The sequence below is a fragment of the Apteryx mantelli genome, chromosome 17 (genome assembly GCF_036417845.1).
Source record: "Apteryx mantelli isolate bAptMan1 chromosome 17, bAptMan1.hap1, whole genome shotgun sequence".
NCBI lineage: Eukaryota > Metazoa > Chordata > Aves > Apterygiformes > Apterygidae > Apteryx > Apteryx mantelli.
In genome coordinates, this window is record NC_089994.1 from 4562872 (window position 1) to 4846262 (window position 283391).

Below are 283391 nucleotides of genomic sequence, written 5' to 3' on the forward strand. Positions count from 1 at the left end.
CACGCGCGACGGTAACGGCAGCATCTCCACGGCCGATAGGTGCTCGGGCTGGCAGGTATAAGAAGGTCTAACCCCCCACCAGAGCGCTCCTGTTTGGGCTGATGACTCTTTGGGGGCATTTATGGAGAAGGAAGAAAGCAGCGGGCACGGGAGCTGACGCAGGGGGAAGGCGGCTTGGCGGGGTCCCCGTAGCTCCCGGGGGCTGCTTAGGTGACCCCCAGGGCTTTGCAAGTGCCTATGGTCCCTTGACCATCGCAAAAATCAAGCACAAGGGTTTCCCCCCCCTTGGCGCTGCCCGGAGGATCCTGCCGGCACCGGAGCGCGCCGCAGGGTGCTGCCCCAGCCCGGCTGCCGTCGCAGCAGCGCCCGACAACGCGCTATTGTTCGGCCGCCGTAATTTATGTTTCCTCCCCGGATTCCTTCGCCAGCTTTCTCAGGAGCCTGCGATAAGCTCTCACCGCTGGAGCGCTCCGGGCTGGAGCCACGGCCGGGCCGGGCCGGCTCGGACGCTGGCAGGAGATAAGAGCTGCCGCTGGCGCCCGCTGTGTGCCGGCCCCGCCGCGGCTCCGGGGACGAACGCGGCCCCGGCCGTTTGCCCCTGGCTCTGGAGCCGGTCCCGGCACGTGCCACCCCTGCGCGGCGCTGAGCCCCCCGCGCTGCACCCCCGGCAGGACGGGCCGCGGCGGGGACCTGCCTTGGGGCAACCCGGCTGGTGGCCCGGCTCCGGCACTTCGTTAGGGGCTTGATTAGTGGCCTGAGGACTGTCCTGCCCCGGGAGCCGGCACTCGGGACTGGCTAAGCCGGGCTTTGGTCCCTGCTCGGGAGCCCCAAGCTGGGCAGCCCCCAGCCAGCGGCTAACGATACGCCAGCTAATTAGCCACATCCGTTGGGGTCATCCACCCTTTAACAGGATTGATGCCGAGCACGTGCCTTAACGGGGGAGCAGGGCTGATCCCGCTTTGCAGGAGAGACCTGGCTTATCAGTGGGATTAGCCGGGGCTGCTGTCAGCGAGGGCTGTGCCGCGCGCTCCCGCTTCCCGGGACGAGCGTCTCGAGCCTTTGTGCTCCGGAGCAGGGTCTGGGGCCTCCCCTCGCAGCCCGGTGGGATGGGACCTCCGGTGGGGAGCCCCTTGGGGACCGCCGGGAGGGCTCGGAGGGGTGAGTTTGCCTTCGGCCCTTGCAGGCGGTTTGGTGTCTGGCATGCAGCGATGGGGCAGGTCTCAGCTCCCCGCACGCGGGCACCGTGCGAGCCCTTCCCGGCAGCTCCTTGCAGCCCATCGCTGCCTGCGCGGCTCCGCTTCCCAAGGGTCCGGGAGCTGCGGCTCGCTGTGGAGCAGGCAGGACCAGAAACCCTCCTCCCTGAGTGCATCCGGCTCCCTGGAGGAAGCCCGGGACACGGGCGGGCGGGAGGAGAGGGCCGGCGGAAAAGGAGAAACGGGAGAAACGCGTGCCAAACCCCGAGGGGCAGCGAAGCCCCCTCGGCCCGGCTGCGGGCAGGAGGGGAGGCAGGGGCTGCTCTGCCCGGGGGGTAGCGGCTAATCCGCCGGCGCGGCGAGGCTGGGAAGGGCTGGTGCTGTGCAGTCACTGCGCGGCTCCGGAGGGGAAGGCACGGCGCGGGCCGAGGGTGTGAGTATGGCACGCGGCCGGGATTGGCTCCAAGGCGGATTTGGGAAGCAAGCCTCGTCTCGCCTCCCTCCTCGCTTAGGGGCCGACGCTGCGGCCATCTCCCCGACCCCAAAACGCCCCTTAAGCCCCCCGCCAGGTCCCATCGGGACGGTGGGCTCAGGCGCGAGGGCTCGGCGGCGGCTCCGGGAACAGCGGGGAGAGCGGGACACGGCTCCGCGGGCGATCCCTGCTCGCTTCCTTCGGCAGCGGGGCTGCTTCTCTCCGGGAGCAACCTGGCCAGGCTGCGTTTGCACAGGCTAGCCCCCCCCCCCCCTTCCCACGGTTTATCCCCGGGATGGGGGCCTTGGAAGAGCCCAGCCAGGCTCTTTCCTCCACCTGCAGGGAAAAGCTGCATGAACACGGCTCTGTGCGGGCAAATGCAACCTTTCGGCAGGTTCCCGCTTCCAAGAGCGGCGACTCTTGCGGGGGCCCGGCCGCGACGGCACCCGCTCATGCCCCGGCACTGGACGTCGGCGGAGGGGGTCACGCAGGGTCCTCGCAAGATCGCGCCCCATCAAAGCCTGCTCATCTCCGAGGGGCTGGCGCCCTCCCCAGCCTCCGGCGCCCTTCCTGGCCCCAGCGGGACCGGGAGCCTCGAGCCCCTCCACGCCACGGCCAGAGACGCTGGGGGCTGCCCCAAACTTGGGGACCAGCTGCAAAACGGCTGGATGCTGCCGCAGGGAGGCTTTGCTGCAGTTGGGGACGTGCTCCGGGACGGCGCTGCTGGGATTTTGCCGGCGGAAAGGGGCCTCCGGGGGCCGCAGGAGCGTGGCTGTGTTGTCCCCGGGGACGCGGTTGGCATTTAAAGGACTCGCGCGCGTCATGTAAGAGCATCGCCGGGAGCAGCCGCGCAGGGTAACCCAATCTCCCCCCCCCCCCCAAAGCCTTGGGACGTGGAGCTAAAGGTTGATGGAAATGCCAGGAGCAATTCAGGGAGAGACCGGCATCGTTTCCCTGCCCGGCCTCCTGCCAAGGTGCTGGATATAAACCTTTTGCCCAAGCCAGCTGCATCCCTGAGCTGCTCACCGGCTCCCTCGAGGCGCCGGAGCAGGGGGCAGCGCCGGGACGAGCCCCGAGCACCCAGTGTGTCCCCGCAGCCTCTGATCACCAGCACCCCGCGAGGCTGCGACTGCCTCGACCCTGCTCCCCCTCGCTGGCCGCGTGCCGTGGGATTAGAGCGGTGCCGCGGTGGCGGCGGAGCGGCGGCTTGGGTTTCACTTGCCGGCCTCTATTTTCAGGGCCGCAAATCCAGCGGGTGACAACGTTTTGCGGCTGGGTTTGCAGGAAACCTCGTGCTAGGAGCAACGCGTCCTTCCTCAGCCCCTCTTTGGGGGGGGTCGCTTGCCAGGATCAAATGAAAACACCCACATTTTTGGCTGCTTCCCCCCACCCCGTCACCCGCTTTTGGCATCGTGGAGGGGAGATGGCTGCATTTAGCAGCGAATAAAGCGCTGTGCTGCCAGGTGGCCTTGGCTTTGCATCAGGTTTGCAACCTCCCATCAAGGCAGACGGGTTCCCACGCGCCCCCGAAGCTCTCGCGAGGCAGCAGGGCTGCTCCGGGCGTTTGCTCAGCCCGGAGCAAACCTGCCTCCGGGGCTTGGAGGAAAATGGATTGCCCCATTATCAGCACTTTCTCCCACAGCTTAAATACAATAAAGCTGGCAAGCACCGAGCGCTGGGGTGCTGCTCGCCCGCACCTGGTGGGTGCAGCTGAGCGGCTCCGCGGGGCCTCCCGGGGAGCAGGCGGAGCGCGGGCTGCACCCGTTGCCCCTTTGCCTGCCGGCTGCCTTCCTCCGGAGCCGTGCCACTGGTGCCCGCAGGACGTCGGCCCTCCCCAGCCCGGTGAGCAAGACTGGGGCTCAGCTGCGGTGCCGGAGCCAGTTTGGGGGGGGCTTTGGGGTGCTGCTGGCTCAGGAGGAGGAGGAGGAGGAGGAAGGGAGGCAGGTGAAAGGCTTGGAGCGGGGACCTGGGGCTGCACCGTCTCGCCGGAGCTCTGCTCCCCGGTTGAGGAACCCGAGCGAGAAATGGTGCAATGAGCCGACGGGGCGGATGTGGGGGAACGGCACTAAAGCAGCCAGGTGTGCAGGCGTCTGGTTGAACCGACTGAAAAAACCCTGAGAGCTGGGCTCCCACGGTGTGTCACCTCCCCGCCGTGGGGCTTGGCGGGCGCTGGGTGCCGGGGTCCCCGCCGGCACGGTAATGCCCTCGCAGTGCTCCTCGTTGCGAACCTGTCCTCTGCAGCGCTTGCGTCAGGGGCTTGGCTCTGGGAGTCGAGCGAGGCTGGGATCCATCTGGCCCTGGGCTACCAAAGCGACCTGCAGAGTCCCACCAAGAGCAAAGCAGGTGGTCCAGCTGGGGTTGCACATGCCGGGGCTGGTGGCCCGGCTCCGAGGGGCGTTCGGTGATGCTGGATGAGGCCCTGCCGTGGGGAAGCACGCTGCGAGCCGCGTGCTGATGTGTCTGTCGCGCTTGGGTTGGGATTTTGTGGGTCTGCAGTTGGGCTCGGGCTCCGTAAGGGGCAGGTGGAAACTGGAGCCCACAGCTAGCTTTACCTGCAGGGGCTCAAAGCACTCTTGCCTGCAGAAATAAGGTGGGGAAGGCAATGGACTTGCCTTTAAACTTCAGAAAAGTGAATAAAAAAAACTGGGAGCTGCCTGTTCCCATCCAGCTGCGGCCCTGGAACATCCCTCTCCTGTCCAAACGCTCCGGGTTCGACCTCTGCCACCGCTCAGCTCACAGTCCGGGGTAAGGAGAGGCAACGTAGAGCTTCTCACCCCATGCGGGACATCTCCAGCCCTCCTCCTCCAAAGGCCTGTGGTCAGTTAGGAAAACTATCATCTCCTTTATGTCGTTATGTCCCACCTTCTTCATGCGCCCCTCCTGCTTGTTTCCATTAACTCGGGTCATTACGCGGGACATGAAGAGCCTGAATCGTTCCCACTTCTCCTTCCAGCCGGGAGTGGGAAAGTCGTAACCCTGAGTTTAAAGGCAGAAATGCTAAAATGCATTTTCCTCTTGGAAACCTGCTGTCCAAATGGCCCCGGTGGATGTCCCCCACTTGAGCTGCTCTCCTTTTCCCCTTGCGAGTAAGACATTTCCTAGCCGGGGTGGTTCAGGGGCTTTGCAGCATCCTAACGCAAAGCTCCTGTGCTCAGGCGCCGAGGTTGGAGGGGACAGGAGGGGACAGGGGACCCTCGTGATGATTTGGTCGAGAAGCCCTGGTTTAATTAACACCGCAGCCCTAAGACGCATGCTAATTCTCGGGGCGCAGCTGACTTTGGCTGGGCAGGCGGGGGGGGCCGAAGCCGGGGCAAGGAAACCGCCCGCTCCGTTCTGTTCTCCCTCATTTCGTAGGTGAGAAAAATCAATGCAAAGCACTTTGAGATGCCTGGAAAGAGCCGTTATCTCCTGATGGAGCTGGGGAGATAACATTCAAATGAAACTTTGCCACTGTGTGAAGGACAAGAGAGCTCCTTGCATGCTCTTCAGGGGGTAGCTCTCCGGACTAAGATTAAAAAACCCCCCAAAACTCCATCCTTGTAGATAGAATTCCTTTGTTTTAAGGCCAAAAGTCACGAACCCCCATCCTTGATGGAGCATTCCTCGACTTCGCGGCCGTGAGCGCCGTGTCCTGCCGGTGGCCGTGCAGAGAGGGAGCCCCCGAGCCCCCAGCCAGCTGAGGAAACGCCCAAAGGCAGCGGGGGTCCGGCCGGCCGCGGCTGCCTGCGGCGAGACCCGCTGGCGTCGCCTCCGCCGCTGTCGCTCGCTCCGCCGCTCTCTCCCCGCAGGCCGGCCAGGGCTGAGCCCCTTGGGTCCCTGTCGCCTCCGGTGAGTCACCAAGCAGCGGCGGGGAGACGGTTACGTCCCGGCACCCGCGGCATCGCCGCCTGTCACGCCGGCCGGGCACCCGGCTGCACGGGGGTTTGGGCGAGCCGGCTGCATTCCTTTGACTGCTGCTCAAGTGAGAAATTGGATTTCTTTTAATTTTTTTTCTCCTCCGCTGCTTCTGAGGCCCGGCCGACGGCGGGTGACCTTGGCTGTCCCGAACTTTTCTGCAGGGCCCCGCGGCTTCCGCTTCCCCGGCAGCCCAGGAAGGGCAGGAGGGTGCGAAAAGGCAGGGAGGAAACGCAGGGGCGGGTGCCGCGGCCGATAAAACGAGAGCCGTGTTCGCCCAGGCCACGGCACAGGAACAACCTGCTCCCGGGCACCGCGGCTTGTTCCGTTTCCGAAAACCCGTTTCGGAGAGGGGAAGGTCCTAACACCAGGTGCAAGCGAAGGGTGCCGGAGGGGCCCCCGCGGGATCTGCATTGCTCACCCCTCTGGGAAGCGGGCAGGGAACAAGCTGCAGCCTGGTATTTTTTTGGAAATCTTGAGTGCTCTGCCAGGGTTTGTTTGCTTTTTTTCCTTCCTTTTCTTTTTTTTTTTGAACCCAGATTTGAAACTTTCTCTCGTCCTTGCCCTCCCTCCTCAAAACCCACCGGTCGGTATGTGGGAGAGACGGAACTAAAGCCACTAAACGCCTGAAAACCAGCTCAAAACACGGTCTGTGCAATTACAAAGGAGGAGAACAACTTTTACCTTGAAAGTTACTCAATAACTAAATCGCCCCTTTCCCCAGCACTTTCTCGCCTCCGCTACAGCCTCGAGGCCTGACGCTGCTCCGTGTCCGTGACGGCAGAGCCGAAAGCGGACAGAGGATGGGAAAGGAAACGGCGCCCAGCTCTTCCCCGTTGCAAACCCTGCTGGGAGGCGCTTACTGCCTCCGGGAAAACCACCTGCCAAGGGAGAGAGGCCGGCCCGGGCCACGGTGTGATGCACCGCTCATGCGTGGGGGACCCTGCTTCTCCCTCCCTCGCTCTTCCCGAGCTCCCGTTTCCAAGCTCGGCTCTGCGGTTGGGGCTGGTTTTCAATCCCGGCTGGCTTGAGCTGCTCCCAGCAGCGGCGCTGGCAAACGTGGCTGGCTGCTGAGCCAAAACTGCTCGCGGCGCGGAGTCGCCGGTCCCACCAGCGCCAGCGAGGGTCACTGGCGTGGGACACCGACCCCGATCCCCTGGCGCCCAGGAGGGTACGGCCTGGGTGCCGGGAGGAGGAGAGGGACCGGGAGGGCTGTGCCGCACCGGCCCGGCCTGGGAACGGCGAAGGCTGCGCGCCGGGCTCGGCCGATACGGCTCCTGCCGCGTGGCAGGACGCCAGCCTGTGGCGGGGGGGGGATGCGGGGACCCAGGGGAGGGCGAATATCGCCGGCCACCTCCGTTCGGCAAACCCGCCTGCTCGCGGGAAACCTCCCCGGTTTCCCGAAACGGCCACCAGAAGCTGCCCGCTTTCCCTCCCGGGTTTTTTAAGGACAAACTCAGCTCTGAAGATCCGCTGGGTACCTCTCTTCCCCCCTCCGCCTCCGGAGAGCCCCGCTGCTCTCGGATGTCCCTGCAGACTGACGGAGTCAGTCCGTGGCTTTTGTTTGCTGTTCCTTTTTGGGCTGAAATCCCGCGGCCCCGGAGGGAAGGAAGGAGGGAGGGAGGGCGGGAGGAGCGGTCCCCGCGGTGCCCTTCGCGCGCGTCGGCCAAGCGGCATCTGCAGCGGGGGCGAGCGGCCGCTCCGGCGCGGGGGCCGGGAGCAGGCGAGCGAGCGCCGGCCGCGGCGCGGGGCCAAGCAGGCGGCCGTGCCGGCGGCCCCGGCATCTGCAGCGTGGTCCCACGTTGGCCTGGGGAACCCTTCGCTCTCCGGACACGCGAACGCAAGTAAGGCCGGGGGTGCTGAGGCGGGGGGAATCGCCGCGTGGCCGCTCGGGACGCGCTGCGGCAGCGGGTCGGTCTCGGCCACGCGGGCTGGCCTGCGGTCTGGAAAGGGCTCGCCGTGCCGGTGGGAGGCTCTTGGTCTCCTTGTCCTCTCTGCGTGGCCGGGGTGGAGCAAGCGTCTTCGGCCCTGACCTAGCTGGGAGGTTTCCAGGCCTGAAGACAGGAGTGCTGCGGTCTGTTCAGGACGTGGCTTTCCTGCTGCATGTGCCGGGGAGGGCTGATATGTTCAGGTTTCAGTGACCAGCATAGGGTCCTTTCCCCTTCGTGGTGGCCCTAGCTCCCTTCAGAGGCTCTAACCAGCCTTGAAGGCTCAAGCTCTGGAGTTGATCTCCAAACCTCTTGCACCAGACAGAGCGAATCTGTTGACTCAGACCACCTAATCAAGAAGAAAACTCCTTTGGGCTGTGCTCAGGACAGAGGACTCCAGTCCCAGTTGTCCAAGAGCCTCCAGGTGCCCAGGCTGTCTCCCCTCTGCTCTGCTGCGATCCTCACCTCTTCATGCAGCTAAACACGGATGGAGGAGCTCGGCAGGGAGAGCACCAACTTCAGTTCAAAGGTCTCAAAGGTCTGCAGCATTTCCACAGCGGCTTGTAATTATTTTGCTGGTTCTTGAACCATTCAGTGAGAGGCCCAGACTGATGGATGTGTCTGAAGGTCCATGTAGGCCACTGGCATACTGGTGGACTGTTCCTCTTGGCACTCTGCAGCCTGATACAAAAACCTCTTCCACAACAGTGATGAGAAGTCTTGGTAGAGCTCTTGGCAGTTGGCCATCTTCCTTGAACTCCGTTTTCTCCACTTTGTGTGGGGTTGGTTTGATTTGATTTTTTTTGTGTCTTTAGATCCTCTCCCCTCCTATCCTGAAGTCATGTTCTTTCAGAGCAGTCTCTGCCTGACTTATTGGACCGCTTGGCAGTGGTTGCTCTTTGGAAACACCTGCAGGATGGCAGTCTTCTGAAGGCTGCTTGAAAGCAGCGGGGATGCGTGCGGGCTGTCTAACAACCCATTCCTCTGTGAGAGCTGTGCCACGCAGCTGCCCTGGGTGCTAAAGGACTTCTAGATCCCTGGCACCTCTGTGCGAAAGCACTGCCCATGTGGGAAAAGGAACACGTGGAGATCACTGCCGTGCCCCAGCATTTGGCCTTCTGCCTGATGAGCACGATGCTGAACAGCTTCACTGATCCCTGAGAGGCTGATGAGCCTCCTGCCTCGGTGGCTTGTGCGGAAGAGCCATCCTATTGCCCTGGAATGAGCATCGTGGTGCCCTGCACCCTTCGGGGGGCCTACTGAGCCACCCGGCTCTGAGAGCCCAGCCAGGGCCCTCCTCCTGTCCTGCCCTTATCGGTTAGGATTAAACAGCTCAGTCTGGGAAGTGTAATGCCATGTGTTGGGGGCTGCCTACGGTGTCAGGAGGATGGAGCATTGCAGCAGAAAGGGTTGTGTTATGGGATCAAAGTAAGGCTGCAGAGGACAGCAGTGGAGACACTGTAACACTGCTAAATACGTGCATCTGTTGTGCAGATAAATCAAAGTGCTTAAAGCTAACTGTATTTGTTAAATGACACTGGTGTTAATGCACCCCGTTCAGAGAGAAAGATGGGATCTTGATGGTTCAGCGTTCTCCCCACCTCTTCCATCCCCTATGATTCCTGTAGCCCAGGGGTCATGGTGTCTGTGATCACTTGTTGCCTTTCACCCTTTGGGTGCTTCACTCTTCATACCCATCGGGCGTAAGCTTGATGTTTGTGCGGTGGGCTGTGTCCTGGTCACTGCAATCAGCATTGCTTCAGCGGCACGTGACGGAGTTAGGGTGTCTGCTGCAACGCTGCAGCTGCCCACGCTGGGCAGCACGGCGCTGGGCTGACGGAGGTGAGGGATGCGTCCTCCTGCCCCAACACACACCAGCGTGTGCGTTACACCAATGTATATGTGTATAGCATTGCTGTTTGGGCTGCCTGGTGGCTTTCCGGGTTGACAGGCATTTGGTGGTCCCTGCGACTGCTGGTTGTGCTCAGATGAGGGACATGTTTGGCGTGAAGGGCCGGAGTAGGAGATCTCCAGCTCTTGGCTCCCCTGCCCTGGCTGCTCTCCCCTCTCCTGGGGACCCAGAGGCGCGCACTGGGTCCGTCTGTTTGCGCTTGGCTCAACCCCTCGGTGGGTCACAGGCCAGACAGGCTAGGGGCTGTAGGAGCACTCTGAAGACATGAAGGCTCTTCTAATCCCTCCCATGTCAATCTTGCTATTCTTTCGGGACCTTCAGTTTTTAATATGCATGACAGGTTGGTCATGCTTGTTGCCCTGGAGACTCCGTGTTGATTAACGGTGATGACTCTCAGGCACAAGTTAGCATTTGTAAAGTGCCAGGGAGCACAAAAGCCCTGTAGCGGGTGCCTTTTTAAGAACGGCAAGCGACTAAACTAAAGGCATCTCGAGCCTGTGGAACAGCTAATGTGGGGAGGCGTTGATTCCTTCCTAAAGCAAGGACCTCATCCTGCAACTGCTGCCGCACGCAGCTGTGCTGGCTTCCTGGGAAGTCCTATTGATGCTAAAGCAATCCTGTATGTGTAGGACTGGAGTTATCTGGGGCCGCGTGCGCCTGCAGATGCGGGGCCCTTATCTCTCTCCTTTGACGGGGATGTGTTTGTAGAAATGATCAAAAGCTAGAGCAGAAGTCCATCTGGTTTTGACAACCTGAACAATCTTTGGCAGCTTCTGAATTCAGAGTTTTGAATTCCTCAATAATTAGACTTTTGCAAAGCCCATCTGGGGTTTTTCATTATGGGAATGAAAAGCCAAGGTGGGTGTGGGAGGGGGAAGGTGGATTTTTATCCTTAGCAACCCAAATCTTGAAATATTACATCAGCGCCAAAGAGGTGTAATTAAGTAGGAAACAAATGAGACCAGCTAATCTGTTTTGCTTGTTTGAGCTTAGCAGAGTGCAGAAAACAAACAGAGGATGAATGATGAATGAGACTTTTTTTAAGGGCTTTGCTTCTCCTGTATTCGGAGGAGGGGGCTGGGACACGGGCGAGGAAAACCGGCTGCTCTTCACAGAGCATCGGCCCTGGTACGTCCCGGGCCAGGCCCTTGACTTTGAAGGGACAGCGCAGACGTAGCAGCTGAGCATCTGCGCCGTAGCTTGCGGTTTGCCCATTTCTTCTTTTAATTGGCTGCTTCTCGAAGACGGCTCCCTTGGACGCCTTCCTGAACCAGACGAGGCGAGGGAGGGCTGGGGCCGGATCTCGCCGCCACTGCCGCCCGCCGCTGGAGGAGTTCATCAAAGCTGCAGCCCTGCCGGGCCGTGGTGCCACTGCCCTTTAGTGCGGGCTCAGCCACCTCCGCCGCTGCCTTGGTCCCTTGGCAACAGCCCCAGGAGCTTCCGCGAGTCCCGAGGAGGGGACGTGTCTCTCCCTGGCCTGCCTGAGGTTATCTCTCTCTCCGCATCCGTGTTTCTGCAGTGGTGACCTAGACAACCGACACCTTCGGAGCGTCCTTGAGTGGCAGGAAGAAGGGCCAACATCCTCCGGGCTTTGCAGCCAGCCCTCTGCAGCAGGCTGGAGCCATCCTCGCCCAGCAGAAACAGGCTGCTGGGTGGCCCGAGCATCCCCCCTGCACAAGCAAGGCTGATGCTGGAAAGGCTGGAGCCCCCGGGGGCTGGAAAGGAGGGAGGAGGAGGAGGAAAGGGCTTCTTCAAACGCTACAGGAGTGGGATCTCTTCACTAAGAAGGAACAAGCCTGTTCTGCAGAAAGAGGAGCATCCTCACTTCTCTGCCAAAGCAGCTCCCCAGGAACATGTGAATCAGGCTAGGCTGCCCCAAAGGCTTGGGAGGTATCTGCTGCCTCCCTGTCCCTCCTTCTGCTTCCCCCAGCCTCTCTGGGCACCTAAATATTCGGAGGGGGACAGCGGGGCCAGATCCAAGGCTATGAAGTCATGGACGTGGGCGAGATGCGGGCAGCGTTTCGTCGCCCTTTAAGCACAGCAAAGGCTCAGCAGCTTGGCCAACGCGTCAGAGCAGACTGCGCGCTCCCTCCTCGTGCCACCCGGCCATGCCCCGTCTGCTCCTGGCCTCTGCCTCCCCGCTGCCCTCAGCGGCACCGTGCGGGGTCCAAGCAGCAGAGCCAGCCCCGTGGGTCTCCGAGCACTGCTGGCCCCTTTCGAACCGTCCCTGGTGTGGAGGAGGGCTTGTTGCACTTTGTTTTTCCATGCACTCACATGCTTTTAGTCTCTGGCAGTGACACAGGGTGCCAGGAGCAGATGGCATCCGTCAGCCAGGCTTTCTCTCAAATCTCCGTGACTCCTGGCACCGAGTTGGGCAGCTGCTCTCGGTAACCCCCTCGCTTCCTAACTGCACGCCGGGGAAGGAGGTGATGGTTTTGCCTCCTCTTTGAAAGCAGATTGCATGTGAGCCCCCTCCCTGACCTGCCGTGGAGCTTCTCAACGCAGCTTTTCTGCGTGCCGCCAGCCCTGGGGCTCCCTGTCCCTCCGCTGCCAGGTGCCTGCGGAGCCCTGTGTTGTGGCTCCCGGGCTGCCGGCACCCCGGTGTCGCGTGGATTTGTGTTACAGGCCATCAGGGTCAGAACATCTGACCCGGTGCCCATCAGCTAGGGTGAAAAAACACCCTGTTCTCAGAACACATTCTGGCCAAAAGCTCAAAAAATGTTTAAAAATGTAGAGGAAACGAGAAACTCTCCCCCATATCTGTTCCGGTTTGCAAATCGTTGCAGCTCCCGGAGGCTGCGGGAGTGGGACCGCTGTGTGCTCGTGTCCGTACTGCATCCGCGCCACATTCGGCACAGCAGATGCCCCCAGGACCCCCAAGGGCCCTCTGTGCCCCGCGCGCGTGCCGCCGGCTTTCCCTTGCGTGCCTTTTAACCCGGGCCCTGCTCGCTCTTCCCCTCCTCCTTCCCTCGCTCTCCCCTGCGAGCGACATTGCATCTTGTGCCCCCGGAGGGGGTGGGAAATTGGGAAGTGGCCAAAATGAAACAAGTTTTCCCCTTCCCTCCTGGGTGACAATTCAAGCCCTGCGGGAGCGCTGCGGCGGTGAGCGCGGCCAGCCCGGCTGCGCCACGACCGAGCGCCCGGACCGCCGTCGGCGCGGAGCGCCCGTGTCCTCGGCCGGCCCCCGGCAGCGGCCCCTCTCCCGGCCCCTGGGAGAAGAGCACCCGCCGCCCGGCTGGGAGCTTGCCCGGCATCTCCCTGCTGGCTCTCCTGACTTCCCAGCAAAGGTCAAGTTGCTGTTTTAACTGGTGCAGGTGTTCACAGTATTTTTTTTTTTTAATTTAGTCTTTTCTCTCCGAGGAAAAGGCTGGTGCTATTTGTTCTCAGTCATTACAGCCGGCTTGTTTCAACAGCGTCGCGGCTCTCTCCAAATAGTAAGGGTGTCTCTAACAGAAGAGATTGAGCAACTCGGTAGCAAGCAGTGTCTTCCTCGCTGATGGAGAGAAGAGTGTTTATCCTTTTCTTGTTGTTTCAGATGAATAAATTTGCCAGACAGCATTGATATTAGCCTGGTCTCAAAGACTTTATCAATTTGCAGTTGTCTCTTCGATGATACTTTTTTTTTATTGAACTGTCTGAGATGATTTCCAAAGAGAGGACTGCAATTTAAACTATTAAGTAATTTGGAAGAGCAATTAGTGTTAATCTGGAAACTCCCTGTGTTGCTCCCGAATAAATCAACCTCTCAGTCAGAGCCATGCTGAAAGTCTGTGCTGATTTACATAAAGCGGGGGCTTTGGTTTGTCTCAAAAACAACAAGGAACAAGTTTCTTTTCCGGAAATCTTTAACAGGAAGGTGGCATGGTTCAGGGAGCCTCAGGGATCCATGGGAACTCGTCTCCGCTCCCCGGGCTGCCAGCGCACTGTGCGGCTGCAGAGAAGCCCCCAAACCTCTGGCTGAGAGGAAATAGCCTCCGCTTTTTTGGAAAGCAGGTGTGCAGAAAGCTCGCTGTGCCGGCAGGGAGGTCTGTGCCGCAGCCTGTTGAAGGAGTCGGAGCTTGGGGCCATCCAAGAATTGTGTCGGTGAGATTTTATGGGCTGCATAGCTTGGACTCGCCAGCTCTTGCACCGGCATGGCATGACGAGCCTGAGCCAGGCTGTGTGTGCATGCACACGAAGGGGGGTGCGTGTGCAACGAGGGGGTGCAGAGACCTCGCGCGGGCCACCTTGCTTCATGAAAAGCTGCCCTGCAGAGGTCCTACTACGAGCCTGGGGCTTTGCACCCCTCCCTGTGTCCCCATCTCTGAAACACCCTCCACCAGCGGCCATGCGCTGCCTCTGCTCCCCAGTGTCCCAGGCTGCAGTGCTCCCCAGAAAGGTCTCAGTTTGACCCACTGCTGGTAGTTTGCTTCTGGCCTTGTCTTTCCCCACGGGGAGATTCAGGAAGTACAGAAGGGACCCTGGGTGGAAGGAAGGACTAGCAAATGGTTTGTGCATCGTGGAAATGTGGAGGAGACCTGGGCTTCCTTCCTTGCTTTGCTATGCACTCCCGTGGGATCTTACTTAGCTCTTGATGCCTCAGCTCCCTCCCAGAAGCATGTCTGCTTTATGCCCCAGAGCATTGCATTGCACATTAGGTACCAGAAATGCTGCGTGGTCCAGCTGGCTGGAGCTGTCTGCTATCTGAGGTGAAGCCTGGCCTCCTCCTCCTCCTCCACCTATTTCTCTGTTGGCGTCTGCTCAAAAACAAACAGCAAAACTAAATGTGAAGTCTCTAGAAAACTAGTTTATGCAGGCAAGCTCTGTGCTCTGCCTGGGATCTTTCCTCATCCACCTGCAGCACAAGCTCTCCAGGGCCAATTAGAGAAGGTTGCTTAGTCCTGTTACCAGTTGAGTTTTGTATATCTCCAGGAATTTTAATACCATGATGTCCCTCAGCCCTTGTTCCTGTGTTTAACCATCTTCATGGGGAGCATTTTTTTCCTTATATTGAGTCAGAATTTCCCTTCTTCCAACTTGTGCTGCTGCCTCTCGTCCTTTCCCTTGTCACCTCTGAAAAGAGACTGTCTCTGTCTTCTCTTCAATTTCCATCTAGGTAGTTATAGACAGCAATTAGGTCTCTTCTTCCCCTTCTCTTCTTTAGGCTGAAGGAACCCAGCTCCTGCAGCCCTTCCTTGTGCATTGTGCACTCCAACCCCTGACCATCTTGGTGGCATCCACTGGACTCGCTCCAGTGTGTCCATGTCTGTCTTGTCCTGTGAAGCCCACAACTGGACACAGTTCACTAGATGCAGTCTTGCAAGTGCTGAATAGAGGGGAAGAATCCCTTCCACTGCCTTGCTGGCTATGCTTTTGCTAATATAGACAAGTAAGCAGTTGGTGTTGGCCAAGCTGAATGTTGGCTCAACTTGTTGTTCACCAGGTTGTTCCCAGTGACCTTCTTATCCATCATGCGGGTGGAAATGGCTTCCAGGAGGATTTGCTCCATCACCTTCCTGGGGACTGTGGGCAGGCTGACCAGCTTGTAGTTCCCTTGATCCTCCTTCAGGAGACTCCCCTGATCCCCACGATCTTCCAGGGATAGAGAGTGGCGTCACAGTGACATCACCTGGCTCCCTCAGCACCCTTTGATGCATCCCATCTCATACGGGGGACTTGAATGTCTAACTGATGAAAACGGTCCCTAACTACATCTTCCTCTGCTGCGGGTAATGCCTCACTCCCCAGACTGTGCCACTAGGCACAGGGACCTGGAGAGCCTGAGGACAGTCCAGTGAAAACCAAGGCAAAAAGAGCACTGAGTACCTCAGCCTCTTCCGTGTCATTGGCCATGAGGAGCTCTGTCCCACTGAGCAGCATGGCCCCGTTTCCCTTCATCTTGCTGCCCATGTACTTAGAGCAGCCCTCGCTGGCCCTCACATCCCCTGCTACTTCCAGCTCCAACTGAGCTGTGGTTTTCCTAGCTCCATCCCTGCCCACTCAGGCACTGTCCTGCTATTCCTCCTGGGCAGTCCATCCTCATCTGCCCACCCCGTGCGATTTCTTTTTGCTTCTGAGATCACTCAGGAGTGCCCTGTTCATCCCTGCTGGCCTCGGGAAAGGACAGAGTCACAGGAATGAAAGCAGAGGAGGAAAGATGATGGTACAGCCTTCCTTTCCCCCACTTCGTCTTTCTCCCCGGGGTCATCCCAGGGAAGGTATTTCTGTTTGTAGTTAGCGTGATGGCATGTCTCAAGGTGCAGCCTGGAGAGCCTCCACCTCTCTGGGCAGTTGCTTCTGTTCAGAGCTATTACTGCTTTCTGGTGGCTGCCATTTCCCCATTCAAATACCTTTGCAATCCACTAAGAGACCTCACATCTCCCTTTTTGTTCTTCTTTTTTTTTTTTAAACAATTAGCTCGGCTCAAGCCCTCTGCAATACATCAATTAATACGAGCTGTGGCAGTAAATTAAAGGGAAACAGGAACAACTATGCTGGGATTAGGTCACTGAAACTATAAACTTTGGAACAAATCAGATTTCCTTGGGAAGTGAAATGGACAGCAATGATATGTCAAGTAGTGAGATGAGACAGGCTCAGAGCAACTTTCCAGAGTCTCCTGACTTGGCTGCTGGATGCAAGAACTTCTTCCCTAGGGAAGTTTTGGCTGCCAGACCCTGCTGCTTCTGATGCTGCTTGGATGGCAAAACAAACAAACAAACAAACAAGAAGAGAGGGAAAATATAAAAGAGGGTGGGGGGGAAGCTCTGCAACTGATTTGGGCCGTTGTGTATCCGCAGGTGTATAGAGTAGATGGTCTGGATCTAAACGCAGGAGGACAAGAGGGGAAGGTGTAGAGCCACATGCACATGATGTGGAGCAGGATCCCACTGCTCCGTGCAACAGGAGGAGGGCAGGTCTTCTAGGACCCCCCTGCTACCTGTACATCACCTGGACCCATTTGCTAATCTAAAATACAATAACGTGTACCAGACAAGAACATGAGAAAGGCTGTCTCCTCGTGCCCAGTCTGTTCCTTGTGCCTGTAAAGTAGTTCCAGGACTAAGCGCTGCTCTTTTCTTCGTGGTTGTTCTGCAAGGAGCAAAAGTGACTTCCAAAAAGCCAACATTACTTTCAGCTCAGGAGGAAAGGAACTGAAACTCTAGAGGTATGAAAGGAGATGAAGGGCGCCCCAGTGTCTCTCGCCATGGGCAGTGCCTTTTTGGAGCCATTGTGGAGGATTATTACACCTGAAAGATAGGAAAACTGAGGCACTCATCAGTGACATATTTTGCCTATAGTCACAGACCAAGACACTGGTGATAGCTTCCTCTAACTGTGATTTATGGATTCTGTGACTGAGGTTTGCTGCAATAGCTCTCCTTGCTTTGCTCAAAAACAAATCATAGGACTTCCCCAAATTCATACTCATTTGAACTATAGTGCACATGAAAGATGTATATATTAGCATTTTTTCATCTTCTGCACACAAACAAAGCCTGTTCGGTTCCTGGCACTTTCCTTATAGGCACAGTTTCTTGGCCTTTAACCCATCTACAAATGCTATCTTGAAAAATGTAAAGCTGGTGAAGTCACTTCTGTGGCAGTAACAGATGTCATGACACCAGGGATAAATGCAAAGGAATATTACTCCCTCTTCTTTATTCTTTCTGAGTGTATCTATCTCCAAGACTCGCTGCCATCTCGGTTTCCTAGGTCATGTCCCATATCACGCCTCTGGTGCAGTCAATGCTCTTGGAGGCTGTGTGCGGCACATTAAAAGGGCATGTTTGTTCACATCCAGCTTCAAAGCTATGTTTCTGTCCCGCGTAGCTGTGTTAGGGAGCAATGGTGGGAAGGGCAATGTTGCTCAGGCGGTCCCAGCAGAAGGGCCGGAGGAAGCCAGAGCACTTGCACATCTGTTCAAACTCAGGCTGCAGCCAAAAAGGGAAAAGCACTTCCAAAGGCCACGGTGACTGGCACGACTGCAATCTGTGCACTGAGGGACGAAGACCAAACTTGCCCTAGAGCTGTCGAAGGGTGCAGGCAGTCTCTGCGCACCCTTTGCACCACCTTTCCGGTACTCAGCACATGCAAACTGCCCAGGTGCAGACCCAGGCTTGCAAGGGCCATTGCTGTCTGCAAGCCAGGGCTGGGCGCTGTGAGAACAGCATAGATGCTCACAGCCCAAAGAGGAGATCATTTGTCATCCCCCTCCCCCAGTGAGGATCCCCTCATATTCTCAATAATTAGAGATTGGTTGAAGGCCAAGAGTGGGGGTTTACAACCCTCCTTAGGCTCTCTCATCAGCGGGGATGATTACAGGCCATGTATTCTCATTAGCCATATAAACGCCTTGTCCCTTTGGGCCTCTTACTCAATTCTTGGCTTCAGTGAGATCCTGCAAACTGAATTATACAGTGTGTGCAGGAGCAAAACTTTTCCTACTCTCGGTTCTGCACCATCCCTCCCTCCTCTCTTCCCACCACTTCTATCTTCACTCAGCACCTTGTCTCTGTGGCCGGTGATGCAAAACCCATGAGTTCCCTGCTACCTTCCTCAGAGCGTTCCTCGCTCTCTGTGCTTTTCATCAGGTCACTGAGCCCAAACCCCTGCCTGCTTCTGTCGAGCGCTGGTCTGACCCACACCACTTAACCCCTGCCCACACAGCTTCATTAGTAGCTGTGTGAAGGCCCTGGAGACCCTTCACCTGCAGCCAAAAGTCTTGCTAATGAAGGAAAGAGATCTGCTTGCAGAGTTATAACAGCGTGGGAGCTACAGGGACAGGGATGTAGCATTTTGCTGAAAAAACAACCCTACCTGGCCTTTCCTTCGCTGGCAGTAATGATGTTTCTCACCCATCCCAGCTTGCTCTGAGCACTGAAGTTTGGAGCTGATGCTTTTGGCTCCTTGTGCTGTCAATGAGGAGAGGGGCATCTCCAGAGGGCGACTGGGGCTGAATGAGGGTGGGCTCCAACATTTTCCAGGAGTGCCCATTCCCAGTGCTCGCTGGGGAGGGACCGCAGCAGACCTGGGCCTGTGACCTTGGCTGGATCTGTATGTCTGCAGTGCTCTTCCACTACGGTGGTCAGTGTGACTCAGGAGACTCAGGAACAACGAAACACCCCCCCCCCCCCCCCCCCGTGCAGATGTGGGGCTAATGGGGTAAGGTAGAGGCTGGAACACAGTCTGGGCAAACTTGCTTCGACTAAAATAAAGCAAGAAGCTGGTGGAAGGCAAGGACTGGTTCCTGTCACTTACTTATGCCCACTTAACCCCAGAAAGCTCTTCCATTGCCTGCGGACATCACTGCATGGTTATAACCGCTGCAGAAAACAGCTTTCTCCACTCTGCCTGAGTCTGAAAGCGTGTAACTGTGTCCCTGAGAAGCCTGGCTGACTTCTGCAGCAGTGTCTCTCGAGCACAAGCTTATCCCTCCTTATGTTGCTGCTCAGCAGCTCACTGTGTGACTGCCTTCAACCCTGCCACGCAAACGCTTTGCATGGAGCTGGTGCAAGGCACAGGGCCCGTGGGGCTGTGCTGGCTCTCTGGGCTGCACAGGAAGGCAGAAAGGCAAATTATGTTGGGATTTTGCAGTCTTCACTTTCTTTCAGAGGTGCAGGTGAACACTTACAGAGATGCCACTGAGACAGTTCATGTCGTCTTAATCAGTTCTTTTATGCAGAACTATTCCTGCTGCTGTCTCCCTCCCTTGGGTTGGGCTGCTGTGCCAAGCACGCAGCAAGTTATGTTGGAAACATGCTCGCTGTGTTGGAAAAGCTGGCTTTGCCGTCGTCAGCCTGCCATCTCGCCTGCTTCGGGTGGGGACAGCATTTGTTTTCTCTCCGTGTATAAACCATTGCATTAATGAAATGTTGGGAGCTGGTTTGTGGTGAGAGGCAGCTGTTCAGCCCCTGTGAAATAGTAGAGATGTTTCCATTTGCCCTGTGCATCTAATTTATTGTCCTTTCACCACCTCTTCCTTTTTATTGGGTGGGAGAGAGGTGGGAGAAGCGATGAGATTTCAGCACTGCTGAAGAAAAAACAGATCTAAACAATGATCTTGGCTGTTCCATTGGCCCCATATAACTTGGCTTCTTTCCTGGCCTGCTCCTCCTCTTAATCATTTTTTTCTGAACCCTCCTAGCCACTTAATGAGTAGAGAGCTGGTCCCAGTAAACGGGTAGCCTTGTAATGCGATGCAGACTGGAAACCTCCATGTTCAGTCGAATCAAAGACTTCAGTCAGGAAGAGTCTCAACCAACTTACATGGATGGTTTGGTAGCACCTTAGCACCATGAGAGCTGCTGCTAGCATGCGATGAAGAGTTTGGGTGCAGCAGACAGTATGTCCTATTTAATGCTGTAGCAGAACTTGCTTTACTCCAATGTCTTGTTTGTGTTTTTGAGGTTTATATCCCGAGACCCCTCATGGGACACAGCACACTCCATTGAGTGAGAATGAGCCATTAGGCTGGAATAGACCAAGACAGAAGAGCAAAACAAAGTGGGATTTGTAATTGGAGCCAGGCAGAGAGGCGCCCCTGGGCTAATGTCTGCTGAAACCTCTGGTAATAGTACCCCCAACCATACAGAGGAAGTCCCTTGTGTGGGTCCCCTGAATCTCTTTTCTTCATGTCCACCTGCATTTTGGGATTCTGCAGCTGCTTGGGGTTTTCTGGGGTCCTCGAGCCTGTTGTGGGGAGTGGAGACGACTGCAGTGAGTTCGGGAGGTTCAGACACTGGCTAATCCTGTTAGGAAGCCAGTGGTTATTGCAGGGCTTCCAGTGGGACCTGCTAAATGAACCGTAATTCTGTAATGTGATTTCCTTTTCCCGGCCAGACTAAATGTTCTTGGCCACTGGGAATAAAAGTTTGTTTTTTTTTTTAAAGAGAGAAATAAAAAGGGGAGGGGGGGGAAGCCTGTCTCAGGCTCTGTCAATCTTGATTGTATCAAAGATTTGAAGAGCTCTCGGATGAGCCTGTTTATTGCAGCTCACTTCTGCACCCCATGAGTACAGCCATAAGGGCAATAGGTTGCCCTGTGCTCCTCTGCAGGGGGTTGATAGGACCCTGAGAGCAAGAAAAACACATCTGACATCGTAATATCACTCCAAAATTCAGAGAAGGTGAGAGAGACTTCTTTACGAACCAGCGGGAAGCTGGAGAGGGAAGAGGAAAGAGGCTGTGGAGCTAGTGAGCATAAAACATACCCTAGAAAGACAGTGATTTCTTTGCAGACAAGCTGAATTGCACTGAGCAACGTCCAAAATATGTTTTGCTCTGACATAGGTGTCACACAAGGGGAAAAGCAAGGAGACTCATTCTCTTCCCCGCGAGACCTTTGGGATGTATTTGAGGGCAGAAGCCCACGTGTTGCCTCTTTCTGAAGGGGAAAGGTTGCTGCAGGCTGGTGTAGATCAGCACATCTGCGGTCCTGGTTCGGTAGCGGGCTGCCCACGCCTCTGCGGTGCCATTGCTTCGGCTGCAGTGAAGTCAGAGATGAGATGAGTTCGCCCTACAGTCTTTCCACACATCAGTTTATTGCCCATGAAGCGAAGGTGTCTAGTTGGTCCGCTGAGGACCTCACACCCAGGGTCACAGCTGGGGAGCAGACTGCTCCCAGGGCAGCTCGTGCGAGAATGGCTGGCCGCTGTGCCCGAGCGAGGAGTGGGGCTCTTCCTGGAGCAGCCTTCGGCCTCTCGCCCCACCGGGACGGAGGGTGGTGATGCCCTCTCCCTGCAGCCCCGGTGAGATTGCGGACGGAGGGGTTAGGAGGCTGCTTTATTTGCATGGTTGAAAGGTGAAGAAATAGCTTGGTCTCCACTGAAGTGAAAAGCCTTGATGGAGACTGTCATTAACTTAAACACTCTCCGCTGCTGGCGTTGTACCATCTGTGCCTTGCTCTGCCCGGTGAGCCTTTCCTCCGAAACAGATGGTGCTGGCCACTCATCCGAGCCGGCAGAGGGCAAGGACCCAGCCCAGTGGGGGCTGCTCCTTCTAACTCCTCCTTGTGCCTCCCCGTGGAAGAACATGCCCCGTGGAAGTCCATAACACAAGGCGTTTCTGATGCAAATGGCTCCACTTAGCAAAGGGCTCCGGAAAGCATCAGAGTGTCTTCTGCTCTTAGACGAAGTGGGATTTCTGGTTGCGGAGCTGCAGCCTGACCGTGATAGTGCCAGGGGAATCCAGGGAGGCCCCTGTGTCTTGCTGAAGTGTAAGTAATGAGAGAAGTATCTCAGCTTTGGAGGATGGAAGGGCAAAAAGCATTTATTGCAGTGTGCATGAATAATGAAACCCATAAACAGGTTCTGCTCAGGCACTGAAACCCCACGGGCTCCTGCCAGGATCAAGGATTGGGTCTCAACAGCCCGAGGTCCCACTTTCCCTGCTGGAGGGAGCCCATCTCCTGAGCCGGTGGCAGGTGTTAGAGCCGGTTGAGCCCCAGGGTTCCACTGCGTCCTCCCCGGGCTCACGCACTGGCACGGACCTGGAGGGTGGGCGGGCACCGGCGGCAGGAGCTGGTCTGCACGGCACAGGGGACGTGCCCACGCGTGGGGCCGTGCTGTGCAGATGCTGCGCTGGGAGCCTGGCTCCCGGCCACCGTTTGTGCGCCGGGTGCAAGCACAGCCTCTGCAACGACGCTTCCCTCCCCTCCTCCTCCAGCCACTTGCTTGCAGGTGTTCCCAAACTACCCAGACTGGCCTCATTTTGCCTTTGGATAAGAAGACAGCCTCCCACAGGGGGAGGGCTGGTCCAACTGTCTGCTCCTGGGTGGTTTTTCTGGTGGGGAGCACGCTGGGGCTGTGGGCTCTTAGTGTGACCTGAGGAGCAGGGAGAGGTTTGTCTGCTGTGACCTGGTGTATTACTGCAGCTCTTTTCTTTTTTCTTTTCTTTTTTTTTTTTTGATCCACAGCTGCTTCTCACTGATTTTGCTTGAAGTTTTTCTTCTCTTTCTTTGAGTCTTCTCTGACTCTCTAATTTCTTTCTGTCCAAATAGTGAACAGAAGCTTTTTGGACAGCTAAGCCCTGGGCTGAGCTTCTCCAGCGCTTTGGTGTGGATGTCTTCCAGTGCTCCCTTGCTCAAAGATTAGTGATGTTACTTTAACCTTGTGGTGGAAACCCTGGGCCCTGCCCCTAATCCCACCAGGCAGGTAAGGAAAAAGAAAGGCTCCTCGATCCTTTGTCTTTTAAAATGTGACTTGCTTTTAAATGTGTAAGAGGGCCTGATTCTGCAGCTGTGTTGCAGTGTGAGCTCCTCTCCTCTGGCAGCAGCTGGGCTGGAAACATCTGGTTACCACTCCAGCTCCCAATGTCAGGGAATGGCCCTTGTGGTGTATTTCCCATTTCACAGAGGAGAAAATAGAAGCACTGGAGGGAGAAACAACTTTCTCCCAGTCCCTTTGAGCCCATTTTACCTCATCTTCATTATTTTTTTGACTGAAGGCAGCCTTTGCCTGTGACCAAAGACCTTGCCCTGGCAGGGAGGCACCAGGGCAAGATGCAGATGTCCGTGAGCATCGCGGTGCAGCGACCAGAGCCAGCCTGGGAATGAGCCTTCCCTGAGCAGGGATGGCCCTGAGCCGAGGTCGTGTCTCCACCTTGTGCTTCCCGGGACCCCAGTGTGAGGGGAGGGCCTGTCCCAGGGTGACCGCGGAGAAGCCTCTGCTGCCCGCTGGGGATGTGGGGCAGCACTGCGGCAGTGCCCACGGTCTCCAGCAAGTGCTGTCCTCTATTTCTTCTACCCGTCCTAATGTGCATTGAGACAAATAGCACAGGATGGTTTTTTTCCTCTCCTCTATGGGAAAGCACCTCCGTCTCTCTGCAACCAGTTTGCCAGAGCACGTGCGAGATGCAGGCAGGCAGAGTTGGTCTCCGAGGTGTTGCAAACTCGTTGGCTGGCCTGGAGTGAGCCGCTTGCCCCTTCTGCACCTCGGTTTCCTCGCTTGTTAAACGGGGATTGGCGAGACAGCTGTCTGCTATCTGGCACTTTGCAGGACCAAGGCAGCCTTGTTGTTTGTTGTGCTGTTTTTCCTGTTTACTATGTTTACAGCCCAAAGGCGCTCCCTCGGGCTGTGCGAACGTGTGCTTCCAGCTCCTGGCTCAGAAACTATTTCCAGGCCATCAGCTGCTCTGGTCTTGCTCTCACTGCAAAACTTCAAATGAGGGGAAGAAAATAATATTGCTAAAAATAAATAAATAAAAAAAAATCTGAATCTCTGTTGGATGCCACCTCTGCTGGCATCTCCCAAGTACCTTTCTTCTCTGATGGCCCACAACCATCAGATACCAGCCTCACAGGGCAGAAAACATTGCTGGGAGGGAGAGGGCTGCTGCTGGGCTGAGTCTGTCCCACGTAGCCGGCTGTGTGACAAAGCACATGTGACTTTGTTCTCCTGCCTAGGCTCTTCTCTAGCTGTATTCGCAGGGGAGAAAAGATGTGCGTGTGGATTCATCACACCTGATAGGCCACAGGTGACAGCCGTGGCCGAGGACGTTGCAATGAAGTCTAGAGGAAGGGCAGCAGCGTCCCAAGCTCTGCTGCTGATGGGCTTCTGCATGTGGGCTGGCTGACCGTGAAGGGGCTCCATCCTGCTGCAGTTGCTGTTGAAGGAGCCCACGAGGGCCTGAGGCAATGGCAGCTTTACACCGAGGATGGGGCTGGAGGGATGCAGAGCAGTGGACCTTGACAGCGGTGACCCCGGGCTGGCAGACAGAGCACCAATCAGCTCTGCTTGAGGCATTATGGAAAGGCAAGATATCTGTGAGCTTGTTAGAGCCCCAAAACAACTACCATTGGCAGCAGACAGAAACATAGGTCAGATATTAATGCCACAGCAATCAGTTTAATATGGACTCAACGGAGCGTTCTCGTGAGAGATGAAGCCTCCTAAGATACAGCAGGGAACGTAGGAGCCTGGCGATAAAAGCCGTCGGGGCCCCTCCAGCGTTTCCCCAGCAGGGGAGGGTGCCCTGGGGTGGGCTCTGAGCCTTGACTCCCACAACTCCGCTGGGAGAGGGGGAGCCGGTGCCGGGAGTGGTGCCCAGGCCTGGCAGGACGGGGCCGTCGCGTGCTTGAAATAAAGAGCGAGCGGTTTGTGCCGGAAGGGATTTCTGCTGGCCCGCTCCAGGGCAAGCTCGGTTCAGCCACGTTATCCTGCTCGGAGAGAGGTCAGGGAAGCCAAAGCAAAGGGCTGAAGCAGGATCGAGCTCGGCAGCAGCCCGTCCTGTGCCGGCTCTCTTTAAACAGCTTTGGCAGCGCAACTGCGTCCTGCTCCGCAGCAGCCCCCGCCGCGCTAATCCCCGCGCGCGTGCCTGCGGGCACACGGGTGCTCCCGCCGGCAGGGATTTCGGTAATCTACACCGGAGATCATTTCTGATCTCAAATAAGCCTCGAGTCGGCACAGGGCGGACGGGGGGCCGAGGCAGGACCCCGGGGCTTGCTCAAGCGCCAGCCCACCGCAGTGTTGAACTCCCGCCCCAGCGGTATTTCTAATTTCTCGCTTAGTAAGGTCTGTGTTTGACCATCAAGAAACCTGTTCTTGCTTAGGATCGAACTGTTGTCCAGGCTGCAAAAGTAACTTTACAGGGATCTCCAGCAAATGAGAGAGGGAAACACGTTTTAGCCCCCGAAGCAGCCTGGTGTCTTTCCTGGATGGCAATGTTACCCTTGCCGGAGTAAGCTGCTGGAGGATATCGGATGAAGCAAAAGTGGAAATCCCCAAGGCTTTTAATGCCCCTTCTCTCCCAGTACCAACACACTGGGAGGTCTGGGGGGCTGGCGTTATTTTTGGGCGTATTTGTAGCCTGCTTTCTTAAGCAAACAGGGTTTATCTCTCTGTACTCTTGTGTATCCATCAGCCCCGCTCTAAGAATCTGGCTACTTTCAACCAAATCCGATGGAGAGGTTGAAAGCTCAAAAATACGCCGTTTTTGAGAGTTTCATGAGAAGAGGTCTCCGGCTGCTTAAACGAGCGGCAGGCTGAGCAGGGGAGGGCTACGGTTCGGGCGAAAGCGCGTTCAGCGCCAGCGAGCTCGCAAGGAAACCGCCGCGGCGCTTTCGGCAGCAGGAAAAGTTTCCGTCAACACTTGCACCTTATGAGACCTGACGTCACCCCTCGGCACCCCCCCGCTCGCGGAGCTCGTCTCCACTGCTAACGAAGCGCCTTCGCAGGTGACCTCGCAGGGCTGCGAAGCCCCTTTCTGCCTCCCTAATGAGGGGGGTCAGCGCTGCCTCGTGGGTCGCAAGGAGCCCCGAGCCTGGCGGTGCCGCGTGACAGCCGGGATTCAGCCCTGCGGAGACTTTCCCGCGGCAGGACCTGAACTGCCTGTAGGTAGGTGAATCACTGAGGTTGAGCGGAGCCTGTAGCTAGCCAAAGAGCTGTAAATTGCTTTAAAAAAGAAAAAAAAGAAAAAAAAAAAAAGAGAGAAATCAGGGCCTGGCACGTCAAATCCTGCTGGTCGTGCTTTGCATTGGGCTGCTGAGCTTTCCCACCCCGGCCGGAGGGTCTTTGCTGCACCAAGCAAAGGGGTTTGCTAAGGGCTCGCAGGACCTGGCCTCGCTTTTTAAAACAGCACCTTTTCTCCCAGCCCCTGTTCTTAAAGTGGGATTTGGGTGGCAAGGAAAATGAATCGTCTTGAGTGTAAATGAAATGTTGCAATCCCGCAGTTTCGCCACGGTCGGCCTCCAGCTCCTCTCCAGCAAATGGGGCTTAACTTCATTGTGGTTTAACTGGGAGAAGCTGTTTAATACCTTTAATTTACAGCGGCATTTCAATATCCCATTAAAATCATTCCAGAAATAAATCTAATTCCTGGCATAGCTTCTGCAAACTTTGCACCAGTTGCTGGGAAGGCTGAGCGCAGGCTTTCTTTTGTTCGGCTGGTGAAAAAGCGGAGAAAAAAACACAGCGCTGTCTCGAGAGTTATTATTTTCCTCCTGTTTTGGGGAGCTGCTGACTCACACGTTTGGTCCGGGAGAGATTCTCCGGCGCTGTTTGGACGTGGCCAGACGATGCTGATTCAGAGGTGCGTGACCGAAGCGTGCCAGCCGCATCAGCGTGCTCCCCCCGGTCCTTTCTCGCTACCCCTTTTCGGGCGTTTTTCTTGTTGCTTTTTTCCGGTAGTGGGATTTTTTTTTTTTTTTTAGATATTTAAAAGCTCACCAGCAGCTGTTCCTCTGCTTTTGGGCTACTCTGTGGTTTTTTTTGCAAGAAATGCTTTGCAGTTCTGGCTTATCAGGCTCGGCAGCTGGTTTGAAGCTCTGCTGTCCCCTCCCTGCGCCTGTTTACCCAGGGAGCTCTCTGACGCAGGGCCCCTTTCCTGTGTTTGCCACCACCCACCCCGGAGGTCCTCGTGCGATAACTGCTAGTTTAAGAGCAGGGATTTTTGTCTTTCAGAAACAGTCTTTAACCTGTAGTCCTCTGAAATGCCTAACTTAATAGAAAAACCTCTAAATACACTATTTAAGGTTGACACAAAAGTAATTTTCCAGGTTATAAATACCCCGGCAATTGATCCAAAGGTTAAAAGGTAGCATTTAGGGGCCTGATTCTACCAAAAGTGAATGGGCTTGAAGTAAAGATTTAGATGGTACAAAATATTGATAATGGGCTGTTTTTACCTAGCTTTAATGATCTCGATTCAGCTGATTTCAGTGGAGCCGTATAACTTTGCCCCTGCTGAAAATCTGGCCCCTAACTTGCAGCTATTCATGGATGGCTAAAGCACTTGCATTTAAAAACGGAGATTGTAACCGAACAACCCAGAAGTAACTTGAGCCACTTTCAGCATGGGAAGCAAGGTCTTAAGGTTTTTATCTTTTTAAATTAGACCTTGAATGTAAAAGAAGTCCTTGAACTTGGATATGTTTGTTAGACCTCCAATGTGTCCTTAAAATGATAATGAAAATAATTTAAATTTTGATGGAAAGGTGGTAGGACTTTTGCTGGAGGAAACATGATACTATGACTTGTAAAGATAGGAGTTTCACATTTTGAAGTGCCAGAGAAAGAAAGGCAAGGGAAGACAGGCAGGTACTTCTCTGCACTGTAGTAGCGATGAAACATTAATTCATCCCCCTGGAATTTCTTGTTTGTGAGCTCCCATAATTTCATTTCTTTGGTGTCTGTATGAAGCTTGAGCTAGTTTAATGCCAGAAGCCAAGTACTCTTCGACTAATATCTTTTTATTAGATTCTGCGTGTGTGCGTGTGTATTTCCATGTGCCTGCGCATGTGAGAGAGAGAGATCACCCTTTACATCCCTCTTTATGCCTTTGAAATATGCTCTTGAAGAATCTTTTCAGGGACACGTTCAGAAACAAAGCCCCCAGTGCAGTGATATTTAAGACACGTGTTTGACTTCAGTGGGATTTGCGCACGTCTCTGCGAGCTTTGTGGGAAGGGAGGCCGGTTTAAGCGCGGAGCTGAAATGCGGTGTTTGTGCTGGAAGACCCTACGTTTGCCCGGCTGTGTCCTACCTCGTAGCTCAAGACTTCTCCTTTCACGGTGCCTGGCAGCAGGGAGGGAGGAGCAAAAAATCCCAGAAGGAAAGCACTTTCCCCCAAACGTGTCCTCGAGCTTGTGAGCTGGTGGAGCCGGCAGCACATCGCAGGCACGGGGGATGTTTGCAGAAGAGAGGTCTGTCGGCTGTGTCCCCCAGGCTTTAAAGGCAGCCTGGATCTGATCAAAGCAAGCTTCTCTGCCTGCACATTGCAGGGGTGAGGATGCCGAAGAAATCCCCCGAGCACACGGGTGTGTGCGCGTGTGCTTGTGCGTGCCCAGGCAGAGGAGCGAGAAAGGAGGCGGCAGGACGCCTCATCGCACGTCCTGCCTGGGAGTCCACCTTGCGCCATTTGGGCACAGGTACGGGTTTACTTGCACCAAAAAGACTTTGCCTGTGGCCAAAGCAGAGAGGGCAAAGCTCCAGCTCAGCCGGGGACTTCCCAGGCCCTCTGAGCTGCTCTGCGGTTGGGTAGGGGTGCAACAGTGAAGGCTCACTGCCACCTCTAGGCAAGCGCTAGCATAGACACTTGCTCTAAACTAGAGCAGAGACAGACAATCCTGGGATTTGTCCCAAATCACTGCAGTCTCTGTGCCAGACCCCCCGATCAGCTGGTGTGTGTGTGTGTGTGTGTGTGTGTGTGTGTGCAGTTACATAGGCTCCTTAAGCTTTAGTATAAATATGTTTAGCCGTTTCTTTGTTCCTGCGGCAGTAATCCCTCGAACACATTTCGAGTTGAATAGAAATAGCAGCTGAATAACTCCAGAGCCACGGCTGCCAGGGATATTGTGTGTATGATCCGTGCCGAGGCCACGGTTTCCTAAGGATCTTAGAGAGCTAAGCGGCGTGAGCGGCACATTCCCTGAAGGCTGATTCAGAACCGCGGCGGCCCCCTGCAGTGGAGCGGTCTGCAGCCCGCCCGGACGCCCACCTGGAGGAAGACCCTCCGCCGGCTCCTTCCCCGGGAGCTGCGAGCCACCCGGCCTCCCCAGTATAACCCACGGTCACCGCCGGCTCCTGCAAGAGAGGTGGGTGCGAACGAACAGCAGCAGGAGAGGGGAAGAGAGCCCGGAATCGGGGGGAAAGGAAACTTGAGAGAGCCCTAGCTGATGTGGTTATACTGGGCTTCTACAACCGCAGCGAACGGTGCTAAGGTGGTTTCGCAGGAGAGGGGGAACCGGGGAGGCAGCTGTGTGAGGGGCAGGGAAGAGGCTGATTCCTCTCCCGAGCCATTTCTTTTTGATGACTTGCTTAGCAGTGCCGCTTGCATTTGCTCCCGGCTCTAAGAACCGGGGAAGCAACTTCCCCAGACTGGGATGGCTCAGCAGGGCTGAGCACAGGGTGAACCAGCCCGATTCCCTTCTCCGGGGCAGGTGGCTACCAGCCTCGACTTTCTGACTAGGATGAGGCAGGATTACAGGAACGTGTATGCTCCCTACAGAGAAATGCTGTTTACAGATGCTCTTTGCTGGAGGAAGAAAGGTGAAATATTTGCTGTCAAACCAAGAGCTGTGCGGGAACAGGCTCATTGGATACAAATGGGCTGAAGAGGGTCTCTCTCCACCTTCTCCATTTGCAGTCCAACATCTGTGTCATTAGTTGTTTACTAACCTCCGAGCCTCCCTCTCCGGGCTGACTCACAGCTACATGCGGGAAGCAAGGGCTACCTAGGGCTCCTCCCTGGCTCAGGGTGGTTAATGGGACCTGCACAGGCCAGCAGCTCCCTTTCTGTATTGAAATTCTGCTGCTGGCTAGCCTGGATTGATGGGTTTTGCAAGGCTTCAGGTGGTCTGCATATAAAAATCAGCATCACTTCATTAAGTTTTATGCAGGTGAAGGCAGTGCTGTTGTGCCATGGAAAGGACTTGGCCCATGGATGAACACAGTTTATCTGGCTCCCTCCTCCAGAATTGAAAGTGGCATCAAACCCTAGTGCTGAGCACATGTGAATGAGCTTGCAGAGGGCTGGGAATAGGGCTCGCAATTAGTGGAAGGGTGCTACTGGCCTTGGAGGGCAGAGGAGCTGGGTCCTGGGAGGTTAAGGACCAGAGAAGAAGTCCTTCCCTGTGGATCAGAGCTTGCTTTCTTAAGCTTTGGACTAGTGAAGGGGGCTGGGATCCCTCCAGGGTTGCATCTCTAGGGTGTGTTTGTGGGGTGAGTAAGCAGGACTGCCAAAGCTTTGGCCTGTGGTAGGGCTGGGAGTCCAGCTTCTGTGGACATGGGAGCCCTGATAGTCCCTGCGTTGCTTCCCCAGCACTGTTTTGCCTCCTGGAGATCTGCCTCCATGACAGGAGTGCTGGTAAGCAGGAAAGGAGCTAGGTGCTGGTGGTACAAGCTCTGTAGCGGGTGCCAGGCGAGGCTTTGGCAGTGCAGATCCCCTGAACACCAAACAAGTGTGCTTGCACCCGTCAGCCTTGCTCAAGCCAGACCACCAACCACATGACACTCAACCCGTCTGTCTGCACAGGCTCCCCAAGGGGGACCAGCCCAGGTTCTTCCCTACCCCTCGCCCTGGTCAGCTCCACTACACACAGCCCTCAAAACGTGAGCCCCATAAGGAGAAGCTCTTGGGCTTTTCTCAGCCTGGGCTGAGGCTGGTGGTTTTCCACCTGAGACCAGGTCAGGAAGCCCTTCTTTGCCTGTTACTCTAGTTATCCCTCCGTGAAACGTTGTGTTTGGGGCAGGTTTCCCTGCCTGATGGATCACAGCAGATGTCTTTGGGTAGCTTACTATTAAATTAGTCCTTCTGCATCTAAATAGGCATAATTATGTGTTCATTAGCCCCAGACAGTGCGTTACAGCTTGAAGCAAGGGTTGTGAGAGCAGGGGGGAGTGTGGGCGAAGCAGCCCCAGGCCCAAATTCTTTCTGGCGCTGAGTTTGCCTAAACTACCCTCTCCCTTTCCCACCTCTGCAAAACTCTGTGTGTGTTGGGGGAGGATCAAGGCTGTCTGATTTCCTTTCCCCTGTGGGAAGTTTTGTAATTGAATTGCCTGCTGTGCTTCACTTTACTTGCATGCCTCCGGAGAGGCAATGGGGCAGGCAGGCCGGGTCTGCTGCCCCTGCCAGGGCTCCCGGCTCCCCGGAGCACGGCCAGGGAGCCATGCGGCGCTGCGCGCGTTCACCAGGCTGAGGCCGGTTCCCTGCGCTCCGGCGGGAGCTGCCTCCGAGGTGTTAGGAAGAGTCTGTGATCAGGTGAGCCTCACAGTCCTGCCCGAGAGCCCGGTTGGGTTTCTATAATATTATAGATCTATAATTGTGTGTTTGTTGTTGCCATGGGAATGAGCACAATTGCAAAGCCTGAAGACTGATGTCAAGCCCGTGTCTACACTGGGCCTTATCAGGTGCAAGTAAAGAGGCAGAAGGGAAAACAGGGTGAGGAGAAGCCCCTTTCCTCGCTCCCCTGTGTGTAGCTGGGCTCTGGCAGGAGCAACCCACATCTGGAGCTGGGAGAGGGGCAGGGCTGCCCCAGCCCTTAGCTGCAGCCTGCCCAGCAGTCTTGCCCTGTTCAGCCACGGCTCGGGGCTCAGGGCAGGTGGTGGAGGGATCCCGGCTGGGTTGGTGCCCAGCCTGCCCAAGGGCAGAGGCAGCCCTGGAGGGAGAGGGCTGCCTGCTGTCAGGGGAAGAGGGGGCTTCTCTGCAGCCCCGGGTCTCCCCAGGCTGGAATCCAGCTTCTTCCCGAGCTGGGAGCAGGCAGGTGGGGAGTTGCGGCTTTCCAGGGGCACGAAGCCGGCTCTTGACGTAGCGCAGCCGGGCAGGGGCGCCGGGCAGGCTGTGCTCCCCCGGGGCAGGCTGAGGCGGCCCCCCGGGATGTGGAGCGGTGCTTCCCGGCAACAGGTGGGGGCCGGGGGGGGGTGTCTCGGCTCTTTAATTGGCGGGGGAGGTTGGGGGAGGCGATGCTCCCCGGCGAGGGGAGGGAGGGGGAAGAAAAGCCACCCTGGAAATGAGGTTATATAAAAGATGTATGATTTGGAGAGCAGAGTGTCTCCTAATGAGGGCTGCACCGGCTCGCTCCACACCCATAAAAACCCTGGTTGGACGTCAAAGCGGATTCGTTTCGGTGATGCTGGGATAAAGGGGCGCAGCGAGGACTGGCTCCCTCCCTGCGAGCCGCGCCGAGCCCAGCGCCGCGCCGGGCTCCGTCCCTCCGCCGCGCCCGGAGCCGCTCGGGGCAGCGGAGCCGCCGCGCAGCGCCGAGCCCCGGAGGGATGCGCCGGGCGGGCACGGGCACGGGCACGGCGCCGGCTCCTCTCCGCCGCACGGTAGGTGGAGCGGCGGGCGGGCTGCCCGGAGCCCCGGCGCCGCTTCTCCGCGAAACTTTCCGGCGGGGCAGCGGGTGCCGGGGCAGCGGGTGCCGGAGCGGCACCGCACCGCGAACCCCCGCGGGACCCGGCGCCCGTGCGCTCCCTCGGGGAGGGAAGCGGGCTCCCGTTGGGAACTCTTCCCGCCGCCGCTCCGGGGAACCGGGGCTGGCCAGACCCAGCCTGTCCCTGCCCGGAGCCCTTGGCCGGGGGAACAGCAGGACCAGCCCCGCCGGAGCGGCCGGCCGGACTCTCCATGCGGCCGCTTTGCGGGGTGTAGAGCTTCGGGGCTGCAGAGCGGGTTGAGCCCCGCGGGCTCCGCGGAGGGGAGGGGACGCGTGGGATCCGCGCGGCTAAAGCCGCTTTTCTGGCCAGGCGAGCGAAGCCGCGGGTGGCCGCGCCGAGCCGGGGATACAACCTGATAATGAAAACCCCCCCCGCCACCGCCGCGCTGCTCGGGCCGCCGCGGGCAGCGCTGTGCGGGCAGCGCTGTGCCGGCAGCGAAAGCCTGCGCCCCCCCCCCCCCAGCACCTGGGGTCTCCGCCGCAAACTTCATGCAACGCCTCCGTCCTCGGCTCCCCTCCGGGGCCCCCGGGATGGGGGGGCTGAGTCAGCTGCGGAAAAGGAGCGAGTCTGCCCCTTTTCTCCCCCCCCCGCTACTCTTTGCAGCAAGTTTGTATGGGGCGAGGGGGCCGTTTGCACGGGGCAGGCAGGCGGACGGTTCGTCCGGGGCGGCCAGCTTGCACGGGGGAACAGGCAGGGGCAGCCCGGTAGTGCGCACGGGAGGGGCAGAGCGGAAGGCAAGGGCGCGCGGCCGGCGTGCCCGGGGCTGGGGGCAGTTCCCCCGAGGAGCGCAGCAGCAGGGGCAGATCCTCCGGGGAGCGCAGGGGCAGTTCCCAGTTTCCCCCAGGAGGGCAGGGGCAGGTTCCCCCGGGCAGGGCAGCGGCAGGAGCAGGGCCAGTTCCCCCGGGCAGGGCAGGGGCAGGTTCCCCCGGGCAGGGCAGGGGCAGGAGCAGGGGCAGTTCGCCCGGGCAGGGCAGGGGCAGTTCCCCCGGGCAGGGCAGGGGCAGTTCCCCCGGGCAGGGCAGGGCAGGGGCAGGGCAGGGGCAGTTCCCCCGGGCACGGCAGGACAGGGACAGGGCAGGGGCAGTTCCCCCGGGCAGGGCAGGGGCAGTTCCCCCGGGCAGGAGCAGGGGCAGTTCGCCCGGGCAGGGCAGGGGCAGTTCCCCCGGGCAGGGCAGGGGCAGTTCCCCCGGGCAGGGCAGGGCAGGGGCAGGGCAGGGGCAGTTCCCCCGGGCACGGCAGGACAGGGACAGGGCAGGGGCAGTTCCCCCGGGCAGGGCAGGGCAGGGGCAGGAGCAGGGGCAGTTCCCCCGGGCAGGGCAGGGGCAGTTCCCCCGGGCAGGGCAGGGGCAGTTCCCCCGGCGCGGGCCCGGCGCTGCCCTCGCCCGGCCGCGGGTGGCGGCCGGCGCGGCGGCGCTGTCCCGGGTGCTGAACGCGGCGGGCGGCGCCGTCCCGAGCCCCGGCGGCTCCCGGGCACCGGCGGGGCGGAGGGGGAGCCCAGGGCTGCGGGAGTCCCCGAGCGCTGCGGAGGCGATTCGCCCTGGGTGCCCTCCCGAGCGAAGCCCTGGGATGTCCCACTCGTGGGCGGCTCCTGTCCTTCAGGGAGAGCCTGGTCCGGATCCGTCTCCCAGTCCACACACAAGGATCCGGACAGTCCCCTCTGGCTGGGCGTGAAATGCAGAAAGGAGTTGTTGTTGCAGGGATCAGCTGAGATGAATCCCGCTTGCCCTGCCTGTAATCTGGCTCTCAGCTTGGTTTGTATTTAGTGGATAGGGCAGGAGGGAGCCTTTGGTTTTTGCTGGCAAGGCAGAGGAAAACAGACCTTTGTATGCCTGCATCTGGAGTATCTGGTTCTGGGGTGGGCATAAATGGGCATCGCCCCATCCAGCTCTGGGTCCCACTTAGCCTTTCCCTGCCTCAGATCTGTGCTCACTGAGCGCGCTGACTCCACAGCCCAGGTGCAGACATTTTCTTCCAACGCTTTCGAGTTATGACTGTCAGGAGGAAATTCTGGCAGGCAACTTGACAATTATCTGCTGAGTCCCGGAGGAGCTGATCCGCCTCTCACTGAAATGGAGGGGAAGTGTCTCCTTCCTTCTAGTGGGAGCAGAGGCTGTCTGGAGCCGGAGACATGCAGGAGATTGCAGGGGGCAGTTTCAGGGGCTTGGGTCTTGACTGCTTTAAATGCCAGCTTGCTCTGCTTTAAAGCATCTTCCTCTTCTATGTCCCCAACTGCATACAGCCAGGACAGAAGACAGAATGGGACCTACAAGGACAGTCACTGGAGAGCTGTGGGCAGGCTTGTTTTAAGGCTATATAAAATAGAGCTTTTCTCTTAGATTTGCTGCCTGCACATTGTAGCTGGCTATGCCTTTTCAGTTAAAAAAGCCCTCTGATGAGGAAGCCTTATTTTGAAGAGTTTGTTTTTGCATCAGCAATTTTTTACCCTAATTTCTTCCAGCATACAGTATCCAGAATATTTTCTTAAAGATGCCACAAACTCAGTCATATACTCCCTAGTCTTAAAACGTGCATGTGTTTGCAAACAAACTCCTTGTATAGAGTCTCCTCTTCTGCACAGGCATGGTTCTTTGGGGATATTTCTCTGTACAGATATCTGTGTTGGGATAAGTGTTAAATTCCCTCACGAGCAAGGGAACGTGGCAAGTCCTTGTGCCCTTTGAATTCTGTTTATTCTCTCTGTCAGTACTGTGGCTATCAAAGTGTACTGTAGAGGCCATCTTAGGCAGAGGGGTTTTGGCTGAATCCTCACCTGCTGGTAAGTGTTGTGTATCTGCTGATGGTCCTCACTGACCCTCCGGAACATTTCGGCCTTGTCAGATTTTTTTTCCTCTGCTTTGCTCACGTATTTTGTATTTTAGATTTCAGTAGTGAATCTGTACAAAGGCTTAGGAAATCTGCCAGTTTGCCTAAATCAGTGCCTGAAAACAACTATATATAGTAACTGATAAGTCACATGAGCTTGGCTTGCATAGATTAGCATTTACCTTTCCTGAGTAACGAGGATATTGTCTGATATTTGTTGATACCATCAATTTTTACTAAAGAAACACAGCCCCTAAAGCAAGGAACCAGTTTGAGAAAAGGCTACAGATGTGACTATTACGTAGTTGATCTAGTCATGCTGTTTGGATTGTATCTATGCATTAAATCAAATCTATATACACAATCTGACCGCTCATACGTATCCACAAATAAACATATTATGTCCTTAAGAGAGGAGGATCTGTAAGCCACTGTCTTTGGTTGGAGCCAGATGAAAGTCTGTTTCTTCCCATCAGCTTGTTCCAAACGAACTCTGCCGCAGGCCGCGCACACTGCCTGAACCAACACACTCTGTGTTGCTGTCACCTCCCCGAATGGCACCATACACAGCAGCTGTAAATCAGAGCAGCCTGTATGGCAACAGGCAAGTGCTTGGAATCTGGATGTGGGAGCTAGAAACACGTAACATAGAAGTAGGTCTGTTAAACCCATATGTTATCGGTATGTTGGTTCTACGCACAGAGCTTGGAAGACGGCAAGTGCTGTGTGTATATATAAAAAACTGGATGTATTTATGTTAATACACTCTCTTTCTGTAGCCCCTGTTTTACATGACAATTCAGAAATGCTTAACAAGCCCTTGCAACATACTTCTAGGGTAAGCTTGTCTTAATCCCATTTTGCAGACTCTCCGGCTTATGTCTTCAGGCGCGCTGAAAACATGCAGCTCTTCTTTGCCACAAGGGCTGTGAAAGCTTGTTTTTTTTCAGAGCTGAACCCACCCTTTATCCCCAAGTGCCATCAAAATTAACAAATCCTTGAAGAATACAGTGGCACGTTTCAGCCAAGGCCTCCAATCCCATTGGAGTGCAGGGGGTTTATGGCCCTAGTGTCTTGGCTTGACAACCTGCCCCACTACTGGCTCTCCTTGTGGTGACAGTTGGGTATTGAGGAACAGGGTCTTGAGGGGGGCCAAAATCCTCTGCTCCAGCATGCGAGTCTCTGTTTTCAATACGGGGGCTGTGGCTGCTTCAGCTGAAAGTAGTGTCATCAGCATAGGACTGTCCCACAAGGAAAGGGAAAAAGCATCAGGAACCGATGAGCATCTGGGCCCATTTCTGCTCCTCATCCTCATGCGCTCATAACTTTGATACAGTGCCTTGTATCCAGCACTGAATGGGGATGTGCTCAGGGATCTTGGCAGTGAGAGGACTGTGTGGCTGAGACTGTCCCTAAGGAACAGCATCTCTGTCACCGGCAGCACCTTCGGCAAAAATTAGGAAGCAGAAAATTCTTCCCTTCCCCCTGCCTGGCCTGCCCAAATTAGAGTCAAAACCCTTCATGGGACAAGAAATAGGTCCCAGGAGGCCCACAGAGAACTTTGCTGCTGCTGTTGATACTATGGCAACAAGTGATAATGCAAAACCCTAAGAAAAGCGAGAACAGAAACTCAGGGGAACAAATTATCTTTGCTTTCTGCTCTGCACAGCCACTGAGGATGCCAGTGCAAAGAGGGAGCAAGAGATCTGCTCTGAGTCCTCACACTAGATTAAATGGTGCCATACAGCAACGGGGAATTGCACCTCTTAGTTTTCCTGCACCCTTCATCATTAAAGCGAGACAGTAATGGTGCACAGGAGACAGGGAAAATTCCTCTGCCTTTTCCAGCCCTGTCAGTGGAGCGCTTTGCACAGGGGCCTGGCGCTGCCGCTCTGCCTTGGAGAGGAAGGAAAGAGCCAAGGAACATGCAAGGAACAGACCAAGGAACCAAGACGTATGCCATGAAAAGTCTGATGTTTTCATGAGGTTTTTAAATAGTGATATGAGTCACTCTTTATGAAAGTCTGTGACAATAAGGTTTATTGCCATTTAGTGTCCTAATTGGGCTACTTCTCTCCCAGGCTTGTTAGAGCAGGAAAATTTAACACTGTGCTAGAAGGATTTGGGGGAGTCAGCAGCAAAGGAGTAAAGAGAACGTGAGCCTCTGCAATGGGTCGGGAGCTTAATTCCTGGAACAACTCCGGGTTGAGATCTCTGCGGCTGACTTTATTGATGCCGACTGCCTGCTTGGGAGCTATTATAGTTCAAGCCAACCTGCTGCGATTTTAAATTCCCTTTTTCTTTTTTTAAAATGAAAACACAATTCCTCTCTCGTGCTGTGATTGGATTTCAAGGCCATATATCAAGTGACATTTTCTCATTTATTTCCTATCTACCTATTTTGTCTTTCAGGACAAAGTGTTGTTGTATTAACACGGACCCCATTTGTCAAATCAGAGTCGCTGGTATAATTCCAATCCTCTTGGCAGATTGATTGCAATGAAATTTATGTTTTACAGATGGACCCAGTCCTAATAAGAACATCAGTTTTAGACGGGGTTAGTGGCAGAATTGACTGTTTTATCTAAACTCTGTTTCAATGGCACACCACAGGCGCCAAGAAAATATTGTGCAAAACAGTAAAATAGAAACGGCAATCATGTTACTGAAATATGCTCAGCCTTGAACTGCAAATTAAAACAAAAACCCTGTTTTTGTCATCTGAAAAGGGGAATTTTGTCAACGTAGTTGTCTTGGCAACATTAAAATGTATTGCCTGCAATCCACTTAGGTGTGGTTCATATCAGATGGGGCAAGGGAGAGCTGGGAGGAGGACGAAGGACGTCATTAAATTACAGCAAAGTTTCTGTGCGGTTCTGCTTCCTCTAACGATCAGATGCTAAGGTGGCAGGCGCTGTTGCTCCTTAATTAGGCATGCGTAGGAATGCTGTCCTGATGATACGCAGCCAGCTGTGTGCACCTGCAGGACTAGGCTTTGCTCAGCCGTTTCATGCCCTGAAGAGGGATGATTCAGACGCGCACAAGCCCGTGCTGCAGGAGTCACACAAAAGTGCGGTGGGCCGCGGGGCCTGCGGACTGCACCCCTTGGACTGGCTGAAGTCTGCGGGCTTCAGCTCAGCTCTACTGGGACGAGCAAACGTGTATTGTTTTGCTTTCCAGAAAACAAAGCCCTGATGAGAGGCAAATGTACTCTCTCAGAGAGTGAACATAGATTTATTTATATCAGAAAGCAAGCATCTGTTTTATTAACTGTTCTACTGCCAGTGACAGCCCCGGGTATGTTTTCAGTGGAAACGTCCATATGCTACTGAACTGCGTGGGAAGAGCTGGTCTCTAGGGCTGAGAACTGGGCACTTCATTCCTCCAGTGGGCACAAGTCCCTCCGTCCTCCCTGAGCCTGCTGCATGGTAAAGCTCCTGCCCTGCGTGGTTTCTGGTACTGCAAGAAGCCCGTGCTCCTCGCCGCGGTCTGGTCGCACGGCACAAGCCAAGTGCTCCCCATGAGCACCATGACAGGCAGCTCTATCCCCCCCTTGCGTGTTGGGGCTCCGGGAATCCGGCTGGACCTGGACACTTCAGCCTCATCCTTCCCTCTGCTGTTACATGGCCAGAAGGGCCAGAGGACCCTCAGGTGTCAGGCTGTGCTTGATGCTCGGCTCTTCCCGCGGCCGGGAGAAGGAGGCTAAGCGGAGTGCAGGGAGCCTGCCCGGGGGAAGGCTGCAGAGCGCGGTCCCCACACCCAGCAGCGCTGCTAAATGGGGAAGCGGCCCGTTGCTATGGAGTAAGGAATGAGTTAAAATGCAGCGGGAAAAATTCCAGCGGTCTCTCTAGAAGGCGAGCTGGGCACTGCCATGAGGGACCAGCGCAGGGACGCAAAGGGCGTCTTTTATTAATTCACCCCTAGGTGTAAATCACCATTGTAAGGGGGTGAAGAAAATGAGTTGGCCTAGATGAAATAGCCACTTACCTGCCTCTTGCACCGTAGATGGGGAAGGAAGGGAGAAGTGAGATGCACGGTTTGCCACCTGGCTGTGAAAGAAAAATGACTCGCTCTCTTCCAGGTGGACTTTGGCTTGGTTGGTCGTAGGTGGATAATTGGGGATTGCTGGGAAAAGAATTGGATATATATTTTCAGGATTAAAAGGCCTTGTACCGTAGATAGATCGTGGCATCAGTCTGGGCTGAAAGGGAGTTGAGTGCAGAACTGTTGGCATGAGTGCAGCTGAATGCCAGTGAATCACTTTAATGCTCCATTTTCAGATGCACAAACACGCAGGTTTACAGTAACTGTGCATATGTTGCATCCCATTGCTCCTCATCACATTCACTGACGCTCCATGGGTTGCAAAAATTAAACAGGCATAAATCCATCAGCCCTGGGGTTCTCTCTCGAACAATATAAATCCCATGAAAACTAATTAAATAAGACAATGGTGTCCATTTAAAGCTGGCACATAAAAACGTGAGCCATTACCATAGCAAAGATCTGCGAGAGACAAGGCTCGAAATCGATTTCCAAGGGTGAGGGCAAATTGAGCGCCCGCTCAGAAGGACCGGTGTCTGGTATGTGCCGGCTTACTGCAGCCTCCAGTTTATGGCTGGGATAGTTAAGAGATTGTGTTAAGCTCAGAAGATTTATTTCTCCTCCGCTTTGCTTTTGAAATCAAATCATCCAATTAACATATGTGCTGGAGTTTGTTGCTTGAAATGTTATTTGGTGACTCTAAAAGCTTTTCTTTATCAGTTTTTCGTAAGGACTCATTTCTTAAGCAAATGCCTTCAAAGCTATTGTGTGCCTGAGCCTTCCCGGCTGCTGTAGGGCTCCTGTTCTGCTGCTCCGCTGCACTGATTAAGGCCGATGAAAAAAAAGTAATGTCAGCATGGATCGGTGTCCAGATCAGTTACTGCTTTTGTCTGAGGCGCTAGGAAATGTTTGCAGCCCAGCAGGATTTGTCACTCTTTTGTAATGTGGGTCGATGTTTACCTCTGTTTTACAGTTTGGAGGGGGAGGGAGCTGGAGGCATAGTCTGACTGACCCATCCATGGCCAACTTTGTAGCCCTTACGATCTCCTCTGCCTGGGAACCCACATTTCTGGCCGCACAGAAATCAGTTTTGATGTCAGCATGTGGCTCCTGAGTCGAATCCGACACGGGGAACATGCACACGCTGCCGGTCTCGCACCCCGCGCCGTGGCACGGCGGCTTTCCTCCCCACCACGCTGGCTGCATGTGCCAGGCAAGGGGACGGGAGCGGAGGAGGTGACTTTGCCGGGTGAGGTATTGCTGTGTCCATTTTTGCTGCGATAGCTGAGCAGCTACGTGTCCCCCCGCGCCGCGTCCCCGCCAGGCAGGGCCCTGCTGTTCGTTGTGCTTCGCGAAACCAGAGGAACCTGCCAGCAAGTTGAGCCTGGGTTTGCCCGTGGCGTCGACCGTCTCTCAGCTGCCTTTCAAGGGTGAAATGAGAAGTGTTTCCACGTGGGTAGCACTCACCCGTGGTCAAGCACCGCTCACTGCGCAGCTCGCACTGAATTTAAGGCGCGAGATGTGACACCTCCAGTAGCTGTAAATGTACTACCTGGCAAACGTACTGCTGCTCTTGGACACATAAATCAGACGGTTAATGATCCTTTTAAAGAGAACTGAACTCAGCAGAGCTGAGCACAGCTCAGCCATCCGCACTATAGCCAGACGGTGTGTCTCCCTGTTGTTTGCACGGAGCAAAATGTTTCAGGTTTGATCTGAAATGTGCCTCTCTGTCGATGAGAGTAAATCTGCAGCTGTCCTGGGACACCTCCAGAGTGGGCTATGTGGGAAACCCTGACATGCAAGTGTCTATGGGTATCTTGGGAAGTCCTCCCTGTGCTCCGAGGGGTCTCCAACAGTCTTTCATGTCCTTATCTTCTGCCTGTCCCTCACATCTTCACTCAGATTTCCCTCAAATGCCTATGCACTGCTTTGCCAACTCTTGGCATCGCAAACCCTTTTAACAAACCTTTTATGAAATCTCACAATCAAGCAGACAGATGGGGTTTTCTGCCCTGAGTCTGGCAGGGAGTTAAAGGGCATCACAGAGTTTGTATGAGATTTTGTAGCTGGAAAATGCTTGCTCAAATCTTCTCCTAAAAGAGCAGCAGAGTCCAGGATTTGGAGACAGATTGTCCTTGGGTGGTAGGAGTGAGTTACCCTTTTGCCTTCATGGGACACGCTGGTGCTAATCCTGACCTTGGAGAAATTCCTGGTTGGACAGTTAGGTATCTCTTATAATCTAATTTTCTATTCTCTCTGTACTTGTAAGTAATGAGTGGATTTCAGTGGTTTTATGGGTAGCAAATGCATCAATGCTATGATTTGCTGAGATTTTGCAAACTGTGTGCTGGAGCTGTAACTGGTGCTCAGAGCAATCTGTGCTGGCAGGGATCTCTGGAAACGTTTGTTAGCCTTTGCTCTGCTGGGAGATCGGCATTTCCTCGCCCTACCTGATTGTCCCTGCAAAAATGCCTTGGTTACTTGACATATGATGGTCTCTAATAGGTTCGTATGCGTCTAGGAAAACATTACAACGTCTATGTGTTGACAATCACATTTCCAGCTTGGTGACTTTTCCCCTTGCTCTCATTCCCCAGGCGCTGAGTAGGTGTCATGCTTTCCTGTCTTTTACCTCCCGCTGCCGTGCTGTGACACCCGCTGCCCCATTAGGAGGAAGCTGGCTTGACATGAAGAGCATTTCGGGGGTGCATGGGCTCTGCTCGGTGCTCCTGCACAGCTGGAGTAAACCAGAAGTTGTTGCACTGAAGCCTATGGAGCAGTTCCCCCGTAGCAAGGGGGGAAAGGGGGTGTCAGGAGCAAAGCCAGAGGGGAGCTGAGGTGGCTCACAGAGCTGGGGATGTCAAGGGCAGGCTCAGGTGGCTGCGGGGGTTATTCCCCCTGGCTGTCTGAGTCCCTGGGGGGAGCAGGACCTTACCGCAGCAGGTGCTGGGGCCTCGTGGAGCTCAGCTGGAACGAGTTTCCATGCAGAGAGGGGAGGATCGACTACATATATATAACTTTATAAGCTTCCTGGAAGAAAGAAATGAAAATTGGTCTTGTGGGAGAAAAGCGAGGAACTCTACACATTTCAGGGTGTTTTAGCTGGTCAATAAGAACACGGTGACAGAGGTTTTTCTCGGGCAAACCTTGCTGGGGAAGGAGAGCAGCCTGGGGTAACACAACCCGGTCTTGGGCACAGGGGTGCCCTTCCAGGACCTCAGTGTCCCTCCACTCCCATGGAAGCACTGCGGTAAGTGCTTGAGTTTCCAAGGCTGCTTTAGGAGGAACCAGGCAGGGTAGAGATGGGGCTGCTGGGGGACCTCCCAGGAGAGCTGGCATCACCGGCTTCATGCAGGCTTTGTAGATCTGTGAGCCGGAGTTGTAAGACCTTGATATGATGACTTGGAGGGGGCTGGGGCACCTGGGAAAGTCACAGTTCAGGGCTGAAAGGAGACATCGTCACCAGCCTGTGAGTGTCTGGCTCAGAGGGTCTTCTGAAGACCCTCAGGGTCCAGGTCGCCGCCTGGGTGGACCTTGGCCCTTGAGTCCTACAGGCTTCACCGTGCTTAATTCCTCTGACGTCATACTAAGTGGGGCCCTTGGGATCTGGGCTTTTCCGTATCTGCCACCCACCCCGTGGCAGGGGGCATAACAACATGCAAGGCTCTGTATGTCAGTCTGGCCGCGATAAGGGGGTTTGTGCTCTGCCATCCCAAAGAACGACCCTGGCCCTGCTGCAGCAGGCATCTTGCAAACGCACAGTTTGCTGACTGCAAGGAGTTCATGAACGCCACGTAGCCGATGACTAATCCTGAGCAAATAACAGGGTTCTCCCCTTGACAGCGAGGCTGACAGCCCCACTCTCGCATGGTAGTTAAACTGATTTCAAAGCCTTGTTTATACTTACAGCGTCAGCTAATACATTCAAAATGAATCCTGCATGAATCAGTGGTTTGCCCAGACGGCAGGGTTACAGTGACCTCATTTGCACAAGGAACCGGTGACTGGGTCAGGTCAAAGTTGTTCTGTCTTTGGCTGGAGCAACAGAAAGGGATGGGGGATGCAGGGACCCATGCTCTGCTCTTGGCCATGCTGGCAGGTTGCCTTCTCCTCCAGGAGCCGGAGCATGAAAAGAAAGATCCCATGCAGGGAAAGGGAAACTGGTCCCATCTTTTGGCACTGCTGCTGAAGAGCCTAAGGGCTCTCACCCATAAAAGAGAGGGAAGATTTGTCCTGCTTGTGCTGCTGAATCAACCACTTCCAGTGATACTGGTGAAAACAGGCTCCGGCTGGGGAACCCCAGGGTAAACTAGCCCTCAAATAAACTCCTGCCATCCATGGCTCCAGTCACTGCTGGAGGAGGTGTCTCCTTCCTCCCTTCTCAGACAGCTCCGTCGGAGCAATGGACTGATTCTGCCCTGACCCAAAGCACCCAGGAGACGCTGGCCGGAGCCCAGGGGGCATAACACAAAACCTGGCCAAACAGCACTTGCTGCTTTCCAGCTCGAGGAAGGGCTGGCAAACGTCCCCAGAGAGCAGGTCTGTCCCACAGTGCTCCCAGCCTTGCTGTCCCCTGCGGCTCCCCATGTTCCCGCCCATGGCAGTGTGTTCTGGCAGAGGGGACAGCCACCTCCATCTCCTGCGGGGCAGGGAAGGGAGGGGAAGAGGGGGCCTGCAGCATCCAGGTGGGGTGACTGCAGCAGAAAAATCATTTGTTCCTCTGCATGCTGCTGCTGCTCTGCAGGGCTGACTGATGGCACGAGAACAGCAATAGGGGTTAAATCCTTTGTCTCAGGTTATCAGTCTTAATGCTGTTATTGCTTTGTTCTCTACTCTCTTGTAAAGAGCCCGTGTAGGGTCGGCAACCCTTGTCACATGAGGATTAAGATGCCCAAGTGAGTTAATGCTGGGCCCAGCATTACAAACCTCTCTGCCCCTCAGATCCCTGCCTTTCCCCCCGTCCCGCTTGGACCGTGAGAGCTGTCTCCTGCCTGCCTGTCCTGCCTGCGTCCACCCCATGGAGACTGGAGGGTGCTGCTGGCTCTGCTCATGGCTTCAGGGCCCCCATAGCTAGCGAGGAGGGAGGAGGCACTGCCCTGCATGCACGCTGCAGAGTTTCCAGCCCCTCCAGCGGGTCTGCAAGTCAGTGCCGCTGCACCCTGGAGCTGCTCCTCGGTCAGCTCCCCGGCTTCTCCATGGGCGTGTGGGAGAAGGGTGCTCAGTAGGAGGCATCTCAAGGCGTGAACGCTGCCCTGAGCATGCTGGCTCCAGGGGACAGGACATTGTATTCCTCTGTGTTGTCAATACCTCCAATCTGCAGACCTTGTGAAGCATGGAGAGCTAGCCATGTTAGGTAACTGATCCTGCCTTAAGTTATTTCTCTGAAAGTCAGATTTAAAAAAGAAAAAGAAAAAAAGGGTTTCAGCTTGCTGTTAAATGCCATGGTGTAGTCCCAGAGAGAAATGTTTTCCAAAGCATCCAAGAAATGGGAGGGGAGTGCGGAGAGGATTTGGGAGCTGAATTTATCTAACACAAGTATAGGCCTGTAAGAATCAGAGTCCCATCAGAAGTCAATGAGACATGTTTCCCTAAGCCACTCGAGTGCTGTAGAAAGTCATGCCTGGATGCATCAGGTCCTTTGGGAGCTGGATAAACTCACCACATGTTCTCTTCTAGATGATTTTCCATCAGTTAAAGCAGTTTGTTTGGGAACTGCCTTAAGAATTGGCTGTCAGGGTTGAGCACAGGGGCATTCAAGCTTTGCCTCCCATGTCTTTGTGCCAGAACCTTCCTGGCTGGAATAAAGGGAGAAGAGGAACTGAGCCAGGCTGAGGTTGTGATCCCTTTAGCCAGGTTTAAAAGCACGGCATTGTAAGTAATTTGATGTAACTCTGGGTAAGGGGATCTGACTGTCCTCTTCTATCACCTTGTTTTGCTTGTGGATGCCACTCTTTCTCCTGACCCACTGAAAGGGACTCTGTGTGAAGGTGCCTGTGAAACAGATTTCATCCTGGACAGGGACACAAGGCCCCTACCTGGTCACCCCCATCCATCTCTACCCGACGGGCAAGTTCTTGAAGATACTCTGACAAATGCGGGGAGACAAGATCCTCGGATGGCAGAAATCATTGTTGAGCTCCATGCAGCTCCACCAATTTGTGCAACCTGCTCATGTGCTTTTTGCTTGTGACTGAATGGCAGTGAGGGGAGGGTCAGAGCAAGGCTGTCCAGCAGCCCCTTCCCAGGGCTTCCCTGCTCTGCAATGCTTTAGCTTTCCCCGATGAACAGATGGTGGAGATTTTTGCAGGGGGAGCAGAGGAAATAGAGCTCAGAACAATCCAAGGCTGCAGCCTCTCTTTGAAATGCAGCCTGGGGGATGACATCTGTGTGGACTGGCTGATGCATGTGGGTGTCTGTGGCATGTAGACCCCTGCGTGGAGGCTGTACTTACATCCACCCAATGTCACTTCTTTCTTTTCCCTTTTTTGTTTTTCCCTTTCTAGATAAAGAAGCTCACGGTCCATTTGCAGCCTGAGAAGTAGTCTGCGGGGATGTCCGTAATGCGAGCAGACTGCCTCCACCCCTCTGCCCTGTGCAGGATCAGAGCTTGACTTGAAGCTGTCATGTTGCCCCCTCCAGCCCCTGCTCAGTCGAGTGATGCCCAGACCTGTACATGCTGCTTGTAGGCTTGCTTCCCTCTAGCAACACGCTCTCGCTTTCCCTGGGCTGTCTGCATTGGAAGAGAGAGGCAGGAGTGAGTATGCTGCAAAACACCAGCCTGGACCCAAAGGCCAGAGGAGTTTTGCAGTGAGGCAAGTTTCCCCTTCCCTGGCCCAGCGGATCCTTGAGTGGATAAGCTTCTCAGCTGATGAGCTCTGGGCACTGAATTTCTCTGGGCTCAGCAGGTCTCAAGGTCCTGACCCACAGACTAGAAGACTGAGGGCTGCCATGGAAGAGAATGTGTTCAGCGTGCAGCAGATACAGCCAAACGTCATCTCGGTGAGGCTGTTCAAGCGCAAGGTCGGGGGCCTCGGCTTCCTGGTGAAGGAGCGTGTCAACAAGCCACCTGTCATCATCTCAGACCTGATCCGGGGAGGGGCTGCAGAGCAGAGCGGCCTCATCCAGGCTGGGGACATCATTTTAGCTGTCAATGGCAGACCCCTGGTGGACATGAGCTATGAGACTGCGCTGGAGATACTGAGAAGCATTGCCTCTGAGACCTACGTGGTCCTCATCCTGCGGGGCCCCGAGGGCTTCACCACTCATCTGGAGACCACTTTTGCTGGTGATGGGACACCAAAAACCATCCGTGTAACCAGGCCCTTGTGCCCAGCTCCAAAGGCAGTTGACTTGTCCAACCCAAGCCAGCACAGTAAAGAGCAGCCACTGTCAGGAGCTGACCGCACCATGGGCTCCCTGTGGGCCAGAGAGATCAGGCGGGAAGTGGAGCCGTTGGTCCATGTTAACGGCATTGTTACCGACACAAAAGGGCAGGACACTGGGAAAGGGAAGGACAGTGCTTGTGGTCACCTTTGCCTCAATGGTGGTGTGGAAGATAATGAACTGCTCAAAGAAATTGAGCCTGTCTTGGATCTCCTGAAGAGCAGCAGTAAGGACAGTGATGGAGATGCGCCCTTCAAGGTAGAGACAAGAGATATAGAAGTCCAGGTGGACTGGTAGGTCCCTAAATACATTTTTTACTTTTGGTGAAATGTACTGGTTATGGCTACCCAAAGTGGCTGGTTTAGGTGCTAGTAGACACCTGTCCAGAAACGGCTGCCATGTGAGATATGGGAGAGGAAGGGATGCAAAAAAAAGGAGGGAGCAGTTCATGAGGGGAAGATAAAAGGAATGAAATATTGGGGGTAGATGGTGGAAGAAAGGGAGAAGGATGTAAGCATGGGAAATTGGAGAGACAGCAAGAGTGACATGTCCTGGGACCTAACAGTGTGATGCAGTAGATCACAGGCTGGGCTCAGATTTGCTTCTGTTCTGTGGTCTTGGGCATGTTTGCTGCAGCCTTTAGGCAAAAATCTCATGACTCAGCTTCCCCATTTGCCAAGCAAGGTTCATGGTATTGGCTGTCCTTGATACTCTGCTTGGGGGCTCTCCAGTTAAAATCTGGTGCCCGAATGGGAGAAGGAATGTCAGACCGACTGAGTACAATGCTTCCCAAAGAAATGGATTTTGAAATCTTCTGTGTTGTTTGGCAATCAGGCTCCAGCTCTTGGGAGGGAAGAAGAGAAGCCCAGTCTGGCTCCAACTGAGGTCACGGGGAGTTCTGCAAAAGGGCAGTGGGATCTGCCTTGGCTGCTCTGGTTTTCTGTGCTTATGGAAGGGGGAGGAACGATTCCCTTCCAGGGAGCTCAGAAATAACAATCCCTTGCTGGAATGCAATAGCAGAGCTGCATGTTCTTCCCTTCTGCTGTTTCTAGATCGAGTTAATTATTTCAATATGTGTGTGCAAATGTGTGTGTAACAAGGGTGGGACACATACGGATGCCTGCCCCATGGCCTTTTGAAGAGGGTGAAGTCATGCTGATGAAAGGGAGAGGTTCATTTCTGACATCAGTTCCTGCAAGGGGCCATGCATGTGGGATTGCCTTTCTGATTGTCCTCTGACTGCTGTTTCCTTAAGATATGCCTATGGAGGGACACCATCACCCCAGAGCCAAGGCATCTCCCTGTGGCCCTTCAGGCTTCACAAGAGTATTTTTGGTAGTTATTTTTTTCATATCATCACCCTTGCCTCCTGGCCATTTATTAGCAATGGTACTTTGCCTTTTCCTGTTGCTTTTCGCCAAGTCCCCAAGCACATTTGAGTAGTGTTAAGTGTTGCAGCAGGTTGTTGCCGTCCTCATTTACTGACTGAATGTAAAAGTCCAGGTTATTCAGGAGGGTTTGCTGAAGTGGCGATCTTGTTCTGGTGATGGTGGGGTAGGTAACTTCTAGTTTTCTTGTTGTGCCTGCTTGTTTGAGAGATGCCCATTTCCTTAGGGAGGGAGGGCAAAAAGTATTCTTTTTTTATCAGAAGCAGTGAGAGGGGAAAGCCAGACTTGTTGGCTGCAGCAGAGCTGAATCCCTGGCTGGATCCTTATGCGGGCTGGGTTCACAGCCAGGGATGCTGCAGCAGCAAACCACGTTGTGGGTAACAGCGGCAGAGCCTGGCTGGGCTGCAAGGAGACGGTGAGCTCTAGATTGCTCCCATTAGACACTAACACCTACACTTTATATTTGTAATCTTTTTTTTTTTTTTTTTCAGCTGAATGTTTTCGTGTTGTTGTTTCTGTCCTCTCAAATTGTGCAGTTTTTACAAGGAGGATATGGTTACTCAAAGCACGTTAGGACAGCCAAACTGAGTCAGAGAAAAATCTGCTCGGCTCAGTGCCAGCAGCTGGTAGCAGATATCTGGGGAAGAGCCTGGGACAGTGTGAGCTTGGGGGCAGCCATGCCAGCCATCCCCTGCCTGCAGTGTAGACCCTCAGGTCTCAGTATGCAGCATTTGTCTGGCCGCTTTTTGAAAGTGTACTTTGGCCTCTGCAGTGTATTGGGTGGGAAAAACATATTCTTCTGTTAATCTGCACCTTTGCAGTCTGCTCTAGCAGAAGGGATGTGCAGCTGGACGTGGCTGCACATGGCAGGGTGATGGACTGCACAGTCCCAAGGGCTGATGCAAGGTACAGCCTCACCCTTCAATGCGTGTCTCCCCATGTCCCTGTCCCATTTCATCAGCTGGAGAGTCTCCTAGGAAGTTCTGTTCTGCCTGGGGAGGAATGAAAAATGTAGCTTTTCTTTGGGGAATATCATATATTCTTAAAGAAATTAAATCAAAACAGCTTGAATTCACTGAAACTGAAAGATTTAATGGACCTTGAGCCAACAAAAATATTGGCAAAATGGATACTTCACCAAAACTCAAGATTTCTTTATTTTTCAAAATCCTTTAAAAAAAAAGTAGCACCTTGGGCCTGAAAATCCACTTTTCAGTCAAAATTAGTCTTCAGTCTTCTGCTTGATAAAAAAGCTGCAGCTTTGCTCTTGTGGTAGGACTCTGGGTGAGAGAGATGACCTGGGCCTTAGCAGAGAAGTAGGAAAGGACGTACACTGCAGGAGAAACTTGTGGAAAGCTGCTCTGCAGGATAAAGGCTGCTCTCCAGCCCTCTCTCCTCCCACTCCTGCGATGTGCTGAAGATGATTCATTTCCTCTGCTTGGTCTCAGCCAGAGCTGGGGCATTGTAGAGGTCTTCTACAATGAGAGTTTTCTTGGCCCACAGGACAAGTACATAACTATGGATACCGTGTTGATGGATGCCAAAGAAATGTCCAAGAATATAAGTAACCCTTATCTGATTGATGCAGCTCTAGTGCCTTAGGCTGTGACTTCTTCAGGCTAGCAAGACCAGGCAATGCTGATGTTAGTCAAAATGGGAATAGAGGTCTACCTAAATACCAGAAGGGTCCAAAGGGGCTTTAACTTCTCTCAGGGTTGAGCTCTAGACGTCACTTGACCATCAATCCAGCTGAAGATGCTGGCCTTGGGGCCAATCCTGTTCTGTCTCCATCTTTGTCTGGTGTTGACCTCCACAGCCAGTAGTGCTTTGTCAAAGCCAGTCCTGCCCGCAGAGCTTTGACAGCTTTCCTAGGGCAAAAAGGAATGGTACAAGCTTGAAGTTATTCACTTATTGTTCAAGATGGGCTTTGGCAAAAGTGATTCAAACGATACCTGATGTTTTGAGATTTCAGCCCACGTCTCTAATGTTACATGTAAAGAAAACTGGAAGCTGTTAAGATTACACTGAAAAAAATCAGTTTATCTACATCCCCTGCACCCATGGCCTTCATTCTCTGGGCAGCTGCCCCTGAAATGACCTGGCATTTGCTCCCTGTTATTTTCTACCCCGCTAGTTTGCAAGGTTCCCTGTGCACGTGCCGCATGCCCATGGGATGGGCTGTAACCATGGTCGAATGTCTGCTATTGGGGCAACCCATCTGTGATGAAGTTGGTCATAAAACTGAGCATGAAAGTGGGGAGCAAGGTATGATGAGAACTGTCATTTCTTCCATGAGGCTCACTGTGGGCTAGAAAATAAAAATAGAGTTTGATTCATTCATTGCCAGCTAACTTAGGTCTGTTGGTCTGTTTTTCCCTCTGGGCTCTCAGGAGATTGTCATGTCCCATCTCCCTTCTCTCCTCCCCCCTCAAGTTGCCAGTATTTATTTTTCTTCTTGGGTCTATTCCATAACATGAACAGTATGATGGAAACATGGCAGTTTTGGTCCAAAAAGCAGCATCAGCAGCCCTCAGAGGGAGAACTGTGTTGAGAGCAGGAGTTCCGTTTTATGAAGGGTTTCAAGGTTTCAGGCTCCATCCTGCATTGGAACAAACCCCATAATTTTGCAGTTCTCTAAGAGAAAATTCTCTTCCTCCCACCTCCTTCGCTGCCGCCAAAATCTCTTTGTGTTGCTCAAAACATTTCATTTGCATTTCTGATGTCTTCATTATTCTGTACTTGGACACAAAACTTTAAAACCTCTGAAATGAAAAGGTTCCCTGAAACTATCATGTTACTTCATTCTGCAAAATGTTGAAGCAGGAAGCTTTGACAGTGAATAACCCTCCCCTTGCTCCCCTTCTCCCTCTGCAGATTCTTCCTCCTCGTCACTCTGACTACATCAGTCTAATTTGGAGAGGCGTTTTGTGCCTGCATACAGCCTATTCCACCAGAATATATACCCCTGTGGAGGGCTCTCTGATCACTCTCCCAAGAGAGGGTGTTTAAGGTCCTTCTTGCAGTGTGTCATGTTTATGCCCTTGTCCCTCTGAGACCCATCACCACTCGGAGGACATTGTGGTGTTTGGGCCCTAGAAGGGTGGTCCAGCAAGATGGGGAGCTACCAGAGCTTGGGATATTTGCCTCCCCTTCCTGGCTGTGCTCCCAGTTCTGCTCAGCAAGCTGGGAAAGTTATTCAGTCTGGTGTTGCCCCTCTTTCATTGAGATTCTTTCAATATATGGAGGTGTAAAGGTAGGGGCAGTATCCAAAACCGGGCGCTAGGGTAACAGTGTGGCTGGTCACATGCCTGGCTCCCTACCCTCTGCCACCCAAGTTCCCAACTGCAGGGGCAATTTCCAGGGCAATGCTTGAGCAAAACTCCAACTTGCACCTCTTGGAGCTTGGGAGTCCTTTGTCTGCTCTGTCACTGCACCAAATGTGAGCGCAGCCCTCTGTGTTGTGTGGTGCTTCTTGAAATGCCTGGAACATCTGTTCTAGTGCTTGGTCCCCAGCAGACTGTCTCAAGGTTCATGTGTGAGCCTGCACCCTCCTGGGAGACCTGAATTGCATTTAACTTTGTACACCAGCTTGAAATAAGATGTTGAAGCTGAAATACTCTGGACTCTCTTTGTGTTTAGAAAGGCATGGCTGGGAAGGAACAGGTAGCATCTGAAACTGGCTGAATCTCTGTGACGCACCACTAGAGGGGCACCCGGGATTCTTTCGGATTCCAGGGTTAGTTGCACTGAACTTGAGAGATCATCAATTGTCAAGTGTAAGAATTTATTAGAGCTAAGTGGTTCTACACATATGACTGATGCTGGACAACACTAAACAATCAACACCAGACAATCTACAAGTATAGCAAAGCTAAATAGTATAGTAAAGAACTAAAAATAGAATGCGTATATCTGAGCTCTATGGTTAAGCCAGGGATGCACAGTACAATGACCATTCTCGCCCTTTCCTTGTCCTTATGAGCTACCCCTCTGGTATGGTTTTCCCTGGGCTGTTCTCACCATGCTTGAGCTGCGCCAAGATGATTCAGGTTCTCCCTGGCAGCTGGCATCAGGGGCGTCCCCACAGATGGGTGGGTTGTCAGGTCCGCAGGCCAGCTGACTGTAAGTCCGAGTCCACACCAGAGGTATGTTGCTTACTTTCTTTTATCCTTCCCGGGCTTAGTTCATCATCCAATCGATCAATGCCAGACCACAGTTACACAGACAGCCTCAGTCAATAACAGTATGGATACCAACAGGATGGTCAACAGGATGCTTAACAGTATAGTCAACATATAACAGTACACATACCAATGGATATTAGTACGGATGTTCAACAGATAACCCAGTTCAAAATTTCACAGTACCTAGATGCTTACAGTGCGAGTCTGGGGTGTCACTTCCCCTTTGCTGACTAGGTTTGCTCAGCACTCATGGGGTCATTGCAGGGCTACAGCAACCCCACAGTGTGGTGATTCCAGCTGTGGTGCACCTGGGATTCCTAAACTCTTGGGGAGCACCCCAGCGCAAGCCTCGCTTCTATGGGCTGCACCATCCTGAGTCCCACGCTTGCCTGTATGGTGCCTATCAATCTCGAATGGTGTTAGTGGGAGTTTGGGATGGTCAGGGCACAGGGATCTGTCCCCATGTTTTCATCATTCACAACCCATGCGTAGCATTTAGCAGCCTTGTATCTTAGAACCAGCTCTGCACAACTTGTTCAGCTCATTAGTTCCTAATCCTGGCTCTTGGCACAGCCAAGCGTTGCCCCTGGCATCCTGAGGGCATGGGACCCACTTCTGTCACACCATGTGCTTGTTAGTGACGCTTTTGTCCTCTTCCTTCGGCACTCTTCAAACTTTCCTTTCTCATTTGGGAAGTGCTTTCTTGTTTTGATCATTCTGCAATCACCTGCTCTGTTCAGAGCGCGCTGCACCGGCAAGCTGGCCCTGCTCCATCTCTGAGAAGTGCATTCCACCTCTTGAAGTTATTCCTACAGCTGCTTTTGGCATCCCTGCTTCCTCCTGAGCTCTGCTCCACCACCTTTTGCTCTCTGCAAATCCCAGGCCCTGCTCTATGCTGACACATAATGTGGACCCCTTCTCCAGCCTCTCCCTGAAACATGCATTGCTGTGCAAGGTCCTGCCTTAGTTCTCCAGCAATGAGAAGAGGAGTTCATAGCCAGCAAGTTTTTCAACACTGCAGACTGTGGGCTGCCCAAGGGGCATGATAACAGAGAAATATTTACCTCTGAGGGTGAAATGTCCTCTGGAGTATGGTTTTCCATGGGGCAAAAAAGGGTGAGGAAGAGCCATTTACCCCAGAAGAAGGAAGCAGTGTGTGGCACTCTGGTAGGGCAACCTTGCAGCAGTCCCCAAGGACAAACCAGGGTGGGAAAAAAAGAAGGTATTTCTCTCTTGCAGCTCAGAGCGAGCAGTGTGTGCATGTGTGACAGGCAAGTCCTAATATCTGGCGCAGGCTTTTCAGCTGCCAGAACAAGGATCTGGAAGGACTCCTTCCTCTCCAGCAGCATCCCAGCCTTGCAGTCACTGCATGGGGCACTGCTAGCAGCATCACGGCATGAGAGCCATCAGGTGTGTGGGCTTCTGAGCCCTCATCAGTTCATCCAAATTGGCCCCTGGGGATTGCAGCAGCTAGTTGTACCTCTCATCTCTGCGTGGGAAATCAGAGAGCTCTTTCTGCCAAGCAAATTCAAAGGAGCAAAATGACAAATTTTTTGTTCATGTTTTTTTTTTTTTCATTTGGAAAGGCTCTGGAGAGATTTCTCAAAGGCCTGTCTCAGCAACTTTCTTTCTGCTTCATCACTCTGAGCACTGCAACATCATCAAATTAGTCAAAAGAAAGCAGTGGTGCCTCTCATTTTTCCAAACAGCCAGATGCTCTTTCAGAGGTGAGACAGCAATCCAGTGCTGTGCCTTCTCAAGAGCGGGGGATGGCAGGATTCCTCTTTCTTTTCTTAATAAAGAATTTTGCTTTGAAAACAAAAGACCTAAGCTTAGGTTCCTTCTCAAAAACTTGCTCTGGATTCAAGAGAACTTGCTAATGCTGAGATAGCATTTGATAGATCTGTCAGTGGGACCAAGGCCAGAAAGGAGAACTTTGGATCTTGGATCTGGCACTTAGGAGAGTGATATCAGCCATTCAACAAAATAGGTGTCTCTGAGGACAAGATCTTCAGGGTTTGTTCCTGTTCTTGAAAGACACTAGATCGGGTTTGGAAGTGAGTCGTGAGGATTTCTCCAAAGGCTGATGTTAGCCAAGTAGGGTGAAACTCACTCTTTCCCCTTCTGCTTTGGCTGCAACTTTGCTGCAGATGCCTAACATGGCTATTTCGAACCACCTCTTGGAGGGAATGCGCTTTCTCCACTGGCCTCCTGGGAACCTGTGAGAAGAGCCATTTCAGCTTACCTATCACTAAAGTGCTTTTGAAAACATTATATTGAGGCTGAGTTTGGACAAGGCATTTTGGATATCCCAGCAGTGTCCCCAGAACATGTGAGTAAACAACCTTGTATGAAAGTGGGCAGGTCACCCTCTGTCTCTGCTGCCATCTGGGGAAGTCAGACCAAAGAGAGGAAAACAACTATCCTGAAAGGCCTTGTTTGCATTCCTGTCTGAGCTCACAAGCAAGGTGATTCCAAGAAAAGGGCAGGAAATATTTGTAAAACTACGCAATTGATTTTTTTCCCTATCTTGGCTATGACTGGGATGAAGCTGTGGCTCCTCTAAACAGGCTCTTCTTTCCTCTCTCTCCAAAAGACAGAGCCTGATACTTCTGTGCAGCCTCATCTGGAAGAGGTCAGTGCTGGCACAGCCCATGGAGCACACACCACCAGGTCTTCTAAGGATGGGCGTCTCCACAGCTTCCAGCCTCCTTAACTAACACTGCGCAGAGTCCAAATGATAGCTCAACACCAGCACAGGTGCTAGAGACGTAACCATGAGTTTTGTCTAATGGTTTTGTTGCAGCTACACTTGACTACTCTTATAGCAGAAAGTAAGGGTGGGGGCAGCACCTTGCTCCCTGGTACACAGCCGTGAGGCTGCCAAGTAAGAATAGCAATAAACAACCTGTTTCTGCCCCAATTGCAAACACGCAGTGGGACACAGAGCGTTTGCTCCTGAGCATCCAGCCACTAATGTCTCCCTGTTCCTCAGGATGATGCGCCTTACTGTTGGATGATCCTTGAGGCTAGCAAACAGGAGCAGGGCCCAACTCCAGCGATTTCATCCTACTTGTAATGCACAAGGTAGCCAGCTACAGTGATGACTTAATTCAAGCATCTGGTCTTTTTCCATGCCGTTGGCACAGGTACCAGCATTTATGGCTTTGCTGGTGTGCAGACAATGAGATTACGTGTGCAGCTTTCTAGCTGAGTCCTCCAGCTGCTGCTGCCAGTTGATTGATTCGTCTCTGAGATTCCATCACGCCTGCAGATGCCCATTTAGACAGGCTTGCAAACACCTTCCTGGAAACAGTGGGTCATGCCAGGCATCTGCAGGCATATGCTCACTGTCATTTTTGAGGTGCCTGTGGAATATCTGACATTGTGGGACCTGCCCGGCCAAGTGTGTCTGTGCCCTTAGAGAGGTACTGTAGGCCCCCAGGAGGTTCCTTCCTCTCAGTCCCCCCTCTCAGCCGGTAAAGCTGAGGGATTTCTTCCATCTCTTTTTGGATTTTGTGCTTGTGTCTTGATTCTGGATCATATGTGGATCAGCATGTTGGTGCTCCTCAGCTACAGGTGAGAATCTGTGTTGACCTGCAGTGGTGTTTCACCTGCCTCCATTCTCCCTTCAAATTCAGTCATCTCTGCGTGGGGGATAAGAGAAGTGCTCAGTGACATCTCAGAAGAGACAGGAAGAACTGTCCTTGGAATCACCAAACCCTAGCCAGACACTGCTGCTGGGAAGCCTGCAGGTCCATGGGACAGATCTGCCCAAAGGCTGCTGGAAAGCCCGAAGGAGGTCAAAGAAAGATGCAGGAAACCTGAGGACTTTGTATGGAAGACACAGTCTCCCCTTCCTCCTCCACAAGGCGTTTCACCTCACCCAGAGTACAGCAGGCAAAGCAAGACACTCAGCTTTCCAAGGAATGTCATTTAGTAACTTGCAACCAGTAAAACAGACCCTGCCTTTTATTTGGCTGGGGAGAGCAGGCTTCTCAGAAGGTGCAGGTTCACTTTGCAATTGAAACAAAAGTTTGTTCCCCTGTGCTAACCTGGGATTTTGAGGCTGTGTTAGGGCTCAGTGCCAGAGGGCAGGAATGCGGAGCCCTGGAGATGAGTATTCTTTGAGATATTTAATAGCTGGGCTTGACTTGGAGGGAAAACAGGCAGATCTGCTGAATTTTCATCCTGCTAATTCTCTGTCTTGCACCTAGGAACTCTCTAACTGGAGGTAAACAAGACATGTTAAGAGACCTTGCCTTTCTCCCTTTCGAATGGGCTGGTCGAGGGTGGCAGAGTGACTATCAGTGGCTCGTGGTTGTCCCCAGCAGGCTCAAGAGTGGACAAATCAAGGCTGGTGCCGTGGCCATGTGGACTAAAGCGACACTGACTTATTTTTTCCTCTGCTGGTGTGATTTCCCAAGGTAGAGCTTGGCTGAGCTGGGCTCAGGAGCCTTAGGGGTGTGATTAGCAGGAGATTTTTCTCTCCCCCCTTGTAAGCAGTTAAGCTCTGCTGGCAAACAAGCTGAGAGCAGATGGAACACGTGTCCCTGTGCCTGGCAGCCCAAGTGGGACGCACCAGAGCTCACAAGGGTTGTTAGAGTGAGGGCCTGAGCCGGGGCTGGCTGTGCCACCGGGGCATCACAAGGGAGCCGCGATCTCCCTCGCAGGCAGAGCTCTGAGTGGGGTGGAGGAGGCTGCGCTCCCACGTTTCCATCTCCAGCCATCAGAGCACTTATCGCCGCTGCAGCAAGCGGAGTCACGAGGGCCCTGGCAGGAAGAGCGTGCAGTGGGACAGACAACGGGGCACGGCACAGCACCGGGCAGCCTGTGTGGGTGCTGGGTGCTCTCCGCGGGCAGCGTGGCCACCGTTATTCGGAGTTAGCAAAGAGCCAGGGCCTGTTGTCTTTGGCTTTGCCTGCACATCATGGCGGGTGAGGTTTCTTGTATTTTATCTGATCAAAACCCTTTCACGTACTCAAACAAGCCAAATTGCTCAAGAACTACTTTCTTCTCTGAATAGCAGAGGATAGTAATTTCAACAAAAAGCTGCCCCCGTTGCATTTATGCCTCCTTTCCTGCACCAAGCTGGCCACTTTCACCCAAAGGCATGCAGTGTCTGGAAGATATCCAGGAGCCTACTGTAATATTTTGGCAGCCGAATATTACTCTGTAAACACAGAAAAATTACTGAAAAGTTAGAACAAAGGGAGATTGCCTTTAAATGAAATATTTTGCTTAAGCTGTACCTAAAGATACAGGCTGGAGGCGAGGTGGGTGGTGAATCTGAATTTGTATGTATGTATGTATCTGTCTCCCAGAGACTGTTTCAAGAGCGTTGTGTTGGTGTGAATTATGTCTTGAGTGTAAGAGTCTTCCTTTGGTCAGTGACCAAAGCCTGCCGTTGTTAATGGAAAGGCTCATTACTGACTTTAGTGGGCATCTGGAAGACTTTTAAGAACTGACAGCAGGAGCAAAATAATTGCCAGAGCACATTAGCTTGATGGTCTGTTGAGCAAGGGCAAAGGCAGTGCCGCTGCGAGCGGCGAGGCTGTGCCAGTCGCAGCCTGCGGCCCCACGCAGTGTAACCCATCTAGCCGGGAAGCTCCTGCCCGAATCTGGCCAGCGCCGGGGTGCTCAGCGCCATCGTTTCGGTGCTGGTGGTGTGGGGCTGACTGCAGGGTGGACTCTGTGCATTTAGGCACTGTGAGTGATATCGGTCTTAAACTGAGTGCAGGCCAGTACAGCCAATGTTGGAGATGTCCTTGTTCTCCCAACCTTGCAAATGTACTGAGCTTTGTGTAAGCAAGCAGTCTGTTTGCTCGAACAGATTCACCTGGGTAAAATCCCTTGCCTTCAGAAGCATTTGCAGCATCTGTAAAGGTCAGGAAGAGGCGAGAGAGCTGTCTCTCTCTCTCTCCTGGGAGCCACCTCTTTTTTCTTGGGTTTTTTCCTCTCCTTCGCTCAGAAACACAAGCCAGCTCTCTGCAAACCTGGATGGTTTTGCCGTGAGGTTTGCAGATAAGCATGTGTGCTCCTCTCCTTCCCTGGGCTCTGCGCTTGCTTTCGCCGGTGTGGGGATTGCTTTGGCTTGCTTTTCAGAGGGAAGGGGGTCTGGTCCGTAACCCCATCAGCAGAGGTGGTGGGGTGCTAAGGGTTGGCGTGGGCTTTGGGTGCCAGGCTTGGAGAAGGACACGGCTTCAGTCCCACAGCCAATGCAGGGCACTGGTTTCCTGTCGTTTTAAAGGCTCTGCATTTGTTTGTCTGAGAAAATGTCTATTGTGTTTTGGTTGCCCTCGTAGAAGGTGATTCATTGTCTTGGCCAACACAGAGCGTTTCCTCCCCCTCCCTCAGTGCAATGTTGAAGTTTTCCCTCCTGCGCGAAGTGGTGCGAGCAAGTCCTGGAGTGATCACTCGCTCGGAGAGGAGCCCGCTGGAGTGGCCCCGCAGAGCCGGCCCCACGTCCACCAAGCTGGTGGCCTGGGCGCCCACCAAGCTTCCCTCCACAATCCACTCACCCACATGGTTTTTAACCCTTCAGTTTCAGAGAAGGGGAAAACAAGCCCCAGAAACCTTTACCTGCTCGGATGGAGAACGACCGCATCTTTGGCGACTTGTGGGGAAAGAGCAATGTGCCAGTGGTCCTCAACAACCCCTACTCTGAAACGGAGCAGGTAAGACCCATCGCTCGTGCTGCCGTGGGTGGGAGGGGGCTCAGCGGTGGGAGAACTGTCCTGGTCGGTCTCCCAGCATGGACAACACACAAGGACTCCCTTTGCTGCCGTGGGGGCCCCTGATTTCAAGGGAATGAGGGAGCTCGGCACCAGGCGGGATGGCACCCAGCACAGAGTAGCTAAGGTGTCTGTGAGTGCTGCAAGGCTCCCTCCACAGCCGTGCCCAGAGCTGCTCCCGGTCACCAGCCAACAGAGATGTCGTGGTGGCCCAAAGCTCCTTAAATCCCTCCTTGGTGGAGCCATGGTTTCAGGGCGCAGGATCCACGCTCTGGTCTGCCCTTGAGCTTGCCGACGCAAAGGCCACAGCACTGCGCTCCCGTCCCCCAGCACCCTCTCCTGCAGGGCTGCCCCAGTGCGGCTGGGGGGCATGGAGCCCCTTTGGGCCACAGGCCAAATTCCCCTTGGCTGTACTGGGAGGGAGCAGCGAGGCTGAGGCTCAGCCAGGGTGTACATCTCTGGAGAATAGTATTCCTCCAGGCGAAGGGGCTGAGGCAGGGTCAGGAGCACGGTTGGGAGAACAGGGGCAGCACGCTCATTCTCAGAAACCTTCCCTTGGGATCGCTGTTGCTTTCCATGGTGAAAAGCCAAGTCATGTTGTTAAGCTCGTTTTGATTTGTATGAAGGTAATTCAATATAGCACTTCAGCTAATATGTTGTACGGTGCCTTTTCATCTCTGCGCTCTCCACAAGCATAAATTCTCAGGCTTCCTTGCCAAAAGCGGATTAACTCCACATTTGTAGCAAAGCCAGAGACACAAGGCGGTCCCTGCCAGGCCAGAAGGATCACCTCAGGGAAAACATGACGTTACCTCAGTGTGGCCAAGCCTGTTCGGCCAAACGTATCTCCCAGATGGGACTAACCAGCAGAGGGGGCAGGATCATGAAGTACCAGTCCTGGGAGCATTTGGTCTCCTCGCCTGCCTTCTCCCCACCGGATTTCTCAGGGTGACCTAGTAAGGAATATTTTCCAAGGGAGGGGAGAAAAGCGGATGAACGGTCACATGAAGACTTCCAAGAAAATCAGTGTTGCCTCAGCTCAGGAGCTTCCCCGGCAGAAAGGGCAGCACTGCCCAGGCCTGGTCAATGCCTCTTCCTGGCTGCTGGTGAGCTATGGTATCAACCCTCTTCATTAATGTGCTGCCTGCAGGCCAGATCTGTTGTACTTGCAGGGGCCACAACAGTGTAGTTAACACTCATATATTGAGCTGGCATCAGTGACCCAGTAGTGTCCAGCAGCTATTCTTGGTCTGGGCCCCATTGCTCTTCCGACAGATGTTTTCCCTTTTCTGAAGAGTCTCCAGACTAAGATGAGATACAAACAAAGAAACAGGGAGGCGATGGGACATGCTGTTATTGCGTATAATGACCCTGTGAGCAAGGCAGGGAGAGGAGCACGCTGGCCAGTACCCTGTGGAGAAGCTTATGGCAGGGGTCACCTCGCACTGTCCTGGAGACCTGACTTCCCAGCATAGAGTTCTTTAATGGCTTGAATTGCCTGCTCTGCACTGCAGAGAGGACCTCCGCGTTTCTCAGCCTTCTCTCTAAGGGCCACATCCTGCATCTTCAGTGAGGTGACAAGATCCCTTCATAACAGCAGAGGCGAACAGGGCTTGGTGGTGCTCGGTATTTCACATGACAGCTTGGTTGTGGTGGGTTGACTCTTCCCAGACCCCTTTTTCCTCCTGTGCTGGGACCACCACCAGTCTGCCTGGGAGTCGTGAGCAGAATGATGTTCACATGCACTTTTAAAGCATGCACAAGGTGTCTGACATAGGTGAGACCCACTGTGCAGGAAGGCTGAGATCCTCACTGTGTCAGATCTGCTGCCCATTTCTAGCCAACCTGTGTTGGGTGCTCGGTTCAGAGTGATTTCTGTCCTCCTCTCGCCAGCTCTCGCGGCAGCATCAACGATCATACCATGGGTATCGTCATATGTCACCATACGCAAATGGGTGCGTCCAAGAGCTGCAGCGCATTTCGCTCAGCCACCGCAAAGACGTCCCTGGGCAGCCCCATGTCCTTCCTAATGCGCAGTGGCAGGTATCACGAGTCCATCTCACCCAAGGACAGGTGACATTTCGGTCCCTTTCCCCTGGCTGTGGAAAGAGACTGTCTTTCTGCTTTCTTTGCTAAGCTTCTTGCATGTATGTGTCTGTTACTATAAGCACTTTATAACCTTCTGTGTTCAAGGCTTAATTTCTCTCCATGTTAGGGCTGCCAAAATCCCCAGTCTTAAGCTGCTGTTAAACTCATTTTTGTTTTTTTTTCATTAGATGTGCAGGCTTTCTTTTTATCCTTCTTATTTCCAAATCATTATGCCTCCTCTGCTGGAAGCAGTTTGGTTTTTTTCACATGCTCCCTGCAGTCTCCAGAGCTGCAGCCAGCCTCCCCGCTCCCTCTGTAGCAGCTCCCCTGGGCTGGACATGGTCAGGGCGACAGCGACCTCGACACGTCATCTCCACTAAACACCCGCGTCCCAGCCCATGTTTCTTGGCTGAGCTGAGCTGCAGGATGCCTCCAAAACCAACCCTGCAGCACTTGCTTCCCAGAAATTGCGGTTTTCCCGGGACTTGCACTGGTCAGTGTTATATGGAGGGCATGTGAAGATGAACTGTGCTTGGGCTAATAGTACTACGGGGAAGACGGAGCTTTTGCCACCGTGAATAGTTTCACTAAACTTACTGCAAACAGCAGTTAATCAGCATTTAATGCAGCAATGGTGGCAAGCTAAGCCAGACATGAGCTTTTTATGTATGTTGTTCTTAAAGCAGCATTTTGTGGATTCACTTGTCCAGGTGGAGAACGCTCACAGGCGCTTGCAACGGGATGCTGAGAGACCAGCTGGGCATGGGTCCCTCTTCTCAGTCTTTTTTTGCAAAATCATGCAGCGTGTTTTGCTTGTTTCCCAGAAGACTGGTTCACCTGGCCCTAAACCTTTCTGACAAAAAAATGTTGTGACTTCACCAGACTGGGTCCGGCATGAGCCATATTTCAGCCTGTACAGATTGATTTGTTAGGAACGGCGCGGTAACCACGGGGGCGTGCGGGCGCGTGTTAGCAGGGGAAGGGAGTCAGCTCAGCTCCTGGCTTGTAAGGATGATTTACAGCTTTATAACAAGGGAAAATACATTTTCAACTAACAGAGCTAATGCAGTCTGGAAGGAAATGTCAGCAGGCTAATACATCTATGACCTGGGATAATGCTCCAAGTCTGGTTCCCCCATAGTCGATGCATTTCAGCAGGGCCGTATGCGCCGTCCTTGCAGGGTCCCCTGAAGCCTGGCTGGGAGGCAAGAAGAGGAAGGCTGAGGACATATAAAGCCCCCTTAGGTCTGCAAAAAGCAGGATGCTCCCTGCCTTTTGGGACCCAAGAAACGCCCGGGACTGGGTGCATTTCTCCTCTCCATCTGTAAGAACCACAGACAGCTCGCAAGCTGCACGCCAACGATAAGTGCCAACCTGCTCTGTTGTAAAAGATGTTTGCATAATGCATGTGCGCCTGGCTGCTACAGTAGTCTCTCCGTTTGTCCCACTCTTGAGTCACTAATATCACAGCTGCCTAAAATATGAAAGGATCTCATATAACCTTCCTGACAGAACTGGGGGTAATATTTGGCTTCAGATATGCCTCACACGGAAGGCATACACACACACGGAGCACTTTCCCACATTCTCCCAGGTGCCATTTTCCCCACGGCTGCTCTGTGCAGCAGCTGCCAGGCCTGGCGACTCTGCCGCTCGTAGGTGGTGTCACCTTGGCTGTTCCAGCCCTGCTGGCATCCTGGCGAGTCAGCATGGTTCTTCACCATGGCCGTCTTTCAAGAATGACACAAACTTCACAACTGCTTGCAGGGAAAAGACAAAAAGGAAAAGGAGTGGCTTGGAGAAGGCCTTAAGGTAGAACATTTGAAGGCAGATGTGGGGCAGCCGGCATCCACAAGTGCATGCACCGGGTGTTTGCTTGCTCCAAGGATGCAACATTCCTACTGCTGGACACATAGCACACTCTCAGGCCATATCTGTTTTAGCAAGATGTCTTACTGTTTAGCACACCTTCTAGGCTGCACTGAAGCCCTGACAGCAGATCAGCGCTAGTAAAACTAACCCAGAATAAAAATAGTGGTGCTAGATACAACCATCACTTTCTGCTTTAGCTGATGCTTCTCATTTGTGTCTGGCAGGCGGGGGTAAAGGTGAGGATTATAGTTTGCTTGCGTTTTTGAGCACCAGTTTTCAGCTGTGTTTTACCACGTTGGTTCAGAGCCACTCTGAATATCACTCTGCGGGAGGAGCATGGCAGACTATCCTTTTGGTCCCAAAGGCTGGCCCAGGTAGGTTCAGTGGACACAGGATGCTGTTAGTGGCTCAGGAATGGTTTTGTTTCCTTGAAAGAGTCAGAAAAAAATGACAAGGAAGGTACACATGTTAACAACAAAAACTGAGCAAAAATATGGCCAGCATTGCCACCAGAGCAATGCAGTGGTGTCTGCAAAGCTGCTTGTTCAGCAAGAAGAGCTTCTTCCACCGTGGGCTGCCTCTTTTTCAGTTAGTCCTTCAGCGAGTGAGACTGTAATGCCAAATTTATGCTATTGCTGCTAGTCCATGAGCTGTGCCTGTGACATGAGCCCAGAGTGATGGCTTCTTCCAGGACCACCTAAAAGGAGTGTGAAACTCTGAATGGATCATAAAATGCATGCTGAGAGCAGGGCCATTTTTATGGTTTTTTTAAAAAATCTTCCAGATAAATTAGAAAGGAACACAAGCTGCAAGGTTCACATAGGAAGTCTACATCAAAACCCACCCCACGCCCACATCTATTCTGCAGAGATGCCAAGCCTTTAAGTGGCACCAAATTTAAATAGGTTTTGACAGGATGGTCCGGTCTGGGATCGGGTTTACCCTTGAAACCTCCAGCAACTCCTTTGCAGTTGCAGTTATTGAAGCACACCCAACTGTAGGATCTAATTCCCTGAAAATATGTCTCTGTTTCCAGGGCCAGCGTGAAGCTCGCTGTCACAGAATACACTCGTAGATACTGATTTCTCTTTAAGTGTCTCAAGTGCTTGGAGCGAGCAAGGGTTACGGTGCAAATACTAAATATTATATTTGAAAACATGCAAATACAAGCACTTGGAAGCAGAACACGCAGTCAGGTTCTCTCGTTATAAGCTCTCTGCTGGCCCAGCATGCTCTTTATGTCGAGATATAATTCACGATGTGCTAGACGAGCACACCCTGACGTAGATATCAGGGAAGGCTGGAGATTCAGAGCTGTGACTGATGTAATCCAACTATGTATAATTCAATAGACTTTCCGCTTGCATACTTTATCCATCCTTACTCCTGCGTTCTTCCAGCACTGATATCAGAGACATGCATTTGGTCTGCTTGGAGGAATGATCAGCTCTGTCTCGGAGCACTCATATCAGTGAGGCAGGCCTTGGCACATGTAAAATCTGAGCAGGTGACGCTCCATGAGAAGAAATATATATTTCAGAGAGGAAAGTCTTCCACTGGGAAACTTGAACACAATATCCTCCTAAGTCATTTCTGTCTCTGTTTCTACAACTCTTCTTTCCTCCAGGTTTGGCTGTCCAGTAAACAGAGTTAACTTCCCAATTGCACTGAGAGTCGATTGCTCCATTATAGGATCTCAAATGTTTCCAAATATTTGCCAGCACTTTAAGATCATGCACCTTGTGTCACCATATTATCATTAGGATTTAAGCACAAGCATCCACTGGAGAAATATGCTAATTCAAGATGCTGCTTGTGGCTATGGCCTGTCCTTTTCCTGTATCTCATTGACGAATACTAACCTTGTGCCTGGTCTTCACTGTTGTCCAGCCACCACCATCAGGGCGGCAGTCCCCAACTAAGAACGCAGCGAATGGAAGTCCTTCCAAATGCCCACGGTTTGTCAAAATCAAGAACTGGGAGACAGGGTCCGTACTTCATGATACCCTGCATCTCAAGACAGCAATGGTGAGTAGAGTTGAGAGGACTGGCCAAAAGTTGTCTGAGCATAATTGAGTGGCTTGCAGTGTTTCCAAGATGGGTTTGCCCAGAAATACTCATCTAGATGAATTCAGGCCAAATTTTTTGACTCCTGTGGTATCTTAATGTCAAACCTCGGGATGCCGGTGCATTAAGCTGGGTGAGAAGGAAGTCCATCTGGGAGGAATAAGGAAAAGCATATGACTTCATGCCAGGCTGTGGCAGGAATCTAGTGAGCGGCAATTCACAGAATCACAGAATGGTTGAGGTTGGAAGGGACCTCTGGAGATCATCTAGTCTGTATCAAGTGGGCTAAGAGATGACTATATATGCTTGAGCTGTCTTACACAGTGTTACTTATACATGTGAAAACAAATAAGCTGGAAATGTCCCCGTTTGTCAAAATGTCACCAACTTCAGTGCAGCTAATCACCAACTTCCCCCAGGCCTGTTCATGTAGCCAATAGTGATCCGGAAATCCAAGATCCACTCGTCACCTTTTGTCCCATCAGGCTACTGCATGCACCGAGCAGATCTGCATGGGCTCAGTAATGACCCCCAGCCAGCATGTCCGCAAGTCAGAAGATATCAGAACAAAAGAGGAGGTGCTCCTTTTGGCTAAGGACTTCATTGACCAGTACTACTCCTCCATAAAGAGGTAAGTATTGGCTGGAGAAGGTCACAGGCCCTGGCTATTGCTCATACTAAGATATAACATACAATCTGATCTTTCACTGTTGCAAGTCAAGGCAGGATGAGACTATGGTGTTCCAGGTGCAGCTGTTTCTTCAGTGGAGCTTTGTTCATAGCATTTGTCATGTGCCTCAGTGCAAACTACTGACCTCTCCCATTTGCACTTGGTCCTCTGTTAGCTGAAAGCGTACGTGTGTGTGTGTGCGCGCGCGCGCGCTCGTGTGTGTGTGTGCACTTTCTTGTATGTGTGCAAGAAAGAAAACAGCAGTCTCTGTCCTCCACCCTGGCTGGTAACTGTTGTCTTCTCCATTCCCCACACATGCAGATCCGGCTCCAAGGCCCACATGGAAAGGCTGGAGGAAGTGACCAAGGAGATTGAAGCCACAGACACCTACCAGCTGCGGGACACAGAACTCATCTATGGAGCAAAGCATGCCTGGAGAAATGCTGCCCGCTGTGTGGGCAGGATTCAGTGGTCCAAGCTACAGGTGAGCACGGTCTCATCTGAAAAGGGCTGGCAGGTTGCCTGCCAAAGGATTCATTGGAGTTTTGGAAAGGCAATTCTTGCTCTTCAAATACCCAGGGAAGCACAGCATGGGTACAGCTGTGGGTGATGAAACCACAGAGCAGCCAAGCTCTCCCCAAAGGCTTTGGAGATGCAGAGGCTGGGAAGGGAGCTGGAACTGCAAAAGCATCTGTGGGGGAAGGTGCAGCAGAGGTGTCTGTGTCTGAAACCTGGCCAACTGGAAGCTGGCGCTCTAAAGAACATTTTCCAAAATCAGATACTGTTCCAATATCCCACATCCTGCTTCCAAAACTGTAGCTCTGCCTAGAAAGAGGCAGCAGGACACACTCATCTTTGGTACAGTCAGAGAGGTTATGACAGGAGAAGACTTGGCTCGGTGCCCTTTTGACTGAGCTGGGAGCACACAGGTAGGACTTGAATTAGTGATCTCTAGTGGAATTTGAATTCTCTTGGTACAAAGACAACATGTCATTTTGCAACCCAGAGGATAGCTCAACTGTTGCTGAGCAATTCCTGTGGCTGCATTGTGCAGGGTATTGGCACTGCTGGGACTAGGAGGCTGGGCCTCCTTCGCTCCCAGTTCAGCCTTCAGCTCTTCTGTTCTCCTGTTTCTTTTGACTAATTTAAACTTTGGGGGAGAGCAACTTCTGCAAGAAGTTGTCTTCAAGCCTCCAGCTGGCTCTTCTTCCTGGCTTTCCCACCCTCTCTGTATTCCTCAGACCTGGCTTACACCTCTCCTATTTCAGTTTTGAGTCTTGATCTATGAGAGACAAACAACAGAAACCAAAACTACTGGCAGATGAGTCAGGAACAGCAGTGGGTTGAGGGTGCTGGACTGGGGCTGTTCTTGCTAAAGCAGGAGATGAATCAGCTCTCCAGAGCAGAAGAGGCAACAATATTAGATGTCCCCATGTTAAAAATGGCAGAGAGCACATAATGTTGTAGCTCTATATAACTAATGCATCACAGTGGCCCCTTGGGCTTTCCACTGTACTGTGTTTCTTCTGCTTGGCTTTGCCTTGTGCACTGGAGCATGAACCTTGTAGCATAACTTCTATTGCGTCCACTGTTTCAGGTGTTTGATGCCCGAGACTGCACCACAGCCCATGGGATGTTCAATTATATCTGCAACCACATCAAATATGCCACCAACAAAGGGAACCTCAGGTGAGCCATCCGGGGAGTGATCAGGGTTTAAATCTGAGGGCCTGTGGATGTGTGTCAACCCAGCTCTGGTCCCTGCTGACTGTCTCCTTCAGTTGTTGCTGCACAACAGGATACTTGCAGCTGGCACCTCTCCTGGGGAGCATTAGATGGCTCTGATGCTGGGGGAAGCTGTCCTGCTGGTGCAGGCATATCTCTGTTCTTGCTCTCCATGGAACCCAAAAGAGCAGATTTTCCAATTATTTGACCCTTCCTATATTTGGCCCTTCCTCCTGCATCAAATGCAGAGCATGGACTTCTCCCCCAGATCTCTCTGAAACACCTTGTTAGCAGCCAACTTCTGCGTGGAGCTGAATTGCTGTAAATTCCCCAAATTCCAGAGCTGGAGTATACCTGGCCAAGATTTCTTCCAGTGAAGGAAACGTAATAAATGACCCTCACCTTCAGTATTTTGTGTCCTGCCCAAAAGTATTACTCTCAATCCACTCCTCACCTAAGGGTAGGAAGTAAATTTTACTTGTAGTGGTTAAACAGGAATGAATCTTCTCTATCCAGATGCCCAGGTGTGTCTCCCTGTTCTCACAGGGTATGGGAACACTCCACCTTGGATTTGGGGGCTTGTCCAGGTCACAGGCAGAGGGTCTGGGCACATGTGGTGGGCAGGCAGAGGCTGCACATTTCCCCCACAACACTTCTCCATTTCTTTGATAACCTCTGTCCTGTGCTCTTGTGATTTCCGTGGCATTCACCAGTGCTTCCTCTTCCTTCCAGATCTGCTATCACTATATTCCCACAGCGGACAGACAGCAAGCATGACTTCCGGATCTGGAACGCCCAGCTCATCCGCTATGCTGGTTACAAGCAGCCCGACGGGACTATTCTGGGAGACCCAGCAAATGCAGAGCTGACGGAGGTATGTGGCTGAAGCCATCTGTCCTGGACATCGTGGGTGTGCAGCCAGTGGGGAAATGCAGCAGCTCTGACCATCCCAGGAGCCCAAATAAGATGGAGCATCTACACAGGATTTTGCTGCCTTCCAGTCCATCTAACACAGGGATGGCCAGCCAGCAGCTGAGGGCAGATTGCTCCTCGCATGGCAGATTTATCAACCCCTCACGAATGCTGGCTGACCAACCAGGCAGACCAGACAGGGTGCTTTGCACTTGGTGTGAGGAGGATGAGGACCCATGCTGGGTCAGACAGAGCTCATCAGATCCACTGCAGTGCCAGACAAGTGAGACTTAACTATTTTTCCAGGAATAAAAGCTGTTCCCACACATGTAGGAGTTGGCCATAGCTGTACTAGAAGACTCTTGGTCTTATTTTCCTTTTGCAGAGAAGAGGAAGCATAGTAGTGCCAAGGGAACTGTTGCTGGTGGACACGTGTGCCCACCACTGACCTAGGCCAGTGGGAACCAGAAATGAGAGATGTGCTTTGTGCCGCTGCTCTTTTCCACTTTTCTCACCCATTCACCCTCCCTTCTCCATCTATACAGGCACAAATATGGTAAGCAGCTTTTTCAGAGCCATGATCCTTTCCGAGGATTTTGTTCTAGGCTCACTTTCACTGCAGTTCCCCTGGACACCCCTTACACTGGCCATAGGTTGGCCGTGACAGGCCACCTCTGTAATAGCTCCTTTGGACAGAGAATGTTCCTTGACCGTAAGGGCTGAGCGGAGATGCTTTTAGGAGAGGCTGCCCAGTGCTGTGCAACTCCCTGCCCACAGAGGCCAGAGGGCAGGCGATCTGCTGGGACTTTTAACTCCAGCTTTGTTTTGGCCTTAGATCTGCATTCAGCAAGGGTGGAAGGCACCATATGGGCGCTTCGATATCCTGCCTCTACTCCTCCAAGCCAATGGCAATGATCCAGAGCTCTTCGAAATCCCCCCAGAGCTCGTGCTGGAAGTGCCCATCCGGCATCCCAAGTAAGTCAGAGAAGGCCCCAAAACTCCTCAAGGGGATCAGCAGGACTCAGCTCCTCTGGCTTCAACCTAAGCCAACTCCTGTGCACGGCCTTTCCTTGTCATGGCTTGGGTGCTTTAGTACTCCCTTTTCCAGATCTTCCCTTCCCACTGCATGGAAAACTGGCAGAGCCAGGGGGTAGAAAGCAACTTGTATTCTTGCATCGGGGCTGGTTTGCCTTTTCTTGAAGTCTATCAGGACTTACGTTGCTCTATAACACTCCTGGTGTATTACCCTCTCCTCATAAACAGCCCCTAACGGAGGTATTACCTCCACAGACCATTCTGCTCATGCGTCCTTGGGCCTGGTGGCTCGTGGCAAAGTAGTGTCCTCCATTCCCCTGACTGCATTTGGCAGGGGAGGTTTGGCTACTTGCCTAACCCTGTTGTGTCCTGGCAGGTTTGAATGGTTTAAGGACCTGGGCCTGAAGTGGTACGGTTTGCCTGCAGTTTCCAACATGCTCCTTGAGATTGGTGGCTTGGAATTTTCTGCCTGTCCCTTCAGCGGCTGGTACATGGGGACAGAGATTGGGGTCCGAGATTATTGTGACAACTCTCGCTACAACATGCTGGAGGTAATCCCCCCCTCCGAGGCATTCCTCGTGGTACACTGGGTATGTGTGAAGTTACTGGGGAGCAGGGCAGGGCCCTGGGGCAGTGTCACCTTGGGTGGGAGAGTGCAGGACATGCAAGTCTCCCTTACAGGTAGCTGCTATAAAGCAGTTATGTTCTTCTGGAGCCATACGGCCAAAGAAGCTACAAGGCTGGCAAGTTTTGCTGTGTCCTGTGAGGCCAGCTGGTACTAAACACAACAAAGCTGATATCTATTAAGCACCCCCTAGACCTCTGAAAGCATCATATGGGTCAGCAGTCACCTGGTGAGTTGGGGGCCTGTGACTTGTGTGTGCTTGCTAGGGGCCAAGTGCTGAGGGAAATGGTGGGGGCGAGCAGGTGCCGAGACACTCAGCAACTCCTCAGAGACGTGCCTGTCCATGGGGACCCTCCGGCTGGCCCATCTGGGAGGAACTGCCAGGTGCTTTTCTGTGGCTCAGGAACTCCCTGCACCGGGGACCGTGTGAGTCAGAGATGAGGGCAAGCTGTGGTGAAACGCTGGCACTGTAGATGAAGGAGGAGGAGGTGGGGGAAAAATCCAAGTCTCACAATGGCAGCACGAAACGCAAGAGGAATCTCACTCAGCTCCTTTCCCCTTTCAAGGAGCATGCTGTGTTACTCTGAGGGGGTGCATCCTTCTCGAGTCGCTTGAGAGCTCACTTGGAAACCAGAGGGCTCAGAACAAGTGTGTGCGCATATGTGCATGTATGTGTGTGTGTGCATGTGCATTTATGTGCACGTGCACATGTGTGTAACTGTTTGGGAGAAGGACTCTAGGTGGAAGAAAAGGGCGAAGAAATAATGGAGTTTGGGAGCTGCAGAGGTCTGGCAAGGGCCTGTTCCTCCAGGCACTTACATTACCATCTTCTCCCACTACCCCAGGGATCCACCAATCTCCTCTCCTCCCCACAAAGAGCAATGGCTTTCTATGTCCCTTTTCGGCAGTTTGTGGGGAAGAGAGAAGAAGGAGAAGGCCATACTTGCCTTGCTCCAGTCATGGAGAGGAAAAAGCAGGACCACATCTCAGAGGAAGGCAAAACCATCTGCCACTCATTGCAAGGGTGCTGCCCTGTCTTCTATGTGCCTTGAGTGAACATGGCTCAATCCTTTGGGTTTCGCACTCTCTCAAGCAGAGATCTTCAGTCCTTCTACCATGTTTTGTTACAGCAAGTGGCCAAGAAAATGAATTTGGATATGAGGAAAACCTCCTCACTGTGGAAGGACCAAGCCTTGGTGGAGATCAACATTGCTGTCCTGTACAGCTTCCAGGTATCTGAGCTGCAGGACTCGCTGCAGTGTTTGGGTGAGGCTTGAGGGATGCAGGGACTGGATGGGAGAAGTATGGAGGCATCTGCCCAAGGACAATGGCGGCTACTGATACACTCAGCTAAAATTGTGCCGTGCCTTCCTAATTTCAGGCTGTTCCAGGAGCCTGCAGTGAAATTTAATAATCTCTGTGCCCTGGACGTTGCAAAGACAGCACTACCACAGTCTGAGCTCTGCCAATCCAGAGGGAGCGCCCCGAGGGGCAGGATCCAGCCCTTCTGTACTATCTGAGACAAGAATTGGCAGTGATGACATCAAGAATCTGGCCCAGGCTCTCCCCACACTTTCACTTAAAGGTTGAGTAGTAAAACTGGTCCTTGGCAATGCAACTTCAGAGAGTGGGAGTCCTTTCCAGAGCTGGATCCTTGAGATCTGCAAGACCTGAAAGAGTTCCCAAAGGGGCTGAGCAGTGGCGTGCTCCAGCCTGTTTGTGCCATCCTGATCCTTGCTCAGCCCATGACAAATAACAAGAGGAACACCCATCCCATAGCACGTCTACTCAGGAAGGACAAGGGCTGCTTCTCAGCTGTAGAAAAAGGCATTGCTCAATGACTGTGTTCTTTGGAAAGGCTGTGGCAGCAGCTGCTCCGTGCTCATTTTCAAAGGTACAGTCCTGTAGGACCATGGGAGTGAGGCCATTGGGGGTCAAACAGTTCTAAACATTAAAAAAAAAAAAAAAAAGATGAAATATTAGGGCTTCCCTCTGTGCCTCCCCACAAGGCCCTTCTGGAGGACTCCTGGTCCATGAGCATCCTTTTGCTTTGGACTTCTGGCCAGTGGTCATTTGTGACATTTATGTCTGCTACATTTATTGCTTGATATACACTTTTATCTAGAGCTCTGCTCTCTGGCCATAGCCCTCTCTATTGAAGTGCCTGGGTTTGGTTTTCACTTTCTGTGGAGTATTAACCCATAGTTCTTGGCTTTGCTCTCTTCTCTCTCCAACAGAGTGACAAGGTGACCATTGTGGATCACCATTCAGCCACAGAGTCCTTTATCAAGCACATGGAGAATGAGTATCGATGCCGTGGAGGCTGTCCTGCCGACTGGGTGTGGATTGTCCCACCAATGTCTGGCAGCATCACCCCTGTTTTCCATCAGGAGATGCTAAACTACCGTCTCACACCGTCTTTTGAGTACCAGGTACTCTCTGCGCCCTACCTTTCTCCAGTGTTGCATGCCCAAAGGTATAACCAAGAGCAGGGTGGGAGCTGGAGGAACTGGGAGATGCAGCAAGGAGAGGGACGTCACCCAATCCCTTGATGAGCTCTTCACTTCAACAACTGTCCCTTGAGTCAGTGAATCCATGGACGTGTCTAACTGATGATCCCCCTGATTTGGTGTGATAACCAGAAGTCCCTTTTCCCAAGGGGTTGGGTCTCTGCCTCTCCTTCAGAGCATGGGACTTCTCAGGCCCCAACTTGTACCTTTGGTTCAAGCAGAACAAAACAGAGCTCCTCCTTTTGGATGTGCCTAATTTTGCTCTTTGGTCGGTAAGTGGGGAAATGCCCTGGCAGTCACCACCTCCCTCCTCTATCCAGCTTGCAGATATGAGTAGGTGGCTCCTGCCAGCTTGGGGATCCAACAGTTTCATCAGGGGCTCCTGCTCAACCAGCCAAGCCATGGGCTGACATGATGGTGCTGGAATATTTAGCGCTTCAGACCATGGGAAAAAGGGCCCTAAGCAAACACACCCTCATTAACCAAACATCTCTGCTCTGGTGGTTTTTCACACAATGTGACCTTTAATCAAGAGCCCTTAAGGAACAATCACAAAACAGAGCAGTCTGTTCATTTTTATAATCAATCCACCAGGAACCCCGATGATTCCTGGCCCTGATTACAGACAGCAGCCTGCAAGAGCACTGAATTAGCTTCTGTGCACTTGTTCCTTTCTTCAGCTGACTTCCCTTCCCAAAGAGCCTCCAAAAAAAAGAGATTTGGTTTGGGGAAGGGGAAGGATATGTTTCCATTTCCTTCCTTTTCTGGCAGTGCATGGTTTTCTTTTTACTTGTTGCTTATTAGTGCTCATTTCAGAGATGAGGGGGCATTTGACCAGATGCTGCTACAAGCCAGCAACATTTTATTATAATGCAATTGCGTATGCATACTTAAATGCCCACATACCCCAAGAGACCCGTGAGCTCCAAGGATCAAGAGCTGTGAAGAGGGTCTGAGGCCAGCTAATCCTTCCATTCAGGACTAGGGGAATTCAGTGCTGAGCACCATGGATACAGCTTTTCTCAAAGTGCTAAGTACTGCCCATCAGCTGCTGCTGCTGCTCTTCTCTCTCCTAGCCGGACCCTTGGAACACTCACGTCTGGAAAGGGGTCAATGGGACGCCTACCAAGAAGAGGGCCATTGGCTTTAAGAAGCTAGCAAAGTAAGTATCAGTGAGCTCTGAAAAGCCCTGGAGTGCTGTGGGCTGGTCCTGGTTTTGGGCAGCTACACTTGCTTTCCTGCTTGGCAGTGCTGCCCTAAGGATGTGTGAAAACTCCTGGGTGCTGGGTTGTGAGCCTGGATCCAAGACCACTGAAGGGTTTAGTCGTCAAGAGGGACATTCAGGGAAACAGATAGCCCTTTGAAAATCCTAGTAGACCTTCAAAAGGTGTGTGGATGGGGGCAGATGTATACTGAATATTGCATGTAGTCTCTGTTCCTAAGACGTATCACTCTCCAGTAAGGTGGTCTTCAAAGCTGAGGATGGCTTTCTCACTTCTTGGGATTTTATCACCTGTTTCTCCTTTCACAGCCTCCTGGGGCAAAGAGATCAGTCACTATTGTTCATAGCAATGCTGACACAATAAGATCAAACTCTTGTCTGTATTTCTCTCACTGACTCTTTGAGGAGCGGTTGTCTCCAGTGGGTATCTAAACCTCTGACTGTCCCCTTTGCAAGGAGGAGGGAGATGGGAATAAGGAATCTTCCTACATGTTACAGAGTGATCAGGACCACAGATCTGAGCAGCCCTTGTTTTTTAGAGCAAAGCTGAGATTCAGACTTCATGGCTAGTTCTCCCCTTGTAATGAGCTGTGCAAGCCCCTGTCCTGTGCCAAATGCTCCTAAGCTCCCAGTCAGCAGGGATCTAGGAAGGAAGTGTAATTTGGCCCCTTTGACTGATCCTGGTCTGAACGCCTTCCCTGTGGACCATTGGCAGGGAAGTTTTCTGTTGGAGGTGTTTCACCGAGGAAAAAGAGCGCTGGGCCAAGACTGAGGAGGGCTGGGTCTGCCCTGGTATCTGTGCCCAGGCTGCCAGGTGGCCTTGTGCTGTTCACAGCATTTCCCACGCTTTAGTTTCCTGTGTGCCCACTATCAGTTTGTTCCCACTCTTCAGCCATCACCTACTGTAAGCTATTTTCCATGGTACATCTATTAAACATGATCAACAGCTGGGTCATGAATATACTCCTTAGGCTGGCACTGGTGCGTGGGTCCGGGCTGCAGCTGGGGCCTGGTGGAGAGCTCAGAAAGATTAATTGAGCCATTGAGTTAGGAGAAACAATGGATTTTATTTGTAGCCATCGTGTGTGCAGTTGATAAATGTTTTTATAAAAATGTAAGCCTGGCAGGTAAGTTTTTTAAAAAAAAACCCTCTCCATTGTTCTTGATGGGGGGAAGGTAATTATTTTTTTAATTCACCATTAATCCTGCCTGGATCTGAGCTAATCAGCTGAACAAGTGGAGGACCAAGTCCAGCAATCCTGAGTGTTGCACCTGGCACTGGTTTTGCCGTGATTTTGATGCCTGTTCAGACAGGTTGTGCTAGTTCTGGCCAAATCAAAGGGTTCCAATCTGCAGTCCCTCCCCATCCTGCCCCTTCCCTCCCCAGCAGTCAGTGTAAACCCTGGAAACAAGGGACACTACTGTCAGGGGAAAGCAAAGGGGTGACATTAATACGCAGAACTACATTCAGCAAAGTAAATCTTCATGAGACTGACTTGGAAGTGGAAGGGAGCTGCCCAGAGGAGCCCTGCCACCGGGAAATGCTCCATGGAGACGAAGGCCTCTAGCCACACAGCCGGGCTGGAGGAGGCAGGAGGTAACAGCCTGGCAGAGTTTCTACCCCTTTTCTCCTCCTTTTTCTTTTCCCAAGTGAATTTTTAAACATACAGAATTTCTGCCCTCCTTGGAAATGGTGGCCAGCTCAAAGACCGCTTGGCAGGAGGGGCAGTGGGGAGCTGGGTTTCTCCTGCTCGCTTAACCAGTGCAGCTGCAATCTCCGTTCCTCCATAGCTCATCTTCAGGAGTCTGAACTAGGTGACCCTGGGCATGGGGTGGTGCTGAGCCTGCTCTCATTGGTCTTTATATTTTGCTGCCTTCTAGAGAAACTTTCTTTACAGCTCTGAGCTGTGAAAGTGAATCAAGCAGCCCTTGTTTTTGCAGAGGTCACATGAGATGCTTTGCGCTCTCTCAGCCCCCCTACAAATGCCCCTTCCATTTTGCAATACACGAGGCTAAATCCAGGCCTCAGCTCTGACCTGCCTTTTTGACTTTCCCATTTACAGGCTTGATGAACCATTTAAAAAGGGTGAAGGCATTCTGCATTTAGGAAAAATAATGTTGATGTCCAAACCACTTAGGAATGACCCTACAATAACAAACCAATGCTTGCCACACCAGCCTCAGTGCCCCACTATGCAACCCAAAGCTGGCTCACAACTGCCTTCCTTGTCCCCCATTGCTGTGCACCCACTGATGCAGATCCAGCCTTCAATACTAGCATTGAGAAGGAACCAGTGTTTCTAGTGCTGCATCGCCTTGGCCAGGATTAGAGACGCAGGTGACCTCTCAGAGCCTCTGTGCCCTGCTGTCAGAGCTGAGCCAGTGGGGAAAACTGGAGCAAACACATCCAGTCACGATTCCAGCCACAGGAGGTATCCAGCTAGACACAGCCTTGCAAACACTCAAATAAGTGTACAACCTCTCAGCCTCAGGAGGGCTGTTCGTCTGAGTAAACTTCATAGCATCGCTGGAGTGCAAATCAAAGGGACTACAGACAGCCTTGTCTGACCTTCTGAGTGTCTCAGGGCTTTCTGAGTGATGTGTGGAGCCTGGGCACTTCTGCTTGGCTAGGACAACTCCTACAGAAAGGCAGCCAGGTGTGATTTAAAGACATGAAGAGACAGAGAAGTCACTATTCCTTCAGTAGCTTGGTCTCTGGTTAGGCTCTGGCTTTTGCTTTGAAGTTAACTGCTAATCTCAGTGACTGCCACCCAGGTTCTTCTTCGGCTTCTCTGTCCCTGCAGAAAGAGCCCTTCCAAACCTGGTTTAGCATTTTCCTCCTTTCTTCTGCCCACCAAGGCACTTCAGCTCTGTGTTCAAACCCCCACCCCAATCCAGTCTTCCTCTCTGATAAGTCAAGACAAATAGGCTCCTCCATAGTGTCCATATTTGGCATATAACACCAAAAAAGTGTTGCAGTTTTGAAGGCAGACTGTTCATTTAATAATAAATATGCTCTGAATAGTCTGGGCTAGAGGCACTAATAAGGAGGTGGGCACTCCTATTACTCTCTTATGGGGATTTGTTCTTGCTTCCTAGAGCTGTGAAGTTCTCGGCCAAATTGATGGGGCAGGCCATGGCCAAGCGGGTCAAAGCGACCATCCTGTACGCCACAGAAACAGGGAAGTCCCAGGTCTATGCAAAAACCCTGTGCGAAATCTTCAAGCATGCTTTTGATGCCAAGGTAGTGTACTAGCTCCCAGCACCTGCAAGACTGCACACACCTGTGGGTGGTCCAAGGAAATAAATGGCTCTTGGGCAACACATGTGTACCTTCCCATCTTGTGTGGGCCCTCAGCAGCTCCCAGAATGTGGCCTGGTGAGTCTGGGTTACTCAAGAGAAGCCTGCATGTGAACAGCATTTCCAGCTAATACCCCAGCAAGTGTTGGGGCCTACTTTGTATTCTGCTTCTCAGGTAGCCCCAAAGTTTTGAGGGGAGATTTGTCTGTGTCTCTTTAAGTCCCTTGTTCTCATCCTCCTGGTGCAGAGATTTCTGCCAGTGCACTGGCCTGGAATCAGCCAGTAGATGCAGTTCCTGCCCTTAGGTAGCAGGGGCTCAGCAGACTGGCTGGTGGTAGGTCTCCTCACCTAGGCACTCTTGCTAACATCTCTGTTGCTCCCAGGTGATGTCTATGGATGAGTATGACATAGTCCACCTAGAGCATGAAACCATGGTCCTGGTGGTCACAAGCACCTTTGGCAATGGAGACCCACCTGAGAATGGAGAGGTAAGACAGACCACGGGGACAGGTAACCACTGCAGGGATATGGGCAGAGGAGAGGCAGTGGAGAGCAGAGAAGGGCATCCCCTCCAAGCTCAGCTGTTGCATGCTGAAATGGCCTGAAACAGGGCCTGGGTACTGTGTCATACTTGGTGCTGTGCCTATCTCTGCTTCCAGCTCTCTGAAACGGGGATATCTACTTATTCCCTCGCCAGCTGTGAGACAAATGACTTATTAATGGACCCAGGCCAGGCTTTGGTCACTCCTTTGGTTCCTGTAGCTAGATTTGCAAACCTGATGGCCTTTGCTGTGGGTTTGTTTTTTTTTTTTCTCTCTCTCTCTGTAGAAATTTGGCTGCGCGCTAATGGAAATGAAGAATCCCAACTCCAACCTGGAGGAGAGGAAGTAAGAGTGCCACACACACCCCCACTCACAACCCCGGAGAGCAGGCAGCCTCAGTAGCCAGGACAGCCGACTCTCTTGGTTTTCCTCCTCTCGGAAGGGAGAGCGAAATCCCAACACAGGTTGCAAGTTTGCAAAGGTTGGAGGGATGGGACCTGCCTGGAGAACCAGGGGTGGAGCAGGCTGAGGTCACAGGGAGGGCAATAGCACCGAGTCAGGCATGTATGTGGACTCTGGCTTATAATTCCCTGGCATAATTCCCGGCCACAGATGTCCCATGGGCAAGGCACTTAGGACACATCCATATGAACCGAGATCCCCTGCTTTTCAGTGCTGCCCCAGCCACCACCACCCTCACCCCCTGGATACCGTGATGTACACTGTGCTTTTGCAGGGGTCCCTAAATCAAGGTCCTGCAAGGTGGGGATGTGCCTTGCATCCCTGCAGGCGGTCACACGTGAGTTGTAGCATTCACATGAGTTTTTAAAGCTGTTCTGTCACGAGGGATGGAAGCACAGCTGCCGACCGACAAATACTTTTCAAAAGTGAAGAGTTTATTAAAATACCAAATCTGTGGTTCTTTTCAGTTGCCTTCTGGGATTTGAGACTGTAGGGCTGGCATTTTAAAGTTTTTCTCTGCAGCTGTAAGAGACAGGTGGCTACAGAAAAACAGATAAAAGCAGGAATTCACCCACAATCATTAAGTCCTATAGCTGAGGCTTTCAAGGAGACACAAAAATAGTGAGACTTGCAGGAAGAGGGGAGTTCCCAGCTGTGTGGATGTAGGCGGGCCAAAAGGACAGAGAGCATTTGAGAACCAAAGCTACCTTCTTGCATCATGCAAAAAATATTTCTAGGGAAAATAAGAGCTGTTAAAAATTCTGGCTGTGATTTTTGTAACACTGAGACCAGAACCAGTACCTTGGAGACAGGGCTTGGGGTTTTAGAAAACTCCCATTGGTGAAGGATGAGCCTTGAGCATCTCTGTGCACGTCCCAGAGGTTGGGATGTGAGGACAGCTGGCAAAGTGTTAATCTTTTGGGGCCTCCTCTTATTTTAGCTATAAAGTACAATTTACTCTGCTTAACTGGGACACTGCTTCACTGTGGCATTTCTCCTGAGTTAACATAGCGATGCAGGCAACTGATAAAAGGCTGCTCCTTAATCAAGGTGGAATTAGTACCGGCCAGTGATAGTGCTGTTTAATGGGACATCAGAGCCCGGGACCTTCCCCTTGGGCAGCGGAGAGCAGTGCCCAGGGCAGCCGAGTGTGGCACTGAATGTTGTCGGGCAGGGCAGGCCCTTCAGTCTTTGCACACCAGTTTGTACCTCTGTGCTGTTGGTTACACAGCCCTCAAGTGGCCTCCTTGCTGTGCAGCCAAGTCATCTGACTGATCCCTGCAGGGCTTGCAAGCCAAAAACCCATTAGGTTTCTAATGGCCTCATCCCTTAATGGGGACAGCTGGCAAAACGGGACATGCAGGCTGCCCTGAAGGTGTCTGGATGAAGAAGGTGCCAGGGCATTTTGTATGTGGCTCTCACCCCAAGGATCTCCTATTTTTTGGGGCAGGGTTGGTGCAACATACGGTTGGGTGCGGAGGTGCCACCCCCAGCAAGCCAGGCAGATTTGAGGAGGACAAAAGCACCTGAGCTCAGTGTTGGCTGCCCCAGCCACCTCTAAATGTAATTTAAGGGACTGGCAAGAGTTTCTAAGGGCCAGAACAGCCTGTGGCTTGGTTACATGACAGCAAAAGTGGTCAGAGTGCTGGAAAAAAAGACCTACAAGGACAGAGCAAAAAGGTGAGAGCCATTTTGTCTGGAGAAGACAGAAATGCAGTGTGGTAGCAGATTTCACATATGGAAAAGGTGACTGCAGAGGAGGAAGGAATAAATTATTCCCTGTGGCCTCCCCCAGGACAGGCCAAGAGGTCATAGATCTGGATGGCAGCAAGAGATGCTGACATTAGACATGAAAAAAGCTTTTGCAGTAGTAAAAAGAGGCCTGGAGGAGATGATCTAGAGAAGAGGGGCATCTCCTGCTGGGAGATGCTGAGCTGGTGGCTGGGACCACCCTGGGGTGGGGACCAGCAACCTCTCTAAGCCATGGTCTCTCAATGAGTTTGCCAGAGCACTGTGGCCATGGATCTGTCCACAGCTGAGGCTTTTTGTTATGATCAAATATTCAATTCCATGAATTGTCCAACACTAGACAGTACAGCAAGGGTTTTCCAAGGATTCTCAGAGGCATTCATATGCCACTGCATTGCCTGCAGTGGTTGAGGGAAAATGTTGCTCTGGGCCATCAGAGGTGCGTGAGATAGTTCATGTATTCTGGGTGATCAAAATGATTATTACAGAAGCAATGTGAGTAGGTTGCTATACCTGGACCCAGCTGCCACAGAATAGTGTTACAGCAGCATTTGGGACTAACCCTGTAAAACATCATGTTTTGGTGAAGGGGAAGAGACCCCTTTTGCATGGTAGTTGAAGTTTCGGGCTGTACCTGTGCCCCTTTGAGTCCTGGTGGGCACTGACCTGACAGGACCAGGCTTTCCAGGCTCTTCAGCTGCAGCATCAGAGCTGCCCAGGTGCCTCCAGCAGGTTACAGGCCTCATGCCCATCTAAACCTGTAGGCCAGGTTACTCTGCCTTCGCTATGTTACCCTAGGTGAGGACATGGCCCAGGGAGAGCAGAGGATACAGCTCCATCCAGATGGAGTGAATCAAGAGTCTGAGAGGAAGAGACAAGGGGAGCAGGTCAGGAGAGGTCTGGAACAGGGTAGGTCGCCATGAGCAGCTCCCGAGCAGAGGTGGCAAGCACAGGGCTCTACAGTCCTGGCAGTTATTTTGCTCAGAGGGTTCAGTCTCCTCTGTGTAGTGTATTGGGTGCAGGAGGTCCGCTGTGACTCATCCACACACTACAGCTTCATTGCTCTTGCAGTATATTTAGAAACTCTTGTGTAGAGCAATTTCTGAAGATGGTTCAATTCAGAAATACTTCTGCTGTTTTCAGATTTTTTTTCTCCTCTCCCCTTCCCCCTCCTTGTCCCCTCCTTTTACTTTTTTTCACTGCCTATGAATGGAAAAACCTTCAAAAGTATATATTCGTACACATGCCCGACCTTGCATATAGCCAGGGAAGGACAGTTAAGACCAAAGGTATTGTCAGCTCTGCACAGCTGGTGACAATGTGATGGTCAACATCAGGGTCTGCCTGGAGGACCCCATAGAGCAGATCAGACCCAGCTGGGGGATGTAATGTGCTGGCTGCCAGGGGAGCGCATAGCCCTGCGTGAACAACATCTACTGTCACCACTGTAATATTCCATGCTGTTGCTGTTCACAGGAGCTACAAGGTCCGTTTTAACAGCGTCTCATCTTATTCGGATGCACGAAAATCTTCAGGCGACGGGCCTGACTCCAGGGACAACTTTGAAAGCACAGGGCCCCTGGCTAATGTCAGGTAAATAGGATGGGGTGGGAGGCAATAACTTCTTGCCGGTCCAGGCAGAAAAGATTAAGTCTGTCTTCAGGAGCTGCAGAAGGGACAGAGCTGGTGCTGCTGCTGTACAGACCCCTTTCTCCTACCACAGCTCTTTCCTAAAACATGATGCATTTTTGCAGCATACAAATCCCTCCACATTCCCCCAGGTTGGTGCTGGCAATGCCAGTGTGGGAGGGGGAGGCAGTGGTGTCCCAAGTGGCACGGTGTCCCTTCAGGCTCTGTATCTGACGCTGTGTCACCTCTCTGCAGGTTCTCTGTGTTTGGGCTGGGATCGCGTGCTTACCCCCATTTCTGCGCCTTTGCCCGGGCGGTAGACACCCTCCTGGAGGAGCTGGGTGGAGAGAGGATCCTCCGCATGGGAGAAGGGGATGAGCTCTGTGGCCAGGAGGAGTCCTTCAGGACCTGGGCCAAGAAGGTCTTCAAGGTAGCCCTCTTCCTTTACGCTTCAGGGAGGAGCAGAGGGGAGAAGGACACAGGGCCAGAGCCTGCAAAGCCTCTGGCTAGAGCTGGATCTAAACCCAGCCTCTCCTTCCCTATACTGGGATCCCGGGTTTTTGGGGAGCTTGGCCCACCACAAAGAAACACAATTTCTTGAGGTTCCTCAAAATTTGGTGGAGCTGAAGCTGTGGTTTGAGCTATATAGTTGCCAGAGGGTGTTGGATTCCTCTTCAGTTATCCCAGATGCCCAGTGGAGGCAGACACCCCGAGACGTGCCCCTGGTCGCTGTGGTCTAGAGCTACCCCATCATGGCTTCCCTTCAACATGTGTTGGCTGAGGTGGGGTGGGATGATGGGGTCCTGCTGGGGACTGTGGGGCTGGCCAGACGTCATGGAAAGCCTGGGTGAAGCAGGGAGTTGCGTGAGAGCCTGGTGTGTGCTGCAGGCAGCGTGCGATGTGTTCTGCGTGGGCGATGATGTGAACATCGAGAAGGCCAACAACTCCCTCATCAGCAACGACCGGAGCTGGAAGAGGAGCAAGTTTCGCCTGACCTACGTGGCCGAGGCCCCTGAGCTCACACAAGGTACACACATGAGGTTACCCAAGAGGGCCCTGGATGTGGGCCAGGTTGAGGAGGAGCCATGATGCGCTTACTGGGGGCAAAGGAGACAAACCTCCTCACCCAAATTCCCCATCTTCCTCAATCTCTGTGTTAAATGCACAGCATTTCAGCCCTGCCTCTCCCTCTTACCCTGTGGCTGTGCCTGACGAGCTGTTTGTGGCAGTCTCAAGCCCCTCTGGCTGCTGGCTGGTTCCTCTCTGTATCTGGGTAACCGAGATGTTAGGATATGATCTGATCTCCGTCTTCCTGACCCCTTTTTCGAAGCAAAGAGCTGGAAATCTGGGAGCTTTCCAAACTCTTTGTTCAAATCCTGCTCCTCTGAGTGTTGCGTTGTAATAGCAGGTCCAGCCCACTGACACATGGCCCCACAGCATGGCTCCTGCAGCTGATGATCTGTAGCACTGGCTTAGCTCTTCCTAAATTCAAGTGCTTAGTTACCAGCCAGGTGGTATTGGCAGCGAGTGGTGCATGCCTGCATGTGAAGGCACATCTCTGCTCCTTGTGCAGGTGCTTTCTGAGGATTCCTCAGTCAATAACAAAACAGGGCACACATTTGGTTCCTTCTTGTGGCTTCTGACTCTCCAAGCCCTCTGGAGGGCTTTGAAGGAGAGGCAGTGGTGGACAATGTCTCTGCAAAAGCCAGAAGCTGTCTGCTTTGGCCACTCTCTGCTGCTTTGGTTCACTGACTCTTCTCCTTCACAGGCCTATACAGCATTCACAAAAAACGAGTCTTTGCAGCCCGGCTTATAACACGCCAGAACCTGCAGAGTCCAAAATCCAGGTAGGAGGTGCAGGTATCCTGTGGCCCGTGGGAGATGAATGCACTCTCTTTGCACCCAAACATATTTGTGCACAAAGTGTTGCATATATTTCTTGAACCCTAAATGTCCCATGGATACCATCTTTGTGCAAGTGTGGCCTAAGTTATAATCTAGGCTGAAAGCTATGCTAACCCGGTGAAGTATTTTCTAGCTTCTAATACAGCGAAAGCTCTACCACTACATAAATTAGCCTCCTGCCTGTAAAGACGAGGAAAAGATGGGTTGCCGCACTTGTGGAGCGGCAGGGTGTATTTAAAGAAAGGATAAAATTGCTGAAGAAAGAGGCTAAATGATCTTCCCCTTTTTAACATTCCCTGACTGTGAGTCAGCGGCTGGGAAGGGAGAGGGTGTCGCAGTGTGAGGGTGGTGCCTGGCCCTTTCTAGCTCCGGATGGTGATTTTGGTGATGTGTTCAATGGGGCATGCACACCAGGGCTTAGACCTACCACCATCACCCAGCACACCCAATGGCTCTCAAAGCTGTATAGGACAGAGCTCAGTGACTCCCTGAAAGACTCCTCAAAAACATGTCCTGATTTTTGTCCTTTCCCTGTAGTCGCTCAACAATTTTTGTGCGACTTCACACCAATGGACACCAGGAACTGCAGTACCTGCCGGGGGACCACTTAGGTGTGTTTCCAGGGAACCACGAAGACTTGGTCAATGCCCTGATCGACAGGCTAGAAGATGCCCCTCCAGCCAACCAGCTGGTGAAGGTGGAGCTCCTGGAGGAGAGGAACACAGCTCTAGGTAACCAGGGCCAGCACAGAGAAGCAGCCTTGCCATAAACAGAGTCTATCGTCCTCACCCATCACCCCACAGTGGTTGCTGTAGCTCCTCAGGGATATAGATGACCCCAGGAAGAATCATTTCCCATCTCACTGGTGCATTTGCCTGAACTGGGAGCACCTCCTTTCACCTTCTTCTGCCCAAATCCATTGCTAATCTGCACTCAGAGCATAGGGCAAAGGTTTGAAGGGTGAGCAGGAGCCTGGGGAAGATGTTTCCTAGATTTTCAGACAAACTAAAGGCATTTACATTCTCATGGGATGAGCAAACTCTAGTGCTGGAAAGAAGAGTTAAGGGATCTTGGTGGACCATCCCAATATTATATTTTGGGAACGGGTTTGATGCCCTACTGCCATGCATATTGCAACAGAAGATGGAAAATGGCATTAACTCAGTGACCAAGGCTGAAGGTGACTTTGTATTTGTGCACATTGCACAGTGTCTCACTTTTAGCATGAGGATATCTCATTGACTCTTCTTTCCGGCTCTTCTTCATCCACTGTCAGAGCTGAGCAGGGTGAATGAAAGCAAGGATTTGTCCACCTTCACTCTTAAGTTCAGCTGATCCCATGGTTGTGCTGGATTCCCTCCTGGCAGGTGTCATCAGTAACTGGACAGATGAGAACCGTGTCCCTCCATGCACCATCTTCCAGGCATTTAAGTACTATTTGGACATCACCACCCCTCCAACGCCCCTGCTGCTGCAGCAGTTTGCTTTACTGGCCACCAGTGAGAAGGAGAAGAAACGTCTTCAGGTCCTTAGCAAGGTAAAGCCTCAAATCCCAATAGGAGGGACTCACAGGGGCTGTTTTTCTGACTTTATGTCAGTAGTCAGTGAGTAGTCAGATTTCCTCCACCTTTACGTGTGGGTGTCCATGGAGCTTCATGGGACATATGTGATCAGGAAGGACAGTGTATACGTGAGTCACTGTCAATAATTTTCCTTCTCAGAGGTGAGAGCAGGATTCCTTAAGGGTTGCCCATTATGGACATAGAAATGGTTTGTGACATGCCCCAGGATGCAGTCCTTCCCCTTGAGCATCATCTTCCACGTGGCTCCTTCCCCCAGGACTATTTTCTCTATTTAGTAGCCCAATCCTTCAGCCCCAGATGAAATAACTTCTAGATATAACCTCAACTTCCCAGCACAAATGAAGACTTTGAAACAGAGTGGCCTGAAAACAGGCAGGCAATCTGTAACAGAGATGGGTGCTGAAGCCAGATCCCTTGCCACTGAACACTGTGCTTGAGCCCCAAGTTCCTCAAGGCCCTGGGTAAAGCTGGGAACTTTTTTATCCCACACAATGTACATGTGGTTCTGCTGAGTCTACACATGGGACAGCAGGGCTCGTCCTGCCTGCCTCCACTTTCCCCCACCTTCACCCTGCCACAGGCCTGGTGGGAAACTGATAGAGATACCAGGCTTGGAAGAGGTAGATGCTTCAGCTCTCGCCTCCCTTCCTTCCCTGGTTGCAGGGCTTGCAGGAGTACGAGGAATGGAAATGGTCCAAGAACCCCACTATCGTGGAGGTGCTGGAGGAGTTCCGCTCCGTACAGATGCCCTCCACGCTCCTGCTCACGCAGCTCCCCCTGCTCCAGCCACGCTACTACTCCATCAGCTCCTCCCCGGACATGTACCCAGGCGAGGTCCACCTCACCGTGGCAGTGGTCTCCTACCGCACTAGAGGTACCACAGAGGGTGCTCATGCAAGGGTCAGTAGAGACAGGCTAGGTGTGGGGACCAGGGAGAAGACCATTAACATATGAGCAACACAAACATGTCTTTGGCAGAGAGATGTTATTTTAAAGTCTTTCTGCCTGTTGCAGTGACCAGATTCCTTTAGACCATAACACTTTTGTCCCACATTATGGAGAACAGCTACATATCTAAGGGTAGTGCACAGCAGAGACACCAGAGCTGGCTCAGGTATCAGCAACAAATTAATCACAGTGTCTCTGAGCTCCACGTGGGATCATTTGCTTGCCCGTGCTGAAGTCCACACTGCCACAACTAGCCAGATTTCAGTACCTGCACAAGCACTGATAAGTCCCAGCTGCCCTGCTCACCATGTAGGGAGAAACAGCCCCTTTGCCCCCACAGCATGAGGGGCACTGGGAGAGATACTGGCCATCCGTCAGGGGGCTGCCACAGCAGCGAGGCATGCAGCCGCATGTAGGAATCTGGCTGGGGAGGATGCAGCTTTGCAGACACCATAGTGAAGGGAGGCTTTTGAGAACCAACCGTCAGCAGAGAGATCCTGGAGACCTTGTGCCTGGAAGCCCCACAGTAGGGTGCTGCTTCAGTCAAAAAGGACTGAGGAAAAGATGGGTGCTTCCTAAGTGTGGTGATAGTGGTCCAGGGCTGGCTTCAGGGCGAGCTGGGGTAGCTCTGTGGAGGATCCAAGTGTCCAGTTTCTACCAAGTCTGTGTGGGATGGATGTGGAGATATTAAAGGGTGCTGGGGTTTAGTGAGGTGTGCAGATGGGGATGTAGTAGAGAGGGTTTCAGAAAGGAAAGCAATTGGAGTAGTCTGCTGGGGTGTTGAGTACAGACTTTCTTCTCTCACCTCCTAGATGGTGAAGGACCAATCCACCACGGAGTCTGCTCCTCTTGGCTGAATCGGATACAGACTGATGAAGTAGTGCCCTGTTTTGTAAGAGGGTGAGTGATCCGTGAGAGGTTAGAAGGATGTGGCAAGCCCCTTGCCAGAGGAGCTCTTTGCTCTGGATTCTCCCTTGTAAAGCACCAAGGGAGCACAGAAAACAGGCCTGGCTTTGTGCTCAAATGGGTTCCTCCAGGACGTAGCTCTTCTGCACTAAAATGTCGCTTTCTGAAAATTCACTTCATTTTTTACCCCTCCCTCTCTGGGCTGCCTTTCAGCTTGCCTTGGCCTCACATGGGCAGAGGTGAAGGAGAGGACATCGGGCTTGGGTTTAACTGGTGTCTTTAATTTGTGCAGAGCGCCTGGCTTCCACCTACCCCAGGATCCCAAGGTCCCCTGCATCCTGATCGGCCCTGGCACAGGAATTGCCCCTTTCCGGAGTTTCTGGCAGCAGCGGCTTTTTGAAATCCAGCACAAAGGTGGGTCCTCCTCCTTGCTGGCTTTCTCCTCCCTCCCCACTCGGGCTGGGGAAGGCTCCTGTCAGCCTGGTGGCTAGAGCAGTCTTGTGCAGGACACTGGGTCTGCCAGCAGGTCCGGAGGGGGGCCGGAGAGGCAGTTTGGAGAACCATGGAACTGGTGGTCTCCTGGGCCGATTGCATCCCCCATCTCTCCCTCAGGCTTGAAGCCTTGTCCTATGGTTCTGGTATTTGGCTGCCGGCAATCCAGGATCGACCACATTTACAAAGAGGAGACGCTTTGTGCCAAAACCCAAGGTGTCTTCAGAGAGTTGTACACAGCCTACTCCCGGGAACCAGACAAACCAAAGGTGAGTTGCAGGCACTGCTCCAGCCCCTACGCGCAGCCCCGAGTGGCTGTGGCCAGCTGGTGCAGTGTGCCCGGCATGGCATGCCATTGCAAACCTGTGTGTGCATGCAGGATCGCCTCCTTCCCGCTGCAACCCCGCGCCAAGGGCTTGTTCCCATCCCTGCACCAACAGGGCTGCGCGCCCCCGTCACTTGCTCTTTGACCTGGAGCCATCCTCACCAGGCAAAAGCAGATGAGGAAGGGGAAAGGCACATCCTCCCAAGCCAGGAGGAATGTTCCTCAGGAGGATGGCCTGAAGCCAGTGCAAACGTCTGGTCCAAATTCCCGCTGCCACCTGAGGGGGCCCAGCAGTGAGATACGAAGGTGTGAAAATGCAACAGCCAAGGGAAGCTTTGCTACTTGCCTCATCTCTTTTCTGTCTGCTAAGGAAGAGCAGAAATCAAAACCTTGCCCAGTCAAGCTCTGAAGAAGCATGCAGCTTTTTCCCCACCTGAGTGCCACACCCAGCCCTGCAGCTCAGTCCCCACTTGCCTCTAAATTTTCCTGTGGGTACCAGAAAGGCATACTCTAGACCTGAATATTTTTTCCAGCGGTACTGCATGCCTGCATCCTGGTGTTCCTAGGGGGATTCACTGAGCAGATGCAGACCCTTAGAGCGGTCCTCAGGACCAGACCTCCATCTGCAAGCAGAGCCCCAAGGGTGCTGGAAAAGCGTCCCCTTGGGCACCCAGCGCCCCCTGCCACAACATTCAGGCTGTCTTCAAGCTGTGCACAGAGCACCCAAGGGATGCAGGGCAGGTTTTTGAGCGCAGGTTGCAGAACACTGGTGGGTGCTGCGAGGTGCAGGCGTGCTCCCCCTGAGAGGTGGTCACATTGCACTGCCACATGGGAGGCAGCTGGTGCATGCAAAGCTGGATGGAGCACACAGGGAGATGGGGCTGAGAAGCTGTAGTTAACATCAGTTCCCACCTCCTCCCCCAGAAATACGTGCAGGACGTGTTACAGGAGCAGCTGGCCCAAACCGTGTACAAAGCACTGAAGGAGCAGGGAGGCCACATCTACGTGTGCGGGGATGTTACTATGGCTGGGGACGTCCTCAAGACCATTCAGCGCATTGTGAGGCAGCAGGGCCAGCTGTCAGTGGAGGAGGCAGGCGCTTTCATCAGCAAGCTGCGGGTGAGTAGCATCTCCCCCATGCACCACAAGACACCGTGCGAGCTCCTGCCAAGGGCACTGCACCTGGTGTCTCCTCCTGCAGACCGGGGAGCACCGAGGATACGGGTGCTGCGGGGGACCGCAGCTCCCATGCACGCTGCCTGCAGCCAGGCAAGGTCGGGAGCATGATCCTCCAAAAGCTTTAGGTCTGCAGTGGAGGTCACCTCGCTTACAGGGGCTCTTGGCCATAGCCCCCTCAGCATGTGCTGTGCTCCAGCCACAAGCCTGTCCCCATCTGGTACTGAGCACTAAATACAAGCTCCTTTTGGTGTCCTTGGTAGGGCAGATGTCCCTGGAGCACAGATCAAGTGCCAATAGCTGGACAGGGCTTATTTGTCTTGCTAAGCCCCCACTGTCCCTCAATCACTGAAGCAAGCTAACGGGGCAGTTTAAGGTCCCCCCCACAAAATCTCCTTTGTCCGTGTGGCTTTCAGCAAACATGGAACTGCAGGTGTTACAGCTGAAGCAGAAGTAACTCTGGTTTGGGATACCGGCCCGAGGGTGGATGCTCGGATGGCTCCGGTGCTGCCCAACCATCCCCACGGCACTACCCCCTTCTGAACCATGTTCCCACGTGGTCTCAGGAGTGTAGGGAGCCCAGAGTCAGTTTTAGCAAGTTTGCAAGTGAAAGCCCTGGTGCATGGGCTGGCCTGGGGCTGCTTGGCCCCCAAAGGCAGGCGGTTCGTGGACTGCCAGCCGCTGAGGAGGTTGACGGCACCGAGCGGCTCTGTCACCGCCCCAGAGCGCAACCTTGGGAAGGTCATTTCATCGCCCTACTTGTTTTGCCCTGCCTTGCCTGTCTTCCCCATCAGCTCTTGCAACAGGCCCCCTAACATTTGGTGGGTATTGGGTAGCTTTCCACAGCGCTGGAGCTTTCTGGTGCTGCAGCAAGACCAACTGTTTGTAAATATTTTTTTTTTTTCTCACTGTCCCTCTGCTGTCCTCTGTTTCAGGATGACAGCCGGTACCACGAGGATATTTTTGGAGTCACCCTGCGTACATATGAAGTGACTAACCGCCTTAGATCCGAGTCTATTGCATTCATTGAGGAGAGCAAAAAAGATGCGGATGAGTGAGTTGACATGTTTATTTTAACCCGGGTTATTGTCTCCCAAGCGTGTGGGCTGTGGTACGGGGAAGGAAGCTTTAACTTTTTCACATGTATGGCACTTCTTATAGCTGAGGCTGAAAAAGGCATTTGATTTTTGCACTGGAAGCAGATGCCACTGCATGGCAGTCTTTCTGTAATAGCTCTCACCTCGCTAGGGCAAATCCCCCTGGCCTTCCCAGGTCATCGCACCCATCGCACCAATGTGCTTGGCGAAGAGCGATGACTTTCCCTTTCCAACCCATGGTCCCATGCTACCCCTGAAAAGCTACAGAGCACCACTGGATAAATGCAATTAGCATGGATGCAGCAGAGTCTCGTCTGAAGAAGGGGGTAGGACAAGTCAAAGCATTTTGGACCCGACAATCCCATCCAAACGCTGACGGGAAGCGAATAGGCGTGCTGGGTCATGTCAGTGGCCTCCCTCTGCTCCCTGAACAGTGAGCCAGGTGGGTACGTGGGCTGTAAGGTTTGCAGGACCCACAGAGAGGGAGGCTCTCCCCGGCTCCTGGTGCCGGCTGTGGCAGGGCTGGCTGCCTCCTGGGGCAACGGGTGGCTGGTACCCACAGCAGGGAGGTCTCCGTGCTGTCCCCACGCTGACAGCTGCATGCCCAGTTTGGAAAGATCTAGAGACTTTTCTTTCTTTCCATTTTTGTAAAAACAACCAAAAGAAGTAAACATCTTGGAATTTGTTAGCAGGTTTCGCCCCCTTGGTTTTGCGTTGGGGTGTTGCGCTGTGAGCAGCCTGGAGTGCAGTCCTTTCCCTGCACTCCCAGCTGTGCCGTGTAGTGCCTGGCTGACCTGGAGCGGGTTTCCCAGCCACCCTGAGGTTTGACAGGACTCTTGCTCCCATGCAGCACGCACAGTGGCATTTGCGCTGTATAAAGAGGGCCTCAGTTTCCCATCTCTAGGGATAAGGGTTACCTACCTGCCCACCTCACCCAGATGCGCAGAGCTCCATACATTAATGCCTATAATGTGGTCCCTTCAACAGGACCTGTGGGAAGAAGCGGGTGGTGATTACTGCCTTTAATTGCTGGGTCATTCTGCAGGAGGGTTACACGGGAAAGCGCGATAGTCCATTTTCTGAAAAGACAGCCAAAGATCCCATCCTGCCCTCCTTGCAGCAGAGGACAAAAGTCCCGCGTGGCTTTGCTCTGCATCAGCCAAATGCTTAATCCTATTGCGCCCTGGCACCCAGTGGCTAGATCTGCCACTGCGTGAGAAAGAGCCGGATCAGGAAAGGGGCTCCGACACTCCTCGCTGCTCCCTCTAAGGCTGGCCTTTCTCCCCTTTCCCTTGCAGGGTTTTCTGCTCCTAACCGGACCCTTTGCCCCAGAGGGGATGCCAGACCAGTCCTGCTGCCCCCTCCAGCCGGAGGGCACTGGGTTTTGTATTTCACGGACACGGTGGCACCTTTTCCACGGGGAAGTGCCCATGGAAAGCGCTCTGTCTCTCGTCCTGTTGTTGTGTCCTGACAATGATGATGATGATGATTTTTATTTCTTTTTCTTCCTCTTTCTCTTGCTCTCTCTCTCTCTTGTCCTGTGGCGGTTTCTTTTCACCCCTGTTTCCCTTCCCCAGATTTCCCCACTGAAGTACAATGGCTTTATAATCCACAGTGGCTCTTAAAAAAAAAATTAACGTTTCTCCTTCTCCTCATGAGGGCATTTTGCAGCTGCATGAAACCACCACCCTCGTGATCATCTGCAGTTTGGGTGTTTAGGGGGAGAGCAGAGGCCCAGGGGGCTGGGTGGGGGGGCACACAGGTTGGCCAGTTCTTGTTGCTTGACCACAACTGGGGGTTGTTCCCCTATTCCCTAGGGCACCTCTTCCCCCAGCTCGGGACTTGGTTGAATCTTTGTGTGGTCTTTGCTTTCCTTTGGACTCACACAGGCCTGGACGCATGCCCAAGGCGCGAGGCAGAAGATGTGCCATGCTCTCATGCCCATGAACTTTGTCCATCCCCAGGCAGCCTGGGTGCAGAAGTGCTTGCTTTGATCTGAAGGCCGGGCTGTCCCTGATTCACGTGTTGCTGATTAACTCATAACGATTTCACCTAAATGGGTTCCGCACTGTGTTTGCCTCCTTCTCTGCTCCCTGTTCCCCATGAGTCTCTCCCTCTGCCAGCCCCTGCTCCTTTTGCTGTCCCCCTCCCGCTGGCGTGAAAGTCCTCCCATGAGGAGCAAGCCCTGAACGTGCAGGCTGTGCATGCAGGGAGAGACTCACGGCAACGACTGCCTGCGCCTCTGACTGCTCAGCCAGACTGTCCTCCAAAAGGCTTTACAGGAGACATGCGATCTGCAGCACAGATGGGGAACAGGTTAGCCATGATGCTGGCAGGAGAGGTTCAGGAATCAGTTGCATCCTAGAGCTTCACATGCTGTGAACGCATGAACCCATGTCCAGGAGAGCCTGGAAAGCCCCAAGGCTGAGAGAGGAACACCTCCAACCCCAGTTGCAAGAGGCATCTCCTGGTAGTGAAGGCCCTTGGGAAGCAGCGCTGGGCCATCGTGGGGGCTGCTGAGGCTCACCGTGTCCCTTACACAGCGCCAGGGGCTGTTGCAAGCCCAGAGAGCATCAGCTCCACCTTAGTGCGGTCTTGTGAGCAGCTCTGGGCCAGCAGAGCCCCAACCCCATGCACAGCTTCGAGAGCAGAAGCCACCTGCATGGAGTGACCTGCTTGGCAAAAGAAATACATGTGGCCTCTTGGTGGCAAGCCAGTCCCCTGAGTAGACTCTGCACCACCTGCGAGTGGCACGAGCTGTCTCTGCCCGGACATGTCGAATGACAAGGGAGGTGAGATCGGATGCAAAGACTCTGTGTGACTCTGGGCTCTGACACACTCACACCTCAACCCTGCTGCAAAAAATCTGGCCCCAAAAGCGGTCCTTTAACATGGTCACAGGGAGATATCAGTCCCTTTTAGAGAGGAAAAGCTGTCAGCAAGGTAAAGCACGTGTGACCTTGTGTGCCCTTCCTCTGTCTGCTCCCTTCCTCATCCTGTTCCGCCCCTGCAGAAGAAGGTTCTTCCTCCCTCATTGCCAGGGCGAGGGCAGAGCGTGGCTGCAGCTCTCGCTGGAGGCAGGGTATGGAGCTGGCATTTTGAGCTAGTATGGTCTGTTCCCTTCCTCCTGCCCCTGTTCTGCTAAACCGTGTGCTGGCGCTTGTATGGAGCAAGGCACCTGCACTGGCACTGGCAGAGGGTTTGTCCAGGAGCTGTAAGGGTGAGTTTTGCTTTTGGAGGTTTAAGATTAGCTGCCCCAAGCCAGTCTGAACAAAAAGAGCTGCATGGGGCTTGCTGCTCTCCCAGCCTGTGGTGCAACCCACACTGGCTCCGCTGGCCTCAGGCTGTGCAGTATCACACCCTCAGCTGGGGCCTCCTACCCTTTCCTGCTGCTTGGCTAGCCACATCTTCCATCCAATATAACCGCCTTCTGCAACCTCAACTCCCTGAATGCTTGAAGCAGCTCTAGCCCGAAAACCCAGGAGCAAAAGGCCTCCAGAGGTGGGGAGATTTGAGATCCAGGTCTCAGTTTTGTTGGTCCCAGCAGAGCATCGAGCGTGGAGTGAAATGCGAATGAATGCTGCCACGGTGTGGCCGCAGCCGAGCTCGCTGTGCTGGAAGGGAGCCGGAGCAGGGCTTCCAACCAGCTGCAAGAAGGACTGGGTTTGTGACACTGCATGTGGACTTCATGACGTAGAGTCGCAAGCAGAACAGGAAAAAAGGCAGCGCCCGGCCCACCTCTGGGGGTTGTGCCCTAATCCCAGAGCAGTCGGTGGGATGGGAGAGCTGGGTCTCGTAGATACTGTGACTTGTGAATTTGGGCAGAGATCCCGCCTGTGGGAGCCAAATCCCTGGCCCTAAACCTGTAAGCATAGAGCAAGCTTGTCCCTAGCCCCTAGTCAGCCCCATGGCTGACTCTGCAGACACAGAGTCAAAGAACAAATCCCAATCTCATTCCCCTCCTTTTTGGAAGCTTGATTCTGGCTCTAGACTTTGTGCTTTTATCCTCCCTTTCCTAGAAGTATCGATGCAACCTGCAAAGGAGGTAGTGCCCAAAGAAATGCCCTTGTCTTCATCCTCTTTCCAGCTTATCCTATGTTGCTGGCAATTTGTTTTTATTTTCTGTTCTGCTTTCCACCCCTCTTGCTATAACATCTCCCAGCTGGAAGTAGCGTTGCTGTTACAGGCTGTCTGCTGTGAGATCAGCTTGCTCTTCCTGCCCCCAAAGTCTGCCGTCTCGCCCCTTCCATCCGATACGCCAGTGAAAATGCCTGGGAAGCGCAGCGGAGAAGGGAACGTGGTGGTGTATTCAGCCTCCCCTGTTGCCTTCGGTGGGATTTCCAAAGTGTCTGTGTGGGGCAGGCAGCCAGACCATCTCAAGTTCAGCAGCCGTCAAGTAGATGAGGCCTTCAGAGCCCTTTGGAAGGGAAATGCTGTTTTAAGGCCAGTCTGCCTGTCCCAGGAGAAGAAAAGCCCTCCCTGCCATGAAGGTCCATGAAGCTTACATCCCTTCAGGGCTCTGAGCTGCCCTCCGTTCCCTTGATCTGAGTAGGACCGTTTGTTCCTCGCAAGCCACATGACTGGGAAATTTGGTTTGTTGTTTTCTGTTGAGTCAGTCCCAGATGTCTCAGCTTTTCCTTCATCCCTCTTACCTGCAGGGGACCGGCACTCCCCTCAAGCTTAATTTTCTCCCTCAGCAAAGGGAGAAATAAACTTGTGAATCTGCTTTATCATTCCACAAATGCGGCTCTTTCACCAGTTGTCTAGACTCTGCTCATCTCAGTGTGACGTGTCTGACACGTGGGTGTAGACACAATATCTCCAGCAAGCAGAAATGGCAGAGAGCGAGATTGGGTCTCCTGCAGACCAGTGTGATGAGCTGTCTGGGGATGTCACACCTGGAGGTCTTGTGCCTCAAGCTCTCAGCTCAGAAATCCATCATCCTGGGGTGCCTCCTGCCCTTCAGGCTCCCGCACCCCCCAACATGGCTTCTGTGGCAAGGTGCTACTAGACCTGATGGACTCCCAGCCTCATCAAGTGTGCAATTCTTCTCATCATGGATGTCCACCACCACTGTCTGTTTTGCAGCAGCTCATCTCCTTTTCAGTTCCCAAGGATTAAACATAAGGAAGCTCTACTCCAAACACAAGAGTTGATGTTCAAGATATTATCAAAAGATTCTACATTTTTTTTGCAGCCTTTTAATTTGTAACTTTTTCAAATGTCCACAGAAAGTTATGTGTGAACTGAAAACTCATGGGAAAAGGTTCTGTGTTTTCCCAACCCACGGTGTCCACTAACAGGGAAAAATAAGTTGTTCATTCAGTGCAAGGGTATCAACTGCCTATGCTGATGACTTCAAAGGTTTCATCTCCCCAGAAGGGCTGCTTGGGAGTTTGCTGTTCTTCTTTCTATTGCTATTTATGAAATACCCAACAGACAGTGAGAAAATAATGAGACTTCTGTTATCAGGAATAGACCTGCAAAGATGCAAAACCTCTACTGTCATTGCTGGGTAGGCCTAAGCTCATTGCACTGATGGAACTGAACCAGTTGCCTCCACACTAGCCGGAGAAATTGGGTTTGAGTTTGAGCTGTCTTGCTACTTGTCCCACATCCTGTGCCTATGTGTCCCCACTGGCTAGCAGGCAGGCTCAGTCCACGCTCAGAGCAGCATAAGCCAATGTGTCCATGCATGACTGGGAAACCTGCACTTGTATCCTGAGCTAATGTGATTGTATCTATGCAGAAGAGGAGATGGGAAGAGAATGGAGCTGCATGAACCTCTGTGTCCAGTCTAACTGTGATTGCTCCATTTGTTGCTTTATTGTTAATATATGATGCCTCTCACCCCCTCCCAGGCTATAATCCAGGCTCCCTCCATCACCTCCCTCTGGAGATCCCTCCTTTCTCCTTCTTTGCCCTGTCTGCCCAGCCAAAAGGCACAGCAAGCTGCTCAGCAAAGGTGGGTCCTGGGGATGGCAATGGACTTACAGTGCCTTGTGCTGGGAAGAGACTACTGCTCTGGAGTTGCTCTCCCATTCCTGCTGTCTCCAGAGATGCTCCTGGGGGTTGTGGGGAACAGATGATTTCATTTTACAAGTGAAATTCTTGGTGGGCAAATTCCCCTGGAATAACTAAGAGCAAATTTTTATCCCTACTCAGCTGTGCTGTGCAATTATCTGCCACTGACAGGGCTTTATAGGGGGTAGGAAGGATTTGCAGGGTAACAGTCTTTTTGGGTGCAAACTGTACACCACCTTCTGTGAGCACCACTGGTCTGTGAAAACCTACCACATACTGGAGGGACACGTTTTTAGTAAGGTGTTGGGGGGAAAGTGCATGTTTGTGCTGCAGCCTCACGGACTTGCGCCAGGCCTAAGCCAAAGCTGCTGCATACCTTAGTACCACTGAAGCAATTGGAGTCCTCTGATTTATACCTCTGGAGGAGCTGCAGAGAGTTCCCAGTGTTTTGGAAGGAGAATTTTATGATCAAAACTAAATTTTGCTCCTGCTTTCACTGGGGACCAGTTCTCGGATTCAGAATTGCTCTGATAACTTTGCAATTGCTTTGATAGTTCGAGAGGGGAGCACAGTCCCTTTACAGAACAGATGGAGATACACTTTCAAGACCATTCAACGTTGCTGTAACTCTGTCTTTGTTACGGCAGTTTCCTCCGCTGTAACAGGAGGAACAAAATGTGGCCAGTGCAGAACACTCCTGAAAACTGTGTTCCCGAACTCAGACAAAATTAGTGCAGAGTACAAGTCCTCCCAGACACAAGATGCCTTGTGGCCACACCTGTTGGCTTCAGTGGCGTTGAGGATGTTCAGCAGCTTGCAGGATCAGGCTTTCATAGCAGCAACAGCAGCAGCAATTTCTTGATGACAGTATTTTCACGTGTGTCAATCAGCACTTGCACTTGCCTGCAATGCATGACTCTCTAGTAATCCATTTGAAATCTACCCTCAACGGGGAGATCTGAGCTCTAGCTTCTTCCATATGGCCATATGTATTTAACAGGAATTCAGGGGAGCTGGAGAAAGCTAATGAGATTGCTGCTTTAAAGCACTTGGTTCCAAAAGTAAAACAGACCTTACTAGAAATCTGCTTGATTTTAGTATGGGTACGAGGGCAATTCATGAAATATTTAAGCATTGTAATGCAGATATATCTTTTTCTGGCTGTGCCAGGAATAAAGCAGACTAGAAACTCTTGGCTTCCACCCCTACAGATGTTGCCAATGAAGGCTGTGATGGAAGTTTGAGCCATTGAAATCACAGGGGAAAAAAAACACAGAATGTGAGTTCATAGCTGAGCAGCCGTAGCTTGTTTTCTGATGAGAGCACTTCACAGCAATGAGCTGACTACAAAGGCTGCTGTTTTCCTGCCTCCTCAGTCATGTATCTATCTGACCAGATATCAGGGAGGGAGGAAACGCTTCAAAAGCAAGAAAATCAGATGTGTGAGCCTTGTCCTGAGAATCCCTTATTTAATGGGAGCCTACAGGCCAAGGCTTTGCAGCTACTCTTCATTACCTTGACAAGGAAGCAGGCAAGACACCTGGGATTTCTCTTGTATCCAGTGGCCAAAGCTTGGAGAAGAAGTCGTTCTGGGGCTGTGGGACAGCAGGAGTGCGTCACTCCCAGGCTATGGAGCTGGGCAGGGGTAGACTCCTACACAGCCTGATTGCAGTGTTTCCACACAGCTCTTTGCAGGGCTGGTTCAGAAACCTCTGCTAGTGAATAATGCTGGACAAGTGTTTTTAATACTTCAAAAATTTGAAGACTTTAAATACTGAAAAAGTCAATCTAAAAGATCAACTGAGGCAGGGTGTCTTTCTGTTGCTATGTTTTCACACGTTGGTTTTAGGCAGGGAAAGCAAAAAAAAAAATTTCTGCAAACGCTTTGAGGACAAATTAAAATTAGTTAAAAATCACCATTTGCTTGGTGGGGGGGGGTGGGGATGGGGGAGGAATTTCACTTGTCTGAAAAAAGAAGAAGAAAAAAGAAAAGCTACCCTATGTGAATAGTCCTTGAAAATGTCCTCAAGCTGCAGAAGTAGGAAATCTTTTAAAGTCGTGTGGCCCCCAAATTTTTTTTTAATTCAAGATCTTGAGTTTCCATTCTGAAAACTTGCATGTACTTTCAGATTCATTAATTAAATTCAAATTCACACAGGAACCCAATCACTTTGTCTCAGAAAGAGCCACAGGCATTAGAGCTACCCACTTCCAAACCTGCTTTTTTAAATTTTTCTCTCTGTGTGATTGTGATATGGAATCATGTCTTAACAAAATATGCTTTACAGTACTCAGCAGGCTGTCTGGAAACAGAAAGCGATGTTTCAGAACCTCCCAGTGCCCAGCATTGAAGTGATGGCTTTATAGCCAATGAAATTCAATGCAAAATTCCGCTTGCTAGGAATCTACAAAACAGTCAAATGTCCAGAATTCCCAAGGCTCAATGTGCTCTGCTGTCCTGAGATGCCTTCAGAAACCCTGGGCTCCGTATGCTAAAAAGAGCTTGCGAATAGCAACGGTTAGGTTGCCTGGTCTGTAGCAACATCCGGAGTTCTTCTAGATTTTACACGATTCCCCAGGTGGCAGATGAGCAGAGTAAGATGACTTTCAGCCAGGACTCATTGCTTTTTAGATTGCATGTAGTTAGAAACAGTAGTAGCTCTGCCAGCTGCCCAGGGAATTTGATATTCAGTGCCAATTAATTTTTGTAATAGGAACAGGGATTTATTCCCTTTATTCCCTTAGGCAACTTTGAAATGTCTAAGCCTCAAAGGTTTGCTTGTTTGTTTGTTTGTTTGTTTTCTGGTGGCCTTTTTCCTGAAGAGCAGTGGTGCAGAGATGAGAAAGGGGACCACTCTGTGAAGGGTGGCAGCTTTGGGGCAGGCAACTCCCAAACTTTCCATTGTAGAGGTTTTCTAAAAGCTCAGATGTGGGTAAATTCTGCTCTGCTAGAAGGGACTCCAGCCTCTCTCTACTCTCTGGTTCTCCTGCCCCTTCCTGCCTCCTCTCAGCACCTCCTCATGTCACTGTGCCTTCATCTGGTTTATAAAATGATGCCGCGATTTAAGACTGGCACATTGACTTTACTTCCATTTTGCATCCTGTAAGACAGGTATGTTTGGAGGGGGGTAGTTTCTTTTGTAACTTTTATTGTGATTCTAAGGTAGGTTTGTTCTGAGGAGTGAAGGGGTGGGGAGAGAGGGAGCAGGGATGAGCAGGAGTTGTATTTGATCGTACCAGTGCTTTAAGCGGTCAGAAACATGGTTTTCCCCTACCTCTGAGCTCTCAATGCTGCTAAAATCTCTGCCATTCGTACAATGTACTCCAGCCCCTCTCTTGGACTGACTCTGGCTCTGTTTGCAAGATGTCCACATTGTTCTAAAGCATGCACCTCTTTCTGTATAGTTCAAATCTTCTGATTTTATGGAATAAAATACTTATGCCTGTTTGCATTACGGTCAAAATAAAAAAGTGAACTAAAATCTAGTGGACTTCATTCTTCTCTTATCTCTGGGTTCTCAATGCTGAGCAGCCTCTCCTGATATCTTGGCCTTGCTCTGTGTGTCCACTTGAGCTTTAATAAATAAAAAGCAGGCTGGTGGCATTGGTTGGTGAGATCTATTTAGCTGCAAGACAGAAACACTTTCTTGTAAAGTTGTTTGACTTCACAGCATTACGTGTTTTACATCATTTGTATCATGTCCATCAGAAAAATACCCCAGTTGATCAAGCAGAGCTGTTTGCACACTATCTGCAGGGCAACTTTCTGTGCTGGAGCCTCAGAAACAGTAGTCCAGACAGGACCTGAGAGGCCTGAGCAGTTTGGCCAGCAAGAGGAATAGCTAGCTGCAGGAGGCTGGGGGAGTGAGCTGGGACTATGGGCATGGCTTTTTACATGGGAATGTCGTGCACTCTTTTAAGCGGGTAGCAGTCTGCCTTTATTTAAACAGATTACTTTTTAATGCGCCCTGGAGAGCAGGAGGACAGATTGCCACAGATGTGATCAGGGCAGAAGACCTGACCTCCAGGGAGGGACATGCAGAAATCTGGATTTAAATCAGTGCTGTGTCTACGTTAGCTGGCCCTGAACTGACCTGTGCGGACCCAAGGGCTCGGGGGAGTGAGCCTGCTGCCGGAGCCCCATCCCGGCCAGGGCAGTGGGGTGGCCGCTGGGAGGCCCGCAGGCAGGTGGGGGGCCCCACCAACGCAAATCAGGTCCACGCTGAGCTACCGGAGCTGGGGCTGAGCTCAGCTGATGGAAGAAAGACCCTAAGTTGTCTGCAAGGAGCAGGAGAGAGGAGGAGGAGCAGCCGTGTGCAGGAAGGCCTGCGGTCCTTGCCAGGAGCCATGCTGCCCTCTCCCAGCGGAGAACGGCAAGGAGCAGTTACCGTACTGTCGCTGGCGTCCATTTGGGCTGCTCCGCCATCAAGCTCTGCGCTGTCAGGCTGGCATGAGGGGAGCGTGGCCACCAGCCCTGGTGTCACCTCCGACGTGGCAGTGGGGTTGCCTGAGACGTGGCAGTGGTGTCACCTCAGGGGTTACCTCAAACATGGCAGAGGTGTGACCTCAGAGGTTACCTCAGAGGTGGCAGAGGTGTGACCTCAGGGGTTACCTGAGACATGGCAGAGGTGTGACATCAGGGGTTACCTGAGACATGGCAGCGGTGTGACCTCAAGGGTTACCTGAGACGTGGCAGTGGTGTGACCTCACAGGTTACCTCATACATGGCAGAGGTGTGACCTCAGGGGTTACCTGAGACATGGCAGCGGTGTGACCTCAGGGGTTACCTCAGACATGGCAGTGGTGTGACCTCAGGGGTTACCTCAGAGGTGGCAGTGGTGTGACCTCAGGGGTTACCTGAGACATGGCAGAGGTGTGACCTCAGGGGTTACCTCAGACATGGCAGTGGTGTGACCTCAGGGGTTACCTCATACATGGCAGAGGTGTGACCTCAGAGGTTACCTCAGACATGGCAGTGGTGTGACCTCAGGGGTTACCTCAGAGGTGGCAGTGGTGTGACCTCAGGGGTTACCTGAGACATGGCAGAGGTGTGACCTCAGGGGTTACCTCAGACATGGCAGCGGTGTGACCTCAGGGGTTACCTCAGAGGTGGCAGAGGTGTGACCTCAGAGGTTACCTCAGAGGTGGCAGAGGTGTGACCTCAGGGGTTACCTGAGACGTGGCAGTGGTGTGACCTCAGAGGTTACCTCAGAGGTGGCAGAGGTGTGACCTCAGGGGTTACCTGAGACATGGCAGAGGTGTGACCTCAGTGGTTACCTCAGACATGGCAGTGGTGTGACCTCAGAGGTTACCTCAGAGGTGGCAGTGGTGTGACCTCAGGGGTTACCTGAGACATGGCAGCGGTGTGACCTCAGGGGTTACCTGAGACGTGGCAGTGGTGTGACCTCAGGGGTTACCTCAGAGGTGGCAGAGGTGTGACCTCAGAGGTTACCTCAGAGGTGGCAGTGGTGTGACCTCAGGGGTTACCTGAGACATGGCAGAGGTGTGACCTCAGGGGTTACCTCAGACATGGCAGTGGTGTGACCTCAGGGGTTACCTGAGACGTGGCAGTGGTGTGACCTCAGGGGTTACCTGAGAAATGGCAGAGGTGTGACCTCACAGGTTACCTCAGAGGTGGCAGAGGTGTGACCTCAGGGGTTACCTGAGACGTGGCAGTGGTGTGACCTCACAGGTTACCTCAGAGGTGGCAGAGGTGCTACCTCAGGGGTTACCTCAGAGGTGGCAGTCGTGTCACCTCAGGGGTTACCTCAGAGGTGGCAGTGGTGTGACCTCAGAGGTTACCTCAGAGGTGGCAGAGGTGTGACCTCAGGGGTTACCTCGGAGGTGGCAGAGGTGTGACCTCAGGGGTTACCTCAGAGGTGGCAGTGGTGTGACCCCAGACACAGGTTCATGTCTGCCTCTGCTGAGCCCTGTTCGCCCAGAGAAGACCGGCCCGCAGCACTGCCGGCCCAGCTCCCGAGACCCCCCCGGGGCGCAGGGCGGTCTCCTGCCCCTGTCCCAGCTCCTCGGCAGCCCGGCGTGTCAGCAGGGCGAGCCGCGGTTCGAGGGGCAGGACGGCCCCCGCCTCCAGCCCCCGCCGGCTCTGGGGACTGATGGCTCCTCCCGGAGGATATGAACTTTGCAGACGCTCCCTAGGCGCCGCCAATGCCCTCGACGCGGAGAGGCGGCGCGCGCCGCTCCGCGCTCTTGGGCGCCGCGGCACTTCGCAGACGCTCCCTAGCCGCGCCGCCCTTGAGACGGGAGGAGGCGGAGCGCTGCGCTCTGCGCTTCTCGGGACCGCGGCACTTGGCAGACGCTCCCCGGCGGTTTCCCCCGCCTGCGCCGCGCGCCGGCGGCGGAAGCGGGAGATGGCGGACGCTCCCTAACCCCTCCCGCCGCCGCGCGGGGGGCGGGGCGGAGCGCTCAGGTAAACATCCAAGATGGCGGCGGCGGCGGCGGCGGCGGCAGCGGGGGGGCCGCGGGGCGCGGCGGAGGCCGAGCCGGAGCCGGAGCGGGAAGCGGAGCGGGAGCCCGACGGGATGGGCCTCACCGACCTGCCGGGCGAGCTGCTGGAGCTGATCCTCTGCTGCGACGTGCTGGGCGCCGCCGACATCGGCCGCGTGTCGTGCACCTGCCGCCGCCTGCGCGAGGCGTGCCAGCCGCACGGCAAGGTGTGGCGGGAGCGCTTCCGCCTCAGGTGGGCACCGCCGCGCCGGGGCCGGGGGCCGGGGGGCAGGGACCCGCCAGCCCCGCTCGGCCCGCTCCCCTTCTCCGGCCCCTCGCGCCGGGCCTGCCGCAGCCCCGCTGCCCGCAGGCCCCGGAGCCGGCGCGGCCGCCGGCCTTGGCGCTGCCTCCCCCCCTGCCGCCCAGGCGGCGGTGCGGGCCGGCAGCCGCCCGGACAAGGGGTGTCCCCCAAGCCTGGCAGGTCCCCGGGCCGGCGCCTCGCGGCAGGTGGAGGGTTTGTCTCCAGGGCTTTGCGGGGGGCCATTTCCAGAGAAACCAAAACGCCCTGGGCTGCGTTTCATTGCCCGGGGCCTACGTTTCCCCCAAAGGCAGTCACGGAGGACCTGATGAGAGCGTAGCTGCGTTGTAACTGGTGAAGCCTACTAAAAACGCTTTAATGGGGAACAGAGCCTAATTACTACTGTTCGTATTGCTTCCAGCAGCTCTACAAACGGTGCTCCTTCACTGGAGCCGCCAGTCTGCCTGGAGTAGGGTGCGCTCGTCTGCTGCCTGCTCTCATCTGTGTTTTGGCATGGGACAAGTAGCAATATTGCTTTCAGTAATTGCTGTTTGGCTTCTAAAATTTAGCTTAGCTCAAATGGGAGGATTATTTTCTCTCCACCTGTGAAAAAGGCTACCAAACAATTACTGGTTCTCCAATTCGCCACACTATGGTTCAGGATAGCGGGCCAGATACTTTCACAGATTCAGCGGCTCTAATTTCTGCAGAAATTTTGAACTTTTGAAATGGTTCAGAGCCAGCAGTTGAAATTGAATGTGGTAGGTGATTAGTACATGGTGCTGTCCTTCCCTGTCTTTGATAAAAGAACTTTTGGCAGGAGTCTGGGTATTGACCTTGTAGTCCTGGCTGGATTCCATCCTGAGTAATTGTGTTTTATCTCCCTAAAATTTTCAGTATAATTTCAACCTGAGAAATTGTTCTTTCTCATCCTAAAATAAATGGTTGTAATTGTCACTACAGTGTGGCTGCGTTTCAATGATAGATGAATGGCTAGGGATCCATCAGGAGAAAGGTTACTGTCTAAAGTTATTTGGTTAGTTTTTGACATTATTATGTAACTGCAAGTACAGGGTATTTGCATCTTCCACTAGTAATAAAATATCTTCCATGTGTGGATGGACACAACTATATGCATTTTGGTCAGTTGGAATAAATCTTGTATAGTGCTTTTTTTTAAAATATATTTTAACAGCCTGAAAAGAATCTAAAGCAACTGATGTAGTTGAAAGAAGAAAGTCTGACATGATGCTTTGAAAACTAGTAGTAACTGACAGAATATCAAAATGTGAAATAACTCCCCCTGTAAATTACAAGAGGCCTCTCTTTTTTTTTTTTTTTTTTCCAGATTTCATTCCCATGCTGCCCACGGTATTTCCATCTGTGCTGATTCTTCCTCGTGTTTTAAACCCAACTGATCTTTGTGCCTTCAGAACAGCCATGCGTATTGCTGTGCTGGCCTGTGTTTTATTGCATGGGGCTGTCTTACAGCAGCACATGCAATAGTGATGCCACTTTATTAGGAAAGGTACTGCTAAGAATAGCACCCAAGCTGTTACCTGAAAATAGGTTTTCAGTTCACCTACCTTGAAGTACTTCTTAGTAAGCTATAAAATCTGTTTTAGCTTTTGGACTTCTAGGCTTAGAGAAGCAAGTACAGCTTTCTCTTGCAAGAGAGGCTTTTTTTATTTCTTATGTTAAAAATGAACTGCAAAAGCATTTAGCTGTCATGATTTGATTTCAGAATTCTGTTTTCCTCCAGTAGGTGTTGCCACCAGCAAGCACAATAGAGGGAGCTCTATTTTGTGCATCCTTTTGATTAGACCCATAATGTAGTAGGAAGAACATAGGACAATGAATTCTCGCTCTGTTAGATGACAAGTTAGCTTAAAAGCAATCCATCTTTAAAATGGCAAACTTTTTTTTATAATAAAACTCTGCATCTCTTTTATAGATGTGATACCTATGTTTGTTTAATGAAGCTTTAGAGGAAATCCCAGAAGTGCTTAGGATATTTAGATATTGAAAGACCTGGAGAATGGACCTTTCAGAGGTTTCCTGTTAATGTTTACTGTTGACAGGCAGTAGGAGAGCTTATTTTTAAATAACCAGAAATATTCAGATGAAATCAGTTGGATTTAGACTTTGATGTTTGAGTCTGTCTTTGTATTAATTTATTAAATTACATTAAAAGGTGTACTGTGTCTTAGCAGTGTCTCAGCTACTCAAGTCATATGGTTAAAATAAGGAAACATTTTACAGTTCTAGAGATTCTCCATGGTGCTGAAGTAATAACTAACGAACCTGTTCCTTTATATCTTGTTGTATAGGTGGCCATCGTTACTGAAATACTATAGCCAAACAGATGGTGTTAGCTGGCTTGAAGAATACAAAGCACGGCACAGTGCTGGCTTAGAAGCCCAGAGAATTGTAGCTTCATTCTCCAAAAGGTTCTTTTCTGAACACGTAAGTAATCTTCTTTATATATTTGTGATAGGCTAGCTGTTTGTGTTTAGTACTTCTTATTAGTTTGTCTTCCCTTTTTCCCCCCCATCTTTTCAGCTATCCAGTCAGAAAATTCTTAGTATTTCACTTTGTGTGCGAATGCTAGGCCACCAGCCAAAATGGAAGAAAAAGTTCAAAATCCAAGGTACAAACTGTGTAGAGTCCAAAACGCGCTCTACACATCGCATTCAGCTGTTAATGGGAGTCTCAGAGCATGTTTAAAAGCTCTTTGCTCATTGCCCCATGTTCAGACCTGGCTCTAGGAACTCAGCAACTCCTGAAGGACTGGTAGTTTGTTTATGCATACCACAGCCCATCAATTTATCTCACTGCAGACCTTGTGCAAGGGTATGCTCTTCTGTGAGTTGCCAGAAGTCAAAATAGAACCGAGGCACAATAATTGCACTGAATTGGAAAGTATGTATATTTTTGTGTTCAGTGTGTTTAAAAAAAAAAAAAAAGTGAAAATTTTATCTCTTATTTTATGTGTGAGACAACTGTTATTTCTGTTTGCTGAGTTGGTGGCTGTACTTTTTAGGTAGCTATACAGTTTGGGTCAACTGTGAAATGAGCATAAATGCTGCTGATAATTTTTGTCAAATTAGAAAGCTTAGGCTAGAGCCACTGAATGGCTGAGCTGGTGATGGCCACTGCTCTTCAGCTCCTTTATAAATACATTGTGGTCCAGCAGAGGATTCCCTAAAGGTATAGGAGACCCATGTTGAAATCCTCTATTTGATCCTAAGGAAAGGTTGGCACCTAGGTTTTCAACCCTGAAGAGAAAGGCCATGGGACCAGTAGGGTTTTGGGAGAGGGGTATGTCTTACCTGTTCTTTTTGAACTGCACTCTATCTGCAGCAGTTAGACATTTGACCATGGAAAAATGTGTGTCAGGGAATTAACTGGGAGAAGAGGTTCCTGGATTGCAATCCTGTTTCACCTCCTGCAGTCAAAGACTATTGCGGGACCATTCAGCAATATCCAAAGGTCTAATAATTAAGACAATCTCCTGTGGGGCTAGAAACCTTAGTTTGATTCCCTGCTTAGAATCAGAGAGGAAGAGACTTCCAGCCCAGGTCTGCTAGATCCCAGCTGAGTGTCCACTAAGGTACAGAGTATAATGGGAATCACTCTTCCTTATTCTCTTAGCCTATGTCCTGTATTGACAAGCTTGAAAACAAAAAGATTTGTTACAGTTAAGCCAAAGGTTTTTTTAAAAAAACGAAAACAAAAAAAACACCACCAAAAAACAGCTCTTCCAAATTCTGGAAGAAAATAACTATTTTGAGTACAGATATGTAAGTAGTTCTTTCAAAGAATTCAATTTGGTCAACACACTGGAAACTCCTGGTTAGCACATGTCAGTATTACTTAATCAGATGAGGTTTTTAATCGTAGGTTTGAAGCTGAAACAAAGGCCTATTTTTGTTCACTTTGACTTCTAGACACTGTACCACTCACTGCATGAGGCAGCTTCGCACCCATTCCAAAGAAGATACCCTAAATACCAATCAAAATCATATAGAAAATAAATCTCACATGTCACTATAATGAAAATCCTCTAGCTCTTTTGCTGCCCCACAGCCCATCTCCCTCCTGTTCTAGGTGTCGGGTATGTTCTTGTCCCACCTGGTGTGGGACCCTTCAGTGCACCAGCCGCATCATCTTAAAGGTAACTCTGAATTAGTGCTAACTGGGAAGCTGGCGTTGCCTTCAGCTCCTGCTTACTCGGAGGAGCTATAGAGGCTGTGACCTGTGTCTGCTCCTTCATTCCTCCCTCCAGTAGCAATCTGCTAAACCAGGGGGTGTGTGTAGAGGTTCAGTTGACCACAGCCAAAAGTTGATTCCAGCTTAAAATTGCTTTCAGATTGAGCCCAGCCTACATAGGACATGGTACTACTGGGCTGGCCCAAGCACCTCTGTGGGAGCACTGCTTGCTGTGGTAGCTAGCTCATGTTGTTGGAGGATGCTACTCAAAGGATCCTTGTAGTAAATCCGTAGAGTGGAGGCCATAAATACATGATGAACTGGATATTCTGAACATCGTAAATATATATATTTTTTAAAATGTCATCGAAAATTGGTTTTGAGATTATTTTTTTTAATGTAATTATTTAGAAAAGAATCTCTTGTGCTGTGTGTAACTCAATGTCTGGTTTGACAGGTCCCCTGCGATGGATTCAGTGACATTGAGACTCTTGGGTGTCCAAGTCATTTTTTTGAGGATGAGCTGATGTGTATCCTTAACATGGAAGGAAGGTAAGAAAAAGTGAGGGGGATTTGAAGTGGAAGGGATTTTTTTTGCTCTAGCAAGTTAAAGGAAAACTCTACTGTGGTGAATGCCTGACTTGCATGATTTTTGTCATTCTTATAAACCAATATTCCCAAGCTTACTGAGGCTTGGAGGTATTGTTTTGTGTTTAGTTTCAGAACAGATTTAATATTCCCAGAAGAAACCATGTAAAATTTTCTACAAGAAGGAGGTCCTTCCTCTAGGTTTGTGTTGCTATCTGTTGCTTGCTTGTTTCCTTGCAAGTGCATGATGTCTCTCAGCACCTGTTCCATGTACCCTCTTCTCTGCAGTAGCCACTATCTTAAGGGATTCCCAGGGGTTTTTTGTTGGTTGTTTTTTGTTTTGTTTTACCTGCATCAGTTTGCTGAACTGATTTACAGCATGTTCCCAGAGACAGTTATATTGGCATAACTGAAGAGGTGGCTTGCTGCTGCAGCACGGGAGGAAAGCAGGAATCCTTCAGTTAGTATTGCCATCATAAATCCCTGTATTGTGAAACCACAGCCTTTTTTTCTCCTGTTGCTTTTCTTAGCTTTAGCAAGTTGGTACAATTTTTGTCCCAAAATAAACAAGTGAGTTTAACTAAGCCACTGCAAAATTTGCAGTTCCATAAATTATTCAGATGGGTGTAATGCCAAGCAGGTAAATAAAACTTCTGGTTCTCCTCTGCCTAGGTGTTCTTAGTACCATGGTTCTAACCTGAGTTCTAGTACCATGGTTAACCCTGAGCAATATAAGTCATTGGTTCATTTGAAGGTTTTTCTGTTGGTAGCATGTAAACCAGGCTGCTTTCACTGTGATATGAAGCAGCAATAGATTGCTCTTAATGGAGTCTAATAGCCTTGATTAAAGGGGCTGTTAGTAGAGCTTGAAAAGACATCAACTGGAATGACAATCATCTCATTTTTGCTTTTTCACATCCATTTTGTGAATTCTCTATTTAAACTGGAATTAAACATCTCTCATTTGACAACTGGTTAAAAAGCTTTTGAGCCTTTGCACTAGCCAAATGCCTCCCCATAAAGCAAAATTGATGCTAATTACACCCTGATTAGGCTGTAGTCATCGCCATTCAGGAGCATTAGGCTAAATCATTTCCCTGGAAGATATCCGAATAAGGCAGTTGTCCCTATTGAACTTCCCAATTTACTGGGAGAGTATAAAGTGTTATGAGGTTTGATTGTTCTCCTGTCCAGCAGGATGGAGAAGACTGATCTGACCTGCAAGCTGGAGCAGAGGAAAGGCAAGCAGGGGAAGAGGCATGTCTCTGAAGAAGTAAATTGGACTTTTAAAGACATGGCAATAGTGGGGCCTAGGAATCAGTATGATTCTCCCCTGGTTTTTGGGGCCAGGGCTTTGTACCATTCCAAACTATTTGGTGTAAAAGTGTTTTGTGAGGCACTGGCTAACCCATTACTAAAGGTCAGGGATTGTCTAGATTTAAAAGCCTCTAAGTTGGTCTGTCTTATTTCAGGTGATATCTTCAAACGTTACCTGGATCGTAATCAGCCCTCTACTGCTTTTCCTTGGGCCTTTGCCTGTTAATTTAGAAACTGAAGGGACTTTACGATATCAGCTGTAAGGCTTTGGATTGTGTGATCTACAAGCCAACTGTTGATCTCTTCCTGGCTTTTCAGAATAACAAAGGATTTTTGCTCTGGGCATTTTTTTCTTCTGAATCCTATTAGACCTATATTCATGTGCCTCACTGATTTCTTTAGCTGTGAGAGGATATTTTAAGACTGTGTTCTGGAGGGATCCAGAGTCAGACAGAAGACAATATTTTATGAATAAAATATGGGATTTTAATGAGGTATTCCTGAGCTAGTTTAATCAGGATCTGTGTTGTCTCCTATGAGACTGTATCTTCCCAGAATGTTATATTAGTGATAGGATGAAAATCTGCCATCTTAGGAGCAATATTTTGTAGATATCTTAAGCTGTGTTTATTTTGACAATAAGTTTGCTCTTAACATTTGCCTCTTTGGTGATAGCCGTGTTGTCAGTCTTTTTTAGAAAAACAATAGTCTAAATTATAAACTTGTGTTCACTGGAAGAGTTAAACCAAATGTTTACACTTAAAGTGCTTGTTTAGGGCAATACTTTTTGTATTTGAATATGCAGGAAAGGTCTCACCTGGAAGTACTATGCAAAGAAAATTCTATACTTCCTACGGCAACAAAATATATTAAAAAATCTGAAGGAGTATCTTCAGCGCCCTACGGATCGGCAGTCATTTTTGGAGGGTAAGTGTTTTTCTGGCAGAAACCCCATGAAGAACACTTAGTGACAGCTTTCCATCACTGTTTTACTTGGAGAGAGGCTTCCTTGCTTGTACTTCAAGTAGCCTTTGGAGAGTGACTCAGAATTAGGTTTGGACATTTGGTGTATCAGAAATCTTCAGAAACTTACAGTAAGTGCTTCGGGTTGCATCAGAATATCAGGATTCTGTTAGCTTTTGTCAGTGCTGTGTACTTGAGTGGTTGTGCATGGACAGGTGAGTAGAGAAGCAATGGAAAAAAATGTTAAAACATTTACGTTTGCATCTTGGCTAATGTCCTGAAGAGACCAGCAGTTACTCCGCATCCTAATTAGCCGACATTGCAGCAGCATTGTAACTGTGGCCCATGGGCTGAGTGTGGCCTATCAGAACAACTGGTCTGATTTCTAGCCAGCTCCCCACCATCTTCTATCCCAAGAGCTTCTCAGGTGTGGGTAAGAAGCAGGCTGCAGGCAGGGTGAATTTTGGCAGCTCATAGCCTGTGTGCTGTGACTTTCTCTTGAGAGCTGTCTGACTACAGTCCTGTTGTAACTGTGCACTGCAGAGTTGGGTAATGGATAGATGTTCAGTCACGTTGTGGGAACGCACATGCATGCTGCTGCAAAGAAAGAAGAGGCATTTCTGCAATTCATGCCCTCAGTCTGATGGACTTTTCTCTGCTTCAGGCTTACTATGGAGAAGGTGGTATTCTGAAGGTGCTGAAATCTGCCACTGTCTGTAGAAGAGCCCCTTACTCTTGATATATATCTCAAAAAGACCATAGGAAAGAGCCTCTAACACCAAAGCTGGTTCTTGTAAGTCCCCTTTGAGAAGGGACGATGCTGGGACAAGAAAGGAAAGCCAAAGGTGGCCTTTTTCTAGAAATATGCAGGACGGTTAACTATGTAGGTTATCATATGGGCCCTAAATGTATGCATTTGTCTGCCATGAGAGTGCTATTGAGCACCAATAGCTACACCTATGTGAAATTTCACCTGGTTAGCATGGGGGACACTAGGGGAAAAAAGATGTGGCTTGGGGCCCTGCTGATATCCACCTGGCAGGGAGGCACTAATGAGGCACTTTAGGGAGCTGGAAGAGGTATGATCTGTGCAAAATTCTTGCAGGTGAATATAGTTGATTCCAAAGGTTGAACAGTATGGAGGCTTTGGAAAGAGCAGTGGTGACAAGACAACAAGGAGAGGATTCTGAGAAAATTCTTTCCTGTTCTGTTCTAGTGGTCTCTGAAATGAAGATGGAGAGCCAGGAATGGAAGAGAAAGATGAACATAGCAGAGGAGGGAACAGTGAGCAAGAATAATAGTGATTGAGGGTGTGGCAGAAAGAAATCAGAGCTGAAGTAGAGATGAGGCTGAGATTATTTGAGGCTCTGAATTAGAAATATTACAAGTTGGGAGGATGCCAGGAGATCAGAGAGTGGCAGGAAGTTTGGCTGGTTAAACCCGGTCTAACAACTTACCCAGTTGATGTGCAACTCTATTGCTTTCCCTTTCAAGATGGTGGAGAGGGGAATACTGAGTTTGTCAGAAGAACAGGAGGTTACATGTGTGACATCTGAAATCTGGAGGCTAAACATATGCTTTCCAAAGTGAAATTGCTGCATTTTAATTGGCAGTTATCATGTTGGCTTATTCTTTGCTTTTATATATTGGGCTTATCACATTATATACAAACTAAAACGGAAAGCTCCAGTGTTCTGCAGCATTTGCCTGTTCTGTGCCATAGGGCTGCAATTTAGGGTAGATAAAAACTAAACAAAGAAAGAACTGAAGTCCTGTTTCTTATGTAGTTTGTTTTTTCCAGGTGCTGTTTTAATTGACCAATACTGTAACCCTCTATCAGACATCTGCTTAAAAAGTGTCGAGGCGCAGGTCGATGATATCACAGATAAAGTGCGCAAAGTCCTGCGGACAAAAAATCCAAGGCATCCCAGCTTGGCTTCCAAGGCAGGTACTGTACAGAAACATGTGCTTTACTGCAGAGCATTTCTGCAGGGCTCTGGATACAGGCAGACAAGGTGAAACAGCTGTTGAATTATTGCAGCATAAATAGTTGTTGTCCCTAATCCCCTTGCAAATGCATTCTGACACTTGCTTAACTATCATGCAGGTAACAGCCATTTGTTCAGCCACAGAAACTCAGTATATCAGGGTTGTCTGTTCATCTCCTTGATGTTGTCTAGGCAAAAAAAAGCTTGGGGGTGGGGGGAGGTGTTCATTTTCCCCTGAAGTCTTAAGCAGTCCTGATACGTAGCCAGGCAAAGCAGGGCTGTGGGGCATCCTCTTCTTTTTTGCAAGTCTTAGAAAGTTAGCAGCAGTAGAAAAGATGTGGGCTTTAAGATCTCCAAAGGTCAGGCAGCCTCTTGCTCCTTGGTTTGCAAAAGCATTCTCTAATGTTTGCTGTCCTTCAGGGAGAGAATGAATGCTTGGCTGCATCTGTGTATGCCTGGGGTGGCCAACCTGGGACTCTTGAGCAGTGAAAATGTACCTCCCGTGACCGGATCGTGTCACACGTCCAGCTGCAGTGCTCTGCTGGCACGGGATGGTTTGATTTGGTTCTCTAGCTGTGGGAAGAAGCAAGGCAACACCGTTGCACAGCTGAGCTGCAGGGGAGTCTCCTGAGCCAGGCCACGTTGCGAGTGGAGTGGTAGGGCTCTGTGCTGCCACGGTCACCTCCAACCAGTGTCTCTTGACTATCTGAACAGATATTTCTCTTGTGTTTTCAGTCCACATGAATTATGGTTTGAGAATTGTTGTATCAGGAAGGTTAAATACACTTGTTTTCTCAGTCCTTATTGCTCTGTGTGTCTTTTTTAGGAGAGGTCTTGATTCCAGAAGTGGAGCTGCAGCGGCAGGTACTTGATGCTATGAATTGTGTCCTATATGAGCAGCTAAAATACAAAGGAAATGAGCTGGATTACTATAACTCCCTGAATTCATACATTCACCAGGTATGTGTATGTTAGGCAAACACTAGTAGTCTGCAAGGCTTGAGACATTTGATGGGTGGTGTTTTTTTGTCCAAATGTAGTCAGGCAAATAGTTTTCTCTCAAAAGAATAATTTGCTGTAAACTCAGTATGATGTCATCTTTTAATGCATGTTCTGTCAAGGCTGTATTTTCATGTTCTATATTTGTGAAATCAAACCTTGCTTTTTTGTGTGTTTTTTATTTTTAATGTCCCACACAATCTCCCCCCCCACCCAGGTTTTGATTCGCAGGACAGGAATTCCAATCAGTTTGTCTGTGCTTTATTTAACAATTGCCAGGCAGCTGGGAGTCAAACTTGAACCAGTCAACTTCCCTAGTCATTTTCTGCTGCGATGGTGTCAAGGGAAAGAAGGGTAAGTGATCTGCTAAATTTCAGAAGTTGTGTCCACGCTAATAAAAGCCAGAAATCATTTACAGCTCTGTACCTCTCCCGGAATGTTTAATTATTTTCCATCTGTAATTATAAGCTGTGCTGAGGAAAAGATCAGACCTCTAAGAAGTTCTCCCAGAACTCAGCTCTGCTGTTAATGAACTGTAACAGATTTTCTGAGTGTGAAATAACAATAATCATGTGGCAATGTTTCTCCTACTTTATAAAATTATGAAAAACTGGAAAGAAAAAAGGTGCTGATTTCACTTAACCTTTTGTACAGAACATTTGCTGGAGGTCGTTACTGTTGTACTGTGCACTCATTTAATCCTCTAAATCAGCGCAGGAAATCTCTGACCTGGTCTCGATTAATTTAGAGATCTGTGTTTTGCGAATGACATCAGCAGTCTAATTCAGAACAATGGTTTTGTCTGTACGTACCCCTTTTGGGGCTATGCTTCAGACGCCGTAGGCATGGGCTTTGTTGTGCTTTCCAACACATCTTTAATATAATGGAGCAATAGAGAGAGCAAACCTGAAAATATTTGAAGAACTGGCATGATGGAACGAAAAAGTATTTAATTGCTCTGTCTTTTCCCACATATGTTTATCTGAAGAAGAAGGCAGAAGGAGAGAGAAGGTAGCAGGTAATCTTATGTTAGGAGGGAGCTGAGATACGAATGACACTTGTTTAAGTGCTTTCAAGGTTGTGTTAAGAGGAGAGCAGAAATAGGTAATCCTGCTTTACTGAGAGACCCGTCGTCACAGTGTAGTTTCCTTGATGTTTTGTTAGAAGTGCAGATATTTTTGACTACACCTACATTGATGCCTTTGGAAAGGGGAAGCAGTTGACGGTGAAGGAGTGCGAGTACCTCATCGGCCACCATGTGACAGAGGAGTTCTATGGAGTGGTGACTTCAAAGGAGGTCTTGCAGCGTATGGTGGGAAATCTCTTAAACCTTGGAAAACGGTGAGTTGTAACTGAGGAGCGTCTGGCCTGTAAAGTCTGTGAAAGGGAACCCAAAATATACTGTCTGCATACCCAATACTACTTCTTAACAGTATTTGAGTGCTTTAATAAGGTATCAGTCATGCCAGGTAATCTCTTGAGAACTATGAACATTGTGTTGCAGTGCTTAGTTGCTCTTAATCACCTGCAGCAGTATTGTGTGGAAGCGAGAATATTTAGTAAAACTAGTTTCATTCGAGAAAATGAACAGATCACTTTTTCTATGCGAGAAGCTGATAAGAACTGTAAAGGACTATTTACCATTCCCTTGAGTGCAGAGCCCTTCATTATGATTGGGTAGACAACCCATGTGCTCAAATGAACAATTTCAAAGGGACTGTTGTTTTTTGTTGAAAATCTTTTTTTATTTTCAAACGCACCTCTTAATCATTTTTTGAAGTAGTAGTAGGCAGAAATCACTGAGTAAAAGAACTGCTTTAGCTGTAATTAAGCAAGGGTAACAAAAGCAAAGTTTAAAAGGAAGTGAACATAAGACCTGGAGAGAAAATTCACTGAACAGGGTTATCTGACCAAGTAAAATACTGGAGAAGTGGGAGGGTAGAGTCTGGCTAGCAACTGTGTAGTATTTTTCCTTCTGAGCAGGCTGGTGGAGATGATGAGCAGTGGTCAGCCCTGGAGTCACTCCTACTGAATGAGTGTACTGGTACTGTGTAGCATTGTTTTCGGTGGCTATCTCTGTATGCTGGAGTACTAGGGACAGGGGTTGGAGAGCTAGCCTTACAATTGACTTCCTTTTTTGCTGGCAGAGAAAGCACTGATCAGTCTTACCAACTCTTGAGAGACTCGTTGGATCTGTACCTGGCCATGTATCCGGACAATGTGCAGCATCTGATGCTCCAGGCTAGGTTATACTTCCACCTGGGAATCTGGCCAGAAAAGGTACCTCGCCACTTGGTCATATGTTTTCTGATAGGCTAAGCACTATTAACACTAGCTATTGATTTTTTTGGACTACATCAGCTTGCATTATAGTCTGCCATGAGTTGTTTCTGTAATAAATGCGATTGAATGAGTTATCACACTTCAGAGAATCGATTTCTACTATATGAAGCAGGGAAAGAGGATGATTCTTTCTTGCTTGCACTAGGGGAGACTTGAGAACAACCTCGAGTCTGAGTCATAAGTTACTGTTTACTGCCTGGGTCTGACAGTTTATCTTGAAACCGATACTGTGGACTTCAAGCTGAAGCTGTAAGATACAAGAGCATTTTATGTGGTTTACTCCTAGATTATAGTGGTGGTAGAACTCTTGCTGAACTCATGCAAAAAGAGTGATTACCTTATGATAAAATTTATAAGAAATTATCTTTTACAAACAGGACCAAAGCTGTTCTCGGAAGCTTTAGCCACATAATCAGTGATTGTTGTGAAAAAGCAACGTATAAAAAAAAAAAAAAACACACAAGGACAGGAATGTTAATATTGCTTTCAGCCTTGAAACTTGAGTCCTACCATCTTGTGAAAGTGGCAGAGAAGGAACACAGCTAAAAGTTGTCTGGATCATTTGAGCCTTTCACTAAATTTGGGGAAGGCACAGGGAGGAAATGTGTAACTCAAAACAAGCGTCATTTGTGTAGTGCCTCACTACAGCAAAGGGATGTTCTGAAGTTGGAACTTCCTGTGCTTCTTCAGTGAAGATTATATGCGTGGGCAATGCCTATGTCAAATCCAAATGTTAGATTTGGGGTGGGGGGAGAAGTATCCCTTAGAATCCAGGACAGCTAAGCAAGAGAGCAAAGCTTTTCCCACTAAATGGACTGAAGAATGGGATTGCTGGAGAAGCTGCCTTCCCTTTGAAGAAGTTACGTGCTAAGCTTGCTTGCTGCCATGAGAAAAAAATGGCAAGTTTTAGTGTCCACAAAAAAATAGCAGCCCAAACTAAGAAATTGTGTGCAGAGGCTCCCTGAGCTGAAATGGCAGATGTACTTGAATACAGGACAGATAAGTGAAACACTGAAAGATCTTCCCCTTTGTGGCACTCGGCAGTGTGATTGTAAAGCACTGGTGCTTTGCGTATTTGCAATTTGCTGACTGTCAGGATAAATAATACACCCCATGGCTGAGTTTTATGCTGTGGTTTCTCTAACACCAAATTGCCAGACAGTCAAAATGTGCAACTTCTTTTAGTGATAGCTAGGCGTTTCAGTATCACATCCTCATATGCAGCCGCTCCTTCCGGGCTGTTAGATGGAACTGTAGTTAGCCAGAGAATATTACATGTTCGACAGAGCAGAATCCACCAGAGCTGACAGCAGTCTCCCAGATTTGTAGAAATTGGTACAAAATATTAGGGGTTGAGCAGAGCTATCTAGCTTCCCCTTTCTATAGAGTTTTTGGTTTTAGCATCCTTTTTAAGGCACTAAGATGCCAGCTAGCTGAATTAAAGTGGCCAAGAAACCTGAACCGCTTCCTCTTCTCATACCTGATTATTCGTCTGTTCTTCCGAGTCTGTTTTCTTGAACTCTTGGTTGATGTTTGTGCCGAACAGCCTCACATCTATTTCTCTTTGCTTTTGCTGCTGCTCAAAACTTAGAGGCAACCAAAGCCTCCAGCATGTGATCAAGGTGACAGTCCTCTTCCCAGGGACTGAGCTGTGTCAGATCTCCAGTTTTGATGCTAAGGCAGCACTTGAGGTATTTGATGTTGGGACAGATGTATCTGCTTTTCCCCAAACTATTTAGGCAACAGTTTTGGTAAGATGCAGGGAGGAAAAAGTAAAACTTGTACTGCCAGCCTCTAACAAACTTTACAGCAGCTCTCATGCCCTGATGCTCTGACATTGTGCCAGAGGGTGTTGGTATTCTGGTATCCTGGTATTCTGGATCTACAGGTTTTGTTATTTTGAGAATACTTTAAAAGCTGGCATTCTTGAGATGCTTTGAGACAAGCAGGTTGTCTGTCTCTTGCTCTTTATTGCACAGCACAGCTAGTTTATTTGCACTTTCCTTTCCTTTGCTGCTTTCTTCTTCCTCTGCCACTCTCCCACAGAAATGTTGAGGAAACTTTTTTTAAACTGAAATGTTTGTTCTCAGGTACAGCAGAGCCATCTGGAGTTGCTTCATGGCAGCAATTTGGGAGACTAGCAATAGCATTCTCTTAACATCTTGAGAACCTTGAAATGGTCTCCTTGATGCCCTATAGTTGCAGAATGTGATGTGATTAACTCGTATGGCTTTAGTTTTGGGGAGTCATTTTGCTCAACAGTGACCTTCCTGGAAAGTAGCGAGCTTTACAAATAGAAAAAGAGAACTGACTGCAGTTTCTTCAGGCTAAGCAACTGTGAAGAACTCCTTGGGACTGTGTAGCTAAAGCAAAGATCCTCAGTCCTGTGTGGAGAGCTCATATGTGGCAGACCTCTAGGCCTGGGCACTTAGATCCAACTAACTTGAAGTATGTCTGTATGTGCTTGTAAGTGGTGGGCTGCTGTAGGGACTTGTTCTGAATCTGTCTTCTTGTTTTGGTTGCTGAAGGTTCTGGACATCTTGCAGCATATTCAGGCTTTGGACCCATCCCAACATGGGGCCGTTGGATACTTAGTTCAACATACTCTAGAGCATATTGAGCGCCGGAAGGAGGAGGTGGGCCCTGAGGTGAAGCACCGATCAGATGAGAAGCACAAAGAAGTCTGCTTTTCTATCGGGCTGATCATGAAACACAAGAGGTGAGCTCTTCCAAACCTTCCCTGTGCTAGCAGGCTGCACTGTAACAAATGCAAAGTGTTTGTTCTCACACTAATGAAACATGGTTTTATCTGCCAAGGAAATATCAGGAAAAGAAAATGCCAGGCACATGCATCTGTGTTACATATCACTTAGAAAAACGGGAGCAGATCTTTCTGTCTCTTGAGAGATCAAGCATATTCACTGCTGTTTGTGAGGTGACTCATCTGAGCCAGCACATATCGCATAAGTAGAACTTCCACAGCACAAAGCTCTCAAAGCATCAGTAATCAGTTGATGAACTGCTGTGGTTTCTAGAGGAATGGTGGAACAGAAGCGAGTTCATAAGATGTGGTAAGGCTCATAAGGTAGCTTATGAATCTTTCCCTGTGGTATTATTACCACCTTCTTCCCCCATTTCACAGAGGCTTTGTGTTCCTGTCTGTACTACTCTGCCGGAATGACATGCCAGCAGTGTGTTACCTCGGCCTCTACTCTGACTCAGCAAGGCATCTGGAGCACATTTTAGGGCGTCAACAGTGGCAGTTATGATACCTCACAATTAATTGCTTAAATATTCTGAAAATAATGCTGGCTTTGTGTCTGGGAGTTCAATATTGGGATTACCATGTCTTTGTGACGGGAACAAAAGTAATTGCACAACACGGTAGAGTGGTTTGTTTCCTGTTCTCCCAGTTGCTGGTGTCCCAGTCTCAAGTTTGGTTTTCCTTTGTCCTCAGCTGTTTGTTCTGTGTATTTACCCAGTTACTTCTAGCCATTTCCCCCATCCCCAAAGCATACAGACAGACGCCCGCACTTCTCTTGTATCAGTTTTTCTCTTCTCCTTCATCTTGTGCCTACTCACAGGAGGCTTCTAGCCTGTTTTTGCTGTATGACCCTTGAGGAAAAGAGGTGGCTCTGTTTTCATGGTCTTTGTGGTGTAATCTTTTTAATTAGATATGGCTATAACTGCGTGATCTATGGCTGGGATCCTGCCTGCATGATGGGGCACGAATGGATCCGGAATATGAATGTCCACAGCCTTCCACATGGCCCTCACCAGCCTTTCTACAACGTGCTGGTGGAAGATGGCTCTTGCAGATACGCTGCTCAAGGTGAGCAAAGGAGTCTCCTGTGTATACCGTCTGTTCAGAAGTACAGAAGGGGTGGATTAGCTCTGCAGTGGCAAGTATTTGGATTGTGCTAGTGGCTGCACTGAAAGGGGTGCCTAAATGATTAGCTCTTTTAAGTATGAAGCATAAACTGTAAGTTAAGAATGAGGCGGAAAGGAAAATGATCTTGAATTCATGGCCTGTTTTGTTTGCTCTTGAGGAGATCACTACTGCTAGGAAGGAAAGTTAAGGACCACTTTGGTGTAATCACCTCTTAATGTAGAAATACATGGTTTATGCCATAAAAACCAATCATGTCCAAAGCATGATTGCTGCTTTTAAGAGAGCTGATTCAACTTTTGCTGAAATCTGCGGCTCTCACTCTGTGAAATTATAGTTGTGCTTTGGGCAGAACCTCAGAATAGGATCTAATGAGAGAGTGCGCTGACTTGACTTGTCAGGGCATGGTTCTGAGCAGCTTTCACCACAAGACTGTGAATGTGCCAAGATCCCGGAGAGCATGGACAGCGTGGCTTTTAGTGCCATCTCTGATAAGAATGGGACAAAAATAAATGTCTTGTCACAAATGCCAAGAGGTGCAGAAATCTCCCTTGCCCATTCTTAATGCAACATGCTGTTTAAAAACACACAAATGAAAAAACCCACCAACGACACAAAACCCAAAGTCTCGTCTGCTGGTCTAGTGTGAGGTTAGGACATAGGAAGTACCCAAGACAGGTTCAGAAAAAAATCGTATGACTAACTCTGTCCATCGTAAGCAGAGTGTTTCTTTGTCTCGTGTTTGCTCTCCTCTGCGAAAGAGAGGCATGGCATCCAGCTGGCAGGGCAGGTGCACGGCTTGACCTTAGAAGACTAAGAGAAAATGCGGAAGCTTCTAAACAGGAAATGCTGCAACAAAATGCGGTTCAGTTCTTTCGCTAGAGGGTGCTCCCTAACACATTCTGATCCCGTACATGGGAGCAAGAGGTGGCTTTGCAGGAGGGTCCGCTCCTGTCTTTGAAGGTATAAAGTGTGCAGGTGTGTCTGATTTTTTTTCCTTGAGATTTACCTTCTATTCAGTAGTCCGAAAAGATAGTGTGGGGACCCAGAATATGTGCAGCTCAGCCTTGTTGCTCGTATTAAGCGGTTTTTAGCTTCTCAGAGTCTTAAGAAAACAAATTCTTTTGTGCAACGGATTGTTATTAAAATGTGCACTGCAGTGAAAACTAATTAGATAACTGTCAACAAGTGCTTCTGGGGTTGAGTCATCTGTTCTTATTTCTTCTTCTCTCTCTTTTTTTTTTTTTTTTTGTTTTTCTTCCCCAATTGTTTATAAGCAAGTGTAATGCTGGCTGATTCCAGAGCACGGCATATTTTAGTCAAGCTGTAGGTTGGCACTGTCATCTCCGTGGCTTCCAAGAGTTTTGGTATTTCTTGGGGAAAATGAGGGTTTTGTCCTTGTTTGCACTTTCTGCAGTTGTGCAGTACAAGAAAATGGTACTTTGCAAGGCCGTAGGACTGCACCAACCTGCTGAGGTACTAAGTTTTTGTGCTTTTGGATGCACATGCTGACATGTGGTAGTTGCTACCAAAGTGCAGCTTGCTCGGAAGTGCCTGTATGGATTAACATGACTTGTATGTGTTCTCTGTAGTGACCTGAATATGTTTCAGATTAATTAGTCTTGAATTATGTTCTCTGTGTTCCATCTCATCCCTGCACCTGCCTTGTAGATAAGTCAGACTTTGAGTTGGGCAGATTTTTGTGTTTACCTGTGTAGCTGGCAGTGCGCTGGAAAAAATGACATCATTCGGGGACTGCTGCAGAGCACCTGTACTTGTGATTTACTCCTGCGCTGCCTCTCAGTCACACTGCTTTAAGCAAATAATGAGGGAGCAAATGGGCCATTGGCTTGGGTCACCTTTGCATTGTAGTGCTGGTGTTTGCAAGTGTTGTTTAACTGCTGTGTTTAATCAAGTTAAATTGGTACCTTTCTTGTGTGGAGGAGGAAGTGGGGTGCTCTGGGAAAGAATCGACACGCTGTTCTTAGGGACTTTCTCTTACTGCGGGAAGTCTGGTTTTAGAGAAGTTAATTTTGCTGTGCGAGACATGGCTGAAATCCATGCTGGTGACTTCAAGGGACAAGGCACTCCAGGCTTCTCCACCAGGCCAATTTTGTGCAGTCAGCCTCACCTTGGAGCATTTGAGAAGGGTCTCTGCTTGGAATTGATCTCCCATAGGACTTGGGGGATCAGAGCCCAATGCTGCAGCTTTTCCCAGCTGGGAGTGACAGGAGCATCAGGCCATATCCTCTTGAGACCCTGTTGTCTCTCTGTGCTACTTAGTGCCCTGCACAAAAAAAAGCACAAGACCTGTGGCCTGCAGAGTGAGAGCAGGTCAGGTCCAGCCCTAGCCTAATGTCTGGCAGGAAATGCAGTTCTCCAGCATAAAATACTTTTCATGTCACTAGTAAATGGTGCGAGCATCCGTTAGGAAGTGGAGATGAGGCTTTGTAAGCAATCATACTGGCATACCGTGCACTTGTTTCCTGGATTGGGGTTGGTTTTGCTTAATGATCAAGAGGCAGTATTTCTGGAGCTCTGAGACATAAAGACTTGAAGTGCAGGTTTATTTTCTTGCAGCAGAGCGTTTCATGTAGTGATAACTGATTCTTTTCTTTCCTGACAGAGAACCTGGAATATAACTCTGAGCCTCGGGAGATCCCTCACCCTGACATTGGCCGTTATTTTTCAGAGTTTACTGGCATTCACTACCTACCAAATACCGAGCTAGAAATTCGGTACCCAGAGGATTTGGAGCTGACACGTACCACAGTTCAGAAGATCTACGGTTCAGGCAAGGAGTGAGTGAAAAAGACATTGCGAGGACAGAAGCAGCTGGAGTGTAGCTTTATCCTCTTTGCGAGAATTGCCCGGAAGGCAAGTCTGGCAACAATCCTTTGGCTTAATGTATTGAGAACTGCATTGCACTTTGTAACCGGTGCTGTAGCATCTTTCCATTGCCTGCGTGCCCGTATTGGCCCAACGGCACAAGGACATATTGATAGTGGAGGCCAGGCGTAAGGATCTTGCAGGGACAGTCATGCTAGGAAGCACGTTGTCCTTTAGGAAGGATTTGCACATAGCTTTTGTTTTGTGATTGTCTTGCCTAGACTGTCGACACAGTGAGATCCCTATTGTGGGATAAGGAAGGACCCTCTCTTCCAGAGAAGGAAGTTGCTTGTCCTTGCAGTGTCCGTTCTTTTTTTTTTCTTTTTTTTAATGTGTATCTCACGCCGGTGGTCATTTTAAAATCTCTTATGTTTCACTGTTGTCTTCTCCAGTCTGAATTTTTGCTCAGATTTTGCTTCACCTCCGTAGTCTGATCGTTCACAGAGCTACCATTCCGATTCTGAACATCCTTATGGGCCCTGGCAAGTGCCCCAGCAACAAAAACGGAAACAACAAGGCTCCCTCGATTGGCAAGTGTGGTGGTAACTCTGAAATCCAGTTGACCAACTCGTGGATGGTACAAACTTTCCTCATCAGAAGATGAGCTCGTAGCCCTTTCCTGTGTCTGATAAATGCATCCAGCCCATGTTCTTACCCTTGTTCTTTGGCCTGTTCATAATGTTTTTGTGTGAGATGGGAGCTGCAGCACAGCTGCAAATGCTCCCAGGACATCTCTGAACCGCATTGCAGTGTTCTGTGGAAGCTTTGAGGTCAGTGTTGGCGTGACTGTTTGACCTGTGGGGAGCTTCTACTCACTGTAGACTCTGATCTATAGGTATTTATTCAATACAGTGGGATCGTGACTGTGCAAGGAAGCTGGCCAACCTCAGAATCAGCCAAACCAGGTGTGAAAAAGAGATGTTCATGCCTGCAGCTTGAGGCCTTCGTCCTTTTTGCCAAAAGAGAATGGACTCCTGTGGGGGGTGCAGAAGGTGTACATATCCAGAAGGGAAGAGCTTTAGCAGCCCAGGGCATATGAAGACCAACAAGACCTGGAGGGTTCTCCTCTAAGTTCAGGCAGGACGGGGTGCAGATTGATTCCATGAATATATAGAACAAAAATAGCTCTGTGGTTTCTGAAGCAAGGCCTGTAGGCCAGCTGCAGCTAGTGTGTCTTCTCGTTGTGCAGCTGCAACACAGTAGTTACGTCGGAGGTGAGAACTAGGTGTTATGCCCTGTAGAGTTAGATGAATGCTCTTAGTTCTTTATAGCACTTCAAGTATTGCCATGTGAAGTCATGCACCCCTCCTTTTGAGAGAACGCTTGACCTGCATGCGTCCTTTTGAAACACTGAGCCCTGGTTAAACAAGAGGAAGCAATACTGAAAGCCCAGAGCTTTTCCCTGTGGAGCAGAGGTGGTCTGCAGGAATCTTGGTGCTTTAAGAAGAACAGCCCTGCATGGTTAATGCTGAGAAATGGTGAAGATGGTGGTACTCCAAGTTCTGTCTTTTAAGAAGTCTAGACTGAAATGAACTTGGAAGGGGGAGGAGGGGAAGTTTAGACTTTCCACAGAGGTAGAGTGGATCCAAGTGAAAGCAGGGTAGGGGCAAAGTCTCAACCAAAATCCATCCCTCCTGTTTCAAGCGTTGGAGTAGACTCTTGAAGCAGACTCCAAAAGATTCCTAATTAGGAGGTGAGGTAGGGAATGAGTCTGATGGATCACAATATTTATGCGGCTGAGAGTAGGCACAGAGGAGCAGGGCTTGGGCCTCTCCGTTCCCAGCCTCTGCTTTGATGGCCCCCATTATGTGACAACAAATACGTCAGTGAGGTTTCCTGAGGCTTTATGCTCCCCTCTGCCAAATGGGCGGTCTGTTGACATCTTGTCCCTCTTGAGCACATGAGGCGGTTTACCATATATAGAGTCCTCAGCAAAAGGTGCTGTCTGAATGCCAAGTAGAACTGTGCCATAGAATAGCCATGGAAGTCAACACAAAGCTGGCCAAAGTTTCTCAAAAACTGGTGCTGGACATAAATATTTAATGCACTTGAAAACATGCTGTGTACTTTGTAAGCTGATGGGGGTCCCAGAGCAGCCCACAGAGCCCGTTATGCCCATCTTGCCGGGAGGACTCTCTTTATAGTCTAGAAAGAGTCTGGACAGGAGGAAGCAAGGGAACCGCTCCTGACTGCGCTTCACATGCACTTCCCCCACCCGCAGACTCTTAACCATTTCCGTTTTTGCATGGGGTGTAACAGCCAGTGCAAGGAGAGTGTTATCAGGCAATAGTGGGTAGACATGCAAGTGACTTAAGCTCACAGGCAACCCACTTAGCCTGACAGCTAATACCTGTCGTCTGTTCTGCAAACATTATGTAGTTAGAGAATCTCAGTTGTCCTCGAACAGGTCTGCCTGCCACCACACTAAAGAGAGCAGCCAAATGTCAGTTGGCAATGATGAAAGAAAGGTTTCATAGAGCACCACCAAGGGTGGCTTTGCTGTGCAGACCAAGACCCCGAAAAATGTCAGTGCATGGTTATATGGATTTTCATGTTGTCCAGATGCACTGACACATCCTTGTATGCACCAGATTTGGAAGAGACTGAAGGCATTTCAGTGTTTACTGCCCAACATCAGCAGCACAGGGTCCAAGTCGATTTTGGGTCTTCAGACATAGCCAAAGGAAAAAGTATGTATGTAAAGGCTAACCCTTCTTGCTCCTGTGGGGTGAGGTAGGCCAGCCACCTTGTTCTGCGTTTCTGTCGCTGACTTTGGGATAGGCTGTGTTGCATGCCGTGAGTGTGTGTGCAGTTTTGATCTTGCTGAGGAGCAATTCCCACGTAAGTATTTGCAGCTGTGGGAGGCGTCAACCCAAGCATCCAAAGTAGCCAGGGAAAACAAACACAAGGATACCTCCCTATCCCTGCTTGAGCAGCCTCTTAAAATGCGTATCAGTTCTGGCAGACTGAGCATCGGAGGTCCAGCACAACCAAAAACCACATCTTTGGGTTGATGGAGGTCGCACAGTAGGTGTTCACCTGTGCATCGGGAGGCTCTTCTGTTTGTCTCTCTGTCCATCTCTCCCCCTCGTGGTAGCACAGGTGTTTTTGCAGCAGCCTCACATCATGGTTTCCCCAAGAAGACAGCAGTGGATCCCAAAAGTTCCTTGTGTCTGTGAGTAATGTCTGGGTCAGCAAGAATGTACATATGCTAGAGATTATATATATATATATATATATGTATGCATATACATCACAACTTGTCCTCTGTTGTGTCTGTGCAGGCTTCGCTTGAAAAAAGGGATGCTTTGTTTTCTGGGGCAGGTGGAACTGTTGCCCCCCTCATGTTGTCTAACTTCACTCACCAGCCTTTCCACCAAGCAGAAAACCATTCCTATTTGGTCTGGTGCAGTAGCAAAATCTTCTGGTCCTGGGTCCCCTTGGGACAGGGGAGTGAATTTTGTGCTGAGCTAATATTGTCTTCTCCCTTTTCATTCTGTATCAGCAGCCATCTGTCCCATGGACAGAGTACTTGGGGGTGCTGTCACCTTCAGATGGCTTTCTGAAGGCTTGAGGGGAAAGGAAAATGCATAGGGAAGAAAGAGGAGGCTGGGAGGTGGCAGGGCAGGGAGCAAGTAGTAGTAGCTGCCTGACGCACAAGAAGACAACTACACGGAGAGGGGCTGGGCAGCGGTGGTGGGCTAGTTTAGAGCAGTGACATTGCGAGTCACTGGCTCAGTCTGCTGTGGCGACTAGTCCTGTGTTTCCAGCCCCACCTCACTGGAAATGGGAGTATGTTATAAAAGGTACTGCCATTCCCTGAGTTTCTTGAGCAGAGCATCCTCCTGAGAAGTTTGCTTTCCCTCTAGGGCAATGCCTGTGAGAAAGGCCAAAGAACTGCTCGTGGCCCTCTACCAGTGAAGCTTGGTCCCTGACCTCTGCACCTGCCGGCAGGGCTGGGGCAGGAGAGGGATGGCGAGTTGTATGCAGCATCCTCTTAGGAAATGCTTCTAACACATCCAGACCCATCGCAAACCCCAGGGCCAGTGGGGATGCACTCTTGGGTGCCCACACAGCCAGCAGAGCTGTGGGCCTGATGTCTGGCTGCTTGTCACCCTCCTTTACAAGCAAAAACAAAACAAAAAAAAAGCTAGAGGCCCTGAGGACATCTGCCCTGGCCAGCCCTTCCTCAGGCTGCATCCTTCGGGACTCTGCCTCTGAGCACGGGAAGGTGAGGGGAGAAAATGGGCTACTTTACATTGGAAGAAGACAGCTGGAGGTCATCTGGTCCAGTCTCCCCTTTCCCACTCCCCTGCTCAAAGTAAGGCCAGCTTCCCATGGGGTTGCTCAGGGTATGGTCCAGTCTCATTCTGAGGCTCTCCGAGGGTGAGGATGCCGCGGTTTCGTGAACTATGCATGAGCACAAGTAGCAAGCGCGGAGCAGCTGGCCCCACCTGGCTGGTTCCTTCTTTATGCAATTGCCTTCTGCCACCCCAGGACCGGCTGCGCGGCCGAGGGCAGAGCGGTGCAGGTACTGGGCCTTGCCTCGAGCGAGCCTTTGGATTCTTGGCTCCTACCCCTCTCCTTTGGATGCGGAGGAGGCCTGGGTAAAGACGGATTAGATGAAAAATCAGCTGGGCCGGGCCCAAGGGGTAGCAGCCTCTGGCACTACATCCCCCCCTTGCTGGGAAGGAGCCTGGGACCCCTAGGCTCCACCTTGTCCTCTTTTTTTTTTTAACAGCTACTTCACTGTATGCTTCTCCTGAGGATCGGGGACAGCTGGAGCCTGGAAATGATTTGATTCCTTTCCTGTTTATACTTGGCTTTAGAAAATAAAACATATTGACTTGCTACCTACTGCCAACTCACGCTGCACCCTCGGAGCTGCGTGTGCTTTTCAGAAGTGCTGTGTTGTCTCTGGTGGTTTTCTCTTCCCCTGCGAGCGGGGGAGGCTGACGTGTCACCGCGAGTGCAGGAGCCGAGTCTAGCAGGGAGATAACGAGCGACGGCAGCGCACACCTCTGCATCGGTGCCGCTTGGGCGTGCGCCCGGGGCCCCTGCACCACCTCGCCTCCCCGCCGCCTCGTCCTCTCCCGGGAAGGGCTGTTTCTCTCCCTGTTTGGGGTGGGGGGGGGGGTCCTGGGCCGGTCCTCTTGGCCCTGGCAGCTCCCACCAGCTGCCGCCTCCGTCCCTGCCCCTTGCTCTTGCCGACGTCCTGGGGGCAGGGTGGCACTGCCAGCCCGGGGAAGAGGGGGGAAGCTGGAGGACTCATGGAGGAGCCAAGGTTTCTGCCATGGTCGGGTGTCGGGTGAGGCGGGGAAGAGCCGCCTCCCAAAGCCGGGCTGGGGCCGGGTTCTGCCCTGCCTGGGGCAGTGACCGAGCGGCCATCAGCGCAGGGGCTGCTCCGTGCCCTGCTGGGGCCTGGTCCCGGCAGGGTGAGGCGATTCCCGGGGACACGAGGGGGCACAGCCCAGGGCTCCTCTTTCCTGCCCCACGGAGGCGCCGGCCGAGCCTCCGGTGTGGGGAAGTGGGGGGGGGCTGTTAACTCTGGAACCTAACGCCGGCGCGGCAGCGGGGAAGCTCAGGGACCCGGGGGAGCCGCAGCGCCGCCACCTCCCTCCTGGCCGCGCCCGCCCTTATAAGCGCGGCGGCGGCGGCGGCGGCGGCGGAGCGCGGAGCGGCGGCGGCCCCGCTCGGCGCGGAGCGGCGCGGAGCTGCGCGGCGCGGGATGGGCTCCGCGCACTCGCTGCCCGCCGAGATGCGGGCGCTGGCCGAGAAGACGGGCTGTGAGTACCCGGGGGAGGGGGCGCCGGGACGGCGTGACCTTGGCCGGGCCCCCAGGCCCGGGGGGGCGGGACGGGACGGGACGGGACGGGACGGGACGGGCCCTGCCCGCACCCCCACGCGCGCCAGGCCGCCCGCGGCGCCGAGCGCATCCCCGGCGCTGCTCGGCTCCGCGGCGCTCTGGGCCCTGCAGAGGCCCGACGTGGCTCAGCGCACGAGTGTCGCACGCGGGATTCGCCCCCGCCCCAGCGTCGAGCTCGCACACGAGTCCCTGAGCTTCCCCGCTGCCGTGCCGGCGTTAGGTTCCAGAGTTAACAGCCCCCCCCTTCCCCACGCCGGAGCCTCGGGCTCATGCGTGCGAGACGTCGTCCCCGGCGAGGGCAGTGCCGGGATGCTCCCGCCTGTCGCCGGCTCCGGGCACAGAGTTGCCTTCGCCCAGCTGCTTCCGCCACCTTGGCGAGGGATGGGTACAACCAGCGGCGAGGCGGCGGCAAGGCAGCACGTGCCGGGGCTGGGAGCGTCCAACTCCTCGCCTTGGCCCTGCCACTGCCCTGCTGTGCCACCCTCGCGCCTCCTCCTCCTCCTCCTCCTCCTCCTGGCCGAGGGCTGCGCGCTCCCGGGCGGCCCCTCGCGCCCGCCTGGCCCGGCACGCAGAGCCCTCTCCCCGCGGGCGCGCGGGTGGCACAGGGAGTCCCCGCGCCCCCAAGCTGGCGTGCACAGCCCGCGCCCAAATACACCCCACGCTCCCAGGCCCACGTGGGGGTTTCTTTTCCTCCAGGGCTTTAAAAATAAAAATAAAAAAAAATGAGGAGGGTGCAGGTGAGCCCACCGCGAAAAGCAAAAAAAAAGCGAATAAAAAAAGCAAATAAAAAAGCGAAAAGCAGCCTCTTTGGGGGGGCTTCTGTGCTAAGGCTGCTCCTGCCAGGGGGGGCGCGGAGGGTTTTAAACAGGGGAGCGAATTCACCCCCCTCCTGCACCCACACGTGAGGGCCAAATCCCGCCAGCGTCGCTCCCCCCCTGCTGCCCAGCTCCACAGATACCTGCTCTCGGTTTTGCAATACAATACGGCACGGTCTTTCTTAAGGCTTTATTTTTAACTTCTATTTAAGATAAAATACTTTATATAGCTTTCTTCTACTTAACGAAGCACCCTGGAAGCTTGCTGGGAGCGAAGCAACAAAACGCGAAGCCCTTTAGGGTATATCTGCCACGGTTTGGGGAAAAAAGCGAATGAAATTTAATTTGAAATTAAAAAAGTGCTCGTGCTTCCCACCCTGCCGCCGTGGCAGGTGGAGGGCAGAGCCCACCCGAGCGCTCCGCTTTGCCGGGGAGAATCCGGCCGGACGCTGAGCCCTGCTGGGGTCCTGCCGGGAGAAATGGCCTTTTCCTGCTAGCAGAAGCGTGCCGGCCGGTGCCGGGGCTCCGCCGCGTCTTTGAGACCCTTAATCTGCCCCATGCAGCCACCTGGGCGCTGCAAAGAGCCGTCGCCGGCGGGCTGGAGCGTTGGTGCCCGCCGGGAAGCAGGAAGGTGGCACAAATCCGCCGATGCATCCACACAGCCAGGCCCAGCGCGGAGCCCGGCCGGCACCCGGGAGCAGTGTGGGAGCTGCAAGACAGCAAAGCCAAAGCCCTTTAGTTTGCTATTACTTCCCCCCCCCGTTCCCAGTAGCTCGTGTTTGGACGCAGGCCTGGAACAGCAGAGCGTTGGGGCTGTTTCTCAGGGATCCAAACAGCCTCCGGAGACCTTGAGCGGCTCTTGCGGGAAAACCTTTGCCCTTGGTGCAGGTGCAAACTGCTTTTGCCGGGAAAAGGAAAAAGGGCCGGAGCATCCCCGGAGCCCCACCAGCACCGCAGCCCCGCGTGGCTCAAGCACCGGGAGGACGACGCCGGTATCCAAGATTCGGGAACGCAACCCCGGCAGTTTTCCCATTTCGCGAGGCCTGGAAATGCTGCGCCTGAGCGATCGATGCCGCTTCTATTTCAGGGCTGTAAAACACCGGTCAAAAACAGCGCAAAGGCCATTACTTAATAAAAAAAGGGAGCGGGTGCTCAGCGCTGCCCGGGCTCCAGCGAACCCTTTGCAAGCAGCCGGTTGCGTTTTAAAGCGCTTGCAACGCTGGTAACGCCACCGGCTCCCACAAACGCAGCCGAGCGCCGCGCTCCTCGCCTCCCGCTGGCAATATCCGCCGCTCCCCAGGGTTTCGGCACGCTTGGTTACAGCCCCTGGAGAGCAGCCGCCAAAAGAAAGCAGCCGGCGCCGGGGGATCGAGGAGCTGCACAACCTGCTGCCCAACCTCGTGCAATAACAACGGCGACGTTTGCCGTGTTGCACAGTCCGGCCCCGGGCAGGTTTTGCAGCCGGGTGCTGCCGAGGGCCCCCGGTGCCGGCGGGAGTGCGGGGACGAGCGCGGGGATGAGCATGGGGACGAGCACGGGGACGAGCACCCTCTCTCTTTGCCCCCCACCAGTCACTTCCGACCAGATCGAGCACCTTCACCGGCGGTTCAAGCAGTTGAGCCGAGACCAGCTGACGATCCGGTAAGGCGCTTGGCGCTGCCGCGGCTCGTTGCACCGTCCCGTCCCGATGCCGCTCGCGGTGCCGGTGCCGGCAGGGGAGGATGGATGAGGCCCCGGAGCCGCCTTCGCCCGCCTGGGGGCTGCTCCGGTCTCCGTCGGCGCCCCGTCACCCGTCGGGCCGCCTCTGCTCCCTTTGCAGCAAGGAGAATTTCGACAGCATCCCCGACCTGGAGTTCAACCCCATTCGGTCGAAAATTGTCCACGCTTTTTTCGACAAGCGGTAAGGAGCCGCCCGGCGCCGCGGTGGCGGCTGCTGTGGCCGCTGGAGCCCCCTGAGCCCCGAGACGCAATAAATGAGCAGCCTTGGGACACCCGGGGGGGGAAGGGGAGCCTCCGCAGGGACCTGTTTTGGGGGGGGGGCAGCGGGATCACCTGGGCCCCCCGGGCGGCTGGGCGTTGGGAAGGTGCCGGGGACCTACTTGCTGCTTGCAGCTCCGGTGGTGGACGCGTCCCCTAAGACGATGGGGGAGACCCAGCCGTCGCTTGTCACCGTCTCGTGTCCCGGCAGGAACCTGCGGCAGGAATCGGATGGGCTGGCAGACGAGATCGACTTCGAGGACTTCCTGACCATCATGTCCTATTTCAGACCCATAGAGACGAGCATGGACGAGGAGCAGCTGGAGCGCTTCCGCAGGGACAAGCTCAAATGTGAGGCTGCCGCCGCGGCTCCGGCTCCGGCTCCGGCCCCCTCGCTCGCCCACCCGCCGGTGCCGCGCTCCCGGGGCCCGGCCTGACGCCGCCGCTCTCCTTTCCTAGTTCTCTTCCACATGTACGACTCGGACCGCGACGGGAAGATCACGCTGCACGAGTACAGAAACGTAACGTATGGTTCCCCCCGCGCCGCCCCCGCCCCGCGCCGCCCCCCGCGCCGTGACGGCCCCGCGGTGCCCTCCAGGTGGTGGAGGAGCTGCTCTCCGGCAACCCGCACCTGGAGAAGGAGGCGGCCAGGTCCATCGCCGACGGGGCCATGATGGAGGCGGCCAGCATCTGCGTGGGACAAATGGTGGGAGCCCTTTTGTCGGTCTGCCGCGGCGCACAGGCACCAAATACGCGTGTGTGTGTGTGTGTGTGTGTGTGTGTGTGTGTATATACACACATATATCTACATACACACACATATATACATACACACACATACGTGTGTGTGTATATATGTGTGTGTGTGTGTACGTGTATATATATATATATATTTAGTCTGGGTCTGTATGGGTCTAGGGCGGGGGACTCTGCAGATGCCTATATATATATATATATATGTAATACATATACAGGGTCTAGGGCTGGGGGGCTCTGCTGATGCCTATATACATACATACATATGTATACACATATATGTATACATATATACATACACACGTACATACATATATATTTAGGGTCTAGGGCAGGGGGCTCTGCAGATGCCTACATACATACATACATACGTATGTATGTATACACATATATGCTATGCATGTATACATATATATGTATACATACATACATATTTAGGGTCTAGGGCTGGGGGGGGGGCTCTGCAGATGCCTATATGTATGTATGTATGTATGTATATATAGGGTCTAGGGCCGGGGTGGGGGGAAAACGACTCTGCAGACGCCACCCAGCCCGGACTTTAGCGCTCCGCAGGGCGGTGACTCCCCGCACTGGCGTCAGCCGGGTGCTCGGTGGTCGGAGCCCGGCTTCGCCCCCCCCCCCCCCCCCCCGGCCGCCCCCGCCCGGCGCAGGGTGACGCTCTCTCCCCGCACGCAGGGCCCGGACCAGGTGTACGAGGGCATCACCTTCGAAGACTTCCTTAAGGTCGGTAACGTCCCGGCTGCCCTTTGGGGGGGTTATTGCCCTCGGGACCCCCCCCCCCCCCCCCCCCCCCCGCTGCCACCGCCGTGCAACGCTCGCCGCCGCTGCCCCTTGCAGATGTGGCAGGGCATCGACATCGAGACCAAGATGCACGTCCGCTTCCTCAACATGGAGCCCATCGGCCACTGCTACTGAGCCGGCGGGACGGGCGCCGGACCCGGACCAGGATGAGGAGGAAGAGGAGGAGGAGGAAGAGGCCCCCGCGGCAGCGCCAGGCTCTCGGCCCCGCGCGTTTTGCACCCGCCTGCGCTGCGCGCTACCCCCGGCGCTGCGCTCTGCTCCCTAGAGACGTAAGCGGCTCCCAGCCCACTTTTATCTGCAATAAAACCCATTTCTCTTTTTACTTTTGGCTGAGAAAGAGTCTACCCCCCCCCCCCCCGGCTCGAAGGCCAGGTCGGGGGCTGGGGTGCAGGGACGCGGGTGCCCGGCGGCTCCCGCCCCCGCGTGTTCCCGCTGCAAGGAGCGTAGGGCGAGAGCGCTTTCTTTGCCGGCATTAATAACTGCACGGCTCCAGGCGCGGGTCTGTCTCTAAGGCAGCCCCAGCCCGGGGGGGGGAGCTATTTTTACAAAAGCTGGAAAGATTTGTTTGTTTTATTTCATCAGAAATAGCTCTCCCCCGGTGCCACGTAAGCTCGAAGGAAAAATAGGCCCCCCCAAACGGAAAGCAGCCTGCAGCGCCCCAGCGAGGGGCTCCTGCCGCCCGCGCACCCACCGGGCACCCGCTGCGCTCGGGGCAGCGTGTCCTGCACCCGGGGCCCCCACCATCACCCCGGGCGGCTTTGCACCACTGAGCCTCCCCCAGCTGGTGTCTCAAGCGTTGGGCCCCAAACCTTGCACGATGGAGCAAGGCAGCAGTGCGAGGGCAGGTGCAGGCAACAAGGGCAGGCGCAGGCAGGTGCAGGCAGCGAGGGCAGGTGCAGGCAGCAAGGGCAGGAGAGCCCTTTCCCTGCAATGCAGTGCCGGCCCCGAGCGGGCCGAGGGCTGGCCTGGCTTCAGCAGGACCCGCAGCGACAGAGCCCTTCCTGTCTTGCAGCTCCACGTTTGCACATGCCAGTGCATCGGGGCAGGACCCTTCCTTCCTCCTCCTCCTCTTCGCTCCAGTCCTTCAGTGCATCCTTCCCTCCCCCACAGGCAGCAGGGTGCAACATCCAGCCTGGCCCCTTCGTCCTTGGCTTCTCCCCGCATCCCCCAGCATTTCCCCACCTTCTCCCAGGAATTAGCATACAGATGCTGCAAAAAATCATACGTCCCCGCTGAGGCGGCTGCAATCGCCGTGCTGCCTTGCCGAGTCCCATCCTGGCACCGGTTGGGAAAAGACCCTTTTGCACCCGGGAATCACACAGCTGGGCTGCGTCTCCCTCGCAAAGGCAGAGGAGGAGGAAAACAGAAGATCCCAGTCCCAATCTCCCTGCTGTACCACTATCTTCCTTGCAGAGACGTCGCTATTTCTGCAGCCAGCAAGGGCTGCGCACACCGTGCACCGCAAGGAAGAAGAGGGTAGTAGAGCTAAAAAGCATCAATAAGAGTGAAATTCCCGTCCCTTCAGCTGTCCCCGGCTGCTTTTCCAGGCTGCAAGGGCAGCACGGGAGCAGGGCCGGGAATGCAGGCGTCTCCTCACTGGGCCCCAAGGGAAGCGCGTGCGGCGCAGGGCAGCCCAGGGCAGCGGCAGACGCGGGATCCGCTCCCCACTGCTCCCTTCCGCCGCCGGGGCCAGGACCCCAAGCAAACCGGTTGCGTGTGCTTTGCTTTCTGCTCCTGTCTTCCCTAGGGGAAATGAGGATTAAACAAAAAAAGAGAGCGAGCTAGAGGGCGGGGGGAGGATTACACAAACCGGATGAAAAGGAAAGCGGCATGGGAAGGCCGGGGAAGATAAGCAGGATCTAACCCCAAACAAAGGGCCGGCGATAAGCCCAAGGAGCGGCGGCCCTGGGCTCTCCCCGAGGACTGCGTAAACCTCCGCGCCGCAGCCACGCTTCCTCCAGGCGGGAAGGCGTAAGCCTCCCACGCCAAAGCACGGAGCCAGGGCAGCGTCACACCACGCTCGAGCCGCGCACGGCAAGACCCGGCGCCACGGAGGACCATGATTCCATGAAGCGTGGAAAACCTGGCAAAGCCCAGGGAAATTTGGCAAGCGCAACGTTTCCGCCCCAGCAAACCCCTGCAAAGCGCAGCCCGTTCGATAAGGCTAATAGCGCTGTCAGAGGGCGCAGCGAGCGCTGCCAACACGCTGCGCGAGCCGATGCGGCATGGCACACGCCGCGCCGTGCCGAGCAGCTCCTCCGCTGCAGACCGCAGCTGGTGGTCAGCAAGAGGTAACGGGAAAACCGAAGCAGTTTTGCAGTGTGGTGGCTATCTTAGTAAAGGATGATGAAGGAGGGACTCAGCGTAGCGTATCAACGAGCACAGTGATTTCTGGCTGGGAACAGCAGGACAGAGGGACCTGCGCGAGCGGAGAGCAGGTATCCCGGGCCATTTTTTTGTTGGCTCACGGGGAACAGATGTCGTTTGACCCAGGACAAGGGCCCACTGCTGGCTGCCCCACCAGTGCTCAGCTACCACCAGGGACACCTGCCTCACCCTTCCCTCCCCACCACCCATTGCAGCCACACTGGAGCTTGGAAAAAGCAGGAGACTGAAAACTGATTGAAGCATGAAGGAAACCTGCAGGAAGAGCAGGAAAGGGAACATGGGAACACAAAGAGATGGAACCAGGGCAGTCACTTGCAGCCTGCTAGCAGCAAGAGCCGTTTTGAGCAGCTTCCCCTTCCCTCGAGCGGCATCCTCTGAAGCAGAGGTGACGCAGGAACTCCCTCCACCAAGCCGAGAGCAAAAGGGGTGGCAGCGATCTGCAGATTAGAAAGTCTCGCCTTCAGCACTGAACTCGAGCCACAGGTATCTTCCATGGAGACCCATCTTGCACAGAGGCTGGAAGTCCCTGTTTCCAACCAGAACTCTGCAAATGGCAGGACTCTTGCTCTACAACAGGGATTTCCCTCTAGCTTCTACTGCTTAATCCATCAATATTGCATCTGTTTATGGGTTCTCCAACCACTGCTGCCTCATCTTCCCCTACAGCAGCAGGGAGAAATACCACAGCTACAAAGCAACTGGTATGAGGTGGGAAGGCACCAGTGCTGACCCATATGGACAGAGAGCTGCTTAAAAACCTAGAGAAAAGAATTAGCATCTGAAGGACCATCCACAGAAGGGCGAAATCAGCCAAATGCCACTGAAAGACAGAGCAGGAGCAGAAAGAACTATTTTTCGCACCACTGCGGCTAACACACAGCATATGCTCACCCTTCTCCGAGCAGAGCGACCACAATAGGGAATTACAGAGCGCTTCACCTCGGGAAGGCAGGTGCTAAAGCAGAAGCTGGGAGTAGGAAAGCGCGCAGCGTGTAAGGGGAAAGCTGGTGACCTGTGGAGCCCAAAGCTGTAGGCAACAGGATGGGATGTAGAGAGCCCCATAACCGCGCTCTACATAGGGAATAACGTCACTGCAGGGGCTGCACCCCCTGTTCGTCAGCACCAAAAAGCAGTCTCTTGGGGCCTTTCCTGGTGGCCTGGATCCAAAGTATTATGGGGAGGAACAGCTGGGGTTTTTCCAGCATGACGTCTGCGAAGCCTCTCTCAAGTGCAGGAGTTTCTGGCTAAGGCAGCACTGGAGCTGTGTGTGTGTCCTACCTTCGTCCTTTGCGTCAAGGCTGTTTTGCCACTCGCCACCCATCGCTTTTCCACTAGTGAGAGCCAGAGCTCTGCAACCTGGAAGAGGCTGGAGGCTGCCAGCCGGTGACAGCCACCCCCTTTGATCTTCCATTTTCTTTGCATAAAGTAGGGAACGCCTTTCATGTCCAACTATCCTTCTCACCGAGACAATGCGCGCTCCTTCTTGCTAAGGATCACTGCCATCGAGAACAGAAACAAACAGAAGTTCTTGGGGTTCCTTAGCCCAAATTATTATGTCTTCCTTTACTGTGATTTTGTAGCTGCCTGCAATTACCCAGCCCAACTTATGGTAGTCAGCACGGCACACAGCACATGAGCCTTCAGACTAACCTCCGCCTGGTCAATCAATGACACTGGTCCAATATGCCTTAACTACAGCTCCTGGACAACTCTTTCTTTGGAAATCATGAACTCTGCCACCTGGCACTGATGCTAATACCCTTCCAGAAGGTCTCCCAACACACAGGGAAGAGCCCCCGACCTCATTCAATGATATCTTCTGCCTATGGGATACAACAGGAGTCAGCTGATAAGGGAGTCCACCTCTGCAACGACCTACTGCGTACCGGTAGCAGCAGGAGTCCCCAGATAGGAAATTCAAAGGTGGTATCTATCTCTGATGAAGACGAGATGGTGACTCCATTCTTGCTCTTGAGGTTATCTGGAGCCAGGCTCCATTTATGCGTCAGTGAAAACACGAGAAGATGTAAACAGTCACTGCTGCGTTTGGTACACTCCAGCATCCACTTCAGTACAACAGTGAATTCACTACCTAGTGAAGCAGGACAAGACAACATCCCTCTTCAGAAACAAAAATTAAACTCCCATCATGGACACTCTCCAACAACCTAAGTGTCCTCATTTGCATTTTGAATCCACATTAAATATATCCACAACCTTCTACTGTGGTATAACCTTCCCAAATGAATTCCAGCGACAGGAGACACGGACTAAAAGGCTCACCCCCCAGTCTGCCCAGCGAACAGGAACTGCAGGCAGGCAGCGATGCAACAAAACAGCAGCCGCAAGGACAGACAAGCCCGTTCTCCGCTGAAGCTAACAGCAAGTCTTCCACTAACCAAATGGGTTGATGCTTGGCCCCCAGTGAATCAAACCCTCCTCAGCAGATACCTCTGCATATACCGATGCTGCAAAGCATCGGTTTTCCAGCAGCTCGGTGCCACTGCAGTCTGTTCGGGAACAGTAAAAGCAGAGAGACGTCTTTGCCACAAGCAGCAGAGAGGAGAAGCGCGGAGGTGAACTTCAGGACACTGGCGCAAGACAGCCGTATCTGCTGCTTACAGCAGGGAGGTGAAGAAAGAACAAAGCGGCCCCGAGACAACAAGGCAAGCGGTAACGAGCCAAGGGTCCGTTAAGCAAGGCAGGGCAGCAGGTCACAGAGCACCGATGGGGAGATAACAGTAAAGAAAGCCGTCTATGTTCAGCCACCCACGGCTAGACCAGCCCCAAAAAATACTTGTGATAAAGAAACTGTTCTTTACTTGACAGGTTTCACCTAAGCTCTTGAACCACGCTACGTATCCGTGATACCTCTTGCTCTACCAGGAATGAGGGAAGGGAGCTGGCTTCCCGGAATGGCAGAGGGGAAAAAAAAAAAAAAGACCAAAGACTTCTTGAAAAGATAAAATTTATTGGTCAGACTGAATGACTTCCCCCTTTGCATTTCTTACATCAGCCCATTAGGAGGGAAAGGTAACTGCTTAAAACCAAACACGCACACGAAAGTTGGCTTGGGGGTCATGAGAAACCACCACGAGCCAAATACAATAAAGAGTCGTAAACTATTTCCCTTTCCAGGCAGAAGCAAGCTGCCACAGGGCTCTCCAGGGATTGCTGCAGTGCACTGGCCCGAGTGACTCCTGCGTGACACAGTTCAGCCAGTTCCTCTCTCAGACACCGGTTTCCAGCACACCTCCCCTGAGCATCAGCTCATACGGATTTAACCAAGCACACTTTTAAACTGATTTCATTAAGCCACTGACAAGGCGTTACAACTGAATTCAATCTCAGCTTGATTTATATTGCTTTGGATTGCACCAGTAAATTTACAAGTGCAAATCACAACCATAAAAACAGTTCTAAAACAGTAAATAATATCCGTACGGGACTTCAGCACTTCTTCAGCCAAGCTGGTCCTAGCAATATCAGTGCAACTTCTGTGTTTAAGATAAAGCCTTAGTCCTCAGCATCCCCACAAGAACCACGTTATATCCTTCAGCCTGAATGCTTCTCCCAGGCATTAGTGCGACCACCCATGCAGAGGGACGGTAGTGCGTACTCAAGCCTTGTAGTTCATCTCCTCTACTTCATTACACCAACATGACCATTTCCTAGCTCTGAAGTAAGGATGGTCCCAGAAACCCAAGTTAAAGCCATCTCATGAAGCCTTCGGACTCGGTGAAAGGGTCTGACCCAACACAGAAGGTACTTTGCAGCTAGCCAGGGACATAATGGCCTTTTGCTTCAGTGCCCAGTCTACCCTAAAAGACTTGAGAATGAAAAGCCACAAACACATGTATACATATACCATTAGAAAACATTTAATCTAGAATTTGAGAGATTTTAAAAAAATAATTTATTTTAAAACAATTTTGAAGCTGCTGAGGGCCCCAGCATCCAGCCTGGACCAGGCCAGCCTTCCCCTCCCTCTCTCCATCCACCTCCCCTCTCACAAGCAGGGCAACTTTTGGTGCACGGTCTTGTCTATTTGTAGACATGTTCAGATGAACTGAAAGGAAAAGAAGAATCAGCAGCTCATTATAAGGAAAGAAATTTCAAACATGTGACACAGCAAGATGCTTCTTCCAAGGCCTTGTTTTTCTTTTTTCCTCAGGGTAGGCAGGCAACCGAAGGGCACGAACTCCTCGACGTGCTCCCAGGCTCCCCCGATCGCAGCCGCTTGCCGCTCAGGGTTCTTGCTTCCTGACCAAAGCACGTCCGCTGCCAAGACGGGATCGGCAGCATTTTTCCCACAGGCAGTGGGAACGACCAATTCTGTTTACACGGAGGTATACTGTTCCCCTTCGTTCTTCAGTCTCTCTGCTCCACAGCAGCGAACCTTTGAACGTTTGCATAGCAACGTATTTTGGTCTTATTTAGCCTTTGAGGGCAGCCGTACTCTCCGTTCTCGTTCACGCCCCAAGTTCTCGGCAAAAGCGCAGCCCATGAAACGCGCCTGCAGCCAACGCAATCTTTTCGGCGGTTGTCTCTTCTTCCCTTTGGCCACGCGCCTGGCAGAGAGCTGGACCACAGAAGCCAACTAAAAGTGCGTTACCTAGATGTTATCGTAGGGAACCGCAAGGCCAATGTTGTAGTTATAACCGGTCACTTCATCGTAGGAAGAGCGGCAAATCGGAAGGACGCTTTCTACAGCCAGCTGGTCCGCTGAGAACTCGTAGGCATAGATGATTCCTCGATGCCTGGGCACAACACAATCGGGACACCATACCATTTTACATTAATTATATATTTCAACAGGAGAAACTAACAAAGTTGGTAAAATGAACTGTGAATGATTCGCTTTAGCAATGCAGAGACATAACTGTCATCTGCAGAAACATCTCTAATCTGTTCAGGAATGGGGAAGATGAGTATAATGTAGCTTGATAGTTCAATTAGAAGTGCTAACAGTCATCTGAGATGCAAATAGCAAAATCTGAAGTTTAAATACCAGCAGTTTTCCTTTAGGAGAAGACATCCTTACTAATATCAAAAGCAAGGAAAGAACTGCATTCCTTGTCTTGCTTTGGTGGCGTTTATATTCATCTGCCAAAAAACAAACGCATTCTCCTGTGCTCAGAAGTAAATAGAGAGCCAATTCATCAGTGGTTTCAAAAGGTTTACGCTGTTTTTACATGGTATACCTCTCCGTTACTGCTCTGGATCATGACTTAGGTGCTTCATGTGCCATTTTTAAACATATATATATATATATAAAAAAAGCTGACCTTTGCAATGCCCAAAACCTTACCCTTCAGAGCTGGCTTACTCACTTGCGGTGTGCGGTTAGGTCATCGTCCATGATGCTGGCGCCTCGGGGGGTTTTCTCATCAGGGATATTTGCAGTGATGAGGCTGTGAGAATTAAACCATAAATGGCGGACTGGATGTCTGAAAAACAAACCGCAGCACAGGGTGAGGTGCCACTTGCAACAGGCTCTGAAAAAATTTCAGTGCGGTAAAGGAATTACGCAGGATTAAGACAAGAATTCATTTAATTCAGCACTCTGTCTATGGTTAGAGGCTCCGAAATTTTACCTTTGGCTCTTCTCCTCCGACCTGGAATAGATAAACACAGTTTTTATCACCATCTAGTGGACTATTACCAGAACACACGTGGAGGCCGGAGAATATTTCAGACACTTGGCAGTCCTGCGAGGCCCCAACAGACAGGCGCTGCCTGCTTTAGGGAAGGCAGCAGCACGCTCCCGGGAAGAGCGGGATGCCTCCCGACGCGAGCGGCACCCAGGCTCCGCGCACCTCCCTTTCGGAGCACTGAGCTACCACTGACTTAGAAGTCCCCTGCGTGGCATAAGCCGAGAGGTCTAGTCTTCTTTCCTTTTCCCCCTCGCTGGTGAAAAAGCCACCCCAGAACCCTGGTGACAGCATTTACTGTCAAGCAGGAGCCCCTTATCTTCTCAGACCAACACGGCTCAGCTCCGCGACCCTAACGCGTCTCCTACCACCTCCCTTGCTTCTGCTCTTCCTTTCCATATGGGACATTGGATTACAGGCACAGATAACAACTCACACACAGTTTTTCTCTCTAGGAAAGCCTTTTCGACTGCTTGCTGGAGTGATCCTTCCTGATTCCTGCCCAGCTTAAACAATATTTTAAATGTTTAATCTAATGGCCTCACTTTTAGTACACTTCCTCCATCCCCAAAGCCCAGCAGATCTGTAGCGCTCGCCCTCCTTGGCACACTCGTTAGTGTTGCTCCAGGAGCTAATCAATGCAATATTGTCCTTAATGCATCAGCTGCATCGCGATGCGCTTTACAATTCACAGGGTCACAGGAGAAGGAGATACCCGCTATTAATCAGTGACAACTCCAACTTGAACTCCTGAGGCTGTAAATACCTCATCTGCCTCCTCTTTGGCAAAGACTCATAAAAGAAACAGATAAATCCTGATTTTTTTTTTCTTTTTATTAAAAAGAAGGCATCACTCAGGTTTACTAAGGGCCAAATCCTCGAGGTCTTCATTTGGACAAAGATAACTCCCTGGGAATTCCTCCTTGGTCAAGAAATCGTAATTTGGCTGTAGCGACTAAGTCTTCTGTCAATCCTAGGATCCTGAGCTCTGCTTGTACTTTTGGTTCGAACCGTTACTACAGTATCAGTGTCCCTGAGTTTAAACACCCATTTGGCTTTGCTCACCGCTGCTCAGACCCTGCATGAACGAGTGTGCAGAAAGCCAGCTACCATACAAAGATTCAGCAGAGAGAACAGAGATGGTCAAAAACAGTCGCACTTAAGAGAACTGCGGGAAGTCCAGTGCTTTAAATCAGTTCCCGTATCAAATGAAAACTAATCTAACCGCAGCGCTGCTCTCAGAAGCTTTAGGCAGGGGCACGCTCTCATTTCGGTCCTGATCATCCCATTCCCGCGGTCCTCCTGTGCGCTGCATCCAATCAATACCCTTGCAATATAAATACCGAAAGCAGACGAAATTACCTGGCGTGCATTTCCCAGAGTTTGGTGCCCATCCGCTGATCCCACACGCAGACCAAGCCCTCCTCTCCGCCGCTCACAATCTTCCAGTCATCCATCTGCACTGCCGACACTCCTAAGTGGTGGGCGTAGAGGGAGCACAGAGATTCGCTTTGGCGCAGATCGTATACCCTGACCCTAAACGAAAGAGTTGAGAGCAGGGCTGAAAGCAGCTGCGGATGTGCAGCCTGCGGATCCGGAGAGTGCAAGTGCTCCCTGGGTTAGGAAAACATGCCTGGGACAGCTACGCTGCTCTCCCGCGATAGCACAAGTCCCACATTCCCACCCCGTAGTTTAATCTGATGGCTGAACACAGACTCTTAATACTCTCTTTTCCCACGTGAGATACTCAGTGCATTTCCACCGAGACCAAAGAGCCAGTGATCCACCCAGGCTTCTCCAGGGAAAAAGCAACACGGATACAGGAACAATTCGAACTACCACATACTATTTGAAACACCGAAATACCACGTAGGCGATGAGCTCATTTCGGTATTGCCTGCTCGCCCAGATCCTTGCCCAACCCTGACCCACTCAAGTCACGGCTCCTGCCGCTTCGGCGTGCCGTTGGCATTTTCACTCTGACACCTGCCATCGGTTCTGTGATTTTTTGATGGAGACTTCACCCACTGTGCAGGATGTTGCTGTCTCTTTGCAAGTCCTAGGCGATGGGAATACTAAGTGAAATGCCCAGAAAGCTCCTTTATCCGTGCCTCGCTACATGTTACCGTGAGTCAGAAAGGACTATGCATTTGGCGTACTGATAAAATATCCTTCCCCTCAGTACCTGAGCGATGTCCATTAAGGCCTAGGGATAATATCATTAGGAAGATCAAAGAAAGGACTAAATGTGTGGCAATTCGAAAGAAGAATCAAGGGAACCCTAGGTTTATACATAAAACTGAGTTAATCACCGACACCGAAACAGAGTTATCCACAAGCACCCAGCACCGCTTCCGAAAAGATTTCAATAATGGAACTAGCTACTTCAGGCACCTTTTAGATGCATCTGATTTTCAGGAATTATTGATCATTCAGAATATACAGAAACAGGAGAAAGATTAGCAAGAAAGATTTCTTCTCCTTTCTACCAGACATTCCTTCCCCTGTATAACTATTACGACTGTGATGAAGGAGAGCAAAGTTTCTGCCAGGCTGCAGTTTTAACTTCTATTTTATCTACATATTCATAAAAGTCCTGATCTCTCTGGTAATTGCAGCAAGTTTCACTCCAAGAAGAGTAACCGAGTTATGGGTTTTCTTTTTCCTTATCTACAGCGACAGACAGCGGAAACCCGCAGGCCCGTGAGGGAAAAGAGATTACCTGACACCAAATCAGTCAGCTCACTTAAAGTACAGAAGTATATATGAGAAACCTAATGTAAAGTGTAAAGTTTTAAATCCAGTGCATATCACAAAGGAAGATGGCTTTTGATCCTTGTACATCAAGATTGAGAGATAAAGCCAAGTACATGAGAGAATAAAAAAATGCAGTGAGTGAAACCAGCAGTAAAGAGGAAATACTGATCTCAGAATTGAAAAGAAGCCAGAGAAAGTTGCCCCCAGCTGATGGCTGTAAAGAATGAAACCATCAGGTACGCAATAACCCCCCCAAAAGTCCAAAACATACTTGTTCCAACGCATTAACTGTATTTCATTCAATACCCTGCTACGATCCTAATAGCACTGCAAAGTCTTTCCGTTTCCTTTCTCGAATAAAGATTGCATCACACGATTTTACAAACAACACATTTCAGCAACTGAAATAAAAGGCAGCAGAACGGTCCAAAACTCCAGCAGAGCAACATCCATCTGACATGCAGAAAAACATGCTGGAACAGGGAGAGGAGCGCGCTTTGCGTGGCTCCCCAGTAACCCTTCGGAAAAGCTCATCACAACCGTCGCTGACGGTGAGAAGAACTTCTTGCTTCCTCCAACTCCAGCAGGGAGAAGCTTTGGCTACGCATTAGAGCTGTGCTTTGGGTAGGGATGGGGTATTTTGGACGGGTTCGCATTCGGCGCTCTCCCCGTCCTGCTGCACACGCTCTGTACGACAATCAAAGCTTCTTCTGTTGGGTAAGCACAGTTGGAAATGAAGATCTGCTTGTGTCCTGGTTATCTCATTAGCAAGGGCCCAGGTTTCAGGCAGGTGTCCATTCTGGCACACCCTTGGAAGAATCAGAGGCACACTTGAGTTGTTTAGATGGGCTTGGGGGGGGGGAAAAAAAAAAAAAAAAAAAAAGGAAAAAAGAGCATTTTGCACATCTAATGCGATGCTCTAATGCAGACCTGGCACGGCCCAGCCTCAACAGCTGGGCTCAGTGGGAGCACATCAGACTCATCCCAGTTCAAGGGAGCCATAAGGAAGGTTTCTTGTGACCAGGCTTTGACTCTCACGTTAGACTACTCTAGAAGTAAGCTCACTCGCATTTAGGGGAAGATGGAAGACGTTTTTTCCATCCACGCTTTCCAGCAGTGGTATACACTGGACTTGCCTCGCATTTGCTTTCCCAATGCTATTCACTGTCTCACATTCCTTCAAAAAATAAATAAATAAATAAATAAAAAAGCAAAAAAAAAAAAAAAGCTGCTATCGTGCAGTGCACCAGCATATGTTGCCTGTTTCAGCTCTCTTACAAGTGTGAAGCACAGATAAATAATCAAATATATCGCCAAGGCTTCAGGAGCATTCTTTGTGTGAAACCACAGATTTTACAGATCCTACCAAAACCACTTCACTTCAAATGGGGCGATTTGTTTTGTTTCTCAAAAACATGGCTTTGAATAAAAGACGAGCACCTATCAGTAAGATTTTGAAAATGTTTCATTTAATTCCAACAATACGTTTCCACGCTGGCCACCAGCAGCTTGAATTCACACGGCAAAGGTCCCCATTTAGAGTATTTGCTCCGTACCAGGGCTGTTGCGGTACAAGTCACTTCCCACCTGTGGATGCCCAGCACCTATTAACACCCTTCATGCACTGACCTTTGAGCTACACGTGCTCTTGTCTCCTAGATCCCCTACTTATCTGCTGGACTATCGATTCCCGACTTCCTGTTATTTTAGTGATAGCCAACCCCCAAACTCAGTCAATTCTTGCGCTGAAAAACTGAGGGGAAAGGGTGTAGACATTTACTCCAGTATAAAGGGAGTAAATGTCAATCTCACTTAAGGGATATCAACTTTATCTACTCTTCCATCACTGGGCAAGGGGGTTTTACTGGGGTGTTTTGGAAAAATTTATTATCGGCTTTTAGAGGGAAAAATCTCCCAAGGATTCAGTTGCATGCGCTCATGCAATTGCTATTTGCACGATCTTTCCTTTATCTTCTTCGCCGAGGAAAGCGTGAGGTTTGCTTGCGGTGCCTATTCACTGAGAAGGAAAAAAAGCTGTTTGACAAAATAATCATTTTTGCAAGCTGCTGCACTGGCGGGACAGAGGTCTGGGATTTGGCAAAGGAAGGTATCCGCCTTACAAGCTGATACCCACCACCACACCAGACCACCACCTGCAGCCCGATGCCCAGCGCAGGGAGGAGGAGGGAAGGAAGAGGGAGCCATTAGAGACTGGCTCCTCGCCATCCCGCATCTCCTTTGGTGCACTGGATCAGACCCCGCAAATAACTAGCCAAAAAGAGAAAACCTAAAAATTGGACTCAAAGGGTCTTTTTAAGCACTTTAATCCTTTCGCGCTGACTGTTCCCAGCGCGTCCATTCCTGGCACCAGATACCGTGCAGGGAAAATCCTACTCCCCAAGCCAAGGAGTTAAAGAGAAAGCTGCTAATCAGCTAAATAGAAGCTGGAATCTGTTCATATGAAAGTCTCTTTTTTTTGTCACCTGAGGGACATCACAGTGTTCCGAAATACACTCTTGACATCATTTGGCAGACGGACCCATCTCATCCTACATGATTCATCCCTTAGGTTATTTTTTTAATATCAGAAAGTGAGCTTTTAAATGCCAAACTAATTTTGCGGGTGGTGGTGGGGAAGTGGAAGATATTCCAAGTGGTCTCACTGGGCCGTACACCAACTGCGTCCACCAAATGGCTTAAAAAGAAAGTCTTCCCATGGAGCTCTCCGAAACAAAGCAAACTGGCAGCCACATCCAACTATTACCTAATATTTTGTTCCTGAAGTTCACGCAGGCTGCATTTGAAACATTAGAGGAGAAACAAATTCTAGCAGGTCCAGATGTAGGACAGCAGGACAGGAAGTAAGCTAATTTGAGATGGGTTACTGCTCTTGATAGTACCCACCTTCTGTCCTTATTGCCTGTAACGAGCATGTTTGGAGGACTGTCCTGAAGGTTGACACACGTAAAGTCACCCAATGAGTTGCCCAGCTTCTGCAGACACTGACTTGTTTCCAGATTGTAAAGAAGAATCTGGCAGAAAGAGCACAAACACCAGGTAAATTCAGTACAGGCACAACAGCTACATATTGCTGCAGCATGAAGCAGAGCCGAGTTATTATCATTACCGGGATGGTTTGCAGGCCTTGTTTCTCAATATTCTAACACGGAACCAAGATATCCCTATGGAGATAGCAATATCACACACTCAGAAATATGAAAATACAACGGCACAGGGGAATCCATCAAGAACGAGAGCTGCAAGGCTCTCGGCAACCAGTATCAGACAGGTATAGGTCTTGGGCAACCAAAGAAAGCCATACAGATTTTATTCAGGTCCATTCTTTAGGGTTTACAGGGAAGAGCAAATCGCTTCTTTATTAACTTTAACTTTTGAAATAATAGGAAAAGTAAACGGAATCAACATTTGGAAGGTTTAGACACATGGGCTGTGCAAGGAGGATTCAATAAAATACAGCAAAAAGATGAGAGAGCAGAACTGACCCCTGACTCGGCGCTGCCAGGCCCTGTCGAAAGGTTCTGCACTAAGAGGCACATCCCATCCAAAATCACCATTCTTTTTAGGGAAAGGAATAAAAACCACTCTGGTTTTAAGTAACACTGAAGATCATTGCACTAAATACTAGAAGACAGATGCAAGTTATTTCCCTTCTGTTCATCCTCCTCTCCTTTGAGCGGCAATGCTGTCTGGCCTTTTACTTTCTAGCTGTGCAATTTTAATAAGCATCAAAAAGGCTGAATTAGGAGAGCAGAAACAGATGATTTTGTGATGGGTGCCTCTAGGCAACAAAAGTTTAAACCTTTAATCCTTTAAAAATCCCTAGAAATACTGCACGGAAGCGCAGAGACTCTGCAGGTTTCCTCCACCTGCCATTTCTCCCAGCTAAAAAGGCGGCACAGTTTTATTCAGGCATTTTATCAACTACCTAACTACAGTTAATACATTCATACACGATTTCCTCAGCTGCTTATAATATTTATAACTCTGCTAACCAGCTCCCTTTCCCAGCCTTGTCTTTTTGAAGTTATCTGTGCTGCCTTGCATTATATCGCTGTTCAAGTCGCATGCCTCAAATACCAGTTTTTAGAGTGTGATTTTTCATCCCTAAGACCAAAGTAGCTTTTCCCAAGCTCTGTAAAGCAAGAGAGACTCTACCTTTGTAGACTTAGGACATAAATGTTGCTTTAAAAAAAAAAAAACCAAAAAAAACAAAAAACACTGAACTTCCATACCTATGAAAAAGTATCTACAAATGGACTCAAAATTTTAGATGTAAAGACTAATATGCAGCCTTTTCTGAAATATAGCACAACTTCCAACAGCTCACTAATCAAAACCAGAGATAATGATATTTTGGCAAAGGTACTGCTCAGAGTTTCTAGTGCAAAGGAAACTAAGGTCTGGGCCTAGCAATCAGATCTTTCTCTTGAAAGTTTTGAGCAAAAGACAAAGTCACTAAACTCTGCCAAATTCAACTCGTGAACAATAAAATGGTTGGGTCAACAGCAACAGATGCCACCTCCCAATCCGAGATTCTCAACCAGCCTTTCCCAGCTGGGCACTAAAACTCTGGAGAAGAGAGAGGGCCTAACGCTGTGTTGGGAGAGTCCCCGGGGGCTAATACTTATAATGAGCATCCATAAACTATTAATTTATCTAAATGACCAAAGCTCCCATCTATCCTATAAACATAGGATATGTACTCAAAAACTCAGTCATGACCATGAAAGACTATCATGAAAACTTGCTTCCACATGGCATTTAAAGATTGCCCCCTTTTAAATCTGAGCAAGTACTACATATTCGCTTGCTTGCAACCTTACTTTTAGACCTGGAACAATTCTTACAAGTAGGTAGCACCAGCTCAAAAATGATTTGTTTCTCCTTTGCATCCGTAAGAAAGAGAACCTGCAAAAAATAGAGGTTCAGGTCCACAAAACTCAAAGAAAAGCTTTCTTCCTTCTTATCACTCTCTTACCCCCTCCACTTCCTTCTCTTCTAACATCAATCCCCACTCTTCTAAGGTTTTTGTTTGTTTGTTCTAGCTTTTTATGGTGCTGCCGTGTATTTCTAGCCAATTAGTCCCATCATTTGGGAGGAAGGTGCTCTTTGCAGGTTTTACCTACCTGTGAATTCAGCTTCTATCTCGAGCAATTTTATGGTCTGAAAATGAGTTTCAAAACCTCATCCTGACAAATGGATAATTAAAGAAACAAAAGAAACTCTGACAGAACGCATTTTTAGGTCTGAATAATAATTTCTTGAAGACAGGGTTTTTAAAAGCGTACTGACGACAACTTTGAAGCTGCTAGAGCACTTCTGATGAGCTCTTCCGTAATACCCCATGGCAACAAGGATTTTCTTTATAAAGGCCAAGGAGAAAGAATGAAAATACCTGGTCAGGAGGGACTTGAAATAAGGGCCTGTATGTTAAAGGGCAGATAAAGCATAAGATCTTTAGGAGGTTTATAATCCTATAATGCACCCTGCAAAGGGATTACCCTTTTAAAGACATTTATAATCCTATAATGGACACCCACGACCAGTGACCTAATAGGTGCAGAACCGAAGGTAAGTGAACCAAGAGCACTTGGGTGTGAAATGAAGTACCCTGGGATAACCCACTAACAAGCATCCCTTCCCCCAGTGGAAGTCCGGGGGCACCAGGGAGGAAAAACATTAAATACTCTGGGCAGATGTATCAGGATCTAACGCACAAAATAAAAAGTGTTACCTATTAACATTGTTCAAATGCAAAAGTCTAAGTTGTTGGATAGGAGCCAAGCAATCTCCCAGAATGCTTAATAATTCAACAAGCCAGAAATAGCCAGAGTACCTTTACCATTATGTTTAGTTAAAGACCGCAGAGATTAGAAAACACATTATCCATCTCAGAGGCGATTCTTTCCATGTTACAAGTCCCTTAACGACCTTTACCATCTCTCCCTCGCTCTCTCTCTCTTTTAATAAGGCTGAGCAAATGGGACTTCATTTTATCCGATTGCCACAGACTAGCGATATTAATTATTCATGCTCGTACTCTCCCTTTTGTTAAGGTAGTGCATTAGACTAATTTCCTTCTTTACTGCATGAATTGGGCAAGTCTCAACCTGTGGCCACCGTTCTTAGACAAATGCACTGAGAAACAGCATGGCAAATGTCTTCGAATAGGGAGAGGAAGAAAGGAGAACTTGCTGTACTTTCAGGAGCTGCAGATCAGCGGGTACCAGGAATGCTTTTAAAACACTATCCCAGAAGTCAAGAAAGAGGTCCAAATGGATAAAGAATTAAAGTTTCTGTAGCCAGAGTAGCTAAGCTGTGAGCTTGCTTGCATCTCGCAGCTAAGTGAGGTCAAGCATGGTCTACGCGCTTTGGTTGAGACCCTTCCAAGAAAAACCGAGGAACTGAAGGAAATGCTGTTGATGGAACTCTTCCATGCACGTCCAATGCCCCAGCAGGTGTTCAGGGATCCTGTGCTGTCGGAGATGTCTTTTTTGGATGGAACATTAAAACAACAAATCCCCAAGCGCTTGTTATCAAAGAGCCTGTGGTACTTTCCACAAGAGCAGGGGTGTTCAACCCACTGTCCTGGCTGAAAGCCAGCAGAGACAACTGCTTTGTGAAATAGCCAGTTTCCATCTGCAATTGCATTTTTGCTTCTTAAGTCACCACAACTCATGGCTAGTAAAAAAAAAAAACTTCTTTCAGAATTGGGTGAAGCAGTCTTTATATATAGTATACACAATTCTTATTTAGATGAAGTATTAAACAGAATATATTAGCAAAAATATAGTCAAACCATGCTTTCAAAACCTACATCCTCCTCCTTACTGAATAACACACAGGATACCTTCAAAAACTACCTTCCCGGAAAGAACCGTCTACGATAGGGGTATCTGTCATTTTACAGATAGGTAAGCAGAGAGAGAAAAAAAATTTGATTCACCCAAAGATGCAGAGGAACAAACAACAAGACGGGGCTCAGAGTTTGCATTTTACTTTCAAATTACATTGCTCCCCTTTCCTTCTGCCCATCCCTCTGCCAAAGCGAGAAAACGCTGCCTGAATACACACCAACACTGCCAACAAAAGAAAGGGTCATGAAATTGCCAGGCCACCACGAATAAAAAGGGATCTGGGTTTAACCCGGGTCAAAACCATTCAATTCCAACGGCAGCTACAAAAGCGACAAGGCTATTTCATATGCATTTGCAGCAGAAGTCATCAAATTAAGTACAACATATGGTACGCACCGCTGCAAGTTTGAATTTTATTTCTAAGGGGATGTGGAAAAATATTTTCAAAGTTTACAAGCCTCGGGGGCACCGTTTCCCAGTGCAAATGTATTGAATTGCCTACTGTAAATATGGCACATAACACTGCAACAAAAGAAAAAAAAAATTTGACTATTAACAAATGCAAGGTCAGCATATTGATACTTGTACACAGAGATAAGTGTTCTGGCTCCATAAATTTAAGGATGAGCTAAGATTTAAAAGGAGCAGACGAGGGAGACAAGACAGACAATCAGAGAGAAAGAAAAAAGAGTAAATCATACACAAAACAGCCAGTAAAAAAAAAGCAGTTAATATACATGAATAATGGATGTTTGATTTAAAAGCAGTTTACTCCAATATGATGTAATTTTTGACAATCGGCCAGAGAGACTATTTTGCAAGTTCTTGCCAGATATAAGTCATTGTGCGAAGCTGGTAACACAACCGCTTCTCTGAGCATGTGGAAAATTGACTTTCATGCCATCCTAAAGGTGACTTTATGCTGGCAAACAAGAACTTTATTTCACGTGTGCTGAGCTGCACTAAGCGGCCCTTAAGCAATGCTTAAAGACCTACTCGGAGAACTGCAAAAATATCAGCGCGTCTAAACAGCCTGCTGCAAACCCGGCAGCTCAAAAGCCAGCCGCGCACCCAACCTCTTCCTCCAAATTTCTACGCCCGCCGTAAAAGTTACAGACGAAAGTATGTATGCAAAAGTTACATACATACGGCGCTTGCCGTTAGCTTTTCCTTTTAAGTTTGCATTTGACTGGAGTCAAAAAGGAAGACTCCAAGCTGGTACAAGGAGCGGAGCCAAGCGTTGCGCAGGCAGGCAGCGCGCGAGCTCCGGCGGCACAGTTCTGCCAATGCACCTGCAACCTCTGCTGTTCCAGCACTGGACACGTCCTGAGCCCCGACTGCCAACGGCCAGGATGGTGCCAAGCGCGATGGTTTTGTGAGGTGGACAGATGTCTGCTAGGACCTGGAAGGAGGTCACCGGACTCGTTTAACTCGTGGCTGAAGACTGATGTAAGAGTTCAGGTATCCTGAGATGAAAGGATACGATGTTTGCTTGCTGAACCACCCACTTGCTAAAAAGCAAACCTCAACCCCAAAACACACTTTTCCTCAGCTGAGGACAGGGTAGGCAAGAAGGCGGCAAGCTAGTGGTTAAAAACAGAATGAATTCTCTCGTTTCCCAGATAATCACCTTGAATATTCATGGCACATCCCAGCCGCTACATTTTCAAAACCTGAGATACCTACCTAAGCAGCTGTGCCAATTTTGGACTATGCACATCAATGCACAAACAGAAAAAATGCAGAATGTCATTAGCATTAGCCAATGTATAAGGTTTTTGTTTTTGTTTAACTTGCAAAAAGGATTTTGGGGTAATTACAAAATTGAAAAATCAAGATGGCAGATTCTGTTATTTTTCAGCAAGATAGAGGTTAATGGTTATACTGTACAAAAACCAGGCAAGGAAAACGCCAAATCTTTTTGAAAAAAATGTATTTCTTGCAATGCCCAACTTATAAAAAGTTACACAGTTCAGATCCACAGAAAGAGGCCTCTCTCTCCCACACTGGAATCAATACTAAACAGTTTGTAAAGGAAAAGGTATGTAAAACACCTTCCACCTTCAAAGATCTGCTAACGCTCTACAGTACTACAGCTCCCAGAATGGAAACATTTGGGCAAATCCCACATGTTCAAATTCAGTCACCAGCAAGACATGTCCTTCTACTGGTAAGAAAACAGGAGTTCATAAAGACCAATTGATTTATCACCGACATGTAGCCAGTGAAAATTAGACCATTTACAAGGTTCACGGTGGTTAAGAAAACTCATAAGCATATTTTTTAATTAAAAAAAAAAAAAAAACAAGATAAAAAAACGTAAGTCTTCAGAACTCCATAGCAACTGAGACATGACACCAGAAGAGACAGTACAAGCTTACCAGTACAAAAAGGAATGATTTCAGTTAAAAAAAGGTGCCAGAAAGGTGTGAGGGCTTATATAATACATCTGTGACCTAAAAACATCATCCAGAGACTGTAAAGTATCAGATTCAGTTTAAAGGATTATTTTAAAATTTATAATTTAATTTCTTCCAGTTAATATCAATTCATAACATGCATTTCAAGGGGCTAATTCTACTGGATACACTCGCATTAGCAACTAGTCAAAGGACTCTGCAGAAACGTTAAACACAGCAGCCAAAAAACAAGGCAGTATTTGAAGCGCTGATGAGGGTAGACAAGTAGGTTGAACCTCATTCAGCCAGTACAAACCAATCATCAGCTCAAAACAGACAAAAAAGGGAAATAACAAGCAATTCCCAAGGCATCTGATCACAACGTTTCTATCCTCCTGTTTCTGTCTCTCTTGTTTCTAGGATGGAGTATCTAAAACCATTACTGTTCTCCTTCTACTTCTTTCTTCCCCATCCTCCTCTTTGGAAATAATGCCTTAGTTTGTGCATAAAGGAACCAAAAATAAAGACACATTCTGAACTGTGCCTTATAATCATACCATCTGAGTCACGGATCCTGCATGCAACACAAGAGGAGTATTTCAGAGTTACATGAACTTAAAATAAAATTCTCTTGCATGACTACTGTGAGAAGTTTCTTTGGTGGAAAAAACAAAATGCTCCCATGTTGATTAGCTTCCATCATCCATAACTGCTGAACGCATTAAGAAGTTCATCCCCTGACACGATGAGGAGCACAGCCAACTCTCGTTTAATTCTGCAGATGTCTGTAGAGTTGCATCAGAAAATAATTTCACAGATGATGCTCATAAACAAAATTCAAACATGTGAACACCAATGACTGTGATACTGCTGCAGAGTCTCGATCATTGGTCTCCAAGTCACATGGAATGGGTTTGCTGTTACCTATCAGACACTGTCCTCCAAGGCACGTCCACCGGATGTCACGAGCATCACTCTCGGTTGAAAGGGAAACCCATAATTAGGGGTTTGCCTGTGATTCGTTATCTGGTCTATATTATTACCTACATAGGAACCAAGGTGGGAACACGGGTCTGAGTATCTCAACAGTATAGTATTTAAGGAAAACAGCACATTCCACACTGAATCAATACACCTGAAATAACCCTTACTACAGAAATTCCTGTTAGCTTAACAGAAAACAAAGAGTTCCAGGAACACCAAACAAATGAGGACTAACTTTCAAGAAAAAGCATCTCATATTTGGGTTGTCTGGTGCTTAATACAGTGAAAGTTGGACTTCTCCCCACAGCTGAAGCATTTATATCCTCTCCGCATTCCTGCCTGTCATCTCACAAGAAGCAAGTCTACGCCACGGATTTGATGGTTTTTCCTCCTCTGTTCAGCACATCGACGTTAAAACCCCTACAAAATTTACACCTCAAATCTCTACGCTGCTGTCAAATTTGGTTAAAAATAGACAATGATTAAGTCAGTAACATTAGGGGTGCAAACTTACGCTCAAAAAAATAAAATAAAAATCCTTTGTGGGGGGGAATACCAAAACCCGTGAGCCAGAAGAAACACAGCTTTTACCCTAGAGCAACCCAGCCACCAGCAACCGGAGCTGGGATTCTCTCTCAGTGTTTCCGAGATCCAAAGCTCTCCTAAAGACAGATTGTCAACTGGTGACCAGCGTAATCAACCAACGCGGAGTCCCTTCACGTCTGTGTGAGAATAATTATCGTAATAGACATTAGTAATTAATTTCCGGCGTGATGTCAGCTGGCGCGGCAACGCCAAGCGAGCGTCCTTGTCAAACACGCCGCAGCCGTCTGGGCTCCTTCAGTCACATCTCCCTGATTAGGATGCGCGCTGATGCGCGGCTTAATACGATCTGCCGTCAGACGCCAAATACTTCAGAACTAAATTAGGAAATATGTTGGGCTTCGGGGGCCTAAGTGGATTTCTCTCTTCCTTTACGAGGCACAAAGGCGACCGCCGATGTAACGCTCCCGAATGAGGCAATTTTACCTTCTAACCTCCCACCTCTGCGGGGAAAAAGAATTGGATTAGGGCAGCAAAGGAATTAATAAAGACAGCGTGGCCTCCCAGCATCTCTCACCCCAGAGGTAGTTACGGTGGCCTCAGCCTCTCCCTAGTGGACGTGAATTTTAAGGGGAAATTAGATGCAGCTGGACAGATTTATTCCTAACGCAGGGTTAGCCCTAAATAAAGCTTTCCTGTTGCCAGAGAATACGGCGTTTTTATACTACGGACGCCAGCTCCTTTCACCGGGTTGCTCCCTCTCCGCTTCCTCCTGCTTCGTGCTGCGCTCTCCTTTCCGCTTTCCCGGTAGCCTGAAGCATAACTACAAACAAGAGAATGAAATCAGGGAAGGGGAAAATTAGGCACGACACAGGAAAGGGTCGGAAGCTCTTCTCGGGGCCACTGGAAACTCCTCCCTGGATTTACCGCCCACGTAGACAGCGGCCACGCCACGCGTGCGAGGGAGGGCTGGCGGGATTCACCGAGCCCGCGTTCTCCAGGGGTGTCCGCAGCCCGGTCCCTGCCGTACCGGAGAAACTCAGGCAACTTACTCTTAGCCACCCGCTTCCCAAAGCGCCCCCCAGACACAGGCAGGGATCACGGACTGAACCGCTACGGTTAAGAGCAACTTGTTCCCAAAGACTTCGGGGAAGCGGCTGTTGGCTGGATTAATCTTAAGAGGCTGCACATAGCCGACAGCCGCAGACCGACCACTCCTGCTTAAGTAGGTCTCTTCCAGCTCTGATTTCTGTGCTAGCCAGGTGCAACGCACATAAGTTTAAAGCTACACATTTTATGTGGTTATATGTAATTTACTTGCCCAAATTCAACTCTGTGACTAAAGTTTCACAGAACCAAATGACAATTCACACAACTAAACCACTGAGTCAGTTTGCAAACTCTTGGAAACAGAGTCTAAAACAAAACAAAGCAAAAAACAACAAAAAACAGAGGAGACGGTGAACTTTTACTGACCAAAGAAAGTTGAAATTAGGCAATAAATATTTACATTGCTAATCCAGACTAATCCCATATTTGATGCTTATTCCCAGCCCTTGGTTTCACTGGAGTGCTATGCTCCAGACTCTGGAAATTCAGAAGAAGAGCTCAGACTTTCAAGAGCTTCACAGTAATAATCCCCAGACAGAGTACCATGATCCCAGACAGGATTCTAAGCCCCAAAGACATTCCATTATTTATGTTACTATTTGGGACTGCAAGCTCAAGAAAGCATCTCCTGCAACCAGAAGAGCTGCACTGGAAGCATGCCGCAGCCACGAGTCTTCAACAGAATTGCAAAAATAGTCTGGTTTTATCTACTACACTGAGAAACACTGATAAAAGCAGCAGAGTATTACAGAGGCTTCAAACCCATGATCGCTATTTAGCTTCCTTTAATATAACAGTCAAATCATTATCACCGAGAGGAAAGCAACTTGGTTCAAATACTCAAGTGAAAAAAAAAAAAGTCCTGAGCACTGCATGAACAGAGTTGACAGGCTGCTCAGGATGCCCTCCTCAGACAGTATTACAGGTTTGGGGTTTTTTTTTTGGGGGGGGGGGGGGGGGAGCAAGGGGGTGTTGAGACGAGTTCTCCCTCGACCACTGCTGTAGCACAGAGCTGAATCAGCCGGGCCTCACTTAGGAGCAGAGAACGCACTGTATCTACAGTGAACCCAGTCAGCCAAACAACAAGCCCTCGCTTGAGCTCACCAGAAGAAAATTGATATAAACATCAGATTACTGCATTAAAAAGGAATGTTCCTTCTACTGTCAAAAAAAGAAAAAAAAAGAGAGAAGAAAGGGAAGAAAATGGTCATTAGCATGAAGTCTTCTTCCTTGGCTAATCGTGAAGGTATATAAATCTTAGAAATAAATAAAAATTAAATACCTGGTTGGGCTCATTCAATAACCAGCCAAAGCTTTTGACCCCAAAGGCTGCTTCATTCGCAGACACATCGAGACATGTGACGGGCTGACCATAAACAGAATGGAGAACTTTGCCGGGATCTTCTGATTTCAGGAGATAAACCACGTCTTCCGCAGCTGCTACTGTCACCGGACTCCCCGTAACATCTGGAACCAGATTAAGGAAGTTGACCTAAAAGAGCAGACTTTTCATGGTTATTACAGCCAAAAATTCTTTTATATCATCATATGCTAAACTGAACAAATTAACTGGATATCAGCTATCTGGAACCATCCCCCTTACAAACTAAGTTTATACAAAGATTGAATATCAACTTTAGTTCTGCATATCTGCGAGATCAGCTCCTATGATGAAATCAAGCTCACAGTCTTTAGAATGAACCCACTTAAAAAACAAAACAGAAGACATAACAAAAAAAACCCCAAATTGTCACATCAAGGAAAGATGACTGAATGGACTCGTTTTACAGAAGGTGGTAAAGGACAGAAAGATTAACAGGGGACAAGCAAGAGGTCACCATAAGGCTAACATGCACAAAGCAAACACCAGGGTTAGAAGGTGAATGCAGCGCCCGGGAAAGGGATAACACACTCGGGCAACCACTGAGGAATAGCTGATGCATAGAAAATTTACACTCTAGCTTACTCCAAAATCACGTGTTCATTTACATGTATCCTAAACCAAAAAAAAGAGTCAGGTCATGACTCCAGGACACCTCGAATTTCAGCTCCCCAATCTTCTACTAGATCACAAAAACGTTACTAGGCAAGAATGATGTGACCTGCTCTTCCCGTTTCAGGGAATGGTTAAGACATTGCTTAACAGTCTCCCTATGGGAAGGGCTGAAACCCCTTAACAGCATGCCTGGTTTCTAACGCAGCTTTAGAAGAAACAGCGGTGTCTTGGGTGTTTCTTTCACATGTTGCAAACCGACATTTCACAGCAAGCAAGATGCAAGAGTAAAATAGATCTAACTACAATAGGGCGTGTGTTGTTGCTTTAACATTTTCACTGGGAAACTTGTTAAAATTGCTTGGGGGGTTTGGTTATTTTTCAGTATTGTAAAACTGAGTTAGCTTTGAAAGAAGGGATGCGTCAGGAACGGTTTAGATCACAACTTCTTACGCACTAGCTTTACAAGTCAGCGCCTTGCGATGGGGGAGAAATAGTCGCAAAACTTCAGTGACAGAAGGTGCAACCTACAGAAGCTGCGCAACTAGTTACAGCTTCACAAGTGATCCTATTAGCTCATCTGCAATATCCTGCCTCAGAATTAATCAGATAGCGCTGATCTGGAATGAGACCTTCCGTGTTAGCTCCAATTCTGTGCGAGAATACTGATTTACAAAATGAGCCAGCTTAGTTTAATGTTGACAAAAAAAAAATAATTAAAAACAGCCAACCTCCTGCACCATATGGACTCCTATTCATTTTCACTTGTAGTGTAAGCCAGCATTTCACCCTTGCTCTTCAGTGATGAAAGCCTCATCCATTAACCTGCTACTAAATCACAGCCTCTAGCTGATAATGCTGTTGTCTAGTTCACGCAACACTCCTGTAAGATTTTTATAAGATCCCCCTTAACCACACCAATAATAATTAGCAGATCAGAAGCTCCTGGAACGAGGAGCGTATGGAACGAAGTTGCGTAGCCTGGAGACTCACCAATTTCTGGATTTCAAACGTTTCTGTAGTTTGCCAGAATCCCCTGTCATTAGGGCTTTCCACTTTGACCTCGAAGCCAGATGCCGTCGCTACCGCTGCACGCTCCGAACCAAGAGCCAGAGCCTGAATCCTCTGATTGTGCTGGTAACGATGGATGGGCTCCCGTCCTACCATCAGACTCCAAACGCTAACAGTTCCTGTGTACAAAAGCACAAAGCAAACAGCTCTGCGTTATCTGAGAATTTAACAAAACCTTAAAGATCGTTTGAGAACGTACGTGTATAAGCATTCTGATGAGAGGGGTGAATACACAGAAAAGAGTCCAGGGCAGGAAAGCAGAACTTGGGGAAAGCGCGCAGCAGGACATAATTGGGTCAGGACAGGACTTTCCAAAATTATGTGTTCTGGCATTAGAGGCTCTGTTGCAATTCTTACTTTTTGGCTTTCAGATAACACTGGTATCTGCCTTGAGGAAGGCTGCCTGACCTCTCCCACTTTTCCACATTTGGGGAAGATCAGACTTTAAACGGATACTTAAGTTCTTGCTCTATTATATACTTGCCCTCAATTAGCACCGAAAAAAAAAAAAAAAAGAGAGAGAGCGCATGCTCTAAAGAAAGAATCCACATTTAAATTTATGTAATTCTGCTGCACGCAAGTTTTACAGAGTGAAGAATCTAAAACTCTGCAAGCAGAGCAATCAGGGCCGGGGTTTCAAGGCCATTCTCAACACTCAGTTTGCAACCAGCAGCAAAACTCCTAATCCTCGTGCTCTGGAAAACAGAAAACGCAAAAGAGTTCAGTGCTTTCAGAAAGCTACAGAACACAAACCCCAAAGAACATAAGAGTACAAATCAGCACTTTTTCCCTGCATAGACCACCAGTAGCCTATTTAAAAGCACGATGCATTAAGCCAAAGATTTGAACATGAGTAACACAGAGGAGTCAGGAGCGTATTGCAGAACAGACGGGCCAGACAGCACTGGAGACTTCAGGGCCACCTTTGCACTGAATTAACGGAGAAGCAATCTTCAAACATGATAGACAGGGCTGGAGCTGCAGAAGCCTTCCTTCTACTTCAGCACGGCCATTAATGATGAAATGATTAATGGTAGCTCTTCCTTCAAAAGGAGACATAAAAGCTCTGACAGGCAGCTGTGGACGGGCACCAATGCCAGTTTGCAAACACTCCTCCCGTGTCCCAGAGGAGGCGAAGCAAGAGTGTGGTAATGAAACTGCACGTAGCGAAATGGTATCTAAATGAGTTTAAATTGATTTATGTTTGCTTTTGTAAAGATTATTTGGTATCTGGAAAGTGCTACCCATGTGAAATAATGCAGATAATCCTTAAGATCCCTGTCTAATGGCACTCCCACTGAATATTTATATTCCTCGCCATGGGAATGAGCACTATAATGGGGACCATTTTTGTTTTATTAGGGATGCATATTTAAATTAATCTGCTATTTGCCTAAACAATTAGCTGCCTCTGTTTGTTTACACAAAGCCAAAACTGCAATTAGGCTTCCATCAAAAAGATAAGCCCCGACTAAAACTGTCCCGATGGAGTCATAAGGGCTCAGAGCAGAACTTCCCAAAATTACTTCTTAGCATAATGGTAATTACGTTAATTGCTTGAAAGGTAAATAACTGCTAAACTGGTTTCAAAAAACAGAACGGTAGCCACCAGCACACGCACATGCTTAAAACAAGTTAACAAATGCAAATGGGCAGCATGGGCTACGATTTCCTTGGAAGATTAAGCTGCCCGGCACGGAGGCTTAGCAGCGGCACGGCCAGGCCGTCACGGCACATCCACGGCCCCACGCCAGGACGACGGGAACGGGTGAAGCCTGATCCCTCGTACAGCCTGTCCAACAGCAGATTTAATCCACAGTCATCTAAATTTCAGTGATGTCAGATCACGGATGTTAGAATCAAATTTTTCATCAGACAACAAATTTCACTGTTAAGCTCCCCCGGGCAGGACCCCACTGTCACCCTCTTTTTTTGCAGAACATTTTTCCCAGTTAAAGGCTACTTTTGTGAAGGGAAAAAGGATGCTGCTTTGCTCTCCGTGAAGTCTTTTGCACACCTCTGCAATGAGTATTTCACTGATTTTTTTTACAGAGACTATTAAAGTTCTGCAAAATACCAAAAGAAAAAAAACAAAGATCCAAGTCATACAAGCCTGTTCTGACCACACCAGCAAACTGAGACAGCTGGTATTCAGAGTTCTGAGAGTTCTGCTCTCCAAATGTGGGAAAAAAAGCCATTATTATTATTGTATCTTAAATGCCACAAAGGAGAAAACGGGTCAGGCAGTAATATGCTCTGTTCAAGGCGGGTACATGCCTTTTTCCCAGATGTTCATTAGCAAAATCTGTCCAAAACATCTAAAACTTCCATTAGGCAAATACAGCGCGTGCAACACCCGATGCACAACGCGGTGCAAAACATCCCAGAAAACATCAAAAGAATAAATGACTCGTACAGTCATAAGTTAGGGCCTGTTTAATGAAGGAGCACAACATAAGGAGCGAAAAGGAGAATTCAAAAGGAATGCAAAGAGCAAGAGCGCTGCACTCCAGAAACAGTGCAAGGTATTTATTGGTGTGCAAGCCTTTGCCCTAGTCAATCATGTTCATGTGATAGCCAAAGAGGGGGGAAAAAAAAAGAAAGAGAGGAAAGGCCACCATTACAATTAAAGTTATTGGTATGGCGACATAAAAAAAAATTAGGTGTAAGATTTACCAGTGCAGATGAGATCACTGCTATCTTCCTGCCTCCAGCAGTGGCCAATACTTCATTCCCAACAAAAAAAAATCTTTGCTAAGGTGAAGTTAAGGTTGTAGGTGTACAGTATTTTTTTTTTTTTGAATATTGGAATTTTAAAAGTGTTAAAAAGTCATTACACTGAAATCATAAGTAACACACTCATAAAATGCCAAAACCTGCGCCACTGTTCTGATTACTCCAATTGAACACCATAACTCCTCAAACTGATACAGACTTTACAGCTTGCTTATATTTCAACTTGGCTCAAGAAAACAACTTAAGTGCAAGATGACGATTAAGATATTTGGATAAAACATTTAACTACAAGTCCGTTGTGCCTTACCAGTGCCCTGCAAACCTGATGACAGTCCAGTCTTACAAAGCATCCACGGAGTATTTCATACGCTCTTTCTATAGCAAAGGTGAATGACTGGAAGCTGTTCTGTATGAACGGTCCCAGTCTCATATATGCCCTTCTTTACAGCTGGGAGCACAGAAGACATCCTGCAAAAGCAGCTGTTTTTACATCTGTTTTCACAGAATTCTCTCTCTGGTGCAAAATGCAACACTTCTGCCACAAAACAAAGTGTCTCCTTTCATATAAAATGCTCTAATCCTACAATATGGAAAGGCTGTACAAACACAGAGGCAAAAAAAAGGCAAAAATCACATTTCTAAATATTATAGTGGCATGTTACAGCCCCTTCTAAAAAGCTAACCACAATGGAGGACGGCTGCCTACTACTGCTACCAGCCACCCTTCGTCGACGCGGAGGGAGGTCTGGGCTCTGGTGCAGAAGCTCCTGGGTTCAGACCCTAATGTCCCATCACACCAGCTCTTCCTCCTTAAAACAGTGCTGCCGACGGTAGCTGTTAACCTTACCGAAGGTGTAGGGCAATTTATATCTGGGAAAAAAAACACACACACAAATACAGAATTATATATATGCTAGAGCAGAAAATTTGGACGTGCTCATGGTTTTTGTACTCATTCCCATCAGCTCCTAAGCAACCGCACGGGAAGGCCAGAATCTGCTAATTCACATTGTCTATATGATACTGTTGCTGTCTGTAGGTCGCGTTCCAGACCTGTTTTGATTTAAGCTGAAAAATAAATAAATAAATAATGATAATTAAAAATATATATGTTTAAAAAAAATCTATATGTATTTTTCCCGCCAAGTTGGGACCATTAATTTTCTTCCGTATAATTTTCAGGTAACACCATACTCCTACAAAGCACAAATAATTAACGACATACGCAGGTGGAAAACAGCACCGGTCTGAAGTCTCAAAGCTTGTTACCTCCAATTCTGAGTTTCCCCCAAAATCATTTCTAGCTTTAGGGACCAGCAGCACATATCAAATCTAACTTTAGTAGATGCTTGGTGTTCATGAACTAAAATTGCACTTTTTTTTCCCACTGCTCAGCCTGCAGAGGGTATAATCACTACTTATTTACCAAGCGACAAGAGACTAGACCTCAAGCACAGCAGTCCTGCCTCTACGCTTGCCATTACCACATCAGTGTCAAGCAAACGGTGCGTAGGCTTTTATCCCCACAGCTCTTACTATACAGATTTCTAACCATCATTATCCCTGTACAGTCCCTTCAGAAAAAACACAGATGAGAAAGTCTGTATTTCGTTCCCAACCTGACGACCCAAGAGACAGACTTCCCTGACCTTGATGCGAAGACACACGCTGTTTAGTGAAACGAGGAGGGTTCTGCATCCACAGCCACCTGCACAGGTAAGACAGCAGTTTAATTTAAGTATACCACGCTAGCGCAATTATGTCTAGCATGAATAAATGTAGTGCTGCAGGGCAGACAGAGTTTTCTTCAAAGACTCTTTCCTTTATTCAAGGCAGCCTCTGTTTCCTGCTCTGGCTATTTTGCAGCATGTTCTGGCACTTAGAGGGCTCCAAACATACCACCCCGTTTCTGACCACTGCAAACAGGGTACGGAGTGGACAACAACCACCAGCAGCTTCAAGAGCACAGAGGACAAGACAGCAATTCTCTAGTCCTAGAAAGGAGCACTGCCAAAACCGCCTTGGGGGAGCCTGCCAACAAGCAAGCACACCTCTGATCATCACCTTCCTCGCTCCGCGTTGCTACTTTGCAACTTGTGAAGTACCACCAACTCCTCCCAAACCCAAACTCCTCCCAAACCAAAGCACTACCGCGGACGGGGCAGCACCGCATCCCCTTCCACGCACGCGCGAGTCGGATGCACAGCATTTAGAGAAAAGCATGTTCTCTCGTTGCACCACGGTGTTTTCGAGTCAGACTATGAGGCTCCGGAGGACAGGGGGAAGGCTGATGGCTAAAGGAGACTGCTGTTTCCCAAAAGCTGTGGCTCGCGGCCAAAGGCAGGCAAGCACGGAGCAGATGGAGTCCTGGCACGGCCTCTCCTGTCCCTGCATTAGCAGCATCTGCTCATTACCCAGAACCCTCGCCTGCTTTCTCTAATGCTCCAGGAAAAGCATTTTGATTTGATTCATTTCAGTTCGGTAACGTGCAACACAATTAGTGGTAAAATCAAACTGGACGCCTGCCAGCGCTGACAATGGGAAACAAGGCAGAAGAAATATGAGGCCAGTGGGTTGGAATTCAAAAATCACAACTGTGGAGCGAGTTGCCAAGTCCCGTTGCCCCAGGTGTACACGCAGTGCCCCCGCTGAGTACTGGCATGGGTGGAAGGAACTTCATTTTCTCCCCGCACCTTTTTTCTCTCGTTTACCTCTCCTTGCAGCTCGCTTCTCAGAGGCTTGACACCGTCAGAAACGTGCACCAGAAGTCACAAATCGGTTGTTTCTTCAGTGCCACGGCGGAGTCGCAATTCGCTTTAGATGAAGGCATCCCAACGGGACCCAGCCTCCCCCTTGCTTTATCTCGCACGCCTCGGGTAGCAGTGTGCTACTTCCGAAGCAGCAAAACAGCGCTGTACGGCAGGCGCGGAGCGAGCGGAGCCCGCCGGTTAGTCCCTCCCTGTGGTCGGATGCCAAGGACATCGCGGCGGGAGCTCTGCTGAGCCGGGAGAAACCGATGCTATCCGAACGAGCCCACCAGCCAGGGCTGCGGCAGCGAAGTCTAGACTCTTTGCCTGGCAGCGCCACCTCCAAATCTAGCAGATGGTTTCACCGCGTTAGTCAAACTTGCAAACAAAGAGGGAAGGGAGCTGCAAAAGTGCAGCAAAGACCAATCCAACACCTTCTCTTCAAAGTCTTCCCCCCGCCGCTAAGCTTAAGGTACTTCACCGCACTGTAAATACGCGCTTTGAGATCCCGGTTGGTGAGCTTTTATAAAATCAGCTTCTGTAATTCCCTATTGACATAGAAAATTATCTATTTTGACGAAGGTTCTAAAGCCAGAGCGACTGCCCTCGTATCACACGGCCCGTTAAAATTTCGACCCAAAAGAATAAGGACGCCCAGCTTTATGCAAACTAGTTTATCCACAACACACACAAAACTGAAGACACAAAATATTAAGAAAACAACAACAACAAAATAACCCAAAGCAAACAGATTATTAGATTAGTCAAAGACCAGAAGACAAACAAGAGAACCTCTGCTATTTTCGTTGTTTGGCACACGGGACAAAAATCCAGCACTCAAAACTACCACCGTGTGTTAGACTATCCTATGACTCAAGTAAATAATATTAGGGAGCATTCAGTAATACGAGAACCACTGTTGTCACAAAACGTTGCCTATTAATGATTTTTTTAGCAGCAGAAAACCATGATAGTGCAATCCACACTAGAAAAACAACTAAGAACGTTGATCATCTTAAACATTTGTTTTTAGATATAAAATATTAAATTTACTTTAAAAATAAAATATATGGATTAGAGATTTTGTTTGGATTATCTTTTGTTTTCGCTTCCACATGCAAATGCCAGTATCAAAGAACGTATGTGTACAAAATTCCGTAACTTTAAAAAACTCTTGTTTCATACTAAAGGACAGGTTTTTAAGTGTCAAATCACACAAATTAAAGACAGATGACAGGAGTTAAGTTCTGCCTGGGCAGCTCACTAGACCCCGACTGTCTAACACTGTCCAAACCTGACTTTTTCAATTGCCATTCCCGCGTTCTGCAGTTGTATAGTTGGTGTTTGGCTCTTGCCCTCCATTCTGTAAACACATCTAAGTACGTTTGAAACAATGCGTATAACCAGGATTCTATTAGTTTCATTAAATATTAGGTCACAGATTCTATTTCTCTATATCAAAGTACATGATACTTTAAAAAACAGACGTGCCAAACCTTTCCTTGTCACCCTCATATAACTCAACACTGTAAATTAATACTTCCGTTAAGAAAATGTGCATCTGCACGCTCCACAAGGAACAAGACAGGATACAATTTAATCAGACAAGCAGGTTTACCAATATTCCCATAACAAAGCCTCATAGCACCCTAAGGGGGAATGGGCAGAGGGGAAGGCTGGTGGAAGAATATTTAATATTTTTATAGCAAAACAAGTTATTTGCTTAAGATAGCTTGGCTGGACTACAGCCTGGCACTCAAGCTTTGTGCAGCAGTTCCAGGAGGAATTAAACATCAGTTTTAATGGGTGCTATGTTCCAATGCCTCCTAATGCATTTAGGGTTATTGGCCAACTTTCTCACATAAAAGCAAGTGTGTGTGTGTGTGTGTGTGTGTGTACACACAGGATTACAGACACACAAAAAGCTGAGCACAGCTGCTTCATTTTTGTAAAGCTTTTTTCTTTTTTTCCCTCTTTTTTTTTTTTTTAAACAGGGAGGAGAGTTGTGGTTACTTACCATCCTCGTAAGCCGCCGCAGCCAGAGAGCTGTTTATCCTCACAAAGGAGACATGTGGCGGAGGTCCAGCATCGTCAGGACCGTGCACCGGTTCCAGGATGGGGGCTGTGTAGTCCCAGGTGCGCGTGTCCCACAACCTCACCTCCCCTGATGTATATCTGGAAAAGGAGGCTATTATTCATTCCAAAAAACATCTGAAAAGAGGTCGCTGCTGGAGACGGGAGGAGGAAATCAGAAGAGTCTTAAAACCCAACTCTATGATATAGATCCTAGGCGGATTCTCATCGTGTTTACATAGCCTGTATATAATTCCATTGCCATTAATCATTTTATTCCCATTTACTGAATGCAGCATCAAGTCAAATAAGAGGGGCAGGTAAAATGGAGCTACAAGAATAACATGATCTAGCTACCACAGGCTACCAACTATCAATATTAACTTTATAGATAGATAGAGTGCAAGGAGATCTGGGCACAAGGGGAGAAGTTAATCAGTATAATTACAGCATGGCAAAACTTCAATCTGCTCCCTTTTGGTCTTTAAACATTTGCGATCGTGGTTGTGCCAGAGAACGGCTGCTTAATCAGAGTATTTATGTACATACATACAAGCATTCACGTGCAGACAACCATCCAACCGACTGCTCTTTATAAGAATAAACTTCTCAATGCCTCATCAATGGATCAGATTTGTCTACATCTCTGAAGACTAATTTATTCATACAATTAAGCATTATCTTTAGAATTAAAGCAGTGCTTCCTGCTTCACAGAAGGTTCACTTACTTAAACATCATGTAAACTATAGCTTACTCTGCTAACAACAAAAACAAAAAATAGAAATAAGCTTCTCTGATAATACTGAATATACCTAAAAGAATGAAGGCTGTAACACTGCAAGCAACACACAACTCCTTCTACGCTGTCTATGCTGAGGCACACAACAAAAAATATACATGTTTCAGAGGAATGACTCTTCCTAGCCTCAAAGGTCTACAGGGCAGAAATCTGGCTCTCCTACGTTTTTGAGGAAAACACAATTCTGCAGAATTACGTTAAGAAAATAGTTATTTGCAAAGGAGATGAAGGAAGGTGCCCAATAAAGGCTCTGGAGATGTCAGACTTCAACTCAGGTTACCTGGTTCTTAGGAAAGTACCATACAACGGGGTTACAGGTGTTCTGGAGCAGATTATTTTCCACATCTCAGGGTGAAAATGCTCTACTTTACACAACTAATTAAAGTGCCTGAGGAGGTGGTGAAATCTGTCAAGCGGAAAGAGATGCACACCGATTCCCTGCACTGAATCAGAAAGAGAGGAGAACCGAGTCCTTGCCACCCAACCTTCCTGTTCAGTGCCTTCTGCTGTAAAGTAAAAGAAACAGAGAAACAGGTCCGACAGCACTTCTCCGTTTTCCTCCTTTCACAAATAAGGCTCAAATCCCCCTATGAACCTTGCCTTCATTTCCAGTTCGCAGCAATGCTACTTAAAAAAGAATAGATCAAGAATCTTCCCCAAACCACAGCAAAACCTTTCATTTTGAAGAGAACAAGCTGTCCAGATTAGTCCATAGCAAATATCTTCAGTTTACAAAACTGAAAAATTCTCATTTCAGATCAATTTTAAACTCCTGAGATAAAAGCAATCAAAATTTCATTCAAGCCAGGTAATCACAAAGATCTGTTGTAGTCTCATTCAACAAAAGAGACACTTCAGATTCTGGAAACATTTAAATCTGAACCACTTTTCATTTCCCTTTTGATGGCAGGGTCAGTAAGACTTGCATTTTCAGGCTTCTCCTCCCTAAATGCAAAGGCTAGGAGATGATTCTCAAGGAGGAAGTCAAAATTTTCATGACGATATACAACCCTGAAAAGTGAACTTCAAGGGAGACCCCAAAGGCTGTTAGAGGTGACAGAGCTAAGTGACAGAATACTCATTTTCCTCCCCAAACAAGCAAGGAAGAACAGTGTCTCTTCCTAGCGCATGGACATGCTCATTGGCACACAGTCCAACCTAGGGACATAAAAAGAAAGGGTTTAGAAGAGAGAAAGTGAAGGGAATAAAGAAGAGACACAAGATTTGCTAATTCTATAAGCACTGCTGCCAGCTTCTCTCCATAGCATGTAACACAACTGCTGCAGGACTCAAGACATGCTAACATGCATAAAAACTAATGTTGACTGCTGTCTCTGAATTAAAGATCCAGCACTGCAGTACCACAATGTGCTTAAATTCCTTTATTTTATTCCTTTAATTTAACTGACTAAAAATTCAGTTTGAACCATTCTCTCTTTCTTGAGGAAGAACCCAAACCATCCATACTGTTAAACTCAAACTGAACCAGAGCCACAACACATTTCTGGCTACCAGTTTGAAATAAATTTAACCAAAATTCTCATGCGTTTGTGCTGGGACCCGTGAAATGCAGGAGCTGCCTATGCTTGGGAGGCTCTGCATTGCAGCACCACCCTGCAGCCTCCTCCTGCTCATCCTCTTCCTCACCCATGGCTGAGAGGTACATGCTGCTAAAGCTCTCCTCCAAATACGATGAAGCTGTGCTGTTCTGCTACCCCCAGCAAGGACCCCACGAAACAAAGCCAACGGACTCAGAGATTCTACAAGACCACGCGGGAAACATGAGTGAGTGGAGGTCTGGGTTTAAGCCGGGAATCCGAACGGGGAAAGGGGAGATATAAACCTTCTCAGCTGACAATCTACTCTGTTGGCCATCGCCTCCCATTTCCAGCGTACACTGGGCCCGTACCAGAACTGAATTGGAAGAATTTCAAACACAGATGAAGCCAATTCGGAACTAAAAATTTAATGCTTTTAATGCTGTTGTAAAAAGCAACACACTTTCAATTTGTGACCACAACAAAAGGCTTTTAAACTATTAAAGTATGGCCTTGCAGTAAAAAAATAAAAAGGCTGCTTTATTTCAGATAATTGGCAAACATGCCATATCAATATATGGCTCAAGAGAAAAGTACGCTGCACTGTACAGATCCTATTCCTGGATAATTTCAGTATTTCTACTCATTCTCTGCCACTGCAACTGTTACATTTCCCCCATGAAAACTTAAGTTTGGTTTACCAGCTACTGAATGAAGGAGCCCTAGATTTAAGTCTTCCATCAGAGAGCAGGCACAGCCCTCTAAACTATTTCAGTTACTGATTTTTCTATTGAGATGACTACCTAAAGTTCACACACCTTTCTGCTGGAGTGAAATAACTTCTTTTTAATAAGACAATAAATAGATTCTGTTGTCTATTATACCAACAGCATTCAGCTGCGGCTATTTTTTTTTCCCCCCCTCTTACTGGAGGTACTGAGATGATGATTTCAGTGGCAGGTACGTACTCCAACACCTTCTAATATAAAGCCAGAAATGCTTGGCTATCAGGTTTAGAGAGAAAAAAAAGAGTCCCTACCTGATTTACTTTATTAGGAAGGATGTATAAAATCTTGCCTTCCTGAGCACAAGGGGGAACAGAAAACTTACAATCCCAAGTTTCTCCCTCCCCAGATATCCTCTCCCTGATGCCTTCCAAAATACTTTATCCACAAAGTGTCCAGCTTTCAGCCCCGGGTCTGCACCCTCCTCTCACCATGCACCAGATACAGCCCTCCTTCTCTTGTAGCATCCACCAGAGACCCTTCACCCAAGGAACTCGGCTTCTCTGGTGGACTCGCATTTCACTTTGCTCTGGACAGTCAAGCAGAAGTCGTTTATACTTACCATAATGAAAGATAGAATTAACTTCCATTATTTTCAATAATGTGTAGATACAGCCTGGTTTACCCACAAGAAACTTATTTTTCTTGAAAGAGAGGCATCTAGATGCCTATTTCACAGATACTGAAAAGTTGGTTTCTATGTTATGTATTAAATATGTATTTACGCACACATGCTTCCATAAACACCAGCATCTGCCCAGAGTGCATTGCAGAAATTTAGCTCCAAGTCACATGTTTGCTTCAAACAAGAATTCTCAAGATTTTCCTGCAGCTTGAACCCATCCTGTGAGTATCTTGGTGATAACAAGAGCCTTCAACTATTAAAATCCTGCCGACCACAAAAGCACTTCCCCTTTCTTAAACCTATTACAAAAACTGGAAGGAAAAAGAGGGGGGAAAAAAAAGTTCTTCTGAACACCTCAGTGTATATAAGTGGGAAGTAGTGACAAAAGAGACACGGGCTATATTTTTCTAACTATACTACTACTTCCTGACAAGTCAGTTCTGTAATTCTGGACGCATAGGTAAACATCCGTAAAAACTGCTCTGCAAATTCCACTTGAGCTTTACAGACAGCCATAAAAACCCTGCTGTAACGGAGCAACGATAGTTTGAATGCATATGCTATAGAGGAGCTGAAAAAAAAATTAAGTTCATACGGCAGCTACAAACATACCAGGAATAAAAATACCCGCTCACTAATCGAAAGCATTTCGACTTCTTTTTACTGGCAGTAATGTCATAATGAGACGAACCGTTTCCTTGTGCCCTTTCACGTGAATGAAAGCAGAAGACTGAAGGAGAAGGAGCTGGGGGTTAAAAGCTGCTGAGGTCCCACGGTGGCTGGGCAGCAGGTGGTGAAGAGCGGAGCGCATGTGGGAGGAAGCAGCCACCAGGGCTGGGCACCGCTCTAATGAAGTGGCGCTGAAGAGGAGGACAATTTCATAAGGAGAAAAACATCAGGAAACTGGTCAAAACACAGAATCTCATCTGAAAAAGCTCAACCGTGTTGGAGAGCAATAGCCAGAACAAATTTGGGAAAGAGGAGGAAGGGGAGGCTGATCTCTCTCCAGAGCCCCAGATGTCTTTATCGTTGCCTAATGACAATTACGCTCAACCAATTAAGACACTGCTATCACAGTCGCATTGTTAGTAAGCCTTTGGCCCTGCGCGTTGATGGCTGTCTAATTAGTGTTTGTGCAAAGTACAACTGCAACTAATATATAAACTGACAAATACACAAAAGAAAAACTGTTAACGGGAGCATTTTCTAAACAGTAGAGACTTTACTCATTCAGTCCATGGCAGCAACAAACTGCTCTCCTTCATGCCTTTCGTAGTGCTGGCAGCGCAGAATAGTCCTTCAAACAAGTGGGTTGACTAGACCGTCATTGGGTTTCTGGTGAAACTGGATGTTGGTGCAAGGTCGTTTAGGCTAAGTCAAGGACACCCTTCCAGGGAGAGTCTTACCAAACTAAGTTGGTCTGAACACCAAAGATTTCTGATGAGGCACCTCACAAACCAGTTTCCACTTTCATATTTTCTCTGAAGAATTCATAGCAGGAAAATAAAGAGGAAGGAGAAAAAAAAAACCTTTGTTTCGCAGTCAGGTTTGATTTCCAGAAGGCAAAATCTGTTCAGTTTCCAGATACCTGCGGTGATCAACAAAACAAAACAAAACAAAAATCCAACAACTTTGTTTCAGGCAGTCAGTGACCATCTGTTAATACTCAAAAGATCTTATTATGAAATCCTTACAATGTCATGTATTTTATTGAAGTCAGTAGGAATTTTGCTCAAGTAACAGTCTCCAGCTATAGGTCAGTTTAAACGGATGCCTGTTGAGAAGCAAGTAAAATAATGAGTATTTTGCATTGTCTTGCTGCAACAAGCATCTCAAATCTTTCCTCCTTCTTTCACCAGTGCAACTAACCAGTCCTTCACGTAGTTAGTTAATGTATCTAGGAAGTGACTGCTTCAGTAGGTTTAAGAATGCAAACCCACATCTGCAAATGCCTCTGTTAGCTTGATCAAATTGCTCTCAAAAGCTTCTTCTGCTCTGTAAACCTCAGGTAAGAAAGTGATAATTCATTTCAAAAGCCTCTTCCTCAAAAACACTTTGAGTTAGAAGATACCTGAATTGCAAAACACACTATACCAAAAATATTGAATGGGTTCCTTAATTTTCTTTATATTCAAAATTAAGACCCATAACTCTTCCTGGCCCGAGGGGCAATGACAGACAGCTTAGATTCATTTACCACAATCTTGCACAGCTCGCAGAGTAGGGCTGGATGAAAGTCAAAAATTCCCAAGCCTTCCCCTGTCCTAATTTCCAGTTATTTAGGGACACTGATTTTGCCACTACATACTTAAAAGATAGATAGCTCAGCTAAGGGATTTCTAAATGGAAAGAGTCAATAAAAACAGTCCAGTAGCAGTTGAAGAATGCAAATGATGGAATAACAAGCCCTACTTCGTATGGCAGAATGGAATATAAATAGAACACGATGATAAAAAATAAGATATGAACGGGATATAAAAGGGGAAAACTATCTGCTATTAAGTGGAGTGGCGGAAAGCTACACATCAAACAATACTAGAAAAAACAGATGGAGATTAAGCAAAACCAGCATTTGAAACTATCATAATAGTAGTAGAACTCGAAGGAGGAAAGTGATGTCCGTGATTCCAACCACAAATTATTTTGGGTTGCTTGCTGTATGGAGAATGGTCATGAGAAAAAGACCAACTTGTACCAAGATGATCTGGAAACGGTTTAACACTTAATGTGCAGGAAATGTATTCTGAACACCCCCACAATCAGTTCCCAAACTCTTCTGCTGGCAACTTAACTTTCTAGTTTATGACCCAAGTTTCATCTGTGGCCACCCTTACAGAAATCTAGCTGCAGAGAGCTTACAACCTCATTCTTAGGAGGTTGTCTTGGAAATTACAGGTCTAGAAGGTGGGTTAAGCTCCTGGGGATAGCATGCAGCTCTTCTGTGGCTTATCATTGCTATTTGTAACTAAATTAACATTTCACCATCCTTAGTATATCTATATGCCTCACTTTTCTTAATTTTAAGTGCATGCAAATGTAATTTCAAAGGAATAGAAACAAGCAAAATGTTAAATGGTAAGCAAAACCTTTTAATGAACGCTTACAAAGTAGAAGTTAAAGAAAGTCAAACTGTCTCCAGTAATTTCTTTTTTAAAGCCAACAATCCCCCCTCATTTAGATCGAGGCTCTAGTGGCTTGCATCAGCTCAGGTTTATTAATTAAACCGGCTGCCTCAACCAAGGAAACATATTACTGTGGGTTCTGCCTAAGGCTGCTACCAGGGAGGTGAAAAACGTTTCCTTTCGAGAGAATTCATGAGGAATTATGATGCAATTTGGGAAGTATTGCTGCTATATCAGCCTTACTGTTTCACAAAGGGATGAGGTACACTGCATCGAATAAAACAACAGCTCCAGTTTCAGAAACACGAGGGAAAACACCTTTTGAAGAATATGTAAACTGGCATGTTTAGATATTGGAAGGAATGCAAACTGCAACACGCTGCAAGCAGCAGAGAGGAAAAGCCTCAGTTGATCTTTAAGGCGCTGATGGCAACAACCCAGAGGTTGCAAGGTGTGAAAACTTTAAAAATGAAACACCCAAGAAGTTCACCAGCGACAAGGAGGTGGTAGTCTGGCCTCAGCAGAAAATCAGGCTTTACAAACTCGAAAGCAACTGCTGTGACTTCGGAATAGCAGGCATCACTACCCATACAGTGCATCTCACCGCAGCAACGCGATCCTTTGGCATCTGATAAAAGCCACAGGTAAACCGATAGCTTAACGCTGGGGCAGAACTGGAGAGGGAGCTTTAGAGAGAGTCAGTTTCAAGCTACTACTATTGATTTCACCTTGTTTTTTCGCAAGGTGACAGAGGAGCCAACGTGTTTGTCACTTAACCTCACCTAACTCCAGCATTTTGTCTTCCCACCCTTCTGAACTCATGATGTCACCCCATTTGCAACCCTGCTGAAGATGACCCACGTGAAGAAATGAGGTCTGACACTTTTTGCTTCTTAACAATGACATGAATGAGCGAAGAGAACACAAAAGGCTTGGAGAAGGTTGAAGGGAAAAGGCATGTATTGCTCCAGCCTTTCTTACCGCTTCGTTTTACATTCAGGCTCTCAGGCACCAGGAGCGGAGGGAGAAACCTATCAAAGCTGTAACATTATACAAGTGAAATTTAAGCAATTAATTAAGGAAGGGGTTTAGTCAGGCTGTTTAAAAATTCAGTTTGTTAACTTATATTCATTTTCATGACTAATTAATATTTTGGTTTCCTCAGGTCTGCACGCTGAATTAAGATGCAAGAGCTAATAATAAATGCCTTGAGAATACTCCATAAGCCCCAGAGCAAAAAAAAACAAATTAGATGAGAGTTGACATTAAGTTTTTAGAAGTGCAGAAAAGTGTTTTCAAGCCTTTCGGGCTAGTTTCACACATAGTTATAAAGCTAAAAGGCATTTTTTAAAAAGTCATTTGCAGGTCACCTTTGAGCAAGAGGAAAGCGGTGCGGGAGGTTATCTTAGAGAACAAAGAAATCCGCCATATAGCGGCAGCTACTTTCATGGGTCTGTATGTTCCTCAAAATGACTTAACTGGAAAGGCCCAAATTCTTCCAAGATACGGCAACGTTTAAAGTGTAACACCCAGAAGACTCCTTCAAAACGAAGGCCACTGTATGAAAGTTATTATGGCGCATTCAGTTTCTCAATATGACAAAATCGAAATGTGTCATAAAATGGACCTCGAAAACGGACGATTCCCCTAAATACACCGGATATTTTAAAAAGCACTTCTTCTGCCTTTGCCAAGCATCACCGCCCGAATAAAGAAGAAATACCCTCTGTGTCAGGTGCGTTCCTGGCTGAACGGGGAAGCAGTGTTACCCTGCTGGCACCCAGAGCCACTAACTCAAAAGGATAAAATAGCTAGAAAAGGAGACGGTACTTACTGGGGGAAGGATCTGAAGATAAAATGTAAAGAGAAGAATCAAGGGCTGACTGCAAGCCTGGCCTGTAAGGAGGGCAGGACTCCTTGCAGCCTCTGCCAGATGGGTCTCTGCAGCAGGATGAAGGCATGTCTTTAAGTCTCCATTTATACAAGCCCTTAACTAACAGTCTACCACTTCTTCTTCAGTCAAAGAAAACTGAAGAAAGAACAAGTGTCAAGTACCTGAAATGCTTCTTAGCCTTCGGAATAGTTGCCTTACTATGGATCTCTTCTGTTATTTTAATCTGGAAAGCTTTCAGAGCTATAAACAGCCGCAGTAAATCCAGGCGCAAAGCAATGACAGCACAGATCAAACAACTAGCAGATTCATGCTCTGAGATCTGTATCTCGAGGAGGACCCGACCTCTGACTGCAGATGTCCATCAGTGTGTCCATCAACACTACCAAGGGGAAAAGAAAAATATCAGTACTGATTTTACTGTCCGAATGTACTCGTGCTTAAAGAGCCAAGATGGATTTAAGATTTTATTAACAAAAGGTGAAAAAAATCCAGGTATTCTATATTGAAACCAAATACATTTAAGCACAGTGAACCTAATCAATGCTAATTTGTAAGACCCAAGTAAGCAGAAACATAATTTCTTAATAAACTCTGACTTAAAAAATAAACTACACTTGAGCTGAATATCGAAAGAGGGGGGACATCATTTCTTTAAAGGCGATCCTTCGAGACATGTAACTGTAGAAAGGCTGGTGAATACAACATTGATTGGGAGTGAGGTAACCACAAACACCACCATCTCAAATGAAAAGGGATTCAAGGTCTGACCCAGAAAACAAGCATCGTAACCACTGGGATAAAATTTTAATGATAAACACAAGACGCTCCGTATGCAGGCCAGATTGAATTATCTGATGTCAGACAGCGAACGCAAGGCTCTTAGAAAGAGGAGCTGCTAGCAGCCACCTTCAACTCACAGCTCAAGTTGCACTTAATCAATCTTTGATATTCTGCCATCTCCTGGTTGAGCTTTGGCAGCAAGATGGAGAAAACATAGGAGAGCGCGAGAAAATAGGGGCATTTCTTTAAAGACGAGCTAATCCTGTATGGCTCATTCTTACCTCCTTACTGAAAATTAATGAAGTTCAGGCTACGCCTTTTCTATGTATTACAATTCATAGTCACAGGATGTTGTAAATCATCCCGTCCATCCACAACCTGTATAAATTCCTTTCGAGAAAGATTAAGAAAACCTCTACAGCAACTAAAAAAAAAAAAAAAAGATATATTATTCCACTTTCCAGCAACGTTTGAGGCACTATGATGAAGCCCGCAGGATCAGATCTACCAGAGCACAGGTTCAAGATCCCAAGTAGGTGGCAGCCCCTGCATTTCCGCTGGAGGAGCCTTTTTCTCCCCCTCTTTTTTTTCCATTTTTCTAACCATTCTCTGCTCTCCCAAGATCCCAAGTGGAGCCTCCCGAAGCCAGGGAGCAGCTGCTATCCCCTGCCACAGTTTCCAGCTATGGAGGCAGAACGCGATGCCTGCCTGGCCCGACAGAGCTGAGCCAGAGCGCTGCAGCTGCTCCCCAAAGTCAGGCAGCAAAAACCTGCTAACGGCCGAGCAGCCCTTTATTTCTCCGGTGCAGAGACATGACTATAGAAGAAAAGGGTAAATGATGCCACAAGTCACTGCTTAGAAAACCCCAGGAAATACAATATACAAAATTAGTTTAAGGATCACCACCGACATCTCAGTCTTTCAAAGTCTCGTCTCACTGAAATCTATGATTATTCACATGTAAAGCTAAGCACGTACTAAGTGTTTGCAAGACTGGAGACATAATCATTAACTGCAACAGATAATTGATATTTATACTGAGAAGAAAATTGACTTCTGTTAACCTCAGCTATTAAATTACTTCTTCAGGACTGAAAGAACGCAGCAACTAGGTATTGATCACTAGATTCATTACACTTTTATGACAAATTTGAAGGCACAATGCCATTAAGTACAATACTATAAGCTGGGGGAGAAAGGGGAGGGTTATGTTTGGATTAGGAAAAGAAAAAAAATCTATCCCTATCTCTCTCTCTCTCTCTATATATATATATATATATATTATTTTTTTAATATACCTATCCTAAATACTTAGCAGCTGCACATAATGAACAGAAAGTATTTCCCTGCACAAACTATGAATGCCCTTGGAAGTTTCCGTCACAATTTTAAGCCTGTCTTGTTTGATTTTTTACTACTATAAATATAATAAAAACATTTATACAAAAATACTGCAATTAACCGTACCACCACCAAACGTTAGAAGATCTGTATAGCATGCCAAAGACCTACCAAAATTAAAATCTTTTATTATTCAACAGGGGATGAATAGGAAAATGCAGTCTTTAAAACTGTGCTGTCTCTGGTTGTGAAAAGCAGATGATCATAAAAGGGAAGTAGCTGGGAAAACAATGTCCTATACTGGAAGCTGAAGACACCTGAGGTAGCACGCGCTTTCAGCTTTTTAAAATAGTTCAAGTAATCGTGTTTTCTGAAAGTTATATGTTCTTAAATGAGTAGAACAGTATTTAAGATGCTGGGGGAGGGGAGGTGCTACTCTCCTGCAGACTTCGATTGCCATTGGAAGACAACGAATCCATTTTCTTTTTGGCAAGACTCGCAGAATGGTTTCTGGTAGCAGCAATTTAAGAGATGCTTTCAGAGAACTCAAGCTACCAAAGCAGAGTGAGGGGCAAGAAGTAAAGAGCAAAAAAGTACTACAGTTTCTGTGTTCTAATATTCTAAAGTCTGACTTCCCCACGCTCTTTTTTCAAATGTATGTTCACAGCTTCATAAAAGGATACTTCAATAGTAAGATTCATTTTTCCAGAGAAAGGAGAATACTGAAAGGTAACTGAAAGATGACCAGGTCTAATAACTGAAGACACTCAAAGCTGAGGTCTGCCCAAGCCCTATATATTTCTCTATATTAGAATATTTTGTTGCAAGAGCCTCAGATTCGTGCAACACTTCAATTGCACCTGAAGAAAGATACAATCCCACAGAAAAAAAATGAAATGAGTGGAACCCATAACATCTGTTTTCTAAAGGATATGTGCCTAACGGATAGAGCTGGTGCTCTTAAAGACTTCAAGTCCTTGAAGACTTTGAGTGAACCTTACAGGAACTTAAGGTCTTTAAGAGCACCCACTTTCTTCAGCATGCCAAATTGAGGGAAGCTGACCAAAAGAAGCAAAAGCTACTGGAGGAACTGGGGGACCAATATGAAAAGACGACAGTCTGAAACTGCATAAACGTGGCTTCCTTAATACACCACGCTAAAAATATGGACTATTTGACTTTGATATCAGGGCTTAATCACCTTGGTTTGTTAATTCCTTAAAAATTAAATGCACTCTGTCTAGCTTCTCTATACTGCATGTTTGCACACACACACAGCGGAGAAAATGAAGAAAAAGAAAAGCCAGAGATTTTGGCAGCAATGAGGAGACAACTGGGGTTTCTGGCACCCAAAAAAGTACAGGAGGTTTCATTAGAGACAGTGGAACAGATACAGTAGCGTAGAACCTCAGCCAAGGCCAGAAACACACTGCCCAAGCTGAAGGACACAGAAGAAGTCAGGCTGCTAAACGCAGAGCTGGTTCCCAGCTGCAGACCACAGCAGTTGGGGAGCTGCCCTGTCCTACGTCAGCCTCTGAGGCCCGAGCAAGTCCAAACATCTGGCAAGAATCAGCGTAACTCTTCAAGCGTCTTCCCACGCGCCCACTGTACAGGTTAACCACGGTGTGGCACTGCCTCTCGAGAGGTCACCGTTCGGCAGCAGCAGCATTTTCACGGCTATAACCCCATCCCCTACAGTTAACAAAAGCTTTGCATTGAAAGCACAGGAGGAGAAGCAACAGTCAACAGGACAGAACAAGATGGCAAAGAATAGAAAGGGAGACCTCCATATGTGTAAGTGAAACAAGTGGAAAAGTACCTAGTAAAATAATAGTAATAATAATAAAGCTTAAAATTCCCCTTTCACTCCTGCTGTCTTCTAGTTTCAATTTCAGCTCTCAGTGGCCAACAGCATTCAAAAGCATTTCATTCTGCATGGGAGTCATCTACACTCAATGCATGCCACCTTTCCAATAACCAGTAAGTGAATTTTACAGTATTTTATAGGCAGTCTTCTCTAATGCCACAATGCATAAGCATACCATTAACGTGAAGTGCTACCATAAAATATGGAACTCTGGTATGTTAGAGGACAATGTCCTCTGATTGCCCCATGATGATATCATTTCTATTTGCTAGCGTGACTTCTTCTGAAGGGCTAATAATTACTGAGCCTGTAAAATTCAAGCAGAATACGATAAGGTCTTGCATCTATCGAGATAGTCAAACCTCTTCCAAGAGCTTGGAAGGTTCTTAAAATAGTATTTTAACTGTGTAAGATAAGCAAATAGTTAACATTAAATCAGGGTTCTGACAAAGTTGAATATTAGGAAAAGAGGAGTTTAAATTTGGAGTTGTTTTTTTTTTTTTTTTCTCCAGACTTATCTTTTAAAGAATAGTGGAGAAAAATAACAGTCCTTCTAAAACTATCTTGCCACAGGACACAAATACATCTTTGTGATCAAAAGATTTTTATGAAAAAAAAATTAATAAAAGACTATTCTCTAATAGGTCTGTAAAATATTAAGTACATTCTGGGTGCCTTCACAACAAAACAATGGATATGTTTCATCAGAAAGTACTATAGTTTTTACAGGGACTATACTTACAAAATACAGTTTTTGAACAGCATAATAAAAATGTGCGTTGCTGAGAAGACTTGTAGATGGCCTTAACTAGGGAAAACGTTACCTCACCCAGAAAAAAAACTGCAGTCAGTAAAATTCACTCTTGTTGCATCAGTCTGGTGCATCTTCTGGATTTGTCAAGAAGCAGCACGTCAGAGTTCAAGTGGAGAAGATTAAATGAGCATTAGGTAACTTCACACTCACCCAGCAATAACAACTCCATCACAGGAATGGACGTCACAAAGAATCTTTCCCAGCTCGTACTGCAGCTGGCTCACAGCACCAATGCGGTTCTGCACAGAAAGATGAGATACAGCGTTGGTATTGCAACACATTTATCTACCAAGTTCACTTGCTTCCGCGTAGAAAACTGTGAGCTTTACTATTGCTACTGATAAGTCATAGTGCAGCTTGGAGAGAAGAGCCATCTAGTCTACGCTTTCCTCCTGGAATTTTCACAGACAAAAAATAAAGGAGAAAGAAACTATCATACTGCATAATCATTCATTACCTTAAGGTAAAGTAGAGAAACTTAACCATCAAAACAACAACAAAAAAGATAATTTTCTGTTAGCCAGGATATTTAACCACCTGAGAAGGAGCCTTCACCTTAAAGGATGGTTGTTATTACTAAGGGATGGCTGAAGCAAAAACACTGCTCTTTCACCAAACTTGGAGCAGAGTAGCATGGCAAACAAAAAGACCCATCCCCAAAGTAATCAGTCATTGGAGGGGGGGGAAAAAAGAAAGACAAAAAAAAAAGAAGTATTACAGCAGGGGCAGAGTCTCGTAAATCCCTCAGCAGCTTTCCCCTTTTAACTGGCAGAAAGGAGCTGCAACACCAAAGACCAGCTTTTCACTACCACTTGCTTGAACCAGGTTCCCATTTTTCTACGGCATCTGGATCCCGTTAATGAAATCTCTCCCTTTTACCTTCCAGTTGGTTCTCAAAGTGCGTTCTTTGGCACGGCAGTCCTTAAGGGCGAGCTTCCAGCAGGAACGATCCGAGATGCTGGTATCTAATAGGTATCCTTCCTGCTGGCACAACCGGTACCACAGCACTTCATCTTCTGCAAGTACTTTCCATGTCCTGCTGACCTAGAAAACAAATTTATTTTTATAAATATATATAGAGAGAGCTATTGCATAAGATGATAAATAAAAATTAGATATTATATTAAATGATATAAATAACATATAGTATACATATATAAAAGAAAACAGGCCTGTACTGAGGCTAAATTCTTATCCAAACAAATACATTTGTTTGCCTTTTATACTACTGGCAGTATGAAATCCCCCCATTAACAAAATGTTCAGGGTTTGTTCCACTGCTTTGAGCAAAAATGAGTCAAAACACTCCGTTTCTGCCCCGATAAAATTCCATGTAACATGGATACCAGTGTTTAGCGGCCACATTCCTAACCTGAAATACGACTGTATGATAAAATTTTGAAGGGAAAAGCAGCAAGAAAAAAGTTAAAACAGCATTGTTCGTTTACAGTAAAAATATGGATGTGGATTTATTTTCATTTTTGTGGCTAAAAAACCCTCCCAGATCACATCACCATATCTCTAAAGTCCTGCTGACAATGCCTGATTAGGTGTGTGACATTAGTGATTTATAATCTATTGTATTACAGCGTGCATAAATAGGAATGAAACATTAAGTTTTTTGAATAGCCTCAAGTTGCCGTTCATTTCAGAGCGAACTGGTTCATCATAATCAATTATGGGCTTAGAATTAAAGATTCAAGAGGCAAGAGCCTACTTAAGGAGCATTTGTTCTCTGTAATTCTTAATTAAAAAAACACAGATGTAACCAATGAAAATTACTACTGGTGAAAGCAGTAATCAGTTGTACCCTGTCCCCGAAAGACTAAAAAGCTTTGCAGACTGACATCATTTTTAGCAACTTAAAACTAAGCATCAAATATCTGTTTCAGTCACAAGATTACACCAAGGAGCTAAGTCTCATATTGCTGCAAACTTTCTCAAAATCGTTTTTCCTGATTATTTGCCCTTGGCTCTACCTTTACACATAGGTGTCACACAGCGCAGTGCGGTGAAAAATAAACTATTATTTGTTCTTTTATAGGATTATTCTCTTCTGCATTTTATAATTACCATGCACACCTTGCTTCAGACCTCCCCAAAACATAGCTTTTAAATACAAAGTGCAGGATCCTTTTAAGGCTGCCAGCGTTAGCTGGCACAGCTTTGCAGAAAGCCCCTGCACGACAGACATACAAACCGCCGGAGAAACAAAGCACGCAGCGAGGCTTGGAGAGAGGTTAGAAAACCCCATTAGATACAAGTCAAGCAATCTCAGGAGTCTGTAACGTGATCTCTAACGTTTTCTGTCCGATGACTTGGAAGAGCACGTCTAACCTGCTCTGCAAAATGGACCTGCAGACTGAGGCTGCCCGGCCAGCACTAAGCAAGCGAGGACACCCACAGCCTTGCATGGACACAGCAGCAGAGGTCCAGGAAGCAGCTCAGTGGCATTAACATGGCCCCGTGTCCTCAGCTAAGTGCAGAAACGTCTTACACATGTGGCAAGGGCAAAAGTGTAGCCCCAAAGCTTCTTCTCGCTACTGCAGAGTCCCCTTAGAAGCCCAACAGGAGGACAGTACACACCGCGGTGAAAAGCACAGAAGTAGGATCTGCCCTTGGAAAGTTTATGAAGTGTCTAACGATTGCACAGAAGTAGCATCTCCCCCTGAACACTTTATGAAGCACCTAGCAATTCTATTTACATCATGTTGCCCACGTTGGTCATCTTCTAAAAAGACACACATGTAATATTATTGCTTTCCAAAGCAAAACCCCACTAGGAATTGGAAAGAATTGCATCTTAAGATGCATCCCATGACCGGTTTCCTCCAGAAGACAAGTTTAACACGCACACTACTCAGACAACACTCCAAGAACACATTACACTACAAGGGGGAAAACCAGGGGGTGGGAGGTACGGGCTGAGTAACCCGCAGATAATTTCAGGGTTCAATATCCACAAGATACCAGCTCCAAGAGCTGCTCCCTTAAACAGAAACATCCAAGTCCAGCACGGCTAATATTCTAATTAGTCGCCAAGAGACCTCAGTTCAAGCTATCAGACATACAGTCACCTTCCATCATCGGACAAAGCGAACAACCTGGGTTGGGCAATAATAAGGATGTTTCTTACAAAGGACAGAGACACACAGTCTTCTCTAGCTACAGCTTGTACAATGTTACATAGGGCAATAAAAAAAAATAGGGGCTTTGGTGTTTAATGGTCCTGCTACCACAGGGACGTCCCGAGGAAGTCCAAGAGAAATTTCTGCTGACGTCGAGGAGGCAAGCTAACGCACAAGCCCAAGCAAACAAAACCCAACGACGCCAACTTTTGTCCTGCTTAAAAAAGCAAGAAATACACACGCACACACGCACCCTTGGGGTTTGCCAAAACAGACAGCATTTCTAGAGACCCTTTTGGTTTCAAGTTCTTAAAAGCATTGTGTAACGATGGTGAAAAAAGGGGGGGGGACTACATAAAACCTCAACTGCCTTTTCAACTTTCAGGAACAAACATTCGAGGGGGATAGAGATCCTCTCCCATTACGATTTTTTTTAAATCAAATTACATCGAATCCTGCTGGTTTACAAGCACGAATTTCCACAGGGTCCCTAACGCAGCCTGTCCTTAATGCACCAAAACTGGCACGCCGAGCCCCAGTAAAAGCCCCACTGAGCGAGCCTCAGCTGCGAGAAATCTCTAATAAAAGTGTCTCAGGCATTTCACTTTACAACACCACTGTGAGCTGCCGCATTAAAAGCGGCCACTGGCTCAAAGTCAGCTTTATTAGATCTGCTTGAGCTAGAGTTTCAGGTGAGGCCCTGAAAGCCAGGGTATGACGGCTTTATTTACACGCACCCATACATTCAGCTGGTTGAAGAGCAGCCGAAGCAGCAAAGCTCTTATCAAGCCACGGACATAATTATTTCCAAAACTACGCTGCGTACAATCTCCAGCAACGATCAATGACAACGTCTTACAGCGTTGTTTATAGCTGCAGAGGCTCCAGTTCAATTTCGTCTTAAGGGCTGCTATTGTCTTTTTACTACATTTCCTCACTGTTCTCGGCAAAGAAACTTCGGTTCCCCCCGAGCTCTGCGCAGGAACGGTGCTATTCCCTACCTGCAGGTGAGCCCGCAATAATTCTCTGAAACGCTTCAAAGGCTTTCGCTGACCTAGGTTTTGCTATTTGGTTTTGTATTCAGGGGATTTTTTTTTTGCAAAAAAAAAAAAAACTAAAAAGAAACTTTAAAAACCCCACCTCTTCCATCAAATCCCAAATTCTTCTAATCCTATCTTAATCAACCAGTCCAAATCCTAATGAAGGTTTATTCATCCCTTCCCATCTGATAACTGTCTTTAGGTTTACTTTCTTCCCTATCACGCGAAGATATTACCCAGGTTCAGTCACTGAATCCAGAGTCCTCACTTTGAAATATCTGGACTTTCAATTCAGTGCAATATTTAGCTCCAAATATTATATAATCCAAAGCCATTCAGATGTGCGTTTACCAGGTGGAAGCTGGTCATTTTTTCCATTTGCAGCCTTAATGTTATTTTAAGTCTCATCCTGAGCCCCTGAGTTCAGGAAAGCCCTATCCACCCTTTGCCCGGCTTTTTCTCCAAATTATGAGCAACATGAATGATTATTTTTACCAATACACAACCACAACACAACAGTATGTTCAAAAATGCCCAAGATTTTTTTTTATTATTATTATTTCTAAGCACCAAAAACCTAACAGTTTGACAATTCCAAAAGCCATAAATGCAAGCGTCTGAAATCCCTGAGCTGTGCAAGACCATTCATTCCTAAATTCCCAGAAACTCTGTCTCCCTGGTCTTAGACATATTTGCAACTGCTGTGTTGGTTAATGTTTCTAAACCATCTCACAGACGAAAATGCTAACGCTTCAAAGCCAGTTTCCCACGGCTCTATTCAGAAATAAAACGTAGCCTTACCGCTGCTAGAATTTCAGCGCATACTGCCCAGATGTATTGCACATCACGCAGCGTGATTTATGCAATCCTCAGCATTTACCAGAAAGCAATAACACAACTGTAAGTATGTGCAGAACTTCACAGACCAGAGACCCATCACCTTGCCACAAAGCTGACAGTTTAGAGGCCACATCCTAAGGCCGGGAGCGAAGCTAACAGCAGATGTCTGCAGCATCAGTGCCAAATAACACAAGAACTTCCGATTCGTTCCCATTTGTCACACTCGTAGCTTCCCAAGTGACCATTTTTCCTTTTTCCGCATGCCGTGACTATGGGGAGGGAGAGCCTGTTCTCAGATTCGCATCCTAGATCTTTCTTTCAGTGGTCAGACTGCAATTCCAACGGCACTCGCAGCTGTCCATAGGGACCAGCATGAGAAACGGCTAGGTCTGCCGTTCTTCTGGACCCTTCTGCCGACACATTAACTCCCGGACACCTTTTTCCCTTCCAATCACCAATATGGGATATCAGCAGGTACCAGTCTGCTGGATACTACTAAATATCGCGCGACTACTGCGAAGCCACCAGAGCTCGGGAACTGATGATACCGTTAATTTACATGCTGCACATGGCTTTAGTATTGCAAGTGCCATACGGATACTTTGTGTTTTGTAATCCTAATTCCAAAAAAAAAAAAAAATCAAAGAAAAGCTGCGGGGAAGAGAGGGAGGGGGAAATATCAGGGTGAAATTCAAGTTCTCCAGAGCAGGCTGTGGTGTGATTAAATCTCAAAGAGACGCGGCAGTCGGGCTACTTTACTGTTAGCCGCTTACCAATTTGGCATGAAGAACTAAGCAAACAGGTTTTCTCCAAAGGCACTCACATAGTTCACGATGCCAATTCCACTAACAAGCCCAATTCCACTAAAATCCCAAGGCACCTTAATAAAAAAACCTTTCTACGATAACACTGTAAAGCAGCGGGGCTTTCCATCTAACAGAAGAGGGCTTCCCCCCCCTCCAAAAACAAAATCACCACGAGAAAAATGAAAATGGTATTTATTTTTATGGCTTTGCTTTTTATTTGAACACTTAAAAAGAAGCCAGCTCTGCACTAAAAGCCTTGGATATTCGTCTCGTTCGGAGAGCCTTGTAAAACGCTGGGCATTTGCTCGGCTACCTGTCAGCTGCCGCACGGGACCAACTGACTCAGTCTTAGAAGGCGAATGAGAAATGTGGAAAATTTTCTAAGTATTAAAAAGATCTTATGAGAACAAGTTCAAGTTAAAAACAAAGAGCGAGACAGAGAAATCAAGGGTAGCCCAAGTTCAGTGAAAAGGAGTAGCCTTTCAGCAGCCAGTCTTTTTACTGTGCCACGAGGTAAACTCATCATGTCTGAGAATTAAAAAAATAAAAAGAAAATAATCTTTAAGCAATCCCCTCCAAAAATGCAACCCTGTTCCATTTCAAGGGATGCAGCCTTTCCTGAATGCATCTGTGTATCAGCAAATGATAGAAGCTCCAGCAGATTAAGAGCTTCACAGTCCTCTAGGCAGCTCATGAAAATAGTTCTAGTTTTTTTTCCCCCGCAACAGAAGTCCTGCAAGAAGAAATATTTTTCTAACAGTCCTTGTTCCTAAAAAGCATTAGCAAGTCAAAGATTTTAAGTAACAATAAATAATAATAAATACCTACAAGTAATAATAAATACCTACTTAACACTACGACCTATGCATACTGAACGTTCAAAGCCCAATTTAATATCAATACACACACCATTTGGGTATTGCTTGCATCTAGTTTACCATCCACGACAAAGCTATACTCTATCACTTTTTAATGTTTACATGTTAACATTTCTTTATTTAACAACCAAGGGGATCTTGGAACGCAAGGTTTTGGGTGAATTTTCCACGAAGCTGCAAGATGCATTTAGTACCTAAGTGTTCAACGAAGACCAGGCCTGAAACACTAAACCGTGGCCATGGGAGAGGCTAGCAATGAATATCCACAATATCCTGCCCTGTTTCACAGGGTGATTGGCACTTGCCAGTTAAGTTTGCTTTGGAGACCCGTTAAGAAAGGCGGTTCATCATTCAGCGTGCGAAGAAAGGAGGCGAGAGGCTCAACAGCGTGGGCTGAAGTCAGGCCAGTGTGCGTGTGTACTTTAAGAGGCAGTTTAAAAATACATATAAATGATAGACCACACCCGAGAATGGGCCAGTGAAAGCATTACTTTAAACCATCACCAAGGAAATATAAAGCAGGAGGGGGGAGGGAAAAAAAAAAAAGTCTAACAGTAGTCATTTAGTAATTTAGCCCTGCTTGAAGTTTTTAAGGATAAAGAAGTTACTACTTCACTTTTCTCTTTATCACCTGTCACCTTTCTATGGTTCAAGTCACACACTGAAAAAGAAGGAAGGAAGAAAAAAAAAAAAAAAAGCTTTGTTGCCATCATCTTAGCGCTGTGAAATTCTGAATACTGCAGCAAGGCTCTCACTTGCTTCTGAACATGCTCCCTCAAATCAAAAAAATCTGTGCAAGCATTTCTTCTAAGGTTTCAGCTATGTCCAAGCAACAAATGTTTTGGTTAACTGTACTCAACTGCAAGCCATAAATCCAGCTCGTTTACTATAATTTTCCATTCAGCTTTGGAAGTTATTTCCAATAAGTAAAAGCACAATCAGCCGAGCCACTTTGGCTACCACACATCTTCCCTGCATCAGTGCCTGACTGTGGCTTGAACATTTCTGCTAATTTTATGTGGGATCAGAGGAGCAAACCTACCTGAGCACATCTTCCCAGTTCGGCCTTACCCAGGTACTGAAATATCTTCAACGCCAGTTCATAGGGCAGCTGGATATCAAAAAATGGAACCTCATTTATTTCATTCTGGGGAAAAAAAGAAAAAAAAAAGAGCTTGTTAGGCTTCTCTAATACACAACAGGATAGAAAAAGTTACAATAACATTAAGATGAGACACTGTAACCTCAGTGCCATCACAGTGCCCTAAGGAAAGGCAGAAGGAACTCTCCTTCTCCATCGCGTAACCTTGTTACAGCGGGATATCAGACAAATCAAGCTGGCGTGAAGATGCCCAAGCTACTCTATTCTGGGACAAAAAGCTTGAAAACACGAAAAAACTCAAGTCTTAATTCACCCAAACAACGCTTCAATTGCATTTAGCTGTAACAGGGATCTGCCGACGGCAGCCACTACAAAGCATTTATTAATGTACAGAGATTTCCTGTCTAAAAGCAGACGCAAAAGTCCAAATGAAATAACTACCTGTTGGGAAGACAGCTAACACATGCAAACATTTCAAGTATTACTTATGCCTTCTTTCTGAAGCAGGAGAGCCCTTTTATCCTTTAATGCACGTGTGATTCCCACGGGTACTGGGCCCAGAAAGACGAGATGCAAGTTCTAGTAAAATAATTCCCTAAGGTTTCGGTGTCAAAAAGACTAAACAAGGAAGCACTTTACAGGCATATAAGCATTATAAATTTAACTTAGGAGATTTTAAACAGGGAGGATGGAAAATGTACTAACATTTCGATATAAAACTGAATGGAGATGAGGTTACAGTTTGTTTTCTATTTCTTTCATCAATAACATAGCAATTTTACCAAACCGCATCTCCACTGTTTGCTGGCAGAAAGTCGGGCAGGTTCCAGCCAAATCACCATCACCTTGCGCCTCTCGCCGCTTCTCTAGCCCCGCTACCTTTGCTTCGTCTCTTCCGCAACCGCTCCTTGCCAGCTGCTCACTTAAGCCTACACCTAGCACCTCTGCAGTGCTAACGAAGTGGTACAAATAGGCGATGCTGGGCTCATTTAAAGCATAGCTACGCAGGGAAGCTATCGTATGATATGGTTGTGTGCAAACTTTTAATGCAAAAGGTATTCCACATTAGAGAAAAGCGTTCACACAGCACAAAAAAGAGCAATGCTCCCATTAGCTCTTTTTAGCAAGACAGCACCAGACCAGGAACGGAAACCTTGCACTCGTTCTGAAGTTACTTAAACTAAGACCTGAGGGGCAAAGCGCCCCGCTCCTGGCCCTTCCCGACTATCGTTGCCCTGCGCAAATGCCCCCGTTTCCTCCCCTTCCTGCCCGATGCCCCCGGCTCCGCTCCCTGCTGTGGATTTACAAGAACATCGTTCACTTTTGCATGTCTTAAACTGAATCTATTTCCAAAGGGGACACCAAGAAAAAAAAAGAAAGGCATTTTCAGAGCGCATCCCCCTGGGCGCGTGCACACGGAGCCTGAGCCGGCCCGACGCGAACCAGCTCTGATCGAGGGGCTGCACAACGATCTCAGAGCAACGCTCTGCCCAAACACACGAGATGAGCCGTTCGGCGAGGCTGTTAGCTCTCGGCTTGTGAGCTCGGCCACGGCGCTACTGCGAATATATTGCTTCCAAATCGGAGCCGACTCGCTCAAAACCCGGTCAGTCTGCACGTACCTGCAGGTATCCTCGGAAGGACAGACTGCCTACAGACAGAATAATCAAAAGCGACATTTCTCCCATTAAAAATAAATAACTGCATACATTTAATTTTTTAAACTAAGCAGTAACAGTATTTAAAGTCAAATTTTAACACTTTGGTTACACATGAGAGATCCCTAGATCACCAGGCAAAGAAACACAAACCCGTGAGACAGCACGAGCAACGGTTCGTACTAATTCTGCTCCAACGCAAACGTCGTGTTAGAGATACTTTCAGGTTTTCCTAGCCCCCAAAATTCACGCAGCTTGTCTGGTCCGGTGCTCGCTATCGCATACGAAACAGTAACGGTAAGTCAGCCTCAGCCTGCCTAAAAGTCTACTGGAACGAATCCAAAACTCAACCACCACCATCCCCTCCGAGACAGATTTGGGCTCCTGCACGCTAATGGAGCACTGAATCTGTAAATGGATTAATTTGTGCCTTGCAGACAGAAATTTAATCTGCTCCTTTTAATTTTTTTTTTAAGCAAAGAGTAATTAGGCACCGTGAGGCTCGCGAAAAGCAAGAAAGCGGGTTCCCCCCCTAGTTTCTCTACGCTGTAAATAAAACCTCTATCGCGTTTAGAGGAGCTGCCAAAATAACTTTTAAGTTGTTCAGAACGGTATTTAAGACTATTTCCAAATTAACGCGTTTGTCGAGTTAACACTTGGGTGGTTTTTTTTCACTCCTGCAGCGCAGCAAGTCACAATATTCTCAATTACTGCACCTGTGCCGAGCAGGCTGAATTGGCCAAAAAAATTGCGTTTTTAACAGAAAGACAAGCGAGACAGCAAGACAGGTAGGTTTCGGAGGGTTAAAAACCTGCAATAAAGAATGGATTTAGAAAGCGAGGTTTAAAGGGAAAAAAAAGAAGAAAGGAAAGCAAAGCTTACGGGAAGCTAAAGCTCGGGAGATACGATCCCGGCCCCATCCCAGGGGAGGGGGGCGGCCACGCCGCCGCTCTCTCCAGTTTTGTTCGGGAGCGCCCCTCCGCTGCCCTGCCTGTAAGCTGACGGACGGACACACGGACGGACACACGGACACCTCTAGTCTAAGCTCAAGGCCCGAGGCCCCGCCGCCGCCGCCGCCCGGGCCCTACCAGGTCGCGGATGAGCTGCCCCAGCAGGTCGTCGGCGCCGTCGCCCGCGGGCTCCGCGGCGGGGCGGGCGGGCTGCGGGCCGCGGCCGGGGCGGGCGCCCGGGGCCGGGGAGCCGCCGCCGCCGCCCGGAGACCCGCGCGCCAGAGCCGGGCAGCCGCCGCCCGCGGGCTCGCAGCGCCGCCGCTTGCCGCCCGCCCCGGCCCCGGCCCCGGCGCCGGCCCCGGCCCCGGCCAGCTCCTCCCGCCAGCGGCGGCGGAACAGCTCCAGCTCCAGCTCCGCCGAGCCGGCCGCCATGGCGGGGCCCGGCGCCGGCCGCCTGGGCCCGGCCGCTCCGCTCCGCGCCGCGCCGCTCCGCCGCCTTTCCGGCCCGGGCAGGAAACCGCCTCCCCGCGCCCGCCCGTTCCGCCGCGCCGAGGTTCCGCCGCGGGGCCGGGCCTGCTGCCGCCTGCTGCCGCCTGGCCGGGCCGGGGCCTGGAGCCCGGGGCCGGGACAGGCCGCAGCCTCGAGGCCTCGGCAGCCCGGTGCCCCGGCGGCGGCCTGCGCTCCCGGCCGCCCCCGTCCGCCGCCGGCTCTCTTATCGCAGCCCCTCTCCCGCCATGTCTCGGGCAGGAGCGGCCAACCCGGGCGCCAGGGCTCCGCTTGCGGCTCCGTTCCCGCTCCCCGGCCGCGCCGTCCCTCTCCCTTCCCTGTCGCTAGCCTGAGCCATCCACCCCGTCCATCCACCCCGTCCATCCACCCCGTCCCGTCTGCGTTTCCCGGGGCGGCACCACTCGCGTTCAGGCCGCTGGGAAGCCCCAGGCCGCTCCTGGCGACGCGTTCGTTGCTGGCGTCGGCGCGTGCTTCCGCGTGCCTTCTGCTGCCTTTCCTTACCCGGCGCGAGCTTCGGTTTACGCTACAGTAATCCGACCAGGAGCTGGGCAGCTGGGAAGAGGACACCAGCCAGCCTTGGGAATCTCCTCTGGCTCAATGAACCCGGGACGCCAGGAGCAATCAGAAGCCAGGGATACCCCTGAACTCATTGACGGGAGCAAATAAACCCCTGAATAAACGCGCTTAGTCACAAGGCAAGTTGTGTGCTCAGGACCACACACAGCTTTCCTCTCCTCTGATCTGGAGGAGGCCTCGGCTACTTCCCCGTCATCCATTTCTCGTTGTGACCAGGCGACTAGGAAAGGCAGGACATGGCATCCTCCTCGTTTAAAGGAGACAAGCCCAGAGACGCGTCTACTCTAAGCTCACATTTTCTTGCTTACAAGAAAGAGCTCCTTGGGCAGGACCCTAAGGAATTTTCATTTGAAGGAATGGTTCAATAGCATGGCCTTCACCAGGGCTGACTTTGCATCTTATCTGGCATCCCCTGGAAAAAAAAAAAAAAAAAAAACAACTTGCAGTAAGCCCTCACTGCACTGAACTGCCTACCTCTGAGCCGAAGATGCACAGCGTCTTCACCCAGGAAAAGTCCACTCCCAAAGCAGCAAAAGTGGTGGCCAAGCAGGTTCCGTCTTACTTATGGAGAAGGCAGGAATCACAAGGAATATTTGGCTCTGCCTCCAGATGACAGACTCCGGAGGAGTCAGATGAGTGAGCTTCTTCCACCCATTCTGCTGGCCACATCTTAGCTGGAGCTAGTGGGCAAGAGGATGGTCCTGCCCCGCATCATGTCCTTTAGACCTGCTGGGGAAAATGTGCTCCTGAGGGTGGGAGCCTTGAAGAAGCCCACTGAGACTCTAGGAAGTCTGAGAACTGCTGCTTTCGTGTCATTTTGGGGAGGAGATAACATTTGCTCTGAGGGTCTCCAATATCAACCTACATTGTTGCTTAAAGACTCCATGTTTCAAATGACGGCTCAGACCAACCCCTGCAATATGGCCAAGGAACCGCTATTCTGCTTCAGGAAGTCCAGCTGCCCAGAAGAGTATAAATCTGACCATTGCACATGTTCTCCAAACGCAAATCAAAAAGACAGTGAATATTCAACAGTGTTCAGCATAACTCAGCGGAGCGTTTGGGGAAATAAAATAGTTAAGTAATACTTGTCCAAATACGTGAAACAGCTGGTCCTCCCTGGGCACGGGTGAACGTGTTACGATGCGCAGCCCTGGCTCTCGGCGGCGGCGTGTGCCGACGTGCTTCTACCTCTCATTTGTTCGCCACCGGTCAGCTGCAGTCACTGCTGTTTAATTCTGCTCCGCTGGCATCTAAGCAACTACTTGCTTCTTTTTTTTTCCCCCTTTGCAGCACGTTGCTGTCTGCCCAGTTTACAAAACCCAATTAAAAGACAATGAACACACACAAAGAGGCCTTTTGGATTCCAGGAAAACCTGAAATCCCTCGTTTGGGGGAGGAACACCGCTGTTGAGAAACTCCACAGCAGGACTGTCTTTCTCCTAAACTTCTGGTTTGAAGCTGGAGCAGGCTCTCACCCAGGTGCCACGCTGCCCTGGGCTAAGCCCTGCAACGAAGGGCTCGCGGAGCAACAGCGGCCCCTGTAACGGACACAGAGTTGACATGGGTTGACAAGAAGATGAGCCCCAGGTGACAGGGAGTCCTTAGACCCCTTCACACCGACACAGCGATGTGCAAAGGGCAGCAGCAAGCACGGTGACAGAGGCTCTGGGGCAGCCTGCCTGCCGTGGCCTCCTGGACAGGGGGCAGATGGGCCAGTTTGGGGGATTTCTGCCCCCCAGGGAGCTGCGTGGAGCCTCCACCGCTGTGTCCTGGCCTGGGGTGGGATGGGGAGTCCTGGGTGGAGACCTCCAGCCCGGCACTGCCTGGCCCCTGCACCCGATGCTGGCTGGGGAGGGTCGACGTCCCCATGGGGTGGTCCTGGGGGACGAGGACCAGGGCAAGTTTGGGTGGTGAAACCTCCGCAGCCCTCCTCCCCATCCCCGCAGCCCGGAGCAGGAACACACAACGGGATGAGAGCCGCCCCCAGCCCCACGCAGTACCCACACGGTCTGCTCCAAGCCACACTGTCCCCCCATCCCACACTGTCCCCCCATCGTAACGCTGTCCCTGTTCACACAGTGTCCCCCCTCCCCACATTGTCCCCATCCCACACTGTCCCCTCTGTCCCCACACTTTCCCCATCTGACATTGCCACCCCATGCCACACTGTCCCCCATCCCAACCTGTCCCCATCCCAACACTGTTCCTGTCCCACACTGTCCCCATCCCACATTGTCCCCTTGATCCCCACACTGTCCCCATCCCCACACCGTTCACATCCCCACACTGTCCCCCCATCCAACACTATCCCCATCACCTCCCTGTCCCCCATCCCCACACTGTCCTCATCTCCACTGTCCCCATCCCACAACATCCCCCATCCCCACCCTGTCCCCTTTATCCCCACCCTGTCTCCTACATCCCGCACTGTCCCCATCCCGCACTGTCCCTCTGTCCCCATGCTGTTCCCCCATCCTAACCTTGTCCCTATCCCACCCTGTCCCCTCCATCCCCATCCTGTCCCCCCACCCTGCACTGTCCCCTCTATCCCTGTGCTCTCCTGCACCCCCACCCCGTCCCCATCCCAACCCTGTCCCCTCTATCCCCACACTGTTCCCGTCCCTGCACTGTCCCCATCCCACCTCTGTCCCCTCTATCCCCGCGCTGTCCCCTGCACCCCCACCCTGTCCCCTCCATCCCCACAGTTTCCCCATCCCTGCGCTGTCCCATCCCCGCACTGTCCCCTCTATCCCCACCCTGTCCCCATCCCGTCCCCCATCCCCGCGCTGTCCCCTGCACCCCCGCGCTGTCCCTATCCCACTTCTGTCCCCTTCACACACTGTCCCCATCCCACCTCTGTCCCCCCCCATCCCCGCGCTGTCCCTGCACCCCCGCGCTGTCCCTATCCCACCTCTGTCCCCTTCACACACTGTCCCCATCCCACCTCTGTCCCCCCCATCCCCACCCTGTCCCCATCCCCGCGCTGTCCCCCCCATCCCCGCGCTGCCCGCTGCGCCCCCGCGCTGTCCCCATCCCACCCCTGCCCCCCCCGTCCCGTGCCCGCGCCCCCCCGCGCCGCCCCCGGCGCCGCCGCCGCCGCTCTCGCGCCGCCCCCGCCCCCCCGCGGGGGATGATGTCACCGCCGCCCGCCCGCTCCGCGCACACGGCGGCGGCGGCTCTCGGCCGAGCGAGCGGCGGCGGCGCAGCCATGTGCCCCTGCGCGCTGCACGGCGGCCCCCCCGCGCCCTGCCCCTGCAGCCCCGGCCGCGCCGCCCGGCCCTCGGCGGCCGCCCGCCTCGTCGCCGCCCGCCTGCGCCGCGTGGGCGATGAGCTGGAGCAGCGGGCGGCGCGGCGCAAGGCGCGGGGCCGGGGCGCCGCGGCCGGCCGCCGCCTGGCCGCCTACGTGTGCCTGCTGTGCGCCCTCACGCCCGCCGCCGCGCTGGCCTGGCTGATCCGCAGGAGGAGCCTCTAGGCGAGGGGGGCGCTGGCCGGAGCGGGGAGCAGGCGGGACGCGCAACAGGTCGGCACGGCGCCGGGCGGCGAGGGCCGGGAGGGCGGCAAGGCGGGCGGCGCGGCGCGGCGCGGCGTGGGGGGGTCCGGCTCGGCTCGGCTCGGCTCGGCTCGGCTCGGCTCGGCTCGGCTCGGCTCGGCCCGGCGCGGCTCGGTTCGGCCCGGCCCGGGATGGCTCGGCGCGGCTCGGTTCGGCCCGGCCCGGGATGGCTCGGCGCGGCTCGCCTCGGCTCGGCGCGGCTCGGCCCGGCCCGGCCCGGCCCGCCTCGGCTCTGCGCGGTGCGGTGCGGTGCGGTGCGCGGCGCTGTGCGCTGTCCGCGGTACCCGGCGCCTCGCTGGGCCGCGGCCGCTGCTCGCGGAGCCCCGCGCTGCGGCTGCCGGCGCTGCCCGGTCGCCCCGGCCTCTGCGCCCGCCGCTGCCGGCCGCCGCCGCTGCCCGGGACGCCGCGCGCTCCCTTTGCGCTGCCCGAACTCCCAGGGCTCCCGGGCGCGGGGCCGGTTCTCCCGCAGCGCCGCCCGCTGCCGAGCCCCGCGCCCCCACCGTGCTCCGCAGCCGCCGGCAAAGCGGCAGCGGGGACAGGGGACGCGCTGGCCCTGCAACCCTGCTGAGCTCCCTGGGGACACCCCTGGGCCGGCCGGGACGGCTCGGGACCCTCAGAGCGTCGGGGATGCGACGCGGGAGGAAAGCTGCTCCGAGCCCTGCGCGGGGGACGTGTGTGCGCGGCGGGGAGTTGTCCCAAGCACCCGAAAATGTGGAGCCTCCAGCCGAGGGCAATATCTGAGTGTACGTGGGGCCACGTTAGGGATTTGGGGTGCTCTGAAGTGCTTTTAGGAACATCAGATGTGAGGAGCAAGGGCTCCTCTTTTGGGTGCCTTAAATTGTATCTGTGACTGTCCCCAAATGTCTATCTGTATTCAGCAAAGACCTTAAGTGCATGTCTAACTTTCAGCGCACACTCGTATCTCACCAGCTCTGATAGGTTTTAGACAAGAGCTTAAAATAACGCACTTGAAAAATGCCACCAATACTGCTGCTGACCTCATACCATTTCAACTTAATTAGGCTGTTTGCAATTCTTGGGCCAGACTTTGGCTGTGTCCTCCAAGGAAATCAGATCTTTACTTACATTGCAAAGTGTCTTGCATGTTTTTAGGTGCATGGAATATAGCAAATATGTATGCACAGTGTGGGAACAGTATGCTCATGCAGAGAGTTTGAAAGTAAGGGTCTTGCATCAGGTATGTGTATTTGCATTGCGTGTGTGTGTGTATGCACATATATAAAAACGGGGGGAGGAGGGAGCATTATTTTCACCCACCTGTTTGAGCCACAGCTGTCTGTCAGTGGATTCAGCTGGCTACCTTTGAAAAACTTTCTTTGAAAACGCTACAAAAAAGTTTTTAGATTAATCAAAGCCTCAATTTCTGTAGACTCCTTTCAGCAAGTTCCTTGGAGGGTCTGGGATGGTGCTGCAGAGCTCGGCTCAGCGCAGTAGTGGCAGGGGCTGGTGTCTGTAGTGTGGCCTGGTGGTCAGGGAAGCGGAGCTGTAGCCAGGGGAGATGCGTCCTGCCCATTTATTCCTCCTGCCCAGCGGTCAGTCTGGGATGAGGTTCGGTTCTAGTGTTTGGAAGCAAACCCACCTGCCTGACTTGCTTGGCTGTTTGAGTTCAAAAAAGTTGAAATCCAAGGGGGGAACTGCAGCGATCTGCTTTATCTAGTGCCTTGGATGTCCTTTTGTTTCTAACAAGCCTGGGGAATTTCCTCCCGGCCTTTCCTGCCGGCTTTGGGAATTCAGCCGATGCAGAGGTGGTGGCAGGTGAGAAGGGCTGGCAGAGAGACGCTGTCCGCTGGTCTGCGAACACGCTCAGTCCAGCCTTCCCAGCGATCCCGCAAAAACAAAGCTCTTTGGGTTTTAAGTTTTTACAAAGGTTTGCATAGCTTCGGCTAAGCAGATTTTTTCCCCAGTCTCTTCTGCTGCTAAATTTGCGGAGCCCTCGCCTCCATCGTGCTTTCTGCACTTCAGGCCCAATGCTAACCGGTTGCCTATGAATTGCTTTAACGGGAGATGCTATAGGAAAGCAAAGTATTATCGCCTACAGAACGGTGGCAATCTCCTTCAGCGGGCACAGCCCATCCTTGCAGCTTCAGGGCTGCCGCAGACAGGGCTTGCTGCACTGCCTCCACGTGCTCTGGGGCTTGGTGCGCACAAATACGAATGCAAGTCGCTGAAAAGGAGAAGATCCTTGTGTGCGATGTGCAGCGGTTTCAGGGAGAAAATAAAGGGGCCAAATGTGGGAGATTAACAAGCCGGGAACGGTCTCCTGGTTGCCCTCGTGTGCAGCGGACAGAACTGTCCGACTGTCTTGGTAAGCCCCAAGTGAGCAAGCTGTAGCTGAAAATACAATGCAACCTCAGAGTAATTAAATATATTATCCGCACCTCAGCTTCTGGGTTATTTCTGCCGTTAAAAATCTTTTTAATTCTTTCTTCCTGGATAGTAGTTTGCTCACCCTAGTGTAGGCTGCAATATCAGAGTGTCTGCAATATCTCAGAGCCCAAGTGATAGTGCAGCGAGGAGGCTGTGCTAGACTTAGACGGGGGTATGACAGCAGTGTTTTACCAACTCAGCAGAGTATTTCTGAACAAAACATGCATTTTTCGGCCATCCTCTGAGACGCTCTGCAGTGATAATAACATCATTCAGCAACAAGATGGAAAGTCCAGGCTCTGAACACTTGTGATCTTGGGATTTCATGGAGCAGCTCATAAGAGGAGATACTTATACGCTTAAACATGCTGCAAAGTCAGCATTTGTCTCGTGACTAGTGGTTAGACAAGCAATAGAGAAGCTAGAGGGAAAGGCTAATTTCAGCCGGGCTAATTACTTGAGTTCCCCTCTTGCTTTTTCAAACGGTGGTGGCGTTTCTCATTGACCGCTGTGAGTGTCCGTCCTGTTTCTGAGCAAGAACGTTGGTAATTGTTTGCTCAGGTCCGTGTGGCTTTGCACAACAGTGCAGGTCAGGAAATAATCCTGTATACCAGGGAACTTCTCCTGCTCTCACAGCCCCCAGGTGATGCCAGCGACAGCAGGATTAAGGCCGCTGCATGTGACCGACTTCTTGTATCTGTGGACCGTGCTTGGGATTTGGGGATGAATGCTTTGCAAATGGCAGATCTAGAATATATAATCTGACATCACCTTGAAATATCCAGCCAGGGCATCAAGTATAGTTGTCATGTGCCAGTTTGGCATACAGTGTCACTTGTATTTCGCTCTATTAGTTCAGAAGTGGCAGTGTATTAAAATCAAACCCTACTTGTCCCTGCCAGCTTCGCCGGCCTGGTTCTGTGCCCACTGTGTTGCCAGTAATTCCCCCCACTGTTTGCTGCTAGGTTCATGCAGAGCTACTCTGTCCAAAGTCTCAGTGCAGTTAATTATCTGTATTAAAATTGGGTTGATAAGATTTCTGGAGATGTCACACTGAGCTGTGCAGAAGCGCAAAGAAAATTAAGGACCAGAGGCAGTGCCGCTAAGCCAGGACTAAGCTGACAGGCTCAGCAGTGAGCTGCAGTCTTGCACGAGGACAGACGTTCGGCGGGTTGCGCCCCGTGTGCATCCCCGACACAAAGAGGCGAGCGCTCTTGTTTATCCTCCTGAAAAACCTAAGGATGAATGGACCTACTCTTCATAACGCCAAGCAGCCTGCTCCTAAATCCCAGAGGCCCCCTCCATCCCTGCCCCGATTTCGCAGTTAAATTGCACGTGGCAAACCTTCAACTTCCATGATAAACAAGGGGCAGAGCTTACAAACCTCAACAGCAGTCAAGAAATGCCTCTTTCCTCAGGTAGCCTATGGCTGAGCAGCCCGTTTCTTTGTGGAAAGATTGGAGTCCCCAACATGTTTCTTTTCCTAGATCCTTGGTCTTTCTGTGCTAAGATCTCCCGGACACACCGTTCTTCCATGTTCTTCTTTAGTGGACCCACTCTTCATGTGAGCTCCCAGCCCCTCTCCTAATTGTTTTTTTGTCTTCCCAGTTACCCTTCCACCTCCCGCAGAGATGCTAATGAAGTGTGAGTGTGCGGAGACGCAGGCTGCTTGGGAATTTGACAGGGATCTCAGCTCGCTCTTGCCTTGCCTTTGTTTTCTCATTAACCTTCTGCTGGGTGAGGAAGGAAGCAGGAGAGCCTCCTTTCGTCCCTACCTCAAGCTTCCCCTCCACAATCCAAGCCCCTGAATAGCTTTTCTTTAAATATATTAATAACTGTTATTTTGTTTATTAGGCATGGATCATGTGCCAATTGAATTGCCTGCATGAGCCGCTTATATCAATAAGTTACATGCTGACACTTTAGTTGTGAGCAGGACTTTATTTGTCAACTGCTTTAGGAGACCTGAGATCAGGTTCTTCTATGGCTTTGTGCAGGTTGTACCCAGCCATGGTTTTCTATTGTGTCTCTGAATAAAGATGAGTCGAAGAAATGCTGAGATTGGACCAGGGATCCCCTACCTGAGTCATTTCATGTCCGTCCTACACAGCATCCCGTAGAAGAGTTGCTTGCTTTGTTTTGGTAGACACCGGTTTAGCAGGCTGTGTGATAAGATTGTAGGGCGAAAGGCTGGAGAGTTCAAAGTAATTGAGGCGTCTAGATGCCCATACCTATTAAAAGCAACGGGAGGCATCTAGGCTGGCCGAGATGATTCTGCAAATATCAGCCAACAGGATTTGTAGTCTCACAACCTTCCTGCTTAATAGGTGAAATGAATGAGAGCAGCGTTCTGAGCAGAATCTGCATCTCCTTAAATGACCAAAAAGAGAGGGATACGTGTCCAAAGGAAATGTTGGTTCGCGTGAAAAATTTCAAAGCAAATGATCTTTTTTTTATCATTTAAATCCATGTTTTTCATAGACTTTGTATTTTTTTTTCTAGGAAGTCCACTATAATTCCATATTTTATAAATAAATGAAAAATGTTGATACTAGTGAACACTCCTCCAAGAAAGTTTCAACGTTATAAAACAGGCACCTACAATAAACAATTTTTCAGCAGCTCTACAAAGGGGCTGTGTTGGCAATCTTTCCAACGTAATATCCACCCCGGTATTACAAATGGGATGTAGTTTGGCTTTCCTCAGCCTTTTTCAGACCCAAAGTACCAAATTTTGATCTATCTGCTGAGTGCCTATTGTGGGAAATTTGGAGTAACTCCACTGAAGTCAGTTGGGTTGCCCTGGATTTACAGTGCTGTAAATGAGATCAGAATTTGGCTCCGAGTATATTCCATTAATGAGTCAGATACTGGCAATGCAGCCAATACGCACCCAGAAAGGGCTTTAACACAGCCTGGGATATTCAAAGTTGTTTTATTGAAAGACGGGCTGCAGGCCAGGATTCTGGGGTTCGCTTTTGTTCTTTCCGTGAAATTCACCTTTACGCAGAAGGCCAGCACGAGGCTGATGCAAAACTTCAGAGCCATTTAAGCTCTCAGAATAGGGCTTACGAGATACATAAACATTGCGCTGAGCTTTTCGCCTGCCCCAGAGCAGATTTATCACTTGGAGTTCAAAAGATGCTAGGATTTATCGACTTTTACAGTTTTTTAAAGATTTTCTCTCCATTAAGTGACACAGAGGGACAGTTTATAGAATATAATGTCACCAAGGATGACCTGGGGCAGGCTGTATCTGGCACAGCAGGGCAAGGCTTCATATCTGGCATTTGGAAATGTTACTACATGAGAAATAATAGATAAGGATTACATGCTTTGGCTTTGGAAGAAATCATTTAGTCAAAGTAACCTGAGTAACTATCTCGCCTCTGAACCACATCACAGGTTCTCCCTCGGTATCACCAGCCCAGTTTCCCAGTACCCTGCCACCAGCCCCGTTTGTGCCTTGCCTTCCCACCCAGCAATGCTGATGTGGTCTCTTCGGAAGACCTCTCTAGTCTAAAGACATCTTGGGGGAGAAATGCGGACGCCCAAAAATCATGGTCCTCCTTGTGATTTTTCACCTACCTAGAGAAAGCCGTGGCGCAGGGTCTCAGCCTTTGCTCAGCGTTGGCCTAGACCTGAGCGTGTGCTTGTGCCCGGCGAGATCTGCAGGGAGACCCTGGGCTGTGGGAAGGGGTCTCTCATGCCCACAGGCTGCAGGGAGACACATTTCAACCCTTGGGCTGTGCATTGACAGCTATTTATCGACAGCCTGTGCTCTGATGGCTGTTTTAGTGCAGCCAGTATTGTCATGTTCCTACTTTCTCAAGCAGTGAACACTTTCCCATTTACCCTCTGCCAAAAAAAGCTTTAAAGTACTTTTGAAAACTGCTTCCAACACTTCCAGATTGTGTGCGTGAATGCAAAAGTCTGCATATACGCAGATACAGAAGTCACAGAAACTGTGGGGCTAGCTGGTGGCCTTGATCATAGCAAGACAAATGGAAATCTGCTTCAAATCTAGATGATTCATTCTGGCGTTAGTCCATCGCGCTATGTTCGCTGTTGCTTTAGCTTCCTCAAACCTCGAAAGCAAGCGCCATAAGCAGAGAGAGGGAGAGCTGGTTGCAGCTGCCACCTCCCGTGCGCACCAGCAGCACGGGCAGCCGACAATTTTGAGGCAGCAGACACGGATAAAGCTTGCGAGGGTGAACCAGGGACGTTCTAGGTTACTCACAGTCCTTTGCAGCGCCAGAATTTGCCCACTTCCCTCGCCGCGGAGGTTTCAGTTAATCTCGGAAGCAGCGCCACTGAACTAACCTTCACGGTGGGATGAACACGCTGTAGTAGCACCACAGAAGGAAAGGAAGTGACTCTGGATTTACATCCAAGTAATGCAGCTCCGAATCTGCCCCGAAGCTGTTTGCCAGCCCTAATTACACTCTGATTTCATAGCTGAGGTAGTTGCATAGTCAGCTGCTCCCCCTCTTCCTCCCACCCGGGTGAAATCACCTCATCCAGAAGGCCAGCAGAGATTTCTCTGCTGCGGTTTTTATAAGATCACTCAGCGCCGCAGCCTCTGCAAGCTAGACAGCACAGTCTGAAAGGTGGGATCTACCCCAGCAAACGCTGGTATCAGCACACCTACGTGGGAATGTGGGAAGTGGGAATTTCATAGTAAATGCCCCTTGGGCACCTCTCCTGCTAATTTGCACTTAGATGGGTGCCTTTCTCTGAGCGTTGTATTAATTAAGGCTTGCAGCCCACCTATGAGGCAACTAAGTTATTACTGCCCTCATTTTACAGCAGCAACCGAAGTGGTTTGCTCAAGGCCACAAATCTAATCAGTGGCAGAACCAGGACTGACTGAGCGCCTCCAGTCTCCTGTGATACCCAATGCACCCCTTTGCCTACCTGTCACAAAATGAACGGCTTCCCTAAAAGTTAACATTTTGTTAACCTGATGTAAGTGCAGGTGGAGCACCCGAAAGAATGAGGCTCGCAGAATGGGAGCTCTCCCGCAATCCTGCAGCAGCACGGGGATAAAGGCCTTATCTCTTGAGTTGAACCACAAAACCATCTTCCCCATAAATTATATACCTCTTCTAGTCAGTAAATTTAGCAGGAGGGTTCAAGCATAAATTTACAAGAAGCTTTTATTGCAACCAATGCATCAATATAATTAAAACCAAACACAATTCTTTTGCTTTCTTAGGCTGGAGAAAACCCTGTGCCCTTGGAGAAAATTGTTTCCCCTTTTCCTACAGGGAATCCAGAGCCTGAGCAGCAGCTGTGGAGAGTGGAGATAAAGAAAGAAGTGGAAGATGTTGGAAGTGCTTTGGGCAACGTGAAGAAGGATTTGCACTGAAGGAGCTGTTCAAGGGCCCAGCAGCAAAACAGAGACACATACATGCTTATATATAGAAGAATGTAAACCCTCCTGTATGCATACGTTAAAACGTGCATGCCTTGTTGAGAACGTAAGCAACATTCCTTGTAGATGATGGTGGTCTGAGCATTCGTGCTCCTGCAGTCTGAGTCAAAAGAGTAGTGATGTCCTTGCTGTAACGCTAACATTTTCTCCACTGCACCTTGTTTATGGTGACATAAACGTCCCTTTCGATGCAGCAGGATGAAAAATCATCCGGAGTTAAATATTACCTTGAGACAGTGCACTTGCTGCAAAACGGGCATCTTCTAGCCTTGGGGTGGGGGAACAGGTGCTTAGCAGCTTGGACAACAGACAGTTTGTGTGTGTATATATTAAGCGCTATAGCACCAGGTGAGATAAGCTTTTCTTATGACTTTAGGTTCTCTGGTGCTACATTTAATATTTGTCTGGGGCTAAACTGCCTCTCTGTGGTGCTACAGTTTCCCCACGAGGATGTTCTGAAACATGGGACAAGGAGAAATCTATTTTGGTTATTAATATTTATACACAAAATAGCAAAAAATAATACTTGTTGAGAAGGTGCTATTTTTTTTTCTTTCTTTCGACCTCTACATAAATTAAGACCAACCAAATAATCTAGCCCAGAATTTTATAAACTAATTTGCTTTGGGGCAATGCTTTTTCTTTTGATGGTTCAGAGCTTGGGAAGCAGCATTCACTGAGGTGGCGGAGAACCACCAACTCCTTTCACTGCAGCCTAGGGGAACTTGGCCCCCCACGTCAAAGTCCGCTAGTCCAGAACCTCCTACAGCTCCGGAGCTGGATATTCTCCGGGATGGTGATAGAAGTAGTCTCAAATCCTGTGAAGTAGGGAAGGAAACTCTATGTAGACGAATCAGTCAGTAAGGAGAACTTGTCCTTACAAGTCAACGGGCTTTTTCCAGTCTAGTGCTGAGCATTTTTTTTCTTGCAGGCAAAACTACCTGTCAGATTCAGGATCCCTTCCAGATTACAATGCCATTTACAGCGATTATTGTGCACATTTTTTTAGAAACATTTTTCCCGGCTTCACGTATTTGTACCAGAAAATTGGCTTTCACATGGCAGGGGGGAATTTTCAAAGGCATAAAGAATGTTAAGAACCCAGATTCCAAAGGAAATTTGGCTTCTGTCTTTTAAAAATGGTTCCTTACCTTCATCCAATCAAGGAACGCACTGACTGAGCACTGTGTCCCTGTCAAACCTTGCATTTTTTCCACTGCTGGAGGAGAAATGTTTCTGAGCAATCTAAAAGCTAAATTCTCCCTCTATCAAATATTCCGCAATGTGTTTTGGGCCCCTGCACGCATATTCATGGGGATTATTGATTTCAAGTCAGTTCACAAACAGCAGAAAGGGCTATGCTGAAAGAGCAAATTGTTCCTAATGAATAACCTTGCCCTACTTTATATTATGTGCAGTGTTGGGAAGGAACATGCAGCTAAGTGTATTTTGTCTAGATAGAGCTCGGATGGCCGGAGAACCACAGGGAGCATATCTGCTGATAAAGCATTTTCCTACCATTTTTGGCCTAATGCTCAGTAGTACTCAGCATCCTACGCTCCTTCCTGGCTCAAATCTCCTACTGAACTAAATAAGAATTTTTCTAGCAAAGGGAGGAGCCGCAGCTGATTTCAGCAGTGTTGTGCGAGGGCTGGATGAGGGACTGCTGGATCAGGGCTGGTCTTTCAAAAATACGGCTTTCTGCAAATCGCTCGGAAAGGGAAGTGAAATTGCGTGTATCGTATTGGGGCATAATAGTCAAATTTGAACGGAAAATAATTGCTTAGGCCGCCTGGATGCAAAGCTGGACGATCCAGCCCGCACACCGTGCAGGAGGTCCCCCCCCCCCACCGAGACGCAGCGTAACCCCACACCCCGACCGAGGCCGCCCGGTGACACCGCGCCTGCCGGCTTACGTTTCCCGGTGCAAGAGAGAGGGCTCTCCCCCAGGATCCCTCACTTGCAACACTTATTAGCTTCTGAATGTTTAATAAACTTCTCACCGGGAACGTGCATCATTCCCTTTTCCCCTGGCAGCTTCGGCGCATACGGTTTGCGCTGCTGTTGGTTTTTCTGCCGCACCGGCTACGCGGGTCTGCGGCCCTGAGACGTCTCGGAGCGTTGTTCCCGCGGAGGGAATCCCCCTGAAACGCAGCAAAGGGAAAAGAAAGCTCTGTTCTTACCATAGCATCCCCCCATCTTTGGGAAAGCCCCTTAAATCAGCAATCGGCCTCGGCAATGAAGTGATTCGCTAATCTCCCTCAGTCCTAACTCACGATGGACAGGCTTTTCCGGGGAAAACAAAACAAAACCAGAACTCCCAGGGAACGGGTCTCTTCCTTGGTTGTTCCCAGCATCCAGTCACAACGCTAAAAGACATTGCTGCCTTTGCTTATTCTCATGAAACAACGACCAAATCTATGGTGCTTCCCAAGCGTGAACAAGAGCAGGGTCAGGACCCCGAGCCTTGCCGTGATCCCGATCTGCTTGGCTTTTGTAGTTCTAAATTGGGTGTTTAATGTGAAGCGAGGGCTGTTTTGGGGACTCTCTTGTGTTAGTTGCCGGGTCGAGCGAGCTTTGCTAGCGAACGGCTTGCCGGCACCTTATAGCCAGCGCTCCCTGTACATCAATCGAACGACTTACTTACTCGAGGGTACGTATTTGTCAGAGCCTTACATTTTCCGGTATAACTGCTATTCTCGAACGCCTCCGTTTGTTGACAAGGGCTGTTTTTATCCTTTTTTAAATATCTGCTTTAACCCGGGTTGACGCTTGTATGCAGAAGGAGGGCACGCTGCCTGCTCCCCTAGCGCTGCGCCTCCTGCATTGCGACAGCTGGGAGAGGTGGCGGGGGGCTTCGCCGCCGTCCCGACGGGGAGGAAACCGGCACAGTCCCTCTCTCTCCGGCGCTCCTCCGTTTTTTTACAGCAGCCGAGAAGTCATTGATTTTGATCAGCTTTGCAGTCGCGCCTCCGTGAAGACCGGGGAGCGCTCTCTAAACGAAAAAAAACCAAGAAGAGCTCATCTGAGGTTTCAGCAGCCGGGGCGCGTGCGAGCCGGAGGAGGAGGAGGAGGTTATGAGATCATGGTCTATAGACAACGCCGCCTAATGTGGCTGGGAGGAAAGTCTTGATTAATTTTTAAAGCAGCACTCGGCCAAGATAGCTCCCATCACATATCGGGACTTCGTATTTCAAGTTAAAAAAGCAGCACGGCGAGGACTGCTAATCAGCTCCTCTCCTCCTGCCTGTTCCAAGGAAATCACTCGGCCGGATTAATTCCAGGCGAGCACCACTGGGTGGTTACGGACAGCTCGGTTACACCCAGGACAGAATTTAGCCCACCGAGTCCAGATTCCTTCTTCTTCTCTCTTAGCATTATTTTCACTGGGTAAAAAAAGATGGAACGGAGCCAGTTCTACCTCTTAGGTAGTGCAGGAACAGCAGTGTCTCCTGTGTCGTGCACTTTCAGGTGCCTAGGACAAACATCACCCATTAAAAATATACTGCAAATTACCAAAATCAATGAGTTCCCAGTGATGAGAGATGAGAAAACTCGTCATACTCCTGTTTCAGAGCATGTAGGCATGCAGAAATTACCCTAATTTAGCTAAGCCCATTACTAAAGCAATTTACTTAAATCAAAAACACTTGTTAAATGGGTCTAATCTGATTTGTGAATTTGCTTTGTTTCTATGTTACGCTAAAATTACAAGGGTCTCAGCTCCACTGCAGAAGCAGAAGCAGAAGCAGTGTCCTTTAACAGAACTGACTGCAAACATACTTGCTTAAACCGGTGCAGTTTCTACATCCACATGCACCTTGGACTCGGGCGCTTTCCCTGCTGTCTCCTAAGACAAAACGACTCGGTAAACGCTACCGTCCCCCGAGCCCTCGCAGCACGAGCAGCCAGAGAGGCGCCTCCCTCGCGGGCAGGGGAGAACGGGGCAGCAAAGCTGCGGGAGGTCTGTGCCTTCCGCAGAACTTGTGCAAACAGCTTGTGCAAAATGGTTAATGACGACGGGATAGCGCATCCACCTTAACAGTCAATTGTAATCTTCCTGCGAGTGGTTTTTAGAAGACAGCTGTGCATGGTCTCTTTGACAGAAGCCTGAGTTCTAGATAACTAATTATGGCTCCAAATTAAATGCTGGACCCACATACTCCGAACACACATCTAAACTTCCTGGCTATATTCTACCTCCACAACAGGTCAAACAAGATGTTAGAAGATGCCTGGCCGTGTTATTTCGAAATCCAAAAGCCTAGGGAAGTCTAAATAAAATGGGACTCGACCTTCCTTAGGAAAACACTAACGTATCAGGTAGTCTGAATGGAGGAGAGGAATCCACGCGTGTGGCTTCTACCTTCCTTTTCTAATTCTGTCCTGCTCTGAAGAAGCCCTTTTTATTTAAAAGGCGATCTTTACTCGTGGTACAGGCATACCCCTCTCCCCAGCAAAAGACACTTTTGTGCTTCTTCCCTCTGTCCGTCCTGCTGGCTCGCGTCCCGCTGCCTCTGCCTGGGAAGAACCTCCACCAGGCCAGACCCCAAGCGCGCTCCCCAACTCAGGTCTTCCGAACAGCAGCGCTGCCGTTAGCAGCGGGGGGGAAAAGCCGACTGCTGTAGTCAAAGCTGCGGAAGTTGCATTCTCCATCTGCAAGAGAAACTTAAAACTACAAAACAGAACGTGGCAGAATATTTTTTTCTAATTATTTATTTGACTCCAAGAGTGAGTTTTGATTTAACTGTGATCACGCTTCTTCAGTGTTCACTCTGCATGACTATTTGAGTACTTGAATTTCACAAGTTTTTTAATATTTACAGAAAGTGACTTGGAGCTTGACAAATATTCACTGAAAGCATCTGGGCATCGAACTGTCAATCTCCATCCATGCTGTGTTGTTAGTTACAGCTGCCACCTCAGCAGAGAGCAAAACCAGCTACGCTGGGATTTAGTTTTCATGGATATTCGCAGCAAAATCTTTCCAATCGATTTCAAGGCCACAGTTTAGCACAAGAACAAACCTTCTCATCACCTCAAATCCCGAGGACATTTGAAAAATTTCCAGCCTGCTCCCAGATGCATTGCTAACAGAATAAAATAAGATGAAATGCAGTGAATACCCAATTTCTTGCACGTTACTGATTTAGTTTGATTTGGATGTAAACTTTTGCAGAGTCACTGTGCGAGTTTCCTCCCTCCCCAAAGCAAGGGCAAAGCATAACTCACTGCTGATACAACAAGCTCATAAAGGCTCTTGTTTATCGTTGGATGTGGCTTCTCTCTTTTGTAAAAGGAATTTCATATGCTGAGACTCTTTGTACATATTTATAATGACTTTATTAAAAAAAAAAAGAAAAAAACTGTTCACTGGGGAAAAAAAGTGTCGGTTTTTATTTCCTCTCTAAAAACAGAGATAACCAGATCCTTCCACAACCCTGATCCTTTTCCCATGGAAACCAAGAGAAGTTTTTCATCAGGTTGCACTAGAGCAGAAGTCACCCCCTGTACGTTTTCTGGTCTAAACGTCACGTTTGAGAAGAGGGTAGAATAGTTCACCCCCATAAAACCTGCACCACGACTTAACCGAGAGGGAAGGGTATGACAGACCATAACAGTTATATAGCCACCGTTACTTACACAGTGCCCAGCCCAGAACAGGGACAGATGGATGTTGTTTTAATCCAACAGCTATATAATAGTGGCCTGTAGGAAATTCTTTAATCTTACAGGAAATAAAATTTCACCTTATATTTAGCTGATTAATCTTAACAGAGACATGAGCACTGGACGGTCCATAGACTCAGGGGCCCGCGCGCTCTCTGGTACAGGCTCTTCCTGCAACGAAGGCCTAACCCCCAGACCATCGCGTTGATGCATTCTGTCAGGGATGTACCCGTTCAAATAGCAAGAGGCTTTCAGTCTCGAAGGATACCCAAACGGCAGCTTTCATGGGCTTCTGTTATAATAAGACAACAGAGGGTTGCAGTGGGTCCCATGCACACAGGCGGCAGATACCACGGAAACCCATCACCGTCCGGGCAGCCAGACGCCTGCGTGGGAACCGGAATGCTGCCTTCTGATAGAGGGGGGAAGCAAAAATCAAGGGGGGACCTCTGAGATGAGGCAAAATAAAAATTAAGGACTAGAAGTTCTCTAGCCATGTGCGGACGATGCCAGTGCAGGGATTCGTCCATGGGTACCAAAGCACTCGAGCATGAAGTCTTACCCCATGTTCTTTCTGAGTGGCCTGTAGCGGAGCATTTCAAGTCTATGACGATGCTAGTCCCCTCTTTCTTACTCAGAGTGCCAACTGGGAAGGAACAGTCAAAAAAGAAAAAAACGTAAAGAAAAAGAAGGACTCTAAGAAAAAAAAATTCTTCCCCATGCTTTCTGTGTGATTAGCTTCCTCCTTTCTCACCAGCTAAAAAAGCAAAGATTTTGAACCAGTGTATCAAATGCTATCTGTAGTTTTAGGCTCATACTGACTTTTTTATACACTTCTCCAAATACATATTGCAGGAACATCCAGAAAAAAGTCAGAATTAAAAATGGCTTTTCAAACACTTTTGAAACCAGATACCACCAATCCTTTAATTAATTGGCATTGCACTGAGAACTGAAACTGGTGCTTTTCATAATAAATTTGAGTCTGCCTGCTTGCAGAATCAGTAATTTGCCCTTTTTCTGATGACTATCCTAGACTATCATACATAGTATTTTTATGCCGACTGAAAATCTCGCTCCCTTCCTTCGTGAGCTCTCTCCCCTACCCCACGAAAGCTCTTCGCACCATAGCCACTGGATTCCTTGGCTTAGTTCCCCACTTTCATGGCATTCATTTGACAAGAATCACAACCCTTCACTGTGGAAAGCAAAGCTTTTCCTCCTCTCTACTTCCCCATGTCTCTCAAGCCAGATTTGGACTATCTTCCTTGCTCAGGCTCTGCCTCTCGTCATTTCTCCTCTAGTCATACTTAACTATTATTTCCAAAGAAATGTTGAGCCTTAATCCTGTTACTATTAGCTCCTGTTTGCTTTAATTCTTCTCCCCGTGGAGCTCCACGGCAGGAGGGGAAGGCGGCAGCCAGTACATACACACAGACTCATTTCCCCCAGGTACAGTTCTTCCTGATTATCCACTCAAGTGGGATTGTAACCTTACGGCCATTTCCATAGTAATGAGCACAGAAGATGCCACAATTGCCTAATGAGGCACTTTCTCTGGGCATGCAGCAAAAAGCAGAGGTTGTTTAGCGAAAGCGAAGGCTCCAGCGAACAAACAGCAACTCCATTTGCATGCAAGTGTCACTGCAGCACCCTCAGCAGAGATGGAAATAGCAGCAATCTCTTCCTCCTAGGATATACAGTATGTTAATTCGCCTGTTAACAATACAAGGCATCTCCTCGAAGAGCTTCTTCTGAAGCGGAGGTGTTACAATCAAGTCTCCAACATCACAGGTGGATTATCCAGCCTGTATATAAACCAGGCTGGCTCCTGAAGCGATGCAGCTGCTTCTGTATAATGCTGCCCTCAAGCTAGTAAGTCTCACTAAATCCAGTCTCTCTGGGGGGGGCCTGTATGCTGACGGCCCGGCATTTCTGGTATCAACAGTGCTACATGGGCTCAGTGCTGCACGAGCACAATTTTTCTGGTTTTGGACCAGGCGGGTTCTGGATGCAGAACGGCACTGTGTTTTAAAGCCAGTAGGCCTTGCCTCAAGTGGCTGTGCTGAGGAACATGCTGCAGAGATACCTGAATTTGTGACATGGTCTTGGTTAGGACCTTAACTTTTCACCTGGTCAAATCAAACTTGACTTTAACCTCTCCCTGCCTCCTGCTTTTCTCCCATAGGCTAGGAAATCAGAAAGCCTGGTCATGAAAATTAAAGAGGAAACACATTCCCAAGAAAAGCAAGTGTCAGTTCCAGGCTCACTAACATGGTCTTTCCCAAATTCCTTGAGATTTAATTAAGATGACAACACACACAATTTATGGAACCAACTGCAAAAACAAGGCTGCTGGGAAATGATGTTCTCCAGTCCCCAAACAGATCTTCGGACATGTGGCTCTGAGGCAGTGTTTTGGAAAAGCTCTCAAAGGTAATATAACAGCAACAGTGTAATTTTGTAAAGTTATAATTTCAGGCAAGTTGAGGTGATGATTTAATGTGAAAAATCTCACCTGTGGTTTGAGCCAGAGGAGGACAGCTTTTTTTCCAGTGCACCAGGTTATACACATGCAATGGTGAATTCACAGCATGCTTTACTTATACATGCAACATTTACCTGTGCTAAAAGGACAGAAAAAAAGGAAACATGCCAGGCAGCTTGTAACATACATGTTCAAGAAAAAAAATCTTGGCTCTAGCTTAGCCATTGAGGTTGTCACAACATGAAACATATCTTTCTCTCCTTTTAGGATAATGTTTCTGACTAGTAACAATTGTTCTAGAGGCTGCTGGAGAAGCAGAGCTGGGAGAAAGACCAAGACAACAAATCCACAGGCAACTAAATAGGTGTATGGGACACCAAAAGATTTTCCAGCTTTTTCTTGTCTCTGCACACGTCATTCCATGTGTTGGTATGCACCGGTTTTAATACACCTGGAAATGAGCAGAGGTGGTGCCATCCTTCCAGCAACGCAGGGTGTCTACTGTGACAGAACGACAAAGAGGACAGGTCTTCTCCCTGTCAAACCAGAGGCAGAGGCATTCTTCACAAAACACATGCTGTGGAGACAAAAGAGCATCATCACCATGAGGACAGGAGATCCAGTCCTGGTACTAAGTGTGCACACTCAGCTGGACAGCGACGGGAGCAGGAAACCATTCGAGCTCAGGTGGACAGTGCAGCTGACCAGCAATACTCAGCTGGTATGAAAAATAAATCCTAACATTACTAGTACTGTACATCAGTTTCCCAAAGGTGATAATATGTTACTCTGTTTCTGAATACCGCAACAGAAAGAAACATTAAAAAGGCCTAGGATATTTGGGCTAACAGAGTAGTTGAGAGCAGTAACAGGTTGTCTCTCTAACCTTTTTTTCCACTCTTTTTCCATGCCATGCACTCATCACGTCCCTGGCTTGTTTTGCAAGTCTTTACTTAGCTCGGAGTCCCCTTTCACTCCCCTACTCCTTACTGCATTTGTCTCTTTCTGCTCATATCACCCAGTTCTAGTCAGTAGCTTCTACCATCCCAGTTTCCCCTTCTCTGTACTATCAGCTTTCACGCCTCATCTTCTCCACTCATTCCTACCCTAAGACCCAACAGGATTCTCTCTCCAGCTCATCTTGGGTGCTAATAGAGAGATCTTGTTGGATGACTGTCCAGCACTCGATCCCACTGAGCCCCAGACTGGAAGAGCAGGAATAGGGAGGAGAATGGAGTACTAGAAGCTGAGGCCTCCTCAGCACACATGGACTTGGCAGAAATGTTATCTGCCAAAATCTTGACTCTGATTAGCATATAGAAATACAGCTTCCTCTGGGGCTTACAGCTTGACAGCATCTGCACAGATGTTCCTGTGAACACCAAGAAGCACATGCATGATGCACAGGCTACCTACATGCTTGAATTGGATACCCCTGCTCCAAAGCATGGGAATGTTGAAGCTCTTCAAAAAAGGTCTCTAGAGCCTTATTTTGACATCACAAGAGAACATATATCCCACCAATTCTGGTGGGAACAGGAAAGAAAATCTTGGGAAAGCATCACCAGTCTCACCACTAAGCAGTGCCTTTGGGCAGCCTCTGATATACGAACAAAACACATGGCAGTGTGGTGTGTCTGAAGGGTTTGAACAGTACCAGATTGGGACTACTCAGAGCACGCCATTCTTAAGCTTTTGTTTTTTTGCCAGGGCTTACCAAATGAGAAACGGACCAATTCCCATGTATTGGCAGGGGGACCTTCTATATGCAGGAGAGCTACTTTTATTCCTGGCCAGGTGTTCAGAGGCCAGAACGATCCAGCCATGACTGCATGGTGCTGCACCTGTCTTAATGCACCCTATCAGGCTCATTCTGGACCTGTGCCCCTCTTAGAGCACTTAGAGCAATGCTCATAATTCGGCTGGCCTGTTGACTAGCCAGTATCCCCAAGGGTCAGATAAAAATGCCTTGCATTCTAGATCCAAGGTCTGGATTGCCAATTGGCAGTCCCTGGACTACAGGGCTGGTCTTTGCCATCTCAGTAGCTACGATCAGACTCTGCAGAGTGAAGTTCATATGGCTCAGCTATCGTGAATCACTGGCTGTCTGGAGGAGGGCAATAAATAGCCACTAGGAGCTAGACCAAGACCCAGCAAATGATTTTATAAGTGCCTAGGCTAACTGTGCCGCTCCCCAGCTGCAGAGGTTAACCGAGTGCACGCCAACGGGGGCACGTGATGGGGGAACGTGGGGTTCTTACCTGGCACATAAGGATCAAAGGTTCCCTGAATTCTGCCTGGCAAATGGCACAGATGTCACCTGCCTCACTGCACTGCTGGCTGGTAGCACGAACTCCGTACGTCTGTTAGGGAGAGGGGAAAAAAACACAGCCCTGTTAAAGGGTTTAAAGAAAACCCGGTTTCTGGCTGAGCGTATGCACAGACACAGCTTTTCACCTCTAGATGCCCTGCACTGCCTGGGAAGCAGGCTGGAGTTAAGTCACTGTGTACGGGAAAGGATGATTTGGGGACCAGTGTGCAGAACGGGGGGAGTCTGGAGTTGTGCGTTCTCTGTTTTGTTTTCCCCTCGAGCTGACTCCACCTTTTAGTGCCTCCACTTGTGGAGCAATGATAATGAAATTTAATGAGCTCAACAGGGAGCTGAAAGGATTAATTCAGCATCATTTGCAGAGGTGTTTAGATGGTGGGAGGTATTATTATTAGCAAGTTAGACAATAGAAGAAAGAATAACAGCAGCAGCACCCACAGGCTTCCCACCTTATTTTTGTAAAATAAGTGGAAGGTAAATGTTGCTTTTCCTATTGTAACAGTAATAGGGAAAATGGAAACATGCTGAGGAAAAATGACCAACACAAGCCCACAGAATAAGCAAGTCAAGCTCTAACAAACTGCGACAATGTTATGCTCCTTTCCCCTACAGTCTCAGCCTTTACTGTTCTGAAATACAGATCAGAGTATTTCACTACAAGAGATCTAAATATCACTACTGTATAATGCCATGCCGGGGACAATTTCTGCATACTGTAGTAACTATTTATTTTAATACCACCGCACATCAGGCACTACATATTTTTATTTCAAGTCTGGCTTACGCTCCACAGTTCAAAGTTTTATCAGCTTCTTAAGATTTTGGCATCAATGGATTAATCCATATTACACAAGGCTTCCAATCAGACAAAACAGGCCAGCCTTGCAACCATCCCTGACCACTGCTCGGACAGGGCAGATATCAGAAAAGGTTCCTAACACCCTGGACAAGAGATACCAGCTTCTCCCAGCCATGGGCCAACAAGTCATTTTATTCTGTGATCCTGATGTGCTGAGCAATTATCAATTCCATCATTCATTAGTAACAAGATTTCACCTATGAAACTGGCCTAACACATGTGACTACTTACCTGCGCGGTGCAAAGGACTTTCAGTGCCTTCCGGACACTTCCCACACGACCACAGATGTCAAAAGACTGCAACAAAGACATTCAATTTTAGACGTTTTTTACAAATGTGTGTGTGTGTGTGTGTGTGTGCGCGCGCGTACAGTCCAGAAACTCAGGAAACACGTGGCCCAGTTTCTCCAAATGGATACTCGGAGGGAACAAAGAGCCTAGACAACAGCAGTGCCAAAAAAAGATTTCACAGTGATCAAGAGATGTGTAATAAATGTGAATTGACAGTGCAGCAGGGTAGCCAAAAAACCCTGGTAACAATGGGCTGCAAAGCAGGGACTTTACACGACAGAAAGGGGGGCAGCAATTTGGGAGCTGTGATAGGGAAAGCTGCCTGTCCCCACAAGGTCAAAGAGGGCTAAAAAAGACCCAGTCTCACCCTGGGAACGGAGCACCTGAGAAGCCCAGAAGTGAGGCTGGAAAACACTGCAGGCGGCTTGGGAGAGAGGGAAGGAGGGGCAGGCTCCTTACATAGAAGAGGCAGAAAACTGCTTTTCTCAGCCTCTGGGGAAAAGGGGGATTTCCAGGGCTGTGAGGCTCTGCCACACAGCTTGACACTTCGGGGTCCAGATGATATTATGAGAGAAGGAGTGGGAATTGCCTGTCCTTCTGCAGAGAGTGATTTAGTGGAGTGCGGTGATTAAATACTACCAAGAGAAAGGCCTGAGGAGAGAGAAGCAGGACTGAGGCTGGGTTGCTCCCATCTGCTTAAAGAGCGAGAAACTTCAAATGCTGGGAAGGGATCCTGCATCTTGGTACTTGCACACGCCCGAAGATGGCCAAAGGCAGGGGCAACACCAGGTCTTTTTCCTGCCCCTCTCCCTCAGTTGCCTGGCAAACATGATGTAACTGTATCTGAAGAGCAGTGATCATTCTGGGCTCTGGACTAAAGAGAAGGGCAGAAAATGAGGCTGCAGAAAATGACTTCTGAAAAGAGACTAAAAGACATAAATATTTACAGCTTAGCTAAGCCGTACAAAAGCGGGGGAAAAAGATGTTAAACTGCCTGCAAATATCAAGGTGCTCAGCACAGCGGCCAGAGAGGGGATACTCAGCATTCTTCAAGTGAAGACACGGTACAACTAACAAAGGGAGAACAACTTCAAAACCTAAGCCGGAATGTCAGCTTCATCTCCCTTACCTGCTGGTGGGACACATTAAGAACTAGGCAAGACGTAAAGAAACGGTTGTGCAAAGAGCAGCTCTGCATTAGTCGGGAGAGGAGCCAGATGACATAACAGGACCTTTCATTTCTAAGCTGTCTGAGTGAGGAGCAGCCAGGTGGGCAGGGGAAGGTGCGATGCAGAATACGCAGAGCTGTAGTGGACTAGCACTATGTCGGCACCAAAATGCCTGGAGTTGGCTTTCTGTTTTGCTTATTAGAATGATTAAGTGGGCTCACTGCAGGGAATGTCAATGAGATCATCGTGCAATAGATATGGAATCAAATGAAAGCACCAGTAATGCTTCCAGTCAGCATGTAAAAAGGCTCCCAGGGTCCTTCCAGTAATGCTTCCAGTCAGCAACTAGCACTTGAGACTGCAGACTGCTACAGACATTTTAGTTACTAACAAGGATAGGGATCAGCTCTCTCCCACAGTCCAATTCGCAGCTTTTTCTGGATGCTTTGCTTATAAATGCGACTTCTAACGCCTTTTCTCTGGCTCTGATGACTCCTATTCTTCCAGTTCATTTTCCCCCCCTTAATTTTTTTTTTCTTCTGGAGTTTCCTGTACCCCTAGAGGTGCGTGTTTCAGTAATCTCTTCACCACCAATTTGCCTCCCCACCCACTGAAGTCTATGTTGCATCAGTCATCTTTCTAGCAATAGGATTGCAGCAGTTAGGTTCACAGCTAGTCAGTGCTCTCTTCAAGTCAATGGAAGATCAGCTGTAAAATTGCCATCAAACCCCTTCAAACTCTTCCAGTGACTGAGATAGGGTTCAACTCACAGTTCCTGCTGGAGCAAAGCAAAAACCTACTGTTACACCACTCTGCCAATTTTTTTCCCCAATTCCACTCTTACCCTCAGCTGGGTGCTTCTGTTCAAGGTGGGGGAAAAAAAAAAGACCTGATGCCTTAACTTATTAACATCTGGGATTTCTTTGCCAAAATCAGAGGTTTATGCTTGCACAGTCCAGACAGGGACACCAAGACGGCCCCCACTGGCTGCACTATATACAATCTTCTGAAAGCTGAACCTGCCCTTTGTGTAGAGAGAGGGGATACAGCCCGGTCGAGCCCTGGATTTTTGCCAGGAGCACAGAAGGTCTGAGTGCCAAATTGGCTTCTGTGGTTTTTCTAATGTGGTTTGTGGCTTTGCTAATGTGGACTCCTTTGGGTATATTTTCAGTGTCTCAGGCAAAGAATTAGACTTGCAACTCCTGTGATTGTAAATGGGATGCCTGCACCTAACATTTCATGACCTGCATTGGAAGAGTGTGCTCCCGCTGCTCCTGCTTTTCTCCCTCACTTCCAAGCAAAGTCTCCAACACACAGAGGTCTAATTCTCACCTGGACACAACTGCGGCACTAGGAAGTTGCCACACAGTGAACTGGGACAGATTCCTGGACCTATCACTTTTCAGCAAGTCTATCCATCCATTTACACCTCTGATGAACTGGATAAATTAGGGGAAAGAATATGTACATTAAAGGTGTATACAGCAGCCAAGGCACTTTCACACAAGTGTGCCCTACACTCCTGATCCTAAGTCACAGTTAAGGCCAGCAGACACTTGTCCTCTCTTCATAGAGCTTCTAAACAACAGATCAGGAAAACTTTTCAAGATGAGGTTGCTTCTCCAATCTAAATTGTCACTATGCTACTGGTAAGGGCTTCACAATACAGACCCATCAAGCTAGTCCATAAAGAACTACTTACTCCACCTGTCAAGGCCCTGAGTGCATTAACAGGCCTTAATGCACTTGACCTGACCAGCCTCACCTGGGGTCTCCACCCACACACCCTGCCCATGGGCCCAGGAGAGCTATTTAAGCTCAGCCCCAGGCCTTCACTTTCTTCCTGAGCTATGCTGTAGGAGTGCTAGTCTCTAGCTCAGGCACAGCTATACCTGTGCCTAGCCACAGCTTCCATTTATCTGGACCCCAACCTGTGGACTGACTTCCCAGCTTTACTTTGGGCCTCTTTCATTGCTATAGACCCATCCAGAAATCTTTGGACTGGCTGACCTGTGTCACCCTTACCTGATCCTGGCCCTGACCTGCAGATGGACTTCCTGGCTTGACCTCAGACCTGCCTCATTGCCACAAACTTGTCTGATGATCTGGACTTTTGGTTGAACCTGGCTACTGTCTCCAGGCCTGCCCTGCTCACCTTGCTCAGGTACTGTGGGACTGGGCCCTGGCTGGCAAGGCCCTTAGTCTGTTGGCTGTGTTATTGTGCTTGGCTGCCCTCCTCTAAGGAGCAGCTGGCCCTTGCTGCTTCTTGACACTATGATACCTTCTCCAGACACAAGAAACTGTATGTAGGACTGCAGGAAAGCACCCTTTTCTCAGGTGTTACTTTCTTTTCATAAGAAGGACATGGGAAAGACCATATGAAATCTGTCTTTATACTGTGATCTGGATCTCTGACCCTCACAAAGCCAGAAGGACATGCAGGGCTGGCTATTCTTATCTGGAGGGGACCTAGACAATGATACTTTTGAAAGATGAAACTGAGCCCTCTGCTGTAAGACACAGCAGCTCAGAGCTGGAAAAGTGTAGCTGAGAATGGATGAGTGTGCAGGGGACCACGCTGGCCTCAGTGTTCCTTCTGTCCTGGCACTGTTCCCTCTGATCCTGGCTTGACTGCAGACCTGCTGTGACCTTCTCTACCTATCACACCTACAAAAGTTATAAATTCCTTGACAGCAGGGGCTGCATTGCTATACTTCTATACAACATATAGCTGTAACTGTAGCCAGACCTCAGATGAGAGCTATAGTATAGTTCAGGAATCTGTCAGTCTCTTTCAGGATGCTCAAATACCTCCTTTCTTCTCCCAGGACTTCAGTCTGCTTCTGCAAGCCCATAGCCTCTCTGTACTAGGCAGAGACAAACATCAGGGCTGCAGCAAACTTGACTCATTTGGCACCTTCCTCAGAGGGATTCATAACACAGGTGCTTCTCACTTGCCTCAGCTACTGCTCTTGCCCCCAGGCATGGTTACACACAACTACAAATATATTTTGATTTACCTAAATCAAATATTATTTCTAGACCTCAGACTAAGGACTTCTCTTACAAAAAAAAACCCCTTATGCCTTTCACTTACAATTGTATAGGCAGTTTTAAACTGTGCTTTTAACTTGCTCTTTTGAGCAAACTTTCATTATACCCTCTACCACTGAGATGCTGGACTTGTATCAGCCAGACCTAGAATTGAGCCAGAACTACCTGTTTCCTCCAGACAGGAGTTAAGTGCCTCACTCTGCTTGCTGTGTTCGGTACTATGAGTGACAATACTTACTCTGCCTCAAAAGGCAGAAGAAGGTTTAGAGGGAAATACTTAACTGACTGCAGCACTTCCTTTTAGTGCTGCATTTGGAAGCCTGGAGACAGCTAAGCCCCCTGCTTCTGATATCAGTCCTCCAAGGTCTCCCATTCTCTTCTTGCCTTTCTAGAAAGGCACTAGGAAGCAGCAATGACTTCATCAATCTGATGCAACACCACATGAGCAGTAACAGATCTTCCTCTAGTTTCCAATGCCCATACAGTGGTGATACAAAATGTTTCGGCAACTAAAGCACATGCTGCCCCTACTTGCTGCATCTTCCCTTATTGGGTGGTAGTAGCAATGGTCAAAAGGTATATTTGTTCTCCTTGGCTATTCTTCTTGCTCTGCCCTTGCTACAGCTCCCTGGGCAGAAATAGAGATTAATCATGAGGTATTCCTCACCTTGCAGAGGCTATAGAGGATGATCAGGATCCCACCTAGGAAGTAGCTGCTTGATGGATCATCTCCCATGATGTATTTGTACCATAACTGGATGGGGACAAGGGAGCGGAACAGCTGGCTCAGCTCTTCAATAACCAAATAAAATTTTCCCTGTAAAACAAGTGATACATGATTATTTTCACTATCAGGAAGCTGAATGAAGAGAGGATTTTTGCACATGCAGGAGTTAAAGCTGCAGAAAGAGACCCGAAGAATAGGCAGCATCTGTTGTAAAGCTTCACCAAAGCAGTCCTTGCCTTCTGGTGCTCACTCCAGTTAGCCTTCCTTCCTTGAAGGACACCTGCAAGGTAACATTAACTCCCTCCTGGCTTGCAACAACTGACACATTTTTTCCTAATCATGTCATCTCTAACTCAGAGCACCTAAGACAAGGACGAGGAAGCTGGCTACCTAAGTTCATCTAACTTAGGGTCTCCCCATGTTGATGAACTGTTTGTGTTCTGTCCTACCCTGTTTAAAAGGGAGAACTGGTGCCAGGGTAATAGGCTAGGACAAGCAACGAGCACAGAACTAACCATAAGCTGTAATGACATTATCCAGACTAAAAGATTTGGCTTTTTATGTCAATGTTCTCCTATTTGATAGGAGAGGAGGGAAATTCCCCTGGAATTTTGCTGTGTTGTCCCAATTAGCTTTGTCATCAGTGATGTCATTGCAGGTCACAGTCATTAATTGGTGAAACTTGAGGAGGGGATTAAGTCCTCTGCAGTCCACGAGGAGAGGCGCAGCCAGCGCTCTTCCCCTGGGTCTCGGGGATGAGATCACTCGGCAGGCCATCGTGCTGCACCGAACAAATCGAATCCTTCAGAGAGCTCTGGCATTCTCATGATCTCATATCCCTTGGGACAAGGAGTGAGGTCACACCAGCGGTTGCTAACGGACCGGTGCTGCTTTCTTCCTCTCCCCCCATCCCCTCCTCCTTGTTAATCCCAGGTGGCATCACATAGCAGAAATGTAACAGCAACAATCTGGGGTCCTAAATGCAAGCAATTTATTAAATTAGCACGGAGGGCTCTCTCCAGCCTCATGCTTCGATACAATCATCGTTATTTCTGGAGCCCCTGTGACAGAGGGTCGCAGGCTGCTAATGACTACGCTGTCGCTTCCTCCCCTTTGCGCAGGCAGCTTGCCGCCCCCTCTGCAGCCAGCTCTGATGAAAGCTAGCAGCAAGCCAAAGGCAGCAAACTGCTTGCTTTCTCTTTTATTTCCTCCTCCCACTAGACTCGCACTTTTTTTAGCCTTGCTTCCCTAGCAGGCTGTGCTGGGACAGGTCACTGCTGCTTTTCTTATTGCATCAGAAGGAACTTCTGGATCAAGCATTTGAGGCAACTCTGCAGTCCTTTTCTCTGAAGCCTGAAATCTTGGCAAAACTGAAATTCCTCTACCGCAGAAGCTTTTGAGGCACTGCAACACCACAGCCCACAGCTAGATTTAAGGAAAGATGGGTCACAGGCAGCCCTCGAGGTCCAGGCAGGCTGCCAAACTACAAGAGGCAGAGTGTGGCTGTAAGATGAACCTGCAGCAGGCGGAAAAACTTCAGTTTTCTTTAACTACAGAATCCCAATTCCCCACAAAGCTTTCACAATTTTCCTGTTATTTAATGCTAATCTTCAGTTTTCATTGGTAACTGCAGGGTATCAGGATTGCTTAGCAGCTAGATACTTGTTAACACCCTCACAAGAGTGCAGTTAACAGCTTTAAATGGATGCATACCCCCATCCAGCCCATTAACACCACCCACTTGACCATTTAAGAGAGACCTGCTGATAAGCTTTGAGTGACTACAGCTAGGATGGGAGAAGCTACACAAGGACAGCTGAACAGGATTTCAGAGGACTAGTGTTATAGCAAAGGGTGCTCCAGAATAAATGTAGGGCTTGTCCGAGGCCCGGGCCTCAGCCCTGTACGAGTGCAACACCAGCCTTTTTTTAAACTAGGAAAAGTGCCTAGAAAATCAGAACTATCTACAAAGGGCTGAGCCAGAAATAAGCGGGGTCTTTCTCCTGAAGCAGAAGCTTAGAAAGCAAGGTTAATTCCCTGTAACTTCAGCAGCGAAATTCAGCCTTCTGACACCAACAACTTGTTGCAAACAGCACCCCTTGCTTCTAAATGCACTCAATACTCTTCTGCTTTTCAGCTTTATTACTTTTTGGCTATCTAGGTTGAAATTTTCCAAGCCAAATGCTTGTCTCAAGCTGTACTTTTGTCTAAAAGCTTCAGCTAAAGAAAGCATTTCAGCTATTTCTCAAGATTAGGAAAAATCATTGTGTTATTTTAAGCATGAATACAATTATTTCTCCTGTGCATCTCTGGTTTGGAATGAGCTTGAAATAATGCAAGGGCTGCCTCTCTGCTGGGTAACTTAGCTTTTCCTCTTTCACGAAAATCCATGGAAATCTGGGAATCTTCTCTTGAACACACTCTAAGCAGATCTCTGTGGTGAAAATTAAGGAAAGCTATTGGTGGTGAGCCTGTTGCAGCCACAGTGCATGACCAGATTGTGCAGGAACCAGCCCTGCAGAGCAAGTGAGCGTGTCCCCATGCTGGACTGCAGAGACTATATAGGATATCACTTAAAATTACAGCTCCCAGGTGGGGTAGAGTCAGATACTGGAACAGAGTCTCAGCTTTGCTCTCATCAAGCCCTTGCAACAGGCTGGAGTTAAGCCTGACTAAAATGGAAAAAGAACATGAAGCCTGAGTAGAGAAGATGGAGGTGGCAGAGAGAAATCAGGATGACGAGGGGTATGGTGCTGGGGATGAAAGGCAGCGAGGCCTGAGAAATGACCACTGCCAAGGCAGAGGAACTAGGGGAGACAGGAGAGGTGAAGCTGGCTGCGACAAGGCAGAGGTCCACAACTGCCAGAAAGCACCAGGCTCCAAACATTCAAGCTTCACCTCCTTGCTGTCACCAAATACTGGTGTACCTCCCTAGTACAATCTTACCTCGCTTCCCCTGTTGGGTCAGTTTTTGTAAAAGTTGACAGCCTACTGCTATCAAATGCTCCATTAGCACAAGCGGCAACGCAATGGTCTGTGCTGTTGGTCTAATTATATCAGCTCTGCTGAAGAGCCATGTGATGCCACACAGGGAAATTCCTGGTTACTTTTGTCCAGAATGCTTTGGTTAAACTCAGTCAATGACTCCCTTTTCCTTCACTTTCTTCACCACATTAAAAGACCACTTCTGTATTTTAAGTCGAGCGTTCATTCTGGAGGAGCAGAACTCCGGCTTTCTATACAATCTCAATTTTCTTTCTGTATATGCAGTACTACATAGTCTGTCTAATGATGTGAACAGGTACTATTTTTTCATGGTGGGTGAGTGATACTCATTAAACATGTGACTCAAGCATTCTGCTATATCCTCATTAATTTTTGCCAAATCTGCATTCTATCACTTCATGCTATTCCAACTCTGCTCTGAGTAAAGAATTACTAAAATTTCCTCCGTGTTTTTTATATCACCACTAAGGTATAAGATTTTTAACGGGAACTTATTTTCACACTGTTGGCTGGAGTAAGGGGCAGCTATCATCTGCATTTTCTAAATGAAAACTTAAGACATATGAAGAGTAAGGTTAAAAGTAATGTTTTTTGGTGTCCAAGCTGAGATGCCTGGGATCAGACTTTTTACAAAGTACTTAATTTTATAGATCATGTTACCATTAAAAGTTAAGCCACTGACTTCAGTTTGCAGCTGTACATGACTTTCCTAGCTTCATATAGGAATTATTTGGCAAAGAAAAGGATGGAATTCAATTCTCCAGTGTAGCATTCAACTCTAAGTTATAGAACATTCTTCTTTTTCCAACAGTCTGTCTTTATGCTCTATAAACTTTTCAATTTATACCACAGCTTCTTTCAGTACATCACCTTGTTTCATCTGCAGGGCACCGTATACCCTCTTTGGTGATGGATGAAGAAGTCTTACAGAAAAATAACACGGAATCTTGTAATTAAACTGAATCACAATACATATATACACAAGGGGAGCAAATTACAGTTGCAGAAGTCATGCTAATTCCCACATATCCTAACTAAGCATTGACTTTGTAATCTCTTTTGACATAAGACTTTGCATAACTGTGCATGTGTGCCTCCACAGAAGGAAATGGAGAAAGACATGCTAAGTTTTTACACAGCGTAATTAAAATGGGATGTAAGAGAAGTGAGAGAAGTTGCAATGAGGCAACTGTAAGTTGTGATTAGCACTCGAGGGAAGTTCCAAGTCTCACTTGTTCTGTTGCCAGCAGCATTAGGACATATTCTGAAACAGGAAGATGATAGGAAAACTTTTGAGACCTGCTGGCAATTTGGACAGGAGGAGAGCATGCTCTTCTGAGATTTCAGGTCATATTGCCAATATAAGAAAAAGTGTTGGGTAGGAGCAGTAAACAGGATTGTGGTACAGAGGGGGCTGGTGCAAATCCATGCAAGACTAATTAGGAGTAATTCCAAGGTGGAACTAGAGAGAATGTGAGTTTTTTTGTATTTTGTATTTTAGTTATATAGGAGAAAACCCACCCTATGTGAGATATGTCAGTGCATGTCATTTTTGAAGGTCATATCTCAGTTGTTTCAAACTGTGAAGTTAAACTTGAAAGGCACCTAAGAGCAATGAGTCCCTTTAAAAAAGTTTAATAGCGGTGACTTTCAAAGGGTGTTAGGGAGAGGGACAGGAGAGTATCCCAGTTCCTCATTACCTAGTCCTATACTTCAGTTAATCTTTTTCTTTCCTGAGTAATAAATCCCACACTTCTGTCACAGGGACACCACACTTGTCTCAGCCTGAAATAAGAAAGTCTTTGCAGAACCATCACACAGTTCCTAGACTGTGGCTCTAGAGGATCAAAGCTCAAATTGTGGTCTAAGAGGAGCAAATTATTTAAGCGAGTTTCTCCCCAAGAGCATCCAGGTGATCCTCAAAGAGGATCCATCAAGGAGAGGAGAAGAACCCCTAACTATCATCTCTCTAGAAATGTTGCCTTAGCCACACTACAGGAAAAGATTAAGATGACCTTGCATATCACACAGTACAAAAGAGCACAGCCATGGAACAGGAAGATCTTTACCTGAATATTTTTTGTAACACACTATCTATGTGCTGATTCCCAGTGCTCATGTGAGTTGTGCAAACGCTTCTGTATTTTTGGTCAGCAGCATCCAGAGGACTCAAATGCTCCAAGAGACCTTGTTCTTCTCAGGCCAGAAGAATGTAATACACCAACTTCTCCTTGTTAAACGACTGATACATATCTGGCTCCATGAGAAAAGAGGGGCTGGAGGGACATTAGAAAAAGGGTGCTGCCATCATATCACAAATAACACACCCTCTCTCCTCATGTGAGCCCTCTGAAGGAAGCTGTGGCCTAGAGAAATTGCTCTGGCAGCAGCAAGCTGCTCTGGCTTGCCCTCCTTCCTTAGCATCTGGAGGGACTGACTTGTTCAGATGGACTGTTCTACGTGAATGTTTTGTGCAGAAGAGCTGGTTGCTCAAGGAACACAAAACTTCTACACCTACAAGTCAGTTGTGCTGTATATCCTCAACACAACTAGTTGCGTGATGGAGGGTAGGGGTCAGTCTGCCTAGTGAGAAAGGCTAGGCACCAGGATTTTGGCCCATGGAATCCCACCGGCACTGAGCTCTGGCACAGAGGAGATGGAAGCAGGCTGCAGAATAATCCTAATCATTGTAAGGTAAGTGATGGCTCATTCTCCTTTCAATAATTGGCTAATTATACATGGATGTGCACAGAGGCAGAAACAGGTGGTGATGTGATAACCAAAGTAACTGTGTACGTGCTCACGTGCCATTTAAACATCGGAAGAATGCTGGGGATATTCAAAATTATGTCTTATTAGCTTCAGACTCAGAATACATGAAGTTATAACAGATCAGCTGACATATAGTAATACAGAGCCTTAAGATAGCTTGCTTCAGTTGAATGATCCAAATCAAACTGCCTTCTGTAAAAGACATTCCAATATTTCACTTTTGTCCAAGATGCCACTTCAGAAGAAATGTGGAAAACTTAATGTGCTAGTTTACATGGTGAAGCTCTAACCATCCCCACTAGGAAACATCAGATGCATCTGGAAAAGGTATCTGGTCCAAAGCCCAAGTGCAAAACTATGTAAAAAAATGACTGCTCATATAGACAACCAGCAATGCTGAGATGATACTTTTTTAAAAAACCAAAAACAACAAAACATTTTTATGGACTGACACAGTGAGGAGTCCACAGTACTAGGGTTTGATGTACACTTGCCACTGGCACCATTTGCACAGCACAAAGGAAAAAGTTCATGTAAGGCCAGCATCACCATAGACTAGTAAACTAATTTGCAATGTCTAGAGCCAGCTTTCAAAAAAAGGTGACAAGTATTTATTCAAATAGTAATTTCACATCATGCTTTTAAAACAAACAGATGTTAAGTGTTTTCCCTTTGAATTTTCAGTCTTCTTGAAATGGAGCTTCTAGATTCCCTGGTGCTCTTGTAACTTTGCTGTGCTCTTATATCAAGAGCACGCAAAGAAAAATCTTACCTAGGGCTTTTTTTTTTTTTATGCACCAGCAGTTAGGACCCTTAGACAAAAGTGTGTCCCTGATACCTATCTCTCACCTCTATATCCCCTGGTCTTTTATTTCAGTTTTCTTTCTCTCCCCCCTTCCCCCATGTTTCACTCCCTTCCCCAGGATGTCAGCTGAGATTGCTGACAGCAGCATGAGGAGGGGATGGGAGACTTGCAGGCACCTGGGATTTCCTAAACGGAAATCTTTGGCAACTGTGTCTTTTTATTATTTATTTCCTTATTTTTAATTCCACCCCTCTCAAGCTGTCATTCCTTAGCACCGAAAAATGAAAAGCTGCCATTTATGTGTGTACAACAATGGAAGCCTCTGCAGGCCACATGGCTCCTGCAGTTTAATTTACTTTAATTCATTTTATATTGAACTAAATGATCTTATTTGCCTTTTTTAATGGAGAGGCCTTAAGTATGCAGAGTGGGAGCCAAGCCCTCCCTCCCAAAGAAATTATGAGCCCAGCTGCTATTAAAACTTGTACTCAGCTTTGGGTACAAGTCATCACAGCTCAAACTAGCCTCTGGGCTGGGGGAGGAAGGGGTGTCTTTAGCCGCAGGTCTGCTCCTTCTCCCACAAACTCCCACTGACTGCAGAGTTACAAGACTGGACCCCGATGTGAGGGTTACCTTTCTTTTTCTGCTTCTTTAAAAGTCACTCTCCCATTCACTAGCTCTTCTTTCCCTCCCTTCCAACCTGTTGTAGTGTCTCACAGCCTCTCATGGCATCTCCAGTTTCCAAGCTGGGAAAGTCTGTGATTATTTTGTTAAATTTGCATTCTTTCCTCATTCTTTGCAGGGGTTGCTGGCAGGGATATTTCACTTCTGAGGCATCCAAGCTCGGAGAACTCTGGCTAGTTGTATCCAGATGACACATGCAGCCTAGCAGTCCTCACGCTTCGCACTTCAAGCACTGAGTATCATTTTCGTTTCTGTCAACCACTTCTGGGCCTGAAATGATGTTTCCTGCTCTCTGTGTTTAGATTGCAAAGACAAACCTCTTTTTCTGCTCTTAACATTAGCTTGCTTTTCTCAGATAGAGCATCAATTCATGCTTTAATAAATCTTACTTCAGTTGCCAATGGGAAGCCTCTTCACTTTTTTCTTCTAAAATCATACTGGATCCCGGATGGTTCTTAATGTCATCTTAAAGCAAACACTGTCCTTCCTGTGACGGGGCCATACTAAAAATACCTGACCCAGGTACCTTAGACTGGGAGAACTGAGTGCTCTAGCCCACATTTTTCATCTCTTCACTGTCAAAATGAAAAGACGCATCTAACTCAGCTAAGCAGGATTTGGTACCGTACACTATTTTCATTAATGACCTTGATAGTGGGACACAGTATGCTTATCAAACGTGCATTTGACATTAAACTGAGAAGGGCTGTAAACACACTGAAGGGAAGGATTATAATCCAAAATGATCTTGGCAGTTTGGAGAAATGGTCTGGAAAACACACGGGTGCAATTCATTAAAGCAAAATGAAGCATTTTTTTATACACAGGGGCACAAGTAATTGTGCAAATAGAATAAGAAGCAAGGCAGCAGATTAGGCAGTACGTTCGCAGGAAAAAGACTGAAGGGTTATAAAAGATGGCAGTTTGGACATGACACAACAGTATGCTATTGCAAAAAAAGACGAACATCATACAGGAATGCAAGAAGCAACAGTATTCATGTGCAGGGCATGCCATGTAGTCATTCCACTCTCTCCAGCATCAATAAGACCTCTCTAGGATTATTGTTAGTTCCAAGTATTGCAAGAAATTAAAGACAGTCCAGAAGAGAACTATGACTAATGACTAAAATGACTAAAGATCTGGAAAGAATGATCTCTGAGAAAAGACTCAAAAAAAGGGAGTTTAGTCTGCAAAGAAGACTGAAGGGAGATATGAAGATTGTCTTTGACGTATAAAAGAGAAAGAAGAGAATCTGATTTTGCTCTAATCACAATATGGAGAAGTAAGAGATGTAAACTGAAGGACATTCAGAGGAGATGCCTCACACTGGAAAAACTATGAAAGCATTAATGAAAACCACATAATATGCAGAGAGGACTAGAAGAATCTCAAGGAGCAGCATGAAAAAACAGACTAGCTTTGGAACGTCCAAAACAAGGAAAATCTGCAGAGACTGCTCAAAAGCTGAGCACAGAATGGTCACAGCCCCTGGCTGTGATCCATGGGCAAGTTTTGCTGTCCACTCCTAACAGGCAGCAAGAAGGTACTGCAAGGAAGCTCAGAATAAAGCACCTCTGTCCCACTCACAGATGTGTTGAACTCCTTCCCTGACAGTGCAGCCATCTCCACTTCAGGCCCCGGATTATGGGGAAGTACAGGCTGCTGTTCTGACTTGTTATATCAGCAGAAAAATCCTCAATAAACATTATTTCCCCCCAAAAAGCCTCTAGCTCTACGTTCTGTGAGTTCAGTCTATATTTCTCCAGCAGCTTGCTACCTGCTACCATTACACTGCAGCCATCCAGAAGGTCACAAACTACAGGCTAGGCATCAAGCACCAACACCGTGTTTTTAACATTTGGGGAGGAAAAGAATACCTTTGTAGCTGGTGAACATTAAGATAGCAGACGGTAAATATCTTGATCAGAATTTGGTCACAGTTAAAGCAATTCTATTGCACTTCAGACACATTAAATAAGAAAAAGCTTATGTTTAAATCTCCTTTGATAAACAGGATGTGCAGCATTGTGCCAGTCTGTACAAGTAAGCTGGGTCATCAGGATCATGGAAGGAGCTCAGCTACGTGGTTACCAATTACAATTCCAATGGCATCCTGGGGTTCTCTTGGAGTTCTCTCATCCCAGTTTGATCTTGCTTAATTTGTTACATCAGATCTCATCCCTCGTTGGATTAATGGATGCAGTGTAGAGAGTGGGATAAAAAAATAAATCCAGACCCTCTAACAGTAGGTAACAGCAGTCTCAGATGTCAAGGGACAGTGAGACCATCAACAACAACCTAAGACAAAAAAGGGACTTAAAAAAAAAAGTGAGAAATATTGCTATCCAGAAAAAGGTATTAAAAATGAAGCATCTGTGCTCTGAGTCATTATAGGCCCTTGACAGATGTGATCTTACCAGCCTCCCACTGTAGCTGCAAATAAAGACCCCGTCTCTTTCTTCTCTCCCGACAAGGATTAATGAGTACTTGGGATAGCTCTCAGACATGCAAGCAAAGGCTGTGAACCTTTTCCAGCTCTGCAATTTATCTTGGGAAGACTATTCACATCACTTTACCCTCCTCCCCAGGCTGGATTATGCTCTGACCTAGCACATTAATCTCCCAAAATAAAATAATAATAATAGAAGAAGAAAAAAAAAAAGAACCTGGACAATCGCCAGAAATAAATTAATAACCATCTCGAATAGCCCTGCTGTGCAGGGACAAACTGCTCAACTCCCCTGCCACCCATGTCATTTGTAAGCAAAACTATTCCCAGTTTAGATATCCCCTTAAGTGCCCTGCCTGAGACTTTCTGCAATAAATGATAATATCTTGCATTTATATAGTGCATTTCATCCCAACAGCTGCCAGAAAGTTTCTTCACCAAATGCAAATAACATACTTTGCCACATTTGCCACTGAAATGCAGATACTACTAAGCAGAGCAGCATCACAGATCTGTAAGATACATGAATATAAATATGAAATGGTAATTCAAGAGAGAAAAGGTAGTGAAAAAGTTTTGAAAGTTAGGTCTGGTCTACATACAATTTTGTACATATTTAAGTATTTTAACTGTTCAGTTAAAATATTTCTTCAAGCTTGGTTAGAACTGGTGTTTTGTGTCCTCAATAGCTCCAATTTAACACTGCTGTTATTTTTGACCCAAGTAGCAAGCCAAAGAGATGAGTATTTGCAATTTCTTTTCATTAAAAGAAGGAACTTGTGGTTCATAAGTATCTGTTTAGATTGCTCAGAAAACAGGACTTAGAACAAAGTTTACCAGAAAAGCAGTCATCTTGCTGTTAGCACCTACTCCTTCTCATGCAACGCTTATCTCATGTTCCCTCTTGACTTCAGTCACTTGTCTGCATTACCAAACCCTTGCTCAGGTCTGTGATTTTTCAAAAAAACAAAAAAACCATGTGATTTTCTGCTAAAATTTTATCAGAGATTTTCTTATTTTTCTCCTTCCACCCATATTTCATGCTGCACACATGTAGTAAAGGTATGAGATTACCAAACATCCATAGGTGTACATCTAGTGGATAATTACATTAGCAAAGCATATGATTTTTTATTTCACTGTTTGTTGGATTGTAATGGAATAGAAAACTTGTTCAGCCTAAGCAAGATGATTACACAAACTGACCCTGGCCTACAGCAGTGGAGACTGCTTCATGCTCTTCCTTTGCAGTTAGTTATAAACCCTCCTCCTCTCTTTCTTTTACCGGAGAGCTGCAAACATCTATTTGTCTGGACCTTACATATCATGCAAGAGAAGTGATCTGTGGAGGCTTGTCTTCTACTAGGCACACCAAGACAAGGATCAGAGAGCGTCTGTAATCAACCAGGAAGTACAATTTCAACAGACAGATCCCATGAGACAAAAAGCAAGAAGAAAAGAGACTCTTACCTTTGATTTGACAGCTAGAATGATCTTAGGCAAGGCAACAATTAGGCATTTCAGTGCAATGGTGAGATACTTCAGTACAAAGTCCGTGATCCCCACAATCCACATCAGGTCAAAGAAGTCCAGCCTCTCAAGGTTGGGTTTCAGAAATATAAGGCTGAAAGGCATGACAGCAAGGCTCAAATATCAGCAAGGTAGTATCAACCTCACATGGGCTTCCTGACACACTCTGTCCACTGCTAGCTAGAGAAGGCCTAGGAACTCTGCTGAACCTGAGTACAAGTTCTCAAGGGTAACAGTAGACATGCAAACTAGCCCCATGTTTCCTCTAGGCCTCTTGACTTTGTCTGCTCTTGCCCATTTCTACCAAGGTCAGCAGGTTTGCCCATTATCAGAGAATCAGACCCAAGCTTGTACAAAGTCTGTTATGAAAGTTAAGCCTTGCAATCCACACTGGAAAAGAATTTTTGGTCTAACAGTAGTGCTTTAGTCCACAGGCTTTGCTCTTTCAGACCTGATTGTGAAAGCCCACCCACCTACATCTTTCTACCTTAACAGCCAGGGAATGACCTGAAACACCTTCTCCCTTGAAGTCGCTGTCATCAGTAGCTGTGATTCCTTGGACAGGAAAGTCATGGTCAGCTCAAGACCACCACGTTTGGCAGACTGGTCTTGCACCACAGAGGTGGGCTTGCCACAGGCAGAACTGCTCTAGGGGCAGCAGTGTCTACAGCTCTAAGGTATTTGCGCATGTGAAACAAGCAGGTGACAAAGGAAACCCAGTAGTAGACATGGCAAAAAGGTCAGGGCTTCAGGAGAGTGCTGTGCCCTGACAGTGGCTCAGCTTGGTCTACTGAAGTAGACCAAGAGCTGGGCTGTGTTAATTAGCATCTCTTACCTGAACCAACGCTCCAGAAAGGTAGTGCCCCCTACATAACGCTACTGACTGGGACCGAGGAAGGGCCAAACTCGCTATTGCTGCAGAGATACTGTAACCACCACCCAGCATCTCCAGCTGGAACAGAGTTGGGGCGAGTAAGCCAACACCACCTCAAAGAACAGCAGCAGAATAATGTCCTCCTACTCTCCCCCAGCAACTGAGGCTGGACACTGAACTTAGTATTTGCTCCCTAAAGAAGGGGAATCCAGGATGCCAGAATTTCATGTAGCAATGGGCCAGAGCTATTGACCTGAGCAGCAATGAGGTCAGGACCCTACCCAGAGCAGAAGAAAGGGACTTCTGTTCAGAATATTTGCCTACTAAAGTCTCATGGTAAAAAGCAAAAGCTTAACAAAAACAAAAAAAAAGTAAAATAACCAACCCAAAACAAAAGGCCTGAGCATGAATTAAAATACTCACAACACTGGCACAGCACAACGGGTAAAATTAAACCCTAAAAACAGAAACAGAATCAGAGACTTTACTACTAATTGTGGGCTAGAAACAAGCAAAAAGTAAATAAATCAGGAAATGAAAAATAAACCAGAAAGAAACAAAAATGAAATAGCTGTTTCTAACTTCACAGGCTTGCCTGGCGAATTGGGCACAGGTCCCAACACAGCAAGCACTAGATCCACCAGCCCAACTGCAACACGGCAGGCACCACTGAACCACTTGCAGGAAGGGGGCTTTTCAGTGAAGCCATTGACTACTGTTGACCGTAAATAAACTACTCCCTAAACAGTTTGTGACATGGCCCCAACTTACTGAAACCTTTTTATTTTAGATGACCTATCTTTTATTTTAAACTGTTCCCATCCATGTACTTAACCTTATGAGCCTCCTGACATCTCACTCTTGCTTTCTAGAGCCCCACTGTTCCCCTGCGGTGCAAGCAAATTTCTTTTTAATGCCGTAGTGCGCTTCCCCCATACCTGTTTCCTCGCACAGCTCACCATCTCTCATTATGATCCGCGCATACAAACCTTCTCATCTGAGAACCAGACCTTTTTATTTTTTCAAACTAAAATAATTTAGGGGTCAAGGGGTAGTAGAAAAATAGAAATGCTACTCTCCCCCTTTACCAAAGCAGTGTAACACACAGCTTTCAAATGATCAAAACCAACTGCATTAGATGCAGTTCCAAAGAGTACCAGGGTTGTGAGCAGCCCTTGACTCTTCCACTGCATAGACAGTATTGGTGCGAAGAGACTGGAAAGCAATGATATCAACTACAGACAGAAAAAACCACCTGGGAGACATCTAGCCACCACTCAACTGATGCATGTTACATACACTACATTTTTCGAGGAAGTATTTTCAGTCTGAAGTTCCAAGTCCCCTTCAATGGGACAAATATAATTTTCATTGGGAGGATAAATCATATGCTATTAAATATTAGTATCAAAACTACTTTCTTAACCAACTAAGTTTGATATTGCTCCATTTCATCCTGTTTATTCTAATGACATCCCCTTGTTTAAGGTCTGTTTCTTAGCTTCCTGTTTGTTATTTAATCCCTCCTTTATAATAAGCAGGGATAGTACTGAACCAAATCCATAAATACTAACTTTTCTATATTTGAAAATAGGTTTAATTTGAATTTTGAAGTGGAGATTAATCCATTGCAAGCGTACATGTTTCAAGAAGCAACACTGTGGCATATCAGCATAACCTGGCCCACTTAGACCCTGGTTATGTCATTCATTGATAGGAGCGTAGTCCATTGGTAAAAGTGAACTCCACACTCTTTTCCTCTATTCAAAAATATTACAGAGTTGTAACAAAGATGGCAGACACCATAAGAGCGCATTTTTCCTCCCAATGAGTGAGAAAAAACGGGCTTCCTTTTTTTCTCCCTAGCAATTATCACCTGCTTCCATCACACACAAGGTAAATTTTGCCCACCTGTTGTACAGTTGCTGTGAGCTGAATGTGTAAAGCAAGTAGAAGGTGTTTCCGGTGAGGAAGGCCAGGATCCAGAAGACAACCAATACCGATCTCTTCTCCTGAGCGAGAACAAGAAGCAGAGTAGATATATTCAAAGTCTCAAGGGCTGCACTGAGTCTTTGACTGCTGAAAAATGCAGGACCAACTCAGGGGACAAACACACAACTAAGCATTCAGTAATTAGTTATTTACACAAGACTAGGACTCAGAAATAGGCTGCTGGGTACAGACATGTATAAACACAAGCACAACTGTCTCTCACTCACCCAGCTTTTTCCCATAAAACAACTTCAGTGAAATTAATGGAAATACACTGCTGAAAATGACAGCCTTACTAGCAGAACACAGTTTTCAAAGCTGGCATCTTTCCTGGGACATCCAAATTCTACTGATAGTTAAAACTCAACTTGACAAGCAGGTTAAAAAAAGTCAGTTCCAAATATTGTCTATAATTTTCAGCTTTCACCTGTCTGGAAGGACGCTTCATGAAAAGACTGCTTTACAAATACATCCAAAGTCACATAAAAGAAGGCATAGCTAAATCAAATATAGCATAACTCATCATTACACGCAGCACATACGAACATTATCTGAATGCAAGGAGGTTCTAGACCATGCATTTTTGATTCAGGAAATTATTACAGGTCAGAAAAAGTGCACATTATGCATTTCAAAAGACAAGGAACATTACAGACAGAAGTTGGAAGACTGCGGGTCTTGTCCTGGGTCTTGGCCAGTGTGAGTTTGGAGAGTAAAGTTTACTCTTGAGAGGAAAAACACTATTTTTCTTGCAGGCTGATTTATTAAGAAAATAGCTCTTTGTAGCTATTCAGCAGCCACGGATGTTAGGTTAAGATTTAAAGCAGACAGATTAATGGACACACTGCTGGCAAGACAGAGGTGCAAAGTGCAAGGCAACAACAATCTATTACATAATTGTGCAATTTATCTGCTTACGCAGCATTGTATCATATTTATTTCACTGCCGCTGGTACATATAAGTACATATTTGTGTCACCCATGTCATTTATACAGAAAAGCAATTCTAGTTGTGTGCTTGCAGTGCTGTTGAAGTATTCTGCTGACACTGAAACTCATAAGACCTGAAATGATCTGCTGGTTTCTTTATATTCTAAGCAGAGTATCAAGAAAGCATTAAAAAAAAATTGATGAGTAATATATCTACAAATTCGCTCAGCTGAACATCTCGAAACATTATCTAAATGCTAATAAATTAAATCTCATCATAAACTAGTGAAATGGATTTCATCACTTCTGCTGTACATAATGGGAAACTGAGGTACAGAGAACTACTTGAAGATGTACTTCCAGTCAGTGGCAGAGCCAGAAGCAGATTACAGTTCCCCTGACTTTTCCTCTCCCTCTTTTTATTCTGTCAAACTTTCACAAAATAGCAGGATAGAAGCTGTGGGAGAGCATGAATGAGGAGAAGTAGACAGGGGAAGCAAGGATTATGTCAGCATACTCTTATTCCAACAAATCTGTATCCATTTAATGGCATTCATCCCTAAAGTGCAAGAGAAGGTTCAACATCAATATTATTTTGTATGCAAAGAGCAATGTCAGCTGAGAGCATCACAGTGTAAGACACTGTACTCACCTTCAAAGCAACCTGTTCGCGGAGTGTTGAGTTGGCATATGCGAATGTGCTGGCCATACCAATGCACACAGCAATCCCTGCAGGGAAAGACACTATCAGATGTATAAGGCTGGGTAGGAGGATCTTCACTCCTAAAGCATTTGATGTCAGCAGCTTAAGCTTAGAAGAAAATTAAGTGGATGATATTCTGGATCCACTGGGAATTAAAATTTGTAGGCCACTAAAACAGGGCCATCTGGACTCATATAAAGTTCAAATTCAAACTAAATCAAAATGAAGCTACTGCAGTGGATACAAGCATAGAACTTCCCACCCATCCCAATACAGACACTCTGCCCTAATGGCAAAAAATGGTAAAGAACTGATCTTCCATATGTCAGGACAGGAAACAGATCATGGGCCTGACCCAGCTAATAACTGCTTGGATTAAAAGTAGGGTAAGAAAGAGGAGCTGGTGGCCCATCCATTTGAGTATGTCCCCTTCATGCTAGACTACCTCTGGATGCTGTCACAGGGATAAATGTATTGGACATCATGGCAAGATAAAGCTTCCTAACCCCCCTCTAATAGCCTTACAATCAAAAAAAAAAAAAGATAGATGCTTACCAAGCTTATGCTGGAAACAAACTTTAGCCAGGAGGATCAAGATGAAGGGAAGGCCCTTCTGCAGCCAACCGATCACAGCTTTTAACTCTGAAAGAGCTGGAGCTGGAGTCCCAGCCTGTTCATCGCTGCCTTCCTCAGCGTGCCCATGGCGGTCCCCTCCTGCCATGTGCAGTAGAGACGAACCCCGGTGATGGCCATGGTGGAAATGATGGGGCTGCTGCCGGTGGTGAAATGGGGCTCCTTCTGCACGGCTGGTCCCTTCCTCCCTTGGGGCTGGCATCTGAATGAATACTTCCCCACCTCCTGCTGAAGACCCCAGAACCAAACCTGCCTGGAACGGGGTGGCTGTGATGGTGCCCGAAGGGATACTTGCCAGGCCTGAGAACAGCTGCTGTGGCGAGGAAGCTTCAGCCTTCAGACTTTCAAAGACTCCGCTTTCATCCACACTGGTTTCAGAACTGACCGTTTGGCTCCGGTTTCTGTAAGGGAAGGACATGAAAGAACGGCAATTAAATAAAAATCAGTGCCGCAGAACTTCTCAGCCCTTTAGCCCACTCCCAACTCTAGTCAATTAAGAGTTCTTCAGCTGTGTCAGAATACGTAGGTCTCCAGACGACAGATACTTTGCACTCCATTTGCTATTGGAAAGTCCAGAGCTAGAAGCCTGCAGCTAGATACCTCAGATAAGGTCAGAGCACTTCTAAACTGCTGGTCAAAACATACCAGTTCCTTCGTAGAGTTCCCAAAAGTCCCCTTTGCTTTTGGAGGAAGCAAAGAAATAACTTATCTGATGCCAAATTCAACATCTTCTAGAATGATTTTAATATTAAATGGCCAGCATATATAAAAATAAGTAATTTTACATAATGCCATCAAAAGATGCCATATCATATATAAATAAGTTAAGCAGGCTAACTCAAAGAAACGACCTGCCCCCAAGATCTTCCATCTTTGTTTAGGGATGATCGCCACTCGTCCGCCGCTGAGTAACACAAACGAGAGATAGAGTTAAATGGGGAAGAGAAGCATTGAGAGCTGCTTGCGCGTCCCTGACTCAACATTATACATGAAGAACGTGTTCATGGGCCAAGAGAGATAAATTGTTTTATTCATATATTATCAGCAAATTCGATATGGTGGTACCCAATTTACTGGACACTGCACAGAATTAGATCCGGCACTGATTCTTTCTTGAGCCTGTGCGATAGCTCATAGCCAGATTCCAAAAGTCATGGATATTTTTATCCTAATAAAAATAGTAAATATGTTTTGTTCACCTGAACTTAGTATCGTAGTTCTGAAATGAATACACAGAAAGTTTGGACCAAAGGGAACAACGTAGGTAATAAGCAGAACAATCATTAGGCAGTCGAACACCTGGCAGACAGCAAATGCTTCTCTGAACAGCAAAAGGAGAGTAAAGCTTAAATAAAGCTCAGCAAGACGCAAAGCCCACAAATAAGACATTTGCTGCACAGCCCCAGTCTCTCTTGATTTTAATCCTTGGAGAGCTCTAACTTTAGAAACAGTGGTCACAAGCTGAGATAGCACATGCAGGCACATACAGGGACCTTAACCCTCTCTCTCCCACGAGCTCAAAAGCCTCCCCAGGCATCTTACAGGGCACAGAGCACTGCCTTTCATCTCACTCTGGAATTAGCTTCAACCCTCTCCGGGCATACTTTCCCACTACACAAACTCCTAATAAGGCTTTTTATAGCTACAGCCCATTCCCAATGTCTCTCCACAGGCTCCAGCAAGGAATCAAGTCAACAAGATACTGCACACCCATCTCTGGCTTAAAATATTCATCAGGCAGATCTTGGATTTTACACCTAACATTGCAATTTGGGGATGTATACACAAGACAGGGATAAAAAAGTGACAGATCTGCGCTTACATCTGGGAACATGACAAACATTGGGTGGAAAGCAGCATTAGAGACAAATATACCGAGATCATTTGGAAAAATGCTACCAGGATACATGACTACGCTTTCGGCAGGAAGGAATTCATCAGGCACATACTTGGAAATGTAGAAACACAGATAAAACTGTGACTCCGCTAAGGACAACAGAAGTGAAGACCATACTGTTAGCGACACCCGAATTTCATTCTACAGCTAAAACACCTTCAGCCCATCTTACTGACAATATGTATTAACCCAGTAAAATACTGATGTGTTTATGAAGACCAATTGACATTGAGTTGCTTATCTTTTGCCTTTAATAATAAATACTTATCCTGAATATTTTTTAACTATTCAAACAGATCCTGAGGTTCCATAAAAGTTTGTACTGACTCAAAGTGCTCTACACCACAGTTGAGAGGGTCCACACAATATTTTATACGCCTCTCAAGCTCTAGGCTTGCTTGCTGGTATAAACCCCACAGAGCGCGCTGAGGCTTGGGCAGAATCATGGTGAACATGAGTTGAAGATGGCTTTCTTTGGCCCTGAAATTAAGAGTGGCACCATGCTAGAAGTGGCCACGACATCAACCTTCACCTCTACCTGCAAAAAACCCTAAGAAATATTTAGTGACTGCTTGCGATCAGAATCTTTCACTTACTATCTCAGCTCAGCCAGAGCAATGAAATTCGTTAGTTCCATCTTTGTCTTAGAGTAATTAGATTAGTTTCTTCTTTAGAGAAAAAAAAAAGCAAAAAAAAAACCCCAAGCACTAGTCCTGTGAAAGCACAGGGGAATATTTAGTACCAGAACAACAACAGTGGCAAGCCTGCTTTTACTGATGTTGTAATTACAGAAATGAATTAGAGGCATTCTATTTTAAAATATTTATTCTACTTTTAAATATTTACCTACGTGAACCTAGGTGAACCTACATGAATACAGATTCTGGAATGATGTAAAGGATCATCCAAATCTTTATAATATATTGAGTCATACTAATTGGGAGCTTCAGACCGGCAGACTTTTTGAACACCTTTACAACTAGAAATAGAGATAAACTCTGTCCCTACAGATTGATCCTTTCAGATTGACAGCACTCAGGATCCCCACAGGACTGTACCATGAATCTCTCTTCCAGAGCTCCATAAGGCAAAACATCCCGCCTGTGCTAAGCCAGCTGTCTCAGTAAGTAAACGTAAGGATTATGGGGTAGGATGTGCCATACTGCATCATCGCATCTGAAATGCTGCAGTTGTCAGCAGCCAAAAACTGACATGAAGGAGGAAAGTCAATCTATCCTTAACTCAAGCAGAAAGCCTGGCCCTGTTACACATATAGGAAGCGTAGGCCTTTCTGACTTGTGAGCTTTTGTCTTCCAAAACCACGAAACACACCATACAATCAAATCGGAACATTGCTTTCTAGAGAGGAAAATGCAGCGAAAAGTGGGAAAAAGATATACCTTTCAGGAGGAACGCTGTCAGTGTTGCTGCTATGCCGTCTCTGCATTTTCCTCAAAACCTTAAAACACAAAACGCTCAACATCAACGTTGCAGGTCAAGAGTTCCCAGCGTGACTAGTAACAGGAGCCCACAGAGTCAGAGGGCTGGGAAACCCGTTCAGCTGGTGACATGGCTGGCAGGAATCATTTGCTCTTCTGAAGAGCACCTCCGGCTTGTGTTTGTTTCTTAGTACGCTAGTGAAGGAACAACTTCCAAGTGGCGAACAAAAGCACGCAGAAACCGGTCCCGGAGCAGGGCAGGAATCGGTCAGATCTCCTTTTGCAGTGTGTAGCAGTTATACGGATTGTAGAGCGTGACACGATGACATGGTCTGAAAAGGAACTTCAGGACAACTGACAGCATAGCTCTAGATGTGACATTTGAATCAACACGTGCTCTCGGAAGTGAGATCTCTTCCTCCTCCTCTTCTGAAGAAATTTGCAGAGTAATGTAAAGCAAAACCAAGAGGAAAAAAAAGAAAGAGTAGAAACATTTTTAATGAAAAAACACAATCAAATCATGACAATATTTTAAAAATAAGCAATCCATTCCTTTTAAACCACAAAATTCCCATTAGCAAACTCTGCACAATGGTCATAAAAACTATGCACATGTGCAAAAGATCACATGTTCTTCCATTCATTTGGGAATTGTCAGTTTAAATAGAGTCTAGTGTGGGAAATGAAAAAGCAATGAAACTGTATTAACTTCAGGAACTTTTTCTAGAACAAAGAGAAGTGATTTAGTTATTTAAATCTCTTGTTTCAAGTTCTAATTTTAAGGGAACGATCTCAAATACATTACACTTTTAAAAACTGAGATAATTCAAAAGCATAAAAGGGCAGAGAATTATCATCACCAAAGCACTGCACAGAGTACTTAGCAAACAGTCTTACACAAGTTAATGTTATATTAATTATATAAAAACTAAGGCATGGGCTATTTTTGCAAGTGATTTGTCCAGGTTCCCACAGGCACTTCATAGGAGATTTAGAGAAGATACTTTAAATATTGTAATCTAATTCTATTCAATCCTGGACTTCGATAGCTACTGAAGAAAATGTAAAAGGCTTTAAATACTTTTGAATATCAAAAGTTACAACATTATTTATGACATTTCATATGGCATAAATATATGTAAATAAATGTGTAGCCCTGTATCTGTACGCTGTAAGGACGCAACGGTTCTGATAACATTTCCTAGCTGTCCATATTTAAGTTTTTCCTTGTATCTTTACATTCTCATTCATATTCTGTACTCCCAGTGACCCATTAGCCCATGCAAAATTGCATTAAATTCAAATTGTACCCCCTACTAAAGGCCAAAACATGCAGTTCAGAGCGCAAAAACAGACAGCTGCAGCTACAAAGCGATAAGCATAGAAGTCCACCTGCACATTTATGAACGGCAGAACCAAAGACTAAAGAAATATATTGCATGGCATCTTTCTTCCCAAAGCATTTCATAGAAGCATGTAACTTCAACTCTGGACATCTCCCTGACAGTAACATAAAAACAACAGTGTATATGTACATAAAAATTTGGGATCACCACATACGGCAGGAAAAACATAGCTTTTAACAAATTTCATGGAGAGGACACAGGTAGGCTATCATGAGCACCAAAAATCTAACTCTAACCAAAGCTTTCTGACACCCTAAGTTACCAACACTACAAATTTTGATCTTGTAACGTCCAACAGCATTTTAATCTCTCTAAATATACATTTTAATCTGTGTTGTGTTTTAAGGGTCAAAACAAATTAAAGTAAGAATATATATGTTAAAGTTACTGAATATTTTTTCAGAGTTTTTTTTCTTTAAACAGGTTTTACAGTACCAACACTCAGTACTCCCGGAACCTTTTACTTTTTCCCTGCAGTAAGCGTTAGCTGATCCTTACCTAATGGTATCTCTATCAGTTGAGCACATACTACTACCCCTTTTTAAGCAAAACAGTAATTAAGATATGACGAAGCGGCCAAGATCCCAGGCTGACCCATGCAGGCTCAGTTGTCCTACCGGTGAACGACCCTGGGGTCACCGCTTACGAGGAAACCCGCTCGCCTTCCTGCCTACAGCCGAGAGCTGAAGTCAGGTGTGGAGATAACTCTGAAGCTTGGAAAATCCTTCACTCCCTTCCCGGCCGCTACAAGTCCACTAGCCGGTAATGTAGGGTGAAAGCAGCTTTCACCATAAAACGCAAACCTATGGGGAAAGACTTTTGGTTTTGGCATCGGCCACAAAGGGGGCAGACACGGTCGCTAAGCACTGGAGGTGCAAGACCCTTGTGAGATGTCGCCTACAGAGTCCTACAGATTTCGGGTCAGACACGACTTAAACGGACATTGTCCCCAAAGGCGGCCAACTTCAGCGCCGCTGTGCCTTTTCCGGACTTGGGGTTTTCATCGCTTCAGCGGTACCTGAGCCACAGGTGCAAGGGGAGGCGCGAGGTGCCGGGCGGGAGCTGGGCAGGCCCGGGCGACGGCAGGGCCTGGCACGCGGCGCGCTCCGGACGATGAGGCGCGCTCCGGACGATCCGCCCCGGCGCAGGTCCCTCCGGCCGCTCGACGGCGAGGTGCCCGAGCTGCGGGCGCACCTGCAAGAAGCACGCGCGCCGTCAGCATCCCCGCCACCGCCGGGCCCCCGCGCCCCGATATGTGCGTGCGAGTGAAAAAACACGTGTAAATATATATATATATATATATGTGTGTGTGTGTGTGTGTGTGCAGTTATAGGTCCGTGTACGCGCAGGGACGCCCGCGCTCTCCGCCAGGCCGCGGCGAGGGCGGCGCCGGCAGCAGCAGCAGCAGGCCGCGGCCGCCCGGTACCTACCGCCGGGCCGGGCCCCGCCCGCCGCCGCCGCCGCTTCCCGCCCCTCCCCCGGGGCGCGGCGGAAGCGGCGCGGGCGGGAGGGAAGGGAAGGAGGGAGGCAGGGCCTGAGGCGGCCGCCGCGCCAGGCCCCCGCCGCCACCGCCGCCGCGCCGGGGATGCCGCTGCCGCTGCCGGCCCGGCCCGCGCCGCGCCGCTGCCGCCCGCTGCGGCCGCCGGGGGGCTGAGCGCGGAGCCGCGGCGGCGATGGTGCCGGTGCCGTGCGGGGCGGTGCTGTGGCGGCGGCTGCTGAGGAAGCGCTGGGTGCTCGGCGTCGTCTTCGGGCTCTCGCTCGTCTACTTCCTCAGCAGCACCTTCAAGCAGGTCAGTGCCGCCCGGCGGGCCCCGGCCCCGGCTCGGGGAGCTGCGGGGGGGGGTCGCTTTAAGGCCTGCTCCCTCGCGTGCCTTTTTTTCTAAAATTCCTCCGGAAACGGGCAACCTAAAGCGCTGGAACGAAAATAAAATCCGGGGGGGGGGGGCAAAACAAGCCCGTGTGCCGGGGGCGCTGTTCTTGGGGCGCTGTCGCTGCGCCTCGAGGACGTGGTCCCGTAGAAACTGCGCCGTAATTGTTAAAATAAAAATAATGGCATTTTTCTTACATTTTCTCTTTTCTTGTCTTGATACTGATGCTGGAGCATTTTGGAACCGATGCTAGGGAAAAAACAAAAAACAAAAAAACAAACTCTGGGGGACTTGACCGTTCTTGTATGATATCTCTTGCAAACTGTAATTCTACAGCAAAGAGTTTGCAGAAGGGAGAAACACGCGGCCCCAGGGCTGTTTGACAGGACCTGTGCTACCCTTGTGGTTGGCAGTAACTGAGTGCAGCTGTGTTAGCCGCGGTGAACTCGCATGCCCCCGTTTTTATTGACTTATGTTGCTTTCTGTAGCTATAGCAAGTACTGTGCTGCTTGCTCCACTGATGGGGTTTTTGCGTTTCTTGTGCCATGGGATTTGCAACAGTTAGCAGTCTTTAATCAAGGGAGGAGCGCGTGGGTTTGAATGAGAGAAAGCGCTTGTGTGCCTGGTTGCGTTACTGTCTCTCCTTGCAGGAAGAAAGGACGGTGCGGGACCGCAGCCTCCTCCAGGTGCAGGAGCACGAGCAGCCCATCGTGTGGAAGGTGCAGTTCAGCTTGGGAAACAGCAGTCAGCTGAGTAACCAGTGCAGGAATTCGGTTCAGGGGAAGCTCCTCATTACGGATGAACTGGGTATGCTTAACCCCGAGACTTTCCTCTGTGTGCTGCAGTGCTGAATGCTCTGTTGCCCGATCAATCCGGGTTACAACCACTCCTTACCAATGCGTCCCTACCGCGGGCAGCTCGGCTGTCGGCAGTTCATCCGAAGGCCGGGCTGGGTTTGCTGTGGCTGCAGACACTGCTGCGGTGGGTCTGTGCGCAGCAGGCTTGGGTCCTGCTGGGCGTAGTAGCTCAGGCGAGTCTAACCGTAGACTCGAAGAACTCCGGTCGCTTTGCACAGAACTTGGACACTTTGCCTTGTATGGAGGCAATTCAGGATTGGTGTAATTAATGCTCAGCCACAGCTAACAAGCTCACCTGACCCTTGTAGACTCAAGCACGTCTCTGCCCTAGGCTCTGGAAGCAATTTGCTGTGTGTTTTAAGTGCATGGAGTCTTTCTCCTGCGCGCACATGCATCTCCAATGTGCTTTGCGTTGTTCAAGCACTGGGTGTCTCTTGACAACTTTTTTGAACAGCCTTTGATGCCTGGTCATGTTCTGTGTTAAATATTAAATTTAGTACCACCTGAGTTATGCTCGTTGCTGGTTCACTGAAGTCTCTAAAATCACTGATATGCTTACAATTATCCCTTCTAGTCACAACAACAAACTGTGCCAAAAAGATATCAGAACTTGCATAGTTTGCATTTTAAGGTGATATTGTGTATACTGTATTACAGTAGGTACACGGTAGTTGTGCAGGCAGTGCCAGACTGTTGTAAAACTCAGCCCTTTTTCCGAATGCCATTTCAAAGAACTGCTAGGTAGGACTTTGGTCATATTGAGGATCATATTCTACTAAATGGTAAATAAACCCATTCCAAAATAATGCGTTTCTTACTATAGCATTTCTACTCATCATGAGCTTGTTCCCATGGAAGATACGGAGGAATGAGTCTTGCCAGTTGTTACTACTGTTTTTGTTTTTCAGGCTACATCTGTGAGAGGAAGGACCTGCTAGTCAATGGCTGTTGTAACGTCAATGTGCCTAGTACCAAGCTGTACAGCTGCGACAGCTGCCTTCCCAACGGCTGCTGCAGCGTATACGAGTACTGCGTTTCCTGTTGCCTGCAGCCCAACAAAGTGCGTAGAACTTCTCTGTTCAGGTGTTCTCAGTCTGCTCAGGTTGTTCAGTGGCTAAAGATGCTTATTTGTGGGAAACCTTTTCCCTAGAGGGGACAGTTCCTTTTTGTAGAGGGATGAGAAAAGCCTGCTAGGACCATGTGACAAGCTATAAATATAAGTTTAAAAAAAAAATTAAAAAAAAAAAATCCCTCCCACCTTTGAGAGGAAGCATTGGGAGCCTTGTGAAGTGTTTCAACTTCAATGGAATTGCATTTGCTGAAGGGAAGTGATGATAGAATAGTTATTCCAACCAGTATCAGTTTTATGATGTGCACTTCCCTGTATTCCATTAGCCTGGCACTGTGTAAGGCTCCTCTAGATTTTCTTATTATGGTTGAGGTTCCTTGGTGTGTTAACCTTTTAATGCTTTCTAGAAATGCTAAGTGGAACTGCTTGCTATTCCTCTGAAATTTGGTCGGTGTAAGTTAATGTGGGTTTTGATTATTCCATGTTAAAGTAATTTTTTTAAACTGTTTTAGCAACATCTCCTGGAACGTTTCTTGAACCGGGCAGCTATAGCTTTCCAAAACCTCTTCATGGCAGTGGAAGATCGCTTTGAGTTGTGTCTGGCAAAATGTAGAACTTCATCACAGGTGAGACACAAGTATATGTCCAGTGTGAATTGGAGGGCTCAAAAAAGGCAATACCCAAAATGTGCGCTTGAAGAATGGGGCTTGGTCCTATGAGTGGCTGTTTTGTTATGCACATGGGCATATGTATATGTACTGAGGCTATGGCTGAGAGCTAATCTGAAGGCAGTCCTTTGATTAAACAAGGCAAAATAATAACATCAAAAATAAATAAAGAGCACTGTGTATATTTAGAGCAGGATGAGCTTTCTAGCTAAACTAGAAAGAGGCCGGCTGAGTTTAATGGCTGGTGAAGATCTCATTGAATTGTTTTCATCCTTACGAGATCTTCCCCAGTGTGACTTGTTCCCAGTAGCTTCAGAGATGCTATTTATCTTAAGGTATGTTTTTAGATTTTCCCATACATTCATCTCCATAGCCACTCAAGCAAAAAGTATGTGGCAATTTTTTTTTTTTTTTTACTTTTTAAAAACAAAGGTGAACTTCTGTTACCCAGTAAAGTTACAGTGGTTTTATTAGAAGTTTTGGCCAAAAGCAAACATTAGACCTCTTAGAAAATGCTGGTGGAGATGGGGTGCAGCTTAAGTAGTTAATGTAGTACTAGAGATGAATTGTAAACAAGGGGCATAGTTCCTTATCTGTATCTCCAAAGCTTTGCTTACATGTAGTATCTGAACTCTAGCTTTTCCTACCAAAAGCGCACACATCTGAAGCAGCAACTTCATGCCTTGCTTCCCTATAGCATTTGACAGCATTGCCTAAGCATATCTAAACTTTTGGGATGCTCAGTCTGATCCTACCTACTTCTGTAGCTTCCTGAAAAAGAATTTCTGGGTACAGTTCAACATTAGAGTACTGTAATATAGCACCTGACTTTTATTGTGTGTTGGGGGTGCAGTGTTGTTTGAGCCTAGATGACATTGTAATGGGTAGACCTGTTTGGAAATTTTTTGCATACGTATAAACGCTTCGGGTTTTGCCTCTCGTAGCGCAGGGATGTCTTGTTTTAACATGTATTGTTAAGGCTTCTCCTCTTCCCCACAGAGCGTGCAGCATGAAAACACCTACAGAGATCCTATTGCAAAGTACTGCTATGGCGAGTATCCCCCAGAGCTTCTGCCTGTTTGAAAGCTGCATGATCTGAGCACCAAGGGGAAGGAGCTGGAGACTGGAATCCAAAAGAGCAAGGCAACAGCTGTTGCTTTACAAGAGCTTCAGTGTGAATGGCTTATGATGTTTTCAGGGACAAACCCAGAGCTGTACAGTGTAAGGAAGGGATTTGAATTCTCTGGGACTGAATCTTCAGTTGTTACACGACTGCTTTGAGCACTAGGAGGACATTTGAATACTGAAATATTTACTCTAAACAAATAGCTAGCATTTTAGGATGCACGGAGTGGATTTAGGCTATAGAACAGTGTAGAAAAATTATCTAATATAGCTTTGCAGTTGTGCATGAAGGTTCAATTGTGTCTCTGCAGTCCAGAGACTTTCCAGATTGACAGTAATAATTAGAGGATTTTTGCTTTTAGAGGGTAAAGCATGCCTGTTGTGCTTCTCTCTCTGGAGCACTTTCTGACATGCATGGTGTACACTACATATGTAATTATGAATTATTTATTCAGTTTATATGGATTGCTAGCTGAAAGTATTGATGTTTCACATAGCTAGTTGTTGATGCCTTTCAGTTCCTATTTCATTATATTGGGTAGAAAGGATATTTTACATTCTGACTAAAATTGCTTATTTTTTTCCCTCTCTTCTCCTTAGTCTCAAGGATTTGTATTAGGATCACTACAGTGCTTATGTTCCTCCTAGGTGAATTTAAAGCACTCAGAACTCCAATGGAGTTGTTATTCTGTCAAAGTCCCATAACATGAGAGGACAGCGGGGTTTTGCCTGGGATGACATGTTTATTGTCTGTAATGCTTTCCTCATTGCTCTGCAACAGTTTCCTCAAAGAAGAGTCTTAGTCTTATGAACGGCTCTCTGCTAGTCCACTTTCTCACTGGGAGCACTGAAGATTTGGTTGCTTGAATTTATTCATGTCCTGGTGATTCTAATGTACTTCCCTCCTGGTTGTGCAGGAGGCAAAGGGTGGAGTTGTCTAGGATCCCGGTTTAACAAAATGTCCTTGAATATTAAGTAATTACACTAGACTGTCAGAACATTGTGCAAGCCCTCCGGTGAGGACAGCTGTGTCGTAGGAGTTCAGTTAAACAGCCACGATGTTGTGATTTGCAGCATGACATACTTGCTGTTCTTAAATTTCTGTCTCGTCAGAACCGTGCTAGAAGACAGTGTTGGTTCTCCCATCAATTTCCTATGGCTCTCTAAAGTTGCAGCTTAAACCATCTCCTTCTAAAGACTAAGTAAGTCTACTCAACAGGGAGTAGATTTTAGAGAAGCTGTAGGGTATTGACTAAATTTCTATTCTTCCTGAAAGTCAGTATGTGAGCTCCAAGCACTAGACAAAATCATGCTTTTTTTTTTTAAATATATATAGAAAGCTTCATTTCCCTTATTTTTTTTTTTACTTCAGCCATCTCTGTGCAGCTAGAGCGTGATTCCATGACGTTTGACTTTGTGTACGCTTGTTTAAACTGGCACTTTCTATTGCCCGTCTGAGATAAAAACAATCTACAGAGGCTTAAAAAAATTGAACACTCTGGAGTATCCTGGTGTAAAGATCATCTGAAGAATGCTGTTGCAGGATATTCTCTTGTGCTCACAATTAAACCTGCATGTGACGCAAACAAGAAGTGGTGTTACCAGCCATCTGATAAAATCCACTTGTATTGTTTTCACTGTTCTTTCCCAGAAGTCATCAAGTGAGATAATGGTTCTGTCAGCAGATTCTCCTGAAAATCTTGTTTCTCCAAAGCTTAAAAGCCTTAGTGTTAGCAGTTTATCCAGTCACACACCTCTCTCCCCTTTGCTGCCATCCTATGGCAGCTTGCTGCAGCAGACATGATGCAGCGTGAAATGCTGTCTGGAGAGGCTAGCAGAGGTTATTCACTTCGCTTTTCAGTGTTAAACAGACTTTTCACACCTGTTCCACCATTTCATAACTGGTTTTCTCAGAGAAGGCAGTCAGGCTGGTCTGTTATATCATTCCTACTGAGCTGTATTCCAGCACTTCATGTTGTTGCACTGCTACTGATGAGATCAAGATACTGTTGGATTACTATCACTTTCTTTTCCAACTCAGTATTAATTCCTTGGCTGGTTATACCACTGCTTGAAGCAGCGATGGTAAGAAATCGTAAGAACTAACCTGATTCAGACATCTGTGGGAATTCCTGGCCTCTGTCTCTTCCAGAAAAATAGGTGATCAGAAGTGTATCGTGACCATCCTCCTTTCGCTGGGACAGAAACTGCATCTTCCCTCTTGGGTTGTCAAGCTGTTTAAATCCTGTCTATCCTATATGTTAAATCATTAAAAATGCATCTGTGTTCTAAAATACTGCATGTTCTCATGTGTGCCCTTGAACTACAGGGGAACTGTAGCAAAATAATAAGTTTTAATAATGCAATGGAGTAGAAAGGGACACTGAGCTGGAATATGCTTAATAAAGGCAGGGCAGTGGAGGCAAACAGGAAATGTATTTCAATTCAACTTAAAGAAAAGAACATGTTTCTCTTAATGGGGCACAGAAACACCTGTCCCTTTGCAAAACTGGACTGAGCAGGAAAAGGAATGTAAATGATTGCTTCATGCTGTGAGATGTACACATATGACATTTATCACTACTTCTCTCTCTGAAGTATCAACCTACGAACACGTCTGTGTTGCTTAAGTGGCGTCCGTACCTCTTACAAAAAAAGCCTGGTGATTCTGCTGGTAGATTTGGTGGCCAGCAGCACATCCTAAGATTTCCTGAAAAATTCATTCTGCGGTTGTCAGTGACTGTCTGACTCGGGCTTTCTGTTCCTCAGCTAAGAGACTTGAGTTGTTGATTTGTGTTTGGCAGCAGATTTAGTGAGAACAGTCAATGCAGTTAGTAGCTCTGTTTACCTGCACTGGGGTCAAGGCCAGGGATGGCTGAATGGGTTACGCACCCCTTCTTTATTTCCTGTAGTTTGCAAAAATCTTAATGCTAGTGGAAAATGATAGCAGCTCACCTCTAATGAGGAACAGCTATAGTATTTGGCCATGCCAATTTGGAAAGAGTGACCTCTGACAGTAGGGCAGGGCAGTGCTTGCTTTGGCCGTCTCTGCCAAGTTTGAACTTGAGTCATTGGCCTTGGAAGCCGCCTCATTGGGGTGGTATATAGAGAACTGGGTGAAAATGTTTCTTAACTTGATGGGCAAAAAAGATGGGCCTCTGAAAAGGCAAAAACGGGTTTCTGGCTTGGGGCTACCACTGAACGGTTGATGAGTTGGGATCATGGTTTCGGTGTTCTCAGAATCTCACATGTTATCGTGGCAATTCATCACTCTCTCCTGTAAGTGTTCGGGCTCTAATGACTTAAACTTCTAATTATGTTAGGATTAGTGAATTGTAAGTTTCTGAATGTAAAGCACTAAGCACAGCAAATTCTAAACACAATCTTAGTTCTGATACGCTTTGAAAAAGCAAACTTGTTTGCGTTGTCATTTAGCTGAACAGGCTTGAGCTTTAGGATCTGTTCTGTCTTGCGCTCATCACTTAAACTGCAAATGTACTAGTTCCTTTAAACTAGCATCGTAATGTGATATTTGTTCTGTAGTTATTCTAGTCAAGGAGAGGTGTGGGAGGAGGTGAAGAGGAATTCTCTAACTCAGCAAGTTCCACAAAAGCTGGAGTTCAGCAAATTATTGGTGCGTTAATAAGCCCTCTGCATTTCTCTGCAATCTGAGGCAAACAGCTATATGCAGCGGGAGGTGGGAATGCCAAATTCAAAACCTGCAGGGAGTGTTGGGAAGGTACTTCTTCATTTTTGATCTATGTCTGATTAAACAGGCAGTTCTGCCTAATATCTTGGGTCAAACAAGTCTGACTCTTAGCAATGTACATATTGTCTATATTACGTGTTCTGTTTTGAAGCAAACTGAGGCAGGTGGCCCCCAATTTTCTTAGAAATCATGGTTCTTGGCAGATTAGCGTATAGGTCTTGGGCAAGAATTCTTAAGATCCCTATAGACCTACGTATGTTTGCTGTGCTCTGCCTTTTCACTTATTGCAAAACAGAACCCTAAGTTGCAAAGGGGAGAAAAATAAGACACGTACTCTGGCTGAAAAGCCTGTCTTGTTGAAATACACACTAAAAAAGTTTCTACTGAGGGGAGAGAAGATCACAAACTACTGTTGCGAAAGGGACTTGGAGGCAGGTGGTGGCGCACCTGCGATTCTTCCTTAGCTGAGATTACAGCTAGTCTGTTTCTAATATTAATGCTTAAAGCCAGGACCAGCACCTGCTTTCTTGCCAGTTTAATGGAGGTTTCCAATTAAATCTAGCGCTCATTTTATCCACTACATGTTTTCTTTCTTTCTGCCTGCACCTAGGGAATAAGACACTAGTGGGAATCGAGGTGAATGGGAATCGGCTGTCAGCTGTTTCCATGCTGCACAGTATCTGGTTAGGTTTTAAACACCTCCGAGCAGGGGGACTCCTCTGCATTGGTAGTTCCTGCCACTTCTGACCTGGCCTCACTGGGAGCCTTTCGAAGTAGCTATGATACAAATAATACCTATCCCTCTCGCACACACTAGTGAATAAAATACCCCCTTTGGAGAAAGGGGATGCAGCTGGGTGTGACACCCGGGTGCCCAGCCTGCGTGGCATCTTAGGTGCGCGACACCATTGTATGTGTAAAGATGCATGCAGCAGACGTGCAAGACGGCGCTGAGGGGTGCCGCATGCAAAGCGCCCGCCTCGAGTGTCGGGAAACCTTTGCAAGCTGCAGTTACGGAGCAGGTCAGAAATAACGTCCCAGCTTGTGTTAGCTGAGGAAGCAACGCCTGTTCGTACACGGACAGACGGGCTCATGATTTATCCAAATTGCTGATGCCTTGAAAATAGAGTATTAAATTAAATGAATAAATAAATAAAGCAAAACTGTGGTGGTTACGAGCAAGCAGCTGCAGCGTGCCTCTTCTACTGTTCCCCCCCCCCCTCCTTTTCGGCCCCTTCCCCGCTTTGCCTGCGCTGCCCCTCCCGGGCGCAGCGGCGCCGAGCGGCCGGCAGAGGCTCCCGCGGCACGGGCAGGGCCCGAAACTGCCCCGCGCTGCCGCGAGCCGCTCCCCGGCCTTGGCCCGGGCGGCCAAACGCGCACATGAAGCGCAGGGGGGCAGCCGCGGTACCGGCAAGCGCCGGCGCTCAGCTGGGGCAGGGCTGGCGGTGGCGCTGAGGGGCGCCGGGGGCAGCGGCCCCGCCCGCGCGCTTCCCGCCTTTTCTCCTCACCGCCGCTAACGGCGCCGCGGCAGGGAGGCGGCCGCGCCGGACCGGACCGGACCGGACCGGCCTCTCGCCGCCCCGGGGGCTCCGCCGCCTCCCGGTTCGCAGCGGGCAAGGCAGGTAGGAGCGTGCGGCCCCGCGGGCACCGCGCCGGCGCCGAGGCGCTGCGCTGTTTCCGCCGTCGTTTCCTTCGCGCTCGCCCGGTTGCTTCCCCTGCCTGAACCAGCCCGCTGCGGGATTTGGGGGTTTTGGTTAAAACGAGCGCGTACAACCCCCCTTGGTGACACGTAACTCGGTGTTGAAGCCCCCGCCGCCCGGCTGGGTCCCCTGTGCTCGGGGACGTGGCGGGTTGCGGCTCGGGGGTGGGGGAAGCCGCCGCCGCCCCCCCCCCCCCGGCGGTTGCAGTCCTGCACCTCCATCTCCCGCTGTGGGAGCCCGGCCCGGTGCTGAAGTGCAATTCTACCAAAACACATGAACAACGATCTCTTTCTTTGCTCGGTGACACCCGGGAAGACCAGTTCCCGGTGCTCGGCGTGCTTTTTTTTTTTTCCTGTCCTGCTAGTTTGCAAATTCAAGCCGGGCTCTGTCTGAATCATGCATATTCCTCTTTATAAAAGCTTTGCAGCTGAAAGTGAGATGATTTACTGATGATATGCAAACCAGAAAAGCAGTGTTGAATGCTGAAAGTTCTAACCCCAGGCATTTATTGCAAGGCAGGCCCATTCCCAACACCATAATCAATTAACAATTAAGCGAGAAATGTTATTTACCTTTCGAAGTTGGCATAGTGAAATTTCGCAGCTCTGAGTTTCTCTCTACAGCTCTAAAAGTCTCGTTTTTCTTTCTTATGTAAAAACTGAGGTTTCTGCGTGGTGACCTTACTCCAGCAGCTGCAACTGAAAGCAAAGGACCCATGAAAAAATTGCAGGAGTTGGAACCAGTGAGAGCCCTGTTACTTCTGCAGTACGAGTGAAATGAAAATCAAACTTCACCCTGTAGGGCTTAGTTTGTCCTGTACAGCAAATAGAAATTCATTCAGTTTTTTTGATAGACAATATTCATATATAGAAGATTTGTAAAGGAGTTGTAGTTTTTATGAAGTCACTTTTTTTTTCTGACCTGATTCCTGCAACCCAATTGTTGGAATTTAATAAGTGCTTTAAGTTGAGTAAAGACTGCGAGTTTTGGACCTTCTCGGGACCCTCGCTGGCTTCTTGCCAGTCAGCTTTCAGGTAGATTCCATTTAAAGAGCTGATATATTCTTTCCTCAAAACCAGGGTTTGCACTGGAAACTGCAAGGGACCAGGCTATTAAAGCAAATTAAGCTATCTATTTGTGAGCATCAGTGAAATGTTTTTTGATGTTACACTGTCTGCACTTGTCACAGTCCTGCCACATCAAGGTTAGAGTGAGAAGGTGACTAGCTGGCAGTCACTTAATCAAACAGAGATGTTGATTTCTCAGGTAACGCAGGCAGGGTGAGGCTTGCATGCTCTGTTGCTTTTAACAACCGGATAATGAATATGCTTTCCAGAATTCGTGTTTCTCGTAGTGGAAGCAGCAGCTGCATGTGATCTGTGTCGCTGTCAAGGGAAAGTGAGATGTAGTTAATTCAGGGCTATGCAACAAAGACATATTGATCAGGGCTCTTCTTGCTGTGGTTGAGTATCTGCAGTGACAATGGCAATGCAGCAGACCGAAATGGCAAAACCAAATATGCTTTTGTCTTAAGAATACAAAAGAGAGAGGGCTTACCGCCTAGCCCCAGCGCTGAGCACCAGCAGTCTCGGAACAGTTCTGCTCCCGTCTTCAAAGGGTCAGTAAGATTCGGAGACCAAGTGAAAAGGACACATCTTGCTCATGGCCTTGTAAATACACTTCATTTGTAGCCATAAGGTTAAAATCATGGACTCAGTGCAAACAGCTTACAATGGATCAGTTTCACATGATTAAAAAAGCAAACTATGTTTATGTCGTCTAGGTAAAGTTATACCGAGCTTCTTAGAAAGGTACTGAATATTGCAAGAATTGTGTGGAGTGGGTATACGCGTTGTGTTTACACTGCTGCTTCTCTCCTAGATATGGATGATTATGCGCTGTATATTTTTTGGTAGTGTTCATGTAGCTGTGTATATTTTTGGTGCAAAGCTAAACGTCCTTGTATACTGGTTTTCTAATAAAAAAATGTAATTACTATTTTTATGTCTACAGGGGTACCCAACTCGTTTTCTGTCTTCTCACCTTTCCTTCCTGCCAGTTTTCCTTAGCAGCGATGTCTGCTTTTCTTTTGTTCGTGTATTGTGCAGAGGAAAAATGGGCGCTAACAGGTTTGCTAATTACTTTAAAATTCTTCCAAGCCTTGTTCTCTTCAGATCATTCTATTAGCTAAAGTAATGGAGTGCGATGGCATGAGGGCTCCCACACTTTTCATTACATAAGGTCTTTCTGATGCAATATATTACTGGCATTGTCTTCTGGGGCTGTCACCAACAGCTTTTGATTTTCTAAACCTGCTGTTTTCTTTAATCTCAACATCCCTGTCTTGCTGCTATGTTAATCCTCTTTATCTTTCCTGAATTACTTTTAAGGGCACAGTGCTGCTAGCCCCCTGCTTCCTCAGGGTTTGCTGGGAACTAGCAAAGCTGAGTCCTGGGTGCTCAGCATCTTGCAGGACAGTCCTGTGATCAGTGTCATTGCCCTCATCCACATCCGTGCAACGCGTTCCTGTCAGTTTTAAGCTTTTACTACTATATCCTAAGGCAGGATCTTCACCCTCACTGCATTGTTTCACCACTGACGCCTATTTTGCTATCCTCAGTGCAACCTATCCGTGTTGTCAATGTCATCTCCTTCAGCAGTATTTACTGCAGCGTACTTTTGTCTCATCACTGTGATTATATTAGCTCTGGTGATTGTACTATCACCTCATTACTGAAATAAAGTTAACATTAATGAGAGTCATGCAGCTAACCCTCTGCTCACCTCTCTGGAAATTTATTCTAATGATGAAAAGGTGGTGCGTGTGGGTCTATTTAAAACTGAGCTATCTCTTTTTCCCACCCCCACCTAGCTGCCTACCGAATTCAGTGTGAAATATTGTATTTGTTATGAAGTGTTGATGATGCAAAAGAATTCAAATACATTATACAACATTAACAAGGACAAATGCTACTGGTTAAACACTGATCTATAGACTGGTCTGCTACAGAGTTCCTTTATGACCCAAATTTTGATGTTGCTGCTTCTTCTAGAAAGGAATTCTAATATCTGACTCCCAAGATAAATTAGCTATAAAGCACTTGGAAGTCCTGTTGGGTATGCTAGGAAAGTTAAAGATATTATCATGTATAACAGTAATTGCACCTATAAATGGAATGTAGCATTGTGGAAATTGTTTATAAAAGACACTAAAACAGCCATGTAAGAGAAATGTTCTGAGCTGAAAGAAGAAATATAATTTAGATAAGCAAAAATTAATGAGTTAAGTCAAATATGCATGATGCTTGAGCTAAGCAAAGAGGTTCATAAGATCTTTTGGTGATCAGAGTTTAGATTTACAATAAGAGCAGTCATTTTACTGTCGGTCACTGCTAGGGAAGCTGTATCAGTAGTTGTTTTTTTTTTTTTCTTATAAATGAAAGGTTAGAGAATATGAATTCTCTTTACATTAAATACTCTTACAACAGTTACCATGATGTGGTCTCAGTCCTGTCTGAGGCCACTGTCTGCTGCAGCAGCACAGGTTAACTAGAAAGATGAGAATACTGCCTTAAAAAGAATACATCTTCTGAATCCACCTTCCTGTTTCATGTTTTACTTCAATGCCACCTATTCACTTATGAAACAAGACTGACCCTGGCATAGTTTAAGATGTCCAAACTGGTTGCTGCAGAGAAGTTGCACCTATTTTAAAGAGCTTTTATTAAAAATAAATAAATAAATAATGTTGTTTTCCCCAGACTATGTTGTGAGGGGACAAGCCTCCCTTGTTTTCAAAAATATTAAGATCTGTCTTATTAAAAAATATGACCAACCTGTGCAGTAAATGGAATATTTTCGACCCTGAAAACTTCTAAAGTGCTTACTTTAGGCTTTCAAAGAAAAAAATATCCAAGGATTATCAAAGCAGAAGGAGTAGTGAACTGTTACTGTAGTAATAATCATGCTTTGACCTATTTCACATGCCACAGTCTAGAAGTGTACCTTGTACATATTTGCGTGTTTTTTTTTTAAACCAGAGAGTTCACAAGAAGAAGGTAGCCCTGTCACCAAAAGAGAAGCTTTCCAATAGGGACGCTGTCTGAGTTAGCCTTTTCAAAGGTCAAAATCTTAAACAAAATAGGTAAAGCTGGATAAAGGTAACCCTTTACAAAGGTTGGTGAAATAACATTGTCGCCCTTTGGCAGAGAGAGGAATTGAAACACGGTGTTTAGGAGACGTCGTTGTTGTCGGATTCTGCGTAGCCAGCCTGGGCACGGCAGCCAAAACCGGCCCCTGGACTGCTGCTGGGCTCTGCCTGCTGGGGGCTTCTGCTGTCTCTTTCCGAGGCTGCTACCGTTGTGTCTGGACACGGCACTGACTCGTGTATACAACTGCAAGCTATTCGTGAGTATATCGGGTTGAATCGTGCTGCATGAAGTTATTTTTATTATGTTTAATTTGAAAGATTTTTTAAAAGACTCTCCCCTAAACCAGCCTTTGGTATAGATATAATAAAATACTAAACATACTGGACATATGTATACACTATTTATATATATATACACTATACTAGATATAATAAAATACTAGATATAATAAAATACATAATAAAATACTCTGTGTATAAGCAAGGTGAATTAAATCATTTTCAGCTCATATTTCACGGTCATTCCTACTGCTCCTGCAAGCATTCTCTGTTTTGAAAATAATCTCTATCGGCTGCAGGTATTCAGTTCGCAGTTTGTTTTTTTCCCTTTATGTGCACATCCCCCTTTTCTCCCACCTGCTTCCCAGCTTGGCTTTTCTCATCTTGATGCCCAGAAAATGCCAGTGTCTAGTTGAATGAGCTCTGCTATAAATCAAAGTGTCATCACTTAGCTGGTAGAAGTGATTTAATTAATGCGTCATGCCATCCCCAGAGCGTCTCCCCACCTGACTGCTAATCAACCTTCATCAGCAGGAGGAAAACGTAGCCCTTCTTAGAACTGTGCAGGAGAGACCGAAGGAAAGACAGTTAATTGCAGCTGCAGAGATCAGCCTGTCGCTTGTCTCTCATCTGTAGGCTGAATTTTTAAATACTGCTGTCCTAGTCTCTTACAAACCATACTTAACTGCATTAATATAGAAATTATCTAGTATCATAGCAGCAGTCACTTTCTTTCAGGAAATATATGTGGCAGATGACATGTTTAACAGCAGCCTCTTGTGCACGTAAGCGTATAAGCAACTTTTACAACCAGGGTACTGGCTGTATGGGAACGATCAGTTTATGCTAAATGCTTCCTGCGCACTGTGGATGCACTTCGTAGTTAGGCGGAGCTGTGCAATTAGCGCTGCAGATCACTGAGCCAAAAGTGATCGTGCTAATATGGAATTGCAGGGCAGCTACTGTAAGCTGTTGGTGCTCTGCTGGCTTCTGAATGAGTAGTTGGTAGTTCTATCTCAGGTGCATGTGTGTGAAAAAGATAATTTCTGTGCAAGCCAGAGCACTTGCCCATTTCAGTTTGGTGACTCGGTCGCTTAGGGCAGGGTCTGTGCTAATGGGAGTCTCAACCTCCATCTGCTAGTAACATGGGCAGAATGAGAACTAAGGGAGTGTTGTATTTGTGATTATTCATGTTTATAGAGGCAGTCAAGAAAAATAAGGAAAATAGCACTTGTGGGAGACTGTTTTTCTGGTAGCTATATTAGGAGACAGAGTCAGGGTTCCTGCTTTCTAGGTTTGACTGCTCCTGGATTGCAAAATGACCATGAGAAAGATGTTTAAGTAGTTTGTATCTAAGTTCCCCCCAAATTTAACATTCATCTGCTAGGGAAGAGACCACTAGCTGCTAGACAGGGACATGTTCTGCTCTCTCTTCAAATAGCTGATTCTGCTGAAGCAGACGGCTCTGCACCACCTTCTGCGGAGGTCACTGAGACTGATCAATAAGACAAGCAGCAATTGGCCCAAAGTTGCTTTAAGGTCCATAGGCCGTTGGGATGACATAAGTGCAGTATATGCATATAGTATATGCAGTATATTCCTGCAGGTAGTAGGGGGTACCTCTCTGCTTTTGGAGCCTGAGACAGTCTTCAAATATGGCTTTTGGGTGAGCTTCGGAGCACAGTGTGGGAGAAAAGCATGGCCCTGCCGAACTCTTAGCGCACACTAAAGAGTGCCACAAGCTCTAGGATGTGTGGGCTGGGCCTGGCCGCGATGGGTCATCTCCAGATAACCCACAGCCCCTTATGGTGATGCCACGTAGCCTGTATCAGGCACGTTGTCAGCCGGTGATCCTTCCTGGAAGGACCCGCCACATGGTCAGCCGCACGCACCGCTTTGTCCTCTTTCCTAATCTGTCCTCCGACAAACAGTACGGAGGCAGCTACGGACGCTGGGCAATGACGCTAGTTCTTCAGTTGCATCTCTGTATCGTCTCGTGTCGCGCGGGACTGGTGTCCTGAGCCACAGCCCCAAGGCTGGGTGCTCTGCGACCTGACCAGAGAAAATTACCCTTACGGTTAAGCAGCTGTTTCCTTTGTAAGTCCATAATTTGGAGGGTTTATTACATAGGCATAAAAGTCCTCTCCAGGCAGAGATTTGGCAGACAAAGTCCAGCCGGGGAGCTGTTCAATCATTTGTTAGTTTGTTTATTTTTACATCTGTTTGGCAATTCTTTTAGTATTTTCTACACAATGCAGCAGAAAAAAACACAATTGCAGTAATTTTCAGTTGCTTACCATTAAGGCTTTTATTGATCTTTATTCTACTATTCATTATTTATGATATATTTGAAGAAATAAACAGGTTTTACTATATTAGAAGTATTTACTATGTAAACAGGTGCCGTTTTCAAATAGCAGGTTTTTTCCTACACTTTATTAATTTCCTAGGTTAATCTATGTGCTTTATTTTATTTGCTTCCATCAAATTCTGATGTTCTGCTATTGCTTATTGCTGGTTTTGTACAAGGCTACTCCTTAGGTGATTCAATAGACAGTAGACCCTGTTCACTGTATTCCTTCTTCTTGCTATTTTTATTCTTTCCCCAGCTTTCCTGACAGAACTGAAAGTCTGGAACCAAGCTGCATAAATTCTGTCTTTTTGGTGATTTAAATTGAGAAGAACTCTTTTAAGGTAGTGGAATTGCTGTAAATTTATCCCAGTAGCAGAATTTGTGCCGAATGAGGACTTTTTCTTTAGGAAATGCTGTGGAATATAACCTCTGTCAATTTGATCTCTGAAGAGAAATGTGTCCTCGGGCTTTCTAAAATTCCACAGCATCCTTCATTTCTGCTGTTTAAACCACACCTGAGCTAGCTGAAAAGCAAGATTCACTGATACCCATAGCAACCAATGCCAAATAAACCTGTCTTCCTTTGCAGGATTTTGCTCAGGGCATAAAAATGAATGGCTGGCCTTGTTGTAAGGGTTATGCTGCAGGTGAGCAACCGCAGCCATTTCTGAGCAGGTATTTAGATACTGGTGAATCTTAGTGCTGGCAAAGGCTGAGCTTGTAAGCGCTGCACCTGCATGTTGTGGTTTTTCTCCTCTTAAAGTGCATTGACTTGACAGGATCTGATAACTTAAATCTAGGTTGTCATCTGGCCAGTTCTGATAAAATATTTTAATGAACTTCTTCACAGAGGGGGAAAAAAGCTGTGAGTGTGTTTTCCTATCACCCTTTTAATTAATTTTACCATTCTAAATTCCTCCCCGTGCACTGAGCAGGTCGCAGTATAAAGAGATACGTACTGCATTAACGGTGCTGCCCTCTGAACTAGGAATGGCAGCTTTGGAGGGCCTGGACAACGTCGGAAGGAAAAACTGTGCTTTCTGTCCAAGTGCTGAGTTCTGAGAATACAAAAAGTCAGTAATTTTATGCGTATTGTCACCCATCGCCCCTTTTGGAGGAGAGCGGCGCGACTAGGTTCCCGTGGGCAGGAGGGTGGCGTAGGGAGCCGTGGCCGTGCGTGCCTTGGCTGCCAGCTTGCGGTCGGGCTGCTTCACCTGTGTCTGGTCCTCTTCTGCGGACACCTCGTGAAACCTGGCTGTCGCGCAGCAGAGCAAAGCTTGTGTTCTTAGCGCAGGTGGGCCGAAGGTCTGATGCTGCTCTCCCAGCAAATATGGCATTAACCAGGAAGTTCCTAAGCACTTACCGATTCATTAGTGGTACGTAAAAGAGCGTGCCTCATCAAAAGCTTTCCATCAGAAGTTTTTTTCTGAAGCAAATTGCTTTTTGAGTAAATAGAAATGGTAAAAAAAAAAAAAAAGAGTCATTTTTTGCTTTAAGAATATTAATTTCTGGGGGGAAAAAATGGTAGCCAGGTGCTTCCGTTTTGATTTTTGAAACCTAAATTTTCTTTAGGTTTCAGGTTAGGTTTGGATTTCTTTTCTTGACATTTTTACATGCTGTGAAAAATTTTAACTCACTCTGAATAACAAACAGATATAGGATAAGCCTTTTTCAACAAAAAAAAATTCAGATGAAATGGATAATATGCACTTGAGAGAGGAACAGATCAGGAGCCTGGAGAGAAAGTTACCTTTTTTGTGGAGAAAGGAGGAGAAGGAGGACTGTCATTCCTGAAGGTATCAGAAATGCAATTTTTTTATTCTCTTCTGTGTCTGTCTCTCATGCTCGTTTTTGTGTGTGTATTAAGTTGCTCTTGCTGAGCTCTGCATTGAGATGTGTCATTGTGATAAATCACTTTTACTGGAGATTATATTTTTCCTCCAAATGAAGCTGCCAGCAAGGCACATTTTAATAGTTGCAAGTGGCTGCAACATTTTCAGTCACCTTTTCTCTCTCTCTCTCTCTCACTGTCGTCAAAATATTATTTGATAAATTCTGACTGCCTTATTTGTAGAGGACCATGTCGTCCAATGGGGGGGAAAAAATAAGGTGGCAGAGGTGGCAATTAACAACTGTCAGCACTGGTCAAGGACCATTATAGATATAAGTAAATCTGTTTTCCTCCCACCTTTCTTGCTTATACTCGAGAAATTCCAGGCACCTTATAGTATTATTCAATGAAACTGTCCAAGATCCCTGTGAAGCAAATAACCATAGAAATTTAAGGGACTTGCCTGAGATCAAAGAGTAGATCCGCAGCAGGGCTGTGAGGAAGGACCGTCAAGCTGTTTGAGAACCTCATCTGCCCAATGGTTAGTGAATGTTTTTTTCTGATTGCCACTCTGAATCTATTCTGGCTGTTTTCCACTTACTTGTAGATAGTCTGATATTTTGATATTGACACCGGTTTTACCCCCTAATGAATTGAAAAATAAAGGTAGGAAATACCCCTCACATTATATCTGTAGTAAGAGTGCTGTGAAAGAACTTCATTACATTAGAAAATTCTGTATCTCTGTTATTTTCAAAATGCCAACAACTGAGAAATGGAATGGCTGCAAAATGTTGACCATAGCAATTTTTTTTTTGAAAAATTTGTATTCAGGGACATCAAAATCATTACACAATTAGTTTTGATTTTTGGCAAGTTATTAATTCATTTTTGAGGAAATTATTTTGTTTTTCTTGTATTAAAAACGGTTATAGCAGAACCTTTCCCCTTTTAAGCTAAAAGGCATTCAATATTAAGGAAGATCAAAATGGAAATATTTCTGGTCAAAAGAAGTATTTCAGTATTCAGTCCTGTGCTGCGGCAAGCTGCCCCCAGGCTTGGGGCACCGCCGGCGAGAGGCCTGGCTGCCTAGGAGGCCTACGCAACGTGGGCAGAGGGGCCCGGCAAGCACAGGCTGTGGGAGACACCTCTCCTCCTGGAGAAAAGGTGAACTTCCTGCGACTGGGGTTAGGACCAGAGCTGTTCCTGAGGGCAGCGGCTCCTGCGAAGAAGCAGGAGAAGTAGACCTGAGAATTGGGTGTCAGTAAAGCACGAATAATTGGAAAGTTTGTGAAGATGAACTCATCTTTTCCCAGGGGAGAAGATTTCAAGAGACTGGTATGAGGCACTCGGTAGATTGTGCCTATGTGACTCAAAAGCAAAAAGACTAATTGCCTGTAAAATAAGGTGCCAGTGTCTGGCTTTTAGCGAGTGTCAGTTGTATGGATCACTCCAGCAAGCCTGAAATGAACTACTTTATTTTTTTTTGGCACTGCCATTGAGCCAAACTTTGTTTTATCTGTAAAGCCTCAATTATCCCTTGACTATCAGCTTCAGTGGTGCCAGCTTAAATGCAGTCCAAGTAACAAATAATAGGTTTTACAAACTGATGGCTTTTTGATGTACTTGACAGTCACTTAGTAGGTGAGAGTTTTATTCCCCAGGAAACAGCTGGTCAAATCCCAGCTGGAACCTGTAGGCTAATTAAAGCAATGGGAATTAGTACTTCATAGATACGTAAAGTAAAACATCTCCTCCTCCCAAAGGTGGCCGGTTACTCAAGGGTAGGATTGAGACGCTCAGTCGGTGAAGTGACTGATGTTACTGCTCAGGCTGCACCAGCGACGTGGACAAACAGGATACAAAGTTTTCCAGACTGGCCCCCCTCTTGCCGAACTTCTGTTTGTCCTGATTTGGTTCCTTTGCTCTAAAATTTCTGAACTCTTTCCCATTTTTGTTTTCTTTCCAATTTATCCCCTTAGATGATTTCCATGTTACTTTGCCCTTGAATGCCATTTATAGAGAGTGGGTGAAAATTCTGTGATTTCATCTTCCTGCGTGAAAGTCAAACATGCGATTCCCTTTCTGGCATCTTATGTCTGCACTGTTCACACTGATACCTAATTTTTGGAAGTCTCCAAAGTCCTTCGTGTTTCAGAGTTCATACAGTGCTTCGTTCTGTTCCCCCTTCCTTTTAAACTGTGCATTGCTGGTGGGTATTCAAAAGCCATCTTGATTTATGATTTTCTGTGCGTTTTTTTTTCTTGAAAAGATCTGAGAAAAACCAGGAACATTACAATAGGTCCCATAGAAACTTCTCTGTCTGCATGTGACCTGGAGATGCACCAGGCATGCGCTTCTATTTTTCTGGCTGAACCTCTCATCTTTCAAAAGTGAATTCCTTTAGAAAAGGAAGGAGAAATAGGCTGGGTTTTCAAAGCTAATTTCCAGATGTTAAACGCCCTCATCTCTTTAAATATCAGGCCCATGATTCTGTTAAGATGCTATGAAAATCAGTCATCTGCTAGAAAAATAGTGTCTGGGAGAGCTACTGAAACGGTTGTGGCCAAGGTAAGAGGGGTACGGTATGTAGTCCCACAAAGCTGAAGAGGGCTTCTTGGTCAGGAAGGAGAGCCCTCTTCCTCTGTGGCTTACTTGATAAACACTTTTAATTATCAGCATTGCCATTTGCATAGTGACGCTGTGCAGCCGGCCACATGCAGGGAATGGCATTAGCCATGTGCTCTGGCAGCGCTCACGCACGGGAAGGATTGGTGGGAGAATGCTAGCTGTGAGCCGAAGGAGGATCGCCGTTGCACGTCGAAGCGCAGGGCTGGCTGCCCGACGAACAGGCCGACCGTGTTGGATTGTGGAATTCCTTGGCCGCTTGAGCTGTGCTCGGAAACGTGGCAATTTGCTGGCCTGCATCAAGAGCCGCTTTCTGGTGGTTGCAGGGAGCTACTACTTTTGGTTGGGTCCCTTTAGGGCCAACTGTCTTTTTTTTTTTGAACTCATGATTCAAAGCTGTAAGTGTAGGGAGCGACTTTTTGAGAGAGATCCAGGCATCTTAATGTAATGGTCAGCTGCACTTTGATATCCTGTGGTTTTGATTTTGGCTCCTGCTTCCCTGTAGCATAGATGAGTAGACACTGCATTTCATAGTCTCGTGTGCTAGCGTACAGTGAAATAAGAGCAGGCTGTGAGAAAAGATGGATGACTGCTTTACCTTGAAGGCTATAAACACAGCTGCGTAGATCAGCAGATGGCAGACTACCGCTAGCAATGGGCCACAAGCAATATGCTGTGTTCCTCTTCCCTGTACTGTTCTAGCAGATGGGAGGCCTCTGAAGGGAAAATGGGATATGCTTGTACTGCAGTGGTCCCTCCAATTCTGCAACCGTACGTTTGGTTCGTGCTTCTCTTTTGGGGGACATTTTTCCCCAGTGACACATGATTCAGGATGAGCAAAGACAGTCTAGTTTGTTGTGTGTGCTGTTTTATGACTCTTTGTGACCTTGTAACGGATATCACCCTCTTCTTTAAGCTAAGACTAATCTTAAAGATGTAGAATGAGATTTAATAAATACCATCATTTCTGACACTTGATACAGTTACCAGTGAAGTTTTTGGACTGCAGAGCCAAGATCAGGCAATGACATTCAGAGAAGAGGAATGTATCAAAATTAATCTGCTCCATCTGGGACAGTTGGAGCTTAGCTGCCAGTGAAGCCATAGCAAACAACAGGAATGCATCTTCCAGAGTGACATGGCATTTAGAGTAAATAAATCCTAATGTTGTCCTCTTGCTGAGGTAGTTACCTTTGTCCACCAGCAAAAAACTGTATCATAGATGCTGCTCTTCTGCATAAGTGAGTACCTGTGCATGGTGCAGCATTTGCACCTTAGGTATAAGTAGGTATTAGTATAAGAGAAATAAATTGATTTTTGGTCCTAAAAATTGACTGTTTACTTGTGTCTTCTTGGTATCAGAGTTTCCCAGTAGAAATCTTTCTTAGTGCTGTGAAGAACAAGAAGTGAAACACTGTCTCCCAGCATGTGCGATTAGATAGCCTCTGCCATCCACCGACCAAAACTCCTCCGTGAAGCACCTTGGTAATATCCTGTTGGTAGTGTGCTTATATCTGTGTAGCAGCAAAGGTTATTTTCCAGATATCTCATTTTTATAGGGCTATCAGAGCTGTTCTACAGAAGAATTTTCCTCTCTTGCACGTGAAAAATTATGAATTAGTTTTGGTTTACATTTTTCTCTGCTTCCGAAGTGCTTAGCAAATGAAACAGGCAGCAGAGGGTGAATATTCCCGTCCGTCATCTCCTGTTTGTATATGCTGGTCAAGACCTAAAAATCCTCTTAGAGGGAAAGGGAAAAAACTCTGGAGACTTCCCTTTATGCATTTGCTTCAAAATAAATGCTTCCATTTAAAGCCCCAAACCCTGTAAAGTAACTTTGTCCACTGGCTGTATAATGACATGAAACCAAGAGAGCGCCAGTATGGAAGGCTGCCTCTTCCGCAGCAGTCTGGGTCTGTAATTCTGGCTTCCCAGCATGGGCTGACCCCAGCAGAGATTCAGTTCAAGGCTCCTTTTCACGTTTCAGAAGGAATGATGGGCGGCCACCATGGGTTGTTTGGAGTTGTCATGTCACATCAGCCATTGCAAAAATCCTATTTCTAACCACAGCCAATGATACAAGAATACTACGGCACCACTCGATAACACGCCCAAGAAAATTTCCTCCTAATCCTCTCTTGTTAGAAGAAAAGCAGTGTTCCAGGGCTTTCTTTTTCTTGAAGGATTTTCGAGCTTGACCAGCTGTATTTTTGTGAACGCATCTTCAGATGACCTCTTGGAGCCAGAATCTCAACAGATACCAAAGAGAACTCTATAATATGAATTTACGCAATGTGGTTTCTGCAAAAAATGCAGTAGTAAGGAAAACAGGGGTTGAGAATGATTGCATATTGCAGGGGAACAAAAATAATAGTTGGATATTCTAAGGTTTGCTGTTGAGATTAGTATCTTTAATATATTAATGCCCTGTAGAAAATGGACAATAAACTTTCAAAATTTATGGATAAAAACCATGGAGCTTGTAATGTCATGCAAAGCTAAGTAAATCACTGGGCCAATCATGATAGTAGATGAAATTTTGTTTGGCTAAGTGTCAAGCACTACATGCAGGCAAAAATAATCTAGGTATTTTATAATTTTGTAATTTATATAATGATACTGATGGACTTCAAACTTCCCATAACCTCTAAGAAAGTATTGAGCGGTCATTGTGAATATTTAATTCAATAAGACGTCTACCTAATAACTAGAGATTGTAGCAAAATGGTTGGGACACCTAGGAGTGTTGTACATGGGACAGAGTGAGAGAGAATGGGTGGAAACTGTATCATCACATTGAGTATTCATTTTCTTCTGTGACCTGTGGTTTCCCATAAGGCTGGGATTTGTCTCCATCTTACTCAACCTGTGTATCAGAGTCCTATTGCTCTTTTCTTTTACATTTCCAGTGCTTTGGGCATCTAAATAGCTATAAATGCCACAAAAACGTAAGATACAACTGAGCAAAAGGATGTATAACAGCAAAAGGAGATTTGATGTGTGCATTCTTGACCTTCGGTTCCTGCTTGTATATAAAATGCAGCCATTTATCTACCAACCCAGCATCTCACTGCCTTGCTGTGTTCAGTTCCCAGGTTCACCAGCAGAGCTCAAGGTCTCTTCCTCGTATTCAGTGTGGCTTATGCAGTCTGCCATAGCCGCTGGACATCATCTCTATAAGATCACGGTGTCTCCCTGTCCCAGTCCATACAGCTATTCTAGAGCTGTCAGTGGTACAGAAAAATAAACTTTCCCTGGAGCTGGGCAAGACCAAGTTTGTTCCTGACAAGATGATGATTGTGAAATTTCCATTTTTAGAAGTGAGTGGAAAAACTAGTTTACATTGCTCATTTTGTCACCAGTTGCTCATCCGGAGTCAGATACACAGTTGCTCCTCTTCCTTTTCCCACATCTGCTTCTGAAACCCTGACATTTTAGCCTTTTAGGGACTTGCAAATTGTACAAGATGCAACCTTAAAGCAGCTAACACTGCATTAAATACAAACTTGTTTCATACTTGATGTTCCATAGACAGTTTGTATAAAACTTTTAGTGAGAACAAAAGTTCCCTTTCATTTATATAGTAAGTTCCTTTTTTCTGCAGTACTATTCTTAGGTTACTGTGTCACGGATGATCAAATATTTGCTTCAAAAGTTTATTTGTGAACCGACATCACAAACCACGAAGGCTTCATAACTGACAATCTACTTCTTGTGAGTAAGTATTAAATAAAGCCCTAGAGACTTTGTAGAAGAGTTTGCGGCTTCCTCATTTCCATTAGTTTGGGCTGCCCTGGCTTAAAGCAGCCTGGCTTTTGATAGTGTCTCAGATGAGCAGCACTAACAGCTGCCCTAGGGTAACAGGCACAGAGTTACACTAAAGTTTTAAGCATAGGAAGGGCTCAGTTCAGATCACCAAACAGCAATTATTTATGCCATCCAGAGTACCTAACTCTCCAAAATACTTCCAGACCTTTCCAGCGTTTCTCGGTCTAATCAAAAGACCAAACATCAGAAGAGAAAAAATGCAAGTTGTTTTGTGATCACTTGGAAAACGATCTGCAGTGACTACCTTAGGTCACAAAAATGAACCCTGGAGAAATAATTGACTTGTACCTAAAGGTACTGTCACACCTTCAAGGAGCAGATGGTGCGAGGAAGGATAAGGGACACAGAGACTCTGTAATATTGGTTCATCTTGTAAAGATAGCATCAGAAAAGGTAACATCAGAAGATAAGGAAAGAGTCTGAAACCAGAATACATTCTGATCTGTAAACTCGCACAGCAATAAGCATTGCATTAGTAGTCTAAATCCAGGCTCACTATTCATTATAAACCCATACGTCTGTACTTATAAAGGTAGTTCTTCGAACAGTGAGATTCAGAAATACCCATTAAAAACTAGCATGCAAAACACTAGTAAAAACTCCCAGTGTTCCCCAAGCATGCCAGATTCAACATCCCTTTAAAGAATTGGGTTAGCTACTGACTGCGTAACCCAGCATGTAACAGCGGAGGTGAGGCAGTCCTAGGACAAAGATTGCTCTAAAGGTGTATTGCTGTCCTTCACAAAAACTGAACCTGCCTTGGGATGCCTGCAGCTCGTGAACCATTCATTTCTGGGACACAGAAATATAAAATAGAATTAGTTTTAATTTCTGTAAACAAGCTGGCTTTGGAAATGTAATTGAGGGACTTGGCTTAAAGTCTTATAGCTGCTCTTCACCTAAAACAAAATGAGTTACTTACAGTGAGCCAGATCTGGTTTAGGGATCTGGAGAAACCTATAGCCACAGGCTTATTGATTTTGGGGAAGATCCCAAATGAGTTCATAGCTGTAGGGGCTCCTGCTGAGGCCACGGCTGATGGCAGGGGATCAGCCGAAAGTTCCCTACCAGCTGGCAGCCTGAAGCTGAAACAGCTCCTCTGTTGAGCAGCCAGCTGCCTGCAGCCAGGAAGGAGGGCTCTCTTGCTAGCCTGCGAAGTAGCGCGTTGTGCAATGAGGTCTGCTCTCATTCTCAATTAGCACTTGGGATACTCAGACCGTTAGTCTCTGCAAACAGCTGGAATTTCTCCTAGTTAAAAAGTCTTCCGCCAGGAATCCCTGTCCAGCCACTGCAGAAGAACAGATATTGCTCTAAGTGTGTTTATTATGAACCTGAGGCTTAGCTTCCTGAGCAGTCTCCCCTTCCCCTCTTCACCCAACAGGCAGGCAAATAATCTTCCCGTACAGAATCTTACAGCAGTTAATCCAGTGTCCCAGGTTATTTTATACTGCTTGAATTCAAATTCTTAGCTTTATGGAACGTGTCTATACCATCTTGAGTGTCTGCATAGTACCAAGGCTAAATTCCAAAAGCTGTTTTGCTGTGCCTGCTACAAATGCTTGGATATGTTCCAAGTCCTGGTCTGGCATTTTAAAGGGATTTTCCAGGATGTTAAAATTCACCCAGCGCTATAACTGTGCCAATCCAAAAGCCTTGCTGCCTTCAAAGACGCACTACTGCACGTAGTAAAAAGTGTTTTCCAAGGCATACAAAGCATTAAGAAGATCAACTCAACCAATGGCTTTATTGGCATAGACATTAAACTATCCAGCAATGCTTGCTTTCTCTATGCTGCTTTCAGGCTTTGTGAGCTATTCAAAGCTTCAGTGCTGCTGTGTTTAGTAAAATTTGTATGGCAAAGCATATTCTTGCATCTGCTCCTGCATGTCTATGGTCCGCTTAGAGCTTTTCACGCAAAGGAGAAATATCCATTTTCTTTTTTCTGAGTTAGTCATAGTATCCAAACCCAACCATACGGATCCTCCCTACAGTCTCAGTGCTTCCTTGTAAGAGGGAGGCACAGAAGAATGTGACATGACAGGAAGCAGCTCTTAGAGCAAAGGATGGATCTGTTTCTGGTGAAAATGGAAAAGTGGGATATCCAAAGCTGCGGTGGCGTGACATTGCTCAAGACTAAATTACTCCATTGCAAAAAAAAAAGGGGGCAGGGAATGTATTTAGTGATTAATAATTGAAGTAGTCCTGCCCTGTGGGCTGAGTGCTTTGCTGTGTCTAATTTAAACCCAGTCGTTTGTAACGGACAGACCAGCCCTATCTTCACATACAGTACAAAACTCTGCCAAAAGTGAAGTAAAATAGGCACTGTTGAAAAAGCTTACACAAAACAAACCAAAACCATTCTGCAAAATGGGACGTAGTTTTTAAACTGCATTGTAGCAGCCACTGAAAATTTGACATCGTTCAAATGAATTTACTTACCTGGTAGTAGTTCTTAACATCCCAAAGCTGGCAACTTGTTACAAATCATATCTACAAGCCTTTCTGGAAAGACGTGCTTTGGCTAAACACAAGCTATTGAATTTTAATATGAGGTAAGTGGCTAAAACATAATTGCCTCTGATTTTAAAGGGTCGGATAAAGCTACCCAAAGGTTTATTGTAGCCTGTACGTGAATTATGGTGAGACTGAATGCCTTAAACATGAGAGCCTATGTATTTAAGTAAGTGCCTGTAGGAATACGGTTCCCAGGCTGAGCAGCAGTGGGTGAGTTAGCCTGGTTAGCTGAGTAGTCACCTAAACCAAAGATGTAGGTCCCGGCACTGCTGTTGTTCAGGAATGCTGAAGGCATCCGCAGAGACCAAACTTCATTCTCCGCATAGATGTCGTGGCTCTGGCTTATAGAAGATCAATATTGGATTAATTTGCTGTTGCATTACTAGTTATATAATGTTAAGCCGTAAGTGTTCCATGTCCCAGTAAGAACAGCAACACGGAGAGAAGTAGTTTGTCAGGGTAAACCAGCCGGTTCTCTAAGATACAATTATTTAAGTGCTGACATGCTCAGACATAAGACTCATGTAATAAATTAGTTGGAGTACCTGAGTAAGAAGGATGAACTCGGCTGCAAAGACAATTATACGGAGTTTCAGCCTCAAAACCACTTAAACACATTCATGCATGTTGGGAAATTAAATAGAAATTGTATGTGTCTTTAGCAAAACTGTGGAATTAATAACCTTAAAAGACCTATAAATTTTTCAGTCTAAGTGAATTCTAGAACGACTGTTGCAATAGCATCTGTTTTTGACAGTGTTCTCATCTTCTGGCTGCAGAAGCAAAGCAGTGGTGTGGAAAGCCTCTTAATCTGCCCCTATATAAAATACCTTGCCTTAACTATTGAACTGATATTTAGAAATCTCAGCAATCCGGCTACCAAACCTGGGTTTCACAGCTGTGCAGCACGCTCCTTCAGAGGTCAAAAATATTCTGGCCATATCCAAAGGGTTGTCAAGCCCTGCAATCACCACAGCAGCTGTTTTGTCATGTATTTGCTAGTTTCCCATTTCTCTTGCTTGTTTTAATTCCTTCCTTGTTTTTCATCCCTTTTGACCACATTCCACTTGTATTTAGCCTAACTGTGTGCATATATTGGAGGACAGTTTTACTGATACAGGCAAGAGAAATGATTAGGCTTTTATACCTTCTGTTTTTAAATCCATTTCATTGAGGATGGAGAGGGGTGGGAATGGCCCTAAAGGAGCTGCTGACCCTTGAAGAAGAGTCATGATTTCCCCAGCAATAACCTGCAACTTGTATCCTGAAAGGAATTGCCTGCTACGCTTGAAGTAACGAAAAGCATTGTTTTATTTGCTTTCACATAAGCTGCTGAACAGCTAAGATGCCCTAATTCATTTTCTCTTATTGTATAAGGTCTGGAACTACTTTTCCTGTTGGCTTGTGCTGTAGCTTAGTCTGGTTTATTGGCATTAAAGTAAGGAAGGTGTGTAAATGGTAAGGGAAAAAAGGCCCTGAAAGAACAATAATAGAGGATGTGTCAAGAACAGCAGTGTTTCATATTTGATAGTGTCACCGAAATGCACCAGTGTCTATGGGAAAGAAGGTGACAATGCAACTAGCATGCTGTGAATAGCATCCGTGGGCAGAGTCTTAACGGGGAATCTGGGGCAAACAGCTATTTAAAATTAAATGTTCCATTGGATCTTCAGTATCAGAGCAGATGGGGCTTTAGCTTGTCAGATCTCAGCCAAATTGTGTATGTTAAAGTATAAGTGGCAGGGGAAAAGACACAAGACGGAGAAAGAAAATATCAAATACAAAATACCTACTTGTAAACCTGAGCAGTATGCAGTTTTACTAAGAAAAAACAATGATGTAATCAAAATTAAATGGAGGCCAGGACATTATTAGAATTAACATCTCCACTGATTAAATGAGTTGCTGACAGCCAGCAGCAGCAATGCCGCTGGGCTATCAGTCTTGCATTCTTGTTTGACATTTTAAAAGAAAATGATGAATGTCACCAAGTTTTTGCCATTATTTGTATGAGGTAAGTGATTCTGCTTGATGAGTTTTACATCTTCTAGTTTAGTGGAGTCCTGAGCACATCAAAATATTTACCTCTTATCTGACTCGGAGGCAAGCTTCATTTGTTCCCACTGCGGTTCCAAAAGCAAGGGCTCATCTATTTACACCTTCAACTAAAATAACAAAATCTGTTTTGATTCATTCCGACTTTTATTTCAGTGCAAGGCTGGTCACCCATATCTCCTTTGGCAGTGGTATCTTAAAACTGACTTAATCCCCGTTTGCGTGTAGATGAGCCCTAATTGCAGTCTTGCACAGCGCTTTTCTAATGCTTCGTGTTTTTCATGCGTTTTGAAGACAGTGCAGCTGGACACTTGGCTGTCGCTCGGCTTTCAGGAAGTGATCTTCTTCTGTTTCATGTCTGGCACGATGATGCTTCTTCTGGTGCCAAGGAGGAGGCAGCAGGGCCCGCTGCCACATCCCTGGCGGAGGCACAGGGCACAGATTGGTAGTGACCTCTCATGGAATTGCATAGCTGCAATGGGGCTGATCCAGTCGCGCAGGGCTCGCTCCAGCCCCCCTGGTCCTGGCTCTTCTAAGCTGCTCTAAACCTCTTGAAAAGACAGTATTTTGCTGAACGTGAAGAGAGATACACAAACTCTAATGTGTCCGGGTTTACCTGAGTAAACACTTCCAGCATGACAAATATTGCCCTGTGATCCTTAAAGGCCAGAAGAAATTGGATTTTGCTAAAGCTGGTCCTGGCAGCAACACTTCAGTTTGGGAGTGCCTCCGTGTCCTTTGGGAAGCCTGAGGAATACCTGCGTAGCTCTTGGGAAAGGACAGCATCTTCACAGATGTCAGCGTGCTGCAAAAAGCCTCTGGAATATGTTTCATAGATGCTTTCCGTAATATATCAAGGTCACTTCCATTCGGTGCCTGCCGAATGATGAAAGGCTTCTCTAATTGCTGCTGCTTTCCCAGCGCTCAGGTGGAGGGTCCCATCATGGGGCTCATGAGAAGCAAGCAGATGTGTTTCATCGTGAGGCCTGTCCTTAGACTTGCAGTTATCGATGCATGTAAACCATCACCCGGTAAACAAACAGAAGCAAATAGAAATGACAGCCCTGTGTACATGTATGCCCAAAAGATTGAAGAGTGATTTGAGGTTAGAGCCGGTGCTCCCCGGCCACTCGAGCACTGAGATCACTGTCTTCCTCACCCCTTGTGATATTCCCAGCTGCCTTCGCACCTGTACCCAGTTCCTCTGCTTCTACACTCCTGCCCACGACAAGCCCATCTCGCAAATCCGCCTTCCCAGACAAGACTTTGGAGAGTCAGCCATTAACCGAAGGTTAAGCCAACTCAGACACCCTTCTCTCATCTCCCTCCCTCCTGTAGCCGTTCCAGAACTATGACTTCTGAGAGAGGTGCCCCGCGTGAGGCTGCTCCTGGCCCCCTGCCACCGCAAGCTCCGCACAGTCCTGCCAGACAAGCCGGGCTCCCGACAGCCCAGGGACACGTGCCCAGTGCCTCTTCTTCCCCGAGCCCGAGGGCGCTGCGGAGTTATCCCTGATATTTGTAACTGTTTTGCTTTGCGTAGGCCCCGAGCTGCTCTTCTGCCTGGAGACCTCCGAAGTCACGCGTGAGGCCAAGCTCTATTTCCGAAGATACGAACGTTGCATCACTAGAGGGCATCCCACGCCTCAGCACAGGCAGCGCCAGCAGCAAATCCCAGGGTGGCGGAGGGGCAGGCAGGGCGCCCGAACTCCGTTCTGCTCCCTAGGCTTTGTCTGCAGCTTTTCTGTATGTAGAGCTGATTGAATAAGGGTGCGATTTTCCTTGTAAAATAGTAATGCAAATATACAGCCTGTGCTGTGGATGCTGTTGTACCAGTGCTGAAGTATAACAGACTGTATATTTTAGGTGCCTTTCTGTTCAGAAATAGTAGTTAGTATAAAACCTCAATATTATACCCATGGAAATAGATCTGTGTACATGTACATATGCATGGGTGGGTAGGAATTACACTATTTTAGCTAGACTAGAATAAGTAGAGCAATATAATTTTGATACGTAGAAAAGACTACATAAAAGAAAAAGCATGCGGATCTGCAGGGATTAACTCCCCTGCTTTTATTCGGTTTACAAAGACTTAAGGGACCGGAATTTGTAAGTCAAGGAGAACCCCTTCTAATTCCAGCTTTCAGTGAAAGAAGCCAGGTACACCCATCCTGCATCCCGAGTGCAGAGGTCTCGAGCACTGTGGTGAAGAACATAGCAAAATGTTCTAAGTGGAACGCTTAAAAAAAAACCCAACCAAAAATAGATACCAGTAATGCAGCAAGAGAGAAGGGGGAGGGTGAAGACAGCTTCATTTTACAAATGTCTTTGTTGAGATAGTAACTGGATACAGAAATCCAAGTCACAGTGGGATTCCAAGAGTGCACATCTGCCTCCCAGCCCTCGTGTTTCCCAGAGCAATGTTGCTGGGCTGAGATCTTTGGAAGGTGGTTGTATGCTTCTGCCTCTTAGGCAGATTTTGAGGTCCACTTTAGGTTCCCCAAAAGAGAATGAAAGTAACTTCTTTATGCGGATATTGAGCAGACTTCCCTCCGATACAGGCCTGTTTTCATATCTCACTCTTCTCTTAGAAGAGCGATACTAAATTAACTCCTACCACGTAATTTTACTGAAGCCTGCACTACAAAGGAGCAGGTACAGCTCTGTCTGCAGTGAGGCAGCCAGGTGGGGCCCGCTGGCCTTGATAGCAGCTACTCATTGAAATAATTGTAAGAAATAGAGGATCTTCAGCAGAAATTCAGGAAACAACACACTTCACATGTCCCATTGGGGCCCAGACAAAAGTTATCCATGAGCTGATCCTAGACTGGAATCTGTTAGCTGAGTAACCCTGTCCGAGGGCAACTGTTGATGCTGAAGTCCATACTTTGTTCTTCCTCTTCTGCCTTTGCCATCTTTTTGTCAGGGCTAAAGGACTGTATTGAAGGAACCTAGAGAACTTGTTGCTTTCCTATCCTGTTAACTGACTCCATATCCACTGTGTAACCTCTCCATGACTCATTAAACTCTGCCCCTCGGGGCTTCTCCATAATAACAAGGGTCTAATAAGGGCCAGATCCTCCTTGTGCGTAGCTGAGCACTAAGGTTTCCCAGCCTTGCAACCTATTGCTTCTTGAGTCCTCTGGCATGCTGTTCTCCAGATCATATAGATCAACCCCATTTATTTCAAGACCTGCTCCAAGCTTTAGCAAAGGGGAAGGCTTGAGCTCCGTGGCAGTTCTTGGCAGGAAGCTCTTTGCATAAAGCCCATTAGGGCAGTAACAGCTGAGCTTCCCCCTTAACAACTTGCAGAAGCAGATTGGAACAAATTGTTCTTGTGGTTTGTTTTTTTTTTTTTTAATACATATTTTGAGAGTGAAATTCAGTGCATGCACACACACACTCACTACTGAATTCTTTCAAAATAGGAACAGAAAAAAACAGACAAAAATAGAGGACAAAGAGATGCTAAAGAAAGGGCATGTGTCTTTCCATTCTGTCTGCTGTGGGCCTGAATGCAAGGAAAAGCAGGCAATGAGCAGATTGAGAAAAATCAGTATTCTCTTCTAATCCATTGTTAAAGGTCCAAGGTTCAAGACTGATTCTGGGTGATTTTAAGCGTGCAAAGGGGTCCCAAGTGCTCATGTTGTCTTTTCAAGTCAATAGGGTTTGAGTTTTTGACTCTCACACTTGTGCCTCTGAAATTCTCCTTCTCCGTCTTTATAACAAGCAATAAAATTCTTAGCGAAGCTTTGGAGACTGACAGGGATAATTAGACAAGGATACTTCCCAAGCAGCGCTGGGACTACGCAAGGCACCCTGTGACATGTCTGTGCCTATCCTCTGGTTAATACAGTTATGAGTAAATCTGAATCCTGCGATGCAGGTGTATTTTGCATTCGTAGATGTCTTCTCCTTAATGATCTCAAAAAAAATTTTTTTTTGCTGTGCTAAGCACTTTCCCATTTTGCAGATATGGAAACAGATAAAAATTAAGTGGTTTCTTAAAAGATTTCGTGGATATAAATATATCATTTTCACAAGACAGAGCTCAGGCATGCTATATATCTGCTGTATGGCTGGGAAAGTGTTATGTTTCATAGGTTGCACGTGTCAGTGGTGAGCTCTCTTGCTTCTCTAATAATTTAAAACTGCAGTTAAGTGTATGCAGACTCTCTAGCTTTCTAGCAAGTTGCCAGCATAGTCCTCTTCATGTCATGTGGACGGCATTTGAAACAAAGGGCTTGTACAAATGATTGTATGAGCCAGCATATCCCACTAGGATTAAAAAAACCCCAAAATCCAGAGTATGAAATATTCTGATGGAGTGGCTAATGGCTTTGGAGAAGTTAGCTGCTTCTGTTCTAGGATAGTGAAAGTCCATGTCCAGTGAATATATTATAATATAACATCAAGCCGTATAAAGTAACAAACACATTCTACTGTCCAGATGCTTTACATGCGCAGAGTATCAAAAGGGTTAAACATAGCTGTTCTCAACAGTGTTTGGCCTGGCTGAGGATTAGAGCTTATTTTAGCTGTTCTTCCTAAACATAGCAAAGGTCATGAGGGAACAGGCTTTGTTGCTGAGTCTTATTGGCCTTGTTCCTTGTAGGGGTTTTGCAGGAGGATGGGATTGTCTCACTTACAAGGATAATAGATGACAAGCCTGGTGCTGATTAACCTCATTTTAATTGATAATTAATTTTAAACCCTATTTACTTTCCCTGGAACAGCTGAGACTTCAAGGGAATCACAACAGAGGTGAACAAGAACTGCAATCTTCCCCAAGGAAATGATACAGGAGGGAGGGAGAAAAGGGGAAGATAGATGCATATTCAGATTGTCAGTTTGGATTATCGTTGGATTTATTGCTTCTGAAAATACAGGCCTCTCCCCTTTTGTTAGCTGCTCCCAGTGCTTCCTCTGCTAAGGCATCCTAGTTTTGCCTTGCAAAGATGTCCACGCTTCAAATTCTGGGTCCTTCCCAGCCCTGGCTGCCAGTTAGCCTTCCTCTTGCTTTATGAGAATATCTTTTGCCTCATTTTTGAGCCTGGCGAATTGGCAGTGTTGCCTACTGGCCATCTGGAGCATAAGTATTGTTTTTCTACTTGAAATGTATGTGATGCTTCACAGTTTTACAGTAATAAATACTTAAGAACGTGAACAGGGTCATTTTTATTCAGAGCCCAACGCTTTGCGCGTTCTGGGCTTCGCTCTGCAAATCAGAGCCTTCCAGGATTAACAGCTGCGTTGGGGTTTCCTAGCAGTGCGTTCCTGCAGGGGCTTTCCTTAGCGCGGCTAAAGTCTCCCGAAAGCCACAATGACAGCCATAATAATTCTGCCCTTCTGCAGCACCCTTTACACAGTGATCTCAAATCATTTTACAAACATTAAGGAGTTAATTCTTTAAACACCTTTGACATACATGTCATCCTCACGGTATAAGCTGATAAGCTGAAAGGCTGAGTGATTTGCTGAGGGTCACGTAACATCAATGGCAGCGGCAGCAACTCCTCCTGGCACAAGAAACTGCTCTAAACTTATTTCCAGAACAAGGCAGACAACGTGAGCCATGTTCTGCATTACCTCGTATATCAAGATAGCAGTTCATCTCTCTGTAATAGTTATAGTGTTGCAGCATCTTGTACTCAGTGGAATTACTAACTCCATTCACTTGGTTGCCTTTGTAGCCTACTTACTCAGTACCTTCATCGTACATCATTGGGCCTTTCAAAATAGTGCGGATAATTCAGTTTGAACTTAAACAATCTCACTTGATCATTAGATGTAATCAAGCTCTAGTCTCACAGTATCATTCCAAGATATTCATACACAAGGAATATGAAATGCCACCTGTGACACCTCCCCTTACTGACCTTTAAACCTCTCACTTAGGCAACAACCCAGCTTTTCTGAATCCTAACCTTGAGTTTCCAGAATGATCAAAGTATTATATTGGACAGTCATAGAAAAAGGTTCCTTGGGGCAGTTTCACACTCTATGGGACATCTGTGATGGAGCAAAGAGATTTAAAAAGCAGCTACTGCTTAATCAGATAGAATTAGAAATGCCTTTCTGAAGGGCATGTGACATGTCAGGCAACTTAACCCTTTGTAATTAATATCAGCTGCTTCCACTTCCACCTTTCTGTTATAATCCACGTTTGAGCATTCCTCCTAACGTGTTCTTCTCTTTTGAAAATAATAATCTGCCTTGAGTTATCTATAGCTTGATAGATATTTAGTGTTATGAGATTCCAGGTTTGTCTCCATGACTGCAGATCAGCTTCACTTCATTTACAGGTAAAAATATTTTCCCTCTCTGCAGTCCTGCAGATGGAAAATGGAATCTGCAAGCCAGGCCGGGTTCCTCTGGCCCCGTCCTCACCAGCAGCACTAAACCCTCTGCCAGTCATTTCTTGCCCTATCTAGTCCTCTGCCAGATCAGGACGGCCCCATCTCTCGGGCAGGTTTGGAAGCTGCACAGGCTGCACGCAGAGCTGCTCGCTGCCAGCCGTTGCTCCAAACCGGTCCTACCGAGAGGAGAACTGGTTGAAAACGCGGCCACGGTTTTGAGAGCCCTTTTGAAGCTTCTGCCTTCACAACTGCTTTGCGCTTTGTCGCCCAGTGACGTACGCCGGGGGTCTCGGCAGCACCCCGGTGGCCTATGGCAGGAGCACAGTATCATTAAGCAAGAGCCGGCACTCCTGATTACAGGTTCTAGTCCCAGCTTTGCAAGGCTCTTGCATCTGTCACACCTGATAAAACGAGGGTATTTTTCTACAGTCAGTCCTTATGCTAAAGCTCAGTTTTTGTTTATAGAGGGCACTGGGATACAGACACGGAAGGAACGTGGAAATTCTATTAATGAAGGCAATTTAGTTTTAATAGCTGCTATGTGGGTGCTGGGTCTGCTCAAGCAGAGACAAGTTATTAAAGGTGATAGTGCAGTGATGATCAGAGCAAGCCCCTGGCTGCAGTCTTTCCCCTGTTTAAAGTCAGTTCAAGCATCAGGAACCTGCTGTTACAACTGGCAGCACAGGTGGCTTACCTGCTTCCGTACACACGTGTAGGATTTCCCAAGCTAGGTGATCCATGTGTTTTTTGATAATGCCGTCTTTCCTTTCCTCCCCCTACCTTTTTGCACTGGAAAGAGGAAGCTGTTTCCCTTTTGCTTTCTCCCTAAAGACTGCAGTATATTTTTAGCTGCTCGGGATGTCTCCAAATAACCCAGTGACTCTGAACTTGCGTTGTCAGCCTTCCCCGTAAAGCCCCTCCTGGGAGGTTTATGGCTCGCTCTCTACAGCATTGCTGATACAGCCTGTAATGTTTATACCTGCAATCAAGCCTTGGCTGAGCTGCAGCTCGACGCTAGCAGCTTCTTTCTTCCTCTCTCTGCCCCCATCCCTGGCAACTCCCCTCCTCTGATACCGTGTTGATACAGCACATGCAGCAGTGATTGCCTGTATAGAAGTTAAAAAAAAAAAGAAAAAAGTACTGCTCAATTGCCAGAAAAACTTGTGTTTGCTCTGCCCAGTAAGGAATGAGATGGACTCAGCGTCTATATATCTCCTTCCACATGATTTATAATGTCTTCCTCCCCTACGCTGTTGTTTTCCAAGCCAGTTCATAGATTTTGAGATTTGCCAGATAAGAGGTTCATCTACAGCTTATAAACTGTTTTTCTTTTAAGCAGAACATGGAAGTTTTTTTGGGGTACCTAATAGATATTTTTCTCCCCAAATATCCAGGGACTTGCAGTTGCCTCCAAACTGCTCAACAGAATTTTTTACCAACCCGCAATGCCGCTGTGCACTTCGCTGGCAAAGAGATTGCCTTTGAACAGGGGCCTCATCTAGATGAGAAAGTGGGGCTAATTCAATTAGAGGAGAATTTTAAACTAGTTTTGCTGAAGTATTCACAATGCAGACAACTTTATTTTGACTTAAGAGGGTCTTGTCCTTGTTTAGCTTTGGTTTACTGCATATTCCCAGTCCACGTTAGCTAAACTAAAATAAACATATCTTACAGGGTTTTGCCAGCATTTGACTAAATGGGTCTGAAATCTCTCTTTACTTAAATCAATGCAGCTGTGGGTGAAAATAAGGCCAAGCACAATCAGTTACTTTGAAGACGGTGCCAACAAAACGCAGGAGGAAAGGTGTCGTGCACGTTTCGCAGGATCGCTGCGTCGGCAAGGTCTCGGTTACTGGCACAGGGCAGCAAGCGTAGTTCAGTCTCAAACACCATGGAATTACGGTTGTCTCTGTTGTGGGCATTTTCATTTGTTTTTCTAGTCTCCCTGGAATACGTACAACTTTGTACGGGGGGTGTTAGGTCCCCCCTTGTCTACGCTCAGTATAAACAGGAAGCTGCAGTTGCCCACAGCTGAACGCTCAGCTCTCGGTGAGCGTCTTCTCTCGGCTGCACTCAGAGCAAACGCAGGGAAAAACTCATCTGCGACCTCAGCTTCTGCTGAGAGGTGAAACCTGTGATGCTTTGAGTAGGTGCTCTGGAGTTTATAGGAGTAAGATCTCAGAAACCCGATACTGTGATGCCCCTGGGAACCCCCCTGTGCTGCGTCTCCCTAGCGAGATTTCCCACCTAGCGGGGGAGTTTACTGCATAGTTAAAATATTACTTCACACTGAGCGAGGCTTGTTCATCATCCTACTGGAGGACTCTTGCCTTGTTGACATGAGTTCGAGGGAAGTGAGGCTACCTTAATTTTACCTTTTACCAGAGAAAATGGTTGGAGGCTAATATTTTACGCAGACCTGGGCTTTAGAGGCTTTTTGCAGACCTAGCTGCAGAAACTGTTGGGTCCCCAAAGCTTTTCAGGCTGATAGCCAAGATTCTTCTACTACTTCATCAAATTTACAAAGTAGCAGCAGGGACACTGAATGGAATAGGCATCACTGGTAACACTGCAAAGAAGTGAAAAAGCAGTTAAATATGTCTTCCTAGTAGACAGATTTCCACAGGACTTCTGTTTTTAAGATTCAAAGTCAGTATACCTGCTGTTTCTGAGATCAACAAACAGCAGAGTTTTCTTACCCCAGTGCACTCGTAGATATTCTTGGCTCATCTCTGACTTGGGTTTCCTCAATACAGGCAGCTTCTTAAGTTCCCATTTATTATTTATCACAACAGCTCAACTGAAATATGTATTTCCTCTACAAATACTCTAGGTTTTTTGGACCTAAAGCCTACTCTTTAGCCTTTCCTTAGCAGAATAGATTTTTTTCTTTGTTTTTAGGTAGTTACTACTCTGTAAACATACCAAGCAAACCCACTGCTTACCTATTCTTTCTTTTACATTAGACCCCTTAAAAATAGACTTACTGCCAGGCATGTGATACTTGGCCACCAAACCCAGTCGTCCACCTTGGATTTAAGCGGGGCTGGGAGTATATCCTTACCCAAAGGAGAGCGTGTTATTATGTGGTTTCCTGGCATAATGTAGCATTGTGCTGCTTTTGCTAGCAGCAGCGGAGTGGTTGTTTTTGAAGCTGAAGCCGCTTTGCAGTGTAGTGAGTGTTGTTTATCAGTTGTTGTATTTTAAGTACATAAAGGACAGGCATGTGTTTTCGGTTCAGAAATACTTGTTAAAAAGTTTCCTTCTAATTTAAGGTTAAATAGTAGCAAAGCTCCCTAGAGAGAGTTCAGTGTATGTGTGTCTTCCTTACTACAGGCCCCAGCAGCTGTGAAAATAAAATAGCTACTACTTTAGCAGACTCCTGGAGCAAGATTAGCTATTTAAGGCGCATAAATAAACTAGTAGTTTGATTTCCTGCTTATTGACATCAGAATAATGAATTAGTAGCTTATACTTACTTGCTTGAAAAGCAAGGCATTGAAGAAGAAAGAACTTTTCTCTCCTCAAAATGCTATTTGCGGGTAAGAGTGTGCTGTTACAGTGGCTTAAATTTCCTGCACATTTGTAAACAATTAATTTGTGGGTTTGTTTGGTTTTTTTTTTTTCAGTTGTCCCCATTCCACCTTTCAGTAACACGGCCTATCTACCCTAAAAGATATTTTAATTACAGTAAGATTTCTGGTTAATGCCGTACAGCTTTTTCAGAATTGACAAATATGGAGAGAAACTTGAAAGTGAGTAGCTGTTGCCGATAATCATTCTGAATCATTGAATTTTCCATCAGGGAATGAAGGGTATGTACTCTGTAGGTACAGGCTGTGTGGCATGCTATGCTGGTGCATCATGAAAATATGGAAATCTTTCCAAACAGCAACTACGCAGCTATCTAAATGCTGTGCTGGTGTCGGAGCAGAGAGGTATGGGCAAAATGTCAAAGGTGTGGCTTGCTGTGTCCTCCTTGCCTCCCAGCACTGAAGCTTAATTATGTGACTCACTAGTTCTGTGTTGCTGTTCACATCAAAACTGCTCGCAAAAACCACACAGCACTGACTAAAACTTCTAGTTCTCGACAAACTAACTGTCAGGTTGTGCCTGAGACCTGTGGCGGAGGGAACTTTTTGTAGTTACAAAGTTCTGTACAAGGATCTGGAAATTTCAGGCTTAAACCTCAGCGAGAAGAGAAGGTGCTTGCAAGGAGGGACCCTTTCGCACTCTCCCTTTGTAGAGCTAAGGGGAGAAGTCTCGGCTGTAAGAGCCTGCATCATAGTTAACCCCATCCATGTGCCAGGCTGAACACACTCTGAGATGCTGGCTGAAAGAAAATCCCATCATCAGCTCTATTCTTACTTCCATCAGACTTCAGTGTGTTAAAATAGCATAACCTGAGGCTCTCATAGAAAAATTTCCAAACTTCTCTGCATGTCTGCCGAAAGAAAAATTTGGGCAAACGGTGAGATGAGCAGTCACCGTTCCTGCCTGTATTTTAAAATTACATGGACATTCCGAGTGCCAAAACTCGCTTTCTTCCTAGGAGTATGCTTTAACAGAATATAGAGTACGGAGTGAAAAAACAAACTCATCTTGCAACACGTGCACCGACGGCACAATACCACGTGCAAATCTGAAACTGGCTCCCTGAGCGCAGGCTGGCTATCGCTGCAGGCTAGCTGCGTGCCTGCATTGCTAAGGCTGCTCGGCAAACAACATGCTGATGGACTCTCACGTGCAAAGCAATCCTTAAGAGGCGGCCATATATACACGGGAGCTGAGCTGCTTTGAAAATCTGTCCCTAGCTGCCGGCGTTCGGATGGGCTGACAATTCCAGCCGCTCTCTCGCATCTACATTATCAGTCTTTGCACAGGTGATTGAATAAAGCGGCTGAAGCCTGCAGACTCCTTTCAGAAAGAAATGCCCTGACGTACAATTGGGTCCATCAAAAGACAGTTCACATGCTTATGTATAACAAAGTGTTGATACAGTTCTTCGAAAAGAAAATTATTTTCTTAAAACGGAGAAAGGAATCCTTCAGCTGATAGCAATGTTTACATAGCTGATTTGGCACATTGCAGCCTCAGCAGAGACTGGCTGCATCTCCATAGATCTTTCACTTTGATTTCTTTTTTAAAAGTTTTAGCAAAAATATGTGTCTTTGTGGAGGGGTATTAGAGAGGGAGGCAAGCAGTAAAGTTAAATAATGTTTTTAATTGCTTGCTTCTGTAGCTTTATGGCTATATATAAGCTTGACAGAGATATGTGAGGCCAGATTCTGCACCTAAACTATTGTGAATCTAAAACTTTACTGAAAAACATGCATGACTCCAGATTTGTCTCACTGTAAATTACACACAACCCTGTCTCCGGATAACTAGGCTAAGACATTAGTCTGAACAAAACCTGAAATAACGAGGTGCTTTCCTCAAATTTTAAAATTCAAGCCCAGCTCTCAGTCTACATATAGCAAACAAGCCTGCATGAGCATGTCATAGGTGCCACACTTTGGATTTTGGTTCCCAAGATACTTGAACCTCACCAGGACAAAGCCCATTAATCCAAAGATCTCGTAGTGTTAAAACAAAGCTGAGTTGAGCTGTAATCCTGAAGAATATAGTTTCAGGAGAAAGATTTAATATCATCTCTGGGTAGCTGTTTTTTTGTTCTGTTTTGTTTTCAGGCAGACTTCAAAGTGGCTCATTAGATGCCTTCAGAAGTCATGAAGATGAAATGAATAAGAAGCGATTCAGGCAAATTGTTGACTCTGGAGAAGGGTTTTAAAAAACAACAACACAAAAGCAAAACCCCTAGGGATAACTGTAATTGCATATCTGAAGAATATTTCAGAGCTGGTCTGCCAGCCCCACTTAGCTGAGGCACCTTCTCTTCATCCTGAGAAGAGCTGATCCTTTTGTCCTAGCTTCTCAAACATCAGTCTAAATTTCCCTTGACTGTCTAAATTTCCCTTGACTGTGTCTTGGTGATTGAGTCTCGCAGACTTCCTATGGGAGATAGTTTATGCTACACAGTAGATTTGCTGAGGAAAGGCATATTGAATATCTGTTTTTTTAAAAATATATAGGAATCCAGACAATTTGATAGTTGCTGAGGGAAAAGGTGTTTTGGAATGAGATTTTCATCAAAAATTTTTTTTTTTTTTGCTTTTTAAAAAATTCTATTTTCTTCTTTGAACAGCCCTGGGCTAGGATGAAGGAAGAAAAGAAATAGAAAAGATTCTCTCTGATAGATGGTTTCCGTATTGCCAGGAGTTAAACTCTTAGGTGATGCTGAACAGGGAGCACAATCCTCCGGGAGCATGGGCTTTGGTTTCGGGATTAGCTGAGCCTGGCCCTCCTTGGCGTACCTATTCTTTTGTAAAAGCGTGGATACCACAGAAAGGGTCCGTTGGGTGACCTCTTGTCTGGAACAAGTGCGGATGTGTGTTCACGGGGTCAGGCAGGGCAGATCAGCCCTTGTGGGGAAGGAGGAGTTCCTCAGCCAGGCTTTTTGGGCCACAGTGCTTTGCAGTACTGGAGTGCTCCTCCAGTTTGGCAAACCTCTGGACAGTGTGGTCTCACTAGGACGGCTTCCTGGGGGGACGTGGACCCCAAAGGTTGAGTGGGGTGGCTTCCTGGTCTTACCAGCATCTCCTGACTTCATGTGTCTTGTCCCCAAAGGACTGAGAAGTGGGAAAAAGAAGGCAGATGAGCTCCTCTTCCTTTTCTTGTCTAAGTGAGATGGTACCCAGCTACATTTCTCCTTCCTGACCACCTCCTCCTTGGTTACTGAGATGAGCTTCCCATTTTCATTTTGCATCTGCTCTCTTGCCGGTCCCTCTGACTCTGTAAAGCATAATAGCAGAAGAAAAGTAGGAAGCTGGTAAGGTGGTTTCCTTTTTTTCTTGGTGCAGTGGCCTTTGTCATAAATACAAGGAATATGTGGAGTTTAGGACTGGTTGAGGAAAAGGTCTATGCGTCACACACCTAGGCACAAGCTCTTCTCAACTTCATTTTTATAATACAAGTAGTAATTGTTCCCCAGTTACAATGATCAACAGAAATAAAAACAGGCAAGTTTT

General features: G+C 48.2%; 6 protein-coding genes and 2 long non-coding RNA genes across 12 annotated transcripts in view; 5 read left to right on the forward strand and 3 right to left on the reverse strand.

The window, feature by feature from the left end:
- Positions 1-46035: 46035 nt before the first annotated feature.
- NOS1 (nitric oxide synthase 1) lies at positions 46036-91254 on the forward strand. Its single transcript, XM_067307379.1, has 28 exons — positions 46036-46791; positions 58615-58747; positions 64655-64792; positions 65317-65462; positions 65823-65985; positions 67099-67190; positions 67959-68100; positions 68974-69113; positions 69550-69724; positions 70929-71030; positions 72036-72230; positions 73385-73470; positions 76630-76774; positions 77215-77319; positions 77660-77718; positions 81061-81177; positions 81469-81643; positions 82102-82240; positions 82982-83060; positions 83656-83849; positions 84486-84655; positions 85365-85575; positions 86462-86549; positions 86848-86969; positions 87168-87316; positions 88297-88491; positions 89484-89602; positions 90944-91254. Exons 1-28 carry the CDS (start codon positions 46064-46066, stop codon positions 90957-90959), a joined length of 4323 nt encoding a protein of 1440 aa, XP_067163480.1. The 5' UTR covers positions 46036-46063; the 3' UTR covers positions 90960-91254.
- Positions 91255-102172: 10918 nt separating this feature from the next.
- On the forward strand, positions 102173-121975 carry FBXO21 (F-box protein 21). Its single transcript, XM_067307380.1, has 12 exons — positions 102173-102366; positions 104742-104877; positions 107081-107175; positions 109334-109455; positions 111293-111439; positions 112306-112439; positions 112696-112832; positions 113643-113819; positions 114626-114758; positions 117350-117540; positions 118496-118653; positions 121337-121975. The coding sequence occupies exons 1-12, from the start codon at positions 102209-102211 to the stop codon at positions 121513-121515; spliced, it is 1767 nt and encodes a 588-aa protein (XP_067163481.1). The 5' UTR covers positions 102173-102208; the 3' UTR covers positions 121516-121975.
- A 5290-nt stretch (positions 121976-127265) lies between these two features.
- Positions 127266-131985, forward strand: TESC (tescalcin). 2 transcript variants are annotated; one of them, XM_067306922.1, is made up of 8 exons: positions 127266-127385; positions 129852-129921; positions 130100-130180; positions 130469-130608; positions 130717-130778; positions 130856-130963; positions 131710-131757; positions 131872-131985. In XM_067306922.1, exons 1-8 carry the CDS (start codon positions 127328-127330, stop codon positions 131947-131949), a joined length of 645 nt encoding a protein of 214 aa, XP_067163023.1. In that variant the 5' UTR covers positions 127266-127327; the 3' UTR covers positions 131950-131985. The 2 variants fall into 2 exon arrangements, with proteins under 2 accessions (XP_067163023.1, XP_067163024.1); XM_067306923.1 differs by having other exon boundaries at positions 130547-130608.
- A 5189-nt stretch (positions 131986-137174) lies between these two features.
- FBXW8 (F-box and WD repeat domain containing 8) lies at positions 137175-189568 on the reverse strand. Its single transcript, XM_067307024.1, has 11 exons — positions 189275-189568; positions 186469-186573; positions 179614-179778; positions 178885-178973; positions 165113-165270; positions 157535-157731; positions 155831-156040; positions 145539-145666; positions 141240-141413; positions 139557-139673; positions 137175-138983 (listed from the first exon to the last, which is right to left on the reverse strand). The coding sequence occupies exons 1-11, from the start codon at positions 189566-189568 to the stop codon at positions 138839-138841; spliced, it is 1782 nt and encodes a 593-aa protein (XP_067163125.1). The 3' UTR covers positions 137175-138838.
- Positions 189569-203487: 13919 nt separating this feature from the next.
- Positions 203488-209855, reverse strand: LOC136993559 (uncharacterized). The gene is made up of 3 exons (XR_010885930.1): positions 206043-209855; positions 204274-204592; positions 203488-203741 (listed from the first exon to the last, which is right to left on the reverse strand). It is a non-coding gene; the product is annotated as an uncharacterized lncRNA (long non-coding RNA).
- Positions 209856-210125: 270 nt separating this feature from the next.
- On the reverse strand, positions 210126-240494 carry RNFT2 (ring finger protein, transmembrane 2). Its single transcript, XM_013945023.2, has 10 exons — positions 240326-240494; positions 237863-238330; positions 234488-234966; positions 233882-233958; positions 232219-232319; positions 229374-229527; positions 218125-218274; positions 213175-213240; positions 212017-212118; positions 210126-210332 (listed from the first exon to the last, which is right to left on the reverse strand). Exons 2-10 carry the CDS (start codon positions 237943-237945, stop codon positions 210198-210200), a joined length of 1347 nt encoding a protein of 448 aa, XP_013800477.2. The 5' UTR covers positions 237946-238330; positions 240326-240494; the 3' UTR covers positions 210126-210197.
- Positions 240495-240931: 437 nt separating this feature from the next.
- SPRING1 (SREBF pathway regulator in golgi 1) lies at positions 240932-249180 on the forward strand. The gene is made up of 5 exons (XM_067307088.1): positions 240932-241097; positions 241826-241982; positions 242941-243092; positions 243614-243727; positions 244769-249180. Exons 1-5 carry the CDS (start codon positions 240981-240983, stop codon positions 244850-244852), a joined length of 624 nt encoding a protein of 207 aa, XP_067163189.1. The 5' UTR covers positions 240932-240980; the 3' UTR covers positions 244853-249180.
- A 789-nt stretch (positions 249181-249969) lies between these two features.
- Positions 249970-283391, forward strand: part of LOC136993565 (uncharacterized) — a 93956-nt gene continuing 60534 nt past the window's right edge. For all 4 annotated transcript variants that reach the window (XR_010885939.1, XR_010885938.1, XR_010885940.1 and 1 more), the window contains exon 1: positions 249970-250225. This is a non-coding gene — a long non-coding RNA (uncharacterized lncRNA). The remainder of the gene's footprint in view (positions 250226-283391) is intronic.

Bases quoted from the DNA above. Each gene is read 5' to 3' on its own strand.
- NOS1 (XM_067307379.1), top strand. From the start codon at position 46,064: ATGGAAGAGAATGTGTTCAGCGTGCAGCAGATACAGCCAAACGTCATC. The intron at 76,775-77,214 runs GTAGTGTACTAG...TGTTGCTCCCAG, and splicing joins AGCATGCTTTTGATGCCAAG to GTGATGTCTATGGATGAGTA. The intron at 85,576-86,461 runs GTACCACAGAGG...CTCACCTCCTAG, and splicing joins GGTCTCCTACCGCACTAGAG to ATGGTGAAGGACCAATCCAC.
- FBXO21 (XM_067307380.1), top strand. From the start codon at position 102,209: ATGGGCCTCACCGACCTGCCGGGCGAGCTGCTGGAGCTGATCCTCTGC. The intron at 102,367-104,741 runs GTGGGCACCGCC...CTTGTTGTATAG, and splicing joins CGGGAGCGCTTCCGCCTCAG to GTGGCCATCGTTACTGAAAT. The intron at 109,456-111,292 runs GTAAGTGTTTTT...TGTTTTTTCCAG, and splicing joins TCGGCAGTCATTTTTGGAGG to GTGCTGTTTTAATTGACCAA.
- TESC (XM_067306922.1), top strand. From the start codon at position 127,328: ATGGGCTCCGCGCACTCGCTGCCCGCCGAGATGCGGGCGCTGGCCGAG. The intron at 130,181-130,468 runs GTAAGGAGCCGC...GTGTCCCGGCAG, and splicing joins CACGCTTTTTTCGACAAGCG to GAACCTGCGGCAGGAATCGG. The intron at 130,609-130,716 runs GTGAGGCTGCCG...CTCCTTTCCTAG, and splicing joins CCGCAGGGACAAGCTCAAAT to TTCTCTTCCACATGTACGAC.
- FBXW8 (XM_067307024.1), bottom strand. From the start codon at position 189,568: ATGGCGGCCGGCTCGGCGGAGCTGGAGCTGGAGCTGTTCCGCCGCCGC. The intron at 179,779-186,468 runs GTAGGTTTGCTC...TTTGTTTTCTAG, and splicing joins AACTGGGAAGATGTGCTCAG to GTCAGCAGGACATGGAAAGT. The intron at 156,041-157,534 runs GTGAGTCTCCAG...CTGCTCTTTTAG, and splicing joins CGTTTGAAATCCAGAAATTG to GTCAACTTCCTTAATCTGGT.
- RNFT2 (XM_013945023.2), bottom strand. From the start codon at position 237,945: ATGTTGAGCGTTTTGTGTTTTAAGGTTTTGAGGAAAATGCAGAGACGG. The intron at 213,241-218,124 runs GTGAGGAATACC...TCTTTGTTGCAG, and splicing joins TCCTCTATAGCCTCTGCAAG to TCTTTTGACATCTGTGGTCG. The intron at 212,119-213,174 runs GTAAGTAGTCAC...TCTCCCTAACAG, and splicing joins AAGTCCTTTGCACCGCGCAG to ACGTACGGAGTTCGTGCTAC.
- SPRING1 (XM_067307088.1), top strand. From the start codon at position 240,981: ATGGTGCCGGTGCCGTGCGGGGCGGTGCTGTGGCGGCGGCTGCTGAGG. The intron at 241,098-241,825 runs GTCAGTGCCGCC...CTCTCCTTGCAG, and splicing joins TCAGCAGCACCTTCAAGCAG to GAAGAAAGGACGGTGCGGGA. The intron at 243,728-244,768 runs GTGAGACACAAG...TCTTCCCCACAG, and splicing joins AATGTAGAACTTCATCACAG to AGCGTGCAGCATGAAAACAC.